Genomic DNA, 288,358 nt, shown 5'->3' on the forward strand with positions numbered 1-288,358 from the left:
TAGAGCAGGTAAAGCATTTGGTATATTCTGGTGGGCTGAATGTGCTCTAGATTCTGTTACAATCAGACGATATAGTGCTGTACAGTGTGGTAATTCAATACAGGCAGTTCATAAATTATTGATACAGTGTGAGGTAAAGCATTAGGTATATTCTAAGGAACGGGAAACATCCTTTACAACACAACTTTTACCACGCAGTGCCTTTACAACGCAGGTTTTTCAACGCAAGTCATTACAACGAATTGCGCTGGGGGCGCTCTAGGATAAGTAATAGTTTAATCTACTATCCAACACCTTCCCTACTATCCACGGGGACTGGAGTTGGAATAGTAAATTAAACTATTCACTATCCAGCACCCCCCAACGAAAGTCGTTGTAACGACTTGTGTTGAAAAACCTGCGTTGTAAAGGCATGCGTAGTAAACGCATTTGTTGTAACAACGTACATCCCTAAGGGACAGAGGTCCCCAGTGTCTGGGCACAAAGCCTGTGGGTGTTAGGTGCAGGCATTCCATTCATCAAAAGTGTTTAGTCCATTTTCTGTAGTTCTGCAGTTGAAAATCCATTTGCGCTCCAGGCGATTTAGTGTTGTTTGTTGGTTGCCGCCTCTCGTGTATGTCTGGAGGCTGTCTATCACCTGCCAGGTGATGTCGTTTTCGGAGTGTCCTTTGTTTAAGAAATGTTCCACTAGCGGTGAAGTGAGGACTTTGCACCGAATCCTGCTCTTATGTTGGGAGATCCGTGCCTTCACTTGCTGAGTTGTCTGGCCAATATAGCGAAGTTTGCACGGGCACTCAATACAGTAAATTACATTTTTGGAATTCCAGTTAGTAAATGCTTTCAAAACATGTTTACAGTTACCATATTCAAAAACTTTTGTGTTTTTTGTGGATTTGCATGCCATGCAGTGGTTACACTTGTAGTGGCCCAGTATAGGCGGTAGATTGAGGTATGACTGGATAGAGTTGTCTTTTTTGGTTGTAAAAGCCCTCACAAGGTGGTCCTTTATGTTGCGGCCACGTTTAAATGAGAAAAGGGGCATTCATGTGTTGAACTCTAATGGATCCAGGACTGACCAGAGATTTTTTACTAGTTTGGTCAGTCTATTACTCATTGAGTTAAATGTGGTGACGCATGTGATTCTGGATAAAGACGTCTTCTCTCGTGTTTGGAGTAGATGTTCTTGGTGTGAATACCAGGCCCTTTTCATGGTGTGTTTGACTAACCATCTAGGGTAGCCTCTAGCTGCCAGTATTTCACATAGTATCTCAGCTTCTTGAAAGAAATCTTCCCTGAATTTACAATTTCGCCGAATACGGAGAAATTGACCGTAGCGAAGGCCATCTCTTAGTGTCCTTGGGTGTGCGCTGTGGTACTCTAGCAAGGTGTTCTTTTCAGTGGGTTTCCTGAAAAGGGTTGTGTATGTTTCACAATTAAGGCATTTAATGGTGACATCCAAGTAGTCTACCTTACAGTTATCATAGTTGAATGTAAACCTAAGCTCTGGTTGGGTGTTGTTCAGCCACTCACAAAAGAGTTTGAGTTCATTTTGTTCCCCACTCCAAATCATGAGCACGCTGTGGGTTGGTGGCGCTGAGGATGATGTTGGTTCCCATATCACCTACAAATGAAAGAGCAAAATTGGGAGCAAAAATTGCTCCCATTGAAGTGCCTTTGTACTGTCTCTAGTAGGTGTCTTGGAACAGAAAATAATTGTTTGGTGAGGAATGTTAGTGTACAGAGACTCTATGTCAAGAGTGACAAGGAGTTCAGTATTTTGGTCAAAGGGTTGGGATTCAATTAGGTTGATCAAGTGGATTACAGCATAAATAAGTAAGCGACATGAGCACCACCGTTACTACAGTATCCAGGGACTAATTATAATTATGCCTACTGACATGATCCTACTCCTGCAGCTCAGATTCTTGCAAGCTCCCAGACTCTCGCTGCCCCTGACCAAAGTAACACCGACCTGTCACCATCTCAGCTGTTACCCCAGTGATTAGCCACCATGCCTGCTTGCATACATCATAGCACACAGGTGGGCACTGACTAATGCTCTCTCCCACGTCTACAGATCAACTCAACCCACCAAGACCTGCCCAAACAACAGTAACTAAGATTCCACTTCCCGGGACAGTAACTCCCGTACAAGAGTAAGTTTACCACAAACAGGCCCAAATTCTGCGCCACACAAGGCCTCGTCCCCTCCCCCCCACCTACCCCGACCTCACTGGGTTCCCCATGTTGCAAACAGTGGTTGCGTTATGCGTAGGAGAGTTTGTTGCAATTGATTTACAATAAACACACTGGGGGCACTTACTCACTACATAGGGTGCTGACGTAGGGACATATTGTAACCATACCTTATTTCAATATAGTTTCAGACTGCTCACTACATGTCCTGAAGATGATCTTAAATAATTAAAAGATTGAAACACAGTCGACCCTCACAACAGGAACCCCCTTCATTGTACATATTCATGTGGAGTTCCATTCTTGTTGTCAATGTGATGTTATGTTTTTATTAACCTTCACTCTGTCACTTTACACATTTTTTCACTTTATGTGAACACCTATAATAATCTAAAGTACCAGCCCAACCCAGGCCAGTGTAAAAAGTAAAAATTAAATCCCTAATTTGTACACTCTCTATGTTTCCCTACATCTTTGCTCCCCTGCTGATTAATTGTCTAGTTTAAAATTTGTTTTTCCCCCTTTGGGGGTTCTTCTCGTTCTGGACCTATTGAGGCCAACCCTGAACCATTGTTTTCTTTAAACCTACTCTAACCCCAGGTTCATTTATCGGGGTACCCTTGTTCTCTCACACTTCTTCATGTACTCAGTCATCCTGGAGCAGATACCAAGTAGATAGTCCACAATATCCTGTTTTGAGGGGTTTGAGAGGTAACTCATATCCCTCCTTCACTAGACGTGAAGGACCCCTACAAGGATGTCCAAACAGAAGTTCAAAACTGCTGTAACCACCCCCCTTCTGAGGAACCTCTCTGTAGGAAAAGAGAAGGTAGGGCAAAATGATGTCCCATCTATGCCTGAGCTTTTCAGGGAGACCTTTAATCATGCCCTTGAGGGTTTTGTTGAATCTTTCAATTAACCCATTACATTGTGGGTGATAAGGGGTAGTACATTTGTAATTTACTCCACACTCCTTCCAAATAGCAGTCTAGTAACCGGACATAAAGTTTGCATCTGATACTACCTCCTTAGGAAAACCCACTCTGGAAAATATTCCCAGAAGGGCCACAACAGGAGCTGCAGTAGTCCTAAGTGGAATTGCTTCTGGATACCTAATGGTATGGTCCACCACCACTAGTATTAATCTGTGCCCAGATGCAGTTTGAGGATCCATGGGACCAACAATGTCAATCCCAGTCCTCTCAAAGGGAACCCCCACCACAGGTAGTGGTATCAGAGGGGGCTTTGTAGTACCACCTGCTTTACCACTGGCTTGACAAGTAATACAGTAGTGACAAAACTCCTTTGTGTCCTCTGACATATGAGGCCAATGAAAGTGAGGAACAAGTCTGTCCGGGGTCTTGTTTTGGCCTAAGTGTCCTGCTAATGGGATATCATGTGCCAGCGTCAGTAGGAACCCCTAAACTTCAGAGGTATAACCAACCTCCTGGTAGCACCAGGTTTGGTGTCTCTACGCTCTGAGTATAAGAGTCCATCATCCCTGTAGATCCTGTGGGACCCACTGGCACTCCCAGCAGCCTCAGTAGCAGCTTGCTGTCTGAGGGGTTCAAGAGAGGGGCAGCTCAGCTGCTCCTGGTCCAGATCTTCCTTGGAAGGGACCCCTGTCCCCAAGAACTCAACCTGATCAGGTTCAAGTTCCTCTGAGACCGTTTCTTCTTCAGGACTAAGATCATCTCCCTTGAGAGACTGATCTGTACTCTGAGGCAGGTGGGAAGACACTTCCTTACCTCTACTGTTCCTTCTCATTGGAGGCACCTGGTCCATTATTCCAGGATCCAGGGCCTATTCAGTGGAAGACATTTTTGCCTGTGACCTAGTCATGGCAAACACACCTGCAGGGATGTCCAGCATTTCTGCATGTGTCCTGAGTTCCACTTCAGCCCAAGCTGAAGTTTCTAAATCATTGCCGAATAAGTATTCAACAGGGAGGTCTGCACTTACCACAACCTTCTTAGGGCCAGGCACCGCTTCCCAGGTGAAATTCACAACTGCCAAGGAATGGTCTGTCCTGACATTACTTGCATTGGTAACTTGGTTCATCTCACCAAGTATGATTTGTTCAGGGGCCACAAGATCTTTTGTTACCATTTTGACACTTGCACCTGTATCCCTGAATGGCATTGCTTCCTTACCATTAATCAAAGGCTGCTGACTGTATTTGCCCAGATTACTGTGACTGACAAATACGGAGGCAATATCCACGCTGCCTCCATTACAGACTAATACAGCCTGAGTTGGAACTCTGACTAGGCCAGTGTCCATCTCAAATCCCAGGGTTTGCCCTACTACACCCTTATTCTGTGTACCACCACTTTGAGCTGAACTAGGGGGAACAGTTGCCTTAGGGGCAGTGGTGGCTGGAGTAGATTCCTTGGTCCTTGGACAATCAGCATCATGTGTCCAATGGGTTTTCTGTCTACAGATATAACACCAAGGCTTCTTTTTGTTTTTACACTTGTTGGATTGTGACCCCCCCCAGATGAAGACTTTTGGGCCCTTGTGAAGACTTCTGGTCTTGACCTTTCTCTCCACCCTTATCTGAGGTTTTAGAATCTTGATTCTTAGAATCACCACCTTGGTTCTGAGTTTTCTGCTTCACCCTGGTTCTGACCCATTTGTCTGCCTTCTTTCCCAATTCTTGGGGAGAGGTCAGATCAGAGTCCACCAGGTATTGATGCAACAAGTGATTTTGACAATTATTAAGGATCAGCTCCCTCATAATTAAATTGTACAATCCTTTAACATCATACACCGTACTGCCAAGTAACCAGCCTTCCAGAGCCTTAGTAGCAAAATCTACAAAGTCAACCCAGTCCTGAGTCTGTGTCTTCTGGGTGTCTCTGAACCTAATCATGTATTGCTCAGTGGTTAAGCCAAACCCATCAATGAGAGCACTCTTCAAGACTGTGTCATTATCAGCCTCCTCTTCTCTTACTGTGAGGAGCTTATCTCTACCTTTGGCAGCAAAGGAGAGCCCCCACTCCTCTTGAGGGACCCTCTGTACTTTACAGGCCCTCTCTAGTGCAGTTATCCATTTGTGGATGTCATCCCCACTCTGTTAGGGAGGGACTATCGTGTTCAGGTTCCTATGATCATGACTATACTCTCTAGTTCTAGGGACACTGTTGCTGCCACGATTGGGCTCTCGTCCCAACCTTCTGGAAGCCCTCTGGAGCTCTAGGGATTAGCTGTCTAAGGCCAATTGTTCCCTCTTGAGTCCGAATTTGGTTCTCTCATACTCAAGTAATTGTCACTTCTTCTCATAAGAGGAGTCCCTTTTATGAGAAGCAGAGGTCCCTACAGAAGTACCTGAATGATTAGATTCCTCGGAAGGAGATATTGATCTTCTAGGTAAACGTTGTACTCTCCCTGGTGGAGTAAAGAGAGGTCCACTGGGGTTTCCCCCCCCCCCCCCCCCCACCCAAAGGTAGTGTTGGAGTTTACAGGTTGGAATCATCTGGATCCTCCTGGCCAGGTTTAGAGTGCATATCAAAGAAGTATGCACTTCCTGGTCTTTCCTCACCTCCTGTCCCACCCCCTCTTTCTACTTCTTCAGACCCTGGGGTCTTTCTGAGGCCATCTAAGAGCAACATCTCTATGAGACGTTGGGTGTTTGCACTTCTCCCTGTCCTCAGCTTCCTAGGTGTACACATATTTCTCAATTCCTAAAATGAGAGATGACCATATGTAGTTGGCAGAGAGCCACTGGCTTCTCCTTTAGAAGACATACTAGTGTTTATGTGGTGTTGGCACCTACCTAACCTAGTGGGAACTAAACTCTCTTGAGTTGGAAAAAATGTGTGCTAGACCCTTAACTACCCAACCCCAAGTTCAGTAGAACTTACCTATTCTAGTCTTGATGTATTAAATGTACCTAATATCTTTAGTGGTTTTCAGTTAATCACTCAATGAGATTTATCTGGTAAAACAACAGCAAGCTTGAATCCCAACCACTGCACACCAATGTGAAAAGTTGGCCTGGTATATGCTGTCCACTAATTAACCGCAAGGTTATAATGCACTTAAATATATATGGTTGGCTGCATCACAAACAACCCAGGAAAATAGGTTCCGAAGGCTGGAGAGGGTCTCTGCTCATGCAGGAGTACCCTCTCACATAAAACCCAGCACCCTGCCTTCAGGATTGATAAGGCCTGCCATAGGGGTGACTGATAGGTTTATATGTGATGTGATTTAGAATAGATATAGGTAACCTATATGTAAGTAAGGGGTGTATGCACCACCTTACACAGGCTGCAGTAGCAGACCTGGTGTGCCATTTTAAATGGTCTCTCAGCGGTGGCACAATACATGCTTCAGCCCATGGGAGGCCTCAGGGGTACCTATGACCTGGGTGCATGGTGTACCATATACTAGGGACTGATAAGAGTACCCCAGTATCCAATCCGGAGTGTACCTACAGTACATGCAATCAGTTTAGAGGAGAAAGCAGATAGACTGGGGCCCTGAGTAGCAGGATCCCAGTCAGTCTAAGTTGAAAACAGTGATACATCAGCCAAAAGTGGGGGTAACCATAAGAAGCAGATCCTACTCTCCTATAAAATCGATTACATTATTTGTATCTTTTTGGCCAGTACCCACTCACCTTCATGGCCCACCCATGCTTCTTTAGGGCCCACCCAAAGAAAAATATTCTAGAGTTGGTCCTGCTGCTACTGAAGTGTGTGCAGGTGCCTGGAGGGAGTGACACTGAGGGAGCACGCAAGGAATGCTCACTCCTTACCGTCACAGCCAGTAAGAATTTCTATGGTTTTGTACGAGTGTAATGTCCAACTAACTATAACGTCCCTGAAACCTGTGTTTTTTTCAGTGAATTTCTAAGGTTTTCCAAGGTTTTTTAAATGCTAATTTCTAACTATAACGCCCTTGAAACCTATGTTTTTTCCAGTGAATATATATATATATATATATCAAGCGGGATGGGGATGTGAAGGGGGAAGCAGCAAACATAAGAGGGGGCAGGTACATTGCTGCTGCTGTGTGCCTTCCTTCCTTGTGGATGTGATGTACCCCGGGAAAGGTACACCGCTGCTGATCTGTGCCTTGTGGGTGTCCCGTAACCCGGGAAAGGTACACCGCTGCTGATCTGTGCCTTGTGGGTGTCACGTACCCCGGGAAAGGTGCCCCGCTGCTGATCTGTGCCTTGTGGGTGTCACGTACCCCGGGAAAGGTACACCGCTGCTGATCTGTGCCTGCAGGGTGTGAGGTACCCCAGGACATGTAGACTGCTGCTGATGTCTGCCTGTGTGCCTTCTGGGTGTGACGTACTCTGGGACAGACAATCTGCTGCTGCTGTGTGCCTGCATGCATGGAGGGTGTGATGTACCCTGGGATAGATTTACTGCTGCTGCTGATGTGTGCCTGGTGAGTGTGACGTACCCCGGGACAGGTACACTGCTGCGGGTCTGTGCCTGGTGGGTGTGGCATACCCCAGGACAGGTACACTGCTGCTGTGTGCCTGGTGGGTGTGGCATACCCCAGGACAGGTACACTGCTGCTGATCTGTGCCTTGTGGGTGTGACGTACCCCGGGACAGGTACACTGCTGCTGTGTGCCTGGTGGGTGTGGCATACACCAGGACAGGTACACTACTGCTGTGTGCCTGGTGGGTGTGGCATACCCCAGGACAGGTACATTGCTGCTGATCTGTGCCTTGTGGGTGTGACGTACCCCGGGACAGGTACACTGCTGCTGTGTGCCTGGTGGGTGTGGCATACCCCAGGACAGGTACACTGCTGCTGATCTGTGCCTTGTGGGTGTCACGTACCCCGGGACAGGTACACTGCTGCTGATCTGTGCCTTGTGGGTGTGACGTACCCCGGGACAGGTACACTGCTGCTGTGTGCCTGGTGGGTGTGGCATACCCCAGGACAGGTACACTGCTGCTGATCTGTGCCTTGTGGGTGTGACGTACCTCGGGACAGGTACACTGCTGCTGTGTGCCTGGTGGGTGTGGCATACCCCAGGACAGTTACTCTGCTGCTGTGTGCCTGGTGGGTGTGGCATACCCCAGGACAGGTACACTGCTGCTGATCTGTGCATTGTGGGTGTGACGTACCCCAGGACAGGTACACTGCTGCTGTGTGCCTGGTGGGTGTGGCATACCCCAGGACTGGTACACTGCTGCTGATCTGTGCCTTGTGGGTGTGACGTACCCCAGGACAGGTACACTGCTGCTGATCTGTGCCTTGTGGGTGTGACGTACCCCAGGACAGGTACACTGCTGCTGTGTGCCTGGTGGGTGTGGCATACCCCAGGACAGGTACACTGCTGCTGATCTGTGCCTTGTGGGTGTGACGTACCCCGGGACAGGTACACTGCTGCTGTGTGCCTGGTGGGTGTGGCATACCCCAGGCAGGTACACTGCTGCTGTGTGCCTGGTGGGTGTGGCATACCCCAGGACAGGTACACTGCTGCTGATCTGTGCCTTGTGGGTGTCACGTACGCCGGGACAGGTACACTGCTGCGGGTCTGTGCCTCGCGGGTGTGGCATACCCCAGGACAGGTACACTGCTGCTGATCTGTGCCTTGTGGGTGTGACGTACCCCGGGACAGGTACACTGCTGCTGTGTGCCTGGTGGGTGTGGCATACCCCAGGACAGGTACACTGCTGCTGTGTGCCTGGTGGGTGTGGCATACCCCAGGACAGGTACACTGCTGCTGATCTGTGCCTTGTGGGTGTGACGTACCCCGGGACAGGTACACTGCTGCTGTGTGCCTGGTGGGTGTGGCATACCCCAGGACAGGTACACTGCTGCTGATCTGTGCCTTGTGGGTGTCACGTACCCCGGGACAGGTACACTGCTGCGGGTCTGTGCCTGGTGGGTGTGGCATACCCCAGGACAGGTACACTGCTGCTGATCTGTGCCTTGTGGGTGTGACGTACCCCGGGACAGGTACACTGCTGCTGTGTGCCTGGTGGGTGTGGCATTCCCCAGGACAGGTACACTGCTGCTGTGTGCCTTGTGGGTGTGGCATACCCCAGGACAGGTGCACTGCTGCTGTGTGCCTGGTGGGTGTGGCATACCCCAAGACAGGTACACTGCTGCTGATCTGTGCCTTGTGGGTGTGACGTACCCCGGGACAGGTACACTGCTGCTGTGTGCCTGGTGGGTGTGGCATACCCCAGGACAGGTACACTGCTGCTGATCTGTGCCTTGTGGGTGTGACGTACCCCAGGACAGGTACACTGCTGCTGTGTGCCTGGTGGGTCTGGCATACCCCAGGACAGGTACACTGCTGCTGATCTGTGCCTTGTGGGTGTGACGTACCCCGGGACAGGTACACTGCTGCTGTGTGCCTGGTGGGTGTGGCATACCCCAGGACAGGTACACTGCGGCTGTGTGCCTGGTGGGTGTGGCATACCCCAGGACAGGTACGCTGCTGCTTTGTGCCTGGTGGGTGTGGCATACCCCAGGACAGGTACACTGCTGCTGATCTGTGCCTTGTGGGTGTGACGTACCCCAGGACAGGTACACTGCTGCTGATCTGTGCCTTGTGGGTGTGGCATACCCCAGGACAGGTACACTGCTGCTGATCTGTCCCTTGTGGGTGTGACATACCCCGGGACAGGTACACTGCTGCTGATCTGTCCCTTGTGGGTGTGACATACCCCGGGACAGGTACACTGCTGCTGTGTGCCTGGTGGGTGTGGCATACCCCAGGACAGGTACACTGCTGCTGTGTGCCTGGTGGGTGTGGCATACCCCAGGACAGGTACACTGCTGCTGATCTGTGCCTTGTGGGTGTCACGTACCCCGGGACAGGTACACTGCTGCGGGTCTGTGCCTGGTGGGTGTGGCATACCCCAGGACAGGTACACTGCTGCTGATCTGTGCCTTGTGGGTGTGACGTACCCCGGGACAGGTACACTGCTGCTGTGTGCCTGGTGGGTGTGGCATTCCCCAGGACAGGTACACTGCTGCTGTGTGCCTTGTGGGTGTGGCATACCCCAGGACAGGTGCACTGCTGCTGTGTGCCTGGTGGGTGTGGCATACCCCAAGACAGGTACACTGCTGCTGATCTGTGCCTTGTGGGTGTGACGTACCCCGGGACAGGTACACTGCTGCTGTGTGCCTGGTGGGTGTGGCATACCCCAGGACAGGTACACTGCTGCTGATCTGTCCCTTGTGGGTGTGACATACCCCGGGACAGGTACACTGCTGCTGTGTGCCTGGTGGGTGTGGCATACCCCAGGACAGGTACACTGCTGCTGTGTGCCTGGTGGGTGTGGCATACCCCAGGACAGGTACACTGCTGCTGTGTGCCTGGTGGGTGTGGCATATCCCAGGACAGGTACACTGCTGCTGATCTGTGCCTGGTGGGTGTGGCATACCCCAGGACAGGTACAGTGCTGCTGATCTGTGCCTTGTGGGTGTGACGTACCCCGGGACAGGTACACTGCTGCTGTGTGCTTGGTGGGTGTGGCATACCCCGGGACAGGTACACTGCTGCGGGTCTGTGCCTGGTGGGTGTGGCATACCCCAGGACAGGTACACTGCTGCTGTGTGCCTGGTGGGTGTGGCATACCCCAAGACAGGTACACTGCTGCTGATCTGTGCCTTGTGGGTGTGACGTACCCCGGGACAGGTACACTGCTGCTGTGTGCCTGGTGGGTGTGGCATACCCCAGGACAGGTACACTGCTGCTGATCTGTGCCTTGTGGGTGTGACGTACCCCAGGACAGGTACACTGCTGCTGTGTGCCTGGTGGGTGTGGCATACCCCAGGACAGGTACACTGCTGCTGATCTGTGCCTTGTGGGTGTGACGTACCCCGGGACAGGTACACTGCTGCTGTGTGCCTGGTGGGTGTGGCATACCCCAGGACAGGTACACTGCGGCTGTGTGCCTGGTGGGTGTGGCATACCCCAGGACAGGTACGCTGCTGCTTTGTGCCTGGTGGGTGTGGCATACCCCAGGACAGGTACACTGCTGCTGATCTGTGCCTTGTGGGTGTGACGTACCCCGGGACAGGTACACTGCTGCTGTGTGCCTGATGGGTGTGGCATACCCCAGGACAGGTACACTGCTGCTGTGTGCCTGGTGGGTGTGGCATACCCCAGGACAGGTACACTGCTGCTGATCTGTGCCTTGTGGGTGTCACGTACGCCGGGACAGGTACACTGCTGCTGTGTGCCTTGTGGGTGTGGCATACCCCAGGACAGGTGCACTGCTGCTGATCTGTCCCTTGTGGGTGTGACATACCCCGGGACAGGTACACTGCTGCTGTGTGCCTGGTGGGTGTGGCATACCCCAGGACCGGTACACTGCTGCTGTGTGCCTGGTGGGTGTGGCATACCTCAGGACAGGTACACTGCTGCTGTGTGCCTGGTGGGTGTCACGTACCCCGGGACAGGTACACTGCTGCTGATCTGTGCCTTGTGGGTGTGACGTACCCCGGGACAGGTACACTGCTGCTGTGTGCCTGATGGGTGTGGCATACCCCAGGACAGGTACACTGCTGCTGATCTGTCCCTTGTGGGTGTGACATACCCCGGGACAGGTACACTGCTGCTGTGTGCCTGGTGGGTGTGGCATACCCCAGGACCGGTACACTGCTGCTGTGTGCCTGGTGGGTGTGGCATACCCCAGGACCGGTACACTGCTGCTGATCTGTGCCTTGTGGGTGTGGCATACCCCAGGACAGGTACACTGCTGCTGTGTGCCTTGTGGGTGTGACGTACCCCGGGATAGGTACACTGCTGCTGTGTGCCTGGTGGGTGTGGCATACCCCAGGACAGGTACACTGCTGCTGATCTGTGCCTTGTGGGTGTGGCATACCCCAGGACAGGTACACTGCTGCTGTGTGCCTGGTGGGTGTGGCATACCCCAGGACAGGTACACTGCGGCTGTGTGCCTGGTGGGTGTGGCATACCCCAGGACAGGTACACTGCTGCTTTGTGCCTGGTGGGTGTGGCATACCCCAGGACAGGTACACTGCTGCTGATCTGTGCCTTGTGGGTGTGACGTACCCCAGGACAGGTACACTGCTGCTGTGTGCCTGGTGGGTGTGACGTACCTCGGGACAGGTACACTGCTGCTGTGTGCCTGGTGGGTGTGGCATACCCCAGGACAGGTACACTGCTGCTGATCTGTGCCTTGTGGGTGTGACGTACCCCAGGACAGGTACACTGCTGAGGGTCTGTGCCTGGTGGTGAGTGTGACATACCCCAGGACAGGTACAGTGCTGCTGATCTGTGCCTTGTGGGTGTCACGTACCCCAGGACAGGTACACTGCTGCTGTGTGCCTGGTGGGTGTGGCATACCCCAGGACAGGTACACTGCTGCTGGTCTGTGCCTTGTGGGTGTGGCATACCCCCGGACAGGTACACTGCTGCTGTGTGCCTGGTGGGTGTGACGTACCTCGGGACAGGTACACTGCTGCTGTGTGCCTGGTGGGTGTGGCATACCCCAGGACAGTTACACTGCTGCTGTGTGCCTGGTGGGTGTGACGTACCCCGGGACAGGTACACTGCTGCTGATCTGTGCCTGGTGGGTGTGGCATACCCCAGGACAGGTACACTGCTGCTGTGTGCCTGGTGGGTGTGACGTACCTCGGGACAGGTACACTGCTGCTGTGTGCCTGGTGGGTGTGGCATACCCCAGGACAGTTACACTGCTGCTGTGTGCCTGGTGGGTGTGACGTACCCCGGGACAGGTACACTGCTGCTGTGTGCCTGGTGGGTGTGGCATACCCCAGGACAGTTACACTGCTGCTGTGTGCCTGGTGGGTGTGACGTACCCCGGGACAGGTACACTGCTGCTGTGTGCCTGGTGGGTGTGGCATAGCCCAGGACAGGTACACTGCTGCTGGTCTGTGCCTTGTGGGTGTGGCATACCCCCGGACAGGTACACTGCTGCTGTGTGCCTGGTGGGTGTGACGTACCTCGGGACAGGTACACTGCTGCTGTGTGCCTGGTGGGTGTGGCATACCCCAGGACAGGTACACTGCTGCTGTGTGCCTGGTGGGTGTGACGTACCTCGGGACAGGTACACTGCTGCTGTGTGCCTGGTGGGTGTGGCATACCCCAGGACAGTTACACTGCTGCTGTGTGCCTGGTGGGTGTCACGTACCCCAGGACATGTACACTGCTGCTGTGTGCCTGGTGGGTGTGGCATACCCCAGGACAGGTACACTGCGGCTGATCTGTGCCTTGTGGGTGTGACGTACCCTGGGGCAGGTACACAGCTGCTGATGTGTGCCCGGTGGTTATGATGTACCCTGGGCGGGTACACTGTTGCAGTGTGCCCGGTGGGTGTGACGTACCCTGTGCCAGGTACTCTGCTGCTGGAGTGTTCTTGCTGAGTTAGGTACCCTGGGGCAGATACTGTATTGCTGATGCGTTCCTGCTGGGTGTGACCTACCCGGGACAGGTACACTGCTGCTGTGTGCCTGGTGGGTGTGAGGTACTCTTGCCTGGTGTGTGCCTGTGTGCCTGGTGGGTGTGACGTACCCCAGGATAGGTACACTGCTACTGAGGGTCGGTTCTAAAGGGTGGGCCAGGCCCACCCAAGGAATACCCTGGCCCCCTAAGGCCATTCGGAACAAACAAAAAAAGTGTTTTTCGCCGTAATGTTTTCCAGGGGTGCGCAGCCTCGTGGGCTCTCCCTCATCGTTTATTTGTATGATTATCAACCATGGCCATGGGATACTTTCAAGCCTGGGAGAGGGGTGAAGTCAGAAGAGTTTATTAGCTGCCGCGATGCACGAATGACCGGTATATGTATTCCTGAAAACTGAATTATGATTCTGAGCTTATTGTATCGTATTTTTAAACTTCAAAGCTTAGCAAAGTAAAAAGCTGCCAACGTTTTTTAAATACATTACATCTCTGCAACTGCACGTGACCCGGAGCATGCTGTGGTCTTAAAATTCTGCATCTTAAAGATTTGACAAGCAGCGTCCAACCCCTCCCCCAAAGCCAGAAACACACCAAAGAAAGCGAAGTATGTCGCTCTTTGGGTGCTGATTATTGTGCTAAAAATGTCAAAAGCAGACCGATGTCAGCACCTAAAATATCAAATCTGTGAAACACTTTGTTGCTTTTTGGCCCGTACCCACTCACCTCCATGGCCCACCCATGCTTCTTTAGGGCCCACCCAAAGAAACAATTCTAGAGTCGGGCCTGCTGCTGCTGAAGTGTGCTCAGGTGCCAGGAGGGTGTGACGTACCCCGGGACATGTACACTGCTGCTGATGTGTGCCTGCTGGGTGTGGCGTATGGGACAGGTAAACTGCTGCAGTGCAGGTGTGTGCCTGGAGGGTGTGACGTACCCCGGAACAGGTACACTGCTGCTGATGTGTGCCTGCTGGGTGTGGCGTATGGGACAGGTAAACTGCTGCAGTGCTGGTGTGTGACTGGAGGGTGTGACGTACCTCAGGACAGGTACACTGCTGCTGGTGTGTGCCTGGAGGGTGTGGCGTACCCCCGGACAGGTACACTGCTGCTGGTGCGTGCCTGGAGGGTGTGGCGTACCCCCGGACAGGTACACTGCTGCTGGTGCGTGCTCAGGTGCCTGGAGGGTGTGGCACTGAGGAAGCACGCAAGGAATTCTCACTCCTTACGTCACAGCCAGTAAGTCACTGGTAGGACGTGTTATTCGCGGAAGGTGCCTCAAGGGTGAAAGTGCAACCATTATTTCTATCACCCGCACCTCAAACTTCCCCGCAGAGCCGCCTTTGCTAAGACAGCGCCCTGGGAGAACCATCGTTTCTCTCTGCTCTCCTCTAAGAGCTATAAATATAAGGAGTTACTTAGCAGGGAGCCGCGTCGTCCATGCAGCGCCTGGAAGTAAATAAGAGGCACCGGCGGCCTGGGACAAAAAGACATTGTTAAAAGAAGTTTTGTGTGTAAGGTCAGTGTTTTCTCAAATTTTGCACCTTTGCCCAGCGCGCCAATGCCTGAATCCGGCCACGATTGTTTTTTTTCATTGGTTGGTTTTATATTTTTTGCCGGAGGGTCTGGGTTTCTGTCCTTCTCCTTCATCGCTCGTTGCCTGCTTCACCAAAAGTGAGTATCCATCCATTTCAAGAGCTTTTCGTGTAAGACAACCGGGGGAAATATCGACTCAACATCCTCAGAATTGTAATTCCCTTTGGAAATCCTTCCATGTCCAGGTGCTTTGCATATTCATTTGAATGTATCTGTTTGGACATTTCATGTATTCTGAGTTGGTGTGATTCTGTCCGATTACCCCCCCCCCCCCTCCTCCCTAGTGCCTGCACTCCCTCCTCACCCTAACCTAGGAGCCTGAACTTACACCCCGCACCACCCGGGGGTGGTGGTTCTACCCTAAGCTTCTGTTGACAGACCTGGTCAGCAGCAGGAACGTGCTCTGTCTTGTGTGAAGTGCTGACGTCCACTCTGATCTGCAGCAGGAAAGTGCTCTGCCCTGTGTGAAGTGCTGACGCCCACTCTGATCTGCAGCAGGAAAGTGCTCTGTCCTGTGTGAAGTGCTGACACCCACTCTGGTCTGCAGCAGGAAAGTGCTCTGTCCTGTGTGAAGGGCTGACGCCCACTCTGATCTGCAGCAGGAAAGTGCTCTGTCCTATGTGAAGGGCTGACGCCCACTCTGATCTGCAGCAGGAAAGTGCTCTGTCCTGTGTGAAGTGCTGACGCCCACTCTGATCTGCAGCAGGAAAGTGCTCTGTCCTGTGTGAAGTGCTGACACCCACTCTGATCTGCAGCAGAAAAGTGCTCTGTCCTGTGTGAAGGGCTGACACCCACTCTGATCTGCAGCAGGAAAGTGCTCTGTCCTGTGTGAAGTGCTGACACCCACTCTGGTCTGCAGCAGGAACGTGCTCTGTCCTGTGTGAAGTGCTGACACCCACTCTGATCTGCAGCAGGAAAGTGCTCTGTCTTGTGTGAAGTGCTGACACCCACTCTGATCTGCAGCAGGAAAGTGCTCTGTCCTGTGTGAAGTGCTGACACCCACTCTGATCTGCAGCAGGAAAGTGCTCTGTCTTGTGTGAAGTGCTGACACCCACTCTGATCTGCAGCAGGAAAGTGCTCTGTCTTGTGTAAAGTGCTGACGCCCACTCTGATCTGCAGCAGGAAAGTGCTCTGTCCTGTGTGAAGTGCTGACGCCCACTCTGGTCTGCAGCAGGAAAGTGCTCTGTCCTGTGTGAAGGGCTGACACCCACTCTGATCTGCAGCAGGAAAGTGCTCTGTCCTATGTGAAGGGATGACGCCCACTCTGATCTGCAGCAGGAAAGCACTCTGTCCTGTGTGAAGTGCTGACGCCCACTCTGATCTGCAGCAGGAAAGTGCTCTGTCCTGTGTGAAGTGCTGACGCCCACTCTGATCTGCAGCAGGAAAGTGCTCTGTCCTGTGTGAAGTGCTGACACCCACTCTGATCTGCAGCAGGAAAGTGCTCTGTCTTGTGTGAAGTGCTGACACCCACTCTGATCTGCAGCAGGAAAGTGCTCTGTCTTGTGTAAAGTGCTGACGCCCACTCTGATCTGCAGCAGGAAAGTGCTCTGTCCTGTGTGAAGTGCTGACGCCCACTCTGGTCTGCAGCAGGAAAGTGCTCTGTCCTGTGTGAAGGGCTGACACCCACTCTGATCTGCAGCAGGAAAGTGCTCTGTCCTATGTGAAGGGATGACGCCCACTCTGATCTGCAGCAGGAAAGCTCTCTGTCCTGTGTGAAGTGCTGACGCCCACTCTGATCTGCAGCAGGAAAGTGCTCTGTCCTGTGTGAAGTGCTGACGCCCACTCTGGTCTGCAGCAGGAAAGTGCTCTGTCCTGTGTGAAGGGCTGACGCCCACTCTGATCTGCAGCAGGAAAGCACTCTGTCCTGTGTGAAGTGCTGACGCCCACTCTGGTCTACAGCAGAAAGTGCTCTGTCCTGTGTGAAGTGCTGACACCCACTCTGGTCTGCAGCAGAAAGTGCTCTGTCCTGTGTGAAGGGCTGACACCCACTCTGATCTGCAGCAGGAACGTGCTCTGTCTTGTGTGAAGTGCTGACATCCACTCTGATCTGCAGCAGGAAAGTGCTCTGTCTTGTGTGAAGTGCTGACACCCACTCTGATCTGCAGCAGGAAAGTTCTCTGTCTTGTGTGAAGGGCTGACGCCCACTCTGATCTGCAGCAGGAAAGTGTTCTGCCCTGTGTGAAGTGCTGACGCCCACTCTGATCTGCAGCAGGAAAGTGCTCTGTCCTGTGTGAAGTGCTGAAGCCCACTCTGATCTGCAGCAGGAAAGTGCTCTCTCCTGTGTGAAGGGCTGACACCCACTCTGGTCTGCAGCAGGAAAGTGCTCTGTCCTGTGTGAAGGGCTGACGCCCACTCTGATCTGCAGCAGGAAAGTGCTCTGTCCTATGTGAAGGGCTGACGCCCACTCTGATCTGCAGCAGGAAAGTGCTCTGTCCTGTGTGAAGTGCTGACGCCCACTCTGATCTGCAGCAGGAAAGTGCTCTGTCCTGTGTGAAGTGCTGACATCCACTCTGATCTGCAGCAGGAAAGTGCTCTGTCTTGTGTGAAGTGCTGACACCCACTCTGATCTGCAGCAGGAAAGTTCTCTGTCTTGTGTGAAGTGCTGGCGCCCACTCTGATCTGCAGCAGGAAAGTGTTCTGCCCTGTGTGAAGTGCTGACGCCCACTCTGATCTGCAGCAGGAAAGTGCTCTGTCCTGTGTGAAGTGCTGAAGCCCACTCTGATCTGCAGCAGGAAAGTGTTCTCTCCTGTGTGAAGGGCTGACACCCACTCTGGTCTGCAGCAGGAAAGTGCTCTGTCCTGTGTGAAGGGCTGACGCCCACTCTGATCTGCAGCAGGAAAGTGCTCTGTCCTATGTGAAGGGCTGACGCCCACTCTGATCTGCAGCAGGAAAGTGCTCTGTCCTGTGTGAAGTGCTGACGCCCACTCTGATCTGCAGCAGGAAAGTGCTCTGTCCTGTGTGAAGTGCTGACGCCCACTCTGATCTGCAGCAGGAAAGTGCTCTGTCCTGTGTGAAGTGCTGACACCCACTCTGATCTGCAGCAGGAAAGTGCTCTCTCCTGTGTGAAGGGCTGACACCCACTCTGGTCTGCAGCAGGAAAGTGCTCTGTCCTGTGTGAAGGGCTGACGCCCACTCTGATCTGCAGCAGGAAAGTGCTCTGTCCTATGTGAAGGGCTGACGCCCACTCTGATCTGCAGCAGGAAAGTGCTCTGTCCTGTGTGAAGTGCTGACGCCCACTCTGATCTGCAGCAGGAAAGTGCTCTGTCCTGTGTGAAGTGCTGACACCCACTCTGATCTGCAGCAGAAAAGTGCTCTGTCCTGTGTGAAGGGCTGACACCCACTCTGGTCTGCAGCAGGAAAGTGTTCTGTCCTGTGTGAAGGGCTGACACCCACTCTGATCTGCAGCAGGAAAGTGCTCTGTCTTGTGTGAAGTGCTGACACCCACTCTGGTCTGCAGCAGGAAAGTGCTCTGTCTTGCATGAAGTGCTGACACCCACTCTGATCTGCAGCAGGAAAGTGCTCTGTCTTGTGTGAAGGGCTGACACCCACTCTGGTCTGCAGCAGGAAAGTGCTCTGTCTTGCATGAAGTGCTGACACCTACTCTGATCTGCAGCAGGAAAGTGCTCTCTCCTGTGTGAAGGGCTGACACCCTCTCTGGTCTGCAGCAGAAAAGTGCTCTGTCCTGTGTGAAATGCTGACACCCACTCTGATCTGCAGCAGGAAAGTGCTCTGTCTTGAGTGAAGTGCTGACCCCCACTCTGGTCTGCAACAGGAAAGTGCTCTGTCCTGTGTGAAGTGCTGACACCCACTCTGGACTGCAGCAGAAAGTGCTCTGTCCTGTGTGAAGGGCTGACACCCACTCTGGCCTGCAGCAGGAAAGTGCTCTGCCCTGTGTGAAGTGCTGCTGTGTGCCTGGTGGGTGTGGCATACCCCAGGACAGGTACACTGCTGCTGGTCTGTGCCTTGTGGGTGTGGCATACCCCCGGACAGGTACACTGCTGCTGTGTGCCTGGTGGGTGTGACGTACCTCGGGACAGGTACACTGCTGCTGTGTGCCTGGTGGGTGTGGCATACCCCAGGACAGTTACACTGCTGCTGTGTGCCTGGTGGGTGTGACGTACCCCGGGACAGGTACACTGCTGCTGTGTGCCTGGTGGGTGTGGCATACCCCAGGACAGTTACACTGCTGCTGTGTGCCTGGTGGGTGTGACGTACCCCGGGACAGGTACACTGCTGCTGTGTGCCTGGTGGGTGTGGCATACCCCAGGACAGGTACACTGCTGCTGGTCTGTGCCTTGTGGGTGTGGCATACCCCCGGACAGGTACACTGCTGCTGTGTGCCTGGTGGGTGTGACGTACCTCGGGACAGGTACACTGCTGCTGTGTGCCTGGTGGGTGTGGCATACCCCAGGACAGGTACACTGCTGCTGTGTGCCTGGTGGGTGTGACGTACCTCGGGACAGGTACACTGCTGCTGTGTGCCTGGTGGGTGTGGCATACCCCAGGACAGTTACACTGCTGCTGTGTGCCTGGTGGGTGTCACGTACCCCAGGACATGTACACTGCTGCTGTGTGCCTGGTGGGTGTGGCATACCCCAGGACAGGTACACTGCGGCTGATCTGTGCCTTGTGGGTGTGACGTACCCTGGGGCAGGTACACGCCCACTCTGATCTGCAGCAGGAAAGTGCTCTGTCCTGTGTGAAGTGCTGACACCCACTCTGATCTGCAGCAGAAAAGTGCTCTGTCCTGTGTGAAGGGCTGACACCCACTCTGGTCTGCAGCAGGAAAGTGTTCTGTCCTGTGTGAAGGGCTGACACCCACTCTGATCTGCAGCAGGAAAGTGCTCTGTCTTGTGTGAAGTGCTGACACCCACTCTGGTCTGCAGCAGGAAAGTGCTCTGTCTTGCATGAAGTGCTGACACCCACTCTGATCTGCAGCAGGAAAGTGCTCTGTCTTGTGTGAAGGGCTGACACCCACTCTGGTCTGCAGCAGGAAAGTGCTCTGTCTTGCATGAAGTGCTGACACCTACTCTGATCTGCAGCAGGAAAGTGCTCTCTCCTGTGTGAAGGGCTGACACCCTCTCTGGTCTGCAGCAGAAAAGTGCTCTGTCCTGTGTGAAATGCTGACACCCACTCTGATCTGCAGCAGGAAAGTGCTCTGTCTTGAGTGAAGTGCTGACCCCCACTCTGGTCTGCAACAGGAAAGTGCTCTGTCCTGTGTGAAGTGCTGACACCCACTCTGGACTGCAGCAGAAAGTGCTCTGTCCTGTGTGAAGGGCTGACACCCACTCTGGCCTGCAGCAGGAAAGTGCTCTGCCCTGTGTGAAGTGCTGACACCCATTCTGGTCTGCAGCAGAAAGTGCTCTGTCCTGCGTGAAGTGCTGATACCCACTCTGATCTGCAGCAGGAAAGTGCTCTGTCTTGTGTGAAGTGCTGACACCCACTCTGATCTGCAGCAGGAAAGTGCTCTGTCTTGTGTGAAGTGCTGACACCCACTCTGGTTTGCAGCAGGAAAGTGGCCTCTGTCCTGTGTGAAGGGCTGACACCCACTCTGGTCTGCAGCAGGAAAGTGCTCTGTCCAGTGTGAAGGGATGACACCCACTCTGGTCTGCAACAGGAAAGTGCTCTGTCCTGTGTGAAGTGCTGACACCCACTCTGGTCTGCAGCAGAAAGTGCTCTGTCCTGTGTGAAGGGCTGACACCCACTCTGGCCTGCAGCAGGAAAGTGCTCTGCCCTGTGTGAAGTGCTGACACCCATTCTGGTCTGCAGCAGAAAGTGCTCTGTCCTGCGTGAAGTGCTGACACCCATTCTGGTCTGCAGCAGAAAGTGCTCTGTCTTGCATGAAGTGCTGGCACCCACTCTGATCTGCAGCAGGAAAGTGCTCTCTCCTGTGTGAAGGGCTGACACCCACTCTGGTCTGCAGCAGAAAAGTGCTCTGTCCTGTGTGAAGGGCTGACACCCACTCTGATCTGCAGCAGGAAAGTGCTCTGTCTTGTGTGAAATGCTGACACCCACTCTGATCTGCAGCAGGAAAGTGCTCTGTCCTGTGTGAAGGGCTGACACCCACTCTGGTCTGCAGCAGGAAAGTGCTCTGTCCTGTGTGAAGGGCTGACACCCACTCTGGTCTGCAGCCGAAAGTGCTCTGTCCTGTGTGAAGTGCTGACACCCTCTCTGATCTGCAGCAGGAAAGTGCTCTGTCCTGTGTGAAGTGCTGACACCCACTCTGTTCTGCAGCAGGAAAGTGATCACTGTGTCCTGTGTGAAGGGCTGACACCCTCTCTGGTCTGCAGCAGGAAAGTGCTCTGTCCTGTGTGAAGTGCTGACACCCACTCTGGCCTGCAGCAGGAAAGTGCTCTGTCCTATGTGAAGGGTGACACCCACTCTGATCTGCAGCAGGAAAGTACTCTGTCTTGTGTGAAGTGCTGGCACCCACTCTGATCTGCAGCATGAAAGTGCTCTGTCTTGAGTGAAGTGCTGACCCCCACTCTGATCTGCAGCAGGAAAGTGCTCTGTCCTGTGTGAAGGGCTGACACCCACTCTGGTCTGCAACAGGAAAGTGCTCTGTCCTGTGTGAAGTGCTGACACCCACTCTGGACTGCAGCGGAAAGTGCTCTGTCCTGTGTGAAGGGCTGATACCCACTCTGGCCTGCAGCAGGAAAGTGCTCTGCCCTGTGTGAAGTGCTGACACCCATTCTGGTCTGCAGCAGAAAGTGCTCTGTCTTGCGTGAAGTGCTGACACCCACTCTGATCTGCAGCAGGAAAGTGCTCTGTCTTGTGTGAAGTGCTGACACCGACTCTGATCTGCAGCAGGAAAGTGCTCTGTCTTGTGTGAAGTGCTGACACACACTCTGGTCTGCAGCAGGAAAGTGGCCTCTGTCCTGTGTGAAGGGCTGACACCCACTCTGGTCTGCAGCAGGAAAGTGCTCTGTCCTGTGTGAAGTGCTGACACCCACTCTGGTCTGCAGCAGGAAAGTGCTCTGTCCTGTGTGAAGGGCTGACACCCACTCTGGCCTGCAGCAGGAAAGTGCTCTGCCCTGTGTGAAGTGCTGACACCCATTCTGGTCTGCAGCAGAAAGTGCTCTGTCCTGCGTGAAGTGCTGACACCCATTCTGGTCTGCAGCAGAAAGAGCTCTTTCCTGTGTGAAGTGCTGACACCCACTCAGAGGTGCAGCAGGAAAGTGCTCCGTCTTGTGTGAAGTGCTGACACCCACTCTGGTCTGCAGCAGGAAAGTGGCCTCTGTCCTGTGTGAAGGGCTGACACCCACTCTGGTCTGCAGCAGGAAAGTGCTCTGTCCTGTGTGAAGTGCTGACACCCACTCTGGTCTGCAGCAGAAAGTGCGCTGTCCTGTGTGAAGTGCTGACACCCACTCTGGTCTGCAGCAGGGAAGTGCTCTGTCCTGTGTGAAGTGCCGACATCCACTCTGGTCTGCAGCAGAAAGTGCTCTTTCCTGTGTGAAGGGCTGACACCCACTCTGGTCTGCAGCAGGAAAGTGCTCTCTCCTGTGTGAAGTGCTGACACCCACTCTGGTCTGCAGCAGGAAAGTGCTCTGTCCTGTGTGAAGTGCTGACACCCACCCTGGTCTGTAACATCGAAGTGCTCTGTCCTGTGTGAAGGGCTGACACCCACTCTGGTCTGCAGCAGGAATGTGCTCTGTCCTGTGTGAAGGGCCGACACCCACTCTGGTCTACAGCAGAAAGTGCTCTGTCCTGTGTGACGGGCTGACACCCACTCTGGTCTGCAGCAGGAAAGTGCTCTGTCCTGTGTGAAGTGCTGACGCCCACTCTGATCTGCAGCAGGAAAGTGCTCTGTCCTGTGTGAAGTGCTGACACCCACTCTGGTCTGCAGCAGAAAGTGCTCTGTCCTGTGTGAAGGGCTGACACCCACTCTGGTCTGCAGCAGAAAGTGCTCTGTCCTGGGTGACGGGCTGACACCCACTCTGGTCTGCAGCAGAAAGTGCTCTGTCTTGTGTGAAGTGCTCACACCATTCTGGTCTGCAGCAGAAAGTGCTCTGTCCTGTGTGAAGTGCTGACATCCACTCTGGTCTGCAGCAGAAAGTGCTCTGTCCTGTGTGAAGTGCTGACACCCACTCTGGTCTGCAGCAGGAAAGTGCTCTGTCCTGTGTGAAGTGCTCACACCCCCTCTGGTCTGCAGCAGAAAGTGCTCTGTCCTGTGTGAAGTGCTGACACCCACTCTGGTCTGCAGCAGAAAGTGCTCTGTCTTGTGTGAAGTGCTCACACCCACTCTGGTCTGCAGCAGAAAGTGCTCTGTCCTGTGTGAAGTGCTGACGCCCACTCTGGTCTGCAGCAGAAAGTGCTCTGTCCTGTGTGAAGTGCTGACACCCACTCTGATCTGCAGCAGGAAAGTGCTCTGTCCTGTGTGAAGTGCTGACGCCCACTCTGGTCTGCAGCAGAAAGTGCTCTTTCCTGTGCGAAGGGCTGACACCCACTCTGGTCTGCAGCAGAAAGTGCTCTGTCCTGTGTGAAGGGCTGACACCCACTCTGGTCTGCAGCAGAAAGTACTCTGTCCTGTGTGAAGGGCTGACACCCACTCTGGTCTGCAGCAGAAAGTGCTCTGTCTTGTGTGAAGTGCTCACACCCACTCTGGTCTGCAGCAGAAAGTGCTCTGTCCTGTGTGAAGTGCTGATATCCACTCTGGTCTGCAGCATAAAGTGATCTCTCCTGTGTGAAGTCCTGACACCCACTCTGGTCTGCAGCAGGAAAGTGCTCTGTCTTGTGTGAAGTGCTCACACCCACTCTGGTCTGCAGCAGAAAGTGCTCTGTCCTGTGTGAAGTGCTGACACCCACTCTGGTCTGCAGCAGAAAGTGCTCTGTCCTGTGTGAAGTGCTGACACCCACTCTGGTCTGAAACAGGAAAGTGCTCGGTCTTGTGTGAAGTGCTGACACCCACTCTGGTCTGCAGCAGAAAGTGCTCTGCCCTGTGTGAAGGGCTGACACCCATTCTGGTCTGCAGCAGAAAGTGCTCTGTCCTGTGTGAAGTGCTGACACCCACTCTGGTCTGCAGCAGGAAAGTGCTCTGTCCTGTGTGAAGTGCTGAAACCCACTCTGGTCTGCAGCAGAAAGTGCTCTGTCCTGTGTGAAGTGCTGACACCCACTCTGGTCTGCAGCAGGAAAGTGCTCTGTCTTGTGTGGAGTGCTCACACCCACTCTGGTCTGCAGCAGAAAGTGCTCTGTCCTGTGTGAAGTGCTGACACCCACTCTGGTCTGCAGCAGAAAGTGCTCTGTCCTGTGTGAAGTGCTGACACCCACTCTGGTCTGCAGCAGAAAGTGCTCTGTCCTGTGTGAAGTGCTGACACCCACTCTGGTCTGGATTCACCTTAAGTTTATTTCTTCCTTCATCAGCAGCCGTGAGTGCCCAGGCCTGTGCGCTGCGAAGGCCCTCTTCAAGTGACGAACTTGAGAACACACACACCCCAGGGCTCTCAGAAGCTAAATTAAAAGACAACACATCTCCCCTTACAAATAGAATGAAAAACAATGTAATTAAAAGACCCAGTAATGTTCTTTGATAAAAAATAATATATATTAAAAAAGTAAATAAGAAAGGCAGTAATGTAACCAGAAAATACATAATATTCTTAACTTAGAACAAAATCTTTGAAATTTGCTTGTTAAAGTGCAGCCCACTCTGGGTTTCATTGGAACTTAACTCCACAGATGACAAATGAATGAATGACTAGCTTTATTGTTCAGTTAATTAAAACTTAGAATTAAAACATAAGTTGAAACACAAAACATGAAGCAGCTGTTATTTCACCCGTTTGCTGCTGCTGTCGGCCGATGGCTGTCGCGAGCGCTACCTCGGTAGTGCTGTGCACGTCCGTTGGCCGACGCAGCCCCGCCCGCTTAATAGAAAGTTCCGCACTGGCGCGGAACGTTCAGAGCAGCAAACGGGTTACGATTGCGATAAAAGTCGAGCTGTAAACATCAGTCTCCGTGTTCTTGATAGTTCACTTGGTAAAAGAGCTTACTACAGTTAATACACAAGTTAAAAACAGAGGCTGAAAGAAACATTATTATTTAATTCGTGATGGGGTCCTGCTGACAGCAGTTGTCTCCGTGTTCCTGACGCCTCACTTAGTAAAGATTATATCCCATGGGATTTATATTTCAGCGGATGGATACCAGTCACCATTGTGAAGGAGTGATCCGTCCACCAAGGTCTGAGCCGGCGCTCAGTGTTGAGAGAAGCGGCCATGCTGAGGTATATTGGATAAATGGAGGCAGCGACTTGGCTCGCTGAGTAGGGAGTTCGCTGGCTACTACATTGTCAGGTAATAGTGCAAATGCCAGGTTAAAGTGTTTAGTGCAATAGCCAGAGAAATGAAAAGCTCAGCAGTGGAGGTTACTAAGCTCAGAAGGACAGAGTGAAGGCTCAATGGAAGATTAAGGCCTTTAGTTAAAAGCGCAATGCCCCTAGATGCCTCAGCAGGACTGACTCCACACCAGGCTCAACAAGTGCATAGTATTAGGGGTAGATTTACAAGCCCTGTACGCCACATTTGCGCCGCCGTTTTGTCACTTTTGTGACGCAGCGGCGGCGCAAAGCCAGCGCCACATGTAGGCGTTCCGGTGCACGGGGGGGGGGGGGGGGGGGTTTCGGCGCAGGAACGCCTCTGAAATGTGGTTGAGTGAAATCTGTAAGACTTCACTCAGTCACTTCTACGGCCATGTTGCGTCAAAACCCTGTGCCTGCTTGAAGCAGGCGTAAGGATTGACGCAGCATGTTAGGAGTAGGGGACCCCGAGCCTTGCTGGAGCTGCATCGCGCTTGCTATGTGACTCCAGCAATGCACCGCCTTTCTGCTGGGGGATGCGACATGCATCTGCTCATCTGTACGCCACGGTGCGCCGCATTGTAAATGTGGCGCATCAGTGGTGGCGCACGGGTGGGCAGATGCGTCGCAACTCTTCTGGCGCATCACTGCTGACTAGCAGAGATGCGCCAGAAGTTGTAAATCTGCCCCTTAGTGCGCAGAGGTGGTGAGCGCTACACGATGGAATGTACTAAGCTGCAGGAGGAGCATCGTGCACATTCACAGAAAAAGGTGCTTAGTGCATTGTAAGGTGGTGGCTGCTCGTGTCAACAGAAGACACTGACTGTGAATGCTTGGCGCCATGAACAGGATTGCTGTGGTGGGGCAGAATGAACAGAAGGCAAACAGGGTTCGAGTGAGTCATGGCATGGGGGCACACCAAGTAACAGAGCTCGGTACATTTATTGGGGCACACCAAGCAAGAGAGCTCGGTGCATTTATGGGGGCACGCCAAGCAAGAGAGCTCAGTGCATTTATGGGGGCACGCCAAGTAAGAGAGCTCAGTGCATTTATAGGGGCACACGCCAAGCAAGAGAGCTCAGTGCATTTATGGGGGCACGCCAAGCAAGAGAACTCAGTGCATTTATGGGGGCACGCCAAGCAAGAGAGCTCAGTGCATTTATGGGGGCACGCCAAGTAAGAGAGCTCAGTGCATTTATGGGGGCACACGCCAAGCAAGAGAGCTCAGTGCATTTATGGGGGCACGCCAAGCAAGAGAGCTCGGTGCATTTATGGGGGCACACCAAGCAAGAGAGCGCAGTGTATTTCTGGGGGCACGCCAAGCAAGAGAGCTCAGTGCATTTATGGGGGCACGCCAAGCAAGAGAGCTCAGTGCATTTATGGGGGCACACGCCAAGCAAGAGAGCTCAGTGCAATTATGGGGGCACGCCAAGTAAGAGAGCTCGGTGCATTTATGGGGGCACACGCCAAGCAAGAGAGCTCAGTGCATTTATGGGGGCACGCCAAGCAAGAGAGCTCGGTGCATTTATGGGGGCACGCCAAGCAAGAGAGCGCAGTGCATTTATGGGGGCACGCCAAGCAAGAGAGCTCAGTGCATTTATGGGGGCACGCCAAGCAAGAGAGCTCAGTGCATTTATGGGGGCACTCCAAGCAAGAGAGCGCAGTGCATTTATGGGGGCACGCCAAGCAAGAGAGCTCAGTGCATTTATGGGGGCACGCCAAGCAAGAGAGCTCAGTGCATTTATGGGGGCACGCCAAGCAAGAGAGCTCAGTGCATTTATGGGGGCACACCAAGCAAGAGAGCTCGGTGCATTTATGGGGGCACACCAAGCAAGAGAGTGCAGTGCATTTATGGGGGCACACCAAGCAAGAGAGCTCGGTGCATTTATGGGGGCACACCAAGCAAGAGAGTGCAGTGCATTTAGGTGAGCAAAGTGCAGTCAGTGCATTCACTTTATAATAGTAACCGCTCCCTGCAGGTCCTGTTTGGCCAGTTTTGTTTCCTGCAGTCTCATAAATGTCAAGAATTCCTCACAGAGCACAAAGTCCTCTCCTTGTAAACATGCACCGATCGCCCGGCAAAAAGTGCGGATTCCGTCCTTATAAAAGGATGTTTCAGGGGCCCTTTCTGTAATGGGGGCAGGTGCAAACAGTATGGATATATCTCCCTTTGTGTATTGGCACGGCCGCCATGCAAAGTCCGTGGTTTTTCTCAGCCAGACGGGAGCGTTGCCTTGTGTTGGGAACCTGCCCAGCAGACATTCAGCAGCTGGAGTTCTGCCTTAACCCAGCAGTTCTCCGAGGTATGGTTGTGGTTTTAGGAGTTTCCTGGTAGCTACCTATCTCGGTGTTAAAATTACGACGAAAATACAAGAAATAAACCATATTAATTATAATGAATTAATTAAATCCACTGTTATACTTTTAAAGAAGTGGCATAGGTTACCTTTGAATATTATCGGCAGAATTAATCTTATTAAGATGAAGGTATTACCTAAGTTCTTATATTTATTTCGATCTATTCCACTGGCATTGAATAATCGTTTTTTTCAACAATTGGATGGTGTTTTAAACAGTTTTATCTGGGGCTATAAAAAAACAAGAAGATCGCTGAAACACTTGAAAAATAACACAAGTGAGGGTGGGCTTAACTTCCCAGACTTTAAGCTGTATTTTTGGTCTTCATTTTTTTCACGATTACGTTCTTTACTTCATAAGGAAGGAACTATATTTTCTCATTATCTTATGTTGAAGCAAGAGTCAAACATGTTTTTGTTTAGAGCAAATGACCCCAATTACTTCAAGAGGGTAAGGTTCAAGACGGCCAGGGATATAACAAAGATATGGAAGAACATATTGATATATTGTAGGACTTCGTTTTTTCACCCGATGTTACCTCTTTGGGGCAATCCAGGTCTTCCAAGAGCATTTTCTGATAATATTAATAATGTATGGGCAGAGAAGGGAGTAAGTACCTTGGCTGACTTATACGGCCCACAGGGACTTGTTGATTTTAATCTGCTCAAACTTAAATATGATTTACCGGAAAATGCCAGATACAAATACTTACAGATCCATGATTTTTTAATTAATAAAAAAAAGATTCAAAGCATTGCAGACTGTGATATCTGGACTTGTTTATATTCTAAAAAAACTAAATCAGTTATTAGTGGGGCTTATAAACTATTATCAAAATACAAAACAAATGACCTGCCTAAACTAGCGGAGAAATGGGGGGCCGAACTTGGTTCTAATGTCACCCCGAAGCAAATAACGAACTCCCTTTCTAACATCAACAAGCTAGTAAGATCATCCAGCCTTAGGCTATAGCAGTTCAGAACAACGTGCATGCTCTACTATACTCCTGAAAGAATCTCCAGATGGTCCCCCAATCCCGATTTTACAGACCGCACAAAATGCCTTAAATGCTCTGGGGTAGCCGTTAATTTAGTTCATATGTTGTTTTCTTGCCCTAAGCTTAAAACTTTCTGGGACGAGATCCAAGATATTTGTAGAATTAAGAATATTTTTTTGCCTATTTTCACTGCCCACCTAGTTTTGCTAGATCATCAGCCTACCCAAATCCCACAATCTTCTTTGGCAACCATACTTATCTCTTGTGCTAAACTAACTGTTGCAAGAGCCTGGATTGCTATAGATCCACCTACGGCCTGGGATTGGTGGGCTTTAGTAATGGAAATATATTCCATGGAATTTGCCCTAGCAAACCTAAGGGGAGGCCGTTCACTGATAAAATTTGAAAGAAATTGGGGAACTTGCTTCTCAACTTGATATTATTTTGTCAAAATTTTATTTTCTTTGACATTGTATGGAATCTATAAATGTATATACCTTTTTTTATCTCCACGTCCAACAACTTTGGATGTCTATGATCTTTCTTTGTCGTTTTGATGATACCTTTTTGCTCCTTCCTTGTTGTAATATTTGTTGTATAATTTAATTATTTCTCCAATGTCTTTAATGTCCTGGATATATATATTTGTATTGTATTTTTTTCCTGTTAGCTTGTCTACAATAAAAAGTAAAAAAAAAAAAAAAAAAGTTGTGGTTTTAGGAGACCATCTGTGCCGAATGTCATCCAAGCGTGTGATCTTCGACAGCAGGGCTTTGTCTTTAAGTGAGGGGAGCTTCTTAGCTGCTGAATTAATGGTTCGATTCAAGACCCGCAGCAATTAGCAAGATAAGCATTGGGATTTTAGTGACTGTACCCGTGTTTTATTTTTTTTTAAGTTTAAAAAGCTTTATCAAAACTTAACAAAATATACAACAAGCATTGGCATAGCCAATAGGTCTCGCCTTTGGGACCTTATCAGTGTTTAGTTATGCAGCACAATATCCTTGGTGCAACAACATCAACTATTGCATGGCTAAACACTGATAAGGTCCCAAAGGCGAGACCTATTGGCTATGCTTGTTTATATTTCAAGCATGTTTTCCTTTATCTACTTTAATTCTTAGATTTTATCATGCAGGTGTTGTGGTGGTGGGAGTAAAATTGTAAATTGATACTTGTATAGCGCACTACTCACCCGCAAGGGTCTCCAGGCGCTTGTACGAATACCGCTGTGGAACCCATCCTGGCTTTCCCTGTGAGGCGTCCACTCCTGGGCACCCCCAAGGTGGAAGCCAGGCATCCTTAGCGTTGTGGGGGCCGGTGTGGAGATTAAGCAAGCTATTGCCCAGAGTTGCAGAGTGGGACTCCATGGTTAGAATAGGCACCGAGGCGAGAATTATCAGGTCCGTGGAATTTTGAGCCCAAGTCCCGCCGAGGCGTGGAATTGAACCCTGGTCCCGGGCCAGACCTCTGCATCAGGGTCTGCCGCTCTAACCATTGAGCCACACTTCTCAAGGGGCTTGAAACAGAAGAGCACGTGCAGAGAGGCACATAAAGAGCCAAGGACCCTAGTCGAAGTCAGGCCAAGGAGATGCATCACTTACAATAAACATGTTTGACTCAGACCATTAACGGTTGCTTTTCCACAGCTTGACAACTTAAAAACAGTCTTTTAAAGTATATGACGTCAGGCACTTTAATTGAAATGTACGTCATATTTAATATAACCAAACACTTTACATATTCTAAGGTATGTGGAGTAATGCACATCCATGTATGTGACTATCACATTAAATACAACAAAATGCATAAATGAATATCAAAGAATGGGACATCCTGAACATTAATTAATGTGTGTGTCATATTATATATACTTTATAAACAATGACCCTGTGTGAGGTACCCAATCACTACAGTTACTACAAAGAACATTTGAGCATAGGCCATTGTACCGTGTTTTATCTCGTGGTTCATCTGAAGGCAATAGCCCTTAGACTGTAACCATGCACAGTAAACATGCACTCTACAGCACTCTGAAGCAACCTCATTGCGGAATGCAGCGTTAAAAAAAACTCCAAATATTCAATGTTCAGGCAGACCGAACGGATGTGAATCTTTATAAAAATATGGGTACGTTCACAGTATATTCAGCAGCAGGAATCCCGATATTGCATTTATTATTATAATTATTATTATATTTCTTATATAGCGCCAGAATCGACCCCTAAAGGGGTATCTCCGCGCTTGCCTTGGGAACCCGTCCTGGTTTTTCCCTGTGAGATAGCCCCTACAGGGCATCCCCAAGGTGAAAGCCAGGCATCCCGCCACGGGGGGGGCCGTTGTGGAGATTAAGCAAGCTTAATGCCCAGAGTTGCAGAGTGTGAACCCATGATTAGGTCAGGCACCGAAGCAAGAATTATCGAGTCCGTGGACATTTGAGCTCAACACCCTGCCGCGTCGGGAATCGAACCCTGCTCCCGGGTCTGACCTCTGCTTCAGGGTCTGCCTGCTCTACCCAGTGAGCCACACTTCTCCACTTATTTCACTTCTTGGTGTAAAGAAGGAGCTGCGTGACTCATTAACGTGCCATTGCTAAAATAAAAGTGATATTTATTACAGGGTGCACTCACACATACTGTCTAGGTTACCAACCCACCTTCTTGCGCGTGGCCTTTATTAATCCATGCACAATCCATTAAAGCGTTCCCGTTTTGAAGTCATTTAATGGTTCAAACTAGTCAGTAGAGGTGCACAGACTTGTAGGACATACCGACGGACTAGATTTAACTGCAGGTGTGCCGAAGGGTCACTTAGAACCTCGTCCCAACCCTAAACTTCCAGGCATACTTCACAGCATAGTACTTTAACAAAGAAACAGCCTCTGTGCACAGCTCATTGCTGGAGGTATGTTGGCCAAAAGACTGCTATATGTGTTTTACTGTATACATCAATCGCTCATTACAGGCGCAGACACAACAAGCCCATGACGGTGGCAGGGTCCGGGGAGGGAGACTCTGCCTGGAGTCTGACGCACCCGCCATTGAAAGGGACGTTTAGAAGCAACAAATAGAAATTAGCCCTTGTGGGTGGTCATCTTACACCGACACAGAAAGAAACAGTCAAATTGCACCGATAAAAAGCAGCAGGTTTAAAATGAAATCAAGAAGGGTCGGCATGTGCTGAGAAGTGCATCTGTGTGCTATTAGTTTATCTGTTGTGTTAAAGTAAAGGGAGGGACTGCTCCGGTGAAATAAAACCGAGAGCCCAACTTTAGAGGGACAAAAGCGCGGCGTCCATAAAACGGGCGTTGCGGAAACCACGAAAAGACTGCTGCAATGTGCAACAAAGCAGCAAGTAGTGCCTAAACACCAGAGGAACAAGCATTGGCCGCGCGGCCGTGAAAGTGACGCGACCGTGAAAGTGATCGCGCAGTGTGCTCTTTTTCAAAGCACATACTCGTGCTTGTGGCGCGCTGCTATGCACTCCCGCAAGGTGTATGCCGCCACAAACACGAGTATCCGCTTGGAAAAACATCTGCATGACAGCTAAAGGTCTGCTATGCAGTGCATGCGCACTGCGTAGGCGAGACCTAAAAAAACATCAATACAGAATTAAATACAACCAATAGGAGTATAACGGAAGAGTTGGCTAGTATTATTAAACAATTAAAGCTATTTTACATTTTATTGGGAATGAGGAGGGAAGATGGGGGGGAAGGAAAAAGGGGAAATGAGAAGAAAGAGTTTTACACATTTGCATATTAGGGTAGTGCATATTACAAAGGAATGTGAATGAATGTCTTAATTAATTAATTCTATACAATAAGCCAACAGGGGTTAAAAATTGAAGAACAGAGAAAACAAGTATTGAAAGAGGTTTAACATTTTCAGAATTTAAACGAGATTTATCTGTTAGGACTAGTTGATCTAAATAATTAGTAAGGAGTAGCCAAAAAGATCTCTATTAATCATTGGTTTACAGGCGGAGGCGAAAGCAGTGTCAAGTCGATGAAATTGGCAAAGACTCCACCAATGTTGTATAGATAGTTTTGTGAGAGTTTTCCAGTTGAGAGAGATATGTTGGAAAGTTAAAGAAAGCATAAGATCGTATAGACCATGGTTAGAGGTGGGTAGATCTAAGGAGTCAGGGAGACTTCCAGAAAAAAGAAGAGGAATAGGATAAGGGATGGAAATATTAAACAGACGAGAAATATAGGACTAGACTTTCCCCCAAAAGATAGAAACCGGTGGGCAAAGAAAGAGAGGGTGCATGAGATTAGCCTTAGAAGAGCCACAGGTCCAACAATTAGAATCAGAAGAAGGTGAAAAGCGAGCAATGGGCACAGGTGTGAGATAAAGTCTTTGGTAAAGGAAAAACAGAGATTGTGTAAGAGAGGCAGAGCCAGAAATATTTAGAGATTGGGACCAATGTTTATCCCAGAAGATGATGTTCCAGTCACATCCCAGGTCAGATTCCCAAGAAAGTTCCAATTTGGATTTTGCATAGTCTGGATTAGGGGCTGAGAAGCCTTGGTAGAGAGAAGAGTATCTGAAGAAGTGAGTTTTGGACAACAGGAAGGGACGAAAAGGGAAGAGAGTAATAAGTATCAAGAATAACAGCCATTATATTAGAGAATTTCTGTAAAAAAGATTGGGGCAGTGGAATAAGGATTGAAATTGGGGAAATGAACATGGAGACAATCCATCAAAAAGATTTTTGACCCAAATTATGCCCTTTGACCCCCAAGTATTCCAAAAGATGGGTCTGGTATTAATGAGAATAAGAGAATTGTGCCAAATTGGGGATTCTAAAAAAGATTCCCTAGAGATGGGATCCGGATGTACCAAATGTTTCAAAGGTGAACGAGTGTGCTTAAAGAGAAGGGTAGTAACAAGGTTTGTTCAATATATAGCCAGAGGGGAGTGAAGGGGGAAGGATCGGGAAGGAGCCATTTTGATGCTTGGCGAAGACAAAATGATTTATGGTATAGACGAAAGTCAGGAAAGTTCACACCTCCACTAGACTTTGATCTACGAAGAGAAGATAAGGAGATCCTGGCTTTCTTATCCTTACAGAGTCAATCCGTTTAAAATAAAAGGCAGAGATATGAAGGGGGAGCATGGATAGTGTATAAATTAAAATAGGGGGAATCATCATTTTGATTTAATCTAGCCGACCTCTCCAAGAAAGGAAAAGAGGTTTCCCAGAAGAAAATAATTTATCAATTCTGGATAAGACTGCAGACATATTTAATTTAATAGAGGAAGCGATGGAATTGGAAAACCACATAGCTAAATATTTAATTTTTGAGTTATTTCTGGCAAAACCAGTGGCAGAAAAGGCATGGGGGAGGCAACATTTTGTAAGGGGGAGGAGTTCTGTTTTATCTGAATTGATTTTATAACCATAAACATGGGAAAAGGAAGCAAATTCATGTAATAAAGGGGGGATAGAAGTATTGGGCGCAGAAATAAAGAGTAGGATATCATCCGCGTAAGAAGAACATTTTAATTGATGGTCACGATATGAAAACCCAGAAATGGAATCATTATTACGAATAGAAGATAGAAAGGGTTCAAGAGCTAAAATAAAGAGGAGAGGGGAGAGAGGGCAACCCTGGCGGACACCACGCCGAAGAGGAAAATAAGATGAAACACATTCATTAACTAATACTGTGGCTCTAGGGGCAGAATACAATAAGGAAATAAAAGAAAACAATTTGGGACCAAAGCAATGCCACTTTAGTGAAGCAAATAGGAAGGACCAATCAGCTCTATCAAAAGCTTTTTCTGCATCAACAGAAAAGGCCGCCAAGGATATGAAGAGGGAAGGAGTTTTGTTTAAAACATTAAGAAAAAGACGAGAATTATCGGAAGTGAGCCTACCCTTGACAAAACCACATTGCTCCTTACCAATTAAGTGGGGCATAAGAGGATCTAGGCGTAAAGCAAGTGATTTGGCAAATAATTTATAATCAACATTGACCAGGGAAATCGGGCAATAATTCTTAAAAAATATGGGGTCACGACCTTCTTTATGTATAAGGCAAAGTGTAGCTTCCTGAAAGGTACCTTCTGTCTTACCAGCTAGAAAAAATGACTGGAAGAGAATTAGGAGTTTAGGGAGTAATAGATTAGAAAAGTGTAGATAAAATTCAACAGGAAAACCATCTGGGCCAGGAGTCTTCCCTGTAGTCAAGGTATTTAATGCAGTGGATAATTCAGTAAGGGATAAGTCTGTTTCGAGATCAGAAAGATTGAGGTGAGAATTGGAAGGAGTTGGAAGTTTATTTAGATAATGTTGGATAAGAGAAGAGGAAGGAGGAGATTCAGGGGTATAAAGATCTTCATAAAAGAGTTTGAATTCATTGAGGATGTCTTGATCTTTACGTAAAAGAGAACCATTTGGAGAGTAGATAGAATCGATTAGAGTACGGCCTTTACGTGTTTTTAGATAGTTTGCCAAGAGCTTACCCGCTTTATTACGACACAGTAGTAGCGAGTGCTACTACGGAGAAGTATTGAGGACACTTTATCAGTAGTAGTTTTGTTAAAGGCTAGTTTGGCACGTATCCGCTCTGGCGAGACCGAATCCATCGAAGAGGTATAGAATTTGTGTTTTAAGAGCTTAATATTTGCCAAGGCAGTCTTCCGTTGTTGAAGGAAGCGCTTCTTTTTCATTGAAACAAATGTACCTGTGTTTTTGACAAACCCAGGTTGGGTCACTGGAACCAGAGAGTCTTCTGCTCAGTCGCGGCTGGCATGACTTGCAAGTGGGGGCTTGGAGGTGGCAAGGGGGTCACGCTGGTTCATGGGGTGGGGAGGCAGGGGTGTTTAATAATTTGTTTTTTAAAATGTACCTTCCCGGGTCCATCAACGTTGCGGCTCCTGGCCGGGTCCTGTGTTTCTGCTCTCCTGCTGAACAGGAAGCAGGCAGCCTCCCTGCCCTCTCCTAAGCCCATCACAACGCTGCAAAGGCAGCGTTGAGATTGGTGAGGACGGCGCTCAGCTGGGCGCCTACGGGGAGGCCATTTTTTCTATGTAGGCCTAGATAGAGAAAAGTCAGAGTGGGCATGACTGGTTTGGTCGGCCCCAGAGGGCCAACCAAATAGTCAGGGCCCACAGCATTGAGAAAGCTACTCCTCCCGACCCGCTTACCTGCCTGCCCCCAACCAGTCTTACCTTTCTGCTTTCTCGCCGTGCAAGAAGCAGAAACATAAAATGATGTTTAAAATACCACTTAATGTTTTGGCTTCTCGCACTGCGAGAAAGCAGGGGGCGACGCTCCTCTGCCCTAATGGAGGAGCTGCCCCTGCTTCTGCTGCCCAATCGATTAGCTCGATCAGCAGAAGCTTGGCGAAGTATTTTGCCTCTCCGTCTAACAAAGCGATTAGCCGGTAATTTGGTGGTTATGATTTCCTCCCAGATTTGTCAATCGGGGCTATTAACGACCCCCACCAGCTTTCAGGGATAGCCTGGTAGGAAAACACATTGTTGTAAAGGTGGCACATGTTGTTCAGCTTCATCCCAATATTGAGCGTTCTCTTTATAAATAGTCTGTGGAAGACCGTTGGGGCACATCCTTGATGCCCTGAAACAATTATTTATTTCACATCATCCATAAGATCCTGAGATTGTTCAGCCTCCAAGTTTGTTGACTTTGTTACATGATTCGCCTGTCCCATCTCGGTGCCCCACACATTCCCTGAGGTAGGCAGTCCATGAGGCTTCTAAGATGGTCGAGGATGCAGGGGACGGGCGAGGGCCTGTGGCGTGATTCACCAGCCTCCAGGATTCTCCGGTGTCCTTTCTTCTAGTGCCTTTGAGAAGTTTGAGCCAATACCAGTCTGTCTCTGACTTTCCTGTCTCCCATGTTGCTCTTTTATGTACGGATCTTCACTTGGGCGGGACAGCCCTTGCATTGGGATCTTAATCTGTTTTGGAGCATCCACAATGCGCGATTCAGGTGATATCTAAGGTGTTCCTCGCTGCTCAACCCTGACCTGCGTGTTACATGGGCGAGAACCCCCTTCTTCCATTCCATGCACACACCTAGCCACTAGAACTACCACATGCTTTTTCACTTTTGTAATTTTTGAAGGTCCCTTGTAACTGGACCTCCCTTTAGGTACCCAAACCTGTCTTTCTACAAATACCAGCTCGTACACCTCCGCTTCCTCCTAGCCACACAGCGCTTGGTGTGGAAACATTCACAATATCCCCTTCGATAATTTCTCACTTTACTTGCATCTCTCACCAACAGCTTCTTTTGACCACCCAACCAAAGAGGATTGAGTTTTGTTCCCGCCAGCCTCCCCTTAATGACTGAAAAGGAGAAATTTAGTGATGGTTCGGGGTTGTACGCTGAGACCACAATTTGCAGCACAAAATTACCCAGAGGGACATCCTTCTTTAAGTTGCTTCTACCGCATCCCCCTACACCTGCCGATTCCTACTTTCCACAAGACCATTTGCTTGTGGTAAGTACAAAGCAGTGGATTAATGCTTAATGGACAAATCTTTCAGAAAATTTGTCCTGTCATCTGAGACCATTTGAAGCCATTGTCTGTAACAAACGTATTCAGAACAACATCACCTGCAAACGCATCCTTCGGAGACTCGAAGACCGTCTTGGTGGTAACAGACCCTACAGAACCCGCTGATACCCAAACTATATTGAGACCTATCTTGCTCCAAGGGTCTTCAGGTTTAGCTACTGGGAAAGGTGGAGCAGCCCTGATGAACCTGGACTTGTCGTTGGTAGTACACAGCAAACAACCCTTTACAACCACTGCAGTTTCTTTAACCATACTAGGCCACCAGTCTCTCTCACACTCTCCTCTTGGCGAGTCTCCTGCCTAGATGTCCTTCATGAGCTCGAGGAATGCTTTTATTTCTAAAGGCCACAAGAGGTACAAGGTGGCTCCCACTATGTAACATTCTTTTTATGATGTTTAATTCATGCCAAACCTTCCAAAATCCTTGCAAACGTTTGACAACTCTGCAAAATCAGGCTAACCTTGGACCATATAAGTTTTATTCTTCTACAACAGCAAGCAAAGTTTTTAAACCACTCCTGAGTTGTCCCTGGAAGAGAAAAAGCATTATAGCGGTCGCTCATTGGTGGGACTGGTGAATTTCAACATTTCAAATCCATAACGTACCCAGGCATCAAAGCTTAAGTAAACAGTTAAAATGGGGAACTAATTTCCACCTGGTCCATGAGGGTTTTCAGTCACTGCAAGTGGTTGAGATGAACCTGGAGTACACGCAGAAAAGGACTGAGTGCACAGGTATGAAAGTCCGTCCATAAGGGGGCGAGAGCTAAGAGTACAAGATTACAGGGTGGGCGGCTTGTGAAGGGTCTGCAGCTCTTGGAGACCCCAGGCCAGGTCTTGGAAGGGTGCCAGGCTGAAACTGGGTGAGCTCAAACCATGGCCTGGCACCCCTCCCCTACATCCCTGGAGAGTTGCTTACGCCATGGATGAAGATATGCTAACATCTTTTCCTGCTTTTGAGTGCTTGTGAACGATGCACAGGGGGCCTAGTCACTGGAGGAGCTTTAGTGAGCAGGTTTCACTGTTGGTGGGTGAGGGTAGCTTTAGAACTGCCTGGGATCAATTAGTACTGTAAGATTAAAGTGCCTTGTGTGGCCACCAGAGTCAGTGTACCTAGTGGTCCCGGTGTCCATGGACCGCGGGAGCCCAGCTGGTCAAGAGTTTTCTTGCTTGTCCTGGGATAACTGCAAGACCCATCCTAGCAAACGACCTTTGTAGTGCAGATGTGGTGGTTGTGATGGGTCCGACTGATGCCCTGGCGCTTCAGGAAGAAGACCCCTCAATTCAGAAGGAGGGCCAGGGTTAATTGTATGGCTGCTGTCCAACCCCTGAGGCTGGAGGTGGAACCAACGCCGTGGAGACGGCACTGGATCACTGAGAGTACCCACTTCAAGGGGAGGTGGGAAGAGGTCTGTAGAAGGAAGACCTCAAAAAGAAATCTCATTTGGATGAAACGGGGCACTTCTGATCTACTCAAGGCGCGGGTTCCTTGCCTGACAATAGAACAAGCCACTACCAGAGACCTGCTTCCAAGGGAAAGGTTTGTGCAGGAGAATCCAGAGGGCAGATCATGTTTCTTTATATTCTCTTACTGACATCAACCACAGCCCCGCTCTGGCCTTCATGTCTTTTTGGGACATAGATTTAGGGGTGACTATGCGGGGGCACAACAGCGACACCCGATAGTTTTTGCACTCTGGTGGGTAGAGAGGCCCAATGAAAGTTCATATATGACTAGTATCTCCACCCCTCTAAACTGAGGACACTTTACAATACAGCCAACACGCTCTGTTGGAGGAAAAGTGACCTACTATTGGAGGACTTCAGCCGTGTGTGGTGGGATTGTCCAGTTTTTCCTCCATTTGGAACAAAACCCTGATGCAGATGAAATCGATATTGGGCTGCCCGGTCCCAGCCATGCCGCTGTCCTTAGGGTCTCTGTTCCAATTCTCAAAAATATCAATGTCTGCTGGACCACTTGTTTACCTTGAACGGCCTCAGGGCAGGTAGAGACTACTCTGGAAGAGGTCAGACCCCGCCTTATCACGGTGACACCACAGACTTTGGAACATTCTGACACCTGTCGCAGGAGGCAGCAAACACAGGAAGATATTGAACTTCTGTTCTCCAAGCCCTCACCATACCCATTGCATAGCCAACGATGACTGCATGTGGAGGAAGGCCGGCAACCCTGGGAGTAGTTCGCGTAGTAGCGCTACGCGTAGCAACGCGAACTGCGTAGTGCACTGTGCAAAATGCTGTTCGCACAGTTCCGGATGCTTGTCCACACTGTGCAGTCATTGCAAACAGCATCTTGCACAGTGCAAGTGGTCATTTTCTGCCACTCAGGTAGATTTGTACTCGAGCAGCAGCTTTCTCAACACGGACTGGTAGTTTCTCATCACGAGCGGTCGCGAGCATACTCGACCACTCGCAATGAGAAACCTGAGCTTCCCGCATTGAGAATCTCACCGGGAGGTTTATTTTCCACACTCGCGATCAGCAACTTGATGTTGCTGATCGCGAACGAGGAAAAAGTCTTGCCGGGATGTTATTTTGCTCACTCACGGTCTGCAACTTGATGTTGAGGACCGCGAGCAAGCAAAAAATGCCAGCTACGCTACGCATTTTTGCACTGTGGTAAGTTCAATTTGCGTAGTGCGTAGTTGCGCAAATTATGCGAGCGTAGCATCGTCCTACGCCCAAGGTTAGCCAGGAGGAGAAACTAATGGGGGCAGACCCCACCTTGTGTTGGTCTTTGTCAGTAAGACCACAACAAACAGAAAATAGGACACTGTGTCTTATCCGAGGAAAGGGACGGGTACAAAATGCCCTTCGTTCTCACAGGAGGCCAAGCCGCAGTGCCAGGGTCTGACAGATGTGTGGTGTGTAGTGTCTGCTGATATTTCGGTGGACTTGGACGGGGGTATATTTTGCATAATTCAAATTCATCCAAAGAAAGAAAAAAGGAATCAAAGGAACTTGCACTAGCATGGCTCAAGTATTTGATGGTTGGAATGCTGAAGAATGTCAAACACTCACCCCAGTCACAGATCTGGGCATTAAACCATCGTGAGGACCTGGGCTGGACTGTTTCCATTGGACGCAGGGTCAAGACTGATTTGCATATAGCTGGGTCTAAACTAGAATGGCACGGTGAGCAGAAAAACGATGGACTTAAACCCAGATCTCTGACTGAGGGAGAAGGTTTGACATTGTTCCGCATTCCCTCCTTCAATTGTAAGTTTTGCTCATGGAGAGATGAGAGCCACTGCTGGAGGGCGATAGTGAGGGAATCACTGAAGAGCCTCAACAAAGATTGTCGTATCCTGGTGCACTGTAAGGTCATCATTTACTATGCTTTAAAAACGAATACACTTGAGTATATAATAACAAATATGTTGTAGAATGCACATTTCTTGCCATCTTTACCCAAATTTTTGTGGTTGGGGAACCCCTCAACCGCCCTTATAGTGGCCAGGCTCGCTCGCTGCGCACTGTACGGGGGTTGGTCTGGCAACATTTGTCAGGGCTTCTTTGGGGTCCCAGTCCCGCCCTCCAAGGTGCAGTTTGATACCATGTGAGAAGAACAGAGTAGCTGTTTTTTTAAGCAGAGAACATTTACCTTAAAAGGAATGTACACCGAATCGGGAGGAATACCCCAGTACCAGTGTAGATGAACGTAAGACTGATGCAACTTCCAAGGACGAGGGACTCCAAGATTATTGCAACCAGGACACCTAGGCTGAAAAGTGCAGAAGTATAATGGTGAAAGATGTTAATGTTAATGTTACTGTGATTTATAAAGTGCACATACATCCGTAGGTGTCTTGGCTTAAAAGCAAATTTCTTAGTGACAAATTGAGGAGTTATAAGGAAGTTAGGTGTGAATTAGTTGATGATTTTGGATTTTTGCTGAGAAGAGGTAATGTAGTATCTCCATTAAGTAGAATACTCTGGGTTTTTCAGCTTAGTCATGAGGGGCACCTTGGTATAGTTCAAAACAAGAAAAGAGTTAGGGACTGATACTGGGGGTTGGGGGTGAGTTGTTGAATAGAAGGGTCAGTTTGGGATTGTATTGAGTGTAATAATACAGATAAGTCCCAACAGTGTGCTCGGACATGTCTTGGGAAGCGTTGGGACCTGTCATTTTGGAACCCATACATGGTGTAATTAGGGATTCCACATTTATTATTGTGGTGTTGGATTTCTTGCTCTAAATGGCCTTAAACTGGTTTCTTGAAAAGAGTGGATTTTGATTTGTCGATGAAGATATTAGATGAAGTGTTCCATGGTAAGGGTTGCCCAGGCCGGTCCTTGGTGACAATGGATCTCAGTTCAAAAACACCCTGCGGGTTCCAAGTCTCTGACACTCCGAAGAGAATGAAGAAGTCGTTTTTTAGGACAAACTAGTAAATACGTAGAAGACTTGTTTCAATTTTGTTTATTGGCTGGGAAGGCGAACTGGCTAATACTTCCCCCTCTCTCCTTGTTTATCCAAACTTCAGTTCAACCCAGAATCTTTAAGAGGTTTTTTTGTCACAGAATGGAATAGTGCATAGGATCAACTCACCATATCACCCTGCGAGGAATGGTTCTGTCGAGAGAATGAATAGGGTAATCATAGGTGTTGTTCAAATGGCTAGCAAAAGAAGAAAGTGCAAGGAAGTGGGAGTGAACAAAATGTAGGGTGTGACTCCTACTTTAGGTGGCTTCAGCCCCTTCAAAACCTTGAGAGGTGGACTTGCTGCACCAAGAACAACTTGCGTTGGGTGACGGCAAAGACGCGGGCAGTTGGGTCTCCAGAGAGGATGGAAAAGAATATTGTAGAGACTCAGGCTGTTTACAAAGGGTCTTCGGTCATGTCTCTGAGCCCAGGAACTGACACTAGACACTAGAAGAGAGACACGAGTAGTAGAAGGGCCTTCTACTACACGTAAACTCTTCAGATGCAAAGGGGAAATGGCAGGAGAAGGCCTGAGGATGCTGGGATAAAGGCGGTGGTGGTTGGATGAAGAGGAGCACACTGATACAAGTGTAGAGGGATACTCTGGAACAGGTAGGAGAGTGCAGGACAAGGTATTACCAGGGAGGTGCAGCTGATATTGTTTAAACCCTTTGCCGCGGAGCTAATTCCCCCGCGCTGCGGGGGGACGCGCGCGGCACCACGGTGCTTGTGACGAGCTCGGTTAGGGGAGCAAAGTTTGTTAAGGAAAGATATTTCAGGAAAAAGGGGGTGAAGGGTGGATTCCATTGTTGCGGTAATAGTGTAGTTTAACATGAGGTGGTGCGATGGATGAGGTGATGGGGGATTGAAACATGCATGATTTTGACAAGACATTACCTTGGTACTGGAATAATGGGTGGGCTTGAAATATTGACGTTTTTTATATTGATTTTGAGATACACGAGGCAGAGTTTTGAAACAGCATGCAGTGCTTTATGTTTGTTAATTTGTGTGAGGGCAAATTGATGACATTGATCGATTTTTATGAACTGTTTATATGTTAGAATCCCTGATGAAGGGAACTATTCCCGAAATGCATTGGATATTTTTATGTAGGGACTGGTGGAAACGTGTCATTCTCCTGTGCCATGCATATACCCTCCCAGGGGAATTTGAATGTAGAAAAATGAATTGAATAAGTGGAGAAAACAGTTGAAAACAAACAGATTAAATAGAGATAAACAGAAGATGAAATTTGAGATTTTGATTAATTTGATTCATCCGTATGCGGCTGTTCAGCTTGCATATGGACCTAACCTGGTTTCCTTTTGATTGCACGTACTTTCAAGCGTACTGGGCAAAGCGCTATCAAGGTTGCACCCCACTTCAGTTTTGAAGAAATGAAGTATCTAAGCATAGAAGAATACATTCAGTACACCGGTGTGCAGTCCACCACCCACATTGATTCTCATGACCAGGGAGGGACACATAGGGGTTGTGCGTGAGATTGCCGTGTGGGCATGTCATTCCGAACACAGGGTAGGGTAATACTGAGAACAGGGAAGGAGCAACCAGATCTGGTCGCGTGATTTCAGTTCAAAAGAACCAGAGGAGTATGTAGTAGGATGAACTTTCCTGTTGCATGTTGAGATCCTACCCTAGTGTAAACTGAGGATATATCTTACATTTCTTGTTATTTCATGTTCTAATATTTCAGATGTTGTTTTTGTTTAAGAAGGGGTTGTGTAGTGTCTGCCTGTCCATTAACCACACTTGTGCACATTTATTTTGTTTGTTCTTCTGGTACCTGTGATAGATTGATGGTTGCCTGGGATTCTAACCTGGTGGTAGTTGCTGTTTGGGACCCGCGTTGTGAAGTTGCTTTCCGGGGTGACCTGTGTCTTCCATCTTCACCACAGGTCCTTGCATGCATGGGTTGCAAGCGGTCCACTGGCTGGTTTTCATCTGTGAGTCCACCATCGGCCAGCAGTGGGGCTACATAGTCACACCTGACAGGGTCTGACAAGCACCCAGTAGCATCACAAAAAGGAAATGGTACCCCCTATATATTTTCAGGTCCAAGAGGAGGGAAAAATAGCAAAAACTGTGAAAAGGCCTCTAATCTGACCCATATTGCTTTTTGATCTGGCCTCCTAGGGCTCATTTGCAAAACAGATCCCCAATATCAGTGTCATACACCAAGGTTAATTAAAAAAACTATATTTTATTGTTTGTATTCTTTATGTAAAATATTTTTTTTGCTTTATATTATATATAATTTTAGTTTGCTGCTATTCATTGCTTATAAATGTTCATTATTTACAAATACATATAACACTTATACAGAAAAATAAACAATTGCCAGTACACATGCAATGTCTCTAACCTCTTTGTGTATGATAATTCTACAGCATTTAAACATGTTATATCAACACATAGACAGTAGATTGGATTTGCATAGCTACAGAGTCTTACAATGTAATCATCTGTAACTGTTAAAAAAGCAAAGACACCAGCAAAACAACCTTAAAATCAAAATACATATGAATTGTGCACTAATAACCCCACACTAATCCATCAACACTTCATTGTCACCTGTCAAACCATCTCACCCACACTAACATTCATACACCAAAAAGTCCAGTTATGTTAGAGGTCCTGGAAATATTGTCAGAGACAGACTATTTTTATTGGTGTCCCATCAATTCCCTTTAGTATATATGTCTCTGAACAGTTATAGAGGATTAAACTGAAAGACACTGTATCTACGCAAATCCAATCTACTGTCTATGTGTTGTTATAAAATGTTCAAATGCTGTAGAATTATCATACACAAAGAGGTTAGAGGCATTGCATGTGCACTGGCAATTGTTTGTTTTTCTGTATAAGTGTTAAATGTATTTGTAAATAATGAACATTTAGAAGCAATGAATAGCAGCAAACTAAAATTATATATAATATAAAGCAAAAAAATGTTTTACATAAAGAATACAAACAATAAAATATAGTTTTTTGAATTAACCTTGGGGTCTGACACTGATATTGGGGATCTGTTTTGCAAATGAGCCCTAGAAGGCCAGATCAAAAAGCAATATAGGTCAGATAAAAGGCCTTTTCACAGTTTAACCACCCAGAAGCCTATCTCCAGGGCTTCCTCCACAACCAGTGCACCCCTCCAGGGTGGGCCTAGCATCCATACATAGGTTTGGGGTTCACATTAACACGTCACTCTGCTCGTGGGTCAAGGATCGGGGTCCACTGATTGCGTTGAACGCCAACAAGGGCACATGCTCTGTGGTGTCCAGATATTCCTTCCTCCTAACTTTTGTGTCCAGTGCTCTCTTAGTTTGATGCCAGAGGAGGCCGTGCTGCCTCCGTAGCCTCTCCTACTTCAGGCACAGTCTTACTCCTGTGCTGTCTCTGTCGCCTCTCCTCCCTCTGGCACAGTGTTACTCCCATGCTGTCTCAGTCGCCTCTCCTACCTTTGGCACAGTGTTACTCCCATGCTGTCTCAGTCACCTCTCCGCCCGTTGGCACAGTGTTACTCCTGTGCGCTCTCCATCGCCTCTACTCCCTCTGACACAGTGTTACTCTTGTGCTGCCTCCGTTGCCTCTCCTACCTTTGGCACAGTGCTACTCCCATGCTGTCTCTGTCGCATCTCCTCCCTTTGGCACAGTGTTTCTCCTGTGTTGTCTCTGTCGCCTCCCCTCCCTCTAGCACAGTGTTACTCCCATGCTGTCTCAGCCCCCTCTCCTCCCTTTGGCACAGTGTTACTCCCAAGCTTGCTCCATCGCCTCTCCGCCCTTTGGCACAGTGTTACTCCCATGCTCTCTCCATCGCCTCTACTCCCTCCGGCACAGTGTTTCTCCTGTGTTATCTCTGCCGCCTCCCCTCCCTCTGGCACGGTGTTACTCCTGTGCTGTCTCCGTCGCCTCTCATCCCTTTGGCACAGTGTTACTCCTGCACTGTCTCGTTGCCTCTCCACCCTTTGGCACAGTGTTACTCCTGCGCTGTCTCGTTGCCTCTCCTCCCTTTGGCACAGTGTTACTCCCGCGCTGTCTCGTTGCCTCTCCTCCCTTTGGCACAGTGTTACTCCCGCGCTGTCTCGTTGCCTCTCCTCCCTTTGGCACAGTGTTACTCCCGTGCTGTCCCATTGCCTCTCCTCCCTTTGGCACAGTGTTACTCCTGTTTCACAGTCAGTTCCCAGTGACTTGAGATTCATTAAACCTTTCAATACTGACTTCTTCTCCGAGTGTCCTTCCTGGTTGGCACAGCCTCCAGGCTAATGTGATTGTTGGTAGCACCAAGAAACCCGTGCTGAAAGTAAGAGAGCGCTATAAAGACCGCCACCTAACCATCTCATTCTTTTCTTTTCAGGACCCCCTTACCAGGATGGCATGGTACACATGCGGGCCCAGCCAGGTCATGGTGGTGTCCGGTAAGACCTCCTTTCCAAGCGGCTTCAGGAGAGGGTGAAATATGGGGTCGGAGTCATGCACACCCTTCTAGCCTTGGCCCTTGTCATGGTGGTGTTTGTGGCTGTGTGCTGTTGTGTATTCATGTATGCTGCTGGGCTTAAAATTGTTGACTTCCTTCTGATAGGCAGGTCCTCAAACTCCAGAAAAGTCTGCAGGGTAGCTAGACATCTTAAGGTAAAGAAAGGCCATCATCACAGTATCTGTACCCTACCCTGGGAGGGGCAGGTAGATCAAGGCCTTTGGTCTTTAAATGTGGTTTGCCCCCAGCATTCCTTGCGTGCCTGTGAGGAACCATCCGGTTGGTACCTCCGTCCCGTGTGTTTGTGTCATCCTTGGAGGGATGCTCTGGTTCAGCCACCAGGTGCTGGGGCCATTGGTGGGCATATCCCAGAATGGGAGAAACAATCTCTCCTCTTCCTGAGGACCAAGCCCTCTCATCCAGTCATGGCCACTGAAGAGGGAAGTTTGGAGGGGCAAACCTGCTTTGAGTAAAATGCTGGTCTTGCAGTGTGTGTTCCATCTGCTGGGTCTTACGCTCTTTGGGTTTTCTTGCAGGGCTCTGTCGCAGTCCACCCAGGATGATTGCTGGAGGCAGAGTGTTCGTTCTTCCGTGTGTCCAGCGGATACAGAGGTTGGTCCCTGCTCCCTTGTCTGAATCCCTCTCTGTAGCTGTAAAACCAGGCTTTCCTTATGTCTCTTCGACTACTCCTATCTCAAGCTTGCGGCTGCTGCCCGCCGAAGGCACCTGAAGCGCACTGAAGTGTTACTTATGGTGGACGACTGGCTCTCTTCCTTTGTCTGGATATAGAGGGCAGTGGGATTGTTTTTTGATTCTTTCTCGATAGTCCTAGAGAGTTTTCAAAAATGGGTAGGGTCCACTGTACAGCAAAAGTTTCCAAAGTGTACTGTGAGCTCTTGCGACGTCAGTCCTAATGACAGACTGAACCCAACTTCACTCAAAATAAGCAACACTTAGAAAAACATTTCAATCTAAAAAGTCCATGCTATTAAAAAGCATATTTATTATACATACAAACTTTCTTCTGAAGATAAAATGAAATGTTTTTTTTCACCTCAAATCTTCATAAAGAACCATTGATAGTTTTTGTTATTGGCCTTTTACAATTTTCTACCAGTAACACGTAGATAAATACATTTTATAGCAAAATTAGAATGTTGTAAGAACACATGTTGTTATATTTAAAAGGGCCTTTAACTTCTAAAACCCTATCTTAATCTCCGCTAATTAATCATGAATGAATGTCTACCTCCTGCGCTATAAATGTATTTATGTGTCTAGTTAGCAGTTAGTTTGTAAGGGCCATGCTGCACTGAAGAAGCATTGTGGGTGGATGGGGTGGTTTACAAACACCAGTTAGACCAGCGGACTATTCCATTGGCGCCGTAAAGAAACATTAACAGCAAAGACAGCTCTATTTTGTAATAATTCAATATTCGAGGGCTCTGAGGGGTGGTGTCACTCACCCATGGATTAACAGCAAAGACAGCTCTATTTTGTAATAATTCAATATTCTAGGGCTCTGAGGGGTGGTGTCACTCACCCATGGATTAACAGCAAAGACAGCTCTATTTTGTAATACATTGAATATTCGAGGGCTCTCAGGGGCGCTGTCACTCGCCCAAGGATTAACAGCAAATACAGCTCTATTTTGTAATACATTGAATATTCGAGGGCTCTGAGGGGTGCTGTCACTCGCCCATGGATTAACAACGAAGACAGCTCTATTTTGTAATAATTCAATATTCGAGGGCTCTGAGGGGCGGTGTTACACGCCCATGGATTATCGTTAAAGACAGCTCTATTTTGTAATACAATTAGTAATACTAAGACAGGGGTACAGGGTAAGACACTTGACTGCACTCTATCCACTTTATCCTGGTCTAGTTGTATTTGTGGGTGCCAGAAACCTGAAGCCACATACCCCTAGGCTTCCAAAGTCAATGCCCTAAGGCACTGTATACAATTCAACACAATGGTTCAGCACACCATACAGTATGTAGTAACAATATTAATCAAATTAATGATATCAGTAAGCCATGGAGTTTTCTTTCTTGTTTTTATTCCAAATCTTCACACACAAGTAGCCAACACGTTTCGTCCGAAGGACTTCTTCAGGGCTACAACAAACAAATATACAAAATATACATATTATACAGTGCTATATTACAATTAAAAACCTAATTTCTATACAACCTAAGTGTAAAGAAAATGTTTAAGGTATTACTACGCAGTCCATAAACAAACATGGCCCACTGACAAGAGTAACAATTTATCCTCATTAAAACAATGAATAGATATCACAGTCTATATTGTGAAAGGATTTAAAGTGCAAAGAGCTTGGTGTCACTTTGGTCAGTAATTTTCTTCAAAGAATTACAAATTTGAGCAAACAACCATTAATCAAAAATGGTGGAGGGGAAGAAGGAATCTTCTATGTTATTATAGTTAAGTCCACTGGTTGAGTCCTCTGGTTGGCTATAGCTAAAAGAAACGAAAGGACTGTATCTTACTGAATATTTATCAAAGTGGCGTCATGGATTATGTGCTCCAGGGCTTTATCAATGAGAACAAGTCTTCAGGTTATTTAGTGGAAAAGATCCTATTGTGAGAAAAGGATTGGGTATGAGTTTCTTCTACTTTATACATAGATTGTTCGTTTGCCCAAGGTTTATTGACCGGACACAACAGATACCTTGTTTTAAAATGGACTAGTCAGTTCTCTTCAAATGCTGTATTGGGTGGGAACGTGATTGTCAGATGCCAAAATTCACATCCTTTGCCAGTGATATCTATATTCACCCTAATAAAAAATGAGGTGGAAACTAGTTTAGAACCCCAGAACAGCCAGTCATTATCATGCATGATATATAAACGGTGATAGGATAATTATTAAGTTCCCAAGTAGGACCTAAGTATATAGGGCCATACTATTGACGTAACCTTTCCCGTAAATCACAATAGGAAAACGTAAGCACGTTGTTTGGCACTACTTGACCCGAAACCCCACATCCAACAGTGTATATTATTATTACTGTAAGGGAAAGGAGATAACTGCCCTGATTTTATGGCAATAAAATGTGAGCTCAAGAAGACAGATAGGAGCAAACCAATTCGCCACTGCTCCTTGTCTTAAGGCTGCATTGAGCAGTATTTTACTAACATATTAGAGAGGAGGAAGGGAGCACCCTGCCCTAGTCTAAAAACTTAAATTAAACCCAGAGCACAAACAGGCTAAAATCGCCATAATATCCACAAGGTTTTAGCAGCCCTCCAAAAGTATCACTTACTTAAACGATCGTCACATCTCGGTTCTTCCCGGTCGCAGCCTCGAATGGATGGTTCGAACATTTGACCGGGGTGACCCAGTTTAAATAGCCCGCAAAGAAGCATCACCTGCTAACAATTGTCAAAGAAGTCGCGTCGATTGATGCAAGTGCAGCCGCCATCTTAGAATGTGCACGTAATGCATATACGTTAGGGGAAATAGAACCTTATTTTAAAAAACGCAAAGGATTTTGTAGTGTACCCAATATCCATGCGAAGTATTTAATAAAAAGGTTTTTGGAATTTATATATTGTTTTAAGTAATGGATTTTGAAGCATGAAATTCCGTATGGCAGCAACGAATTTTAAGTCTTCGATACGGACACCATTTTTAAAACACCGAAGTAGAATACAGGTTATTTCGCCTGTGTTCCATGCATTGGTGTGATGCCGCCATCATTTCATAAAGTAATAGTGAAAAACTTGAGTAGGTTATATTATTCAAGAATATAGAGTTTATAAAAAGAAATATGCAAATGCGTCAATGTGTTTAAACTTTAAAAATTGGTAAACGAGAAAGTACTGTACTGATCTAAATATATAGCGCAATCCTCAGATTGGTATTAACACAGTGATTCATATTTACAATATTAAAACGGAGGGCAACGAATTTAGCCGTATCGGCTTATTTGGGCGCCATTTTGGATCGGGAAACAAACAAAATTGTTAACTAGAACCGATATATAAGTGTATTTCCTTGTTAGATCTACATTATTTTCATAGAGTGCTCCTACTTAATTCCATCCTTTTATGGCCAAAGATATAGTATATCAGGTGGTTTACTGCTTTACTGCTTTGCTGCTGAATCTCCTGAGGCACAGCCGGGAGAAGGGACCCCTAGCACTATTTTAGACTTGTGTGTTTATTTCTGATTTTAAAAGTTTAATCCCTGTACCTTACTCCTCGCACAGCGAAAAAACGCTGCCGAGGGCGGGGGTTTGTTGTATTGCTGAGGCACAATTGGCCGGAACAGAAAGCCACGCCCACCAACCGTAGCCACGCCCCTTTTTCGCCAAAACGCGCGCTGAACACGAGCGCTGCGTCTTTGCTGCTGAATCTCCTGAGGCACAGCCGGGAGAAGGGACCCCTAGCACTATTTTAGACTTGTGTGTTTATTTCTGATTTTAAAAGTTTAATCACTGTACCTTACTCCTCGCACAGCGAAAAAACGCTGCCGAGGGCGGGGGTTTGTTGTATTGCTGAGGCACAATTGGCCGGAACAGAAAGCCACGCCCACCAACCGTAGCCACGCCCCCTTTTCGCCAAAACGCGCGCTGAACACGAGCGCTGCGTCTTTGCTGCTGAATCTCCTGAGGCACAGCCGGGAGAAGGGACCCCTAGCACTATTTTAGACTTGTGTGTTTATTTCTGATTTTAAAAGTTTAATCACTGTACCTTACTCCTCGCACAGCGAAAAAACGCTGCCGAGGGCGGGGGTTTGTTGTATTGCTGAGGCACAATTGGCCGGAACAGAAAGCCACGCCCACCAACCGTAGCCACGCCCCTTTTCACTCCCTACCTCATCCCTATGTAAGATGTGCCCTTACAGGAAGCGCAGCGGACGAGCGCAGCGGGCGCGAAGATTGCGCGCCGAAGGCGCGCTTAAGGCAAGCTCGTCTGCGCTCGTCCGCGCCGAGACCGGGCCCAGGGCATCCCCCCCTGCCCGAGCTCTCCCGCTCCACAAGGCAAACAGATACAGTAGAGAAACACTCATGCTACTAAACCCTTTGGCAGGCAGAGCTAACTGCCCTCGTCTAAGTCCCAACTTTGAGTCCGAGACCAATAGTCTATGTCCCAACTGCCTAGGGCGCCTGCCTCATATCAATCCCCTCCCACTAGTTTTACATTCGAACCCTGATCAGAACACAGGATATAGGCACTTCCTGCCAACACACGCCGTCCCCAAACAGACCATTAAGGGAGAACTAGTCAGTGGACTATTAAACGTCAGGTCTCTGCCGAAACACGCCACTGAAATACAGCTTTTGGTCGAGTCCAACCATTTGGACATTTTATTTCTGACTGAGACATGGACGGCTGCGGGAATGGAATTAGAGCTAGGGCCGGCCTGCCCGCCAGGATACAAGATCATTCATAAACCTAGGACCATAGGACGAGGAGGAGGAACAGGGATCATCTTTAAAGAGGAGCTAAATATTGCTACCTTAGATGTCGACACGGTTTCATGTGCTGAAATACTTGGGATATCGATCAGACATGACTCAGGCCACTGCCTCACGAGCCTAATCTGCTACAGGACTCCGGGACATATCAACGCAACACAACAGCAGGAATTGATTGCCGTCATCAACAACATATCAATCTCACACAGCAAACTACTGGTACTAGGAGATTTCAATCCTTGGGATAATGACCAACTACACACGGCCTTCCACAATATCACCCACTCTTGGGAAAACTTAGGGCTGAAACAGTGGATAACTACCCCCACACATAAACAGGGAAATACACTGGATCTAATATTTGCTGCAGAGGATCTTATTACAATGAGAACAACGCTCCCAGTAGATTGGTCAGACCATCACCTCCTACTTTTCAACATTCACACCTTGACTAATACAGGACCTACTAATACACAGAGCAGATCCTTTACTGGACGCGATTGGAAAGGCCTGCTAAAAAGGAAAGAGAAAGGAAAGTTCAATCTCCATCACATTGGGAATTCGTTCAACCCAGAGAACGACATCACCACTAACTATCTCACGTTGTGTAAAGAAGTAACCAAAAAGCTCGACGATACTGTACCCCTGAAAGTAATCAGGAAAAGAGGAAGACCCTCCGCGCCCTGGTACACGGATAACCTGAAGGCACTGAAAAGAGCCTGTAAAAACGCCAAAAGGATGTGGAGAAAAAATTACTCGGAGCTGGAGAAACTGATATGGAGACAAACCATTGTAAGATATAAAAAAGATATCATCGCAGCCAAAGCAAACTATTTCGCCGACTTACTACTCCACAGCTCTAATAAGTCCCGTGACACTTTCAGGATAATCAGAGAGTTATCCAATCCGGATTGTGCGAACAGTCAAATTAAGCCCTCACAAGAATTATGCGATGACTTAGCTTCCTTCTTTCAGGAAAAAATCACTAAAATCATTGAGGGAATGAAGGGTGCTTCCATCTCCTCTGAGCAGGATATTAGTAACCCCGAGAATAGGGAGAAGAGCGAAGACAACGCAGGACGACCCAACCCAAAGGCTACCTTAGAATATTTTAAAGTCCTTACAGAACAAGACTTCACAAAAACTGCTCTTAATACAACCTCAGGGTCCCCTCTGGACCCTTTGCCTCACAAAATAGTAAAGGAGTTCAGGGATGACCTTTTCCCAGTATTGCAACAGCTTTGCAATCAATCCCTCATTTCTGGCACAGTACCAAAAGAATGGAAATTGGCGGTTGTTACCCCCCTATTAAAGAAACCTAATCTAGACCCGAACTGCAAAAAAAACTACCGTCCTATATCGCTCCTGCCATACCCTATAAAGATCATAGAGCGGTGGGTCAGCAGATCCCTTGCCCTCTTCCTAGAAACCAACAACATCCTGGAAGAGGAGCAATTCGGTTTCAGACCAGCTCACGGAACCGAGTCAGCTCTGCTGACAGTTCTGGATGACCTGCGAATGAGGGCGGACAGGGGGGAATCAGCAATCCTGATTCTGCTGGACCTGTCCGCCGCTTTCGATACGGTGAGCCACGACATCCTGCTGACAAGACTAAAAAACATTGGAATTGGCGGAGTGGCGCTCGATTGGTTTCACTCCTATTTAAAAGACAGATGGCAGGCAGTAGCCATCCCCCCATATCAGTCGGAATTTGTTAAAGTCCCACATGGCGTCCCACAAGGGTCCGCAATCAGTCCGATACTTTTTAATATATATATGCAACCCCTGTTGGGCATTATCAAGGCCCACGGTATTAGCGTGATCAACTATGCGGACGACACGCAGCTGATGATTTCCCTTGATGGTGCCCAGGCCAACTCACTCACGGCTTTCCATACCTGTATGGCAGAAATGACACTCTGGCTAAACCAGAACTCACTACAATTTAATAGTGATAAAACGGAAATAATGCACTGCGCAGTTGGCAGAATTACCAGAAGTCTACCCACCGATTTCTGGCCCTTGGACTCGGGGGAGTCATTAGCCCCAGTGAAATCAGTGAAGAATCTCGGAGTCAGCTTTAACGACTGTCTGAGCTTAGAGACCAATGTCAACAAGCAGATGAGTAGCTGCTTTGCTTTAATGAGAGGACTGCGAAAGCTGCTACCCCTCTTACCAGCGCAGGTCAGAACCACCATAGTTAGGAGCACCATTCTCAGCCGCCTGGATTACTGTAATGCTCTGCTTCTGGAATCCCCGGCCTATTTGATCTCCAGATTGCAAAGCATCCAGGCGGCAGCAGCGAAGCTGGCACTCTCCCGAGAGCGAAGATCCTCTACCACCCTCGCTCTAGCCGATCTTCACTGGCTACCTGTACATCAAAGGATCTGCTTTAAATCCCTCTGCATTGTCTTTAGGGCAGTACACGGAATGGGCCCCCGACCACTTCAAAAGAAATTCAAATGGTATATACCCACACGGTCCCTCCGTTCCTCATCTTCCAACCTGATAAGCATACCCAGGATCAGGAAAGCCACTTATGGTGGCAGAGCTTTCAGCATAGCCGCAGCCCATCTGTGGAACAAATTGCCTATCGACATCAGGAAAACAGACGAACTGATGGCTTTCCGTAAAAAGGTGAAAACATGGCTCTTCCCCAAAGTTTAATCTCACCAGAACTTTATACTATCCCCCTCCTCTGATGCACAGTATTTTCAGCAATGTGTACACAGCGCCAGGATGCCCGTAGGGTTGCAGAAGCGCTCTACAAATGCTATAAATAAATAAATAAAATTACTGCCTAGTGCCATACCGTAACAAAAAAAGATTATTTACAAACTGTGTTTGTCATTAGTGAATGGCTCGTTTTTGGGCACCATTTTGGAGCGGGAAATGAACAGTATTGTTTACTGGAGCCAATATCCAAGTGCATTCCCTTATTAGATCTGCATTATTTATAATAGATGATCCTACAGAATTCTATCATTTTAAGACCAAACAAACATCAAGTAGTATACTGTCTTGTGGCATACAGTATCCCAAAAGAAGTTATTTAAAAAACAATGTTTGACAATAACGAATGGCTCATGTGCCACAATACATCACAAAAGATTATTTACAACAGTGTTTGTCAGTGATAAATGGCTCATTGATTTGTACAATTCAAAAAGTCATTCATTTTAGAAAACATTGGGGGAAGAATAACTTTTTTTACATCAATGTATCTTAGGAGGACAGATATTATTACAGAAAATGATATAACTCATTATTGATGTTAAGTCCTTTGGAAATGCTGCAAAGCCGACAAATCCATGCAGCTTCCCTTTGTCTGAGCATTTTAATTCTGTCCCCACCTCTTATTGGTGATTTGACATGATCTATACCAAAAAAACGGATATTTGATTGGTCTGGGTGGTTCTCATGAATATGCACAGACACAGGATATTTGTCATCTCTATTTCTTATGGCTCTCACGTGCTCTTGAATACAGATTTTCAAATTTCTAATACTACTGCCCACATATATTTTGTTACATGCACATACAATAATATTTACAGTATAGGTAGTATTACAATTGATAAAAGAATTTATGGAGAATTCTTTTTCGGTGTTGTATTTGAATTTGAATTTTCTGTGTAGACCAAATTCACACATATTGCAATTGCCACACGTGAAGAAACCATTGGGTTTTTCAGGAAGCCAAGCTATTGTACTTTTTTTCTTTGGTTTTTGGACGTAGCTTAGGCAAAGGATATTTTTGATTGTTTGTCCTCTTCGGTACACCACCCTGGGTTTTTCAGCACTTGGAACCGTTGCTGGATGACCGCCCATGGATTAACAGCAAAACCAGCTCTATTTTGTAACACATTCAATATTCGAGGGCTCTGAGGGGCGGTGTCACTCGCTCGTGGATTAACATCAAAGACAGGTCAATTTTGTAATACATTCAATATGTGACCCCTACATAACCTTTAGGGATGTAAACTGCGTCAGAATCAGATTCAAGATTTGAGAACTTGTTGGAAGTGAGTCTCGCTTTTCTTTCTTTTCATTTTTAATGTATAAAGTTGGACAGTACAATACTATAATATCTTACCATTGTGTAAACGGAACAAGGCTTGGAGTACAAGGGTATACAGGAACAAGAAAGTGTCCCATAACAGCCCATGAACACCTATTTAAATGCGCCCCTCTCCGAGCACACCCCGAGGCCCACCTCCAACCAGTTCGTCACCTGGCAGTGCTGCGATGCTCAGCTGGTGGCGTTTGGGCGCTGTAGAAGTGCTAGAAGCGACAGTACAGAACATCTTTGCTGTACGGGTATGTTGCAAACGCCAGTTGACTCCTTTGTTCTTCAGACACAATAGCCTGGGTTGTGCTGCTGGCTTTGTGGGTTGTGGTTTGTATGTGCACTGTCCTTGTGTAATCTTTGTTCCTCTGCCTTTGTGAAAGGAGAAGGGATGACATGGAAATGCAAGAGGTGGGATGAGCCTGTGGGGAAGGGAGAGGGAGAAGAAAACAAGTGAAGAGTGGCAGGGGGGAGGGGAGAGGGAGAATAAAACAAGTGAAGGATGGCAGGGGGAGGACGGGAGAGGGAGAAGAAAACAAGTGAAGAGTGGCAGGGGGAGGAGGGGGAGAGGGAGAAGAAAACAAGTGAAGAGTGGCAGGGGGAGGAGGGGAGAGGGAGAAGAAAACAAGTGAAGAGTGGCAGGGGGAGGAGGGGAGAGGGAGAAGAAAACAAGTGAAGAATGACAGGGGAGGAGGGGAGAGGTAGAAGAAAACAAGTGAAGGATGGCAGGGGGCGGGGGGAGAAGAAAACAAGTGAAGGATGTCAGGGGGAGGAGGGGAGAGGGAGAAGAAAACAAGTGAAGGGTGGCAGGGGGAGGAGGGAGAGAGGGAGAAGAAAACAAGTGAAGGATGGCAGGGGAGGAGGGGGAGAGGGAGAAGAGGGAAAGTGGAGGATGGCAGGGGGAGGAGGGGAGAGGGAGAAGAAAACAAGTGAAGGATGGCAGGGGAGGAGGGGGAGAGGAAGAAGAAAACAAGTGAAGGATGGCAGGGGAGGAGGGGGAGAGGGAGAAGAGGGAAAGTGGAGGATGGCAGGGGGAGGAGGGGAGAGGGAGAAGAAAACAAGTGAAGGATGGCAGGGGAGGAGGGGGAGAGGGAGAAGAGGGAAAGTGGAGGTGGCAGGGGGAGGAGGGGAGAGGGAGAAGAAAACAAGTGAAGGATGGCAGGGGAGGAGGGGGAGAGGGAGAAGAGGGAAAGTGGAGGTGGCAGGGGGAGGAGGGGAGAGGGAGAAGAAAACAAGTGAAGGATGGCAGGGGAGGAGGGGGAGAGGGAGAAGAGGGAAAGTGGAGGTGGCAGGGGGAGGAGGGGAGAGGGAGAAGAAAACAGGTGAAGGATGGCAGGGGAGGAGGGGGAGAGGGAGAAGAGGGAAAGTGGAGGATGGCAGGGGAGGAGGGGAAAGAGGGAAGAAAGCAAGTGAAGGATGGCAGGGGGAGGAGGGGAGAGGGAGAAGAAAACAAGTGAAGGGTGTCAGGGGGAGGAGGGAGAGAGGGAGAAGAAAACAAGTGAAGGATGGCAGGGGAGGAGGGGGAGAGGGAGAAGGGGGAAAGTGGAGGATGGCAGGGGGAGGAGGGGAGAGGGAGAAGAAAACAAGTGAAGGATGGCAGGGGAGGAGGGGGAGAGGGAGAAGAGGGAAAGTGGAGGATGGCAGGGGAGGAGGGGAAAGAGGGAAGAAAACAAGTGAAGGATGGCAGGGGGAGGAGGGAGAGAGGGAGAAGAAAGCAAGTGAAGGATGGCAGGGGGAGGAGGGAGAGAGGGAGAAGAAAAACAAGTGAAGGATGGCAGGGGAGGAGGGGAGAGGGAGAAAAGGGCAAATGGAGGATGGCAGGGGAGTAGGGGAGAGGGAGAAGAAAGCAAGTGAAGGATGGCAGGGGGAGGAGGGGAGAGGGAGAAGGAAACAAGTGAAGGATGGCAGGGGGAGGAGGGGAGAGGGAGAAGAAAACAAGTGAAGGATGGCAGGGGGAGGAGGGGAGAGGGAGAAGAAAGCAAGTGAAGGATGGCAGGGGGAGGAGGGGAGAGGCAAAAGAAAACAAGTGAAGGGTGGCAGGGGGAGGAGGGGAGAGTGAGAAGTGTTGGACTTGGCCCTTCTGGCAGGTTCACCCCTAAACTTTTTGCTTTTAATGGTGACCTGGTGATAGTGGTTCTTGGTTTCTGCGCACTTTCACTGTGTCCCAGTGGAATGTGCGTGCGCACTCTGAGTGCGTGTGGTGAGATTGGCCTGCCCTCCCATAGGAATGCATGGGGAATCTATGTGTCCCTGGTAGTGCCTGATGCGTGGGGTGTGCAGACTCGAGTCTGGTATGTGCGGACCCGTGTGATTGAATGCTGCGAAATGATGTATGCGGCGTGTTTGTGTCTAGTGTGGAAGTGCCACTTCTAGACATGGCTGTACGTGTGTGCTGTAAAGGTGTGTGCGTGTGATTGGCTGGAGCTGGCTGGGGTGCCAGGCTCCATGAGTCATGATGGGTCTGCCCGGTGGTGAGTGTTGAGATTAGCATGAGTGATGTGAGGGAGTGGTGCACCTGGGTCCTAAATAGGGCTGGGCTTTCCCCACACAATGCTGGCTCCGCCCCCTGTGGTGTGTCTAACGACCCTAACCCTGCCAGTGAATAGAGTGAGGGGCTGAGCACATCAAGAGTGCTCCCAAACCAGCTGCGCCTGGTTTTTCCCCCACCCTGCACCTTTAGACAAAGGAATTCAATGTATAAAAAGGGGCTGTGTCTCCTTCTAAAATGTTCTTGTTTCCTGACTTGAATCCTGCCAAGGGCGTGCTGCTGCTTGGGCCCAGGGGAAGGCTTGTCTCCCTGGGTCCTGCCCAGCTCCTGGACACCTGATGGACTTCCCTTTTCTGGGAGCTGCTGTGCTCCACCTGTTGTCCTGGACTCCTGAAGGACTTTGTTGCTGACTTTTGGGCCACTAGCACCTGGGAGCGCTTCCTTTTGGCCCCTAGCGCTGGAGAGTGCTTTATTTTTCACTAGCGCCTGGGAGCGCTTGATTTTAACCCTAAGCGCTTGCGAGCGCTTTGTGTTCCAGGCAGGTGCCCACCCTGCATTTTGTGCTGCCAGGGACCTTGCCGCTGTTTTTATTGTTTAGATTCCAAGCGGCCGCCCACGCCGCCTATTTGCCTCGTTAAATTGGGAGCCTACCCCAGATCGCCGCTCTAAAACTGCCCCCCCCCGGGCTGCCGCGCTGCCTGCGGCGACCCGGAAGTCCTTGCACGGAGGGCAGGAGGCGGCCGGAAGTACCGCCCGCAGCCGCAGAGCGAGAAGGAGCCGGCAGGCAGCGTTGTGTCCTCGGCGAGGCTCTCATGAGGGAGAGAGCCCCGCCCGCTGCCTACGAAGGAGGTCCGGCCCCCAGGAGCGGGACCGGGTGTCAGGGTCCCCGAGGCAGGAGTGAGAAGTAGCCTTGGAGGCTCCAGAGAGAGAGGCAGCCGCCACGAGACCCGGTGAGTGCCCGTGAAGGGAGGGGGGCGTCGGAGCACATTGCTGGTGCCCGCCCCTCCCCTCTAGAGCGAGGGCCGTCGTGTTGGGAGGCCCGGGGGGCCTTACTTGAGTTTGAGGTGGAGACGAGTAAGCCGGTGGCAGAGGCCGACTCTATCCGCTTGTGAGCTGCATGCATTGCACTGTGGGCGCTGATTGAGAGCGTTTTACTTTTAAATGTAATAGCAATTGTACTGCTATTTTAAAATACATGGTGTGAGCGATTAATGCTGGCAGGCTCAAACGATCTTCATTGCACTTGAGCTGGTAGTTATTTTAAAAAATTGCGTGCATTTTACTTCTGGGCTGTTTAAAAAGTTCGGGGGGGGGTCACTCACCTACTGCACTCCATTCTGGGCGTTTGATGCGGAGGGTGAGGAGGAGCCCAACACTTCCGGGCATATAGCAGTTAGGTCAGCGCTCTAGCTGCCCCTCCCCACGCCCTGCCTTCTATATACGTGTGTGGGACAGCGTCTGCGCAGCGGACGCGTGCAGCGGGTGCGACGTAGGCGCGCCGAAGTTGCGCCAAAGTTAATCCCGTCTGCGCCCGTCCGCGGCCGGACGGGGCCCGGGGCCAAGACCCCTGTGCAAATTAAGCACACCCACATTTACTATGAGAGACAGGAACTGCTAAATCTACGTCCTCCAAGGGCGGGGCCATGCTGGCCCTCTATGGAGGCACTTACACTCCAAGACTGCTTACTGTGTTCCGGCTAGTGGGAAATGCAATAAGAGAGTCCAGGGAGGCTTGCTAAATGGCAGATCATTAAGTAAGCACAGCAATCAGATCTGGGATCTCCTTTTAGAGGAGAAGCTAGACTTTCTCTTCCTAACGGAAACCTGGCTGGGAGATAATTCTGACCCAGACATAATAGAAGCTATCCCGCCAAGCTACTCCTTGGCCAGAATAGAAAGGAGCGGTGGGACAGGAGGGGGGAATGCTATTGCGTTTAAGTCTCCGTTTGAATGCACCCTAGAGCCCCTAAAAATAGATAACTGCGAAGCTGGATGTTTTACGCTGAAACTAGAGCCTCAATACTCTGTGTCGGGGATTCTCGTATATAGACCCCCAGGAGGGCTTAAAGATTTTAAGACCAGTCTGGTGGAGGGTATTGCTCATTTAGCGATTAGGAAGAGCAGACTTTTGGTGTTAGGAGACCTTAAAATCCACCTTGAAGATGAGCAGGTCAAGGAGGCCATAGACCTAAGGCGAGAATTGCAGGCATTACAACTAGAACTGAAAAGTACTACTCCAACCCATAAGCATGGCCATCTACTGGATCCTGTGTTTGGTAGCTGGGACAGAGTGAGGGTGGATACTCCCCTTCCTGTACCTTGGTCGGATCACTACTTAGTCCCCTTTAAAATTCATATTTCAGCTACTGACACTCATAGACGGGAAAATAAGAGCTACCCCTGTCCCAAATGGAAACACTTTTCACAAGACACCTTCAATAAATTGCTGCAGGAAGGGGGTCCACCGGGGGGGGCGCTGACTGCGAAAGCGCAAATAATAAGCTAGAGGAGCGCATTCGTAGTGCCCTCGATGAGGTGGCCCCGATGTGTCTATCTAAGGCAGGGAGCAGAGGTTAAAAGTCAGCTCCTTGGTTCACACCCGATCTGCAGGCTGCAAAATCGGTCTGCAAAAAAATGGAGCGTAGATGGCGGGCGGACTTCTGACCTCTGATGAAGATAACTTACAAGGAGGCACAGAAAAAGTACCAAAGTATGGTGCGAGGAGCTAAAGCCACCCACTCTAAAATTCGTATGGGGAGGCAGAAAACTCCTCGAAAGAACTTTTTAAGATATTCAAGGAGATCTCTTTGGTAGCAAGCTCTAACGCCCCAGATAATGACTCGGTGGCAGAGTGTAACAGAGTAGCTGAATACTTTACAGGAAAGGTCAGGGATATTTATGCAACCTTTTCCAACAAACCTGAAATCGGACTAAATTCGGAGGTAGTCACGGGGGTATGTAATACGGTAAAGAACCTGAAGCTTTTTTCGGTTCCACCCCCAGAGGTACTTCGTAGCATCTGTCAGGGGATTAAGTCTGGCTCCCCTCGGGACCCGGCACCCCCTAGGGTGATGGGAGAGAGCCTCCTAGTTCTGGAGCCTTACATCAGGCATATACTTCAGATCTCGTTCTTCTCTAAAACGCTGCCGGAAGATTGGAAGAAAGCGGTAGTTCTTCCTATAAAGAAGAAACCCAATGTGAGCCATGAAGTACTTGAAAATCTGAGGCCAATCTCCCTACTCCCTTACCTAGCCAAAGTGGCGGAGAAAGTGGCTAACTCTCAACTGATGGCACACTTAGAGAAAGCTAACATCCCGCACCCCTCTCAATCAGGCTTCCGGTCGGGTTTTTCGACTGAGACGGCCCTTTTGAGAGCGACTGAGACCTTGAGACGTGGGGCGGATGCCGGACACACCATGGCATTGGTGATGTTGGACCTCAGTGCGCCGTTTGACACTGTAGCTCATTCCATCTTGCTGCTGTGTCTAAACAAAGCGGGTGTCACGGATTGCGCGCTGGGCTGGCTGAAATCCTTCCTCACAGGCCGAAGCTTTCAGGTTCAATGAGGCTCCTTTAGATCATCAGAGATGGCTTTAGAACAGGGGGTGCCTCTGGGCTCGTCCCTGAGTCCAACTTTATTCAATCTATACATGGCCCCTCTGGCCGAAGTGGTGCAAGCGTATGGGGTAGAGTTAGTCTCCTATGCTGATGACACCCAACTGCTGATCTCTTTGTCTCAATCACCTTCAACGGCGGCATCCAATTTTAAGGCCTGTATGGAGGCTCTGGCAGGATGGATGGACTCGCATTGTTTGAAGCTAAATGGCTCCAAAACGGAGGTAATGGTGGTGGGTGGGGCCAACCTGAGATGGACAACGGACTGGTGGCCATCATGTCTGGGTCCAATGCCTTTTCCCTGTAAGGAGGCAAAGAACTTGGGAATATGGGTTGATCCCACCCTGTCCTACGAAGGCCACATTCGTCGCCTAGTGGGAAAGTGTTTTGGGGTGTTGAAAACACTCAATCACACCTTAGATTTACTTCCTCTGGACGCCAGACGCACCATGACTCAGGCACTGGTGACGTCCCGTATGGATTACGGAAATGTCCTGTTTTTAGGCGCCACAGAAAAAAGCATGGGGCGCCTGCATGTTCTTCAAAACACAGCCGCTCGTCTTGTCCTGAGACTCCCCAAAAGTGCAGCATCTAAACCTGCCCTAGCGGTTCTACACTGGCTACCGGTCAGGAAGAGAGTTATGTTTAAATCTCTCTTAATATGCCACAGGATTCTCTGGCATAAAGCTCCATCCTATCTTCAAGACCTAGTACACAGGTATGAGCCCAACAGAGCTCTACGCTCAGAAGGGACGGGCCAGCTGACGATTCCCTGTGTAAAAAGAGCAAAACTGGGAGGTCGCTCTTTCAGAGTAGTAGTGGCTCAAAACTGGAACAGACTCCCGATATGCCTTAGGCTGGAAAAATCAGAGGCCAAGTTCAGGAGTCTTTTAAAAACTCACTTGTATACTCAATAATGTATTGCGTGGGTGGGGGGTGTGCCAAATGCTGCTTGCTAATCTGGATCTCCACAGCGCGGGGACACGCCGAGATGGCGTCGCCAGGCACTTTATAAACTACTTTATTATTATTATTATTGAGTCCCCCCCCCCGGGAGGGACTCCAACGACCGGGCATATCTGTTGAAGGGCCCAGAGAGGCTTCGGGGGCATTGCGTTGTTTTGGAGCCCTGAGAGGCTCCCCCCAGGCGGTATTAGTATTCCACGAGCCCTGAGAGGCTCAAACCGGCACATTTTGTTTCATTAGAGCCCAGAGAAGCTCAGGGGCATCTTTGTTTTGGCGAACCCTGAGAGGCCCTGGGGTGCCGTGTTGTTCCCGAGTCCCCCTAGAGGGACTCCGACGTCAGGGGGGCCTTCTTCTTTAGTGGTAGAATGGCCCCGGAAAACAGCGGGCCGCTCCCACTTGCCCCACAGTTGTTCTCGAGCCTGAAAGGCTCACGGGGGCACCGTTGTTTGGCCCTTAGAGCCTGGGAGGCTCCACCGTTGTTTTGGGGGCACTATTGGTCCCGTAAGCCCCAGAGGAGAGCCAGGGTGCACGCTGTGCCCCGGTTCAGATTCCCAGCTGCCCAGCACTTTGTGGGCAGCTGCTCCGTTTAGGCTCCTGACATTTGGGACACACAGGCGTTCTAAGCCCCAGAGAGGTAAGTTGGCCTGGGGACAGGTTATGTATTTATGCCTAAATGTGATTTCTGCGCAATTGCCCTTTGCTGCACCTCTGAATGTTTTTATGCGTCTTGTGCTTTTCTCCTACACCGCTGAATGTATGTGTATGCATCATGTGTAATATGTTCTTGCTTATACCCCTAAATGTATGGTGATATTTAGTTGGTTGTTTTCTCCTAGTACAGGTGTTCCCTGTGAGGTCCTGGTCCCCTGCGTAATATTCTCCTAAGGTGGTTAGGGTTGCGTAGGTGGTACTTACCTGGTACCAGTAGTTACTGGTTGTGTGCTAAAGTGATTATTATTCTATGATCTACAACGTGCTAATTCTAACAGTATTTCTAGTTCTAAAAGTGCTGATTCCTGACAGTGGTCCAGGTGGCCCTGTCTTGTACATATCCCCTGTAAATTATGCCTGTGCCTGTTGGCACATTGTAAAGTGTGTGTTTTTATCTAATGTGTTTTGGTGTAATACAAAGGCTATTTTTATACGGTTCGGTTAAAAAACTTTATTCGATTCATACACAGAATCATAAAAGTAAAGCATTTTACAAAACATGATTACAATTACAGTTTTAAAATGAACCATCTAAAATTACACATTGGGAAAATTAAAACATAAATTGATATATTCACAAGTCATTTATCAGGATGAAACATACAGACAATAAAACCCGTATTGATCACCTTAAGTCAGCAAGTGTAATTTCACATAATATTTATACTTGAATGGCCATCATACAGCAACAAGTAAAAACAGATTCCCACAACAATATACAGGTCTAGGGCCAAATTAGCCGTACCGTTTCCTAATCAGGAGTGACACTCGTATAAAGTTTAACATGGCGCAACATACTCCAGAAGATGATAATGATAACAAGTAGTCATAACCTTCTTTATAATTACTTGGTTGCCGCCCCTTCAGAATGGGCTTAATAAATCTGGTCCTTGGCTCCTTATATAAAGAACAAAAGAGGACCGCCCCTTCAGAATGGGCTTAACAAATCCGGTCCTTGGCTCCTTATATAAAGAACAAAAGAGGACAACATGTATAGTACTCTGACTAACTTTGTTATTACAAGGACAAGGGGGCAGCCTCTCACACCAACCCCCTTGTTTAGGAAAGGCAACAAGAAAGTGCAGAATGTTTAGCCTGAACCTTGTAAGATAAAACCACCATTGCACATGGTTTGTAAAAGTTAAGTAGAACTGGTGCTGTAATTTAATCACACATCCTGTTGACCTGACCAAGGAAAGTGCGTGTGAAGGTTTCCAGTAACTTGTTTTAATATGGGCTTTAATGTCTCCCTGGATATTTTCAGGATTGTCATAAACATGACCCAAACCTATTTTATGTAACATATCACTGACATATGACAACCAAGGGATCTGCTTTGCATTATCAAGGCTCTTACAGTCCTGGAGAATATCTCTGGAAAACTGAAGGTCCTCAGATAGCCATATTTTGCCCCATAATAATAAAGGCGAGAGACGAATGATATCACTCACATAACTCATTCCCATTTCATCATGAGAGAAACTATTTGATGAGCCTGATGGAATTAATAATACACGCTTTAAGAATTTATTTTCCATGACCTGTATCGTGGCAGGGCTTTCAGTCCCCCATACCCCTGCCCCATAAGTGGCCACAGACAGGCATTTGGATCTATACAGGGTTTTTAGGTGTGCGACCGGTTTTTGGCCTAACTTGCCACAAAAGCGGAACAGACCTTCTATGGAACGACTGGCGCTCTGAACTTGAGCCTTCATTAGTGGGGCCCAGCTCAATTTGTTATTAAAGAGGTTACCCAGGTAATTAAAATTATCTACCTTTTCAATGGTGAAATTATTTACCATGAGCTTTCTGGATTGTGTCCCCTTTGGGCCACAGACCATTGCAAAAGATTTTGTAAAGTTTACCTTCAAATCTAGGTCCAACATGAAGGTATTAAAGGCGTCGAGACAGATCTGCCTACTATTTCCTGTAAGGGTCATTAGTACCCTGTCGTCGGCGTAAGAAAGCATGGGGATGCTCCTGCCATTAACCTATGTCTAAATGTGATTTCTGCGCAATTGCCCTTTGCTGCACCTCTGAATGTTTTTATGCGTCTTGTGCTTTTCTCCTACACCGCTGAATGTATGTGTATGCATCATGTGTAATATGTTCTTGTTTATACCCCTAAATGTATGGTGATATTTAGTTGGTTGTTTTCTCCTAGTACAGGTGTTCCCTGTGAGGTCCTGGTCCCCTGTGTAATATTCTCCTAAGGTGGTTAGGGTTGCATAGGTGGTACTTACCTGGTACCAGTAGTTACTGGTTGTGTGCTAAAGTGATTATTATTCTATGATCTACAACGTGCTAATTCTAACAGTATTTCTAGTTCTAAAAGTGCTGATTCCTGACAGTGGTCCAGGTGGCCCTGTCTTGTACATATCCCCTGTAAATTATGCCTGTGCCTGTTGGCATAGTGTAAAGTGTGTGTTTTTATCTAATGTGTCTTGGTGTAATACAAAGGCTATTTTTATACATAACCTTGTGTGGAGTTTCCTTTGTGGTGGGCCTTGGGTGTTGTTGCTGGGGGTGCATGCACAAAAACACTTAACTCACATTGCCTCAGAGTTTATCCTTACTGCTCGTGCTACGTTACCAAGGGGGTGAGAAGGGGTTATCCTGGCGTGTAACTCCCTTGTCCTGACGTGGAAGTGATGGTGCCTGACTGACTTTGGCGCAAGCCCTGGCCATCCAGGGATCCCATTTCTAACATTGGCTGGCAGCGGAAGGGATCCGGATTTGTGTTTGCGCTGTACCACAGTAGCAGCTGGCTGCACCACAAAACTCTGCATTTTAGATAAAACACATTTTGGGGGCTATTGTTTTAAGCTTGCTAAAAATGTCATTTCTGTGGAAATGTGTTTCTTGTGCACTGTAGGTTAGGTGTCCCTAGCTCGGGAGGGTAGATCATCCCCCTAAGTGCAGTGTGTTTTCTGGATTCACCAGAAGGGTGGGATCCAGTGGTTGCAGCATAAATGTGTCCCCCGTCCCTGTCCTGGAGTAATGGCACCTGTGTCGCGTGTGTGGTAAGTAGAATTATTATTATATAATAGAAGACAAATAGAATTTGTCAGCATACCCCATACCTCAGGAAATAGATTGTATTTCTACATCACAGGTGCTTGTCGCTCTTCTCCATGGAAAGATCCCTCTCCAAGTGTGTGTCACCTAAGTGCGCGTTCCCACAATATCAATGTATGAGTTCCCGCCTATAGCAGCTGCCCCGGTATTTATTTATTTATTTATTTATTTAAAACACTTGTAGAGCGCGGCTGTCACCTGGCAGGTATCCTGGCGCTGAAAAGCTTACTCCTGAGTTAGAAGCGATGGGAATTGATTATGGGGGGTGGGAATGGCGGGGGAGAACTAGGGGAAGAGTTATGTCTAGGTGCTAGGGCCTGACCAGAACAGAATAACAAGAGGCATTGTTTATTGACCTTGCTCACATTGTTCAGACTAAACTCCAGGAACAGACAGGGAAGAGCACAGTGAAGTGTTCTCATGTGAAAGGTAAAAACTGAGACATGCAAAACAAAAGCATGTAGTGTTGTGTGCAAAAGCAGCAGCATGGCTACCGGGCTCATACTAGCTTAACAATGCCTTTAATGCCCCTATCAACCTTATGACACTCCTGCCTACAGTCACGCTGCCCCCTGCGTACAGTCATATTTACAACCACGTACATATGTCAGTGCCATCTGGCTGTCTCTGAGTACCCAATGATGGAGCGGTGTGTTCAAAACAGACTGATCCAGCAGGCACATAGGGCAGGCCCGCACTTCACTTAGGGCCAGATGTAGGTTCCATTTACCGATTCTAAAATACCAAATTTTACCGATTCGGTATTTCAGAAATGGTAAATGGGATGTAGGTAAGTATTCGGTAAAGTTTACCGAATCTGTAATATTCGTTAATTACCGATTCGGTAAATACCAAATCGGTAATTCCCATTCATTCCTATGGGCCTGTAGGCCCATAGGAATGAATGGGAATTACCGAATCGGTAAATACCGATTTGGTAATGGGGGAACACATTCAAGGGTGGCAGGGTGTCACATTGACACCCTGTTGAACCCCTGAATAGTGCATGGGTGCACATGTGGCACACATGCATGCCCTAAGGGTGGAAGGGGTGTGTTTGCCGCGGCTAGGGCGACTGACTCCGGAATCTGGGGATCAAGGTTTGATCCCCGGCACCGGCGGCAGATTAGCACAGCACCATGTGACTCTGGGCAATAGCTTGCCTAATCTTCCCGATGGCCCCCAGCGCCTAGAGACCCTTGCGGGTGATTGTGCGCTTTACAAATGTGGATTATTATGTCTGCCACATGGCACTTTTGAAAAAGCACACATTTGCTTTTTCAAAGGTTTTTGATATTTACCACCAACTTTTATCTGATGGTAAATACCGAATCCTTAACCATGCAATGCACTCATTTGAGTGCTCCCTACATTTCAGATTCTGTAATTTACTGATCAAGTATTTTAAGGAATCATTAATTTACCAATTCCTTAAATTACGGATCCGGTAAATTACCGAATCTGAAATGTAGCCACCTACATCTCAATAGCCTAATAGCGGTCGGTAACAGCCGAAATTTGGTAATTTCGGCCGTTACCGACCGGTATTGTGCGACCTACATCTTGCCCTATGTGCTTAGATACAGTTCCAGCCAGTGGTATGATGGATTGTGCCCTGAGCCTTATTTTAACCATGCCTTCTCTGTACCCCCATCCAGGATCTCCCTCCACACCCTGACCCTGAACGTCAAGAGCGAGAAGGTGTACACGCGGCAAGGGGTCCCCATCTCCGTAACTGGCATAGCCCAGGTAAGGCACTTGTCGACCAGGCCCAAGTGTCCGGGTTATCCAGGACTACATGGGGCACAGAACAAGCTGCAAGGCAGCGGTTTGGTGTTGGTTCAGGATCTGATGCTTGCCACCAGGGTAGCCCTCTCTCATGTTATAAAGATCTCACAAGCCCAGAAAGCAGAGCTATCTCTCATGTCATAAAGATCTTAGAAGCCCAGACAGCTGAGTTATCTCTCATGTTATAGAGATCTTAAAAGCCCAGAGAGCAGAACTATTTCTCATTTTATGGAGATCTTACAAGCTGAGACACCAGAGCTATCCCTCATGCTATGGAGCTATTTCAAGTCCAGGCATCTGAGCTATCTTACAGACACAGGCAGCACAGCTATCACTCAGGTCACACTGATCACACGGGATCTGGAAGCACAGGCATCACTCAGGTTACACAGAATTTACAGGCGCAGCCTGAGGTGTTATCATCCAAGTGATACAAATCCCAAAGTATAAAATATCAAAACTTGCCTTCAGATTTAGAAAGACCTTCATGTTCAGGTAAAAGGTATCCTACAGGTTATCCAGATCTTATACATGTGGGACCCGATTCACAAAGGTAAACTTAGACCAAAAGTCTAACTTTAGACCTGAAGTCTAACTTTAGGCCTGAAGTCTAACTTTAAACCTGAAGTTATAAGTTTAGATGTGAAGTCTAACTTAGACCAAAAGTCTAACTTAGATCTGAAGTCTAACTTTAGACCTGAAGTCTAACTTTAGACCTGAAGTCTAACTTTAAACCTGAAGTTATAAGTTTAGATGTGAAGTCTAACTTAGACCAAAAGTCTAACTTAGATCTGAAGTCTAACTTTAGACCTGAAGTCTAACTTTAGACCTGAAGTCTAACTTTAAACCTGAAGTTATAAGTTTAGATGTGAAGTCTAACGTAGACCAAAAGTCTAACTTTAATATTTTTCGGTATTCACAAAGGTAAGTTACTAAAAGTAGTAGTAAAGTTACTTACTACTAGTCAAAATTACTAGTAGTACAGTTTCTAGTAGTAACTTACCTTTGTGAATTCCGAAAAGTAGTTAAGTTAAACTTTTGGTCTAAGTTTAAACATTTGGTCTGAACTTAGACTTTAGGTGTACAGTTGGACTTTTGGTCTAACTTTACCTTTGTGAATTGGGCCCTTACATTTCAGTTAGCACAAGTATCCCTCAGGCTACACAGACTTTAGGAATCTAACAACTAAACTACCCATACAGTTATTCAGATTTTAGGAGCTCGGACAGCAGAGCCATCCCCTGGATTACTCAGATTTTACCTGCTCAGGCGTCTGACAGCAGACCTGTCCCTCAGTTTCCCTAGCTCATCACACAGTGATTATCCCTCAGGCAACACACATCCTTCTCTGACGACTCAATAGCGACAAAGAAGCCCTGCGGTCTCTGATTCAGCAGGCAGGTCACCAATGAGGACAGATTATTTGATGGTGTTGCCTGGGCCCCTCACATGTTCCTTCTGGCCAGATTTGCCCACCTCCCTCCAAGCAATCCTTCTTCTGCGTATCCCAGGGTGCCTTGCTGCGTTAATAGGCACCAGCGACTTCTACGTTTCTGCCGACTGACCTAACATGGCTTCTGTGTGCTCTCTTCATTTGTTGCCGTTGGTGCCACTTGATGTTTGGTCTTTGCTCCACATCTAACTTCTCGCCACCTTCTCTCCTTCCTCTCGCACCCTTCTTACCACTACGGCTCCTGCTCCTTCACAGGTGAAGATCCAAGGGCAGAATAAAGAGATGCTGGCAGCCGCGTGTCAGATGTTCCTCGGGAAGTCAGAGAATGAGATAGCCCACATCTCGCTGGAGACTCTGGAGGGTCACCAAAGAGCCATCATGGCCCACATGACGGTCGAGGTAAGGCATTCTGTGGCTGCTTGTGAGCCGTCCCACCCACTCTGTCCATCTCCTCCACCTGATCTGTTTCATGGTTCATAGCAGGCCCCATGCGGTGGAACCACCTCTCTGGTTGTGGCCAACCATGCAGACATGGTCTTCCTGTTTTACTTCTTATCATCGGGTGTCTCCAAGGCTTGTATGTCCCATCATCAGTGACCGTAGAGTGGGAGCGCAGAAGCGGCTCTGGAATGGGGCACAGCTCGGTGTAGGTTTCAGGACTGTTGATGTGAGGGATCTAGAGGTGCTTAGCCTCTTTCCACTGAGAACATGGGACTCGATTACCACGAAGAAGCAGCCGCGTGAAGATCATACAAACAGATGAGTGTGGATTCACCCGCATCAATCGATCAATCAAACATTTGTAAAGCGCGGCACATCAAGCGTGAGGATCTCGAGTCACTGGAGCTGTAGGCTGCCCTGTGGTGGTTTGTTCATTCAAACATCCAGATCTTGAGTTCTTTCCTGAATTGCTGGAGCGGCGGTGCAGTCCTGGTGTGCAGGGGGAGGTTGTTCCACCCCTTGGCTACCAGGTGCGAGAAGGAGCGTCCTCTGCTGTTGGTTTGGCAGATCCGCGGGTATCTGCGAGGGAGAAAAGACCTTACTGCAAGTGCGTGGTAATAAGTGCATCAGGAATGGTTAAAAGAAATCTCAAACCCCTCACGCTACCATTTCCCCAAATTTTCTAAAGGGCCTGGTGGGGTAGCCATGTGTATCCCCTTCCATGTGGGAGGGTGGGTTGGAAATATAAGCAGAATAACTCTGGGTCATAGATCAGTAGGTTCTTCAAACCTAGAGGCCGAGACTGTGTGGGTCACAGTGGGCTTCCAGTCCACTCATGTCTGCTAGTCTCCTGCAAACATCTCCCCCCGTGAGCTCAGCCTGGTCTCTAACCTTAACCCGTTGACATGGCATCGTCTCTGTCCATCCCCCATCTTTTGTAAATGTGTCTTGTCCTTCTTCCCTGTTGGTTTTGTTCCCCACCTTTTCTTGGTCCTCTCTCTCCAGGAGATCTACCAGGACCGGCAGAAGTTCTCGGAGCAGGTTTTCAAGGTGGCATCATCTGACCTGGTGAACATGGGCATCAGTGTGGTCAGCTACACTCTGAAGGACATTCGCGATGACCAGGTAGGGAGGTGGCATCTTTGCCCACAGTGGGAAGAGGGTGTCTAGAGGTGGACACTGCCCTGCCATCAGTGTTAATCATGCTGGAGGCACCTGATAAGAGGTTCTTGGGAGGCAGAGGGCGAGTGTTCTTCATATCCATATTACCTGCACTCGCTCAAGGACAGATACACATTACCATGCCTGCCGCACCTGTCTTGTGATGATCTGTGTTATATTTTAGTTACATTTCTATCCTTCTTCATACCCATGCCAAGGCACTCAAGTGATTCATGGGCAGGAAGTACTCTGCTCTGTAGTGTGTACTTGGTTGGAAGAGTGTAGGCTGGCAGTGTGGTTCTGTGGGAAGCTTTTTATGTTGTGTGTGATGGCCGGAGTGGTGCTCTTACCTTGCCATTTGTTGCTACGTTGAGCGTGTACTGCATCAAAGAGGAGGATGGAGGGTTTACGTTTTCTATCAATGCTGTATTTGGCTGGAAGGATGCAGTTTGCTGGTCTGGCCTGTGTGTGACATGTTTCAATGCCATGTGTGCCAAGCAATGGGTTGTTTTCCTAGTGTCTCTGTGGGCATATATCTGCTCGTATGCTTGGAGAGGAGCGATAGTTAGTAGGAGTGCGGCCTTGCCATACCTTTTGGGAAGGTTTGGTTCTAGATCTTGGAGTACAGATGCAGTTTCCTTTTCCAGTCCCACCCTTCTTGTGATGCTGAAAGGTTATGTTTGTTGGGTTGGTTAGGAAAGTTCTCCGACCAGATCCCCATAACATAAACATAACATTTAACATAACATAACATCCCCACCCCCCCAATATCTGTTTTCTCCCATCAACTGTGGGGTAGACAGAATAATGTTACGGTGAAAAGGATCCCCACCCAGGGGTATGAGAAGTTCAGCTTCTGTTCTGGTTTCATCTTCGGATCCTGCCCAGCAGACAGCGGGGACCCTACTTTAGGTCTGCCCTACTAGAGAAAAATGTTTGTATCACGCTGGTGAGCTGCCAATGCAATCCTCTCCTCCTTCCTAGAGATGTATTCCAGTTCCCCAATGTGACCAAGTGAAAGAACCATTATTGTGATCAGTTTATCTTCTCCAGTGCCTTCTTTATAACAAGATAAAAGCACCAGGGATGGAACTCCAGCTTCTGTGCAGCTCTGACCCCCTGTCTGTTACTTCAGGCCTAATCAATTCTCCATAATCCACCCGTCGATGGACATCATGTCTGTAAACTTGGTGCCAGGAATGTGTCTCTCACACAAGACAGTTTATTTCTTTTGCCTGTTTTTACCACCTTCTTGTGTTCCAGGTGGTCTTGGGGGACTCTCAGCTTTGGTGGGAGAGGTTGATCATTTTGCTGTCTGTGTGGAGAAGGAGGTTCCACTGAAGCATAACGTTTTGTAGTGTTGTATCAACAGTAGGGTGTTTTGGGTCTAGAGTGAAGAGTTCAATTGTGGGAGAATTTTGTGAGTTTTACTGGGATGAAGTTTGGAGTGCAGCTGTAGGTGGGCAGGTAGGTGATGCATAGTGGCTTGAAGAGCAGCATCTGGCCACGAGTAGCCAGTGAAGGTCTATGGTATTGTGATCCCGCAGGCAGAAATGTAGTAGATATGGCTACCACATTTTGGATTCTTTGATGTAGGAAGAGTGGGGCACCTAGTTGGATGTGATTGTACTAGGTAGGCGGTTGAATGGAGCTTCTGTGGGAACCATAGGTGTAGGAAGATGCAATGAAGATTTTGTACGGTGTAGAAGGCACTTCTTCTAACTTGGTTCACTTTAGGGACTACTTCTCACTTGCCAATCCTATATTTTCTTATTCGTTTCCCCACCGCCCTTCTCTCTCTTAGGATTGCTTGAACTCTCTCAGCTGCTGTTTATGTATTCCTCCTTTTCGTCATTCTCTTAGGAGTACCTGCACTCCCTGGGAAAAGCCAGGACGGCACAAGTTCAGAAAGATGCCAGAATGGGAGAAGCAGAAGCAAAACGTGATGCAGGCATTAAGGTGAGATCATCTGGGTGCCGTGGAAATTGAGCGTGCGCAAACCTGTGTCTAGATATATTGATCTTTGAAACTAGCATGACACATCTCCCTCAGACCTTCTTACCTGCCTCCGACAGCGCCATCACCACATCTTTTTTTTTCTAATTTTGTAATATCGTCTGATGTCTGCGATCTGTGAGCTAATCCTTCGTTTTAACCCTGGCTCGCTTACTTTCTCCATTCCATGGTGACAAGACGGAATTCTAAATGATGTTCGGAAGTTTCTGACTACCCTACAATGACCCCGGAGAGAATGCGCACACATGGTTCCCAGAGACATAATTGCATTCAAAAAGAAAGCACAGGAGCATAATACTTTTCAGTCTAACCTGATGACATACCCTGTTTTGAGTAAAATTAGGACACAATCCAGATGTATCCCTTTTTGAACTTCTGCCAAGCAATTCCGATATACAGATAATTTGAATGTGTGCCTCCTAGGAGTTGGATTAGGTGCTCTAGGAAATGTCTTAGGTGCTTTGACCTAAAGTGTCAAAGAGCTGGACCCAAGCCACTTACCCTACCGCCTCCGTTTTGCTTCTTCCCACTGACAGTCCTGTGTATACACAGTTTCTAGTGTTGACCATTCTTGAGAGAACCCTTTTCTGCTCATGGTTGGGTTAGTCTAATCTCCACTCTCCTCCTTCCCTTTTCAGGAAGGAAGCCCCTCTTCTAATCTCTGCCCTCCTCCTTGCCTCTTCAGAAAGCAAGTCCCTCTTCTAATCCTTGCCTTCCTCATTGCCTCTTCAGGAAGCAAGTCCCTCTTCTAATCCCTGCCTTCCTCCTTTTTCTTCAGGAAGTCAATTAAAAATTTGCAAACATATGCAACAAGAATTTTCAATTCTATTAAGGACACGGAGGCGAGGATTTCTCATTTCTTTACTAGAAATGCTCAGCAGCCAATCACAGAACAGTAAAGAAAAACACAACTACAATACCCATGAATACTCTGGGTATCACCTGGTAAACCATGGACTAACCACACTATACAAGGTCCCATAGAGAATACCACATCCTCTTTCTTTGTCCATAGTAAAACAGTTCAATTGAAGAAGTTCACAGTCCAAAACGAAACCATGGATTAAAGGAAAAACCACAAAGCAGCAGTCCACTGGAAAGGAAGACACGATGCTTGCAGTAATGGCAGAAATACTGGAACTTGATACAGTCATCAGACAGATGAAAGGATCGTACAGTAACAACCTCATTTAGGATCAGAACCTAAAAAGAAATATAAAGTTGTAAAACACCATTCCAAATAATAGAAATGCATAATAGTCAGAAGGGGGGAAACAACAAGGAGTAGAAGTAAATAATTCACAATATACAGTTGCATGAAAAATGGCAACAATATCATCACATTTGAAATTCAATCAGACAAATTGGGTGGGATAATCCTCGCCTCCGTGTCCTTAATAGAATTGAAAATTCTTGTCACGTATGTTTGCAAGTTTTTAATTCTATGTCAGGACCGGAGGCTCAGATTATTTATGGTTAAAGCTGTGCCACCACTACAGATGCAATATCAACAATAGGTTTAAAATAGAAAGATTTAAACATAGAGTCAGATGACCAATTGGCAGCCTTCATTATGTCAAGCAAACTCACTCCCATAGAAAAAGCTTTAGAAGCCATAGCCCCTCATGCGGAATGCGCACCGAATGTGGAAATATCAATGCCTGCTTCATGCATGACCCATCGCACCCATCTCGCTAACGTAGCTGGAGTCACAGGCCGAAAAGGCTTCTGCAGAGCAATTAACAATTGACCATGCTGATCCTGTCTAAAAGAAGCAGTACTCACCTCATAATCCTTAATACACTGAACCACACAAAGTTTCGGATTATTTGGAAAAGAAGGATATGTAACGGAAGACGTATTACATAAAGGCTGCTGATGACATCAGGACCATCAGGGACCAAGGAGGAACAGCGATACTGGTCCTGCTGGATCTCTCTGCGGCCTTCGACACGGTCAATCATTCCATCCTGATTGACCGTGTCGAAGAAATGGGCATACACTCAAGGGCCAAGGATCTTCTGTCTTCGTTTCTGTCCAACAGAACACAAGCAGTGACCTTGGGCTCATTTCAATCTACTGAGCTCGCCCTCCCATGTGGCGTTCCGCAAGGCTCATCCCTAAGTCCGACACTTTTTAACATCTATGTGTCGGACTTAGTTAGGGTTATTAAGAACTACCGGATGAGCCTGACCTCATACGCCGATGACACCCAGTTGGTGATTGCAATTAAGAACGATGGCGAGGAAGTATCCGCCCGGTTTCAGGAAGGCATGTTGGCAATCAAGGAATGGATGGCCGAGAACTGTCTACGTCTCAACTCAGATAAAACTGAGGTAATGATTTTTGGAAAATTATCTCCACAGTGGTCCACCACTTGGTGGCCGACTCCACTTGGAGCCCCCCCAGAACCTGTGCAGAAGGTTAGGAATCTAGGAATTATTTTCGATGACAAACTCAACTTTTCCAGCCATGCTAATCAGGTAGCTTCATCTGCCTTTTACAAGCTTAAGATCATCAAAAAAATCCTGTGCTATCTTCCTGAGAACACAAGGAAAACAGTGGTGAGCTCCTTGGTACTCTCATCTCTGGATTATTGCAACGGATTATTTGCAAATGCACAGGCACGGGTGGTGGCCAAACTGCAGCTCATTCAAAATGCTGCGGCAAGGCTACTATCCGGCACTCCCAAATTTCAGTCCACCAAGCAAGTAATCAGGAACTACCACTGGCTAACGGTGAGAAATCGCATCAGATTCAAGACCTTGTGCCTCACCTTTAAAGCTCTTAATGGTCATGGCCCGGCGTTTCTCAAACAGAAACTTTTCCACTATCTACCTAAAAGATCTTTAAGATCTGAACAGAGGCATCTACTGGCAGTGCCGCGTACCAGGACGGTCACATGGGGCGATAGATGCTTCACTAACTCCGCAGCCAGACTTTGGAATACTCTCCCAAAGGAAATCAAATCTGCACCCTCGCTACTTCAATTTAGGAAACTGCTGAAAACTTGGTTGTTTGATCAATAATTGTTCAGGGTAACACTTCCTAAGGTAGACATATGCTCAATCAGAGATCTTTAGCTGAGTCACAGCGCCAAGACACCCACGGGTATATGCTGCGCTTTATAAATTTTTAAAATAAATAAATTTGGTGCGTCTGGAGATAGTAAAACTAACACCTTCAGGTGAGAAGGTATGACCAGCAAGATCCAGAGCCCGAACATCAGAAACACGTTTGCACGAAATTAAACACAGTAACATCGTCAGTTTAGCTGAGAGTTGTTTGCGAGATAACAAAGAGTTGGAAGGCCAAGATTCAAAAAACGCAAAACAGAAAGATCCCATAAAGCTACATATTTTGGACATGGCGGTTTTACCAGCCGTATACCCTTGAGTAACTTAGGATTCAAAGGATGCTCTCCAGCAGGTTTGCCATCGATAGAGATATGTCTGGCAGAAATGGCAGAACGAAAATTATTGACAGTCCTATAACCCAGACTTGACGAAGCAATAGAGACCAGAAAATTTACAATTAAAGAGATATGCGCTGAAGCGGGATCCACCTCCCGTTGAGAACACCAACCACACCATTGTTTCCAAGCTGAAGCATAACGTTTGTGTGTGTTAGGGGACCAAGCCTCGCTGATAAATCTGGCAGCGTCTCTAGAAAGGCCTGGGATTTACCAGCGTTTCCCGAAACCCGCAATGCCACTAGGCGGAGCTGACCCGATTGTATGAGGGGATGCGGATTGAGGAGAGGGTCCAGCAACAGGTTCCATTTCTGGGGAAGGAGGAGCGGCGTCGAACAACTCATCTCCAGAAGAACTGGGAACCAAGCCTGAGTGCTCCACAGAGGAGTAATCAGAATGAGCTCTGACTGGAAATGCTTTGTGCGAGCCAAGACCCAGGGAATCATCACAAATGGGGGAAACGCATAACACAGGAGAAGAGGCCAGTCCTATAGAAAAGCATCTGTGGCTAGGGCTTCTGGATCCGGACACCAACTGAAAAACCGGGGAAGCTGAGTGTTGAGGCGAGACGCGAATAGATCAATCGGACACTGACCCCATATCTGGAACAGAGACCGGAATACACGAGGAAGAAGCCTCCAATCGCTGAAATCCCACAGATAACGAGAGTTCCAATCGGCAATCAGATTGTCGCGACCCGGGAGGTATTCTGAAATAACAGTGATCTGCCGTTGAAGACAAAAGTGCCAAAAATCCCTCGCAATCTCCGCCAGAATTTTGGACCCTCGTCCCCCCTAACTTGTTGACATACCGAACCGCTGAAACGTTGTCCATGCGGAGGAGTACGCAACAATTTGTCATTTGCGGGGCCAGGCAACGAATCGCAAAAGACCCTGCCGGTAGCTCCAAGCAATTTATATGGAGCGACAACTCCTTCTGAGACCACCGGCCTCCCGTCGATATCTGACCGCAACGGACTCCCCAACCCCACAGACTGGCATCGGATTCCATCACCTCGCCCGTTCCAAGACTCCATCTGCTCCAACTACCATAACATCTCCCACCTCGTGTCCTCTGACAGAGGAATCTGATCTGAATAGTGTAGGCCTTTCTGGAGATGTCTGATCTTTAGACGCTGAAGAGCCTGGTAATGCAAAGGACCCGGAAAAATCGCCTGAATCGAAGAAGCCAGCAGACCGACAATTCGAACTATTGATCTCAATGACACACTCTGTTTGGACAAAACCAACCTCAACTCCCTCTTCATGGATCTGATCTTCTGATTGGCAAAGAGGAGTTGACAAGAGGCTAAATTGACCAGAAAACCCAGGAATTCTATCGACTGAGAGGGACTGAAAACAGACTTCTGAGGATTCACCAGAAACCCTAGTGATTGTAACAGATCTATTAACCAATTCAAATGAGTCCTCAACATGAGAGGACACTGTGTCAAAATGAGAATATCATTGAGATATATGATGAGGCGAACCCGCAGGCTTGCAAAGACTCCACAATGGGCCTCAGAAGCTTCGTGAAGCACCACGGTGCCGACAAGAGGCCAAAAGGGAGAACTTTGTATTCCAACCAAGTCCCGAGCCACTGGAATTGGAGGAATTGCCGATGAGGGCCGTAAATCGGAATCGACAAGTAAGCATCCTTCAGATCGAGGCGGGCCATCCAGTCCCCTTCCTGAAGAATGTATGTATGTATGTGTGTTCTTATATAGCGCTCGATTTTACCCTTGGGCATCTCGGCGCTCGCCTTGGGAACCCGTCCTGGTTTTTCCCTGTGAGATCACCCATGCTGGGCATCCCCAAGGTGAAAGCCAGGCATCCCGCCGCGGGGGGGCCGTTGTGGAGATTAAGCAAGCTTGTTGCCTAGAGCTGCATAGTGTGAACTCGTGCTTAGAGTGGGCACCGAAGCGAGAATTATCGACTCCGTGGACAATTGGGTTCAGGACCCTGCCGCGTCGGGAATCGAACCCTGGTCCCGGGTCTGACCTCAGCTTCAGGGGATGCCTCCTCTAACCAGTGAGCCACACTTCTCCACCTAGAAGACACCTCAGAAGATAGATACCCTCCATCCTGAAGTGGCGGTAGACAACCCCTCCGTTGAACTCCCTGAGATTGAGAACCAATCTGGATCTGCCCCCTTTTTTCTGGACCAGAAAGATATTGCTGACGAAACCCTGAGGATGTCGGGAAGTCTGAACTATGGCCCCTTTGGCTAAAAGAGACTCGATTTCCACAGAAATTACCTCTCGATCGCGTTGGGAAAAAAACAGGGGCAACGGAGGATGGGGTTGGTGCGGACAACTGTAGAACTCTATTTTGTAACCCTGTACCGTGTCCAACACCCAAGCATCGCTCGAGATCAATTGCCAATTTGGAAGAAAAAATCTTATTCTGCCCCCTAATACAACCTCTGAGGCTAGGATTAGACTCACCTGAATTGGAGGAGTTGTGACGTCCTCCCTGGTTACCACCGTAGTGACCTTTTTTAAATTGCCCTCTCCCTTTGCAGGAGGTATAGAAGGAGGACTTGTTGGTGTAAGAGGAATCCTGACCACCTCCTCTCTGGGACTGATATCCATGCTGATTGGATTGGTTGGTTCCCTGGTCAAACGAACGTCCCCTACATCCGGCCCTTCCAAAAACCGGACGGAACGCACGCCGAAGAGAAGATTGAGCATTGTCGAGCCCACTAAAAGTGGCTACAAACTTAGTTAATTCCTTGAGGAAGGGCTGTCCAAATAACAAGCCCTGAGCAAGAGGTCCCGATTCTGATGTAGCCAACTCAGCAAGTTTTGGGTCCAGTTTCAACAAAATAGAGCGACGACGCTCACATAATATCGCACAGTTAGCATTTCCTAACAGACAGATGGCCCTCTGAGACCAACCAACCAACTCGTCATGATCAATGACAGCATCAGACTCCTTGGCCCAAAAGCCCAAGTCTAAAATCTTCGTCAGGGGGCCCAGAAGATCTAACATTTTATCCTGACATGTACGCCATGCTCTGTCTATGCCCTTTTTCGGATCCTTGGCATACTTTTTGAGGTACGTCACCATCGTTGAATCCACTTCCGGGGTATCTGCCAATTTATCGGCCAGATCAGTACGTGGACATTCCGACCTAAGGCGGGCCCGCACGTCCCTTTCGAACGGTTGGCGAATATGTGTCTGTACATAATCCGCATCCTCCGGAGAAGGAAGCCAAGACGTGGAGTTGGGGTGTACAATATCTGAAGGATCGAATGTGAGCATTTGGGGATGAGAGGGCGCATCCACAAAATGCACCTTACGAGCTTTTTTAGATGGAGGCAGCATATCTTGACCAGAGGACGAAGTATCAGAAGTGGTATCACCTTGCAGACTTGGCAGCTTTCTCAGAAGCTCGGTCAGAAGATAATGACTTGGCTAGCTTAGCAAAATCCGACTGGTGCGGGTTCTTGGGAGATTTAGAAGTGCGCCCGATGTTGAATGCAACCAACCCTGTTGCAATGCTTAATTAGAAAGGTGGCGCTTCAATGGGCCAATGGTGTGGACCAACGCCTTATTGACGGTGTGCTGAACACCTTGATCCAGGGCCTCCACCAAATCCTGTTCCATAAAACCAGAGGCCTCCTCATCATCATAATAGCCCTCTTCCTCGTAATAATCTCCCATAATTACACAAAGTGTTATACTGTATATGCCCACTAGAGGAAGTAAAAACCAAAAATGCCACAGGCAATATCAGGGAAGTGGTGACCCCAAAGCAAGCCAATGAAAGGCAGGTAGCCACCTGGCTGAACAATGTTTTAAGATGTGGAGGGAGGGCTTGCTGTAAAACAGCCACTCTAGGCAAAGCCTATGAAGATTATACAGCCCAAAATAATAAATCCAATTAGGGCGTAATGTGGGGACAAGAAACGCAGGCTGTGGGCATTAGCGGTGGAAAAACGCTGATCCGGCGTGTAGTTCTCTGTGAAACAAATAAAATGACGGCCGCGCATGCGCGGTAACAGCCGCCTGCAGGCACTCTATTGAGAGGACCGCGCGAGCAGCGCACGCAGCCTCCCAGTCCCTGAGTCTCTCACTCCACAAGGCAGAGGCGTGGGCGTGACGCGCCTGAACCGGGGAGGCGAACACATGCACCCTGCATCGGCAGTACCACAAAATGACCACCAACTCAGCGCGACGCGCAGTAAACACTCCCAAAAGCTGAACACCACAGCGCAAAACGCTAAAAGCAGCAACAAGTGAGTAAAATACAGTAATACAATGCATAAAAAAAACACAATAATGAGGTAAATAAAGGAAATAGAGAACTTAACTGGCTGCGGAGCTGCAAAGAAAGAGGATGTGGTATTCTCTATGGGACCTTATATAGTGTGGTTACTCTATGGTTTACCAGGTGATATCCAGAGTATTTATGGGTATTGTAGTTGTGTTTTTCTTTACTGGTCTGTGATTGGCTGCTGAGCATTTCTAGTAAAGAAATGAGTAAACATAATCGGAGCCTCCGGTCCTGACATAGAAATCCCTCTTCTAATCTCTGCCTTCCTCCTTGACTCTTCAGGAAGCAAGTCCCTCTTCTAATCTCTGCCTTCCTCCTTGACTCTTCAGTAAGCAAGTCCCTCTTCTAATCTCTGCCTTCCTCCTTGACTCTTCAGTAAGCAAGTCCCTCTTCTAATCTCTGCCCTCCTCCTTGCCTCTTCAGGGAGCAAGAGCCATGCAGGAGAAGGTGTCCGCACAGTACATCAACGAGACTGAGGTGGCGAAGGCCCAGCGGGACTTTGAGTTGAAGCAAGCATCCTATGACATCGAGGTGAACACGCGGAAGGCAGAGTCAGACCTGGCCTTCCAGCTGCAGGTGAGGAGCCTTGGCAGGAATCAAGGGAGAGGCTGAGAATCTGTGATTGAAGCCAAGGATGAAGCACCGTGGTGGGGGGAGAAGGCTGGAGTCACCAGTGTGTTTTGTTTTGGGGCTCTAAGTCAAATGTGTTATCGAACCCTGTGTGAGAGAGCGTTCTTGGAAATCCCTGTGTGCCTTGCGGCCCTCAGCTCAGTATTATCACACCACAGCCAGTAATGAGGGAGCTAGCTCTTTGGAAACCTGTGCTTGACTTCAGTCTAGCAGTGACACAAGTCTAATGCTTCCCAATTTAATAGCAATTTAACAATTTGTAGGTCCACAGTTTAGCACCAGACTTGAAAGTATTTCTTAAAATGATTTAAAATTAGTGTTCAAGGCTTGTGTGGCTGGCGATAGACATGCTCTGCATTCTTCCGCCATCTAATGTTGGGTCCAGATGTGTGCCAGATGTTTTGCAACATTAATCCTTTTCTGGATTCACGTACTGTGCATTTTTCTACCAACTAGTGGTCGGGTCTGGAATAGCCTTTGTTTTCTTTGGGGTTTTTTTGTTGCTTTTTTTGCTTCGTGCGGCATCGACCACCATTTGGTGCTATGTTCATCCCTTGTGTGTCGTCAGACTGCGCCCTGGAAGATTCTGTGTGTGGCAGCCATCTTCAGATACTTTTTAGGTCGAGCCTTCGCAGCGTGCATGCGCTGCGAAGGAAAACGACCTTTTCCGAGCACTTAGGCTTTTCAGCCAAGCACCTGCATGCGTTCTATTGCCTTCAATGGCAACGCGTGCACGTAAGGAGATTCACTCGCAGGCGCGCAAGACCCATCTGGTCGCAATTATCGCTCCTGCGAGTGAATCCCTCCCCCCTGCTGCCGCGCAAGCGCTTTTTTTCTTGTTTAGAGTTAGAGGCATCCCAACCCCCTAAGATCGCAGCCGAACCAATACGTAATGACGTAGCTTGTTATTTAATTGTGTATGCTGTGTTTCGTCAAAGTGTTTCACAGCTTTTCAAATATTGTCTTCTGGCGAACATGACATTAAAATAATACATAAACAAACTAAAAAATGAAGAGAAAGTGACTTTACCAATATAGAAGAAAACTATATACAAACGTATTAAAACTTAGTCTATAAAAGTGATAATTTACTAATAAAGTGCTTCGTTTTTGAAAGACTTGAAATGCTTAAATGGCCACAAATTAAAAATGTTCAGATCACTGATCAATGTCTAGTTGCCAGCTTTAATCACAGCAGTAACATTTTTGCTTTTTAGTCCTCAGTTAGTTTCATTGCAGTCACTAGGTGGCTTGTCCCTCGGGGACAGGAAGTGCGCATCCAAGTGTCACAAAGCCTGGGCATGAGAAACGAGCATCTACCTTTACGAAGTGCATTCACTGGGTGCTTTTGAACATGCCTCCAGGTGCGCTACAGGAAGCGAAGCATCCATAATGTATTGCGAGTACAGCTGGGAGCTATTTTTATAGCTGCCTTGGACACATCCATAGTTAAACACATGCATGATTTGAAACCGAGTCTAGCCAGATCCAGAATCAGAAAAGAGACGTTTTGGAGCAAACTGCAGCCCGATTGTTGCAATCGGTATCAATAGGTAACGGGGATAAATTTCTAAAATTCCATTCTCATGCCATAAACACACTGGAAATATACTGGACAAACGTTAGAAATTAATCAGATATACATTTTTGAAAAAAAAATCTGTTTTTTTAAGTACCATCCATATAGATGAACACATACCAAGTAAAATGTCAAGGTAAATGACACTGGGGAAAAAAATCTGGATTTTTAATGTGAAGAAATATCAGAATTTTGAATGGTTGAGCACAGCAATAAAATGAATATGTTATTTGAAAATCGGAATCTAATTTTCAAAGTAACACACAAACACATAAAATCAGAGTGAAAGCAGAAACACACAGAAGCTGCCTTTACCGGACTCTGGACATAAATGAGGTCTGAGGGGTGCTAAACTTAACTTCCTGTGAGGCTGAAAGGTCATTCACTGCTTAATGGGTTGAGATGAAGCAGCGTGACAAGGAAGGAAAGGGCTTCTATTTTCAGCCAGATAACTGCACGGAGAGAAGATTAAAAAAACAAGCATTGGCATAGCCAATAGGTCTCGCCTATGGGACCTTATAAGTATTTAATTACGCAGTACAATATCCTTGGTGCAACATCAACTGTTGCATGGCTTAACACTTATAATGTCCCAAAGGCGAGACCTATTGGCTATGCCAATGCTTGTTTCCATTCTTGAGTGTGGAAGCAAAGGGAGACACTCTAAAGTTTTGGATGAAATCCACAAACAAAGCAAGGAATTTGAGTGAAAAAACCATTAATCATCGACGTACAAGACACTGGAGACGGAGAAAGACCTCTGGACACCTTTCCGTTGGGAGACCCAAACGGAGCAACAATGCAGATAGATCAAAAGAGGGCGCGTTAGTGGCCATGGAAATTACCCCTTTTCACATTCTGCTCAAAGTGCCACCACAAGTTTGCACAGTGCGATCCACACAACCTTTGTACCTCTGCCAGCTAAGGGATCACAAGGATAAAGACTGTGAGGCCTACGCAGTGTTCATGTCGAAGACACTCAAAGTACGCCGAAAGTAGAGGGAGGGCCATTACGCAATCATGTTTCAAAGCCAGAAACAACCATCACTGAGGGACTTCGGGCTCTAAAGTGATGAGGATGATCCAGGAGTGCCCGCAGAATCGACATACAGGGGTCACATATCGAGATCCTTGAAGGGGACGCTGAGAAGAGGCATACCACGAAGAAGGCAACAAAAGACACAGAAAAGAAAACAGACAAGGTAAGAAACCCTCAACTGTCAGAAACCAAGGGCCACGAAAAGAAGGCACAAAAAGCAGCCCAGTCATTGAAGAAAACGATGACAGAGGGTCAGCCGCGACCAAGAGAACCCCATGGATCCCACACCAGGGATACCGATGAGGGAAGATCATCAAAACCGACGGAGGAAAGCCCGGAACAAGAGGCCACAAAGGAAAAGCTCACACACTCGGAGCCAGAAACCACCACAACCAAGAAGAGGATCTCTCCGGCCTCAGATCCCAAAAGGGGCCTCGAGGTGGAGAAAAAGAAGAGACTCCTCAAAGCGGAAATGGCGGCACTCCCTCACCGGAAGATGGAGTTGAACGAGGCACTGAATACATTTCAAATTCCCATGAAATCCGCCAGTGCCACTAAAAACGCAGAAGAAGAAAAAGATATCCTCAAAGCTCCGGCAACCCCCGAACCGCACAAAGAAAATGTCAAAGAGGAGCTCGACACTCCAGAAGAGGTGGAAGTGTGTGGCTCACTGGTTAGAGGCGGCAGACCCGAGAGCAGAGGACGGCCTGGGACCAGGGTTCGATTCCCGGCGCGGCAGGTTTCTGGACCAGGGTCAGCGGACTCGATAATTCTCTCACCTCGGTGCCCACTCTGATCAGCGTTCACACTCGGCAACTCTGGGCATTAGCTTGCCTCATCTTCACTAACGGCCCCACCAGACCGCCGGGGAGGCCTGGTCTCACCCTGGAGATACCTATTAAAAAAAGGGACCATCTCTCAGGGAAGAAGGGTTTCGCAGCGGTCGAAGCGCCTTGGGACCCTACGGGTAAGTAGTGCGCTATATAAATGCCTATACAGTACCTACAGTACAGTACAGCCTCTGGGACTTTTGAGAAAGAATGGAACGACCTTGACAGAAAGCCCAGAAGAGGAGGTCTGTAGCTATCCCTCGCAGGCTTCGCCAACAGATGACATAGCCTTCTACAACAGCCTCATCAAGAGAGCAGCTGATACGTTCAGGGTCCCCCCTTAGAGGAGGAGAAAGGAGACTCCTGCTTCTTCCTAGACCCATTAGTATTATTCACCAAGGGGACACAATACCTTCCAATGCTACCAGGCATTCTTATGTTTAAAGTATTTTATTCATCATGACACACCAAGACAAATACACATCATCATGGAGCAACCTGCGTCGGCCAGAGAGTCCCAACATTTGCAAAAAGCTATCAGGCATAGGCCGCATATGGTGATCCAGCATGGCTATAGAGAGAGTGCATAGACCTAGTGCGACACAATATTTTAATACAAACACCTCCCCCCGCCCCAACTCCCAACTACCCCAGCCCAACTAGCCCCCACCCTCCCCACCCGTCATCCAGTTCACTATCGTCCTCCAATATGTATTTCAAGGCCATAGGTCACGAGGAAAGGGGGATCTCGTGCCAATTCACCGGTCCGGTGCCAGCGGGCTCGTGAGTCGCAGGAGGCGGAGATATCTGGGACAAGTAAGTTCTCTGAACTCCGTGAGCAGTAAAGAATGAAACGGTTGCCAGAGTTCGTTAAATTGTGCTATGTCCCCAGCCACCATGAGAGACAATTTTTCCATACCCAGCACATGCCACAATCTGTGGAGCCAGCCTGTGATGGTGGGCGGAGTGACAGTGCGCCAGTGTATCAAAATATTCTGGACCGCAGAGCCTAGGGCGATGGCGATCTGCCTACCTCTCCTGGATTTGAGGGGATACATTAAGTTGTTTGGGAGTCCTAGTAGGGTATATGCAGGGAAGCGCGGGAGCTCAATGCCAAAGTGAGAGTCTATTTCGTCCAGCACTTCCTTACAGTAGGTGGCTAAAAGAGGGCAGTCCCATAGAATGTGCATGAGCGTTCCCCGAAGTCCGCACCCCCGCCAGCATGTGTCTGCCTTACTGTGATCGAACTCGTGGATCCGCTCAGGCGTGTAGTACCAATAGGTGGAAACTTTGGTGAATGTATCAGTGAGGCCCATATGATATGCCGAGTGGCGCGCCCTATAGGAAATGTGGTCCCACTCCTTGGGACTCAATGTTCTCCCGAGTTCCCGCTCCCATCTCTCCCTCCCTGGGTTGTGAAAGTGTGTTGAGGGTAGTTGTAAAAACCTGTATAAATCCGTGATTAGTTTCGAGTCTGACGTACGGGATAACAGCCACCTCTCACACGGTGAGAAAAGTCTATCTGCCGTTTCTCTCACTTGTGGCTGAAGAGCCCAATGACGGGCCTGCATATAGCGGTGCCTCTCAGTCTCGGGGAGAGAGAATTCCTGACGGAACTGCGTGAATGGAATGACCCCCTCAGGGCCATACATATGACATAAAGCTCTACACCCTGCTTGCCGCCAATGCGTGAAAGCTCCCTTCTCCATTCCGGGGGTAAAGGCCGGGTTGTCTACCAACGGCGAGAGCAACGATGGAAACGAGGTAAGGTCATACTTAAGGTATGCAGCGTCCCAGACCCGTAAAGGCACCCTAGTGATAAAGGAGGCGTATAGATTCTTAGGCCGATGGGATCGGTGCAAAAACGGTATCTCCTGCAGAGGCCGACCCGCCACCGCCTGGTCCTGGAAAAGCCAATGCTTATCCGACTCCCATCTGCACCATTCCACAAGGTACCGCAGTTGCGTCGCTTGAAAGTACTTACGGAAGTCGGGAATGCCTAGACCTCCTGCCTCTGGAGACAAAAGGGAGAGGGCCCTGCGCAACCTGGGTTTCTTCCCTTGCCAAATGAAGCGTGCCACGTCTGCCTGCAGCTGCGGGATCCACCCGACCGGAGGCTGAAGGGGCAAAGCCCTGAACAAATAGAGAACCTGCGGTAAAATCGTCATTTTAATGGCAGCGATCCTTCCCAACCAGGAGAGGATGCCACGGTTCCAGCGGCCCAGTTCCTCTCTGATCTTCGCCCCCAAGGCCGAGTAGTTAGCCAAAACCATAGCCGGCAACGTGGGCGCTATCTTAATCCCCAGATACGGTATCGCCTCCGAGGACCAAAGCAGGGGGAATCTGTTCTGTAGGTACTCCCTGGTGGCCGGTTCCAATGAGATATCCAAAGCCACCGACTTCCCCACATTCATCTTAAAGCCTGAGACTGCACCGAATGCGGCAAGCTCCTCCACACAAGCCGGTAGGGCTGTCCGGGGTGTAGCTAACAGGAAGATGACATCGTCAGCGTAGAGGCTGATCGCGTGAGTAAAGCCGCCCATCCGTATCCCTTCCACAGCCGGGTTAACCCTTACCCGTTGGACATACGGCTCCATTTATAAAGCAAAGAGCAAGGGCGAGAGTGGGCAACCTTGCCTAGTGCCTCTCTCAATGTTGAAGGCTGTGGAAGTGTATCCGTTCACACGGATCACGGCTGTCGGCTCTTTATAGCAGTTGAGGACCATGGAGCGGAACTTCTCCCCAATGCCTGCCTTCACTAGCACTTGTTCTAAGAAGGGCCAATGTACTCGTCGAACGCCTTCTCCGCGTCTACCGCCAGCATCATTCTCTCCCCAGGAATCCGAGAAGCCTTCTCCAGCAGGTGAACCACTCATTTTGTGTTGTCGACCGTCTGCCTCCCTGGGACAAAGCCAGCCTGATCCGGGTCAATTAGACCGGGTAGGTGGGGCGCCAGGCGACTGGCCAGGATCCCGGTATAGAGTTTTAAGTCTACGTTCAAGAGGGATATCGGTCGATAGGACCCACAGTATTTCGGATATTTTCCCGGCTTAGGGATGACCGTGATGGAGGCCCTCAGGAGATCAGATGGGATGGCTCCAGGTTCCGCAAAAGAGTTAAAAAGGCGAGTGAGGACAGGAGCTAAGGACGTGCAAAATGTCTTATAAAAAAGGGCGGCGTCCGGGCTCGGCCCTTTGCCATGTTTGAGTTTGGCAATGGCCGACACCACCTCCTCTATTCCAATATCCCTATTCAGGTGGTCCGCCAGTAGGGGTTCCAAGGACGGCAAGGTGACCGAATCTAAATAAGAAGTCGTGGCCGTTACATCCGGTGGGTCACCGGCGTAGAGGTTTTCGTAGAACCCCCGGAACACGGCTGAGATACGGTCATCCTCCGTCTCCACACCTCCTGCGGGGTCGAGGATCTCCTTCACCATCTGGCTCTGACGTGCAACCCGGAGTCTATTGGCCAGCAGCTTACCACAACGATCTCCCCCTATATAAAAGGCATGGCGCAACCGGAGGGCCGCGTATTCTGCTCGATCCATATCTAAGGCCGCCAGAAGCTTCCTTGCCTCTTTGAACTGCCGCCAAATCCTTGGCGCCCCTGTCCTATGGTGGATCATCTCAAGCTCCCGAACCCTACCGGTAAGCTCGTCCCTCTTGGCCCTTCGCTCTTTGTTTTCTGCCGTGGAGATCGACAAAAATTCCCCCCTGAGGACAGCCTTCAATGCTGCCCACTGTGTGGCCTGGGTGGTGTCGGAGTTATCATTGTGGGCCAGATAGTCACGGAGCACCTTTTCAATACGGTCTACCACCACCTTCCTATGTAGCAGAGTATCCCTGAGGCGCCACGTCCTCGAGGGGTGAGTGGCAGGGGGCAGGCATAACGAAGCCTCAACCGGAGCGTGGTCCGACAAGGACAATACTCCCATGTCCGCTGATGAGACAAGCGCCTGCACCGGTGAAGTTACTAAAAGGTGATCAAGCCTGGCATAGGTCTTGTGCGCATGGGAATAATAAGAGTAGTCCCTGTCTGTGGGGTGCATATGACGCCAGAGGTCCAGGAGATCTACCTCCGCAAGCCTTGCCTTACAGCCGGCCGAGAATTCCCCGACCTGCGGGGAGCGCTGTGCTGATCTATCTACAGCAGAATCGAAAACCATATTAAAATCCCCACCGAGGATAATATGTCTGTCTGGCGAGGCAGTGATATCCTCCACTGCTAACTGCAGGAAACGCTCCTGCTTGTCGTTGGGGCTATAGAGGGAGCCAATCGTGAACGTAAGTCCCCCCACTCTGAACCTGTGTGCTAGCAACCTGCCCTTCTGCTCAGTGAGTTTGTGAAGATGCTCCCCCTGAAAGTGTCTGGCTACCAGAATCGCCACCCCCGCTGTCTTAGTGGCGCAAGAGGAGAAGAACTGGATTGGGAACTTGTGGGAGCGCAGCCTGTGCGTGTCTTGTGGCAGCAGGTGCATTTCTTGAAGGAGGCATATGTCCGCGTGAGCATTTTCCAACAGTGAGAGCACCGCCCGTCGCTTGACAGGATTGTTCAAACCCCGAACATTCAGAGTTATGACTTTAAAGGTGTAAGGAGGCATGGTGGATAGTGTACATGAAAGCGTGGTCACTCTGTGCGGAGGCCGTGGAAGGTGTGTGTACCCCCCCCAGCTCAAGTAACGGAACGGTGGACAAGAAATGGCATATGAACCCACAGCCCTCTGTGCTAGGTAATCTGCTGCATGCTGCGAACTCCAATGTGTCCATGGGCTGCCCCACGCATGGTCCAACTCCCCCCCTCATCTCCGCATGCACACCCCGTCCCCCTCTAGTCAAAACAAGGTGAAGAAAGACAGCTAAAGCAATAGATTCCCGCACAGTGCACTGGACGACCCCTTCTCCCACACCCAACTCCCGTTTCCCACCCCAACACCCCCACACCCCAACGAAGCCTTCCCCTTCCCCCCAACCCCACTCCCACCTCCCCACAAACTGAGTCGAAGGAACCCTTGTCCAAGTCCGGCCCGTGAAGGCAAGTCTTTGGAAAGTCACAAAAGTGGACGTCCAGCCACCACACAACCCCCGCTCCCCCCCCCCCATTCCCCCAGGCCCCCAAACCTGCAATTTCAAGAAAGCAATGACGATCTCCCCCCGGAATTCTTCTTAGGCGGTCAGTGCCACTTCACCTGTCGCCGTTTCTCTAGCAACTCCTCTCACTGCACTATCCATTTCAGCCCGGATAGTAGGCGAGTCAGGTCTCGCCAAAGAAGCAGAATGTCGGCGGCCAGGGACTGATTGCCAGCCATCTCTAGTGGCCCGTCTACGGCGTGAAGAAGGGGCGTCCTCGTCGGTCGCAGTGATGCCCAGTACCGCACAGGTGTCCTGAAGGGAGCGCAGCTGGTGTAAGGTACCGTTCCAGCGGAAGATGAGACGGAACGGGTGGCCCCAAGAGTATTGAGTACCATGCTCTCGTAGGAAGTCAGTCGCAATTTTAAAGGACTTGCGTTTCTGTAGTGTGACCACCGAAAGATCTTGGAAGAGGGTCACACGGTGGCCCCTGAACTCCAGAGAAGGTTTGGTTCGAGCCACCCGGAGGATCCTGTCTTTCAGGGGGTAATCCGGCAGGTAGGCCAAGAGGTCGGGAGGGGGCGCCGGGGATCTACGTCGCAGGCCCACCCTATGACCCTGTCAATTCTGACAAGAAAGTCGGTTGGCTCATCCAAAATGTCTCTGAATAGGTCCTGCAGATAACCCGCCGTGTCCTCCCCTTCCTCTCCGAGAGGAACACCCCGGACCCGGATGTTGTTCCTCCGGGAACGGTTCTCAAGGTCCTCCACGTGCGATTGAAGATCGATTTGTTGATCTCGAAGCCTGATCACCTCCTGCTGAAGCTGCGTGAGTTCTTCATCTCGAGCATGTCCGGCCTCCTCTACGGAGGTCACCCTCTCGCCCAGGCCGTCAACCTCCCTCCGTACCTCTCGCACCTCTCCCGCCACCTCCTGTTTTAGTGCCTGGAAGTCCTCTCGGAGGGAGCTGAAGAGCGATTCAAGAAAAGATCTGGTGACCGGCGGCTCCCCTCCACTCGCCCCTTGGGAGCTGCTCGACTGTCCCGGGGAGTGCTGCCCTCTATCTTGCCGTGCAGTGCCCCTGTTCAGCATATCCGGCAGGGTGCGATCACCTTTCTTATTCCCTTTGTTACCGGCCATTTTGAGCAATGGATGGCGTTCCCCAGTCTCCACCAAGGATGTCTGCGTCCGCTGCACCACCAAGCCACCAGCCGGCCGACCTGTCCAGATGTCCTGGGTCCCCTGCGCGCTTATGCCGTCGCCCGCTGACTGCGCTCTCCCGATCCAAATGTTCCCCGGGAGTCCAGCCCTGCGTGCCGGTCCCGGCTCCACCTCGGGCAGCGAGGGCAAGGCGGTTCACCCGGAGCTAGACACAACCCTTCCAGCACCTCGAGCCGCTTCCGTACCCACCGACCACCTCTAGGGCCACACCTATGTCGTTCACCCCTACTCGGACCGGCCAGGAGCAGGACCTCGCGTTTCGTGAGCAATAGTGTCCCAAGGTCCAGTTAGGCCCACTGCAGGTTCTCCCTGTCGCGGCGTCAGCAATAGGTCCGGTTAGTCGCCCGGTAAGTCGTGCCCACAGGCCTGCAGTCTCTTCCAGGCAATGCTGAGGGGGGGTCGGACAAGTTCGCCTCCCCCTTGCCACCAGGCCCCGCTCTATACTGGCAGCACAGGGCTCGCAGGCCGCGGCCGCGGTGTCGTGCAGCGTCCCCCGCTGGTAGGCCACTCAGCCCTCCGCCGCCCAGCTAAGCTCCTCTCCCGCTTCCCCGACGGTATTGGGGCAGGGGGATTGGGTCCCGCTCCCCTCCTAGGTCTGCTCACCGCCTCCGTCGGGACAACGTGTCTCCAGGCTCCACCGGCCACCTAGGTGCTCCTCGACCTGGCGCCCCTCCCGTTGTCGTCCTCCGCGGGACAAGGGCCCTTGCTGAGACGGCCCCTGCTCCGGGCCCCCCGAACCTCCAGGTCGGATCCAGTCGTTGGCCTCTGCACCAGCACCCCTGGTCACCGGGGGGCTGGCGCCGACTCGCTACACGGGCGGCCCCTTTCTGACTCGTCCCTGGCCCAGCGTGGGAAAAGCCGGGGCCTTGCGTGAATCGATTGTGTCGACGGCAGTCCGGGACGCAGCCAGCCCCAAGTGGATTCACCCCGCTAGGCACGAGTGTTCGTCTTTTGCCAGGCCGTCGGGGGGGGGACTGTTTCCGCACCTTTCACTCGTCCGGCCAGGCCGGGGACTTCTCTCGGCACCACTCGGGTCTTTCTTTGCGGTCGCGACTCGGCCTCGCTCTAACTCCGGGCCTGGCCGTGCTTGCAGCTCCGTTCTCCCCCGACTCCAAGTAGCAATCAGCCGGGTCTCGCAGTGGCAGCAGCTGGACCCGGCCGAGGCTTCACACCGCTCCGGACGGGTTTCGTGTCCGCCACACGCCTCCCCAGGCTCGATCAGCTCCACAAGGCAGGCCCGACTCCACTTCCGGCCGGAGTCCTAGCCCTCGCCGTCCCCGGCACGGCGTCCAGAGCTAGCTGATTACGCCCTCCAGCTCTTCGATGTGTCTCGGGACGAGACCCTTAAGTCCCCCACCCCTTCCGCCGCCGTCAGATAGCAGCGGGGGGGGGAGATCAGCGCTATTAAAACCGTTTAGGGGCCCGGGTTCGGAGGAGATCGCAGTAGGTGCGATCACTCACGCCGCCATCTTGGCCACCCCCCCCCTACCAGGCATTCTTGACCAGGGCAAGGATGCTTTCAGGGAGCCTGCCTCAGCAAAGGGGGTAACCCAACGGTTGAGAAAAAATATAAACCCTCCACAAAGGACCCTAAATACATTCAGTAGAACACTGTTGCAGACTCCATCATTGTCACTACAGCAAGAAGAAGGAGCAACGCTCACTCCTCCAATGACCCACCTCCAGAGAGAGAAAGCAAAAGAAAGGACATGGTGGGGAGAAAGATGGAGAGGAAGGCAGCATCGCAATGGCGCATTGCAAACTCCAATGCCCTCCTGAACAGGTATGGGCACCAACAATGGAATGACATTGAAGAACTGATGAACAAGCTCCCAGAAGAGTATAAAAAGAGAGGAAAATCCATCATACAAGAGGGAAAGAACATAGCAAATACCTGCCTGAAATCAGCCCTAGACGCAGCCGATACAGCCAGCAGACAAATGTGCACAGGCACAAAGTTCAGAAGGTACGCCTGGCTCCGGATATCAGGCTTCAAGCAAGAGGTGCAAACCTCAATTATTAACAGACCCTTCACAGGAGACACCTGTTAGGAAGTGAAGTAGATGAATCCCTTCAACAAATAAAAAAGGACAATGAGATGAACAGGGCTAAGGGCACCCTGCAACAGAGGGGCATCTTCAAGAGAGGAGGTTTTAACCTCAGAAGACCTACAGGAAGGGAAGTCTTCTCAACAGGCCAACAACAACAAAATCAAACTCAAGGCGGCAGACAACAATCAAACCAGCAGTCAGGATACCAAGCCTGGTAACAGCAACCAAGGCAGCCCTTTCAGGGCGGAGAAAGAGCCCTTGAGAGGGGGAGGTGCAAACTCCAAGTGACTTGCCCACAACAAAAGACCACCACACAACACCAGTGGGAGGCAGAGTAGCGCATCACCTACTTCAACAGGAAAACATCACCACAGACAGAATCATTTTAAACGTGGCACGTCACGGCTATTGTATAGAACTAACAAACAAACCCCCATCAAATCCACCAAGAAAGAAGAAGGTCCATGGAACAGAACTCTTACAATTAAGACAAGAAATAATGGAACTCTTACAAAAACAAGCAGTAGAGAAGCACATCAAAGGAAACTATTCATCTTACTTCTTGGTACCAAAGCAAGATCTCCTGCTGAGACTCATCTTAGACCTCAGATTCATGAACAAATTCATTCGCACGCAGCATTTCAAAATCTCAACACTACAGGAAGTAATCCCACAGTTACCAAAAAGAGGATTTTATGGCAACAATAGATCTAAAGGACGCCTATTTACACATCCCTATGAACCAAGCTCACCAGAAATACCTTAGGTTCTTCCAGAAGAACCTTCAGTACCAATTCAAAGTCCTGTCTTGTGAGATAAAATTGGCACCAAGAGTGCCTAGCAGCGGTTGCTGCATCTCTAAGAAGGCGAGGAATCCACATCTCTCTCTACCTAGACGACTGGCTGGTGAAGGCAAATTTAATGCAAAGACGTTACACACACGTTCATCAGGTGATCACAACACTGCAAAAATTGGGGTTTTCAATAAACCAGAAAAATCCATCAACAAAACCAGAACAAGAAAAGACCTTAGGAGCAAGATTAGATTCCAAGGTTGCACAGGCATATCGGACCCAGAACAGAATACAAGCTATCAGACAAGGAACTAACCTCTACCAGTAGGGCCAGTCTCCTCAGGAGGACTGTCATGAAACTCATGGACGTGATAGCATCATGCATTCACCTCATAACTCATGTACGTCTCCACATGCGCCCTCTACAGGAGTGGCTATGCAACAGTTGGTCACAAACCACAGGGAGTTGGGAAGATCTAGTGGTTGTAACAGAAAAGGTTTAGACAGAGATACAATTCTGAGCATCCAAGAACATAACACTAGGTAGACCTTTCAAATCAACAACTCCCTCAGTGACTTCACAACAGATGCGTACCACAAGGTCTGGGGAGCACATTCAAGAAACCTGAGTGTATGGGGTCAGTGGAACAATGCAGACTGACTCCATAAAGCACAGCAACTTCCTAGAGATAAAGATGGTGTTCCTGGCACTAAAGCCATTCCAAGCCCACATAGAACGGAAGACAGTATTGATCCAGATGGACAATACCACAACATTGTTTTACCTCAACAAACAGGGAGGAACAAAATCATTCACCCTAAGCAAGCTAGCTCAGGAAATATGGAAATGGCGGCCAATTCAAGGAAAATCAACCTACAGACAATTCATCTGCAAGGAAAGGACAACACCAAAGCGGATCAACTCAGCAGACTGAACAGCAGCTCGCACAAGTGAGAGGTAAAACAAAGGAGCCTGGAATGGGTCTTAAACCGCTGGGGAACTTCAGAAATAGACCTGTTTGCAACAATGGATAACAAAAAATGCCAATCTTCGCCAGGTTTCAACACCATCTATCAAGATGGAATGTCCTGTCACTAAACAGGGACATTTGCATACACTTTTCCTCCAATTCCTCTATTACAAAGTGTTCTGGGAAAAGCCAGGCAACCAGAAACAAACCTAATACTCATAGCCCCTCAATGAGCAAGACGAACCTGGTACTCAAGCCTACTCAAACTGTCCAGGGGACGAATGATCAAGTTCAGGGCAGACATGGACCTCCTCAAAATGCAAAGGGGGCAAATTTTCTTCCCAGGACCAGCGACGCTCAACGTAGCAGCCTGGTGCCTGAATACATGTAGTTCAGTTATTTAATCTTACTGCAAAGAACAATGGAAATACTAAAAGAAGCAAGAAAACAAACCACAAGACAATCCTATGCAGCTAAGCGGAAACGGTGCACCATATGTTGCACAAATAACAAGACAATAAACTCAATTTCCACACAGGAGACAGCAAGATCAACTACTCAAGCCTCAAGGTGCACCTGGCAAACAATTGTAGGGATGTACCATGTTACAACGCATACCATTACAACTACCTACCATTACAACGTGACCATTACAACGCATACCATTACGACGCATAGGGCTTAGAGGTGCTGGATAGTGGTAAGTTTAATTTACTATTCCAACTCCAGTCCCCGTGGACACTAGGGAAGGTGTTGGATAGTAAATTAAACTTATTCCCTATCCTAGAGCGCCCCCCAGCGCAATGCGTTGTAATGGTATGCGTTGTAAAAGTTGCGTTGTAATAGTAGGTAGTTGTAAAAGTTGCGTTGTAACAGGTGTATACCCAATTGTAGCCTACACCAGGGGAGATGCATGGAAATGTGTATTCACAGCACCAGTCATCAAAAGATTCCTTGAGGGGTCCAAAAGGATTGCACCCCAAAGGAAGGCTCCAGCCCCAATGTGGAGCTAAAACACAGTTCCTAACACAGCTAATGACAGGACCATTTGAGCCCATGCACAAAGCAGAACTCAAATACATCACCGATCAATTGTTCGTTTCTCACTCAAGGTCCAACAAGGGAGCACCAGTGACAAAAGGGACAACTGCATGTTGCATTGTAGAGGCAATTCAAGTATGCTATGCCTCAGCAGGAACATGCGCAAAAGCACACTCAACAAGGATAAAAGAGGCAACCCCGGCCTTCATGGCTAATAGACACTGTGGAGCAGATCTACAAGGAAGTGCCACAGCGTGGCACTGCAAGCCCTTTGGCTGCACACCGCTGCAGCACTTCCAAAGCACAGGGATGCAACATATTTACAAGAATATGTTGCTTCTCTGTGCTACCCCCTGCGCTGGCGCACAATCTGCAGCTGGCGCAGGCACCCTTGCACCATGATGCAAGGATGCCTGCATCATGGGAGATTGTTTTTGTGCAGGAAGGGGCACATTCTTGCACAAAAACAATCACTACAGGCGTTTTCCTCTTTCAATGCGTGCTGTAAAATACAGCACGCATTGAAAGAGGAAGAAACTAGGAGAAATGAAAACAGTTCTCCTCGTGGCGCCTCGCTACGCCACCTCTAGGGTGGCGCAGCATTGAGACACATCTCCAGATTTACGAATTCTCGTCAATCTGGAGATGTGTCTTGTTCCAGGGGTGTTGCATGGGAACACCCACAGCAACACCCATGGAACGCCCCTTCAACGCCCAGTGCTGCGTGTAAAGGGGCCGTATTTATAAAGTGAGGAAAAGTCACACAGGGTGGCTTTTCCTGTCCTTGTAAATATGGAGGAACCCCTTGCGCCACCAGTACGTCACTAAAAGTGACGTACTGGTGGCGAAGGGGGCTTTTAAATCTGCCCCTGTGTGCTGCAGCAACATGGGCATACCCACACACATTACCAAACATTACAGCGTGGATATACAGATGACTAAAGAAGCTCAAGTGGGACAATAGGTACTTCAACACTTGTCTTTCTCATCTTACCACAACCACCCCCAAGGAGGGGGAAACCGCTACATATTCTAATGCGCAGCATGTGAATCAAGAAAAGGATTCACGCTGCAAAAGGAAATGGTTACTTACCAGTAGGAGTAGTTTTGCAGCTTGAAGAATTTTCTAGATTCACATGCGACCCACCCACCTCCCCTCAGAAGAGGAGTGCTAACAGGTGGGTCAAACGATCATGTAAACCAAAGAACTAACATCTAAAGACAACAGGATTTAAGACATAGCCTAAAGAAACAAGCATTGGCATAGCCAATAGGTCTCGCCTTTGGGACCTTATAAGTGTTTAGCCATGCAACAGTTGATGTTGTTGCACCAAGGATATTGTGCTGGATAACTAAACTCTAATAAGGTCCCCAAGGCGAGACCTATTGGCTATGCCAATGCTTGTTGTTTTTGTCATCTGGATAGCCAGACATCATGATGGTCGTGCAGACATGATGAACAAGAAGAAACAATTAGTAAGCCATTTTAAGGGCAGTCTTTCAAGTGAGTAGCGACAAAAATAACTAAAGCAAATTCAGGCTGTACAGCTTTACGTACAACAGGCATGTATGAGGAAGAATGTAATAAGTGATGACTAACAGTACTAGGGAACATAAAACGGTCCCTGGTTAATTATAATGTAAGGTGGGTTACATCCAAATAGCCACAGCACGCGGCGATAGCTTCTCTTCCTGGGATGAGACAAGTCCATGGTAGACCTAATGGTAACAACAGGCCATTCAAGCCGGACCTAGAAAAGTGTTCCTCTATAGGAGACCAAATGACCAGCCCAAATGTATTCATGTCATTGGGTTCGAAAAGTAGCACACTCGAAGTGCGTTTACCAGAGCTGATGAGTTATCTAGTGCACATCACAAACTGAACTGCTTCATGGCACTTATCTATCCCCCAATCAGGTTCATTTCACTGCCCTTAGCTATGCTTAAGTTAAGTCTGTGTCGTGTACAGCAATAACACAAATCCCTTCAGGTATACTACCAAATATTTCATACAAAATGTTACTGCACTAAGTATCTGAACATCACTTGAAAGCTGTAGATTCTGACCAGGAGAGTCACCTCCGCCTTTCACTCCTCCGAAGTTGATAACAAGCATCATTAAATCAGATGAGCACACTTGTAGCACAAACATACGTCACATAGCTCCGAGAAGGTTGTGATGTGTGAGCTGAGTTCTGGGCGGGAGATAGTTAAGTGATAAAGCTTGGCAGCCGCACCGACAACACGCAGTGGTGAGTTTGTGCAGGTGGCTGCCGTGCTCGCCGGTGCTACCTTTAGGGACACAGGCTCAACAACTCATTGCTCCGATCACCTACATGACTGGGAGGCCATATGTATCAAAAAGTCATTTTCCGATTCTCAAATAGCGATTTTTTGCGAATCGCTATTTGAGAATCGCAAAATGCTATGTATGTAGGATTTGCAATACGATTTGAGAATCCTACATATTCCTTAATTGCGAATTGCAAATTGCGATTCTCAATTAAGGAATACCTCCCCATTCATTCCTATGGGCCTAGAGGGCCCATAGGAATGACTGGGAAGACATTCTCAATTTGCGATTAGCAATTAACGAATCGCAAATTGAGAATGGAATTTCAAGGGTGCAGGGGTGTCAAAAGGGCACCCTGTTGCACCCCTGAAATAAGCATGGGTGCACATGTGGCGCACATAAATGCCCTAAGGGCATGTATGTGCTTCACATTGCACTTTGAAAAATGCAAAAAAGAAATCGCAAATTACCACCAACTTGAAGTTGGTGGTAATTTGCGATTCCTTAAGGCCAAATTGCACTTTTATGGTGCTTCTTACATTGCATTTAAGGAATCGCAAAATAAGGAATCACAAATTTTGAGGTTCCTTAAATGCAATCGCAAAATAAGGAATCACAAAATTTTGATTCCTTAAATGCAATTGCAAAATAAGGAATCGCAAATTTTGCGATTCCTTATTTTGCCTTAATACATACCATTTGGCGAAATTGCATTTGCAAACGCCGAAATTTATTGCTTGATATATATGGCCCAAGTAATTGTCCATGATATACAATCAGTCCAGTGTCTGGATTTGTTCACATGAAGCATCGTTGACCATTTCTATTCCGGGGCCATTGTAATGTTCAGAAGGTACGACTAATGTAATGTTTCAAGCAGTTAATGGCAGAGTTACACACTCATTACCAAATTATTTGTGCATGTGGGTATTTCAGTAATCCGTATAGTGCAAGAAACATCTAATGGGCTCTCATAGAAACATAGGACCACTTGTAAGGAATGCAGAATTTTCTCTGTATCTATTTCTTGGTAAATATAGATGCCCAATTGTTTATTGTCAGTTAGCTTACCGTAATGCTTGATAGGCTGTCGATAGACCTTTTTCGCAGCTTGGTAGAAATATGCTCATCCTAATCTTCCCCTAGAGCGCTTTCCCATAAGCTGATCAACAGGCGGACACAACACAACTGGTAATATCTTGCCTATTAGTACAGTGTTTATACTACTGGTGTAAATAAAGATTGTGGAACATCAATGGTTATTTTTGACAAATAATGTATTACCGTGCAAAAGGTGTTATATTTCAACAAGAAAAGAAAATGTAAGCTTAAATGTGCCTGGGGACAAGGCACAGGGTAGGGCAGAATAGTAGTGAGCAGAGCTGGAGTGGCCAAGCTCGAGAAATAGATATCCCCCGGTAGAATAGATATCCCCAGTAGAATAGATATCCCCGGTAGAATAGATATCCCCCGGTAGAATAGATTCCCCCGGTAGAATAGATATCCCCCGGTAGAATAGATTCCCCCGGTAGAATAGATTCCCCCGGTAGAATAGATATCCCCCGGTAGAATAGATATACCCCGGTAGAATAGATATCCCCGGTAGAATAGAATAGATATCCCCGGTAGAAAAGATATCCCCCGGTAGAATAGATTCCCCCGGTAGAATAGATATCCCCCGGTAGAATAGATATCCCCCGGTAGAATAGATTCCCCCGGTAGAATAGATATCCCCCGGTAGAATAGATATACCCCAGTAGAATAGATTCCCCCGGTAGAATAGATATCCCCGGTAGAATAGATATCCCCGGTAGAATAGATATCCCCCGGTAGAATAGATACCCCGGTAGAATAGATATCCCCCGGTAGAATAGATATCCCCGGTAGAATAGATATCCCCTGGTAGAATAGATATCCCCGGTAGAATAGATATCCCCATATCCCCCGGTAGGCTGCAAGGCAGAGGGATCAGAGGGATGCTTTTAGAACTGGATCGACTGAGGGGACAGCTTCGTTTTTCTAGCAGACACACTTACGTTGCAGTCTGTATCAGAAAAACAGTGCTTCAGCTGCTGAATGCCCCTGGGCACCATGCCAAAACCTAAATTATGGAAATATTGATTGAGGTTCGGTTTTGAACTGCTTGTAAAACCAATAGTTATTTCGGAAGCATATTTCAAAAACTGAGCTGCAATATTGTGGACTAACCCCTTCTACCTATAAGTTCAGGTGATTGTCAGGCTTGCCTACTGCACCCTCCAGTTGCGATATGGAGCAGGTATTAAAACATCTTATGGCTCTTTTTCCTCCTTGTCCATACCTGACATCTGGAGAGCTAGTGCCCGAAAATGCTGGCAAGGTGGGTTTGTGAAGCAAACACTGAGAAAAAGAAACAATTGTGGAATAAGAAAAATATGCAGTTTCAAACGTTGCATATTGAGGTTCTAAAACTGTGATTGTCTTGGTTCTTACAACCTGAAGGAGTGTAGGGAATTAGATTCTTTGCCCTGTGTTTTCATCAGTAACGAAGAAGAGCGTTGAGGAGGAAAATGTTTTAATTTAATTTCAAATGCGCTCTTTAAGTTAGTTTAGATGAAATGGGAACTACCATATGTTTTAAAATATGTAGAAACCATACATTGGCCACCTCCTCCCTCGAAACGAAAGCCATCAGGATCACGATCGCTTGGAAAGCGAAAGTGATCGTGATGACGCACTAAAACACGGAAAGGGTGTGTGCGCACCAGCGCGCGTTCTGACAAGCTGGTCGCTGCTTTGGGAGCACTTCCCAAAGCCGCTAGTAAATGTCTCTCCGAGCAGCGCATGTGCCCTGACTCAACGAGAACTAAAATGGGGAAAAAAGAATCCGAAGATGGCTACCACGCACAGGAAGTTCCGGGGCGCAGTCTGACGTCACACAAGGGATGGCCCTAGCACCAAATGGTGGTTGCCGATGCCTCGAGCAAAAAAATAAGAAAAGAAAGACTATTCCAGATCCAATCACTAGATGGCGGAGTAAGGCACGGCATGTGTATCCAGAAAACTCTTCAAGCTGCAAAACTGGTCCTACTAGTAAGCAACCATTTAGTTTTTCTTCGAATAAGTCGAGAAAAAGTGACTCTTCCTCTTGGTCATAATGCGCATGGGCATCGACTCCATTGTTTTCTTTCCGCCGCCTGGTTCGGAGATCAGTACAAGTACATGGGACATTTGTTAAAGGAAAGAAAGGAATGCCATTACGTGTATTTTAACCTATACAATCTGTTTTGTTGCTTCTTCGGGGTAAAGAAGATATATACTTGAATAATTCTATGTGACAGGTCAGAGTTGATGGTTCAAGTTAAATATTCATTAAGCGTTTCTGAGATCTGTGAGCAGGATAGAATATTTTAAAAGAAGATGGTGTCTAGACTAAGTGTTTGTACAATTTAAGGGGAGGGACGAGAGCGTGATCATGGTTCCACTCAGTGTGTTCATTTGGCATTTACAATGACCTTGAATTTATGTTCAATAAATCCATGTAAATGCACAGCTTTATGAAATACTTTTAAGTCTGGTATTAAATTGTGGACCTCACAATTGTCAGATAATTATTATTATCGTCTGCGCTGGTCAGTGAATGACAAGTTGTGATTCCCTTTGCAGTTGGTGACATCCCAACTTTCATCAACCTCCGTGTATTGTTCAGTACATGAGAGAGTGCATGTGGCTCTCATCCCATTTAAAGGGCTGTTCATTGTGCCGCTTCAGTGTTCCCGTCCAAGGTCCGGCTTTAGATGTTGGCGGACGGGTTACTCCATGTCAACGGGAATGGATATCCCATCCGCCCTTACTCCATGTCAACGGGAATGGATATCCCATCCGCCCTTACTCCATGTCAACGGGAATGGATATCCAGTCCACCCTTACTCCATGTCAACAGGAATGGATATCCAGTCCACCCTTACTCCATGTCAACGGGAATGGATATCCAGTCCGCCCTTACTCCATGTCAACGGGAATATATATCCCTTCCGCCAAAATATAAATGTCATAGGATATAATGGGACTTATATTAGGCAGACGGCATATCCATCAACGTTGTGACAGAGTAACCCGTCCGCTGAGATCTAAATCAGGCCCCAAGTGTTTTAAATGTGCAGCATGAAGGAGGGGAATACTGTTGTGCAGACAGCAATCCTTGGTTCTCTTTGTCATGTGTGTGATAGGTGGTGTTGTGTGGTTCCTATCCCACTTCTGCCTGCTGTGAAGGAGGTGGATGCTGCTTGAAGGAGGTGGATGCTGCGTGATGGAGGTGGATGCTGTGTGAAGGAGGTGGATGCTGAGTGAAGAGGGTGGATGCTGCGTGAAGGAGGTGGATGCTGCGTGAAGGAGGTGGATGCCGCATGAAGGAGGTGGAATGCTGCGTGAAGGAATTGGATGCCGCGTGAAGGAGGTGGATGCCGCGTGAAGGAGGTGGATGCCGCGTGAAGGAGGTGGATGCCGCGTGAAGGAGGTGGATGATGAGTGAAGGAGGTGGATGATGAGTGAAGGAGGTGGATGCTGCGTGAAGTGCGTGAAGGAGGTGGATGCTGCGTGAAGGAGGTGGATGCTGCGTGAAGGAGGTGGATGCCGCGTGAAGGAGGTGGATGCCGCGTGAAGGAGGTGGATGCCGCGTGAAGGAGGTGGATGCCGCGTGAAGGAGGTGGATGATGCCGCGTGAAGGAGGTGGATGATGCCGCGTGAAGAAGGTGGATGATGCCGCGTGAAGAAGGCGGATGATGCCGCGTGAAGGAGGTGGATGATGCCACGTGAAGGAGGTGGATGATGCCGCGTGAAGGAGGTGGATGATGCCGCGTGAAGGAGGTGGATGATGCCGCGTGAAGGAGGTGGATGATGCCGCGTGAAGGAGGTGGATGATGCGGCGTGAAGGAGGTGGATGATGCGGCGTGAAGGAGGTGGATGATGCGGCGTGAAGGAGGTGGATGATGCGGCGTGAAGGAGGTGGATGATGCGGCGTGCAGGAGGTGGATGATGCGGCGTGAAGGAGGTGGATGATGCCGCGTGAAGGAGGGGGATGCTGATGCGCAGACTGCATTCCTGGGTTCTCCTTGTCATTTGTGTGATTGGTGGTGTTGTGTGGTTCCTATCCCACTTCTACCTGCTGTGAGAGGAGAGCGACATGAGTGGGTAGAGTGAGACTGAAGGTGATCTTCGACCCCACCTGACTCCTCCTGTCAATGCCCCTGCAGGTGGCGAAGACGAAGCAGAAGATTGAGGAGCAGAAGATGCAGGTGCAGGTAGTGGAGCGCACAAAGCAGATCCAGCTGCAGGAGCAGGAGATCGCCCGCAAGGAGAAGGAGCTGCAGGCGCGAGTCATGAAGCCGGCCGAGGCCGAACGCTTCCGGCTAGAGAAGCTGGCTGAAGCTGAGAGGTAGAGACGGGAGGGAGGAGACGTGGGTGAGGGGAGGCATGGCCTCAGAACAGAAGAAGGGCCGGGAGGTACATCATGTGTGAATCAGAGATAGGTCTTTGGGGCTGTGGTTTCCAACAAACCAAACTCAACTATGACAAATGTTTCAACTACTGAATGCCGCGTCACCCACCTTTCCTTCTGAGGACAAATTCTTGAGCGGGCATCCACCAACCCGCTCTTTGCGCATCTTGACCATGCAGGCAACCCCAGTCCGCCTGGTCTATGACTTGCCTACTTCCCTGCACTTGCTTTGACCTGTCAGTTGCCATTGACACCATTGGCAATTTAGCTCCACTAGAAACTCAAATTCAAATCAAAATTCTTTATTCGACTGTCTAAAATACAGTCATAAAAGCATATAAAAATACATATATATACAATTCATTATCGAAAAAGTACAACAAGCAAATTAAAGCAGGTAATCACAAAGAGGTTAAATGATGACACGATCCAATATAAGTGTGCTTATTAGAGACTTAATTACTAGGGTAATACAATTCAGCTGGGGGTCAACCTTCCATACTTTGTCTGAATTTCAGGGCTGTTTTTAAAAAGTTACAAGTAAAAAAGGTGCTATCACAGTGCAGCATTTGGAGATGTAGTAGAGCTGGCTTGATTTGCACAAAATTCAGTTTTTTGAGCAAGGGTTTTAAAAATGTATTCCGTGGTCTCGAGTAAAAAGTGCACAAGAATAAAAAGTGAGCCAGGTCTTGCGGAGACTTGTTGTCGCAGCCGCAAGGTGGCAACACTTGACCTCTATGGGCTCCACTCGGTACAGCTAACAACAGGTGATATAAACCAAAACGGAATCTGCTCAACAGGAAACGCTCATGTCTTGATATAGGCCAAGATAGATATGGTTCAGAGCGTATACAAGTCTTGGTTAGAATATGACTCATTACACTACCCTTCTTCAACTCAGTTTCTTCCCTATCAAGCTGTCGATTTAATAGGAAAGTATCCTTTACATAGTTAACGTCTTTCTTGGATATATGCTGAGGTGTTAAATAGAGATCCAACCTGCCCAGATCTTGGAGGCAGTTTCTAATGTATTTCAGCCAGGGTATCTTGTGTTGCCCTTCCCAGGTGAGGGCTTCAAGAAGGATATTATGGGTTAATGGTATTGAGTCATTCATCCAACAGTTCAACCAGCAGAGCAGAGGGTTTACAGCAATTTTATCTCCTAGATGTGGTGTACCAAGTTCCTCATGAATGGAAAAATTAGCAGTACTTTTTGGTAAACACAGGACCTGTTTCAGGAAGTTATTTTCAACAGTTGTAAGGGCATCCACTGGGGCAAAGCCCCATAGTTCGCTTCCGTAACAGGCAACCGCAATGCTTTTCGCTTGATATAGTTTCATTACGGCAGATACTGGGGTGTTACCCATTTTGCGTGCAAAGTCCATTATTCCAGCGTTGGTCCTTAGTGTTTCACCTTTCTTTTTGTTTATGGCGGGGCCCCATGAAAGTTTATGATCAAACAATACTCCAAGGTATGAAAAGGTTTTGGTAGATGGTATTTTTTCCCCATTGACTGAGAAGGGGTAACGTTTTTTTGATCCTGAGCCTACCATCATAACAAATGATTTGGAGTTGTTGATATTCAGGCCACGTAAGGTCATAAATTGAAGAAAGGAATCTAATAATTTTTGAAGTCCGAGTGCAGTTCTGGATATGAGGATGGCGTCATCTGCGTAGAGCAGAACAGGCACGCCCTTTTTTCCAATACGAGGATAATCCGTGTCAGTTTTTAAAAGATGTTCCTCGAGTCCATTTATATATAGGTTAAAAAGAAAAGGTGCTAAAATACAGCCCTGCCTAAACCCCCGGTTGATTTTAAAGTCTCTCGTTACTTTCAGGTCTTTAGTGTAACGGACATTGGCACGTGTATCATTGTGGAGGTCAGCCAAAAAGTTGATCAGGTTATTTTCAACGCCCATGTTCTGCAAAACTTCCCAGAGTTTACTTCTATCGACACAATCAAAGGCCGAAGAAAGGTCCATAAAGGCCATATATAATGTTCCTTTTCTGGCTTGAGTATATTTGCCACTGATTAAATATAAGTTCAGGCATTGGGTAGTAGTAGAATGCCCTGGTCTGAATCCATACTGAACAGGAGCCATTATGTTGTTTTGTTTTGCCCACGTGTTCAGCCGGTTTAAGAGGATCCCTCCCACTACCTTTGCAACTGAATTTATCAGGGAAATTGGTCTATAACAAGCTGCTTTTGTTCTGTCACCCTTTTTATATACAGGGACAATAGTAGATGCTCCCCAGGTCTTGGGAGCCCCGATTTCGGCCCCAGCATTGATGACAGCTGTAAGAATTGGGGCCCAAAAGGGAATATTGGATTTTTTTCTCTTGCCCCATATAGCTTGCTGGTATTACTACTCGATACCCATCACAGTGTCGTCAGCCAGATAGCACAATAGATGTTGTTTGTGCCAGGGCGCCAGTGCCACCTAGGCATCTTCCTTCCAACTCAGCCTCAACCAAGAAAGTGTCTTCATTAATGGTGGCTACGTTCTGGCTTAGGACCAGGCTTGGCTCAACAGCATGAGCCCGCTTACCTCTTCGTAGACACTAATAGCCTTTCACAAAGCCTGTCCATCAAACATCAAGTGAAGAGGAGCTTAGACAGCTGATTTCTGTTTGGACTACTGTGCAACACCAAGCCTTTCATCACCCCTCCATAGCAACTTACAGCCCATGACCATGGCTGTCCTTTTCACACACAGACTTCGAGCTAGCATTTCAGGAGATTTGGTAGCACCACGTGCCACCCAGCACAAAGGCACCACACTACTGGTAAAATCAACATTTTTAGAAGCACTGCACAACTCTCTGCAATTAACTTTCAAGATTTAAAATCATAGGGAAGCATGCACAAGTTGTCCTTCTCTTCTACTCGGAGCATGGAACTCTGGGCAGAGGTCAGGTAGACAAGATGGCCCCATAATAGCAATAAAAGAAACACTGCTTTAAGAGAAACATTGGCAGTGTATTTGCACACACACACTGTTGGACTTGGCTCTTTCTGCAGGGTCATCTCTGAACTTTTTGCCTTCCTCCAATATTCTCTCTGACCTGATTTTGTTGTTTTAATGACTCTGGGCACTTTACCACTGCTGACCAGTGCTAAAGTGCATATGCTCTCGCTATGAAAAGTGTATACATTGATTGATTTCCATGATTGGCTTATTTGGTTTACTGTCAGTCCCCAGTAAAGTGCACCCGGAGTGCCAGGGCTTGTAAATACAAATACTGCTAGTGGGCCTTCAGCGCTGTTTGCACCAACCAAAGAAGCAGTCTTTTAAAATGTGTCTAAGGTCTGCCATTGTAGAACCTGCGTGCAGTCTGGTACTGTCATGCTGGCTGGGCAAGTGCACACACTTGCCAGACTCTAAACCTTCCCTTTACTTCATTTGAGTCACCCCTATGGTAGGCCCTAGGGCAGGGTGCGTTGTAAGTGTAAGGTAGGACAAGCCCTGATGTGTGTGGCATGTCCTAATAGTGAATTACAGCCATTTTCGTTTTTCACTATTGTAAGGCTACCTGTTCTCATAGGCCAGAATGGGCTGCTGGAATTATTACACTCTATAATCCCAGCAGGCTCAGAGAACATGGTAGAAAGTCAAGTTTAGTATGCCTGAACGCAGAATAATAAAATACTTATTTTAGTAAAGTTTATTTTAATATCCTGTGTTTGCAAATGCTACTTTTAGAAAGTTAGCATTTGCTTGCCTAACCATTTCAGCCCACCTCTGCCAGGATGTGTATCTGCTGACTGGGTTTTGTGAGTGACAGGGCTGGGGATGACAGGCGCTAATTGGAGGGATTACACCAGAGTGGGTGGTGGGAGTGCCCCTTGACTCTGAATAGGGCTGTGCTCTGCCATCACAATGCTGGCTCCACCCCCTGGGGAGCGACTGATGACTCTGCCCGACACCTGGCCCAGGAAGAGGGAAGACTGTCAACAGAGTGCTCCTGACTGTACTTGTCCCCACAATGCTGGCTCCACCTCCTGGAGAGCGTCTAATGTCACTGTCCTGCTCTCAGAAAGAAGAGGACAGGAACAGCAAAACAAAGTGCTCAGAGACTGAATTGGACTATACACAGGCCCCGCTGGCCTGAAAAAACAAAAGAAACTGTGTATAAAAGTAGGAGCCCTGCTCCTAACAAATCAGATCCAGTTTTACCACAACAAACCTCTGCCCAACGAAAGGCACCAAAGAAGAAGCTGAAGGACTGAAGGACTGGCCTTGAGTGGAGCCTTGATGAGGAAGGAAAGGAAAAGACCAAAGAGGACTTTGCTTTATTGTGCTCTAAACTATCTCCAAGTGCTTGACTGAGCTTACCCCCTGAATTGAACCCCAGGACCAGTGGGTTCATTGTGCCTTGGCTTGTCTGCAAATTGAGCTGTGTGTTTCCTTCCCGCCGGAGCTGAGTCTGCGCCCCCTCGCCCCCTCCTAGGGTTGTGACACTCGGGAGCTTGCCTGCCTTTCTGCCCGCTGAGAGCCTCGCTCTGCCAGAGCCGCTCTCTCTCTGTCGGGTCAGGCCGCCTGCTCCTCTGCCACCCCGCCCGCTATTGGAGCGCGTGGAGTGCTTCCTCGCCCCTCCCGCCTGAATTCTGGTTAGAGCGCATCCCTACGACTTGGACGGCCGCCCGTACGTTGCATCGTACCCGGCCGCCCCACTTTGCCCTCTGACCTCTGAAAGGGGCCCCGCCGCACCTCGAAGGAACCCCCCGGTACGGACCATACTGGAGGCCCCATGCCGCGCCTGCCCTTTGGAAGCCACCCGCTGCAAAAAGACCCCAAGGTACGCTCCCCCCACCGGTGCGTACTCGCTGAGTACGACTCGTCCCCCGGACAACGCCGTGTGGATCGACGCACCCTAGAGACACCAAATCAGTCTCAGTACAGTGCTCGTCACGGACTCGGGGTGCGCAACGTTTTTAATTCCCCGTTAGCACTGTATGCCTCGAGCTGATCATCCCTGTACTCTTGCACTGTTCGCCGTGATCCCTCCATTGTGGAACTCTTACATTGCTGTACGCCTCGCACGGACAGCCCTGTACGCTTCGCATCAGACGCCGCACCTCAGACGAACGCGTCCGCGAGGTTCGTGAGGTTTGGCGAGGCCTCCTTCCGACTCGCACAGAACAAAGCAGAGACAGTGTACGAAAGCACTACGAAGGGCAAGTAGTGAGAAAGCATTGCCCAACAGATCAGACTTGGTAATTAAAGCGTGTGGAAGCAACATAAACTGCCTTGTAAGAACTTTTAAGGAACACTTGCCTACTTTTAAACCTTGTAGCCTCATAGTACGTGTTTAAAGGTCTTGTGATAAATTTGCCTACCTACATATATTTTTACATAAAGTTACGTATTTTCATAGAATTACCGCCTGGTGTCTATTTGTGGGGGATCAGTGTTTTTACTGTGTAAGATTACAAATGTTTAACTAACTTAGCGCTCCTGAGATTAGCCTTGACTGCTCCCGCCACGCAACCTAAAGGGTGAGCAGGGGTTATTCTTAAGGGGTAATTTCCTTGCCCTGACTAGAGGAGAGGGTCCCTGCTTGTCACAAGTGCATACCTGTGCCAACCAGAGACCCCCAATTCTAACACACACTATCACTCTCTCCTTTTTTCTCTCTCCACCTTTCTCTTAGTCTCCCAGTTTTTTATACAACACACTCACATACTCTGGTAACTGGAAAGGAGAGTGCCTTCTTGGAACATAATCAATAACAATCCTCTCCAGCCTGTCCTACAATCAGGAGATAAAGGAGGCGTAGGGCGCTCGACATCGGACCTAGGGATCTGGGTTCGAGTCTCGGTAACAATGCCAAACATCCTGTGATTCTGGGCAAATCACTTAATCTCCCCGTGCCTAACAAAAATGAATGTGTGTCCTCATGAAACGTAACTGGTTCTATGTAAAGCGCTCTGATACCCAATTCCGTTTGAGTCAAGTTTGGGCTATATAAAACTCTGCTAAAAAAAAATAAAAATAGCGAGGACGTCCCACGGACGGGCAGAGAAGGGGGCTTTGAACCCAGCTTGTCAGACGAGAAGCGCAGTCTAAGGAACGCCACATTCCATGTAATGAAACAATTACTTGAAGCCAGTCCATTTGCAGGAGACAAAACATGGTGCCGGATATGTTTGCAATGGCAAGAATGTTGCGAAACAGGTTCGGCTACAGAACTGACCGGGAGAAGTGGAGAGAAGAGGGGTGCTATGATGATAGGCACATGCCTTTTCTGAGACCTCAGTTGTTGACAGCTCCTCTGACGTAGAGACTTCAGAAGAATCTCAGTTCCGCATGGGGATATACGAGGTTAAGGGTGACCTTGTGTCCATGTCTCTAGGCTGTAAGCATGTCTGTTAACAGAGATAGTTGAGGGTCAAAGGAGGGGTCGTCTTTGCATGAACACTTTGATCGGGCTAGCATTTAGTGTCCTTCTCATTCTGTTGAATATTTTACATGTTGTCCATTGTTAATTTTGTTATTGTTAATTTAAATTATAGTGCGCATGAATCACCCCAGAAGGGGTATCTCGGCACAGGCAGTTTATGGGTAAAGTAACACACTGATCCATCCTGAAATAACACTGTTTTTAGAAGTTCCCTAAAGTTAAAGTAAACTTCACATTGGCGTATGTGACGTGGAGGTTTGTTCCACAAAAAGGGAGCCAAGTACGAAAAAGATCTGCCCCCAGAAGGAGATTTGGAGATACGTGGAACTGGACGCAAGGCTTTGCCATGGAACTCAATGCTCTGCAAGGACAATAGTGGATGAGCGCAGCTGAAAGATAGCTCGGGCCTTGCCTTGCAAGGACCTGTAAGTCAGGCAGCAGACCTTAAAGATGATTCTTTTGCGAATCGGTAACCAGTGAAGCAAGCACAGCAGAGGGGCAGAGGCTGATTATAAATTTGACGCACTGCCGTATTTTGAACCACTTGGAATTTGCTTAATCCATCATCATCACCTTGTGATGGATATGATGCTGTACTTAACCCAGGTGTGAACTTCGCCAGGTTATGGTGAACAGAAGGCCGGGTCGCAGCTTAAAGACCAACAGCAGCTCAGCTGGCGACTTACCAGCCGTGCTTTGAGGGATGCTGCAGAAGTCAATTGACATGGCATAAAACACTCTACAATTCATTCCACCAGATGCCATGATGCAAACCATTTCAAGTCCTTGCTGTTGAAGGGTGCTCTGTAATCAAACCTGACTGTGGAAGGAATGTCTGAAGTTGAGAATATGTTCTTTATAGACAGAAACACCAGCCATGACATAAGGGAATATAACATTCATATCCCGGCACTCAAAAGTAACATCTCTTATTCATATTTAATCAAAACAAACTACATTATGTATTGTCAAAATGTCACTGGCAACAAACAGATTTGGATTCACCAAAAAAGTGATTGTTTAATTTAAAGAGACATTAGGACATCACAGTTTCCAAAAAGGAGCAAGAAGGAATTATTCACCCTCAAAAAGAAGTGACATTCAAGAGACTGTTCATAAATAGATGGTAGTGTCCTTATGTTCTTGATCCAAATGAGCGACAGCCGACACGTGTTTCGTCACATCAAGTGACTTCCTCAAGGCTTTTTCCAATTTTTAAGGGCGTTAATAACTGCACATCTATTTAATTCCCGTTGTCTGCTCAAAATCTGAACGATACTGACCAAAGGATTTCCTGGTTTAAAATATATAGTCCACCTATTTCTTTGCTCCAATTTACGAAGGAACTGCCTGCGAGTGTAGTTCAAAGGAATGTATCACAAGAATTTTCTGTATTCTGTCACAATGTGTATCTCTTCTAATAATTTACTCAGCTCAAATAGTTTATAGCGTATTCAATTCTTCCCTGTTGTTACATTCTTCAAACGATTGTAAGAATATTTTTCATGAGGATTTCCAAATATTTTCCTTCTGTTTCTTGTGTGCCATAAACATACGTTGAAAGTCAAACAGGCTATGCTGGGCCCTGTGCGTTTCTTTACAAAGTACCAACGGCGTGGACTCAGCAGGATGCGTCCGATACAAATCTCCAGGACACTACCATATATTTATGAACAGTCTCTTGAATGTCACTTATTTTTGAGGGACAATGGTTCCTTCCTGGTCCTTTTTGGAAACTGTGATGTCCTAATGTCTCTTTAAATTAAACAATCACTTTTTTGGTAAATCCAAATCTGTTTGTTGCCAGGGATATTTTGACAATACATAATGTAGTTTGTTTTGATTAAATATGCATAAGAGATGTTACTTTTGAGTGCCGCGATATCTGTATGTTATATTGTTTATCACGGCGAATGCTTCGCAGGATCGGTGTAGTCCAGCATCTAGGTAGTAAGGTGCATGTTTATCCAGAGTGGCACCACATTCAATTGTTGCTCTGTGATTTGCCAATCACTAAAATTAAGAAAAGATATTATTTGATAACCAAATCTGATTGCAGGTTTTTTTGAGGTGCGTTCCCCTGTACATTACTACCGCATAAGTGTTGTTATGACTTAAGTGAACCTGGAGAATTCATCTATCTGAAAGAGACTATTAGTTATTGATTCCTTACCTTAGAATTATCCCTAAGCGTCAGACTAGATCCGGAGAATTTTTTTTGTAGCAGTACCTCTGCACGTCAGTAGTTGGCGTTGGTCCACTCCAGAGTCGTTGTCGACGTTGTGATCACCGGGATGACATCCCGGTACCTACTTAGACGCCGCCCCTGTGTGCTGACGTCAGTTCTTTCTTTTACAACGCTAGCCAGCTCAGGTCCGGAGAGAGCGGTACCTGTAGTCTTTATTTGACTGTCTTTTTTCGACTTTTGTCAACTTCTTTTTTAAGTTATTTGATTCCTAGTGCACAGGGATGTCACATCGGCGAACCGGCTTTAAGCCTTGTGGCTCCTGCCACAAGCTGATGTCGGTGAAGTACCCACATCTCGTGTCCCTCTGGTATCTGGAGCGTGACCACAACCCGAAGTCGTGCTTTGACTGTTGGGACATGGCCCAGAAGTCTTTGCGGGGGCAGTCCCGAAAACTTCTGGAGGCCCAGTCGGCTCCGTGCTACTCGAGGTCCCAGTCAAGGGAAAGGTCACGGCACCAGTTGCGGAGCCATCACCACCACTCTTCGTCGAAGTCTTCATGTAAGTCGAGGCACAAAAAGAAGGCAACGGTAGTCATCCGGCTCCACCTGCGGAGCCTGTTGGGTCGACTCCGAGCCTCACTTGCTTCCTGGGAGCCAGAGCAACCCGTGCCCAACTATGTAGCTTTTTCAAAGCTCTCCACTACATCTTTGGGCAGGCTGACTCAGCTGGGGCGCCTTCGGGCTCCACGGATTCAGCTGGGGGTTCTAGGCCTTTGATGCAGACCGCTCTGGGCCCGGTGCCGCAGGGCCCCTAGGGTTCCAGGCCTGGATCCGGATCGGTGCCGGTCAACCTTATGACCCTCCTCCGGTGACGCCTCTGCCCTTTCCAACATGGTTGTGTCCCCAACCAACATCGACTCTGGCCTCCCCCTCGACATGGACACTGAGCCGGACTGGCGCCGACCAACGCCGGTACCGGTGCCTACCGATACCTTTGTACCCTTGTTCGACCCTGAGTGGCAAACAGAGGTGTTGGAGGAGGACTGAGAGGGGTCTGTGGACCCTCTGGTAGACCAGTTGGAAGAACGGACTGGAGAGAGGACATGGGTGAGGCCAGTGGTTTGGGCACTTCTCCAGACCTTGGCATGCTTTCTCCCCCTACCGTGGCTACGGAGGAGTGTGCATCATGCACTGTGGTCTTGCGTAGGGCGGAAGTGGCCGTGAACCATGATCTTCCTATGGAGGCGGTCAGGAGTAAACTCCTGACTGAGGTGCTCAACTGTCAGCTGCCTCTTCGGAGCCCCTGCAGCCATTCAATGAGGCCCTCATGGACATCCTTCTTAGCACTTAGTTCAAGCCCAGCACTGCGGCCCCTGTGGATAGGATGATTGCCTGATGCCACCACCCGGCACTGGGTGACCCCATTTTCATCTCCCAAAACCACTCCCTGAGAGCTTGGTAGTCCAATCCTCTACTTCCAAGGGTGCATTCCCTACCGCTCCATCTGATAGGGAATCCAAGAAGCTGGATCACCTTGGGAAGAAGATGTTTTCTTCTGCAAGCTTAGGACTGCGGTCGGTGAACACTGCATGTCTCTTAGGCTGCTACGCCCACTCTGTGTGGGAAACGGTCGTACAGGTGCTGCCACAGTGCCCGGAGGAGGCCCGGGCCGTGCTCTCCCGTGTGGTTGCTGAGGGTAGAGATGCAGCGAAGTTCACCATACGATGTGGGTTGGACACCGCCGATTCGCTAGGCAGGACGATTTCAACGTCGGTAGCCCTGAGACGCCTGGCTGAGATCCACTGTCTTTATGGGCGATGTCCAATTGACTCTTTTGAACATGCCCTTTGATGGCCATCCCTTGTTTGGCGATAAAGCGGACAACACTCTCAAGCGCTTAAAGGATTCTAGGGCTACGGCCAGATCCTTGGACCTCGCTACCACCTCTCGCGAAAGTGATGGCGGTGGTTGCAGCTTGTCTGCGCAGGTCAGGGGTTCCAGTCTTCCCCTATCTCGACGACTGGCTGTTGAAGGCGGGCTCGCCCCAGGCTGTTGTCTCCCGCCTCCAGACTGCACCCAGACTCGTTGGTTGGACAGGATTTGCACATATTAGATATTAAAAAAGTGCTCTTATACTACTGCTGAAGGACTGACTTCTTTCATAACACAAACAACGCTTTATAGCTTTAAACAAAACCTCACATGCAAGTCAGGTATTGCGAGATGGATTGTTAAATGCATACAATCCTGTTATGCCGAAGCCAAGCACACACTGTCTGTGCCTCATAGTACACATTCCACACGCAAGAAGGATAACATCCCTTTAGCAGATGGGTGGAGACGTGTGGCTCACCGGTTAGAGGAGGCAGACCCGGACGCAGAGATCAGACCCGGGACCGGGGTTCAATCCCCGACGCGGCAGGGTCTTGAGCTCAAAAATGTCCACGGACTCGACAATTCTCGCCTCGGTGCCTACTCGAATCATGGGTTCACACTCTGCAACTCTGGGCAATAGCTAGCTTAATCTCCACTACGGCCCCACCGCGATGGGATGCCTGGCTTTCACCTTGGGGATGCCCAGTAGGGGTCATGTTGCAGGGAAAAGCCAGGACGGGTTCCCAAAGCAAGCGCCTTGAGACCTTACGGTGAAAGGCCCTATATGAGAACGTATGATTTACGATTTATTTACGATTTGTGAAGCTGCTACCCAGTGAACATCACATACCAAACCTTACTGTGCTGACATTCAAGTTCATCGAAAAGCTTTAGTTGTACAGACTGTGTTAGAAACTTTGTTCCAAACATCTGCATCCTCTGCTCGGTACCCATCGGTTTGTGGAGAATCTGCTTTACCATCTATGCAGAGCATGTGCATCTACAGCAACTCGTGCTACAAATGGGAAGTGTTCAAACCAGCATTTACTTTTTGTCTCCTAACCATCTTTTCATAGTGCTGTTGTGGTGTAGATTCCCGTGTCCACCTTCTTCCATGGAAGCCAGCAATCAGTCAAGTAATCTGGGTTGATAAAGGGCAACTACTCACCCGTGAGGGTCTCAAGACACTGTGAGAGAGGAGGTGGCTCAGTTGAGTGCTGGGGTCACCCGAAAAGCCAGGTCTTGAGATGCTTCCTGAACTGGGAAAATGTGGGAGATTGCCTGAGGTGGAAGGTAAGGTGTTGCAAGCTTTGCAGGTGAGGTAGGAGAAGGACTTTCCTCACGTTCTGGTCTTGTTGATTCATGGGACCGTGGCCAGTGAGAGCTGGGCAGATTGGTGGTGTCTTTTGGGTGCATGGAAGGAGAGGTGGCTGTTCAGGTATTCGGATCCAGGTGTTGTGAAGGGCCTTGTATGCATGTGTGAGGAGTTTGAATGTTATCCTTCTTTCGACTGGAAGTCAGTGGAGATCGCGGAGGTGTAGGGTGATCTGACTGCAACAGGGGATGTCCAAGATCAGTCTGGCTGCAGCTTTCTGGACAGTCTGGAGTTTGCAAAGGAGTTTCTTGTTTTTTCTAGCATGAAGCGCATAGCCGTAGTCCAGTCTGCTGCTGCAGAGTGCGTGCCTGACAGTTTTTCTGGATTTGGTAGGGATACAGCTGAAGGTTTTTTGAAGCATGCGGAGGGTGTTGAAGCAGGTCGAGGAGATGGCGTTGATCTGATAGTTCATTGTGAGCGATGAGTCTAGTATGATGATGTTTTGTGCATGGTCGGTCGGGGAGGGGGGATTTCCGAGGGCAGAGGGCCAACAGGAGTAATTCCATGCAGAGGCAGTGGAGACAAGGTTGAAGACTTCTGTATTTTCTGAGTTGAGTTTCAGGCAGCGCTTCCTCATCCAAGTTGCGACGGATTTCATCCCTTTTAGGAAGTTGTGTCTGGTGATGTTGGGTTTGTTGGTTAGGGAGAGGATCAGTTGGGTGTCGTCATTGTATGAGACGTAGTTGAGTCTGTGGTGCCTGACAATGGTAGTGAGGGGGGCCATGTAGATGTTGAAGAGGGTGGGGCTGAGGGAGGAGCCCTGAGGCACTCCACAGTTGGTCTCTGTTGGGTTCGAGAGGTAGGAAGGGAGTCTTACCTGCTGAGTGCTGCCGGTGCGGAAGGGGCAGATCAGGTTGAGGGCCTTGCCATGGATGCCGACGTCAAGGAGTCTGGTGGCTAAGGTGCGGTGGGAGACAGTGTTGAATGCAGCCGAGAGGTCCAGGAGGATGAGGGCTGCCATTTTGCCCTGGTCAAGGAGGTAGCAAATGTCATCGGTGGCGGCAAGTAGGGCCATCTCGGTGCTGGGGTTGCTCCAGAATCCGGACTGGGAGATGTCCAGGACATTGTTAGCTTCATTGAAGTTTGCTAGGTGGGTGTTGACAGCCTTTTCAATGACTTGGCTGTGAAGGGAAGTAGGGAGATGGGCCTAAAGTTCTTGAGGTCCATCCGGTCCGTGGAGGATTTCTTCAGGAGGGGCTTGGCTTCGGCGTGTTTCAAGTCATTGGTGTAGGTTTGCGGTCTCGAAGGAGCAGTTGATCATCCAATGTGGTTCAGGTACGATGGCAGAGGTGGCTCTATGGAAGATGTGGTGGTGACAGGGGTCTGAGGGTGCTACGGTGTTGATGCATTTCATGGTCTTCAAAATGTTTTCTGTCATGAGCAGGATCCATTTGAGCAGGATCTGTTGGGTGGTGTCACTGGGAATGGGAGCTGGAGTTTTGAGGAGGTCTTGGTTGTCGAAGTTTCATACATCATCTTGATCTTGAGGTGGAACAAAGTGCTGTGTCTGTTGCAGAGGTATTAGGAGGGTGGGATGTCTGTTGTTACGCTACAGGGTTTTCCTTCATGAAGAAGAGTTCTTTGGTGTTGTGGGCTTTGGTGAGGATTCAGTCTTGGAGGGATTTCTTCCTGGTGTTCCTTGTGATCTTTCCTTTAGTTTACACAATGCACAGTACTCGTGTTATCTACAGTGCACTCCACTTACACTGCTTACCTGATGAGAGAAAAATACGTTGGAAATATCTGAGCCCATCACAACATGGTTGGAGTATTCACCTCATGGGAATCGACAGCAGTACACAATATGAACAGATGGCTACAGGGTAACATTTTCCTTTCACAACATTACCGTCCAGTGTTAGTTCAGTAACGTTGTTATCATTGCCCATGTCCGAGAGTGAACTGGGCAAGTGGATGTCTCAAAATAGCTTTCCTTGCTAGCTTGATCTCTGGATCTGTGACTTCAAATGTGTTTAGGCATCAAACACACATAAGGTGATGGGGGGAATGCTTGCAATTACCAATGGCAATCGCTAGGGGTAGCCTTCCAACTCATCCTTCCTTTGCCACATCAGATTAGACCAAGCCATATACAAATCAGTATTGGTCCTCCTCCAAAAGAAACAGTCTGAAACTGCCAAGTCAGGCAGCGGCGGCTGCCAAAAACAAAGGGTGGTGGGGTGGTTTGAAATACATTATTTAAAAGAAAACTTACCTTCTGCCGCTGGCTGCCTCTTCCTAGGTCCCAGCAGCCTTTGGGACTGAAACTCCCATCCAATCAGAGCAGCGCTGGGATTGGTCTGAACAGGCAGCCGAGACGCCCTGCTCAGACCAGGGAGCCTGTGGGGGTTCTCCAGCCCAGCTGCCCGATGCAGCTGGGCTGAGGAAAACCTAAGTGTACAGGTGTGTTTTGGTCGGCCCGAGATGGCTGGCCAAAACACACATGAGCACTTAGGGGGTGGAGTGCACATAGCATTCCCATCCCCCCTCCGATGATTAGGCCCGCCCCTTCTGACACCGCTGGCAAAGAGCCAGCAAAAGAAAAATAAAACGATGATGCAAGGACATTGTTTTATTTTACATTTGCTGACTCTGAGCCGCCACTGAAGTCAGGTCCTCTCTGAACCGAAACACAAGCAACCCAAGAACAGTTTCGGCCTGATTTGGTCAGGTGCAGCTTTGCTCCAGTGGCACAGTTGGGGGGGGCCTCACCCGGCAGTTCTGAAAGGATTTTTCCAAGGAGGAGCAGGGTCCGTACTGATTTGCGTAAGACAGGCCTTTGCCTAGAGTAGCACTCAGGGTGAAAACAATGAATTGGAATGTTATTCCAAGCAATTGCCAGTGGTTAGACTATTTTCAGGGTCTCCAATTACCTTTTCTGTGTATTCCGAAGCTCCTTCAGTGGCCAAGGGTGTTCCCAGGCGTTGGTCCCTTGCTCACTGCGTAATATGAGCTATACTTTACTGACAAGGCCTAAGTAGGCAAGACTCCTGTAAAAGAATTAGAAACCATAGGTCTAAGAATGCTAAATGGCGATTTCCTCAACATTCGCCACCTGCATGGACTTTTCAAGCAGGGGATCATAGGTCTAGAATAGATCATACCATAGCCTCGTTGAATTTATTTCATAACATTTTGTCTTATCAGATAGAGGGAACAGATATAAGCGACCACGATCAACAAATAATTGAGCTAAACCTAAAAGGCCTAAGATTTGAAAACTATATGACATCCCCCGGGAGAAATATCGACAGTAAATTATGAAAAATTATATTGGTCAGATAGCATCAAAGATTCTATTACAAACACTGCGCAGGCAATTGTTCATTTTCACTTTGAAGGAGATGATTTGAATGTTGTCGAAAAATGGTCCCTCTTCACAAAGGAATTTATTACCAGTCAACCTCGAAAATATGCTAATAAATGTAAGTGGAGGTAAAAACCAGCATGTTCATTGGTGAAAATCTCGTTTGAAAGCCATCAATTAAAAAAAGAATGTAACAGAATCCTGAGATTGGTAAAAAAGTTCCCAGTTAATTTAATTTACAGAGCAAAACTTAAAAGGATAAATACAGATGTAAGGAAAATGGTCTGGAAGGACAAAATGTAAGAAAAGCAATTGTTGTGGGCAAAAGCCCTATATGCTTGCAAAAGGAGTAATTCAAGAGACTTCTGGACCCTAGTAAACCAACTGAGTAGATCTTGTAGGAAAGCTACTTCATTAACAGTAACTGAATCTGAATGGGTATCGTTTATAGATATGCATCTGAATCCAGCTCCTAACATGGTTATGAAATCTACTGATTGGGCTACAAATTGAATAGGAGGAGAAAAGAAAAATAATTCAATAGAGATAACAGAAAACCAAGTATGTCAATTATTAAAGAATCAGAGATTCAATGGTGCCTCAGGCCCAAATGGGATTCCTGCTGTGTTGTATACGGAGAAAGCATCATATTGGTCGAGCTATCTAACACCAGTATTTAATCACTGTCCGGTATGCAGGAGGGGGGGTGTGAAGTAACATACTGAAGATTTACTTGTGAGTGTTCGCTGGTGGTGCTTTTATTAGCAGTCACAAGAACACCAGTCACATGAAAACAACCCTCGTTTCTAGAGGGGAAAACACCACTGAAACATAAACAGTCTCCTTCACGGGAGGTTCGAAAGGAAACAAACAATAGTCGTGGTCCGAAGTCCTTCTCGGTTATTGCGTCGTGCTTTCAAGGTTCTGCGTAAGCGACCAGCAGGAGTTCCCCTGTTAGGCCATGTAAAAGAAAAGAAGAAAACCCAGAGGTTACTGTTGGCTCTGGGGTCCTGGGCTTGACAGAGGGGGGAACGGGGAGAGAGGGAATCACCATGGACTGTCACCAGTTTTGTCTTGTGGTTAAGCTATATCGGTAAGGACTGAGTGTGCTCGGGAGGTGAAATAACAGGAACACATACAGACTCGGTCCCGTGACCTCCCTCAAACCTCCCCTATCCCGTCCCAGCCCATGAAATAAACAACTCCTTTAGCCGGCCCCGTACCTTGTCCAGCCACACTTCTCCAGAAGTGCGGCGGGGCAGCTCGTGACAACGTTGGCCTCCTGGCATGTCCGTTCCGCTGGGCTGCCCGTCTTCTTCGTCCTCTTGACGGCGTACCTTCTCCTCGAGGAAGCTGTTTGGCTCCGGCGTCTCCCTACCCGATCTCCGCCCGGCTTTCGCGCCGTCGACTTCCTGGAGGCGGTCTTTGAGCGCCACCTCGGTCCCTGAGTGGTGGAAAGCTGGTGATGTCACGCCTGAGGTTTTCTCCTTCGGTAATGCCCAGGCAACATTAAAGGGACCGCACAAGTCCTGTTCACGGGGCAGAAACGGAGAAGGGTTAAAGTCCACGTCCTGCCCTGCAACCCCGTGACAATCACACTCTCCAATCAAGAACAGTCCCAGAGTCATGGAAGGGATCTACAATTTCTCCTATATATAAAAGTGGAGACTGGTCCCTCCCATCCAATTACAGATTAATTACGCTCCAAGACATTGAAGCCAAACTATTTGCATTGCTTCTTCTTAAGGAGTTAATTGATTAGGCTAATGAAAACCATTTAATTCCACTGAACCAATAGGGTTTTATACAAGGTCAAGGTACAACAACAAATGTGTTAACACTGGGAATTTTTATGGAAAAATATAAAACAAAAAAACAGCCAGAAACAGAAAACAGAGGATACTGGATTGTTATGGGATTAGCTCCAGCCTTTTAAAAGCAATACAATTATTATATACCGATACCTGGACAAGAGTTCAGCTAGGGAATGGCGTAAAGCTTTCAAGGAAAATTAAAACAACTCAAGGCCTAAAGCAAGGCTGTGTTTTAGCCCCATATTTATTTAATCTATTTTTATCAGACTTTACCCTTGCTATGAACAATGAGTTAGCAGACTCACCAAAGCTGGCTGAGAAACAAATATCACATTTATTATATGCTGATGACGTCATTCTGCTAAGCCAAACAATGATAGGGCTGCAGCAATTAATAAACAAAACATCAATGTATTTAATTGAGAAAACAATGACTATAAACGAAACAAAAACAAAAGTAATGGAAGTCAGTACCAAGAAACGGAAGGGCAGTCAATACAAATGGTACCACCAAAATCGGGAGCTAGAAAAAGTTCAGTATGATAAATATCTGGGGATACTTTTGGACGAGAAAGGATGGAGGCAAGGCTATTCTGACACCAGCAAATCTCTTTGGAAAGACAACCTCCGGGCGTACAAAACTGCCATTGCCCATAATAAGGCCAACTATTACTGTTCCACCATCACCAATGCCACTAACAGTTCGAAAAGTATCTTCCAGATTCTTATTTCTTAAAAACTTAACCCATCCAGACTGTGTAACTTCTTCGCAGCCCCCCACCCAAGCCCTCTGTGATAACCTCGCAGCATTTTTTATCAACAAAATAAACACCATCATTCAAAACCTGAAAACACCCCCTTCTCTGGGAGCACCTAACATTCAGGGATCCAGCACCAGTTCTCAAAACCTGACGCCTCCAGGCTCCGTCCTGACGGCCAGATTACGGGAATTTCCTCCTATCCCGGTCTCCGAGTTTGAAAGACTGGCGCTTGGAATTACCTCGGGCTCCCCACTCGACCCCCTGCCCCCTAAAATTTGGAAAAGTTTTGGAACTGAACTTTTCGGCACCATGCGCCAAATATGCAACCAGTCCTTGCACAGTGGTTATGTCCCAACCTCATGGAAACAGGCGCTGGTCACCCCACTCCTAAAAAAACCCTCCCTGAGTCCAGACTGTCTATCTAACTACCGACTCATCTCCCTATTACCATTTCCGGCGAAAGTCGCTGAACGGTGGGTCAGTTCTTGCCTTTCCTGTCACCTAGAACAGAACAACTTTCTAGACGATCATCAGTTCGGATTCCGTCCCGCCCACGGCACCGAAACAGCGGTCTTGACAGCCATGGAAGACCTTCGCATGCGTGCAGACAGGGGCCAGCCAGTAGCAGTGATACTGCTGGACCTGTCGGCCGCATTCGATACGGTCAACCACAGCACGCTGCTGCAGAGACTAGGTGAGGCAGGCGTGGATGGCACAGCGCTGCTCTGGTTTCACTCCTACCTGTGGGACAGGAGACAGGCTGTCTCCCTCCCCCCATTCCAATTCACCTTCGCACTGGTGCCTCAGGGAGTTCCCCAGGGCTCCTCCATCAGCCCCATTCTTTTTAACGTGTACCTCATCCCGCTGATCACGGTGATGACACGCAGCTCATTCTCTCTTGGGAAGGAGAAGACTCCATTCCTTTAACCACCTTCCACGACTGCTTAAGAGAGACGGCTGGGTGGCTCCACAGAAACTCCCTCCAATTCAACTCCTCCAAAACAGAGGTTCTGTTCTGTGCGGGAACCAACACACCCCGCCCCTTTCCGAGTGAATTCTGGCCACCTGAGACTAGGGATAAACCTCTGCCAGTCTCCTCGGTCCGCAACCTGGGAGCCATGCTCAATAACAAGCTGAGTATGGAAACCCAGGTAGCAAAAACAGTGGGGATCTGCACAGCCCTGCTACACTCCCTGCGTAAAATCATGCCACTCCTCCCAGCACAAGCCCGGGCGTCGATAGTCAGGTGCACAATACTCAGTCGCATTGACTATTGTAACTCCCTGCTCCTTGAATCTCCAGTCACGCTGATGGACCGACTTCAAAGAATTCAATCTGCCGCCGCCAAGCTGGCTCTTGGCTGGACGAGAAGGTCTTCGGCCACAGCAGCCCTGGCCGAGCTACATTGGCTACCCTTAAAGCAGCGTGTGGCATTTAAGTCCCTCTGCATCGTCTTTAAGGCTCTGCATGGACTTGGGCCCAGACCCCTGCAAGCTTTGTTCCTGTGGTACACTCCCACCAGAGACTTACGATCATCATCAGCCCGTCTGGTAAAGGTGCCCAGATTCAACAAAGCCAGAACCGGGGGCAGATCCTTCAGGGTCGCAGCGGCCAAGTTATGGAACAGTCTGCCTATTGACATACGCCAGATCTCTCAACTTCTTCCATTTAGGAAGCGCATCAAGACCTGGCTATTCCCCTAAATTCTGCCCACCTGCTAACTACTCCGGTCTATCCTTCAGCAGAGTATTCTCCAGCGCCAGGAAGCCTGCAAGGTATCAGTCGCGCTCTATAAATACTTAAAATAAAATAAAATAAAATGTTCATACCATAAAATGGAGATGAAGAAAAGAGCCAAAAGTCTACAAGGGGCTTTTCGCCTACTTTACAGCTCCCTGGGAGGCCCAACCTATACCCCATTAATAAACGTAATACAAGCAAAATTGCTCCTGAGCCTTACATATGGAAGAGAAATACTTAGTGGTTTGGATTGTGCATTATTAAATAATGCTATCACAAATACATTTAAACATCTGTTTCGGCTTCCACTTAATGTATCACCTGCTCAGATAAGGCTGGAACTTGGCTTTTGTAATTAACAATATGCAAGAATGGGTCAGTATGTTAAGACCTGGAGACAAATCAAAACCAATATCAATAATGCAATGTGCATATTTCTGGGGAAAGAAATGAAACAAATTGAAAAATTGTCCTTCTATAAATATCTGCAAAAAGCTCTCAAAGAATTGTCAATTACTGAGATTTGGGAAATGTCTTTAACAGTATAAATTTTTAAGAAAATAATTAACAAATCAGTTAAACATTTGTCCCTTTTAGAAGATAAAGAACTCTTTATTAAGAGATTCCACGCATGGACGTTAGTCCAGGAATATACAAGTCTTAAGGTCCAACCATATTTAGAAATACCATGTTCTTTGCAATTCAAAAACACTTTTATGAAAGCACGATTCTGCAATTTACCTGTCTTAAAACATGTAGTGCCCTGGTTGAGACCATCTAAGCCGACTATGTGCAGATTATGCAACCTGTGGGACAAAAGTATTTTGCATTTTGTTTGGATATGTGCAGTAATGATGGCGGAAAGAAAATGATATTGGAAAAACTACTTTATTGACAGAGGTGTTCGTACCTGCAGACATGCCATGGTTGTTTGTTTTATACCAACGGATACTAAAATGAATGCCAATTTTACAAGTGTTTTAATACTTGTTAAAAAGAAGTTGGATACTTGTGAGTTGTGTACAGGTAATCTGGAAGTCTGAAAGAATTAAAGGACAAAATGTAGGACTATTTTAACGATATTACACATAAATTATAAATTGTATTAGTTTGTATTTTAAATTAGAGTGCTTTTTCAAGAATGTAGTAATTGAAGATTTTTGTTAATCATGCAAATAAAATTTACCTTACTTTACCTAGTAGGCTGGAACAAGTGTGGGGTTGCTTGTCGGCCCTTCTGCAGGGGCCCTTGCCTGGCAGTTCGGGGTGGACTGTTCCCATGACAAGTGTCAGTACTGATCTGCATATGACAGTCCCTTGTCTAGTGGTGGAAAAACAATGGACTAGAAAGCTACCCGAGCAATTACCAGTGGTTAGAATATTTGCAGGCATTCATCCTATCACCTTTTCCGTGGATTGTCTGTTTCAGCTTGTCTGGCTTTAGACGTGACACCCTTTGTGTGTAGGAACCAGAGTATCTCAGTGCTCCTTTAGCCGTGTGCGACTTTCACATTCATAACACTTGCGGTCAGTGGTAGAGCATATACCAGTGTCCAGGAGGCTGTAGCTGCTGCGGGTGCAGTCTTATGGTAGAGCGCTTTGTGGCGTGAGTGTCTTGGAGGTGACTAAAGAGTGTTGCCTGCACCTTCCTCCCTCCTACTCCTTGCAGTAACCCTGCTTGAAGTCCAGCAGGGTGGGCAGCCATTACCGTTTCAAGGGTCCCAGCCGACATGTGTGTTGGCTCATGCCTTTCCTTATCTTAGTTCACCTCACCATGCACACAAATTAATAGCATAACTGCCTCTCCTATATGTGGGTCTCCTTCAACACAGGGACAGTGTCTCTCCAGCCACTGAGACAGTCTCTAGAACAACCAAGGCACCAATTTTTCAGTCCTGGAATTTATTTGACCACATCAGCGTATTCTGGATTTTGGCAGCTTGGTCTGATCCAGCTGAACTTACACACCTACATTTGCTTAGAAAAAAAGGAAAGCCCTTGACTGATTATTGAGCCATCTGATCATACGAAACTTCTCCCCCTCTCCTGCCGCGGTCCCTGAAACAGACTTCATCCCAATATTTTTCTTTTTCTCTGTGTGCCCTGCCATTTTTCTCCCCTATCCATGTGTTGGCTTTTTAAGTTTCCATGCACCTGGATATTCTCCAGCCTACCTTCCTCTACTCTTTCTCTCAAGTGTCTGGACACCCCCCTTGTGCTCTTCCTCTGCCTTGTGCTCCTTCTCCTGGAGACTGATGTTCACTTGTCTTCTCTTCTCTCCTGTCCAGACTGAAGATGATCATGCAGGCGGAGGCAGAAGCGGAGTCGGTCAGGGTAAGTTGTCACTTCTTTAGGCCAAACTTCTAGTTCCACTCATGCTGTGGTCTCCCTGCGGGACTGCCTGGTTCCTCTGTGATTGGCACACCTTGAGGATCAAACTGAAATCATCCTTCATGTGTACTCTCTTCTGACCCCTGTCATCCAGTGTGCTGCAGGCACATTTGACCCCCTGACTCCATGTGTTCTCTCCTGTCTGCCTCAGCTTCCTGGTGCTGCATGCTTTTTGCAGACCTCACTGAGCCATGACAAAGTGTGCTCCCTGCCTCCTGATGACCCTCGTTGCGGATTCTAGTGCCTCCTGGTTCATGTGTGCTACTGCTGGCCTCACTGGCTCCCAGGGTGCTCTGTGCAGCCTTGTATCCCACTGTCTCCAGACTCCCTGTATGCTGTACACTTCCAGCACACTCCTTTGTCTCCTTATTTCCTCTGCAGTCCCTGCTGGCCACACCAGTTCCATGCTTGCTGCATAATGCCCCTTGCTCCCTTTCCTAACTCCTGGCTCTATGTATTGTGCTTTCCCTCTACGAAAATTTGTAGCATGAAATGTTCTCTGGATTCACATGCTGTGCATTATTCCACCATGTAGTGGTTGTGCCGGAAGCGCTAGGTGTCGACATAGATGGATCCTGAATGACACTGTGATGTCGATCCTAAGCCCACAAGGCCCACTAATGCCACCATTAGATGTGTTCAGAGGTTCACTGTGTGAGTTCCTGGAATTAAAACCAAATATACAGGGTTCCCAACGGACCGCTGAAAGTCCTCGAAGGAGTAGCGGATGTCGACGCTGGATCGAGTTTTTCAGGAATATCCTTCGCTGTAGTTTCAGAAGGAGCCTTTGTGGCAGGGGGGGCCTGGGATTCCTCAGCGCTGCATGTATTATGAGCTCGAGGTTCAAGTTCTGTCCTGATCGTCATCAGGCGTTTGCCTTGAGCATCCAGTATGTATGTCCTCCTACCGAGGGACCATACGTCCAAGGTTTGCTGCGCAGGTTCCCTTTTTAAACCAAAAGCCCTGCTACATAAAAAAGGTTTCACCTGCTCACTGGGCAGCTGGGACCATGGCAGGACAATTGGAACTGAAAAGGCAGGTGAGAAACTGAGTCGATGGTAAGACATGGATATCTCGAAGGAAGAGGGCGTAGAGGTAAACAAAGGAGCTCGCCAGGCAGACCTAGACCAAGAGGATTTCACACCATCTCACAGGAAGTTGGAACCTAAACCTACTTTGCCTCAGAGTGGGAAGCCTTTGAAACCATCAAACAAGGCGCCCAAGCTTCCGATAACACGCCCCGAAGTCGAAAACTTCAAGTGAACACGAGGGATCTCACGAATGCCAAGAAAACCTTCAGTCGTAGAGGCTACCAGTACTTACCATCCTCTCGGGTCCAAAGACAAGGTTTCCAAGAGCCAGGTGGCAACTTCAACAGACATTTGAGCGCTAAAACAGAAGAAGAGACAGGTGGCCTCCAAGGAACAGTCCAAGACAGTCAAGGTTGAGAGGGAGAAAAGTTCACTAGAGGTAGAGATGGACACTTGATAAAGAAGAAGAGGGCCTGTGAGGAATCTGGCAGCGCAGAAGAATACCTCAACCTCTGGAGGGCAGGAAGCCTAGACTGGGGTTGGAGCTTCCTTGGAGTAAAGACACACAACAAGCAGTTGTAGAGGAGCAGCTAGAGGTTAGAAATGAGGCATGCCATTACACTTAAAGAAAAACCAGAGGGGATGATGGACGGAGTGTTGAACATTGCAAGCACTCACCCCCAGTCAACTGATCTGGGTTTAATCCATCATCATTCTTTAGCTCACTCCGTCACCCCAGTTCAGACATGGCCATATGCAAATCAGTCTGACCCTGTGCCTCATGGGAACAGTCCAGCCCAAACTGCCAAGCCATGTCTTCCCTGGACCGGAACCAAGCATCCTGGGACCGGTTTCAGGTTCATAACCATCCATCATCCCATTTGGATTTGTTTTGTTTGCCCTAAGTTGGCAGGGTATGCCCAGACGTGGGTCCCTTACTCACTTTGCCAGTTAGGATTTTTCTCAGTTTAGGAGTAGTAAAGTTAGGACTCCTAAATGCCTTCTGTGAATACCGAAAGTCTTAAAGTTAGGATTTTTCTCAGTTTAAGAGTAGTAAAGTTAGGACTCCTCACTTTAGGACTCGTAAATGCCTTCTGTGAATACCGAAAGTCTTAAAGTTAGGCTTTTTCTCAGTTTAAGAGTAGTAAAGTTAGGACTCCTCACTTTAGGACTCGTAAATGCCTTCTGTGAATACCGAAAGTCTTAAAGTTAGGCTTTTTCTCAGTTTAGGAGTAGTAAAGTTAGGACTCCTAACTTTAGGACTCCTAAACTGAGAATATTCACAGAAGGCATTTAGGAGTCCCAAAGTTAGGACTCCTAACTTCTGTAGATACCAAAATGAGTAACTGCCTTCTGTGAATACCAAAATGGTAGTAAGTTTAGGATTTTGTCTTAAGTTAGTTCTGTGAATCGGGCCCATTGTCGGAGGTAAGCAATTGGTTTCTTTCTTGCATTGATAGGTTATTTCTGCATATTGCACTCTCCTTGCATGCTGCACCCCGTCTGCCAGCCCCACTGACTCGTGTCTCCTTATGTACTACGCCCTCCATGCCTGGTGCACTCTGCAGGAGGCCTCACTGACGCCTAGCTCCCTTCCTGCTTTACACTTCCAGTGGCCCTACGGATTCACTGCATGCTGCACACTGCTTTTAGGCCTACTGACTGCTGACTTCTTCAGCGCAGTATGGACCCTGTGAGACACGCTGACATCTGATTGCCTTCATGCTGCGCCCTTTCGTCTCCATCACCCTCTGTGCATGCAGTGCCCTCCCTGCTCCTTCACACTCTGTGCATGCTGCGCTCTCCCTGCTCACTTTGCACTGTGTGCATGCTGCGCTCTACCTGCTCCTTCACACTCTGTGAATACTGCACTCTTCCAGTTCACTTCTCACAGTGTGCCTGGTGTGCTCTCCCTACTCGTTCATACTCTGTGCATGCTGCGCTCTCCCTGCTCACTTCTCACTGTGTGCATGCTGCAGTGTTCCTGTTCGCTTTGCACTGTGTGCCTGCTGTGCCCTCCCTGCTCCTTCACACTCTGTGCATGCTGCACTCTTCCAGTTTGCTTAGCATTATGTGCATGCTATGCTCTCCCTGCTCCTTCACACTGTGTGCATGCTGCGCTCTCCCTGCCACTTGACACTGTAGGAATGCTGCACTATCCTTCCTCCTTTAAACTCTATGCATGCTATGCTCTCACTGCTCCTTCACACTCAGTGCGTGCTGTGCCCCCCTGCTCGCTTCAAGATCTGCGCATGCTGTGCCCTCTCTGCTCCTTCACACTCTGTGCATGCCGCGCTCTCCCTGCTACTTCAAGCTCTGTGCATGCCGCACCCCCTGCTCCTTCACAATCTATGCATGGTGCCCTCTCCCTGCTCCTTCACACTCTGTGCATGCTGCGCTCTCCCTGCTTCTTCAAGCTCTATGTGTGTTGTGCCCTCCCTGCTCCTTCACACTCTGTGCATGCCGCACTCTCCCTGCTCGCTTCATGCTCCAGGCATGCTGTGCCCTTCCTGCTCCTTCACAATCTTTGCATGCCGTGCCCCACTCCTTCACACTCAGTGCATTCTGTGCCCTCCCTGCTTCTTCACACTGTGCATGCCGCGCCCCGCTCCTTCACACTCTGTGCATGCTGTGCCCTCCATGCTCCTTCACTGTGTATGCTGCGCTCTCCCTGCTCCTTCCCGCTCTGTGTATGCTGCCCCCTTCCTTGCTCTTTCACACTCGGTGCATGTTCTGCCCTCCCTGCTCGCTTCACACTCTGAATGCTATGCTCTCTCTGCTCCGTCACACTGTGCATGCTGCACACTCCCTATTCGCCTCACATCTGTGCATGCTATGCTCCCCTTAGTCCTTCACACTGTGCATGCTGTGCTCTCCTGGCTCGCTTCGCACCCTGTGCATGCTGTGCTCTCCCGGCTCCTTCACACTCTCTGCATGCTGTGCTCTCCTGGCTCTCTTCGCACTCTGTGCATGCTATGCCCTCCCTGCTCCTTCACACTCTGTGCATGCTATGCTCTTCCTGCTCCTTCGCACTCTGTGCATGCTGCGCTCTCCCTGCTCCTTCAGTCTGTGCATGCTGCGCTCTCCCGGCTCGCTTCGCACTCTGTGCATGCCTCTCCCTCCCTGCTCCTTCACACTCTGTGCACTATGCACTCTACCTGCTCCTTCACACTCTGTGCATGCCGCTCTCTCTCTGCTACTTCACGCTCTGTGCATGCCGCTCTCTCTCTGCTACTTCACGCTCTGTGCATGTCACGCCCCCTGCTCCTTCACACTCTGTGCTTGCTTCGCTCTCCCTGCTCCTTCACAGTCTGTGCACTATGCACTCTCCCCGCTCCTTCACGCGCTGTGCATGCCGCGCCCCTTGCTTCTTCACACTCTGGGCATGCTGCGCTCTCCCTGCTCCTTCACACTCTGTGCAGGCTGCGCTATTCCTGCTCCTTCACACTCTGTGCATGCTGTGCCCTTCCTGCTCCTTCACAGTCTGTGCATGCCACTCGCCTGCTCCTTCATACTCTGTGCATGCCACGCTCTCCATGCTCCTTCAAGCTCTGTGCATGCTGAGCCCTCCCTGCTCCTTCACACTCTGTGTATGCTGTGCCGTCACTTCTTGCTTCACACTCTATGCATTCTCTGCCCTCCCTTCTTCTTCACACTCTGTGCATGCTGCCCCCTCCCTGCTCCTTCACACTCTGTGCATGCCACGCTCTCCCTGCTCCTTCACAATCTGTGCATGCTGCCCCCTCCCTGCTCCTTCACACTCTGTGCATGGCGCACTCTCCCTGCTCGCTTCACGCTACAGGAATGCTGTGCCTTTCCTGCTCCTTCACAGTCTTTGCATGCCTCAGCCCGCTCCTTCACACTGAGAGCATTCTGTGCCCTCCCTGCTCCTTCACACTCTGTGCATGCTGCGCCGCCCATACTCCTTCACTGTGTATGCTGCACTCTCCCTGCTCCTTCATGCTCTGTGCTTGCCGCCCCCTTCCTTGCTCTTTCGCACTCGGTGCATGCTCTGCCCTCCGTACTCGCTTCACACTCTGTGAATGCTATGCTCTCTCTGCTCCGTCACACTGTGCATGCTGCGTTCTCCCTATTTGCTGCAAATCTGTGCATGCTATGCTTCCCTTGCTCCTTCACACTGTGAATGCTGTGCCCTCCCTGCTCATTCACACCCTGTGCATGCTATGCTCTCCCTGCACCTTCACAGTCTGTGCATGCTGTGCTCTCCCTGCTCGCTTCGTACTCTGTGCATGCTGTTGCCTTCCTTCTCCTTCACACTCTGTGCATGCTGCGCTCTCCCTGCTCGCTTTACACTCTGTGCATGCCGCATTCTCCCTGCTCCTTCATAGTCTGTGCATGCTGTGCCCTCCCTCCTCCTTCACACTCTGTGCATGCCTTGCTCTCCCTGCTCCTTCACAGTCTGTGCATGCTGTGCCCTCCCTCCTCCTTCACACTCTGTGCATGCCGCGCTCTTCCTGCTCCTTGACACTCTATGCATGCTGTGCCTTCCATGCTCCTTCACACACTGCGCATGCTACGTCCTTTCTGCTCCATTACACTGTGTGCATGCTGCGCTCTCCCTGATCCATCACACTATGTGCATGCTGTGCCCTCCATGCTCCTTCACAGTCTGTACATGCCACGCCCCTGCTCCATCAAACTCTATGCATGCTGTGCCTTCCATGCTGCTTCACACACTGCGCATGCTGCGCCCTTTCTGCTCCATCACACACTGTGCATGCTGCGCTCGCCCTGCTCCTTCACACGCTGGGCATGCTGCGCCCTTCCTGCTTGCTTCACGCTCTGCGCATGCGGCCAGCTCCCTACAGGCTGTTCTGCAGGATGCACTGACCCTCTTACTTCTCCCTCCAGGTGAAGGGTGAGGCCAAAGCATTTGCCATTGAAGCGAAGGCCATAGCTGATGCTGAGCAGATGGCGAAGAAAGGAGAGGCCTTCCAGCAGTACAAGGATGTGGCCATGTTGGACATGCTGCTCGAGAAGCTTCCTCTGGTGAGAGGCCAAGACGCTGAAGGTGGCGAGCAGGGTGTCCTGCAGCTCCCTCGGCTGAGATGTAGCTATACTGATGCACGGTGATTGCTGGACCAAAATCCATGCCCAGCACTGACCGCTCACGAGTTCAATTGCTAGAACTGACCGCACACGGGTCCATGACCAGCACTGACCATGCACGAGTCCATGCCCAGCACTGACCGCGCACGAGTCCATGCCCAGCACTTACTGCACGAGTCCGTGCCCAGTACTGACCACGCACAAGCCCATGCCCAGCACTGACCACGCACGAGTCCATGCCCAGCACTGACCATGCACAAGTCCATGCCCAGCACTGAGCGCACACGAGTCCATGCCCAGCACTGACCACGCGCGAGTCCATGCCCAGCACTGACCGCGCACGAGTCCATGCCCAGCACTGACCGCGCACGAGTCCATGCCCAGCACTGACTGCACGAGTCCATGACCAGCACTGACCATGCACAAGTCCATGCCCAGCACTGACCGCGCACGAGTCCATGCCCCGCACTGACCGCGCACGAGTCCATGCCCAGCACTTACTGCACGAGTCCATGCCCAGCATGACCGCACACAGGTCCATGCACAGCACTGACCGCACACAAGTGCATGCCCAGCACTGACCGCACATGAGTCAATGCCCAGCACTGACCGCACACAAGTGCATGCCCATCAGTGACCGCACACAACTCCATGCCCAGCACTGACCACCCACAAGTCCATGCCCAGCACTGACCTCACACAAGTCCATGCCCAGCACTGACCTCACACAAGCGCACGCCCAGCACTGACCGCACATGACTCTATGCCCAGCACTCACCGCGCACGACTCCATGCCCAGCACTGACCGCACACAAGTGCATGCCCAGCACTGACCGCACACGACTCCATGCCCAGCACTGACCACGCCCGAGTCCATGCCCAGCACTGACTGTGCACGAGTCCATGCCCAGCACTGACCACACACGACTCCATACCCAGCACTGACTGTGCACGAGTCCATGCCCAGCACTGACCACTCACAAGTCCATGCCCAGCACTGACCGCACACAAGTCCATGCCCAGCACTGACCGCACACAAGTGCACGCCCAGCACTGACCGCACACGACTCCATGCCCAGCACTGACCACATACGACTCCATGCCCAGCACTGACCGTGCACGAGTCCATGCCCAGCACTGACTGCACACAAGTTCATGCCCAGCACTGACCGCACACAATTGCATGCCAAGCACTAACCGCACATGAGTCCATGCCCAGCACTCACCGCACACGAGTCCATGCCCAGCACTGACCGCACACGAGTCCATGCCCAGCACTGACCACCCATGAGTCCACGCCCAGCACTGACCATGCACGAGTCCATGCCCAGCACTGAAGGCACACAAGTCCATGCCCAGCACTGACCGCACACAAGTCCATGCCCAGCACTGACCGCACATGATTCCATGCCCAGCACTGACCACGCACGAGTCCATGCCCAGCACTGATTGTGCACCTCAGTTCAGGCCTTTCAGACATTTTTGGGTGCACGGATAAGAATCTGCATGCAGGCCCACTAAACTCTTCTCGTTTTGTCTGATGTAATGAGCACCTGATTTAATATAGAAAAAGTGCTTGTCCGCCAAGGAGAATGAAATGCTGTAGTTCTCAATCTGGCATCATCTAGTAGCATGGCTATAGAAGCTGCCTTAATAATATAAAAACCTGCCTTCTTTTAAAAATGGTTGCATATATTTTGCTGGAGTAGCACAGGGCGCTGACAAGCACAGCGCCTGGGTCCTAATGCATCATCACTCTCCCGCCTCCTATGATGGCTCTTCCTCACCCGGACTTGAAGCACCCCTTCTATACAAGCCCCTTACACCATACAGAACTTGCCAATACCACTTGTTTCTGACCCCCTGGCTACTCCTACTACTCCAGTACAAGTGCCCCCACAGAGCCCTACAAAACTCCTAAATCCTGTCTGCACACGCCTGCGAGTTCAGTACTGGAAACCCGCAGGGCCTCTGACGTAGCTTCACTTTTTTTTGCTCTGTTTGTGCCAGTGTGCATTGTCTAATTCTTCTTCTCTGGTGTTTCCAGATGGCAGATGCGATCAGTAAACCTTTGACCCAAGTCAAGAAGGTGAAGATGGTGTCGAGCGGCAATGGGGAAGTGGGAGCTTCCAAGCTTACTGGAGAAGTTCTAGAGATACTCAACCAGCTGCCAGACACTGTGGAGAAGCTGACTGGGATCAGCATTAATCAGGTGTGTATCGCTCAATAGTGGCACCCGATCCTGGCATTGGCTGGCCGTCAATCATTTGTGTATGGGCGCAGACCAGCACCGAGCATGCTGTGCATTGGCAAAGTTCACTCACATTATTTTTGGTCTGGCAAGAATCGGGATGTGCCCTTTGATATGGATGCATCATGCCTGTGGCCAGAGACCAGAGCGCAACACAATGCACAGGCAGCACAGAACCACTATGTAATTTGTTCTAAAGTTCTTGTGAAAAGATGGAGGTTGACTCAGTGTACCCTTGAGGCAGTAGAATCCATGTAAATTGGGTCCTGCCTAAAGAGAATGTAAAAGGGAACTGACTGTCAGGATGTATGGAGTAAATAAGGCAAAACGTAGAATAAAAACAGTAAATCAGATGGCGGTAGGAGGAAGACATGACAGAATGATATCAGGGTTTGGCACAACAGGACAACTTGACAACTCAGTAGCATTAATAGCACGTAAGTCTGCACACATCGACATGTATCTTTTCAAGCCTTTCTGATGGGTAGGATTGGGGTGGTACAGATGCTTACATTGAGTAACGTAGCCCTTTACTTTACAGGAGCAGCATTAACTGGGCCGCCCAAATATCGAAACATTTTATTTTTCGAATTTCTCAGGAACTCCGTTTTGGCGGAGTAATTGGATAAGTACATGATGCTGGATGGGTGACTGGAGGAGTGCATGGGTAGTGACAGAAGGACTGCTGGGGTGCATGGGTACTACTTGGGTACTTGCAGGAGTGAATCAGTAGTGTGTAGGTGGTTAGAGGTCTGCCTGGGTAGTGCCCAGTGAATTGTAGCAGTGCATGTGTTAGTGCCTGGGCCATTGCATAAGTACATGGGTACTGACTGGATGATTATAGAGTACTGCAAGGAGAGTGCATGGTGAATTTGTAAGTGCTTGGGTTTCAGCAGAGTGATTGGACAAGTGCATGGTGCTGGCTGGGTGATTGGAGGAGTGCATGAGTAGTGACAAGGAGATGACTGGACTGCATGAATAGTGCCCAGGGGATTGTAGCAGTGCATGAGTTAGTGCCTGGGTCATTGCATGAGTACATGCGTACTGACTGCACGATTAGAGTACTGCAAGAAGAGTGCATGTTGATTTTATAACTGATTGGGTTTTGCCGAAGTGATTGAATAAATACATGATGCTGGATGGGCGATTGGAGGAGTGCATAGGTAGTGACAGAATCGCTGTCATTACCGAATTGATTGTTACCTGATTTTTTACCGTGTTTTTAAAACTCTTTGGAAACTATTTAAAGGGAATTCATTGGGGGGCTGAATCGCAGTCATTTGGGAGCTTAATCATTTTGTGCTGCAGCATCCATTGGACTGCGGGTATTGTTAAAATCTCATCACTGAAAGTGTCAGTTTTTAAGTTGTGTGCTTGCTGCTCTCTGTTCGCCCGCACTCAGCCTCAGTGAACTTGCACCTCACTGGGCTGGTAATGAGGTTGGATCGTGTAGGGACTGCACTTCCGCTTGGCCATTAGGACACTTGCCTGGGCCGTAAGTTCGCAGGATGCATTTCTGCCTTTCATAGTGCACCGGGGGAATTTAAGCATGGCCGCACAGCGGCCACGCAGCGGACGCACGCAGCGGGTGCGCCGCCGGCGCGCCAAAGACAAGCCCGTCTGCGCCCGTCCGCACCTGGCCCGTGCCCAGGGCCAGGAATGCTGTCGGTGTAAGGTCCCACTCTGAGTCTGTCTCCACGATCACGTATACTGCGGAACAACTACAAGTTTTTAACAAAGATGGTTGGTGTAATACACTCATTGATACTAATGTTCACCAAAATATGGCTCATTTTAACTGTGAAACCTGTGGGTATTCATTTAAGAGTTTAAAATCTCCACAGTCTTCAGTTAGTTTTAAACAATTATCTACTGGAAAATTAGACTCCATGTCCATATCAGGGTGTCTTATTAATGCACGATCATTGTGTAAACATGCGTCTGAATCTGCTCTTTTTATTGAAGCAGAGGATATAAATGTAGCATTTATCACAGAGACTTGGGGAGACGTCGCAGCTGATCTTGACCTAGCGCCGGTGGTCCCTCCTGGGTACACACTATATAGGCAAGATAGAATTGGTAAAAGAGGAGGAGGACGGGCTGTCCTATTTCCTTGTACTTGGAAAGGGATCTTTACCTCCCAGCACAATGACCCACATTTGGAGTCCCTACTTTTCAAATTGATAATTGGTAATCATTACACCTTCAATGGCCTGCTATGTTACCGACCGCCAGGCTCTCGCGCTAGTTTTTTGAAGGACATTGGCTCCTCTTTGGATGTCCTGTCTCAATCACCAGACTTTACGCTTCTGGGGGATTTTAATGTTCATCTGGAGGACCCTATGAATAGGGATGCGGTTTGCCTTCTATACTTTGCAAAGAGCATGGGTCTTACCCAGCGGGGATCTGGCGACACGCACTTGACAGGTCATCTGTTGGACAGAATTTTTTCTAATAATGACCTTCTGAAGTGTCTTCCACCAATGCCAATCATTTGGTCAGATTACAAAGCTGTTATATTCTCATTTCCAGTTCAAAACCTTCATACAAAGAACATATAGACACCGGAAAACTGTCCGTCCTTGGAACAAATTAAATGTAGATATGTTTCAAAATGCTTTAATACAAAATATTCCACCACTATCAGATGACCCAAATAAAGCTGTAGCGGCATATGCCGAATGGTGCAGGAAATCAATTGACCAAAGTCTACCAGTTAAATGCATCTCCTGTCATAGGTCCAGACCTTCGGAGCCATGGTATACTGAACAACTTAGGCTACAAAAACAAAAATGCTGCCATCTGGAAAGGAGGTGGAGACTACTTCTCGATTTGGAAAACAAAGCTGACTACAAATCAGCCTTATTGGAGTATAAATCCCTCATCAGTAAAGAAATAACTAGTTATTTTACTACAGCAATATTGACAGCCAAAAATGTATCAAAAGAACTTTTTTCAACAGTAAAGAGATTAGCTAAATGCGTTGTGGCTACCGACTCTCCTAAAACTCAGGAGTTCTGTGAAAGAGTGGCTACATACATTCAAGAGAAAGTGAAAGAGGTATATGACAGTTTCACTGAGCCAGTGGTCTATGGAACAGACCCAGCAAAATCTGAAACTGCATGCATTGCGTCAGGCATGGACCCAGCAAAATCTGAGACTGCATACATTGCATCAGGCGCATATGCTGTGGGTAGCAACAGTAATAATACTCCTGAACTATCCACTTTTTTTCCACTGACATTGGAAGCGACAATAAACCTGCTGAAATCTATTAAATCAGGCTCCCCATTGGACCTCTGCCCTCCTAAAGTCTTTCACCTCTTACCTGAAACATTCGCATCTTATTTGATGCCTATTTTTAATAAAATGTTTTTATCTGGCATTTTTCCTAACTGTTGGAAGCTGGCTTCTGTGCGCCCTCTTCTGAAAAAGCCAAATTTAGATGACACTGATCCTAAGAATTATCGTCCGATTTCTAGACTTCCGCTACAGGCTAAAATGGAGGAGAAAGCCATGAACAATACTCTGTCAGAATATATCGAAAAGAATGATCTCTTCGATGATACTCAATTCAGGTTTCGCAAACATCATAGTACCGAATTGGCACTAATCACAGCCTCCGAAATGATTAGGAAAACTGTCGACTCAGGGGGCAGTGCAGCACTTGTGCTGCTTGACCTCTCAGCAGCATTTGACACCGTGAACCATCAGAAACTTTTGGACGTTCTGAGGGGGATCGGTGTCAAAGGGAAGGCCACTTACCCTACTGGATTCATTTCTGTCTGGTAGAGAACAGTTTGTGGCTCTGGATAATTTCAGGTCACCAAATTTTACATTACCCTGTAGGGTACCGCAGGGATTATACCTGAGCCCCACGCTTTTTAATATTTATGTTGCACCACTGGCCAAATTGATTAGATCTCTGGTGTTCCCTGCTGTCTCCTGTGCGGATGATAGGCAGATTATCGTCTCTGTGTCTGGATCTCTCACTGATACTATGATGCGGTTCCACTCCTGCCTTCGCCAGGTGGGAGAATGGATGGCTGCCAACTTTCTGAAACTGAACTCCAGTAAGACGGAGGTGCTACTCTTTGGGGCTCATACAAATTTTTGGTCTCCAGATCTTTGGCATCTGGAATTGGGACCACTACCCACACCAGTGACCAAGGTTAAGAACTTGGCAGTCACTTTTGACTCTAAACTGTCATTTGAACAGCATGTCAATCAGGTCACCTCCCTCTCTTGTTATACACTAAGAATTCTTCGAAAAATCCTTCCATTTATCCCAGCTGAGCTTTGCAAGCTGGTGGTCTCAGCACTGGTCCTGTGGAGAGCCGACTATTGCAATGGGCTCTTTATTAATCTTCGCAAAAAATGCCTACCCAAACTTCAGGTTGTCCAAAATGCTGCGGCTAGGCTTTTACCGAACATCCCAAGATATAAATCAGTGTCTTCGGCATTGAAGGATCTTCATTGGCTGCCAATAAAAAACGAACAGAGTTCAAAGCTCTATGTATTGTTTTTAAGACCACTCAGGGCATAGAACCAGGTTTTCTGAAAAGGAATCTGTTGTTCTACATTCCAGCTCGTAACCTTCGCTCATCCGTGTCTAATGATCTTGTTGTTCCCAGAAAGAAAAAATGTTCCTGGGGAGGGAGAAGTTTTTTGTTGGGTGCCACTAGGTTGTGGAATTCTCTCCCATCAAATTTGAAACATGAGAACAATCTGTTAGCATTCAAGAAGGCGCTAAAGACCTGGTTGTTAAATCTGTCGAACCTCAGCCTAAATGAGTAAGCCCCTTGACACCTTCGGGTGAATGTTTCGCGCTCTACAAGTTGCCTTTTCATTTCATTTCATTTCATAAGTGCATGGTGCTGGCTAGGTGATTCCAGGAGTGCATGGGTAGTGACAAGGAGATGGCTGGACCTCATCAGTAGTGCTCAGGGGATTGTTGCAGTGCATTTGTTAGTGCCTGGGTCATTGCATGAGTACATGGGTACTGACTGCATGATTAGAGAACTGCAAGAAGAGTGCATGGTGATCTTATAACTGCTTGGGTTTTGGTGGAGTGATTGGATAAGTACATGATGTTGGATGGGTGATTGGAGGAGTGCATGGGTAGTGAGAATGGGAATTCTGCAGTGCACAGGTACTACCTAGGTAATTGGAGGAGTGAAACAGTAGTGTGTAGGTGGTTAGAGGTCTCCATGGGAAGTGCTCAGCTGATTGTAGCAGTGCATGAGTTAGTGCCTGGGTCATTGCATGAGTGCATGGGTAGAGACAGGATGATTAGAGTGCTGCAAAGAGAGTGTATGGTGAATGTATAGGTGCTTGGTGTGAGAAGTTGACCTGGCATATGCTGTCCACTAGTTATAGTGGGCACCTTGCACTAGTCCAAACAACCCCTTAGAGGTGATAAGTTAAAGACAACCTTTATTGAAAGCTATCCTAGTGGTAGCTATGGAGAGCAGCCTTCAGGCTAAGTCTTGAAGGAGTTTAAAGCAGTTTGTTTTGCCAGTTTATAATCTCTTAAATGGCCAAATGAAAGGAGAACCACACCAGGTGTATATATATATAAAATATATGTATTTATTCTAAACACACCCTACTAGTCTCTTTATGAGGCTAGAGGTAAAAGCACATACGTTACACTTAATATCACACAGTAAATTAGCACAATATACGTTGAGCCCTAGGGGCGTACCAAACCATATATTAAGAAAGTGGTATAAGAACCATGACTTGACGAGACATAAGGCCTAGAGCCTCTAGAATCGCTGGGAACACAAGAAACCACCAAAGGTAGTGACATGGGACCCATGGGGGACGCGTGCAGTGTGAGAACACAGTTGTGAATTACCGTTAGCTTCTATGGGGAAAATCGCAGTTGGAAATTTAAAGATAAAGGACACTTAGGAGAGGACTTTGAGCAAACCCCTTAAGACTTATAGGGGTTTATAGGGCCAACACTCATGAAAGCACCAGAGTACTCGAGTTACCTCACCTAGGGAAGCTGGGTGCATAGGTGTCTTTTGGTGTCGGGAATCGTAGTTGATTTCAATGGTGATCTGCTGCAAAGTGCTGATGCCGTCGAAGTGGAAAGTGTCAGGTGTGATCCCAGCCTGGATCGAAGATGAGAAGAACCTGAAAGCAGAGGGGACAGAGTGTGGGTCACTTGCCAGTGATCAGGGGAACGATAGTCGAATGCCCACCGATGTTGGGTAATTTCAGGTGAAAGAGGTGAAGCTTGACTCTTCAGCCACAAGGACCAGGAAGCATCGACGATGACCAGGAGCTGGATTCGAGCTGTCTCGCGAAGGATGTCTAGTGCTGCAGTGTTGGTGCCCGGATTGGACCCAACAAGCCTTGGCAATAGCAATCCATGCAGAAAGGAGAAAGATGCTTCGGTGTGGACCAGCAAGGTCCGAGGGACTCACCACACGCTGGGGAGTAAGGGCACATCTGGAGCAACCAGGGAAGCCCAAGGAAAATCAGAGTTGCCTTCACAGGGACCCACCAGTCGACGGACCAGGGATCACGAAGATACCTCAAGCGGAAATGTAAGAAGCAAGCTCATGGAACACTCGTGGAGTGTAGGCCCACAATCTTCAGTGCAAAAGGTGCTCGGGGCTTCGGCTACAACTAACCAAAAGCACAGCCTCAAAGAACGTTGAGAAGCTGATGCACTTGCAAATGTGCACAGTAGCCAGGAGTTTCGGTTCCACGTCACTATTGAGGGCTGCGGGTCTCAGCTTTGCTGGGGACTCGGGTCGACTTCTGAAAAGTCTGGAAATCCACCTCCTGGGCTGCAAATACTTTGGAGTCTGGCAGGAGCTTCGGAGATGCAGACAGGCAAATGCTTTGTTGGTGCTTGCCAAGCAGGGAAGTAACTCCTCTACTCCTAGGGAGATTCTTCAGTCATCTAGTTGTGTAGATCGTCAAAGTTCCAGGATATCTTTAGCAGAGTTTCGTCCAGGTGTAGTCTAACGTCCTGTACTCTGGGGTTCCTTTCTTGTACCCAAATAAGGGGTTGGACTAACTCTGGGGACCCACCTATGGGAGGGTTTAGAAAGAGGGGTGGCTACACCAATTTCCTTTTTCCAGGTTTGCGCCAGAGCAGCGGCTGGTAGCCCCTGCAACCGGTTTGAACTGGGCTATGCACAGGGACACCAAATGTGCCCCCAGCGCAGACTTAAAAGCACTCTTGCAGTGCACCCACCCAGCCCCAATCCACTTAGGCCTCTCTGGGAGGTGGTTACACCTCCCTGTGACAGGAAACCTAATGTCTAGGCCTCCCCTGTCGGAGTTTCGGTCAGCAGCAGGAGGCCAGACTTGTGTCCGTGGCTGCAGCATCCCTTTTGAAATGTTAGGGTACTTTAAAACTGTTACCGAGTATACCGGTAACAATACTCGGTGCAATTCTACCCCCGCTGACAGGACTGGCGGGGGGTGGGGGGGTAGGATTCCAAAGTGTTTGACACCAAACACGACATGTTCACGTGCAGCCATTCCAAAGTTAGCATTTACCACGAAGTTATAATGCACTTAAAAGTATATGGTCTGGTTGCATCACAGAGCAGCCCCAGAGAATAGGTTCTGAAGGCTGCAGAGGGGCCCTGCTCATGCATGGGAACCCTCTACACAAGACAAAGCACCTTGCCTTCAGGATTGATAAGGCCTGCCATAGGGTGACTGATAGGTTTCTATGTACAGTGATTTAAGGTAGATATAGGAAACCTATATCTTAGTAAGGGGTGCATGCACCACCTTACCCAGGCTGCAGTAGCAGTCCTGTGGTCTCATTTTGAAAGGCTTCCCAGGGGTGGCATAATACATGCTGCAGCCCCTGGTAGGCCTCTGGGGTACCTATACCATTAGTACCTAGTGTACCATATTCTAGGGACTCACAAGGGTACCCCAGTAACCAAACTGGAGTGTACCTATACTACATGGAATCAATTTAGAGAGGAAGCAGCTAGGCAAAAAGTGGGGGTAACCGTAAGAGCAGATCCTACTCTCCTACACTTGGGTTTTGGCGGAGTGATTGGATAAGTACATGGGTACTGACTGGATGATGAGAGTACTGCAAGGAGAGAGCATGGTGAATTTATAAGTGCTTGGATTTTGGCAGAGTGATTGCATAAGTAATTGGTGCTGACTGGGTGATTGGAGGAGTGCATAGGCAGTGATAGGGAGACGGCTGGACTGCATGGGTAGTGCACAGGGAGTTGTAGCAGAGCATGTGTTAGTGCCTGGGTCATTGATTGAGTACTTGGGCACTGACTGGTTGATTAGAGTACGGCAAGGAGAGTGCATAGTGAATTAATAACTGCTTGGGTTTTGGTGGAGTGATTGGATAAGTACATAATGCTGGATGGGTGATTGGAGGAGTGCATGGGCAGTGACAGAAGGACTGCTGGGGTGCATGGGTACTACCTGGGTACTTGCAGGAGTGAATCAGTAGTGTGTAGGTGGTTAGAGGTCTGCCTTGGTAGTGCCCAGTGAATTGTAGCAGTGCATGTGTTAGTGCCTGGGCCATTGCATAAGTACATGGGTACTGACTGGATGATTAGAGTACTACAAGGAGAGTGCAAGGTGAATGTATATGTGCTTGGGTTTTGGCGGAGTGATAGGATAAGTACATGGTGGTGAATGGGTGAATGGGTGATTGGGTGATTGGCGGAGTGCATAGGCAGTGACAGGGAAATGGCTGGACTGCATGGGTAGTGCTCAAGGATTGTAGCAGTGCATGTGTTCATGCCTGGGCCATTCCATGAGTACATGGGTACTGACTGGAAGATTAGAGTACTGCAAGGAGAGTGCATGGTGAATTTATAAGTGATTGGGTTTTGGTGGAGTGATTGGATAAGTACATGATGCTGGCTGGGTTATTGAAGGAGTGCATGGGGAGTGACATGGCGATGGCTGGACTGCATGGGTACTACCTGGATAATTAGAGGAGGGAATCAGTAGTGTGTAGGTGGTTAGAGGACTGCATGGGTAGTTCCCAGGGGATTGTAGCAGTGCATGTGTTAGTGCCTAGGTCATTGCATGAGTACATGAGTACTGATTAGATTATTAGAGTACTGCAAGGAGAGTGCATAGTGAATTTATAAGTGCTTGGGTTTTGGCGGAGTGATTGGATAAGTACATAGTGCTCGCTGGGTGATTGGAGGAGTGCATGGGTAGTGACAGGGTTTTGGCTGGACTGCATGGGTGGTGCTCAGGGTATTGTAACAGTGCATGAGTGAGTGCATGGGTCATTGCATGAGTGCATGGGTAGTTACTGGATGATTAGAGGGCTGCAAGGAGAGTGCACGGTGAATTTATAAGTGCTTGGGTTTTGGCGGAGTGATTGGATAAGTACACACATGTCACATCAGGCCCCGTCCCTTCCCTTCACCACTGTGCAAACCTGCCCCCTGGCAGGTTTTAAGTTGGGGGAATAATTGCACCTGAATCCAGAGTGTCCCTGGGGGCCAACTAGCCCACCAGGTACCTCCAGTAAGCACCACCGAGCTGCATTGCAGAGAGGTGTTCCAAGGCCACACCCCTTTTTACACCTCTCTGCAACTCAGCTCTGTGGCACTTACTGGAGGTACCTGGGGGGCTAGTTGGACCCAAGGGACCCTCAGGATTCAAGGGGACTTAATCCTCCAACTTACAACACGCCAGAGGGCCCATTTGCACAGTGGTGAAGGGAGGGGTGGGGCCTGATGTGACAAGTGTGCAAACGCGCCCTGTGGTGCCAACTAGCCCACTAGGAACCTCCAGTAAGTGCCACAGAGCTGCACTGCAGAGAGGTGGTCCAAGGCCATGCCCCTTTTTATACCTCTCTGCAACACAACTCTGTGGCGCTTTCTGGAGGTACCTGTTGGGCTAGTTGGCCCCCACGTACCCTCACGATTCAAAGGGACTTAATCCCCCAACTTAAAACACAGGGGGGCAGATTTACAAGCCCCTTGCGATACTTTTGCGCCGCCGTTGCGTCAGCGGCGGCGTAAACAATGCACTGCGTTGCGACTTATTTACATCGTGACGCATCTAGGCAGATGCATCAAGTTGTAAAGCCCTGCGCCACGTGAAACCTGCGTCATGTTTCATGTGGGCGGTCTGTCGCAGGGTGGGGGGTTCCCTCGCAGGAAAGCCCCGTAACACTGACAGTGAAATCTACAAGATTTCACTAAGTCAGTTTTACAATGCTGCTGCGTCAAAGGAGTGACGCACCACGTTGAGTATGGGTGGCCCCTGTGCCTTGCAGGAGTTGCATCGCGCTTGCGACGCGACTCCAGCAATGCGCCGCCCGTACGCCACAAGATGCGTCACGCATCTGCCCTTCCTTGCACCATCGTGCGCCGCATTGTAAATGCGGCGCATCTGTGGTGGCACATCCCTGCTGATTTGCAGAGATGTGCCAGAACTTGTAAATAGGCCCTAGGATGTGTTGCAAACATTTCACAACAGGCCCCGCCCCCTCCCTTCACTGTGCAAACGTGTCCGTGGCGCATATTAAGATTGGAGAAAAAAGTCCCCTTGAATCCTGAGGGTCCCTGGGGTCCAACTAGCCCACCAGGTACCTCCAGTAAGCCCCACAGAGCTGCTTTGCAGAGAGTTGTAAAAAGGGGCGTGACCTCGGACCACCTCTCAACAACGCAGCTCTGAGGCACATACTGGAGGTACTGGAGGCTAGTTGGCCCCCAGGCACCCCCAGTATTCAAGGAAAGTTAATTCCCCAACTTGAAACGCACCACAGGTGCATTTGCAGACTGAATCCCTGAGCGGGCGGGGCCTCCGGCGCAATGCCATTTTTATTTTTTATTTTTTTAAAGGGGGGCTGTGTGGCCCCCCCCCCCTTCCTTTCCTATTTTTTGGGCCCTGGGGACCACATCCCCCAAGGCCAGACCCCGATTTTCTTAACTTTTAAAAAAAATACCGGAAGGGGGCCGCATGACCCCCCCTTCCGAGGCATTTTCGGTCCCGGGGACCCCATCCCCTGGGCATGGCCAGTATTTATTTATTTTTAAAATATTTGGAGGGGGCCGTGAGGCCCCCTCCTCATGACATTCATGGCCCCGGGGACGACCATTCCTTTTTAATTTTTTTTCTTTTTCTTTTTCTTAGGGTTGGGGTCCGCATGGCCCCCCTCCCGAGTCACTTCTAGCCGTGGGGACCCCATCCCCCAGGGCCTAGCCACTCTGTTGGGGGCCTTGGGGTTAGCCCCAATGCCCCCACGGTCCCACCGCCTCCCCCCTCCTGCGGGAGCCGGCATTACTTTTCCACACGGGGAGCTGCTGACATGCAGCTCCACTTGTGGAACAGCAATTCTGCTTTGGATTTTGGAAGTGAGAGCAGTAAACCTGCTCTCACTTCCAAAATCCAAAGCAGAGTTTGCTATGGCAGCTCCCGCCCTGCCATAGCAAACATCAGTGTCCCGGGGTGGACACCCCGGGACACTGCAGGAGCTGGCCCTGCGGGGTCTCCGCCCCCAGGGCCATCAAGGGCTCCAGGAGGGGGGCCGCGTGGCCTCCCTCCCATCATTTACAATAGCCCCAGGGAAGTGACAGGCCCCATGGCGTGTGGGGGGCTCGAGCCCCCCCACATAGGTTTTATTTTTTAGAAAGTACAAGCACTGTGGAGGAGGCGGTCACCGGGGCAGTGGGGGGCCATGTGCCCACGCAAATATTTTAGAAAAGCCCCGGGGGTGGTGATGGTCCCCAGGGCTTGGGGGGCCATGGAGGCCCCCCACAGATTAATAAAAAACAAGCCCTGGGGAGGTGGCGGTCCCTGGGGCAGCGGGAGCCCCGCGTGCCCTCCCACATATAATTCACATTGCCCCGGGGAGGTGGCGGTCCCCAGGGCTGTGGGGCCCACTACAAAAATAAATTGCCCCTCGGGACTTGGCCTCCCCAGGGGCTTTGAAAACGAAGCTTGCATGACCGCGCTTCTTTTTTTAAAAAAAAATCAGACGGATTCCCGCACCCATCGCGACCCCGCCCGAAAAACATTTAAAATTATTTTTTTGGGCCTGATAGGGACTCCCTGAACAGGCCTGGGGGTTCTTTCTCCCTCCTCGAAGCACAAGATGGCTGCCAACACTTCCTGGTTTGAAGTGTTGGCAGCCAATTAGAGCCAAGCTCATGCTCGGGGGTAAGGCTCTGCCCAAATATCGAAAAAAAATATTTTTCGAATTTCTCAGGAACTACTGAATGGATTTACACCATTTAACATTAAGGACTCTTTTCTTAAACCAAGTTCTACCTTTTTGCCAAATTTGGTGTCATTCTGTTCAGCAGTTAGGGCTGTAGCTTTGTCTAAAGTTGCCTATGGAAATTAACATGGGGAAAACGCGTTTTGGACCCCCTTTTTTCTCAGCCTCTGCTTGTCGAATCACCCCAAAACTTTCAAGACAGGAGCTGACCTAAGCGCCCCACTAGTTTTGAAAATTTGTGAAGATTCATCAACCGGCGCCAAAGTTATTGGGAAAAGAAAAAAACGCTTTTCCTGTGGAAACTAGGTCCTAACTATAACCAGTCGGTAGTTATAGTTAAGACTGAGTTTCCATAGGAAGAACATTTTTTGTTTTGCTTATAACTTTGGCGTCGTTGGATGAATCTTCATGAAATTTTCCAAACAAATTCTTTGTTGATATCGGCTCCTATGTTGAAAGTTTGAGGGTGATTCGTCAAGGGGGGCCGAGAAAAAAGGGGGATTCCAAAACTTGTTTTCTCCATGTTAATTTCTATAGGAAACTTTAGACAAGGCTACAGGTCGAACGGGTGAATGAAATGACCCCAAATTTGGCAGGGAGAAGGGTCTTGGTCTAGAAAGCACACTTTTGTTTATTTGGTGTAAATCCATTCAGTAGTATTTCAGAAATATAAAAATTTACAGATATCGATATTTGGGAATTTTGCCATCTGATTGGCTGAGGCGTTACGAGCACGAGCTTGCTGCTTATTGGCTGCGAGCGGTTGCAACTAGGAAGTGTTGGCCTCCAGTTTGTGATTCCTTTGAAGCGAGTAAGGGGAAAAAAGGGCGAAAAAAGTTGGAAAGGAGTGAATGAGCACTGTAATCTCTGTGGAGGAGTGCAAAGTAGTCACTCTTACCGGTCTGAAAGTGTGGTGTTGCTCAGAGTGACATGGTGCTGATATGATATGGTGCTACACTTGGGTATGAAACCGAGCGCCTAAACCGTGAGGTCATTGCTGTAAAGTGGTGTGGTCTGGTCTTTGTAGCATGCGTGTGCAAGTAGTGTTAGTAGGCGTATATACCATACAGGGAGTGGGAAGCGAACTACTGACCGATATTGTGCGTTCATTCTATACCGGAAGCGGGAAGCAAAGTACTTACTCCTACCTGTGTGAAGATTTGGGGATGAAACTGAGGTGATTGCTGTAAAGGGATGGGCTCTGGGTGCTCTAGTATTTGTGTGCAAATAGTGTTGGTAGGTGTTTATACCATTCAGGGAGTGAACTACTGACTGCTATTGTGCATTTATTCTATACCGGAAGCGGGAAGCGAAGTACTCACGCCGGTGTGAAGATTTGGGGATGAAACCGAGGTGATTGCTGTAAAGGGATGGGCTCTGGGCGCTGTAATATACATGTGCAAGTAGTGTTAGTAGGCGTTTATACCATACAGGGAGTGGGAAGCGAACTACTGACCGCTACTGTGTGTTTATACTATACCGGAAGCGGGAAGCGAAGTACTCACGCCTACCGGTGTGAAGACTTGGGGATGAAGCCGAGGTAATTGCTGGAAAGGGGTGGGCTCTTGGCGCTGTAGCATACGTGTGCACGTAGTGTTAGTAGGCGTTTATACCATACAGGGAGTGGGAAGCGAACTGCTGACTGCTATCGTGTGTTTATACTATACCGGAAGCGGGAAGCAAAGTACTCACGCTTACTTGTGTGAAGACTTGGGGATGAAACAAGGTGTTTGCTGTAAAGAGATGGGCTATGGGCGCTGTAGGATACTAGCCGCTGTAGTATAACTGTGTAAGTAGTGTTAGTATGCGTTTATAGTATATAGGGAGTGGGAAGCAAACTACTCACCCCTACAAGTCTGAAGACTCGGGGACTAAACCGTTAGCCTAAATCGTGAGCCCATTGCTGTAAAGTGATGTGCTCTGGACACTGTAGCATACCTATGGAAGTAGTGTTAGTTTGCGTTTATACAGTACAGGGAGTGGGAAGCAAATTACTCACCCCTACCGGTCTCAAGACTCGTGGATGAAACCATGAACTCATTGCTGTAAAGTCATGTGCTCTGTGTAGTATTCCATTGTAAGTCATAGTAGAATGTTAGTATGTAATTCTACTAGAATCTAAGTATGTAATGTTAGAATGTAGGGATGTCATGAGGGGAACCTTGCCGAGTTTGTACACGGTGCTGGAGAAGTCGTTCGCCTTGCTGTCTGCTCCTGTTGGTGGTTGTTTCAGGTGTCTTGTTTTCCTGTAATAAATCTACTTATCAGATCCACTGCTGTCTGCCTCTTTACTACATAAATTTGGCGATGAGCGGGAGAAGGTAAAAAGAAGGCAGCACTCACCAATATTTAAAAATTGCTTGCGTTGTGCTGAAGACCTGTTTTCTTCTTGTAGCTGTTTCTACTTATGCCAGGGTCATCGGCTCATTAAACTATCTCATCCGACTTCTGTTAGGATTTATATTTTTTGATTTTGTGCTTCCTCTGCTTCTTCACTACATTCTGGTCGCTGTACTACACGTGTGTAAGTAGTGTTAGTATGCGTTTATACTAACAAATGCATCATGGTCCTAGGAGCGTGACCTCTCAGGTGCAGCTCATACAATGTCCCGGGGTGTGCATTCGCGGGACATTTGTGATTGCTATTTGAGGGCGGGTGCATGGCGTCCACCCTGTGATATCAAATCCTAGTTTGACTACTTGAAGCGAGAGGAGGAAAACCTTGTATCGCTTTAATAGAGGGGATGCGGATGGTAAAAATGGAGAGAAAAAAAAGCGGGGTCTCACCCATTCATTTCAATGAGGCCCCTGGTGGGTAATGTTCAGTGGTCAATCCTATTATTATATTGCGGGGTCTCTGTAGGACTTGGGATCTTAATGTCACATGTAAATTAGGCGCGGAAGGGCACTCAGACGTTTCGCAGCCTAGGGGACAGCCACCTTCCCGGGTACTGTTTACTAATTGTTTAGGGGGTTCGAGACCAACTGAAGTCTGGGGTTTGCCACACTCCGGGGCTTTACTTAAATATGCAGGGTGTGCCCCAGCAGTCCCTGAAACCTTGGTGGTCCTAGGCAGTGCCATATTGGTTCTGTAATCAAACGGGCAGTACACATGCTGTTATAAAGTGATACACTCAAAGAACCCTTGCAGTTGTAGAATTACCCAGGCTTCATTTGTGTAATAGTCAGTTGGATTATGTTTGGTAGGGTGCACTGTAATATTACAAAGGTTTGCCCTCATAATCTCCTCTAAACAGACGATTTTCACAATAAACTATAGACAAGTGTTGTCAGAAAAAGAAGACCTATACACTCAGTTATTTATTTGAAAAAAAGGAACCTTTATTAAAACACAAATAAATAGAAACGTCAGTTTAATAGAACAAACAGTATAATATAAAAAATGTGGGTTGGACTCCAGTGGAAGCAGCGTAGAAAACCTGAACAACAAACAGAGGGCAGAGGCTAAAGAACTGCACCCAACATGTGAATAGAGTCCCTAAGTGACTAATGGTGCACGAAAACAGAGAGTACCCCCCCCTATACTCCCCACAATGTAAATGTAAATGTGTTGTATTTGTATAGCGCGAACAGTAAACCGTAAGCATCCCGGCGCTTGTACTCCTACCACAAGGGAACCCCTCCTGGCTTTTCCTTGTGAGGTGTCCACTCCTGGGCAACCCATGGTGAAACCAGGCATCCCTTGTGTATCGGGGGCCGTTGTGGAGACTAAGCAAGATATTGCCCAGAGTTGCAGCGTGGGGCCCATGCTTAGATTCGGCACTGAGGCGAGAATATCCGGTCAGAGGAATTTAAGCCCGATCCCGCCGAGGCGGGAATCGAACCCTGGTCCCTGGCCAGCGCTCTGCATCAAGGTCTGTCGCTCTAACCATTGAGCCACACTTCTCCACTATAGGAACTAGTCCTACACACTTTGCAATACAAAAGGGTTTCTGCACCTGATACAATATTATTGTTATTTCATATCATAGTTCACAAACAAAATTTAGTTTTGCACATAAGGAAAACATTTCCAAGTCCAGAGTGTATTTTTCTTTTAGCAGTATTCACATTATTTTTCAGAGGCAGATTCTCTCTTCACATTTCTATTAATCAAAGCCAACGCGTTTCGTCTCCTGCGAGACTTCTTCAGGGCTTTCAATGTATGGCATACAGTATATTCTCCAAACGAATGCAGTGTTTCAAATCCAGTATGAATAAAGTTTATTTCAAGCTTAAAAGAAAACAGGAGTTGAGTGCATCCTTCGTTTTTGAAGTACGATCTACCAACTGTTAGTTGGAGTGCAGGAGAATACACAAGGTAAAATAATAGTATGTTATACGAAGGTTCTCATAGAAAGGAACAGAGCACATGGTAGAAGCATAATGTGCGCCTGTAATGCAGTGAGGGAAGGCTGTGTGCATGTACACTTAGTAATGAGCTCACTACAGTGCCCTAAAAGCCAGCGCCACGTGTCTGTAGGGCAGCGCTGCCCTCTGGCTCTGGCCTACAGTACGGTCCAGCGGGTCTTTAAAATGAGACAGAGATGAGACTGAATCAGGTCAGAGATCACATCATTACGCACGCCAACATCGCTTGTACGCACCTGCGCACTCAGGCTGTTGCACCCCGACCCTCCTGAAGCACTGCGCTCAACATGTGTCTGTAGGGCAGCGTTGCCCGCTGGTTGAGGCCTACAGAACGGTCTAGCAGGTCCTTAAAATGAGACAGAGATGTGACTGAATGAGGTCAGAGATCACATCATTACGCACAGCAACATCGCTTGTTCGCATCTGCGCAGCCAGGCTGATGCACCCCACTCCTACCACAGCACTGCACTCAATTGGAGCCACTGGGCACCCAGGTCCCACTGCTCCCCTGTTGTCATTGTTGTGTGAACAAACACTATGGGCAGCAGTGCTCACAATTCAGCTGGAGTTATGATTTCAGGATGGTGTACACCTTATTGATTCCTTTTTTTTATTGCGCATTGTGATATGCGAGGTGGATGTGGCCATATCACCTAAGGCAGTGTGGAAGAAGAGGGACATGTGGCGTTGTGGTTATCCGTACGCAAAGTGGGCTGGGCTTGCGTACGCCAGGCCAGCGTAGGGGTGTGAATAATTATTCCGGGGACCTGGGCGTTGTTCAGTTCCTGCCTGGCCAGGAAGTGTACTTATGTGTGTTTCTTTTGTAGTTTTGACCTTGCAGAGTGTGCAATTTACATTAGTGTAGCATGTGTCGGGATGGCGGCAACTATCGCTAATGAGATGGTGTTTGAAAAGATTGAATGACGAACATCACATGTCGTTGTTAAGGTTGTGAATATGTGCAGACACGCATGTCAATGATGTGCGGTATTATTGAAAGTGTTGCTATCGCGAAGCGTACACATGTGAGTGTGCTTGGATGGAGGGAGGATCAGCAGTGAGGCTATGTCATACACAGTGATAACGCTCATTACAGTCAAGCAATGCATGTCAAATGTGAATCTGAAAGTCTCACATATAACACACTACTATATTGGTAAAGTCTGACAACAGAGCGTACAGCAAAAGGAATCTACACATTGCTGTTTACTGTTTGTCACATGTGATCTAGGATGAGCACTCTGCCCGTGGCTCCTGATACTTCTTAGAGCCACCAATACCCAGGCCGAAAAGGAGCACAATAATGTGCACACACACACCAGGGGCATCGTGTAACACACATTTGTTTTTTGAACATTTGAGATGCATGGGGATCACACGTGGAAGGCTAATGTACAGACCATGAATATTGATCAAGATGATCGTTGCATGTTGTGTGTAGTATAAGATGTGTATGCAGCAAAAAAAAAGCTTTCTAAGCAGAAGAGGTGTCTCTCATCAAACGCTGTTGAGAGAATGACTAAAATGGGTGGGGCCGTCCTACTGTTACAGTGGGAAATGTTATGAAGCAATCAAATGCTTTTTTTAAGGTGACAAGGCAATCGCGCACCGCGCGCAAAGAGGCCGCACCCGCCGCGATTTTCACAAAATATATTTATCATAATATAAGTTTATTACAGTTAGAAATATATAAATGTTTAAAATATTTTATATTATCGCTTGCTCTCATATACTGTTTAAAGGTATTTAGATATACTTTTGAGACAAAAAAAAATTGAGGGATTGGCATACCCGGCACAACACTATACCTCTGTGACGTATCACAGGGCCTGGGATGTGTGTACTCGTCGCAGCGGGCGCGACCCCATACGTACATGACGTAACGTGTGGCTTCTTACTGCGTACCCGTCGGATACCAAAGTAGCAGCTGGGGTGACTTAATGCCTATATGATGTTATGCGGTACGCAGTGCCACGAACTCGCCTGATACGAAATGCGCATCATTTACGAGTTTAGCAATATGGCAGATAGGATTCGCGTGGTGATGGAGCTTGGTACGCTACCGGTATGGGAGCGCAGTTTTCTAAAAAATATAAATATATAACATATTTTTGGGGAAAAATATAAAACATTACATAATTTTTAAAGTTAAGAAAGAAGAAGTATAATAGAGTTCCAAAATATTTTAAAAAGTATTGGAAAAAATATAGGTTTTAAAAACATTAAACATATGAAATTAACATTTAAAAATCCTTTAAAATTCACTGAAAAACCATAGGTTTCAGGGGCGTTATAGTTAGTTGAACATTTGACTCATATAAAACCAGAGAAATTCACCTGTTATAGTTAGTTGAGCTAACTATAACTCGCACGCCCGCAATGCACTGCTGATGATGTCACATATTACATCACTCATGACATGGTCAGTGACATCACTGATGACATCTCAAATGACATCACTCATGACATCAGTCATGACATCATCCACATCATAATCCGATGCACATACTGATGCCCTAATATAAACTTTGATACACCCATTCTAAAATGCAGACTACTATTTTTGAAACCATACACACAAGAATGCCATATACTACATACCACTCACTATTTCCTAGGTCTACACACACATCAACTCACTTATACTTGTAGTTCCTCATCAATACTGGACTATAATATGCACTCATACATCTATACATGCAGTTACACTCTGCCACTCATCCATAGTTACTCACAAACCTAGTCAGTAAAGCAAAGAATCAGTCAAATACCCATTTACTCATGTATACAGTTATACACACCAACTTCAGTTATTTATACAGATACTAACACATATTTACTGTCTTATGCAATCACTGATAGAAGCAGACAGTTATGTATCCATGCACTCTTCAAATAACTTAGTCTCACATATGCTCATTTTATACTCCAACACTCACATATAGTGCCTTAAAACATATGAAGTTAGTCACAGATATACCACTGAGACATTCATCATTCACTCACCAACACACCCATATGCACATACAGTCCTTCCCAGATGACCTTTTTATCCATAGAACCACTGAATCACCCACTCAGACATCTATGCACAGACTCATACACCCCCGCACACACACACCCACACAGACACTCAGGGACTCATACAGATAATCAGACAACAAATCAATAACCTATGTAGACACTCGTATAGCTACGGACCTGGAGGGTCGGCCGAGGACAAGGGGAGAGGTCTCCGGGGAGAGCCGTCTCCAGCGATCGTACAGACGAGTAACTTCCCCCCCACAGATATACACCACACAAAGATAAGGTTTCACGTTCTTTATAAGCAATCTTTAGGTACGGTAGAATGGTACAAGGAGGTCAGGACTCAGGGGTCCCCTTGATTCTAGTCTCTTGGATGGGAAAGGGGGTAGCGGGACAGTCTTGTTACCAATCTGGTAGATGCGATGATATGATGGATAGCTCACAATCCTCGAGCTCGGCGTTCTAGGAGGACGGGCCGCGGCAGCACCGGCAGGTCCCGAGATGATCGTAGGTAGCGACGGTCCGCGGCAGCGCCAGCAGGTCCCGGTGAAGGTGGTAGTTACAACGGTCCGCGGCAGCACCAGCAGGTCCCGACGAGGATGAAGGATGCAGAAGGTTGCGGCAGCGCCAGCAGGCAGGACGATAGTTCACAAGGCAGGGCTACGGCAGCGCCAGTAGTCCGTCAAGGATGAGTTCTTCACGGTGTCTCTCGACTCCAGGATACAACTGCCTTCCTGCTCTGGAGCTGCCCCAGTTATAGGTCTGGCGCCCTTTGATGCCCGGACCCTCGCACTTGGAGGTCGGGAGGTCCGGGATGAGGGAGTCCAGACACCCAGCAGGGGGGTGGAGCCAGCGCCCGGGGGAGCTGGGGGCGATCGGCACTTGGCGGGGGAGAGCCATCGACACTTCTTTCTCCCATTGACCTGCCAAGTGGTCCATTCACCTCCTGGGTGGATGGTGGTGCCGGGATGTCGGGGCCTGGCCAGGCCCAGGGTTAGGGTCGAGTTGAGGCCGCGCAGCTCGTGGTGCAGTGTCCAAGATGGCGGCCGGGCCGGGCGATGGAGCTGACAGTGGCTCGGCCCAATGATACAGAGATGTCCGGGGGCAGGAGTCCCGTAGGGGACGGGGTGCGGGTTGCTTCTGGGGGTAACACCTGGAGGGCCGGTGCTCGGGCCCTGTTATGCGGGGAGGAAGCAAGCCCTTCATGTGGCCTGTCCAACATGCGTCCCCCCCAGCTGAAGGCGGGGAGAGTCAACCATCCTCTTGGGGACTCTCCTCGTCGAGGCGGAAAAAGCGTGACAGGCCATCCGCGTTGGCGTGGTCTTGGCCAGGTCGGTGCTCCACAGTGAAGTCCATCCCCTGCAGGGAGATGGACCAACGCAACAGTTTGGGATTTTCCCCCCGCATCTGCATTAGCCACTGCAGGGGCCCATGATCTGTTTGCACCCGGAAGTGGGTACCGAAGAGATAGGGCCGGAGCTTCTTGAGGGCCCACACCACTGCGAAGGCCTCCCTCTCGATGGTGCTCCAGCGCTGTTCTCGGGCCAGTAGGCGTCTGCTGATGAAGGCCACCGGTTGATCAAGTCCCTCGGGGTTCAACTGGGAGAGGACCGCCCGATGCCATGGTCAGAGGCATCAGTTTGCACGATGAATTCCCGGCTGTAGTCGGGGGCCTGGAGCACAGGGGCAGTGCACATGGCGGCCTTCAGCTTCTTGAAGGCCGCTTGACAGTCTGGAGTCCAGTTGACCTTCTTCGGGTGGTTTTTGGATGTGAGTTCTGTGAGTGGCCCCACAATGCTGCCATAGTCCTTCACAAACCGTCGGTAGTATCCGGTGAGCCCTAAGAAGGCTCGGACCTCGGTTTGCGTGACTGGAGGCTGCCAGGACTGGATGGCAGCGATCTTGAGTTGAAAGGGGGCCACCAGACCGCTTCCCACTTGGTGTCCGAGGTAGGTCACGGACCCCTGACCAATTTGGCACTTGCTGGCCTTGATTGTGAGGCCGGCCTGTTGGAGGGCCTGCAGGACCTCTCGGAGGTGGTGGAGGTGGTCTGACCAGTGGCGGCTGTACACAGCGATATCGTCCAGGTAGGCGGCGCTGAACTCCTCGAGTCCCGCCAATACCTGGTTCACCAGTCGCTGAAAAGTAGCTGGAGCGTTCTTCATGCCGAATGGCATGACCTTGAAGTGGTAGTGGCCATCGGGGGTGGAAAAAGCGGATCGTTCTTGAGCCCGGGGGGTGAGGCCGATCTGCCAGTAGCCCGCTGTCAGGTCGAAGATGCTGAGGTAGCGGGCAGCCCCCATGCGGTCGATCAGTTCATCTGCTCGGGGGATAGGATGAGCGTCGGTTCTGGTGACAGCGTTCAGACCCCGATAGTCGACGCAGAATCGGAGCTCAGGAGTGGCGCCGGGGGCAGCAGCTTTGGGGACCAGCACGACCGGGCTGGCCCAGGGGCTGTCCGAGGGCTCGATGACCCCGAGCGTGAGCATTTTTGACACTTCTTCTTGGATGCAGGCACGTACCCGATCTGGTACGCGGTACGCCCGATGTCTGATAGGGGGACTGTCCCCAGTGTCCACGTCGTGCAAGCACCAGGGGGTGACTCCTGGGGTGAGGGAAAACAGGGTCGCAAATTGCAGCAGGAGGCCCCGGCAATCTTGGCGCTGTTCCGGGGTGAGGGCATCTGGGAGTCGGACCCCGTCCACTGAACCATCTTTCTCACGGGTCCTTAGGAGGTCAGGGAGGGGCTCGGAGTCTTCTTCCGCCCCACTGTCGGTAGCCATCAGTAGGCTGAGCTCCGAGCGCACAAAGTGGGGTTTGAGTCTGTTGGCGTGGAGGACCCGGAGAGGGTTCCGGGGAGATTCCATATCGATGAGATAGGTGACGGGGCTCTTGCGCTCGACTACCTTGAAGGGCCCCGTCCACTTGTCCTGCAAGGCACATGGTTCGGTGGGGGTCATCACCCATACTTGTTGGCCAGGTTCGAATTCGATGGAGGAGGCATTTTGATCGTACCATTTCTTCATGTCCTCCTGACTGGCCTCCAGATTCGCTTTGGCTATTTCTCGAAATCGTCTGGTCTGATTGCGTAGGGTCAGGAGGTACTTGAAGATGTCTGGAGGGGTCTTCAGGGGGGCCATCTCCCAACCTTCTTTGACTAGGCTGAGGGGCCCTCGAACAGGGTGTCCGTACAAGAGTTCGAAAGGGCTGAAGCCTAGGGACTTCTGGGGGACTTCTCGATATGCGAAGAGGAGGCACGGGAGTAGCACATCCCACTGGCGACCGATCATCCCTTTGAGGGTGCGGTTGAACCGCTCGACTAGTCCGTTTCCTTGAGGGTGATAGGGGGTCGTGAATCGGTAGGTGACCCCGCACTGTTGCCAGAGGGATTTCATATATTTTGAAATAAAGTTTGTGCCTCTGTCGCTGACGACTTCTCGGGGGAAGCCCACCCGGGAGAAGATCCCCATCAAGGCCCGGCCGACCACTGGGGCTGTTACAGTTCGCAGGGGAACAGCCTCGGGGTAGCGGGTGGCGTGGTCCACCAGTACCAGGATGAACCGATGTCCTTGTGCTGTTCGGGGGTCCAGGGGCCCCACAATGTCTATTCCCACCCTTTCGAACGGGGTGGTAACAACTGGGAAGGGTTGCAGAGGTGCTTTGAGTTTGCGGCCGCTCTTCCCGCTGGCCTGGCACGTGGGGCAGGACCGGCAGTGGTTGAGGACGTCGTTTCTCATCTTTGGCCAGAAAAAGTGGGTCACCAGGCGACTGTAGGTTTTGTCTTGTCCCAAGTGTCCAGCCAGAGGGACATCGTGGGCCAAATTCAACAGGAAGTCTCTGAAACGGAGGGGCACCACCAACACTCGACTGGCCCCTAACTCCGCGATTCTCTGTTCACTATACAACAGGTCGTTGTCCCAATAGATCCAATGGGCACCGGCGGTATCTCCAGCACTCTGGGCGAGGGCTTGCTGTCGTAGTCCCTCGAGGGAGGGACAGGTCTTCTGCTCCTGACGGAACTGTTCCTGGGTGGGCCCCCCTTCTTGACGCCACTGGGCCAGGTCGGGAAGGTCCTGAAGCTGGCCGAGCCCTTCGGGGGTTTGCTCTGGGGGGTCGGTATGGTCGGTGTCTTCTACTGGAGCGATCGGGGGAGGAGGTGCTGGCCATTCTGGTTCTTCAGGTCGGGGGATGGCACGGGCGGCCATGGACCGGGTGGTTACGCACGCCCAGTCCGGGAGGCCCAACATCCCCAGGTGCTCTCTTCTTTCCACGGCGGCCCACGGGGAACTCTCGAGATCATTCCCCAGGAGACAGTCCACGGGGGCGTCATCTCGGACTGTCACCTTCAACATGCCGGAGACTCCTCCCCATTCGAAGGGGACGCAGGCCATCCGACACAGACTCTCGGAATTGTCGGCTGAACGGACGGGGCAGAGGATGTTCGGCAGGATCTGATCTGGGTTCACCAGGTGACAGCGGACGGCCGTCACACTGGCCCCCGTGTCACGTAGGGCTTCAGCCCTGCGCCCATTAATGTTCACCCACTAACTGTATTTTCTGGTGTTGGCGGGTAGGGGAGCCCGCGGGATCATGTCTCTTCCCCCTAGGCACGCTAGAACCATGGCGGCCGGTTCCCACTCTTGTTCTTCTTGTTCGTATTCTTCCGATTCTTCGGAGATTTGCTCTCCTCCCAGGGCGACGGCAGCTACCTGGCGGGTCCCCGGGGTCTGGTTCTTTGGGCAATTCGGATCATTGGCGTAGTGGCCGACTCGCTGGCATCGGTGACACGTGACATTGGCTCGGAACCCCGGGCGCATCGGGGGGTTGCCCCGGCTGGCCGGGGGCGGGGTGCTGGTAGCGGGAGTGGCCGGGACGGTGTCTCTTCCCCGTCCCTGGCCTCCTCCTCCTCCTTGGGGACGGTGCTGACCTTGGTTGTTCCTGTTCTGTTCGTTCGGCCCACTCCGGCCTACTCGGGTGCTCTCCCATCGGTCAGCCTCGGCGGCGAGCTGCCGTGGATCAGTCAATTTACTGTCGAGGAGGTGCTGCCTGAGCTCGACGAAGCAGTTGTTGGAGAGGTGCTCCCACACCATGAGATTAAAAAGTTGCTCGTAGGTCGTTACGTGGCTCCCCTTGATCCAACCCTCGAAGGCTCGGCTGAAATAGTTCACATATTCCACCCAAGTTGTACCCGGGATTCGGGTGCAGTCTCGGAACCTCTGGCGGTACATTTCGGGTGTGAGCCCATATCGAGTGAGGAGGGCAGCCTTCATGTGGTCATAGGACGTCATTAGAAGGTCTGGGAGCTGTAACAGGGCATCGCGGCCTTCATTGACGAACCTCCCCCATAGACCGGCTACCCAGTCACTTCGATCGATCCGGTGGGAGGTCATGGCGATCTCGTAGGCCTTGAACCACTGTTGTATGTCGTCGTCTCGGAAATACTCTCGGACGACATCCTTGGGGATGTGGACCTTTTTTTCTGTCGCTCCTGGGGTGCGCGGTTGCTCGGGCACCCCCAGGTCTTTGTTTTGCTTCCGTAGGTCTAACTCTGCCAGTTTGCGCTCGTGTTCGTACGCTAGTCTCTTTTCTTCGAGTTCTCTTTGCCTCTGTTTTTCTTCCCGTTCTTCTCGGAGCCGCAGATGTTCTAGGTTCAGTTTTTGTTCGGCTAATTTTAGTTCACCGTCCATTTTGAGCCGTGCCATTTCTAACTCATGTAGTCTGCTTCTTTCTCTCTCTTGGATCTCTTCCTGTGAGAGACCCGTTCTTCGCTCTTCGGGAGCCGTGGTGGTCCTCTCTGATGCTGCAATGTTTTGGTCCGGGGGTCTGACGGCCCCGGTTTCTGCCCAAGACTCAATGGCGTGCTTGAAATCGTCTTTAGTGCTCAGACCGGTGGTAGCAATGCCTAGTTCGATGCAAAATTGTTTCAACTCACGATGGCTGTACTCTTCAAATTTCTCCATCTGGAATTTCTCGGTGGATCCGCTCTCTTTGGTTGTCATTGTGGTTTAGTCGTGGGGTGAGTTACTCTCTGTACGATTACGCGTTGATTCGGATCGCGCCGCTGGCCACCAATGTTAGACGGACCTGGAGGGTCGGCCGAGGACAAGGGGAGAGGTCTCCGGGGAGAGCCGTCTCCAGCGATCATACAGACGAGTAACTTCCCCCCCACAGATATACACCACACAAAGATAAGGTTTCACGTTCTTTATAAGCAATCTTTAGGTACGGTAGACTGGTACAAGGAGGTCAGGACTCAGGGGTCCCCTCGATTCTAGTCTCTTGGATGGGAAAGGGGGTAGCGGGACAGTCTTGTTACCAATCTGGTAGATGCGATGATATGATGGATAGCTCACAATCCTCGAGCTCGGCGTTCTAGGAGGACGGGCCGCGGCAGCGCCGGCAGGTCCCGAGATGATCGTAGGTAGCGACGGTCCGCGGCAGCGCCAGCAGGTCCCGGTGAAGGTGGTAGTTACAACGGTCCCCGGCAGCGCCAGCAGGTCCCGACGAGGATGAAGGATGCAGAAGGTTGCGGCAGCGCCAGCAGGCAGGACGATAGTTCACAAGGCAGGGCTACGGCAGCGCCAGTAGTCCGTCAAGGATGAGTTCTTCACGGTGTCTCTCGACTCCAGGATACAACTGCCTTCCTGCTCTGGAGCTGCCCCAGTTATAGGTCTGGCGCCCTTTGATGTCCGGACCCTCGCACTTGGAGGTCGGGAGGTCCGGGATGAGGGAGTCCAGACACCCAGCAGGGGGGTGGAGCCAGCGCCCGGGGGAGCTGGGGGCGATCGGCACCTGGCGGGGGAGAGCCATCGACACTTCTTTCTCCCATTGACCTGCCAAGTGGTCCGTTCACCTCCTGGATGGATGTTGGTGCCGGGATGTCGGGGCCTGGCCAGGCCCAGGGTTAGGGTCGAGTTGAGGCCGCGCGGCCTCGTGGTGCAGTGTCCAAGATGGCGGCCGGGCCGGGCGATGGAGCTGACAGTGGCTCGGCCCAATGATACAGAGATGTCCGGGGGCAGGAGTCCCGTAGGGGACGGGGTGCGGGTTGCTTCTGGGGGTAACACCTGGAGGGCCGGTGCTCGGGCCCTGTTATGCGGGGAGGAAGCAAGCCCTTCATGTGGCCTGTCCAACAGCTATTCAGCAACCCATGCAGTAGCTTACATTCCAACGGAGAGACTAATACAGACTTTTACACAGTGTAGTCACTAACCCATCCATTCAGTAAGACACGTTCAAGCACTCACTTATACTGTCAGTCACGCACATACAAAATAATTCCTTTAGGCACTTGTAAATGCATTAATTCTTCAATAGACCTTGGCATATATATATAAAACATATTTAACCTTTACAGAAATACACATTCACTGGATGATGTTATCAGTGATGTAACTTGAGATGTCATCAGTGATGTCATCAGTGATGTCACTGACCATGTCATGAGTGATGTAATATGTGACATCATCAGCAGTGCATTGCGGGCGCGCAAGTTATACTTAGCTCAAATAACTATAACAGGCAAATTTCTCTGGTTTTATATGAGTCAAATGTTCAACTAACTATAACGTCCCTGAAACCTATGGTTTCTTTAGTGGATTTGTAATTCTAATTTCAGATGCAGTCAGGGCCGTGAATCGCTGATGCAATGATGATGATTCCCCATGTAGTTATGGAATGTCTTCTGGCAGCGGTCACTTGCCTGACCCGATCTTGAGGCGGACCCGTAGATGCCAATACCTTGGACGGAATTTGCCATGATGCCAACAATTCCCCAGGCCACTTTGATGGACAGGTCCTCTTAGCGCGTTTGCCGGCAACATGCGCAATATATCACACACAGGACCGCTTCACTGGCAAGCAATGAAGAGGACACAGCGGGGAGTTGCGGAGAAACCAATTTACTTACAGCTGATGGCCATAATGCATTTCGGCGTGATTTGCCTTCCTAAGATGCCGACAGCACGGGGTTTAGCCCACCTCCCTCTTGTGAATATTCTGCGGCTTTCCAAATGGTGGAAATAAGACTCGTCCCACCTGGTTGTTAACTATGTAGTCCTGAGCTGTAGACTTCAGTGACCAGCATGCAACTCTGTGGTAAGTACCACTGGCAGGACGGATTACAGTACTGATGAACAGATGTGCCAAGCAAAAGAGGGGGGTTGATGCTTTGGGAAACCCCATAATTCATGTATCCATAGGCTATATAACTCCATCGATGCTAGGCATTTTCCCCTGCTGTGCTGGGGATCATCCAAAATGATGGTTTCATGACGAGCTCAGCTCGTCATCAGTGTACCAGAAGTACACTGCATGACGAGCTGAGCTCGTCATGAGTGTCGAAGGTGTTAAATATATATATATATATATCTCAAGACAAAAAAGACTTCTATATATATATATAGTGACTCCTCTCTTAGTTGGGAATGCACATGGGCAATGAACTACATGTTAGATTAGTTTTACAGCATGAATCTTTTTGCATTATTTTGCCATCTAGCGGTTGGGTCCAGAATTGTCTTTGTGTTTTTATTCTTCTCTTTGGGGCGTCGTCGACCACCATTTGATGCTAGGTCTATCCCTTGTGTGATGTCAGTTAGCGCCTCGGACGTTCCTGTGCATGGTAGCCATCTTTGGATTCTTTTTTCCTCCATTTCAGATGTATATTGGGCTCTCAGTTTAACACGCGCTCCTCGTCCTCTCGTTCAGGTCCATCTGGTCAATTCGACACCGACACTCAGAGGAAAAATATCTTATGAGTGGCCTTCGTTACAATGTCCCTGGGGGGCAAAGACTATTTGAGTCTTACTGACGTAAGCTGTAGACGTTGAGCTGCATGGAACGCCATTTTCTGCATTTGGGGACGGTGTAACGAAGGCCACTCATAAGATAGTGCAAACAGAAAACGATTGTGAGTACTCTTTTATACTATAAGGAAGAAACTTGGAACCTTATATACTAAAAATAGACTGTATGATATCTGAATATTACAAACTAGCCTTTGAAAGCCCTGGCTTAATTTGCCATATAGGGCGAAACACGTGTTGGTTGCCCTCCTTTCTTAAACATCCTGCCATTAAACATGGTTAAAAAAGAGCAGAATGGCTATAAAAGGTGATAAATGGAAATAAAATATCATCCTTCATTAAACTTTAACTGGACTACTGTGTTGTGTCACAAAACATAGGAATGAACCTAATGAAAAAACAGACCGTCTGAAGGGAGGACCATATGCTTACACCCCTACACCCACATGTCAATACGCGGCTGAAAGGTCCAGAGCCTTGAGCTACGTTCCTCCAAAGTTTTATAGGATTTCATATTCAACACCAGGATCTCTGGACCGACCTTTTCTTTGAACTCAGAGGAAAAATAGCCTTCATCGCCTGTGTTGTTCAGTGACTTTTTCCCCAGACATTTTCTGTTGCGGCCTTGAGCCTCTCATTATCATAGATTTCCACTGCAACTTCTTCGCAGAGAATGCACACAGGGGATTGAATGGACCCCCAAACAGAACTGTCCCCTTTGCCATGTGACCAGGCACAAGCTGTGTAATCTCTGCCTCTCTCCCAAAACAACAACACCTCTTGTGAATCCTGGCTTACCTCCCACTCGAACTCTTTGTTACCGATGAGATAGAGAGAGAAGGTGTGCACATCAGTGGATACAGCGGCAAGCCTCCAACAGCTCTTCGGCAAACAGTCTAATTGTTTATAGGCTTTGCTAAACCTCTTAAGGCCACTCTATATCCAAAGCCAGCATCACCAGATGGATAGTCAAATGCTTCCAGACATGTTATCATAAAGTTGAAAGAGCCCTCCCTGCTGCACCCAGGGTGCACTCTACACGAAAGAAGGAGCAACCATGGCTTTCTTGGGAAATGTTACCTTAGCTGACATCTGTAAAGCTGCCACTTGATCAACCCCACACACATTTGCTAAGTATTATTCTGTGGATATCTTAGCAAGACAACAAGCTATGGTTAGCCGCTTGGAGGGGATACTGCTTTACAGCCAATGCAGAGCGTGTGTATCCATAGCATTGCATGCTTAAAACGGAAAATGTCAGTTATCCTGTAAGCATATGTTCATAGTCTGTAGTGCTGTAGATTCAAACGCGCTCATCCAGCTTCCCAGAAGAGTGCAGCTTTGATCACAGATCTCTTCCTTTATTGACTAGCTTCATTTTACAATTCTCATATGCACCTTACTGTGTTTACTCCTTACTCCATACTACTCACACCTGCTGTGCGAAAAACTATCTTATATGGATTTCGGGTCCTATGCACATTGCCAACTAAGGGAGGATTCACTATATACCTCGTGACTCCTAAGACTTATTTGAAGAAAAAAAAACTTGAAAACGTCCGAGCCCAACATTAGATGGCAGGAGTACCCAGAACATGTCAAGTCAAGTTTCAATACTTTATTCGACAGCATTGTCATAAAAGCATTTTTTCCCTATTCTAAACAGAAATAAATACTACGCTAAGTTTAAGATCGACATAAAATACACATTAAATTCAATCAAATACATTAAATGCTGGCGACTTTTTTCAGTTTAAAAAAGATTCATACATAAAAAATCAGAGTCACAGTGCCTAGTTCATGATAAGTGGGATTGATCTTAAAATTAGATTTTTTTCTATCATGTATAATCAATTTGCAGTTAAAGTGCGCGTGCGAATTATCCAGGCCCATCCCAAATATTTGGCTAAGGCGATTGCAAGACTGGGAGCACAATTTGATCTTAATATTCTTAGTGCTTCTAGGTATTTCCTTATACCCAAATTCCTGCAGACCGGTTTTAGCCATCTACTTCTAGGGGCAGCATATAGTGGGCAAACGAACAAAAAATGTGGGATGTCCTCAACGTGTACCTTGCAGTAACAACATGTATTTACATTGCCTGGAGACCATTTAAAAGTAGAAGCATTTAAAGGTAGGGAGCCAACTCTGAACTGGAAATACAACTTTCTATCCAGGGGTTTTGTGATCAAATCCCAGTACTGCTCATATTTAGGGATTATTTTAGACTCCAAGTACTGATATTCCAACATAGACGGTTGATTGGAAATTAAAACAGAATCATGTACCATGTCCCAATACATTTTTTTCAGTGACGCCTTAGATGGAAAGGCGGAGGGATCGGTGGTAGTCCATAGGTGGTCTAAGTGCAATTTTTTAAGCAAGTTCCAAATTTCTTTAAGCCAGGTTATTTTATGGAACCGATCAGAGCTGATAATGTCCGTAAGAGCAGATGCATAATGACCCAGTTCAGGAGTGGTCTTTATGCGCCTCCAATATAACAGTGGGCGCAATCGCGCCATATCCTCGATCTTTTTCCTCCCAAGGTCGTATAGGAGCGGAATCGATGGAGTACTCTGCGGGACACCAACCAACCGGCGAAGAAATTTGTTTTCTGCGGTAGCCAAGGCGCTCAGATTGGTAAAGCCCCATAGCTCTGATCCATAAAGACAGGCGCCCAGCACCTTCATACTATAAATCTCCATTATAGGCTGAATAGGTTTTGTTAATGAGGATTTATATTTTTGTGCTATGGCCCCGGCTAACTGATGGAACTTTAAGACCACACAGTCCATATGAGATTTCCAATTCATACTAGCCTGCAAAGAAATACCAAGGTAGGTGAAAGCATTCACTTCTTCCAAAGAGGACCCATTAAAATGTATCTTTCACTTGAATTGTTTAGCAGGATTCAAATTCATAAACTTGGTCTTTGTAGTATTTAACTCCAATCCCTGAATCCGACAGAAATCTCCAAATGCATCAATTGTCTTTTGTAATCCACTTGGGGTCCGCGAGACCAGTAGAGTGTCATCAGCAAACATTAATACTGGAACCCGCTCCCCATCTAGCATTGGGGCGTCTGTTGGGGATTTCTTTAAAAAGTCTACTACGCCATTAATGTAAAGAGAGAATAAGGCGGGGGCCAGGACGCATCCCTGTCTTACCCCACGCTCTACGGGGAAAGAGTCTGTGACATCCCCCTGTGCACCCCACCTAATCCTAGCGTAGTTGTTTTCGTGCATGCGCACGAGCAAGGTCAATAACTCGGGGCTGATTCCAAGTTCACTTAAAACAATCCATAGTTTTTGCCGGGGTACTAAGTCAAATGCTGACTTGAAGTCAACAAAAACTGCATATAATGGGCCATTTGTCAAGGTCACGTTTTTCCAGTAGAGAGTTAAAAAATGGAATACCTGGTCGACGGAGCTAGTTAGGGGTCGGAAGCCAGCTTGGTACGGGGAAAGGATATCCTTATCATCTATCCAGGCTTGTATTTTGTTTTGTATCATTCTACCCATCAGTTTTTGGGCTGAATGGATAAGGCTGATGGGCCTATAATTACTTGGTAAAGCCTTATCCCCTTTTTTAAAAACTGGGATAATCTCCGCACCCTTCCATGATGCTGGTATCATTGCTCCTTGTGCGATAGAATTCGCAAGCCATACAAAATATTGGCACCAGCTAGCCCGGTCAGATAAAAATACATCTGCCGGTATTCCATCAATTCCTGGCGCCCTGCCTCTAGTCACCCCATCCAATGCTACATTTACATCTTTCAATGAGAATATTCCATGGCTAAAAAATACCATTTTGGGGAACGAATGGGATAGCGAGGTCGAATTGTCCGCATATTGTGGTTTGAAAAAAAATCAACCCATGCTTCCTTTGCTACATGATTTTTTGGACACTCAGCAATTCCCCCCTACCCCATTTTAAATTGCCCAAAACTCTTTAAGGTGTTTAGCTGCACAGGCTTTTTTAAGATCTAACCATTGGTTTTCGTCCCACAACCTTTTTGCCTTAGCTTGAGCTTTTCTATAATCATCCCTGGCCTTCAACACTCCTTCTTTAGACCTCAACGCTAGGCTGAGGTTCTGCCGTGCTTTTCTACAAGAATGATCATACCACCCTCGCTTCCTCGGGGGGCCAGGACCCTTCCCCTGCTGAACTTTTTTTAAGAAAAACCCCTGTAAAATCGCAAAAAACTTTGGATGTGACTCTTCAATTAATTTGTTAAAAACATGTGAATCTACAGCACTACACATAGATGCTTACAGGGTAAGTTGCACGTTCCATCCAAGCCATCCTTTTTTCTTTGTCATTGTGCTAACATTCCTACTGTGTTTTGTCTTTTGTAAATACTTGTACAAACTCCTCTTGAAGCAGAGTTTTTGGTGGGCTTTCTATCTACATCATGGGACATGTTGCCTTGTTTAGATATCCCTGTTTCCTTTCCATCCTCCTCCTCATAGGGACAGAGACGTTGTCTGCAGAATGTCATTTTGTGATCTAATGTTCTTTTATTCTCCCATCTCTCTCTCTGCAGTGCTCCCAGATGAAGCCTGGAAGGATGGCCTAACGAAGGAGGTGTCAGCGGCGTCTCCGTGGTGCCTTTATGCATGTGAACCCTCAACCCCCTTCACACTTACTTCACGTACCTCGTCTCCTTCCTCATGTCCACTCCCACCCCATGTATGTGCACACCAAAGTACTAGTTCCTTACTGAGTAACCCTCAGGCCCCCGGGGACTGTTCTCATCAGACCAGTTGCAGATGGATACTACCACTCATGCGGGGTGCATAGTTTTACCGCATATCCTGAGTTCCCCCTCTTCACTCACTTGCAAAGGTGGTTTAACCCTTGCTGGACTACCCTACCTCAGCTAAACCTGGTGCAAACTGCTGCAAACCCTTGTGGCCTCTGTTTTCTGAAGACCCCAATCTGTCTGTTCCTACAGACTTCCCCTTCTCTCTGTCCCAGAACTGGGGTGGGCGGCAGGGTTTCCTTTTTTTCAAACTGTACATGGTCATGGTGTACTGTCCATTTTGGTAATAAATGCCTCCATCTGCTGTGACTGCTAATGGACTCGGGAGTGTTCGGGGTGTAGGAACAAGAAGGAATGACAAATCCCACACAATGACTGCCCTAAACACTCGGTGCTTCTCGCCATTTTAAGGCTTGCCTACCCAGAGGCCTGTGGCAGGGCCCAAGACAGAGAAAACTGGGCATGTTTCATCATTGGGACCCATGCCGCCTTGGGGGAGCACTCCAATGATCCAACGGTGCTGGATGGGGCTGTCACCCTTCAAGACCACAATGACCCTTCCCGCAAGTCTAGTTACCGCAATAACTGGCCCATGGCAACCCTTCCCACAAGCCCAAGCATCGCCTATCAGCCCCCTCTGTGAACAAAAGTAGCCACTGTGTACAGGCACACCTCTGCACCCACTGTCCTAAGGTCACATGGCACCCACTGCCCTAAGGTCACGAGACACCTAGCACGCCTGCCCTAATTACAATGTGAATCTGTGCTTTTATTATTTCTGCTGTTTTTTTCCACTACTTCCGCCTTTGGTACCATACAATTTAGCTGACAGATCAAAAGGAGGTTGGGATATTCCTGAATTGCTTGCTGTTATGCCATCACCCCCCCCCCCCCCCCCCCACACACACACACACACACATCCAGGTCCCTCCCAACAACCAAGGTTTTGGGCTTCATGGATTGTAAAGGCTGCAGCCTGCATTCCTACTTTGCCTTCTCATTTAATTGGCTGATGATTTTGGGTGCTGACCACTCATATCCATGCCCCCCTAATATGCCTTTCAGCCAGGGGTGAATCACAAACCACCCCATTTCTACCCACCCCTTTTCCATCTAGGTATAAGGCCCGGATTGAGGGGCTTCTCCACAGCCTCCTCCTGCCTGACACCTTGTGGCCAGGGGTGTGCAGGTTTCTGCTGGAGTCTCTGCCTGCTTGCCTTACACAGAGCATCCACCAGAGGGCACCGCTGCCTCCCAGTTTATTTAGCTGGAAGGAGCCTTCTTTTTAAAGGAACATTACATGTATCAATGTCTTTTATATTATTGTATATGACTATACTCGTGTTAGGATTATTGTTGTTCAACATAATGCATAATGTGCTAGGTTTACTGAGTTTAATATAGAGATGAAAAAACAGAACTCTTGAAAAGTTGACTGCGGGCCCGAGGATCTGCCCTTTCTCTGCCCTCTAGAATTCACGTCTGAGTTTGAGCCTTTTGCTGACACAGAGTAGAACTGAGGGGTGCAGAAAGGTGGGAAAGGTGGACTGTGGTGCAGGACTGTAGTATTGCAACAGTGTAAGGGGATGTAACTCTGTCCTGGGACTATGAATGAACTCTGAACCCTAGTGGGAGTGTTAGGAGGAGTGGGGCTTCACACCCGAAGGGTATGTAGTACAGACTGGGTGTGTGAAGTGAGGCATTGTATAGTACGGAGCAAATCTTGCACTGAGGGAGGTGGGATAAGATCTAATTCATGTAGTTCACGAAGGGTTGGTGGGGTTGGGTTGTGTAATATGGACTAGTGGGACTAGGGGTGTGTGCAAGATGCATTGGAGGGGCTGGAGTGTAAGATGAATCAGTGGCCTTTTTCCACCAACACTGGCCTCAGTTTTGCCCCGGTCCCTCAGGAACACCGGCCCTTGCTTGGCTGTACAAGATGGAACTCCCTTCATCGTTTATCCCAGGTTCTTCATTGCTCTACACTAAATATATTTACAGCTTGCCTCCATTCTCCACTCTCCACCTCTCCAGGGCACCCCTTCTCCATGGTCTATACCATACATTTGATGTCATTACATGTGCCTTATGAAATAAATATGTATGATATTAATCTGTTTAGTTTCTTGAAGATCTGTGCACTTTCTGTCAATTGGCATTCTTTTCTGCGGACATCACCAGTGACTTAGAGAGGAAATCTTGTAGTGTGGTTGGAGATGATGAAGAAGTGGCCCTCAGAGGCCACCCGGGTGACTTACAACCACCTGCTATGCCTTCCCAAGAATGAAGAGTCAGTCAGACTGTAGAGAATACAAACATACCTTTATCAGCAATACTCTGCAGAGGAGTCCAATCTTACCTGCACCCTAAAATATCTGCCAACGGACTGACTGCCCAACAGTCTACAACACGTACTGAATCTTCCCAAAAGCCTCCAACCACAGTTGAAAGTTATCGGCCTGGACCGTACATGAAAAAAGAGGGCACAGAGGGATGAGCTACCACCTGGCAGATGGGTACATGCTATCAGCAACTCAAGGTCACTATGCTGGGCCTCAGCGTCTCCTAACGTGGGAGCCGAACCCCACACTTAGATAGGTGTGCGAGGACAGAATGGCCTATTCATTAGTAATTTGAGAAACAGCCTTGAACAGAAGAGAAAATAATAACGAAATACAATGTTGTGCTGAGGCAAGCAACACGAGTAATGAGGCCTAGTTCAGGCACAGTCTAACCAGCCTAATAGGGATTGCGAAATACAAAATGGAGTCACACTCGCTAACTGAAGCCTGCACATTATAGGGATAACTCAGCGGGTTGCATAAAGCGAAATCAAATGGAGTCTATTTAGCCAAACACTGCTAATCTGATATAGCATGAAACGAGTGCATTGAAGGAATGGGATTTTCAAACCTAATAATATGTCTGTGTGTTTGTAGCATGTGTGATTTTATTTTGGTTTTAGTTCGTTTTATTATAAGAGATACAAGACTAATATTACTCACAGGTGCATTTTGTAAATAAATGTTTGAGGCATTTGTGGCTGTAGATACACATGCTGTACATCCTCCTGCCATCTAGTGTGCACACTCCTGCTATCTAATGTTGGCCCAGGATGTGTGCAAGTTGTTCGAAAAATTATTCCCTAATCACGAGGTACTGTGACTCCACCCCTTGCTCGCAATGTGCATAGCCATCTTTTCTATTGTTAGATTATTTTATTTCCACCAACAGGTTCAGTCGTGTGGTCTGGTATGACCACACGACGGCGGTGTTCTTTTCGTTCTTCACGATTCCTCTCCCTCTGTTGGTTAAGTGTGGGCCGAAAATCCGTTCCGCTCGCGGAATTTGCGGATTTTCGGGAATTTCGCGATCCGCGAATCTCGCGAGATTTCAGAAAAATCTTTTGCACTATACGTTTACCCAACGAGGTAGCACTTACTGATTACCCAGTAGAAATTATTCCAGTTGAGTAGAGGTATGGCACAACACGGTGGCATCTTCATGGATAAATATGCAGGCAGGATTTATTCTGGCACAATGCTCCTGTCACAAAAATTAAACCTCAACAGGAAGCACTTGTGAGAAGTTGGCCCGATATGCAACGTTCGCTATTCTAGCGACCGCTATGTATCGTTCCAACGACCCTTATGGTGTTTGGTTGTAAGTCAACCTATAGACCAGCTATCCTAGTAGCGTGGATACGAGCAGTCTAAGGCTAAAGACTCTAGAGGGCGCGTTAAGCCAGCTGTTTATCACACTTGTACCCCTTGAACACCCAGTGGAAGGACACCACACAAGTGTTATGAAAATAAACAGTATATTTATTAAGAATCACAACAGCCCTGTACTCTTTATGAGGACAGGGTACTAAGCACAAACCAAATCTCTTTAGCAAATACTTCAAGTGCACAGTTTAAAGACAAGTGTCCGAGGACACGGAAAGGTTAAGGCAAGTCGGAAGCGAGGGACTCGGGACCCTAGAGTAAGGCGGCTATGCAGGCACCGAAATGCCGAGTTACCTAGCCACGAGGGCTGCGGCTGCAAGTCTTACAGGCGTCGGGGTCTTCGCTGACGAGCCAGGAGCCGGAAGAAAAGGAGTTGCTGGCCGGCGACCAGTGAGGAATAGTTCGTTGGGATCCAAGCCTGGATCGGAGATTGATGAAAACCTGAAAGCAGAGGGGACCAAGTTCGTACTACTAGCCAGTAGTCAGAGGGTACCAGGAAGGCACCAGTTGGCCGTCACCTCGACCAGGTGAGTGGGCGACGCTAGGCTCTGCAGTCTCACGGACCAGGAGGCGTTGTAGGCGACCACGGTGGAGGTGCGAGCTGTCCCACGACGGATGTCGCTGTCGGCGTCTTGAGTGGACCAGGAGGGTCCGGGGTGCTTCTCGGAAAGGTGGAAGCAAGGGCCAGTCTGGAGCAACCAGACCGGCAGTGTTGATTCTTGGTCGTCGTCACAGAAGGGCACAAGCCAGCGGCAAGTGACCAGACAACGTGCTGAGCAGCGAGCAGAAGGGCCCCACGCAGATCGTGGAGATGCTGGGAGACTGCACTTCGGTGCTGGAGCGGCTCAGGGTCGGGGCTTCTCGGACCCCAGAGCACTCACCAGAGAGTTACCTCGATGGTCGTGCTGGTTTTAAGAGCGTGCAGGTTCTGATGATGGCCGGTCCCTCGAGGTCTCGTCGCACCCACAGATCACAGCTGAGCTGATGACGTGGGTAGAGGTCAGAGGTGCCAGGGAAGCCGGTTCTCGTCGAGCTGGGCAGTCGGATTCCTGGAGGAAGGACTTACAGCAAACCGCAGAGTTCTTAGATGGTGCCCGCTGATGCAGGGTGACTACTCCTTAGCCACAAGGGAGAAATCTTAAGAAGAGTCTTGAAGTCCTTTCGTAGAAAGTATTCTTGATTCAAAGATGATCTAATTTGGAAGGGTCCCCGCTCCGGCCTTTATCCTAAAGAAAGGGGTGGGTACATGACTAGGTCCTGCCCTAAGGGTGGGACCAGGAAGGGGGGTAGTTACACCCCTCTCCCCTGCCGGACTTTCCCCAGGCCAGGGCTGTCGCCCCTGGAACTGGTTCTAACCGGCAGATGCGTAGTGAGCACCGGGGTGCCACTCCGCAGTCACCTTCTCGCAAAAGCCCTACCTACCCAGAATACACAAACCCTGTCTGGGACGGTGCGAACACCGCCCTCGACAGGAAACCCTTTGTCCAAGTGCTCCTCGCTGGAAGGACTCCCAGCCGCAGGAGGTCAGACTTGTGTCTGTGGTGGCAGCATCCATTTTGTGGAGCTGAGGCTTTCGTTAACTTTAACCGGGGTTCACAGTTACGTACATGTCGTGTCCCTCTAGAAGGGCGGAATGCTAACCTCGTCGCCAGGGTTGGTGAGAGGGCAGCACCCCGATTCGTATGACACCTTACTCGACATGTCTTGATAACGCGACACCGAAGTTACCGATATGGTACGCGTTATCATGGAACAGCCATTGGGTCTTGATCCCGCAAGCTGCAACCGGGCTCGGCTCGGGCCAGAGCTTAGTTCACACGAGCCCATGCACTCTGCCTTCAGGATTGTCAAGGCCTGCCATAGGAGTGACTGATAGGGACTCGGGTGTCCATTGGAGGGTTAGATATAGGGCTACTATATCTAAAGCAAAGGGTGATTACACGACTTTGCCCCAGCTGTCATGCAGCCAGTTGTGTCAGATTTAGGAGGCCAGCCAGGGGTGGCATAATACATGCTGCAGCCCCTGGCGGCCCTGGGTACACCTACGCCCTGGGTTACAGGGTCTGATAAGGTGGCCCAGTACCAATTGGTAAATGCACCTAGGGTACATCTCGTAATTTAGAAAGAGAACAGCCAGGCTGTGGGTCTGATTGGCAGGCCCACAGCCAGAGTAAGTCGTAAACCAGTGAAACAAAAGCAAAAAATCTGGGTGATCATAGGATTGCAGCCCCTACTCTCCTACATGACCCCCCCCCAAACGTCGGAACAACTAACTAACCTTGACCAGGTAAGTCTTCTTGTTCTAAGTGGAAATATCTGGAGAGCCCATCGGCATTGCCATGATCAGTACCAGGTCTATGTTCCACTGTGAAGTCCATCCCCTGTAGGGAAATGGACCACCTAAGCAGTTTGGGGTTTTCACCCTTCATCTGATTTAGCCACAAGAGGGGCTTATGGTCGGTCTGAATCTTGAAGTGAGTGCCAAACAAGTATGGCCTCAGCTTCTTCAGGGCCCAAACCACAGCAAAGGCCTCCCTCTCAATAGCTGACCAATTCTTCTCTCTAGGGGTCAGCCGTCTACTTATGAAAGCAATGGGCTGGTCTTGACCATCAAAATTCAGTTGAGAAAGAACAGCTCCCACACCCAACTCAGAAGCATCTGTTTGGACAATGAATGGTTTGGAGTAGTCCGGACTCTTGAGGATAGGCGCCGTGCACATGGCCTGCTTTAGGTCATCGAATGCTTTTTGACAGCTCGCTGTCCACTGAACCTTTTTTGGCATTTTCTTACTTGTCAGTTCATTTAATGGTGTCACGATGGACCCATAGTTCCTGACAAACTTCCGGTAGTATCCAGTCAGGCCCAAGAAAGCTCGAACCTGAGTCTGGGTGGTTGGAGGAGCCCAGTCCCTGATTGACTGTATCTTGCTCTCCAGTGGCTGAACCTGACCTCCACCGACAAGGTGGCCCAGGTATACAACCTGTGTCTGCCCTATCTGGCACTTGGTGGCCTTGATAGTGAGACCTGCTGCTTGCAGTGCCTCTAACGTCTTCCGCAGGTGGACCAGGTGATCCTCCCAGGTGGAGCTAAAGACAGCAATATCGTCAAGATATGCCGCACAGAAGTCATCCAGCCCAGTAAGGACATGATTCACCAACCGTTGGAAGGTGGCAGGTGCATTTTTCAGACCAAAGGGCATCACCACGAACTGATAATGCCCACCAGGGGTTGAAAATGCGGTTTTATGCTTGGCGTCCTCAGCTAACCTGATTTGCCAATACCCAGCTGTCAGGTCAAACGTACTTAAGTAGTTGGCCGAAGCCAGCCTATCAATAAGTTCGTCTGCCCTTGGTATTGGGTGGGCGTCAGTCTTAGTGACTGCATTGAGACCCCTGTAGTCTACGCAAAACCTCATCTCTCTCTTACCGCCCGGGGTGTGAGGTTTCGGCACTAGAACTACGGGACTAGCCCAAGGGCTGTCCGAGGGTTCAATGACTCCTAGCTCCAACATTTTCTGCACTTCACTTTTGATGCAGTCTCTGACGTGATCAGGCTGCCTGTAGATTTTACTCTTTACGGGCAAGCTGTCACCAGTGTCGACCTCATGGGTGCACCAATCGGTCTGACTGGGTGTCAGAGAGAACAGATGTCGGAACGACTGAAGAACCTGTTTACAGTCGCTCTGTTGATGTTCGGAGAGGCTGCCGCAAAAGACAACACCATTTACCGAGCCATCGTCAGGATTCTGAGAGAGCAGGTCGGGGAGAGGGTCACTCTCCTCCTCCTGTCCCTCATCTATGGCCATGAGCAAACTCATGTCCTTCCTGTCGACATATGCTTTTAGCCTGTTGACATGAAGCACCCTGTGGGGGCTCCGGGGAGTTCCCAGGTCGACCAGGTAGGTGACCTCTCCCTTTTTCTCCAGGATGGTGTGGGGCCCGGACCATTTGTCCTTGAGTGCTGCTGGGGCCACTGGCTCCAACACCCACACCTTCTGTCCGGGCTGATAACCAGTCAAGACAGCCTTTTGGTCATGCCAAGCTTTTTGGAGTTCTTGGCTGGCCTTAAGGTTTTCGGATGCCTTTTCCATGTATTCAGCCATCCGCGAGCGGAGGCCGAGCACATAGTCCACTATGTTGGTTGCAGGCTTTTTGAGAGGTCTCTCCCATCCTTCCTTCACCAAACACAGGGGTCCTCTTACAGGATGCCCGTACAAAAGTTCAAAAGGGCTGTAGCCAACCCCCTTCTGTGGGACTTCTCTGTAGGCGAACAAGAGGCAGGGGATCAGGACGTCCCATCTACGCCGAAGCTTTTCCGGTAGTCCATGAATCATCCCTTTTAGGGTCCTGTTGAATCTCTCAACAAGCCCATTGCATTGTGGGTGATAGGGTGTAGTGAACTTGTAGTTGACACCACATTCCTTCCACATAGCAGTTAAGTAGCTCGACATAAAGTTTGCACCTCTGTCGGAGACGACCTCCTTAGGGAAGCCCACTCTGGAGAATACTCCAACTAGGGCTCTTGCCACAACAGGTGCTGTAGTGGTCCTAAGGGGAATAGCTTCAGGATACCTGGTGGCATGATCCACTACCACCAGTATAAACTTGTGCCCTGATGCTGTCGGTGGTTCCATGGGACCGACGATGTCGATCCCCACCCGTTCAAAGGGCACCCCCACCACAGGCATTGGTATAAGGGGGGCCTTTGTCGTGCCACCTGACTTACCACTGGCTTGGCAAGTGACACAGGAGCGGCAAAACTCCTTGGTATCTTCGTTCATGTGAGGCCAGTGAAAGTGCGAGACAAGCCTGTCCCACGTTTTCGTCTGGCCTAAGTGTCCTGCTAAGGGAATCTCGTGGGCCAAGGTAAGTAGGAAACCACGCTGAGACAAGGGGACGACCAGCCTCCTGGTCATGCCAGGCTTGGGGTCTCTTGACTCAGTGTACAGGAGTCCATCTTCCCAGTATACCTTGTGGGTACCTGTGGCGTTCCCAGCAGCCTCAGCAGCAGCCTGCTGTCTGAGGGGTTCAAGAGAAGGGCAGTCTAACTGGTCCTTCCCCAGGTCTTCCCTTGAGGGTCCCCCTGAGCCCAAGAATTCAACTTGATCAAGTTCGAACTCTCTCGGCTCAGTTTCCCTCAATTCCTGTAGGTCAGCCTCCTCTGAGACTTGATCCTCGACCTGGGGCAAGGGGGAAGGCGCAGCCTTAACCCTACTGCTCTTTTTCTTGGGAGGTGTCTGGTCCGTTGTTCCAGGATCCAGCACCTGTTCAGTGGGGCATTTCCTGACCTGTGACCTAGTCACAGCGAACACATGTGCTGGCAAACCTAACATTTCCATGTGAGTCCGGTGCTCCACTTCTGACCATTGTGACGACTCCAAATCATTGCCCAACAAACAATCCACTGGGAGGTCTGGACTAACTACAACCTTCTTTTGGCCAGTTACCCCTCCCCAGGAGAAAGCTACAATTGCCATACTGTGATTGGTAGTGACATTGCTTGCATTGGTCACCAGGAATTCTGTACCTGGCATGATCTGTCCAGGGTCCACAAAGTTAGGCGTCACCATGGTGACGCTGGCACAAGTGTCCCTATAGGCCTGAGCCATCTTTCCATTGATAAAAGGCGTTTGTCTGTATTTGCCCAACGTATTGGGGCTTACGTCAGGGGACACGTCTACGTCCCCTGTACTGACAAGGACAGCCTGAGTGAGTGTGCCAACTAAGTTGTCACGCCCCTCAGAACCCAGGGTTAACCCTACTAAACCCTTGGGAGGCGCACTACCACTGCTGACTGTACTAGGGGGCACAGGTGCCTTAGGGGCTGCAGTGGCAGGAGTCTGCCCTCCTCCTTTCTTGGTGCACTCACTAAACCAGTGAGACTTACTTTTACAGTACTGGCACCATCGTTTGGATTGGCCTTCTTTCTTCTTTTGGGGAGCCTGACCCCCACCCTCTTTGGGTTGTTGGGGACCTGTCGAAGACTTCTGGTCATTTTGTTCCCCCTTAGAATCTTTACCCTTTTGGTCTGCTTTCTTCTGACCACCTTGATTCTGGCCCTGGTTCTGTTTAACTCTCGTACGAACCCATTTGTCTGCCTTCTGCCCCAATTCTTGGGGAGAGGTCAGATCCGAGTCGACAAGATGCTGATGCAACAACTGGTTCTGACAATTGTTTAAAATTTGTTCTCTCATCATCAAATTATACAATCCTTTGTAATCAGTAACCTTACTGCCCAGCAACCAGCCCTCAAAAGCCTTAGTGGCACAATCGACAAAATCAGACCAGTCTTGAGCCTGCGTTTTCTGGGTATCCCTGAACAGCACCCTGTACTGCTCAGTGGTTAGGCCGAACCCTTCAACGAGTGTATTCTTCAAGACTTGGTAATTGTTAGCGTCCTCTACCCTTGTGGTGAGGAGCTTGTCTCTTCCTTTACCTTCAAAGGAGAGCCACAAGATAGCTGCCCACTGACTCTGGGGAACGCCTTGCACAGTGCAGGCCCTCTCCAAAGCAGTAATCCATTTGTGGATGTCGTCCCCTTGTTTAAAGGGGGGCACTATCTTCCCAAGGTGTTTCGTATCGAAACTCTTTTCCCTATTACTAGGTACATTGCTGCCACCAGTGGGGACTGCCCCACTTAACTGTTGCTCTCTAGCGAAAGCAAGCTTTTCCTTGGCCAGGGCAAGTTCTTCCCTTTCGATCCGCAGATTAGCTGCCCTTACCTTCGCTTCGTACACTCTCCTCTGAGGGGACGTCATCCCTCTTTGAGAAGAGTTGTGAGAGCCGTTGGTATGAAGGGATCTGCCAGAGCCTCTTGATAGAGATCTGGCTCGTCCATTCCCCATGTTAAGCTGACCTGATAGTGGCCCCAGGGGTCCCCCAGTACCGCTATCATGTTTGCTTAAGTTGGACCTGCTTAGTCTGACGACTTCTACCTGTCCCTTATCTGCCTCGTCCCCAGAGAGATCCTCATCCTCATCCTCCTCCACATCCTCGTTCTCGGTTGCGAGATGAATGAGGTCAGGATCGTCTCGGGTTCCCTCAAGGGGAGGCATGTCTCCTTCTGGATTAGAAGAGCTACGAAGTTTCTCAGCTCTCCTGGCATCATAAGTCTCCAAGAGACCAATCAGAAAGGACGTTGTGGGGTTAGACCCCTGCTGAATCTTCCGGGAGTGACACAATCGTCTTAACTCCTTGAAGCTCAGCACAGTATATCCTGAAGGGATGACCTGTGGAGGGTCAACTGACACAAGGGGAGACTCAGAGTTTCCTCCTTGGCCCGACATACTGTTTCTAGTGTGGTGTAAGTGATGCACCTACCTACACTATGTGTTTTCCTACTTTTCCCTTGCTAAGAGCTGTAGCCAAGGTGTGCTAAGCCTTGAGGAGCTACAACAGCTGGTTCAGTAGAACTCAGAGTATTCTAAGCTTTAGTTATATGTACTAACAGTACTTGTGCGATCTTTCAACAAGATATTCTTAGGATACGTGTGGTAAAACAACAGCAAGCTCAAATCCCAACCGCTGCTCACCAATGTGAGAAGTTGGCCCGATATGCAACGTTCGCTATTCTAGCGACCGCTATGTATCGTTCCAACGACCCTTATGGTGTTTGGTTGTAAGTCAACCTATAGACCAGCTATCCTAGTAGCGTGGATACGAGCAGTCTAAGGCTAAAGACTCTAGAGGGCGCGTTAAGCCAGCTGTTTATCACACTTGTACCCCTTGAACACCCAGTGGAAGGACACCACACAAGTGTTATGAAAATAAACAGTATATTTATTAAGAATCACAACAGCCCTGTACTCTTTATGAGGACAGGGTACTAAGCACAAACCAAATCTCTTTAGCAAATACTTCAAGTGCACAGTTTAAAGACAAGTGTCCGAGGACACGGAAAGGTTAAGGCAAGTCGGAAGCGAGGGACTCGGGACCCTAGAGTAAGGCGGCTATGCAGGCACCGAAATGCCGAGTTACCTAGCCACGAGGGCTGCGGCTGCAAGTCTTACAGGCGTCGGGGTCTTCGCTGACGAGCCAGGAGCCGGAAGAAAAGGAGTTGCTGGCCGGCGACCAGTGAGGAATAGTTCGTTGGGATCCAAGCCTGGATCGGAGATTGATGAAAACCTGAAAGCAGAGGGGACCAAGTTCGTACTACTAGCCAGTAGTCAGAGGGTACCAGGAAGGCACCAGTTGGCCGTCACCTCGACCAGGTGAGTGGGCGACGCTAGGCTCTGCAGTCTCACGGACCAGGAGGCGTTGTAGGCGACCACGGTGGAGGTGCGAGCTGTCCCACGACGGATGTCGCTGTCGGCGTCTTGAGTGGACCAGGAGGGTCCGGGGTGCTTCTCGGAAAGGTGGAAGCAAGGGCCAGTCTGGAGCAACCAGACCGGCAGTGTTGATTCTTGGTCGTCGTCACAGAAGGGCACAAGCCAGCGGCAAGTGACCAGACAACGTGCTGAGCAGCGAGCAGAAGGGCCCCACGCAGATCGTGGAGATGCTGGGAGACTGCACTTCGGTGCTGGAGCGGCTCAGGGTCGGGGCTTCTCGGACCCCAGAGCACTCACCAGAGAGTTACCTCGATGGTCGTGCTGGTTTTAAGAGCGTGCAGGTTCTGATGATGGCCGGTCCCTCGAGGTCTCGTCGCACCCACAGATCACAGCTGAGCTGATGACGTGGGTAGAGGTCAGAGGTGCCAGGGAAGCCGGTTCTCGTCGAGCTGGGCAGTCGGATTCCTGGAGGAAGGACTTACAGCAAACCGCAGAGTTCTTAGATGGTGCCCGCTGATGCAGGGTGACTACTCCTTAGCCACAAGGGAGAAATCTTAAGAAGAGTCTTGAAGTCCTTTCGTAGAAAGTATTCTTGATTCAAAGATGATCTAATTTGGAAGGGTCCCCGCTCCGGCCTTTATCCTAAAGAAAGGGGTGGGTACATGACTAGGTCCTGCCCTAAGGGTGGGACCAGGAAGGGGGGTAGTTACACCCCTCTCCCCTGCCGGACTTTCCCCAGGCCAGGGCTGTCGCCCCTGGAACTGGTTCTAACCGGCAGATGCGTAGTGAGCACCGGGGTGCCACTCCGCAGTCACCTTCTCGCAAAAGCCCTACCTACCCAGAATACACAAACCCTGTCTGGGACGGTGCGAACACCGCCCTCGACAGGAAACCCTTTGTCCAAGTGCTCCTCGCTGGAAGGACTCCCAGCCGCAGGAGGTCAGACTTGTGTCTGTGGTGGCAGCATCCATTTTGTGGAGCTGAGGCTTTCGTTAACTTTAACCGGGGTTCACAGTTACGTACATGTCGTGTCCCTCTAGAAGGGCGGAATGCTAACCTCGTCGCCAGGGTTGGTGAGAGGGCAGCACCCCGATTCGTATGACACCTTACTCGACATGTCTTGATAACGCGACACCGAAGTTACCGATATGGTACGCGTTATCATGGAACAGCCATTGGGTCTTGATCCCGCAAGCTGCAACCGGGCTCGGCTCGGGCCAGAGCTTAGTTCACACGAGCCCATGCACTCTGCCTTCAGGATTGTCAAGGCCTGCCATAGGAGTGACTGATAGGGACTCGGGTGTCCATTGGAGGGTTAGATATAGGGCTACTATATCTAAAGCAAAGGGTGATTACACGACTTTGCCCCAGCTGTCATGCAGCCAGTTGTGTCAGATTTAGGAGGCCAGCCAGGGGTGGCATAATACATGCTGCAGCCCCTGGCGGCCCTGGGTACACCTACGCCCTGGGTTACAGGGTCTGATAAGGTGGCCCAGTACCAATTGGTAAATGCACCTAGGGTACATCTCGTAATTTAGAAAGAGAACAGCCAGGCTGTGGGTCTGATTGGCAGGCCCACAGCCAGAGTAAGTCGTAAACCAGTGAAACAAAAGCAAAAAATCTGGGTGATCATAGGATTGCAGCCCCTACTCTCCTACAGCACTTACAGATATAAATAAAGCAGGTGCCCGAGTTGAAGCTCAAATTCAGTAACGCAGTATAATCAGCCCTAAAATCCCTTGCTGACACTGCCAGACGTCTTGTCTGGTGGAGGGGTACTGCAGTGCCAGCCACAACCTATTTGGGTCCGTATACCATTAGATGTATAAGGCCCTTGCCAGGCATTGCCTCATCAGTGTTGAGCTTGACGTACAGCTGTTTGTGTCAAAGTACAAGACGTGGAGTATCAACTCCCGCCCTCCTTCTGTCATCAGAATGCTCGGTGATTGGCAGAGGCTGCTGCGAGTCAGCCCCCTTGTAGGCAGTGCCCAGTGGTTTCCTTTTAACTTGCTGCTCCCATGACAAGGGGCTAGGAAGTCCGTGCTGAAAACTTGCAGTGCATGCAGCCTGTTCCTGTAGGATTGAATCTATTCTTCTTTGTCCAACTATGAAGACCCACGCGGTGCCCACTCTGCTGCGCCTCCTGTCTGTGCTCCAGGTAGGTGGACTAAGATTTCCCCGAGAATTACGTCTGCTTGCTTGTAATGAGATGAAGGCTTGTCCCCAGACAGCCACGGTGCTCTGGGAATTAAGGGAGGGCGTTGTGAGCAAAAGGCGCCGAAAGCAAGGACGGGAGACATTAAGGAAGAAAGTTATTTTTTCTTCTTATTTAAATCCCCTGCTTTCTTGCACATATAAACAAGAGGCATGTGAACTCGCATTGAAGCCCCGCCCGTCTGGCCCCACTCCACACACACTAGGGTATGCAAAATGTTCCCGCCCTTTCCCCCACTGTGATGGACAGCTCAATCGAGGGACCTCATCGCCTTTCGACGTGGTGGCAAAAGTACAGACACACGTGGTCACTGGAGACAACTCTTCTGGCCCTTTACGCAGCTGTAATGTAGGAAAAGCACTATACATTTACCCAATGAGGTAGCACGTACTGATTAGCCAGTAGAGTAGAAACAGACAGTACTCTAGTATATATTCGTGCAAATCCGCGAGTTCACACATTTTTTCGCAAACTCGCGGATTTATTTGCCATTTAGCGAGATTTCACGGACTGCAAGTCCGCAAAATTCGCCCATACTAACTGTTGGTACTGTATTCGATTGCATTTCCCCTTCTGTCGTATCGGGTGGATGCCTACAGTTTCACCTGGGACTGTTCTCCAGTCGATTCCAGTCCCGGTGGAGCTTCGCTCATCTGAGCCTCTTACCCTTCCGTTCAGTCCGCTCTCAATATGCCTCGCCTGTGATTGAATGGATGCCTTTTCGATACTGCCTTCTGTGTCATGTGAAATACCCTTGAGCCTACCTCCACCAGGTCTGTAATCTTTGCCTCTCACCCGTGTACAACTAGGCCTTTTATGACGCATGTAGGTCCTTCGAGTCAAAAAAGACTCCTTGAGACTGCCAAGATGTTGACGCAAAGATACCCCAGACCTCTTCAGCACCTAGGACCCCGAGGGGGAACATCATACTGAGCCTTCGGCTCCTGACACGAGGCTTTCTTTCCCCAAGAGAGTTCCACCTTCAACCTTGAGATTGAAGACGCCAAAGTCTTCCCGCCCGCTCAACAGGTCGTGAGGACAGCTCCTTCTAACCCTCCTCCTCGACACAGCTTCGAGTTTTCAACCCAGAAGGGGCGTTCAGAAGTTTTGGTCCCACAGAGACAGGGTTCTGGACAACCACTGCCTTCAGGCCATGGTCGGCACTGACATTTGATTTCAGACACTACGCCCAGCTTTGGTTCTGTGCCACAGAAAATGTTAAAGCCAACATCCTCAGCGCCGCTTCCTCCCGGCTTGGCTCGGACTGAACTGTTGGATCTCAAGCCATCGGTGTCGAAACCCAGGTTGGCGCTGGTGCCGATTAGAAAATCAGCATTCGAACCAATTCTCCAGAACCTGCAGAATGAACTTGATGCTTGCCAGAGACAGATAAGTTCTCCATTTCCAGATGGTACAAATCCTCATGCAACCCCCGGTGCCAGGTTCTCAACCGTCTAAGAGACAGGTCAGCTTAGAGGAAGCTCTGAACTGGGGTCGCAGAGTGGGCTAAAGAACGGTGATGGATTAAACCCAGATCTTTTGACTCGGTGTGAGTGTTTGATTGATTCAGATGCTCCGTCCATCACCACCCCTCTTTTGTACCGGTTTTGGCCGCCATAAGTGGGGCAGGGTATGCTCAGACGTGAGTCCCTTGCTCACTTTGCCACTGGATTCAAGCAAGCCGGGCTGAAGACGGCTGGAATGCCAGAAACCGGTCCTCGGAAGCTTGTTTCCGGTCCAGGGAAGACATGGCTTGGCAGTTCGGGCTGGACTGTTCCCATGAGGCACAGGGTTAGACTGATTTGCATATAGCCATGTCTGAACTGGGGTGGCAGAGTGGGCTAAAGAACGTTGATGGATTAAACCCAGATCTTTAGACTGGGTGTGAGTGTTTGATTGATTCAGATGCTCCGTCCATCACCACCCCCCTTTTGTACCGCTTAGAGGAAGCTCTGGAGCACCCTCAACCACCAAAGCAAACGAAGAAGCATGACAAAGGGGCCAGTCCTCTTCCTGATCCTGGGCTGCCACCCTCTCTCCTACCTCACCCACCACCATCACTCTCCCCACCTCTGTCTGACCCACTCTCGTACACCCCACAGGGATCACCACATTTCGACATAGGTGAACATGGTGGGGGTATTGGATATGACATGCCACCACAGTGAGACCCAGGGGATTTTTCTGACGTTGATTGACCTGCGGATATGGATTCTGACCATTATCCTGCACGCCCCTCCCTGCATGACGACATCCCTGTAGGGCTGCTGCTTGCCATAACGTCAAAATGCAGAAAGAGCCTTTCAAAAAGGTTTTCCTCTTTGAAACTTTGTCCTCTGCCCATCACTCCATTTAGGATGTAGCAACAAGTCCACAAGTTAGAACTCCACCCAGGAGGCTGCCTCTGATGCTTTCAGCGTTGGGGGTTTACGGAAATGGACCTCTTCATCACTGAAGAAAACGTATGATGACCAAACTTCTCCTCCTGTAATGAACCCCAATGTAGTCGAATATATGCCTAGGTAGTTATAAAACATTTTACCTACATCTGTCCTACCATTGTTCTATATAACGGGTTGGCGCTGACCTTTTACCTAGTTTGATGCTACATGACTGTTGTGTGGCTTTCTCAGAAAAACTAGCCTGCCTCATGTATTATGCATAAGGATTTTCAGTATCACTGCAGAATTACCATCTTCTCCATATTAACTCTGTATAAGGGTCACATGTATCGCCATCCTTACCCGACATGCCCACAGTACACTTTTAGGTAGAACCCCTGAGGGTATCCTTTGGGTTTATAAGCACAACATCTTCGCTGGGCTAACCAGTGGAGAAAGACTTTCATGCTGACAAGCCGACGCGAGACGCTGAGATCCCAGCATGCAGACACTCCAGCACACAGTGGTCTGACATCCCTTGTGGTGTGTCCATCTCAAGACCAAGACGGGGTCCTTTGCTCTCCCACATCAGATAATGGGATTGGCTCTATCCTAAGGAGATTCTTGGCTATACACCTACATACATGCTAGGTGCACTTAGGTACATCTAGTTAGGGTTTGCATCATAGGAGAGCACATTATTACTTTTATGTATATATATGCCTGTATATATTCATTGTTTTGGCACTATGGTACAATTCTACCTTTTCTTTACTCTATTGGTGCTCATAACCATATATATCTGTTTATGACTAATGGTAGTTGCAGCACACGTATTTTATACTAGAATGATGCTGGTTCAATAAATACTTATTGAAAACGTCTCCACCGTTTATTCTGTGTACCTCTCTGAGACACAGTGTGCACAAGAGAATGAGAGGAAAGTACTGTACTGTTTCCACGATCCCTGAGGGGTCAGGGTTGTCATGTTCGATAGTTACCACAAACTATTTGCTCCTTGGTAAGAGGGTCTCATAGTGGCACTGTGAGCTAGCTGGTCTACAGACTAACATATCCTTCGGGGTACCTGTAATCAGTCTGGACACCAATCCCTTAGTTTATGTTGTCTAAACGAGCCGATCCTATATAGATTTGTAGGAACTACACGACATGGCGCCGCCAACGTTGGTTTGGTTCTTATTTAATGGTCAAATCTGAGTAGTTCAGTTGTGCTTTCTCGGAGACCCTTACTCACATTTACCCAGAGACGTCTGGTGTGGGAAGGGAAAATTATGCCACAGCTGAGTACGTATATCCTATGTATCGGCTGTAGGTATATTCAAGCTTGAAGGATCATGGTTCCCTACATTGTGCATAAAACCTTATCTGAATTTCCCTTACACACTTTTCAGCAATGTCTTGAAGAAAACACAGCAGCAGCATTACATGTGAATGCAGCTGGGGAAGGAGAGCAAGAAGGTGCCAGAAACATTTCAGAAAATGTGAGGAATGCACTTACTTTAAAACTAGCAGAGTTTGGAGTCTCAGCACTAGGTGGAACTGTAACGTTCGTGATTGAGACACACGAGTCATTCAGGATGGAGGTAGCCTATTCATGGGTTAGATTCCCACCTGCAGACGCACACACAAATACATTTCATTCTTGCATCCCGGATGAAACACCTGAAGAATATTGTCCATACGAGGACATTGAAGTTCCGCTCAGTTACCAGGATCATATAAACTGGTTTAAAGGCGCCCTCCCACACACCACAGAAGTTAGACTTGGTCCGGTCAGCAGAGACTGAGCAACTTGGCCAGTTATAGCAGCTTACACACTGCACTCAGATGTTGACACATTGCCATTAGCAGACTTGTGTCCACTTCACAAAGAAATAATAAAACTTTACAGAAATCTGACACAGCTCGTCATGAGAACACTCACACTTCAACCAACACAAATTTCCCCAGCAGGTCATCTACAAGGAACTGCAACTGAAATTACCTCACAAACACTGAACGCTGTTATGGGAAGAATGTCCAATAAAAATTATCAAATGCCCATTTGGATAGCACAGAACATAGCACAGTTAGAAGTAGTGTTTCCACACACAGGCCCTCAAGAAAAACACAGAATACTGACAATATGCTTGCCAATCGGAATAGCTCCCCCAATAGAGGATGGTACCACTTGGTGTACAGTTTTCGCTGCCATCTACACAAGAACTCATGGTATACCTTCAACAGCAGTGATGCCAGAATTATTGACACAAATGTAGAATGAGTATGGAGCAGAATCTGCTTTAATCTCAGGAATGAAATGATTAGGCAATGTTTCCCAGGTATCTACTATTATGTTAGCAAACATAAAAGTGGAGGCAGCAGCGGTGGCTATATGCCAACGCTTGAGGGAATACACTCCTACACAACAGGAGCAAGAATTTCCCAAAAATATCGAAGATACATACGCCGAATTAGGTAGAGATAATTTGGGAGGCAGGGCTATGAAACCACAAATAATGGGTAGTCCTGAAAAGAATAACACCAAGCAAGCACCTGCTTCTTCAAAGAAGACATTGGATAATAAAAAACAAAAAGAATGAGAGAATAGATCACAATCAAGGGGTAGCTCTCCTCAGCAGATAATCGTGATAACATTAAAAAACCTGACAGGGATCAGGATACCTATACACGTTTCTCTCGTTCCTTGCAGGGTTCATCAAAAAACTCAGAGAGGGAAGGACAGTCAGACCACAGATCAAAAGACCAAACAAAGTTCAGAGACACACATCACAGTTCAGACTTAAATATCAAAAAAGAAGATAACCCAACATCAAAACATCAATTTAAGAAGAAGGTAGCAGGCCTTAAAATAAGAAATGCCCAGGTCATGGTGCAGCGGCTCTGTGGCGTTGGTCATCATCGTCGGTGAGACCAGGGTTGCGGTGCGAGATGCGGCGGTGCTCTCTGCGGGCAGGTCACAGCTGCTCCCCCCCATCTGCGGCAACTAAAACCTCAGTTCCACAGACAGCGCCCAGAGGTGAATGAAGTCTTTGCTGTCCCAGAGACTTCGAGAACAGGAGGCAAGCTTGATTTCAAGCCCTTGGGTAACTCAGCAAAAAGTAATGTAGGTTCAGTCCAGTCCATTCACTGCACAAGGCAGAAGCAGCAAATGCAGGTCAACCCAACAAAGCAGCAGCAACGGGGCAGTACTCCCCATGGCAGCTCTTCCAGCTCCTCTTCTTGGAAGGTTCCTTAATTTCAGAGAGTGTCTAAAGTTCTGGGGTGTGGGTCCCAATATTTTTACAGCAAAATGTCTCTGATCTCTTTGTGCAGAGGGCGTCTGTGCCCAGCCTGAACAAGTTCGGCATTGTCCAGCCCAGCTTCCTAGCAGGAGAGGTGGCAACAGCATTGTCCCAGGCAGACCAGGCCCATTCAGGTGCAAGGAATTCTCCTCCCTTTCCTCTAAACGCAGCCCAGGTTTATTCAGCCCAGCCCAGACTCACACAGGTAAGGCAGGAAACGCCTCGACCCCCTCAGTGGCTGTCTGGAGAGAATGCACATCCTCAGCCCTGTGTCACCCCAAAGCCAAAAAGTCAGTCCACAACCCAGCAGAGGCACACAGGATGGCTAAGCAAGAAAATACTTACTTTCTAAAAGTGATATTTTCAAGCACCGAACGTAAAAATCATCTTTACTGAAAGCTGCATTTTTACATTCTGAGCTCAGACATACTAAACTTGATATTCCGAACTTGTCCCAATGGGAAGATATACTTATAAGGTGTTATAAGTAAACTTCCATTCTTTTCTATTGGACAGTTAGCCATTCCATAGTGAAAAATGCTGTGCACTGTAATTCACTACCAGGACATGTCGCTCACAGCAGTACATGTCCTAACTTGAGTATACACAGCACCCTGCCTACAGGGGTACCTTAGGCCTACCAGAGGGGTGACTTACATGTAGAACAAGGGAAGGTTGGGGTTTGGCAAGTGAGTGCACTTGCCAAGTGGACATGGCAGTAAAACTGCACCAAGACACTGCGGTGGCAGGTCTGAGAACCCGGTTAAAGGGCTGCTCGCTTGGGTGGCACAACCAGTGCTGCAGGCCCACTAGCAGCATTTTATTTACAGGCCCTGGCACTCTCAGTGCACTTTATTAGGGACTTAGCAGTAAATCAAATGTGCCAATCATGGAAACACTAATCCATACTCCAATTTACAGCAGGAGCACTTGCACTTTACCACGGAACAGCAGTGGAAAAGTGCCCAGAGACACTAAGCCTGCAAAAACGGAGTCAAAACTGGTAGGTCAATCAATCATCAATCACGACATTTGTAAAGCGCGCTACTCACCCGGGAGGGTCTCAAGGCGCTGGGGGAGGGGTATGTTACTGCTCGAACAGCCAGGTCTTGAGCTGCTTCCTGACGGAGAGATGGTCTTGGGTTTGCCGAAGGTGGGTGAGGAGGGAGTTCCAAGTCTTGGCTGCCAGGTAGGAGAAGGATCTTCCTCCGGCGGTGGCTCTGCGGATGCGCGGTATGGTGGCGAGTGCGTGGCTGGTCGATTGCAGCTGGTGGGTGGGCGTGTAGAAGGCCATGCGGTCGTTGAGGTACTTGGGGCCCAGGTTGTGGAGAGCCTTGTGTGCGTGGGTGAGGAGCCTGAACGTGATTCTCTTGCTGACGGGGAGCCAGTGCAGGTCTCTCAGGTGTCCGGTGATGTGGCTGTGTCGGGGGATGTCCAGGATGAGTCGTGCGGAGGCGTTCTGGATGCGTTGCAGTCTTCTCTGGAGTTTGGCTGTGATTCCGGCGTAAAGGGCATTTCCGTAGTCCAGTCGGCTGGTGACGAGTGCCTGGGTGACGGTCTTCCTGGTTTCAGTGGGGATCCAGCTGAAGATCTTGCGGAGCATGCGCAGGGTGTTGAAGCACGAGGAAGAGACGGCGTTGACTTGTCTGGTCATTGACAGGGAGGAGTCCAGGATGAAGCCCAGGTTGCGTGCGTGGTCCGTTGGTTTAGGAGGGGTGCCCAGGGCCGGGGGCCACCAGGAGTCGTCCCAGGCGGAGGGTGATGATCCCAGGATGAGGACTTCCGTCTTGTCTGAGTTCAGTTTAAGGCGGCTGTTCCTCATCCAGTCGGCGACGTCTTGCATTCCTTCATGAAGGTTGGCTCTGGCGGTGGTGGGGTCGTTGGTGAGGGAGAGGATCAGCTGGGTGTCGTCGGCGTAGGAGATGATGTTGAGGTTGTGTTGGCGTGCGATGGCTGCGAGGGGGCTCATGTAGACGTTGAAGAGGGTCGGGCTGAGAGAAGATCCTTGTGGTACGCCGCAGATGACTTCGGTGGCCTCGGATCTGAACGGAGGGAGGCGGACTCTCTGGGTTCTTCCGGTGAGGAACGAGATGATCCATTCCAGTGCTTTCTCTTGGATTCCGATGTTGCTGAGGTGCTTCACTAGGGTGCGGTGGCAGACCGTGTCGAACGCTGCGGAGAGGTCCAGGAGGATGAGGGTCGCTGTCTCCCCGTTGTCGATCAGGGTTCTTTTGTCGTCGGTGGCTGAGATCAGGGCGGTCTTGGTGCTGTGGTTGGCCCGAAATCCGGACTGCGAGGGGTCGAGGGATACGTTCGTCTCGAGGAAGGCGGCAAGCTGATTGTTGACGGTCTTCTCAATGACTTTGGCTTGAAAAGGAAGGAGCGAGATGGGACGGTAGTTCTTGAGGTCGGTGGGGTCCGCCGTTGGTTTCTTCAGGAGGGCGGTCAGCTCTGCGTGCTTCCAGCTCTCCGGGAAGGTGGCGGTGTGGAAGGAGGAGTTGATGGTGTCTCGGAGATGGGGTGCGATGATGGTGTCGGCTTTGTTGAAGATGTGGTGTGGGCACGGGTCGGTTGGTGATCCGGAGTGGATGGAGTTCATCGTGCGGGTGGTGTCTTCGGTGCTGACCGGGGTCCAGTTGCAGAGGGTGGTGGTGGCGGGCGTTGGTTCGGTGGTAGGGTGTGTGGTCTGTGCGTCGAAGCTGTTGTGTATGTCGGCGATCTTGCGGTGGAAGAACGAGGCGAGTGAGTCGCAGAGGTCTTGCGAGGGAGGGATGTCGTTGTTTTCAGCGCTGGGGTTGGAGAACTCTTTGACGATGCTGAAGAGTTCCTTGCTGTCGTGGGCGTTGTTGTCCAGTCGTTCTTTGAGTGCTGTCTTCTTGTTGGCGCGGATCAGCTGATGGTGTTTGCGGGTGGCGTGCTTGAGGGCGGTCCTGTTGTCTGTGGTCTGGTCGAGCCCCCAGGCTTTCTCGAGGGTGCGGCAGTTCTTCTTGGATTCCTTGAGTTCGTCTGTGAATCAGGGAGTTTTCTTGCTGCCGGGTCTGCTGGGAGGGTTCTTTAGTGGTGCGAGGTCATCGGCGCAGGCGCTCAGCCTCTTGGTGAGGTTGCTGGCTGCTTCGTTAGGGTCCATTGTGCTGGCGGGAGTGTTCTCACTGAGGGAGGCGGTGAGCTGTTCGGCGGTGATCTTGCTCCAGCTGCGGCGGGGAACCTGTTGCGGGTGGTGGTGGGTCGTAGTTCGGCTGAAGCTGAAGTGGACACAGCTGTGGTCGGTCCAGTGGAGTCCGGTGGCGTGGCTGAAGGAGACGTGCTTGCTGGATGAGAAGACTGGGTCAAGCGTGTGGCCGGCGTAGTGGGTGGGGGTGTTCACCAGTTGCTTGAGTCCGAGGTTGGTGAGGTTGTCCAGCAGGGCGGTGGTGTTTCTGTTGTTGTTCTCCAGGTGGAAGTTGAGGTCCCCTAGGAGGATGTAGTCGGCGGAGGGAAGGGCGTGCGGGCTGATGAAGTCTGCGATGTCTTCGCTGAACTGTGTGCGTGGTCCCGGTGGTCTGTAGATGAGGGTGCCTCGGAGGGTGGTCTTGGGGTCGGTGTGTATCTGGAAGTGCAGGTGCTCGGCGGCGGAGAAGGTTTCGTCGGAGTTAGTCGAGATGCGGATGGTGTTCTTGTGTACGATGGCGATGCCTCCTCCCGTCTGGTTGATGCGGTCCTTCCGGGTGATCTTGTATCCGTCCGGGATGGCTGTGGCGATGTCAGGCGCTGAGGAGGCGTTCATCCAGGTTTCGGTGAGGAAGGCGCGTCGAGCAGGTCCCAGAGTTCTAAGGCGTGCCTGTGGATGGAGCGGGTGTTCAGTAGGATGCACTTCAGGTGGTTGCTGCTGGTGTTCGACTTGGCGGGGGTGGGGCAGGTCTGGAGGCAAGTGAATCGGCAGGCTTGGCAGGCGAAGGGTCCGTGGGTGCGTCTAGGGGTGGCTCGGTAGCAGGCAGGGTTCGGGCCGGCGTTGAGTGCGTGGAGGGTGGCGGCGTTGTAGGTCCGTCGGGTAGTCTTGCATCGGCGGGGGCCAGGGGTCCTGACGCTGGGCGCGGTCCAGGCGCAGACGGGCACAGACGGGCGCAGACGGGCGCAGACGGGCTTGCCTTTGGCGCGCCTTCGGCGCATAATCGGCGCGCCCGCTGCGCGTGACCGCTGCGCGTCGTGCGGTCGCCATTTAAGGTTAAGTGGGAGGGAGGAGCAGCTGGGAGGCGGGAGCGGGGAGGGCACAGAACACAAAGGGGGCGTGGCCTCGTGGCCGGCGGCAGGAAGCGGGGAGCGGGGCGGGAGAGGCACAGGGGGAAGAAGCGAGCACGATTCACAGAGGAGATAGTACAAAGTATACAAACTCAAGGCAATACAATCTAACAAGGCAGGAGTACAAAAAATTACGAAATACAGTCACAGATCGGCGGAGCTGCGGGGGCAAAGTACAGTGAGGCGGGCAGCTAGGGCGGCAGGCACACGGAGCAGCGAGGCTGTGAGCAGCAGCAGCGGGGGCACACACACACACAGCTGGTGGCCGTGCGGCGCGGGGGTGTCCTGAGAACAGGTCAGAAAGCAGAAAGACAGGGGAAACACGCCAAAAGATGCCAGGTCTAAGGGGGTGGAGCTAGCCACGGGACGAGATGGCAGCTGTTTGAGCGAGCTCCTCGCCTGAGCCCTTACTATCCTGAAAACATATCCTTCATATCCCACTGACACCGCACTGCCGCAAGCGATCCACTACTGGAACTACGGAGTGCAGACGGGAGCGCCAAAAATGCTGACCGCAGACCCTAAGGCGCCGGGATCCTGGAGGTGCGCTTTGGGGCCTAGTGACGCGGGTGCGGGCTTAAAGCCTCGGCCTCGTGTGCAACGGAGACCCGCGGCGCGAGCAGGGAGAGGCGGCCGCGCCGGAGGTGGGGCCCCGGCCGCCGCGTCGGAGCACAGTGAAGGTCGTAATTGGACTGTGGACACTGCCGGAAGCCCCGGGAACTGGAGTGCCTTGTCTTGCGGTCCCGGAGAGGTTCTGGAAGTGGAGTTGACGGTGGCAGCCCACCGGACCGGCAGAGGTAGACCGACCGACCGGAGGGCCGACTTGTTAGAGGTGGCAGGCGGGAGCGAAGCTTCCCCCTCGGCCTAGAGTTGCGCTGGGCTTCAACTGGGGACCTTTGGCGGGCCGCGTGAAGGCTGAGCATGACGCCCTGTCATAAGAGCTGTGGGCCGGCAAATAAGGTGCAGAATACGGAGGCCCAGGCCATACGGCGTGAGCAGATAACTGGACACTAGCAATCGGACGCATTGGGGGCTACTGGTTCTGCTGTAGACTAGAGCTGGCACCGCTGCGGTGGTCGGGATTAGCGCCGCTGGGTCACCACGATAGCAGTACATTATTAAACTGAGCTCGGTGGAGTGCAAACGAAATATTGACGCTGGAGGGGAGCGTTCTGAGCATACAAGGGCGAAATAACAGACGAAACTTCATAGCCAACACTACATGTGCGCGGTGGCGCCACCATTAACCGCACTGGCCCTTCCAGCGAACTGGTGACGCTACGTTGCCTGTTCCCAATAAGTGACCCAGACTGCCACACCGCATTCATTGTCATTCTCCATTGATCGCCTACGGCCCACACAGGAAAGATAATGGGGAAGCCGGATCATAATCAGCCTAAGATAACGTTTGACCAGGCCAAAAAACAACCTGATGGCGGCGCGGAGACGCGGGCCCCCCCACAACCCCACCATTGGAAGCAGGAGCAACTTCAAATGATGCTGTGCAAACCATGTTCCGGACAATACAAACTTTACTTACGAATATAGATGGGAAAATAGATGCCCTAACATACCAAGTCGACAGGATGTCTGAATGCCTAGATAAGTACACGGAGCGCCTGGACATGGCGGAAAGACGGATCTCCGATGCTGAAGACTCTCAGGTACGGATGGACTCCAAACAAACCAGGATGGAAAAACAGCTGGAGACGATGGCGGCCAAGGCAGCGGATTTGGAAGCAAGGTCTAGGAGGAGTAATATACGCCTGATGGGAGTTGCAGAGACCACAAACACGGGCCCCATGGAACAATATGTTAGAGAAGCTACTCATCTCTATGCTTGGACGAGACACCTTCTCGGAAGTATTCATCGTGGAGAGAGCGCACATGACACTGGCCCCACGACCACTCACAGGCTCCAGACGGCGGCCTATAATAGTTAAATTGCTAAACTATAGGGACCGCGATGCAGCGCTACGGAAAGCAAGAGAACTTGTACGCTAAACCACGAAGGCATAACCCTTTCGTTATATCCAGAATTTACCTCGGTGGTGCAAGAGGCGCGGAAATATTTTATGGATGCAAAACAGAAACTACGAGAGCTAAAAATACCCTATGCAATGCTATACAGCGCGAGACTCAAGATCACGGTGGAGGGCAAGACTAAAATCTTTAATGATGCCTCGGAGGTGCAGAAATTCCTGAAACAGAAAGAAAAATGCAGTTTGAGGAGAACATCACCGAGAAGTGAATAAGGAGAACAACCGGCGATGTCCGATGTGGAATGGCTGGTGTATGATTAAATTGGGGCCAAAAAGGGGGCAGGGTGCGGTTAAACTGTGTCGACTATCCTTGATACAGTTAGCAGTGAGCACCGGGACCTCCTGATCATGGCGAACGATGCGCCCAGATAAGTGAACACTTGCTTAGATATTTCATGTACTCCACATAAAGATCACTCATATAAGGGGTATGGTGCTAGCAATGTAACGCAGTTCATTATATTGTATTTTAGGTTTAATAGATGAAAAGTCTCGCGGGATGCGGGTGTAGGGATAAATATGTCGCTGCGGGCTCAGACTCATGCAACGATTAGTTGCAAGAAACGAGTAGGCAGCTCTGACCCCCTCGCGTGAATCGCGTAATTCTTGGCATTGTATAATTTTTTGTTGTTTTTTCTTAGGTTGTATGGGGGATGTATTGCAGTATACTTTGGGAGATGTCTCCACTGAGGTTGGGGCGGTGGAGTGGGTGGGGGTCGTAGGGGGGGCACAGAAAACTCTGACTGGCAGATTAACTGACAACACATTTAGCGCTGATAGTCTCCGAGAATGCACACATGGGGGGCTGATACTGGACATGCACACACGAAATGGGGGGACCTCTTAAAGATTAGAGACCTCTAAAACTCCTCACCTGGAATGTGCGTGGGCTACATAATCCACAGAAAATACGCAGGATGATAGCATATCTAGATAGACACGGAATAGATGTGGCCTGCCTACAAGAGACGCACCTCACAGACGCTCGCGAACACAATATTGGCAAACGATGGGCCTCATACCGGTTGACATCCTCCTACTCGTTCTATGCCAGGGGGGTCTTAATATCAGTGAAGCGCACTGTCCTTTTTACACACCTTAAGTCGGTATGTGACGACAAAGGACGGTTCGCAATACTACAAGGCAATTTCGGAGGCTCGGTCTTGACCATAGTAAATATGTATGGGCCAAACACAGACGACCCCGTCTTCTATGACAAATTATGGTCGACATTGAGGGACACACAGCCTGGCACAATAATCTGGGGGGGGTGACTTCAATACCTGCTTAGACTCAACACTAGATAGATCTTCAGGCCAGGATAGATATGGCAAACGCCGGACAAAGTCTTGAGGGAAGGGATGTCCGAATGGAATATGTTAGATATATGGCGGCAGAGGAACCCAGATACACTGGAGGGCACATGTTTGTCATCCACACATCCACGTGGTCTAGGCTGGACTACTGGTTGGTGACACAAGGCGTTTGCACCTGGACCACGGCGGTGGCCCACATGCCTAGGACATTGTCGGATCATGCCCCGGTTATGCTCACGCTGGAAGTGCTGACACACACGGCTAGACAGTTTACCTGGAAGCTGAGACCTACGGCACTGCTAAACCAAGTATTTCGGGAGGGACTGAGGCAGGCCATACTGAGTTTTTTTTAAATAATGCTGGCTCCGTTCAAAGCACCCGTACTCTATGGGAATCATTTAAGGTAACCATCCGGGGCTACTGTATTAGCACACATGCGGGTATTTTGAAGGATATACAGAGGCAACTAGAGAAAATTGAAAACGACATTAAGGCATTAGAAAGTAGCTTTGCGGCGTACCCATCTGACTCCATTCTAGCAGAGATAACGAAACAAATCGACAAATACGATGACTTGGCTGCAGACCAAGTGAAATACATTTCCTGCAGATATGTAGCACGTACCTATGGCGAGGGCGGACGGCCAGGGAGAGCACTGTCTTTCAAAATTAAGCCCATACAGACAACGGCGCACGTTACTGAGTTGAGGACGGAGACGGTCGTGCCCGTATATGATACGCCGTCTATATTGAATAGCTTCACTGAATTCTACACACAATTGTACACGACCCGTGAAGTGCCCCCAGATCAAGATATATGGCAATATTTAGATGACATAGGCCTAGCTTGGCTCTCTGACACACATCAGAAATACCTATGTTTCCCAGTATCCAAAGACGAATTGATAGAGGCCTTTAACTCACTACCTAACAATAAAGCCCCTGGCCTGGATGGTCTCCCAGGGGAATTTTATAAGGAATATCGAGAACTGCTCATGCCCTACTTTGCTGAAATGCTTGAAGAAGCATATGAGGAGGGTACACTGCCGGACACCCTAACGAAAGCCTTATTGGTAGCACTCCCGAAGCCAGGTAAAGATCCCCAGAAATGTGAATCCTCTAGACCCCTATCCTTAATTAACATGGATGCAAAGATCCTAGCGAAAGTTATAGCAAACAGGATACACCCACTCCTTTGCAACCTGGTGCTGCCTGATCAGGCTGGCTTCATGCCAACGAGATCTACTGCTCAAAATTTGCGCACAATCTTCTCACTTTTTCACCAGCTAGACCCGGAGGTACCGGCGGCGGCCTTGCTGGATGCCGCAAAGGCATTTGATTCTGTGGAATGGAGGTTTATGAACGTTACATTGCGCAAAATGGGGTTCCCGGAACCCTTCCTGCAATGGATCTCCCTCTTGTACACAACGCCCAAAGCAAGAGTACGCATAAATGGTCTAACATCGGATCCAATATCAATTACTAGAGGCACAAGACAAGGGTGCCCTCTATCGCCTATGTTATTTGCTTTGATACTTGAACCTTTGGCCTGCAAAATTAGGCAGAGACACTCTGACACGGCTCTGCAATTCACTCTTAGACCACTCAGTATCTCACTATATGCTGACGACATGGTGCTATACACCACACACCCGAATATACACCTTAACCCGCTCATAAGGGAATATGTACAGTATGAACGGTATGCCGGTGTTAGCATCAATTGGGACAAATCGGTGATTATCCCGCTTACTATAATTACTGAGGAGCCAGAATTAGACTACCCCTTGAAGTGGAGCACTGACCCAGTCAAGTATTTGGGTATATGGATTCACAGAGACCCTGAAATAGTTCTAAGGGAAAACTATGGGACGGCAGTGACCAAAGTGGAGAGATGGATAAAGTTGCCCCTTTCCATGGCTGACAGAATAGCCCTCCAAAAGATGATCATATTACCCAGGTTTCTGTATTTGTTTTGGAATGTGCCAATATGGCTGACAAATGCTTTCTTTAATAAACTGCGTTCTGTACTTCAGAGACTGACCTGGGCGGGCAAGCAGGCTAGAGTGAGCTGGAAGGTCCTCACCCAGCCGTATCGCCTGGGTGGATTTGAGGCGCCAGATCTACAATTATATTATATCTGTGCACAAGCCCAACACGCACACTATTGGAAGCGACCACATGCATTCATACCCCATGTTGCAGTGGAAAGTGACAGCATCTTCCTGACGCCACTATTGACATTGCTGGCTGAACCCATAGCCTACACACCAAAAGACACAATAAACACTGCAAAAAACACCTCGAGAGCGTGGCATGCACTGGCGCGCAGGGCGAATGAAACCCCATTATACGCAAAAGCCCTACTGACGGCTAAGCACCCTAGCCTCTGAGTGACGCAGGAACCCAAAATGAAGGCTCTGCTGGAAGAGATGGGCTTCGGCACTATGGGGCAAGCGTTCCCACATGCCACGTTACTCCGTTGGTCAGACCCCGCCTTGTGCAAACACCAAACCACTATGAAAAATTTCGCATACTTGCATTTTCGAGCGGCAATAAAGACGCTGTACCCCACATTCCCTAACGAACCGGAACAACTGGTGACTCTACAGGCGCTGCTGATGGCCCCGACACGAACGCACTTATTAACAAGACTGTACACCACGGCACAACACGAACAAGCCACAAAAAATACGCAACCGAAATGTAGGTGGGAGAGGCTGTTGGGCGCACCACTAGATTACCAGGACTGGCAATATAGCTGCGCACAGCTCACAATCCTCACTTCCAATTGTAATCTCTGCATAATCCACTTCAAATTCCTACACCAGGTATACTACACACCCGCAAAACTGTATAGATTAGGGCTTAGGGAAAATGATTCCTGTTATCGATGCAATGCATCTGGCGCAGACTTTCTGCACGTGGCATGGTCCTGCCCGGGTCTGCAGCCTTACTGGCGCAAAGTCACTAGAACACTGCAAACCATGCTGAGGGAACATATTCCAAACACACCACAGATATGCCTCTTGGGGATTAAGAAACTCAAGCAAACTAGACAAAGGAAGTTCCTGGCAGTGTCACTGCTTCTGGCAAAATGCAGGGTAGCGATAAGATGGGGTAAAAGAGACCGCCTAGGCTAAAAGTTCAAGTTCAAGTTCAGGAATTTGTATAGCGCACTACTCACCCAGAGGGTCTCAAGGCGCTTTTGGGAGGGGGAGCGTTATTTATCGAATAGCCAGGTTTTAAGTTCCTTTCTGAAAGAGAAGTGGTTCTGTGTGAGGCGGAGGTGAGTGGGGAGAGAGTTCCAGGTCTTGGCTGCCAGGTAGGAGAAAGATCTTCCTCCCATGGTGGATCTGTGGATGCGCGGAACTGTGGCGAGCGCTTGGTTGGAAGATCTTAGTTGTCGGGTGGGTGTGTAGAAGGACAGTCGTGTGTTGAGGCAATCGGGTCCTAGTTTGTAGAGGGCCTTGTGTGCGTGGGTGAGGAGATGGAACGTTATTCTCTTGTTGACGTGAAGCCAGAGGAGGTCTTTCAGGTGGCCAGTAATGTGAGCTTGGCGAGGGATGTCCAGTATGAGTCTGGCTGATGCATTTTGGATGCGTTGGAGTTTATTCTGTAATTTGGCTGTGGTTCCGGCGTAGAGGGTGTTTCCATAGTCCAGTCGGCTAGTGACCAGTGCGTGGGTGACCGTCTTTCTTGTTTCGGTGGGGATCCAGCGGAAATTTTTTTTAAGCATACGAAGTACGTTGAAGCAGGAAGATGAGACGGCGTTAACTTGTCTGGTCATCGAGAGGGAGGAGTCAAGGATAAAGCCTAGGTTGCGTGCGTGGTCCGTGGGTATGGGAGCTGTGCCTAGGGCCGGTGGCCACCATGAGTCGTCCCAGGCAGAGGGGGAAGATCCTAGGATGAGGACTTCTGTTTTGTCTGAGTTGAGTTTTAGGCGGCTGTTTTTCATCCATTCGGCTACTTCTTTCATGCCTTCATGAAGATTGGTTTTGGCGATGTTAGGGTCTTTGGTGAGGGAAAGGATCAGCTGGGTGTCGTCAGCGTAGGAGATGATGTTGAGGTTGTGTTGTTGAGCGATGGATGCGAGGGGACTCATGTAGACGTTGAAGAGGGTGGGACTGAGTGATGATCCTTGTGGTACTCCGCAGATGACTTCGGTGGCCTCTGATTTGAAAGGGGGGAGGCGGACTCTCTGGGTTCTTCCGGCGAGGAACGAGATGATCCAGTCCAAGGCTTTTCCTTGTATTCCGACGTTGCTGAGGCGTTGTATGAGGGTGCTATGGCAGACTGTGTCGAAGGCGGCGGAGAGGTCGAGTAGGATGAGGGCAACTGTTTCTCCGTTGTCCAGTAGCGTTCGGATGTCGTCTGTCACTGCAATGAGGGCGGTTTCGGTGCTGTGTTTGGCTCGAAAGCCGGACTGTGAAGAGTCGAGGGAGTTGTTGGATTCCAGGGAGTCGCAAAGGTTTTGGGAGGGAGTGATGTCGTTTGAGGCAGCGGTGGGGTTGGTAAATTCTTTGACGATGTTGAAAAGTTCCTTGCTGTTATGGGCGTTGTTGTCGAGTCGATCCTTGAATGCTGATTTCTTGGTGGCTCGGATCAATTGGTGGTGTTTGCGGGTGGCTGCCTTGAAGGTGGTCAGGTTGTCAATAGTTGGGTTTTTTCTCCATGTTTTTTCGAGAGTGCGGCATAGTTTCTTGTATTTCTTAAGGTCATCGTTGAACCAGGGGGCCTTTTTGTTACCTTGTTTGATCTGGTGGTTTTTCAAGGGTGCTAATTCTTCAACGCTGTGAGTGATCCATTTTTTGAGTTTGGTGGCAGCTTCGTTTGGGTCCGATGGGAGGGCGGGAGGGTTCTGGTTGAGCGATGTGAGGAGTTGGTCGGTGGTGATTTTGTTCCAGTTTCTTCGAGGAATAGGATGTGGGGTGTTGTGGATCGTGGTGGTTTTGTAGCTGAAGTGAACACATCTGTGGTCCGTCCAGTGGAGAGCTGTGGTGTGGTCGAAGGAGATGTGTTTGCAGGAGGTGAAGACAGAGTCGAGGGTATGTCCGGCTACATGAGTGGGGGTGTCAACAAGTTGTTTGAGTCTGAGGTTGTCCAGGTTGTCCAGGAGGGTGGTGGTGTTGCTGTCGTTTTTCTTTTCCAGGTGGAAGTTGAAATCTCCCAGTAGAATGTAGTTCTCGGAGGGGAGGGCATGTGGGCTGATGAAGTCAGTGATGTCTTCGCTGAATTGTTTGCGGGTTCCTGGTGGTCTGTAGATGAGGGTGCCTCTAAGTGTGGTCCTAGGGTCGGTGTGGATCTGGAAGTGGAGATGTTCGGCGGTTGCAAGGTTGTCGTCGAGGCTGGTCGTGATTCTGATGGTGTTCTAATGGACGATGGCTATGCCTCCTCCTGTTTGGTAGGTGCGGTCTTTTCGGATGATCTTGTATGCGTCCGGGATAGCAATGGCTATGTCGGGTGCTGATGATGCGTTCATCCAGGTTTCTGTAAAGAAGGCAATGTCCGGTGACGCAGTGTCTAGTAGGTCCCAGAGTTCAGTGGCGTGTCTGTGGACAGAGCGGGTGTTCAGCAGGATGCACTTCAGGTGGTTAGAGTCGGAGCTGTGTGTGGAGGAAGAGGGTTTGGTGTAGGTCTTGATGCAGGCGAACTTGCAGGAGTGGTAAGCGAAGGGACCATGGGTACGTCCTGGGGCAGCTTCGTAGCATCAAGGAGTGCGTCCGGGGTTAAGGGCTAAGAGGGTGGCGGCGTCATACGTAATGCGGGAGGAGTGCGGTTTGCGGGGGCCAGGGGGTCTGGCGCTGGGCGCGGTCCAGGCGCGGACGGGCGTAGACGGAGCTTGTCCGTAGACCGCTTAATGGGTTATACAGAGGCTCTTGAATTCAGACCGCTGCCTTATAGGCAGCCAGTGGAGGCTCTGTAACAATGGTGAGGCATGTGAGCGTCTCGGTAGCCTAAATATGAGGCGGGCCGCATCGTTCAAAGTCACCTGCAATCTGTTAGTTAGTGTTTTCGGAAGGCCTAAATACAGCGCATTGCCGTAGTCCAGCCTGGATATAATGGTCGATAATGGTCGATAATAGATGGAGAGAGGTGAGCCTGATCGACCGAGGTATGAGCACTTCGTAAAAAGGACACCCAAGCCCACCAAGTATGATAAGAAACCGAGGAAAAGGATTTCCAATCCATAAGAATTACTTTCACTGCAATAGTCAATAGGAGATCCAACAGCTGTAATTCCATGGGATCCAAGGGGAGAGGGACTGGGGCAGCTAATGGGCCTAATAGAATTAATGGGAAAGAGAGTTGGAACTTAATTCCAAAGATGAGCATGAGGTGTTTGTGAATGAGGTCCCAAAAGGGTTGGAGGAGGGAGCATTCAAAAAACATATGCGGAAAGTCACCCGTCAATAAGCCAAAACTCCAACATAGGTTATCTTCTTTGAGATTGAGCGAATATAAACGAACAGGAGTCCAATGAAGAAGGTTGACGGAGAAAAATTTAGATAGCATTAACGATGGGGCGATTTTATTACGAAGAGAGAGTTTACCAATCATCTGCCAGGTGTCTGAAGAAATATGGTCAGTAACTCCATGATCAAAATGGTGCAACCATTTTTGTTGAGCAACCGTATGAGTAGGTATGGAAACAGTTGATAAAAATTTATAAATTTTAGAGGCTACATGACCAGATTTAGTCCAAATCTGAAAGAGAGTAATCGTAGGAGAAGTAGGGTGAAGACGCACCTTAGCAAGTGCTACTTTGATTTTGAGAAAAGTATAAAAATCCAAATTAGTTAAAGAATGTTGTTGAGCTAAGGAGGAAAAAGGTAGTGGCTCATTATTAGAACCATAAAGATGTTTAACAAGCGAGATCCCCTTAGCAGCCCAATAAAATATCAGAGAAGGGTCAATATTAATTTTAATTTTAGAATTCCGCCAAATCGACGACCACCTAGATTTGTGCAGTGGAATCGCCACTTTCTTGTCTACTTTCCGAACCACAGCAAGAGTATCTAGAATTATAGAGCGGGAGAACAGGATGGACAAGGTAGACGCAGTGCAAAAGGAGGCAGTCGGTAATGGAGAAGCCAATTCCTGCTCTATTGACAACCAAGAAGGAACATGAATAGGGGGAGAAGAGAACCATAGAGCACCTTGAGACGCCAAAAAGGCAGTTTGGTATTTTCCCAATCAGGAAGATTGCAACCTCCCATATCATAAGGCTTCCGTAAGAATTTATATGCAACTCTAGCCCTTTTATCATTCCATAAAAATGTAGAGGTCAGAACATCCATCTCATGAAAGAAGGAATCTGATAACTTTACCGGGAGCACAGAGGACACAAAATTAATAATAGGTGTAATCATCATTTTGAGGGTCTGAAGGCGACCCCACCAGGAAATGTGTTTCGGAGACCAAGTGTCCAAAAGACGCCGTACTTTAAGAATAGTCTGAGTTTCATTATAGGCAGTTGTAGCGTGTAAGGTAGTACAAAAATAGATACCCAAATATTTAAATTGCTTAGACTGCCATTTAAAACCAGCAGAGCCCATATGCGAAGAGAAACAGTAGGCATTCAAGGGAAACATCTCAGTCTTATCCTTATTCAAGGTGTACCCTGAAACCTTTGAAAAGAGGGAAATGGTATCCGAGATAGCAGGGATAGCCAAGGCAATATCATCTAAGAAAATAAGGACATCATCCGCGTACGCAGCAGTTTTAATACGATGAGGACCAAAAGAAAAACCTTTAATGTCTGGGTGTAGCTCTATCAATCTAAGGAGAGGGTCAATGGATAATAAAAACAAAAGTGGAGATAAAGGACAACCCTGTCTGATGCCCTGGCGAAGATTAAAAAAGGACGACGTAGCACCATTGACTCTTATGTTAGCTCTAGGTTGAGAGTATAGGGACATGACCATATTAATAAAGGAGTCACCATGATTATGTGCACACAAGACAGCACAAAGAAAAGGCCAAGAAACCTTGTCAAAGGCCTTTTCAGCATCAAGAGCCAAGGCCGCTGCTGGGAGATGAGAACGTTTAGCTGATCCGAGTATATGGCAAAATGTACGTATAATATCCCGCGCAAGACGGCCCTTTACAAAACCCGTCTGAGAGGGATGTACCAGGTTAGGAATGAAGGATTCTAATCTCTTGGCTAAGATTTTAGCAAAAATCTTAGCCTCCATGTTAAGAAGGAAAATAGGACGGAAGTTTTTGGGATCTGAATGATCTTTTCCCTCTTTTGGAATCACTACAATGGTAGCATCAGCCGCCGTGCCAGAAACAGACCCCTCCTTGATAAAAGCGTCAAAGACAGATTGAAGCTTGGAAACAATCACAGGAAGAAAAGTTTTATAAAACAGAATAGGGTAGCCATCAGGCCCCGGAGCTTTCCCAGAACGAGTATCTTTAATTGCGGCAATAATTTCTTCAGGAGTAATCGGACCATTTAAAAAATTGGGATCATCCACGGATACCGACATCACCGGGACAGATTTCAAAAAGTCCTGACACTGCTCAAAAGAGGCCTGATTAGAAGGGGTATATAAATTATTGTAGAAATCACGAAAGACTTCGAGGATTTCCCCAGTCTGAAATTTCTTAGAACAAAGGTGATCATTAAAAGACTTAAAGGAGGAATCCTGAAATTTTAATGTAGCCGCGAGAATCTTCCCAGCTCGATTTTTTAACAATAGCCTTTTGGATTTCTGAGCCTGAACCCCAATATGGGCTCTTTTGGTAACTATAGTATTATATGTGTATTTTAATTGCTTGATTGATTGTAGGCAAGATTTATCCTTAGAATGTCTAAAGGTAGATTCCAGATTTTTCATTTTAGTTGCTAGATCTGTAAGTTCTTTTTTAATAGCAGCATTCCTATTTGACATACATTTAATAACCTGGCCATGGAAAGTACATTTAAACGAATCCCAGAGGACAATTGGGGAAGAAACTGAGCCTTCATTCTCAAGGAAAAAGGTTTCGATTGCACTAGAGAACTCATCAATCTGGGCCTTATCATGCAAAATTTCTGTATTTAGTCTCCAGGAGCGAGCTCTTGATTTAGGAGCAAAAGACAACAATGTAAAAGTAACCGCGGCATGATCAGAAATAAGAATAGGATGAATAAGCGGAGAGGAGGAAGACGAAACAAGAGAGGAGTGAACCAATAAATAATCAATACGAGAAAAGGTAGAATGAGGTGAAGAAAAAAAGGAAAAGTCACTACCAGTGGGGTTGTGAAGACGCCATACATCTTGAAGATGAGTTAAGGAACACATGTTAAGCATTTTTTTATGGGATTTTGGAGGGCAAAATTGAAAAGCTGAATTCCTATCTAGAATGGGATCCATTGGTAAATTAAAATCTCCACCAACAATAAGATTTCCAGAATGAGGTGTGTCATTCAATTTTTTGGTAACCGTTTTCCAAAAGGACGGATCATCCTTGTTAGGGGCGTAAATATTCATAACATAAAGATCAGTATTACCATCAGACAACTTAGTTAATAACCAACAACCCTCAGTATCGTGATCAGAGGAGAGTATGGATAAACCTGAATTTTTTGAAATTAAAGTAATGACCCCATTTCTTTTGCCACAAGCATCAGAACAGACAACATCTGAAACCCATTCCTTCCTCAGGAACATCGCCTCTCTGGTAGAGACCTTTGTTTCCTGAAAAAGGACTAGATCTGAAGAGAGAGATTTGCAATAATCTAGGATTTTTGATCTTTTCACTGGATGATTAAAACCCTTAACATTAAGGGACAACACATTCAAACCCGGCATAGATATACATAGAAAAAGATAAAATAATCCATAGATGAAAAACAAAAAACAACCAGCACGAATACAAGCATCCAGACATCAAACATTAACGTCGAAGAGGGAGAATCCATGGGGGAAATCCGAAAAAAGAAAAGAGACAAGAGAGGAGAAAAAAAGAAGAGAGAGAAGAACCAGCAGGGGAGGTCTGAAAAAGACCAAATTCATACTAGGGGGAACGTGGGAAGGCGAGCAAGGGGACCGTCACAAGGAGTAAGTACAATCGATATCAACAGCCCCAATACAGTACATAACTGATTATATTCAATTAGGAGAACAAAACATCTGAACTATGAACTAATACTATTAGAGTATTACAAAAACAATTCATCATAAAGTCTTTAAAGTCAACACGCAAACATCAAATTAAAACACAGGTAGTATATAAACTATAGGGTGCAGTATAAAGAAAATAAATGAGACATAATAAAGAAAGGCACCAAAAATCTAGACAAAATAACAATCAATGAAGCACTATGCTAGATAAATACAAAAAAACACTATATCATGAAGATGAATATGCAAAAACTAACGATAAGCAATTACTGAACTGTCCTTAAATATATAGAACTTGTTATATGTAATTTGATTTGAAAATGCAAGAACATGTCAAATACATATTAATAGAAAGTAAGATGACAGGAGACTATAAAGTGCAAGATAAATAGAATATCCTAAACCTAGTAGAGAAAGGCAATTAATAATAACAGGTAAGCAACTAATCAAGGAAACACTCATGAGATAGATAGAGAAATGAATTATACAATAAATAGAATTTAACACTAGATATATAGGTGTAATTAATACGCATCTATGAAACAATATATATAACGAACCTAGAAAAAAAACAATGAACAATCAATGGTATAGACACTAAAGACCAAACAACATGAAAGAAGCGTCAGGCGAATGGACCACATAAACATACAACAATAGAAATACCATTAATTGGGGTTAAAGGAAAAAGAAGATCCAAAGAAGGAAATAAGACAAAGTCTCACACAGAAAAGAAGAAGGCAATAAAAGAAGCCATTAAATGAGAGAATAGAAGAAAGGAAACCTGACACGGACAACGATCAAACAAAAAGAAAAAAAAAAGACAAGTAAGCACGAAAAGAACAATCAGGATTAAGGGCAACGTAGAAAAAAGCAATATCACAAAAAGGGTTAAAAAAGACATAAAGAAGATATACCGAAGATAATGATAGACTACATCATGGAGATATAAAAGGGAGCAGAGAAGGAAAAGAAGAGAACATACCGTACACCTTAGCTGACAACGCCACACACAAAATAACAAAAGAACACCAACAGCAGTGAACAATAAGACCACTACGCAGATCTAAAAAAGATAAACTTAATAGATCTGGAAAAGAGAAAACTCATTACAGATATGAAACAAAACCCAAAACTCCATTGGCAGAGCCACAAACAGACAGCACCAATATACCAACAACAGAGGAACAGAAAGCCACCAAACAGATCATAAGAGACAACTAAGTCAATAGATCTGAAAAACAAAAGAGAGAGCAGAAGAGGAACAGGTATACACTTCAGGTGCCAGAAGCACCAGGATCATGCAAAGCTGCCATTTGAAGCTCCATCTGCAGTTCCATCTGATTGTCCAAGAAAGAAGCTAGATCTGCGGGTTCATCAAAAATCCTGGAACGACCTCTGAAGGTAATACGAAATTTCGATGGGCCAGAAAAGGAAAAGGGGATGTTCATCTCAGCAAGACGTTTCCGAAGATTAAGAAAGCCCTTCCTCCTAATCACTGTATCCCTGGCGAAGTCTTGAGAGATTGAAATTCGATGACCTTCCCAGGAAACAGCTTTAACCTTCCGCATGTGGGCAAGAATCTGCTCCGTGTGTTGATGACGCAGTGGTTTAAAAACTATCGCTCTTGGCTGTGTGGCAGATCTAGAACGAAAGGTGGGGACACGATGAGCCCTTTCCAATTCAAAGTCTCTCTGGAAGGAGATTTGTAGAGTAGAAGGAATCCAGTGGCATAAAAAATCAATCATAGAAGAGGATGATTTCTCTGTATCTTCTGGCAGACCAAAAATGCGCAGATTAGATCTGCGATTATGATCCTCCTGCTCAGTGAGATCCCTTCGCAATGCCGCCATTGAGCGCTCCAACTGGTTAAGAGACCTAGATTGCTTCTGCATATTATCCTCTGCACCACTGATACGTGTCTCCGTGGCCGAAACACGAATAGAGAGAGCCTTGAAGTCATTCCTGATAGCGGACACCTCCACTTGCAGTAAATCTGTGTTAGTCTTTGTTGACTGCGCAATATTATGAACCTCATTGAGTCGCGTTAAAATTGCGTCAAGAGTGGTATTGGTGTCCGATTGAGAAGACTCAGGCGTAGGAGACAGTGGTTTGAGTCTCTTAAGAGAGGCACCGGAGTCTTTTGAGTCTTTAGTAGTTGACGAACGGCCCTTAGTTGCAGCCATAGAACTCCAGCCACAGAGAAAAATATAAACCACGTGAGGTATAATAGAGGCAGGCAAAAAAGGTCAAGGGGAGTGTATTCCCCACAAAAAGTAAAGGAGTAGAGTGCACTGAACGCAAACAAGCCAAATAAACAAACAGAGCGGACTTATATGGCATACACTCTCAGGGATTATTAAAAGAACCTTCTAGAAACCAGCAGGCCAAAGCAGAGATGCATAGAGTAGATGAAACGCAGCTCCGACTTTACACTGTTGCACCAAGGTAATCCCAAACGTATGCAAGTCTAAATAGCCACAAAATAACCAGCCAAGCAGCACGAAGAAAAAAGATGAGGAATAAAAAGTCAAAAAGTAACCAAATGTAGACAATAGCACCTGATATCTCGCTGAACCGGCAAGAATGTATCCATGTCGTCGTTTAATTCTGAGGAGAAATGCCCAAACTCCGTCACAAGCAGCTAAAATGGCGGACGCCCATAAGGATAACGAGCGTCACTTCAGCCTGTCAGAACTCACACAGCTGCAGTCGGAATCCGACGAAAATGTGCACACTCTGCTCTCGGCATGTTCACCAGACCGGGAGAGCTTTTGCGCGGAACAGGGGCACTGGAAATCAGGTGAAAACCTCCGACGGACCTCAATCGCCCTGGAGTTCAAACGCAACTCGCCATCATGCAGCGGCGCGCAAGCCACGCCCCTAGTCATACTTTTTTTAAATAATCGGGGCAAAATTTCTACCCTCGCTGACCTCTGGTTCCGAACTCCTCAAGAGCAAAGAGGCACCCAATCTCAACCAATCACAGTCCCTTCTGTTCAAACGCATCTTTCACCTCCCACAACACACTCCTCAAGCTCACGTGCGCTGGAATTCAGGCTCTTCCACCAACTCCCGGTAAGGATGGCCGCAGTCATCAAATTGTGCTGGAAGATGAGAGCTGCACCAACTGAGTCACTGGCTGCTTTCAGAAATGGAAAGCCAGCAAACTTATAAAAATAACTGGCCAACAGTGCTCCACGAAGCTTTAACAACCTTTAACCTCTGCAATGCCTGGGAATTAACCACCAGCTTCACAGCGTTTTAAAAATTGCCAATAATATATATATATATATTTTTTTAAACTTTATTTTTGATTATGCAAGGAAAAACATAAACATTCCCCCCCAATTGTGGCATCATACAGAACTGTTGCAGACAGGATAAGATCAAAAATGAGGCTTGGGAGAATTTAATCTCTATCGATATCCTGCGGGACAGTAGACAATTCTGGGCCGTAATCAATCAACCTTACTTCTCTGACTCATCTAATTTAGATACGGTCTGTGTCATCCCCGATGATAGGTGGTTGGCACATTTCAGTTCAGTTTATGGAGACAATGGTACCACCACCCAACCACCTAACACGACCTTCCCTGAGGCTACTCCTTTGCATTTCAACAGGGCAGAGGTCGAGAAAGCAATCTGCGCCACCTCTAGGAATAAAGCCCCTGGCCCGTATGGGGTACCGGCTGACTTTTATATACAATCACCAGAACTATAGGCCGGTATTCTCGCAAATGTATTTACAGCTGCAAACAGCACCCCTCCCCCAACTACATGGGCGACTTCCACGATAGTCCCCATATTTAAAAAGGGGCAAAGGGATGACCCGGGGTGCTACCGGCCTATATCCCTTTTGGACTCTGCTATAAAGATCTTGGGAAGAGTCCTTTTGGCTAGGCGAAGGGATAGTCTGGAAGGCTGTGGTGGTTTGGCCGACATCCAGTATGGGTTCTGGGAGAAAAGAGGCACGATTGAGCAGTGCTCTAACTTGCAACTGCTGATCTCGAAATACACGGTGGCCAAGGAGGGGTCACTGTACCTAGCGTTCATGGACCTCTCCTCGGCCTTCGATTTGGTCAATAGGTCCAAGTTATGGGACTCTCTCTTGAGGATAGGGATTGAAGAGGCTCTGGTCAGGTTTATGGCCTCACTCCATCAAGAGCTTTTCGCTGTGGTGAGGGTCACTAAAGAAGGCAGATATACGTCCCGCTTTAATTCGAAGTGGGGTGTTAGGCAGGGTTGCATATTAGCACCCCTGCTATTCACAATTTACATCAACGGCCTAGGTAACCATTTAGAGGGGGCTGCGAGAGACGTTCCGCATGTAGGAGAAGTTAAGATCCCTGCTCTCCTATACACGGACGACGCAGTACTTAGAGCTCGTACTGGCGTCTGTCTTCAACAGCTGTTGGATGCATTTGGTACCTGCATGGACCAACTTGACCTGAAGGTTAACTCAACTAAATCTCATACTATGGTTGTTGGCCCGCAAAAGAAAAGAGCCATGGTAAAAACATTTAGATGTAAAGGTGAGGTAGTCTCTAGAGTACCCGTTTTTCCCTACCTGGGTGTGCTTTTTGATAATAAGGGTATCTGGGGACCCCAGGTAAGAGCCAAAAGCCTAGCCGTGACAAGGACATCAACGGCCCTCCTGGGCTTTGCCAAAAGGTTAGGCCACAGACCGATGCAAGCCATCTTAAAGGTATATATTAGTAAATGCTTCTCTGTGGCACTATATGGCGCGCCTTTATGGGGCTATGTACGTTTGGAAAATATCCAGAAGGCAGAAAATAGATTTTTACGTTGTCTTTTATGCCTGCCCCAATCGACTCCGACCTTTTCCATCCATGCGGAGGTAGGAATGGACTATGTCCAAGATAGGTTAAAACTGGCGCCTTTAATATATTGGCTCAAGACATGGTTAAACACAGAACTAACCCTTAACCATCTGATCATGAAAGATGTTATGTGTTTGGAGCATAGTAGTGCAATCCCATGGTTGGCCTATCTAAAAAAAACCTTTTTGGACCTGGGACGGCCAGATTTATATACTGACCCTTCTGGCATAACAAACCAAGATGTGGATACTATAAAAAACAATTTATGTTAAGGGCAAGAATGAGCCGAGAAGAAACTGAATTGATAAAACCTACAGTTAGACGCCATTATATGTTAGTTCACTCACCTGCACTTGAACCTTATTTATGTTTTGTCACTAATTCATTTCACAGGTTTCTTTTAACGAAATTTAGGTTCAATCTCATTCATTTTTATTTGGGCAGTTTTAACACTTGGATAAAACCAGAGTTAGCTCCACCTTGCTCTTGTGATAATTTTTCTGTACAAGACACCATGCACTTTATTATGTTTTGCAATTTCTTTTCTGAACAGAGAAAAAAACATTTGTTACCTGTTCTAAGGGAAGCTGGTTTCTCCCAGGTGAGACCAGCCAAGTTTTATTTACAATCATTGAAAAATATCCGCATTACATTTTGCATGGCAAATTTCTTAGTGGCGGCAGCTAGATCAAGTACACGCAAGAATTTAGTAAACTTCCATGTATAAATTGCCTTTATAGATTTTTAGATTCTGTTTTTTACTGTAACACCCTGTCACATTGAATTCGATGAAATGAAATTGTTTAATTGTATTTTACTTGTAAATATTATGTTTTTATGCTCTTTGTATGATTTTTAACTAAATCGAATAAAGATAATTTGACTGACTGACTGGCATACAGGACGAAGTCAATAATATATATAAAGCAGCTAAGCTAAAAGCTTGGACACTTGATAAAGCAGAAATGGCCGGAAAAAAGCAAGGCTAGTCAGTCTTACAGTCTTAAAGCAACTGGGGTCCCCAACCATATCTTGCCACATCTCTCAAACCATCCATCATTTTTGTCTATTAACCCGCATGGGAGCTTTTCCCTCAAAAGATCAGGTCCATGGAAACAAAGCTGGCCGAACTCTCTTTGCTGTTTATGTGGCCAATTGGACGAAAGCCTATCACATGTTCTGTGCATTTGCCCCGCAGTCAATCAACTTAGACAGGAATCACTGTGTCCCGCACTTCGGTCAGTCAAGGTAAGATCCTGTCGCTGTGCAGTGATGACATTATTGAATAGTAGATCAATCCAGCTTTCCTGCAGGGCTGCCAAGTTCCTACTACAAGTGAGTAAATTATTATCCGCACAATCTGCTATGCTAGAGAAGAACCTGACGCCTCCAGGCACGGACAGCATTGACCAAGTAACTGGAACTTGTCAGCCGATTTAGGCCGCTACACTTCATTGCAAGCTAATATATAGTCCTTTTCCATCAAGGGGCCCCTGGCCTTTAACTTTAGTCAGGACAAATCTATCTCAGCCCAGTTTGCAATTTTTAGAGGACTCCCTATCAGCGGTTGGCACCAACACATCTGTAAACACCGGGAGCACTTTAATGGACTATCGGCCTTAACTCATTAGGACATCTCTTTTGCACAGTGGGATGTTTTAATAACAAGTTTTTTTAAATTAATAATGTTTTTTTTGCAATTATTTTCAACTGTCTTGTGTGGTTTGACTTTGCAATGATTTTAATTAATTTGCAAAATAAATGTGCTTACTAATCATTTCATTTCATTACTGTCATGTTCAGTCTATGTGGTCACCCAATCATTTGCCTCTCTGCAAAGTGCACAAAGCAATTGTCACGTAAGCCACTTCCAGTCTTGGCTCTATGCAAATGCGTGGATAGGGTGGCACTTTACATACATTTGAATGTATATTATATAGGCTCCGCCACTTTCAGTATGCCTACCTCTTAGCACTAGAGTTGCCACCTTTTTCAATTTAAAATACCAACCAATGATTCATGTTTTCAGACTCAACAAGAACCAGGACAAGTTAATTTTAAGATTTAGAAACTCTTCTGTTTCTTTTTTAACATACTTTTTCTGCCATTTGGGAATTATTGAGACAATACCAACGTAGAGGCATAATGAAATAAAACAAACTCTGCCAGCACATATGATAAAAAGAGACATTTATTATAAGACAGCAATATTAGCCAATAATACGTGCCGCACAGGAACAGACAACTAGCTGCCGAATGTTCAAGGAGAAGTCTTACACAGGTGCCGCACGGGAACAGACAGCTCGGTGCCGAATGTTCAAGAAGTCTTCCACAGGTGCCGCACGGGAACAGACAGCTTGGCGCCGAATGTTCAAGAAGTCTTCCACAGGTGCCGCACGGGAACAGACAGCTCGGCGCCGAATGTTCAAGAAGTCTTCCACAGGTGCCGCATGGGAGCAGACAGCTCGCCGCCGAATGTTCAAGGAGAAGTCTTCCACAGGTGCCGCACGGGAACAGACAGCTCGCCGCCGAATGTTCAAGGAGAAGTCTTCCACAGGTGCCGCACGGGAACAGACAGCTAGCCGCCGAATGTTCAACAAGGAGAAGTCTTAATCATGTGAACTGGGCTTTTCTGGCATCCATCATGAAAACTGCTAATTTAGGTGACAGATTTTGCCGAATAATTGCGGGTTTCTACAAGTCACCAGAGGCAAGAGTTTTGGTGAATGGCGTATTAACATCAGCATTTGCCATTAGTAGAGGAACAAGATAAGGCTGTCCGTTATCCCCACTATTATTCAATTTATATATGGAACCACTGGCAAAAAATTGAGCAGAGTCGCGGATAATCACTTTTCAATACAACGATTGGGTTAAGAAACTGGCACTATATGCTGATGACCTGCTGATATATACGGCTGACCTTGGGAAGACGATGCAGCATGTAGTAAAAATTGCAGAAGAATTCGGGAGAGTATCTGGGTACAAGATAAACAGGGGTAAATCTGAGATTATGGCATGGAACTTAGATGAAGGGGCTGAAAAAAATCACAACTGAAATGAGATATCTGGGAGCGAGAGTGACTTGTGATATCAATAAGCTAGCAGAAACTAACTCCAACAGGGTGAAAAAAAGAAGTATGCGATCAAATGACAAGTTTGATGCACCTACCCCTGACTTTCTTTGCTAGAGTAAATTTTGTGAAAATTATTCTATTACCAAAATTGACTTTTCTTTTTAACGCTATACCTCTGCCGTTTAAAGAAGCGGGGCTTGTGAATTTGCAGGGTAAGATTGGCTCTTGTATCTGAGCAGCAAAGGGACCCCGAATATTGTGGAAAAAGCTGCGGAGGAGGAGCGAGAAAGGGGGCCTGACTCTTCCAGACTTACAACTATATGCATCGGCTTTTCAGCTCAAGAATAATAGGATGCTTTTAGATAGACCTTCACATTCAGAAATTGGGAAGCTGTTTTATAAAAGATATAGAAGGAGAGGCTTCGGGTTTAGGATGAAGTACGCAGATCCTAGATACTTCAATAAAGTTAGACTGAAGATTTTAAGAGGAGCGGCAGCAACCTAGTATAAGATCAGAAGGAGATTGAAATGGATGTATTATAGCAACATGGCTCCTATTTGGGACTCTCCCGGATCACCGGAATGGACGAAGGACATACTAGCCGGGGCATTAAGGAAGGCTGGACTGGAAAGGTGGGAGGATTTATTAGAGGGAAATCTGATGATTTCTTGGAAGAGTTTTCAAAACAAAACAAACTATGAAGTGTCAAGGTTGAAGTATCTTCAGATTCGAAGTTGGGTTCAAGCATCAGAAAATAAGATAGGAGAAGTTAACAAACTTAAAGAAATAATGATTTTGAATGACCCTAAGAAGAAGGAAACATCGTATTGGTATTTGCGGATCATGGAAGAGCTGGAGGGGGAGTTTACTCAACCACAAGATACATGGCGGGCTGACTTGCCAGGAGCAAAGCTGGAAAAATTATGACAAGTTTCCTTTAATACTCTTTATAAAGTGATCAAACTTGCCTATTTAAAGAGAAGCCACCTTTTTTTTATCTATAGAGTATACTGGACTCCAGATAGATTGTCGAAGGTTGGGAACAGAGGAGAGATGGTGTGCACCAAATGCGGCCTGAAGTTGGCGAATGACATGCATATGTTCTGGGGGTGTCTATACATTCAGGTATTTTGGGGAGAGGTGTGCAGTGCAATGGCCAACATTTTGAAGAAACAGATTCAGGTAAGCCCTCTCCTAGTATTTTTTGGGGTGGACAACGAGCTGGTTAGAGATGATCCAAAACAGTTTTTTATGCCATGTTGCTGACTCGAAGAGAGTTGTGTAAAAAATGGACTAGCCCAAACCCTACTTATATAGAGTGGAAATCAGCTTTGATATATGTGTTAAGTCTGGATGCAGTCTCCCTAGATAGGAGAAGGTATGCCTTTTGGCGTCCGCTAATGGAATGGTTGGAGAGGTAGGAAGGGTGGTCCAATGATTATGCCTAAAAAGCAGACCTCGGTAGAATGCACAAGCCACTCCAAATATCTTTTGTGTCTCTCCTGGAGGTTCGGGACCGGAACGATGGCTTTGGGTTGGGAGAGTTGAAGGATAGGGAGAATGGCTATTGGAAGTGCAATCGGCAGGTCTTTGAAAAGTACGGCAACTATCAGAACCTCTCTCTCTCGCTGCACGAGAAAAGGGAGGACTCAGATGGAGGTTTTGTGGAAGGTAATCTGAGGCTAAACAGGACAAAAAAACACAAAAAAAGAAGGAGAAGTCTTCCACAAGGTTTTATTTGTGCAAACCACACAGGAAGGGCATAATTATTGAAGCAATACATGTTCAGTAGAAGTACATGGTTAAGATATTTTCTTCAGAATTGAAGCACAGGGGCGTCTCCTGCCCATCAGTCGCCCTGGCAGGTTACACGAGTATAGAACACCGGGCCAATCAGAAGAGGCCAACACTGCGTGATACCTACCAGGTGAAAGGTGTTGGGGCTGTTGCTGCCCACCTGTCCTTTGCTTGCGACACTTGGGACTTCTCAAGCTAATGCAATGTACTAGCAACGGTAAATGATCAGAGACATTTGTAAGCTTTGTCCTATCAGAAACACATAAGCTTTGTCACTTCTGAATATGGTGGGGCCAGCGCCTGTTGCTAAGCTAGCATCATGTGCTGTCTGAATGTTGCTAAGCGAGCCTCATGTGCTGTCTGAATGTTGCTAAGCTAGCATCATGTGCTGTCTGAATGTGGTTCTTGACCACGTCTTGCGTTGCAATGGTAATTTACCTTCAGCTACTGCAGATTGTTTTATCTAAGTCTTTTTCTGTGCATGTTCTACAGGCCTTTTTTTAGTAGTCATTTAGTATCTAAAAGCAGGCAGCCCAGTGATGTTTGGAGATTAATTATAAATCGGTTTCCACACTCATGCTAAAATACTGTTGCAGTGATTACTTCTTGTAATTACTCTTTTACATTTAGATTTTATTGCAACATAATACCTGCTTTTCCCTATTTCCCATTTTCTTCTGTGCTTGACATGGAAGTATCGGCCATGTTGGTAAAGTACAGGTCAGGCAGTAACCTTACATGGTTGTCACAATCTTGCAAGACAAGGGCTCCAATAACTGCACTGCAAGCAGCCGACAAACCGGGCCTTCAGATAAGCCCACAAGAGGGAGCCACATTTCAACAAATAGCAAAGAGTATTTTTATGAGGAGAAAGGGAACACTGGTGTGGCAAAATCTGTTCTGCTGGCTCTAAAAATCTTTGTGCCTCAGAACAATCTTTTTGCAAATACTTAAGACCTCTTCAAATGTTTCTTCCATAACCAGAGAACAACTGCAGCCCAGACAGTGAGTTAAGCTGCAAGGTGGCTCAGCGAGTTAAGCAGCAAGATGGCTCAGCAAATTTAAAGCTTACCTTTCACATTTGATGTATTCTGCATAATGGCCTACCTCACCACAGCCATAACTTAGTGTGTACAAATTATATAGCTCTTCAATCCCTGTGAAGAACTGGGTTTTCAAGTACCCAGCGGCGCCAGGGACACGCCCGAAGTCCTCTGGGTTCCCTTGCCTTGGTATACAGAGACACGGAATACTTCCCTTATCTGTAGTATGTGGCATAAGACCACACACCTAGGTGGCGTCAGAGATCAAATTTATTAGCTGCAGCTAGTAACAGTAATCCCAGCAATACAACACGGTGTACAACTCAAGAAACTGCTCAATTTTTGTAGAGCAAGACTTCAGTATTTATACACATTATTCACATTACAAATGGACACCCACTGCAGCAAATTCTGACCAATAGAAACACATTTCTATACATTATCACATTCCAAAAGGCTCACTTTACATTGTACCAACCCCACAGGTTAATTGTTAGGACTGTCCCAAATTCAATTTCCACAAGCCGGACAAACCCATAATTGAAAGCACTACCCATGTAATGAAAAGTCGTAAGGAAAGAAACAATTTAGATGTTGATTAGGATAAGATATGTGCAAGGAAACTAAAGGTTAACGAGGTCCTGAACAGTGATTGCCAATTTCAGACAACGATCAGCTAGTGAAACTGGTTCTGCAAAAAGTCTGTTTCAGGTGAAAAGGGTCACTCTCTCTGCAGTTCATTCAGAGTGAGAAAAACCCAAGTTAATATATGTACGAACTCAGAAGGCCAGGCCACTTGTTCGTTGGGCTTACTTCACAAGCCTACGTGAGGCAAGACTAAAATGGAGTCAGGTTTGAGAATTACAGAACCAAAGACCCTCCTTTTGCCATTACGTAGGCAAATAACCTAAACTCATGTCAATCTGAATCTAAGTCTATATCTATTCTCATCAGGTCATCAAGGTGTTACTGTAACATCATCTTATTATCCTTCACTTCTCTCTGGACTGGTCTTCTCACACAGATCATAGCACAAAGACTACAAATGGTGCGACCACACTGGATGCATAAACAACACGAGAAAAGGATAGCTAACGCCATAACAAGGAACATCAGAATCTTCCATCCCCATTTGGACAACAATTCCCATAACCATCCCATCAACGACCAGTCTCCTTCGTCCACATGAATAGACTCAGAGATCTTATGTAGTCTAGAGATGGCTTGGTACACTGTCGGGGCATTATCTGGTATGAAAACGCAGCAACTAGATCTAATCAATTTGCATACCCCACCTCTATCTGCAAGTATAATATCTAGAACAAAGCGGTTCTGTAATGTCATAAGGCGATCCGCTTGAAGCTCAGCTGTAATATTGCTAAGGGCACCTGCAGTCTCATTTATAGTGGCCTCAACCACTCTCGTAAGCTGACGAATATTCCTACTATTAGCCATAGGGTAGGAAACCCTTAAAGAAGTCTCCAGCGTCTTGTGCGACAGTATCTTTCCCATCGATTACACCTCTACCATATCTTGTCTTATGGTAATCGAAAACAGCAGTGTATGTAGGGGGAATCAAAAATGCCACGTAACATGTGCCGGAAAAATCAGATGGCAACCATGTGTATGCTCTATCGTGACAAACAAAATACGTGCCTTTAGCTGGCACGAACGGAGGAGATTTCTTGGACGTATAAACGTATGTGTGAACACACACACTCTTACCAAGCTGAGCTCTCGGATTCTGACCATTACCTTGCAAACAAAGATGACCTCGGTGGGGTATAATCCAAATAGGAGGAGATCTTCCCTAGAGACCTGACGTATGATTTGGCGCTATACAAAATCCAGATAACAGTAACAATAACAATGCAACATCTGTATAAACGAATTGTTCACAAATTCTGAATCTTCGTGTCTGTTCATGTTCAGGCAACGTATGAAACTCATGTGGAGAAACAGTAGAAAAAGAAAGAGTAGGTTGGGAGGTAGATGTAAGCGGCAATTGTGTGACATAGAAAATCCAACCCACACAAGCTAACGTAATATTCACAAGCATAAGAAAACACATTATTAAAAAACATTTGCTACGAATCAATATACATATTCGGATTTTAGAATCCACTTTCCTAACACATTTATCAGACTCAAGAAACTCCATCCTCTAACGTGCTGCTCACGGCAATTTTCCTTCTTCACTTAAGTATGCGTCAAGATCGTACTAACGACCCTAAACCACAGACCTTGTGTCAATACGCGGCTCACCCCTTAAGAACTTATACCGCGACCCTGCAGCTGAGTCCGGATGGTGACTCGAAAAAGGTAAAAGCAAAAAAAGTCTCTTGATCTGACAAGGTGCAATTCACTATATAAAAACATTATTTTTTATTTGTCCATAGCAACAGGCTTTCTTGGCCTCAAATCGTAGCGTTCTTTATCAGGTACAGTTGGATCCTTAACTAAAAGTTCCGGATTGGTGGTGTCAATCTTTAGATGAGGAGGCACAGCAGCTTGCAGAACATCATCATGCTCGCGTTCTGACCGTGTCCATGTCAAATGAGCATCACTAAAAGGCACGAATCTGGGGACTTTCTCGCAATCTGTGTCAGCTATACCATCCCTCACCCACTGATCATACGGTAAAGGCAAATAAACTTTTTTACAGTGGGTGGCATGCACCCTGTTCTTTTTGCCAGCTACTCTAACAGCGGTTCTAGTAACCAAAAGGACTAAGTAAGGGCCAGTCCATCTAGGTTCCAAGTTCTTGGTACGCTGAAAGTTCTTGACAAGGACGTATTGACCAGGTTGGATTGAATGTCCTGGATCTGTAGTAGCTGTTGGCAAACTGTCATAGACCTGTTGGTGGAGAACACGTAATTTAGCAGTCAAGTCATGTAAGTAATCCACCAACATAGGGTACTCAATTCTGCTGTATTCTTTAGGACGAGGCACACCCCAAACATTGGCCGGACGACCAAACACAATTTCATACCGACTAAGTCCCACTCGAGAATGCACAGTTGTCCTTGTTGACAAAAGGGCCAACAGCAAGGCATCCGGCCATGTAAGACCAGTGCTCGCTTGTACCTTAGCTAATTTCAGCTTCAAGGTACCATTGTAACATTCAACAAGTCCAGCAGACTGGGGATGATTCGCTGCATGGAACTTTTGATTTATTCCCAAACCAGCACATACTTTCTTTATGATTTGACCCACAAATTCACTCCCATTGTCCGACCATACAATTCTCCGCAATCCATACCTAGGGAAATACTCTCTCAGCAAAACCTTGGCTATAGACAAGGCAGTATTATCCTTTAGGGGGTAGGCCTCTATCCACCTGGAAAAGGCACAAACTACCACAAGGACATACTTCAAATTATTGCACCTCTCCATATGTATATAATCGAGCTGTATCACCTCAAACGGATACGTCGGAGGAGCAAAATGACCAGCTGGAGTTGGAGTTCCCTTACCAGGATTATACTTCAAACAAATCTTACAATGTTTCACCACGTTCTCTGCAAATTTCGGAATTCCAGCATTCTGCCAAACTGGAGCCAACAACTTGCATATTACCTTCGAACTTAAATGAGCCATTCCATGAGCCATTGTGACCACTGGGAGCACATACGCATCAGGCAACAACCATCGCTGGTGTTCTGACAACTCAACCCAACAACCTGTCGAATCCAACATACCCGTAGTCTCTCTCCAAACACTCACTTCTTTCTCAGTCGCTTCAGCCTGAATCATTTTCACACTTTCTATTGTGTCTTCACACATTCCACCATCCATAACCCAATTAGCTGGGCCTGCAACATACATACGGCTCATCATATCTTTCGCCGTTTCCTTCGCAACTTCATCCGCAAACGCATTCCCTCGACCAACATCGTCCACAACTTTCTTATGCGCACTATACTTCACAATTGCAATCTGCTTTGGGAGAGTGAGAGATTCCAAAAGTTCATTCACCAACTGCCCATGCTGTATTTTTGTCCCATGCGAAGTAAGGAACCCACGCTCTCTCCACAAACGCCCAAAACTATGGGCAACACCAAACGCATACTGGCTATCGGTGTAAACATTCACTCGCTTTCCTTCAGACAACACGCACGCTCTCGTCAATGCAATCAACTCTGCTGCTTGCCAGAATTCTGTGGTATGCGTGCTGTCTCAACAACTGTATGTAAAGTTGTAATAGCATACGCTGCAGTCGTTTCACCATTCGGAAGCTTAAAACACGAACCATCTACCCATAGGGTGCCATCAACATCCATAAGTGGAGTATCCCTCAGGTCAACTCTAGCTTTCGTTTCTTCCTCTGTACGAAGAAAACAATCATGCTGTTCCTGAGGATCCGTCTCTGTAGAGATCGGTAACAACGTAGCTGGATTCAACACATTACATCTTTTAATGTGCACATGACTAGGCCAACAATGTCAACTCGTAACCTGACAGACGTGCACTAGTAAAGTGCTGTGTCTTAGTCCTGTTTAATAAGGTATCCACTGCATGTGGGACCATCACAATCAACGTATTGTCCAATACCAAACCAGCAGACTGTCGGATAGATACAGCTGCTGCAGCTGTAGCTCTCAAACAACTCGGCAACGCCTTAGCAACTGTGTCTAACGTTGCTGAAAAATACGCACATGGACGCTGCTTGTCCCCAAATGGTTGTGTCAACACTGACAACGCACAACCTTCTCTCTCGTGCACGTACAACGTGAAAGGCTTACTATAGTCTGGAGTACCCAACACAGGAGCAAAACACAATGCATCGCGTAGTTCAGAAAAACTTTTCTGACATTCGTCAGACCAAGAAAGAGTATACGGAGTATCTTTCAGAGTCAATGCTAGCAGAGGTTTCGCCAACAATGAAAAATTGGGAATCCACTGTCTACAATACGATGTAATACCTAAAAAGGCACGCACTTCTCTCTGTGTGGATGGTACATTCATTTGCGCAATCGCTTGAATTTGTTCTGGGGTCAATCTCCTTCCCTCCTTCGACAAGAGATGACCTAAGTAGGTCACTTCTTGGCGACAATATTGCAACTTTGAAGGTGACACTTTATGATGAAAGTCAGACAAATACCGCAACAAAGAAAGAGTAGCCTCTTTACAATTCTTTTCATCATCAGCAGTAATCAACAAATCATCGACGTACTGAATAAGAGTAGCACCAGTAGGTAACACAAAACCGTCAAGCTGAGTTTTCAACGCCTGACTATAGATGGAGGGACTTTCACAATAACCTTGGGGAGCTCTCTTAAACCGGAAGCTTCGGCCTCCTAATGAGAAGCCAAAAATATCCCTGCTCTCCTCAGCAATAGGAATACTGAAGAAAGCATTCTTCAAATCGATGACAGAAAACCAAGCTGCCGAAGCAGGAATCAAAGTCAACAAAGCAGTGATATCAGGTACCACAGGAAACTGTGGCACGACTATCTTATTGACCTCTCGAAGGTCAATAACAAACTGATACACAGGTGGCTGAGAAGCATCAGTACGTTTAAGGACAGGCAAAACAGGACTGTTACACACATTACCTCTCGTTTCCTCAACTACACCCTTCTCAACCAGATCATAGACAATCGCTAAAAGAGCTCTCTCACCATCGCTCGAAATCTTGTATTGTGGAATACGAGGTAGCCTAGCATTCGACTTAAGGGTAACAACATACGGAGGAATCTGCAAAAGACCAACATCATTTGGACCTGTGGCCCAAAGTGTATCAGGAAGCGAACGCAATTCCAGTGGTAAACAATCCTTAGACAAATACATTGGAGAAATCACTTTCTTACCGAGGGTAAGTTGTACTCCTGAGGAGAACAATGCAATGTCGCATACAATCTTTTCAGCAAGTCCAAACCCAACAGATTCTCACCACAACCAGTCGTTAAAATAAGTGGAGCTTCCAATTCACAAGGGCCAATGGAAAGGGACAAAGGACTAGAAACCGGATTACGAACTGGGGTGCCTGAAAATCCTACTGAAACATTGGTCAAGCCAGACAAAGGTGCGCCAGGAAGTTTAGAGTGCATAATAGAACTCTTCATCGCACCAGTATCCAAAAGAAAAGGTTCTACCACACCTGATGTAATCACTTCAACATAAGGTCCACTCTGATCTACTGGAACTGACACTACTCCCTCACTTTGTCCTTGGCTGTCCTAGCAATCATTATAACCAGCACTCTCACCTTCAACACAGTAATCCTCAACATAATACTGGGCGGACTGACCACTCGGAACATTCTGTCTGTCAAAATAATTCGCAGAATTCTGTAGGGAAGAGGAACGCTCATTCTGAGGGATCACACCACGTCCCCTACCCCTAGGTGCTTGCTGAAAACTACCACGACCTCTCTGACCAGATACACCATTCGCACTCTGTAACAAAGCCGGGTATCCATTCTTGTGATGACCTTCCTCTCTGCAATAAGCACACTGATTAGGGCAAGGAAAGAATCGCGGAGCATAAGGCTCAGGCTTCTGTAACAATCTCTGAAATTGTGGAGGTTGCTGAAACTGAGGCTGATTCTGACGAGGCGGATAAGCTTGCTGCAAAATAACTTTCGTCTTTAACTCTTTAGTTTTCTTCTCCACTTTATCCTTCTCATCATTATCCCTATTCTCGTAATATTGTGCAGTAGCCAATATTTGGGCCGACGAAGAGACAGCCCATGAACTCTCAGAGTCCTTTAACTTATTAGAAAGTTCGGGAAGCAAAGTAAAGACAAATTTATCCACAAACAACCTTTGACCATCTTCCGTACTCATATCCTGACCACTATGATCAATAAACGTCTCTTCAAACCTAGTGAAGAAATCAAATACACTCTCGTCTTTCTTCTGCTTACATGCTGCTAACTTATCCCAATTTACTCGTAAAGTGGGCATCATCGTTTTCATCAAATTAATAATTCTACCTGGTAATTCTGAAACTAGAGGTTCAGGTTTAGCACCTCCCTCCTGTCTACCATCTGCAGCAACAATATTCGCCCAGGTATCACCTAATTCAGCAGCATGATTCTCATGATGAATCTTCGCCCACAAAGGTTAGCGGACTACATTACCCACCAACATATCGATGACAGCTAAATTCATAATACACGCTTCAACTGTCTGGGACAACTCCTTGTAATAACCAGCAGGATTCTTACGAGGGTCAGGTAAGGTCTGCTTAAGAGCCAAGACCTCTGCTCTCTTCCAAGGGACATGTACCCATACTCACTGAAAATGAGCCGGAGCGGCCTGAATACCCAAATTTACATTAGCCTGAACTGCTTCTTTCCATACAGGAGGAACTTCTCTCATAGGATACTGTTTCACTTTCCTCCTAACAGAGGAATCAGGTTCATACAATGTCTGAGGCGAAAGCCTAGATCTGAAAGCAAGTATCGTCTCTAGGGCATCTGTAACATCAGATTCCACTATCATCCCTTTAGCAAAATCTGACTGAACATCGAGCACATCCTGCGGAATCGGACCCAACTCATCATCTTCCCATTCCTGACGCAGAAAAGTACACATTACATCAAAAACATACCTTTGCTTAGGCGGTTCCCACTGAAAGAAAACATCCATAACTGCTGGCAAATCATACCTCGGGGCATTTAAAATCCACCTACGAGCCAACAAATCCAACACTGTCCGTTCTTCAGAACCAGAAAGCTGACTACGGCTCTGCTTATATTCCGAAACAGGGGTCATATTCAGTGACCCAAACAATGGTGACAACAGATTAACAACAGTCTCGGTCATTCGTTTTCGAGCAGAAGGGGAAGAAGTAGACATAAGAACAGGAGAATAAGTATTCTGAGGCAAAGAAGGTGTAGGGACAAGAACAGTAGAAGTCGAAGATGCAGAAGCAGAAGGCAAAGGAGTTTGAGGCAAAGCTGATAGCAAGGCTGGCGACCCTAGAATGGGTTGCTCAGGAGGAGGCAAAACCATCTGTGGAGCACAGGGTGGCTGAACAACAGCAGGAGGTTGAACAACAAAGGGTGGAACAATCGGGGGTAATGGAGGTGCGGTAGCACCCTGTACATAGGGAGGTGGCAATCTCAGTAAATAAGAGATCAAAGGATCTTTTTCAAGGTCTTCAATCACTTTTGGAGGAGAAAACGGCAAGGCCGGATAACATTCATCTATGGCCATACAACGCTGTCTATCTAAGACTTCACTCACACGTTCTTCTCCATCTTCCTTAAACTGCCTATCAGCTTGTAATACTGACATATTCTTATCTTTCCTATCTCTTTTTGCTTGTTTAATTTCTTTCTGTTTGGCTTCCTTACGCCAAAGGCGGAAAGAGTCAAACATTGCCGGCCGGGCTTTCTTCTTAAATAGCTTAACTTCTAGATTGTCTAAAATCTCTGTTTCAAAACTACCATGTGGGGGCCATTGCAAAACACCATCTTTTTTTGTGTAGCGGACCCATACTTCATTATAAGTAATGGGACCCACTCCGTGTTTAGAATAGAGCTCATAAGTCGGAGTTCCAACCGGAGGTATCGAACATGAATCCTCCAATCGGGAAAACCTGTTACTACCACAAACAAACCAATTACCAAATTTACCAAGACCGGGCATCTTGCTCACTTGTCTGGTTTCAAACTTCAAAGGGAATCAAAAAATGATATACTCGTAAATATACAAGCCCTTCGGCTTTGGGTACTGCAGAAACCAAATCAAAACCAAGGAACCAAACAAAGTCGTGGGAGCGACCCACTTATACTTAACCAAATATCTGTCACGCCACCAGAAGACCGTCTATCGTCTCGCTTTAAAAACATCAATCGGAGGGTCCAAGACAAGGCGACGGTCAGGGCAGCAGTCCTTCGTAGCCGTTGGAAAGCGGGAAGCCTCGCAGAAAAGACCTTCGGTCCACATCGACATGCAGGGGTCGATGAAGTGGGGGCCCACCTCCAGAGTTTCCTCACGTGGCTCCTCGCAATCTTCGGGCTTGGACCGGTACCACTGAAGTCGTCCCACGTTGGCCGCGCCAACTGAAGAACTGGGTTTTCAAGTACCCAGCGGCGCCAGGGACACGCATGAAGTCCTCTGGGTTCCCTTGCCTTGGTATACAGAGACACGGAATACTTCTAGGTGGCGTCAGAGGTCAAATTTATTAGCTGCAGCTAGTAACAGTAATCCCAGCAATACAAACACGGTGTACAACTCAAGAAACTGCTTAATTTTTGTAGAGCAAGACTTCAGTATTTATACACAATATTCACATTACAAATGGACACCCACTGCAGCAAATTCTGACCAATAGAAACACATTTCTATACATTATCACATTCCAAAAGGCTCACTTTACATTGTACCAACCCCACAGGTTAATTATTAGGACTGTCCCAAATTCAATTTCCACAAGCCGGACAAACCCATAATTGAAAGCACTACCCATGTAATGAAAAGTCGTAAGGAAAGAAACAATTTAGATGTTGATGAGGATAAGATATGTGCAAGGAAACTAAAGGTTACCGAGGTCCTGAACAGTGATTGCCAATTTCAGACAACGATCAGCTAGTGAAACTGGTTCTGCAAAAAGTCGGTTTCAGGTGAAAAGGGTCACTCTCTCTGCAGTTCATTCAGAGTCAGAAAAACCCAAGTTAATATATGTACGAACTCAGAAGGCCAGGCCACTTGTTCGTTGGGCCTACTTCACAAGCCTACGTGAGGGCAAGACTAAAATGGAGTCAGGTTTGAGAATTACAGAACCACACCTGGCTACATTTCCCAACTGAGTATAGTAGAAATTCCACCCTATGCTATTGACACTGTATCCTCGTCAAGCTTCTGCTGCTTTTTTTCACTACAATATGATATAGCGTGCACTTTTTTCTACATGATCACTCCACTACAAAGAAAGAAAATAATAAACAACATTGTCATTTACAATGCCAATAGCTCTAACTTTCACAAATGTGAGACTGATGTATTTGCAAATGCTTGTTGTTTTTTCTGCCATTGCAGTTTGCATTGGTGACTGGTGGATACGTCGTTCATTGCACTTTTTGTTGATAATGCAAGCATTTGGGGGACGGAAAGTGACCAACTATAGGAGCACAGAGCCGCAGAATGAAATTGCACATCAGCTTGAAAACATCTGTCCAGAGGTGAATTTGTGGAATTGTCTTGACAATTCCAAATGAGGGCTTTTGCAGAGAGCACCATAAGATGCTGCCTTGTTATGCCTAGGAGGGTGCTGCATTCTCTGCTGAGCAACAAAGGAATCGATGCACCACTCCACCCCCTGCTCACTTGTGGTCCTTCTGTCCCATTGGCTTATGTTATTACTGCTCGGAACTAGTCAGAGCGGCAGCTCATGATGGGCTCGGAACTTGACTGAGGAGCTGCTGCAAAATTGCTGCTCCGCCATGTACCTCCGCCCGATGGGTGCCAGCCCGGATTCTCATGGTTTGCACTAGATTGCAATCCGTGTATGTGAGGTTTGGCAGCAATAACAGTTCTTTAGCAAGTTCTGGTCTGAAACAAAGTAGTAAACTTTCTGATGGATACATCTGCCTGTGGATTCCTAAACTTTTGAATTACCCCAATGAGCAGCATTCAATGGAAACCTTTCTCCTCAGCTCTCCCATGTCGACGAGGATGTCACAATGGAACGGTACCGCACACAACAGCGTGACGTCATTGGAGCCATGAGTAGACCTCTTCGTCGTTCCGACATCAGTTACCTTTTTTTCCGCGCCGTCGACGAATACATTTTTGTTCCCAGACTCTCCATTTCTGGGAGTTTCTTTGTTGCTGTTTTCACAACTTTGTAGCTGCGAAGATGACTACTCCAAGGAAGTCAGGTTTCAAGCCATGCAGAGACTGTGGAGGCCAGATGTCCCTCACTGAACCCCATGAAGACGGTTTATGGTGCCTCTCATCGGATCATGACGTCGGGACATGCACTTCGTGCAAGTGCATGACTCTGAAGGCACTGTAGGAGAGGGAGGCCAAGTTATTCATGTGCAAGGCCAAAAAGCAGAAGAGAGGTCGGAGGTGGTCTCGGACTCGCTTGAAGTCGCCGACTCCAGATTTTTTCAGGTCTTCTAACAAGCATAAGATGAAGCACCACCATGGTTCTCGGTGTCGCTCTTTGAAGTAGGCAACTTCAAAGTTGTGGTCCCTGAGCCCCAGAAGTCATTGCAGGGATGAGATTACTCCGACTCCTTTACCAGGGGTAACTCCAGCCCCGTCTCCGGCTCTGAGGGCAGTGACTTCACCAGCTCCGAGAGATGCAATTCCTCCACTGTTGCTGGAGTCAACTACTCCACCTTTGGCTCCGGGGTCTCTGGTGCTGCAACCTGAGCTGAACTTGATACCTCCTTGAATGGCTCTAGAGCCTGTGGTACCGGTTCAGATTTACCCCACTTACTCCTGGATCTGATCCATTGCATTTTTTTAATGCAATGTTTGGCTTGTTTGCCAGAGCTGCACACCCTACTGGTGTGCCTGTTGGTCCCATGGGTCCGTTGGCATATTCCCTGGGAGGTTTTCCACCTCACTTTCCTCAGGCATCGCTAATGCCTTTTATGTCTATGGCTCAAGGGAGCTGGCCTCTTGCGACGCCGAGGTTATCAATGCCATTGTAGTCTTTGGAGGGTTGAGCTCTTTTAGATGGTTCATTCCCTGCACCGTCTGGTTCTGAACTGGCACCGTCTCGACCTTGGCCGGCTTCGACTCCTGTTCCCTTGGACCTCCCTCCGGCGCCGAACCCGATGTCACCAGCGCTGCATCTGGTGCCGCTGCAGCTTATTCAGAGGATGAGATCTTGGAGAGAGGCTCAAAAGTTGTTGGAAGAAGAAGAGTACGAGGAAGAACTAAGAGGGGCTGAGGAAGGAGAGATTGTTGATCCTGACCCAGATTTTGAGGGTTTGCAGGAGGCTAGTGGCCTGGACACCTCTCCTAAGTGGGCGCTTACATCACTGAAGGGTCTACTGATGCCGGAAGTGACCACATATCACACTGTGATTAGGAAGGCTGCGGACCTCTTGGAATTGCCTTTGCCCAAAGCGGAATTAAAATCAATAATTCTTACGGAGGTTCTTCATTTCTCTTCTCTTCCTCTGTGTCATAATCTTTGCTTTTCTTCAATGAGGTATTGACAGTACCCATTCTGGATGCATCACAGAAGCCAATGTCCACTCCAGACGTTTCCAGGTCTGTGGCAAGGAGACACATGGTGGCTCCTGGGGATCATGCATTTCTGTCCCACCATCTGTTGCCAGTAAGCTTGTTGGCCCAGGCTTCATGCTCTTAAAGGCTGTCAGCAGGTTCCTTCCCATCTACGCCTGCTGATAGGGAGTCAAAACGCATGGAGCAATCAGCGAAGAAGTTTTTTTAGTCTGGAAGTATGGCCCTTAAGTCCACAAAGGCCACATGTCTTTTGGGTCATTACATCCATGCCATCATGGACTCAGCCAAAGAGGTTATCCCCAAGTTGCCTGAGGGGGTACAAGGGCATTTCTCTGAGGAGTTATCAGATGCCCAAACTGTTGCCCGACAAGTGATCCAATCTGGTCTGGGCATGGTCGACTCTGCAGCCAGAGCAATGGGATCATCTGTGGCAACAAGGAGGCACACCTGGTTGCATGGTTCAGGATTCTCACCTGATGTCCAAGCTACATTGTTGGATTTGCCCTTTGATATGTCTCGCCTGTTCAGCGCTAAAGTGGATTCAGCTCTGCAGCTCTTTAAGAAAAGCAAAGCTACAGTGAGGTCTAAAGGGCGTCGGACTCAACTCAGGAGCTTTGGGCAGTTCTGCAAGTTTCATGGCTTTGCAAGAAACTTGTCCTTTCATGGCAGGCAACAACTGCAGTAGCAGCAGGCAAATCCCTTTTACAGGTCCTACCCCTGCATAGGTCATCTGCAGGGTGCTCCACGACAACAAGTTTCCTCCTCCTCCTCCTTTTCTGCCTCTCCAGTCGATTTTGCTGCGAAGCAGTTCCAGCTCTGCCATACTAGAGCATGCTTGTTCCATGGGAGGATGGGTGTCCCATTTTCTACAGTATTGAAGGTCGGATGCTGATCAATTAGCAGGATGCATATTTTCACATTCTCATCCTGAGGTCGCATCAGAAGTATTTCCAGTTTACGGTGGCGTCTCAACATTGCCAGTTTGCTGTCCTTCTGTTCTGCGTTACTTCCATGCCTCGGGTCTTCACAAAGGTGATGGCGGTGGTGGCAGATCATCTCAGAAGGCCAGAGATTTCTGTCTTTCCCTCTCTAGATGACTGGCTGTACAAAGCAAAGTCGCCAGAGGTGGTGCTGCATCATTTGCAGATAACAGTACAGCTGTTGTTCAAGTTCGATAAATGTACCCAAATCTCACCTGACGCCCCCTAAGTGCAACCTGTTTATAGGGGCAGTACTGGACACTACTGTAAGTCGTGCCTTCCCGTCTCCACAGAGGATTCAAGAAATCCAGGCTATGATTCCACTCTTTCAGAATGGAGCGGCTGTTCCAGTCCTGAAGGTCTTGTGCCTGCTCGGTCTGTTTACTTCCTGCATACTGTTGCTCAACCATGCACGTTGGCGTATGAGGGCCCTCCAGTGGTGCCTCGACAAAGAGTGGTTTCAACACAACAGAGATCTCGAGTAGGCGGTCAGAATCTCCAGAGACACTGCAGAGAATCTGCTATGGTAGAGACTTCCAGGCAACCGGTCTCAAGGGAAAACCTTTCACCCTCCTTACCCTTACCTGGTGGCCACAGTGATAACGGATGCCTGCACTCTGAGGTAGGGAGCTCATCTGGGGGATCTGGAGGTCAAGGGTATTTGGTCTCCAGAAGAAAGACTGTTTCATATCAATCTTTTGAAATTGAAGGTAGTACATTTGGTTTCAATGCCTTCCTTCCATTCGCGTTCAGTCGGTTCAGGTCCTAACGGACAACCCTAGAGCGATATGGTACATCAACAAACAGGATGAGAAGGGTCGTATCTTCTCTTCAGAGAGGCTCTGCAACTCTGGTCCTGGGCTCAGGGCCATCAGATTTGCGTAATCGCAAATCATCTGGCCGGAGAACTGAATGTGCGTGTGGACAGTGTCAGTAGGCAGTATTTGGCTGATCATGAGTGGCGTCTCCATCCGGGGGTGGTCCTTCACATTTTCAGGAAGTGGGGGTTTCCTCAGTTGGCACTATTTGCAACTCATGAGAACGCGCACTGCCTGTCATTCCGCAGTCTCCAGTATCCGATGCAGGGAGCGTTGGGGGATGTGTTTCAGTTAGATTGGGGCTTACACCTTCTTCACGCATTTCCCCCATACCCTTACTTCCTCAAGTTCTAAGGAAGATTCGCCAAGACCAGGTCCAAGTCATATTGACCGCTCCGGATTGGCTGCGAAGGGTGTGGTACACAGACGTCCTTTACCTCTCATTGCACCCTCCGCTCTGTCTCCCTCTCAGGGCAGACCTCCTTTCACTGTAGCAGGGAAGGGTTCTACACCCGCAACCCCAGAGCCTGCGCCTTCATGTCTGGAGACTGAACAGGGCAATCTGAGCCCTTTGCCTCTCCCACCGGATGTGGTGGACGTTTTCTTTATAGGCCAGAAGACACTCCGCCAAATCTATCTATTCTGGTAGGTGGGCCTGGTTTGTTAGATAGAGTGGAGAGAGATCGGTTGATCCCTTGAAGGCCCATTTATCTGACGTTCTGAATTACTCTCTTTCCCTACCGCAACAGGGTTGAGCTGTAGCTACTGTTAAGGGCTATTTATCTGCCTTGTCGTTTTTTCTCCGTTTACCAGATCAACCCTCGTTTAAGTCTGCCATTGCTATGAGATTCATTAAGGGTCTCACAAATAAGTTTCCTCCCGCTACTTTTATCATGCCTCAGTGGAATTTGAACGTGGTTTTTGATAGGTTCACCCTTTGAACCTTTGCGTAGTTGTCCCTTAAGGTTTCTAGCTTTTAAAACTATATTTTTAGTGGCAATCACTTCTGCTAGGATGGTGAGTGAATTACAGGCTCTTGGTTCTAAGCCTCCTTTTACATCATTCTATGCGGATACGATGATTCTTAGGACCAGAGCTACTTTCCTGCCTAAGGTGGTCAATCCTTTCCACTTAGGGCAGTCCATCACCCTACCCACCTTCTATCCTACCCCTCACCCTTCTAAGGATGAGTAGAGACTTCAGCGCCTGGTCCCCAAGAGGGCTGTCAGCTTCTACATGGACAGAACCAAGGACTTCAGGTTGGACGATCAACTCTTCATCAGATATGTGGGCAAGATGAAGGGCAAGGCTATCCACAAGAGAACGCTGTCCAGGTGGGTCGCCTTGTGTATCAAGATCTGCTACGCCTTGGCCAAGAAGGAGCCTCCTGAAGGTATTCGTGCTCATTCTATCAGAGCTAAGTCTTCTTCTTCGGCTTTGGCTAGAGGTGTCCCTGTGGTCAACATCTGCAGGGCGGCAACTTGGGCCTCCTTCACCACTTTTGCAAATCACTATTGCTTGTATTCGGAAGTGAGGAAGGATGGTCATTTTGCTAGTTCTGTGCTGCAGTATTGTTTGGAATAGGCAGGCAGGCACCCTCCTCCGGGAGCGGGACTGCTTGGGGATTCTATTCAAAATGTGAGAAATCCACAGGCAGACGTATCCATCAGAAGAACAAGTTACTTACCTTTCGGTAACGCTTTTTCTGGTGTATACAGTATCCGTTGTGGATTCCTCACTGACACACCTACCTCCCCGTTGCCTGTCTGCTTGTACCTAAAAATAATCAATGTGTATTTTATGTGATTTATTGCTTGAATCCTGGATTTTATTGTCTATAATGTAGAATTTCCATGTTTGGCTCTGAGATCACTTTCGCCTCCTCCAGCCAAGAACCCTCCGAGAGCTCTCTCGCCTCCTCCAGCCAAGAACCCTCTGAGAGCTCTCTCGCCTCCTCCATCCAAAAGCTCTCCGAGAGCACTCTCGTCTCCGCCATCCGAGAACCCTCCAAGAGGTCTCTCGCCCCCTGCATCCAAGAACCCTTCGAGAGCTCTCTCGTCTCCGCCATCCAAGAACCCTCCAAGAGCTCTCTCGCCTCCTGCATCCAAGAACTCCGAGAGCTCTCTCGTCTCGTCCATCCAACAACCCTCCAAGAGCTCTCTCGCCTCCTCCATCCAAGGACCCTCTGAGAGCTCTCTCGCCTCCTCCATCCAAGGACCCTCTGAGAGCTCTCGCGCCTCCTTCATCAAAGAACCCTCCGAAAGCACTCTTGTCTCCTCCCTCCAAGAACACTCCAAGATCTCCCTTGTCTCCTCCTTCCAAGGACCCTCCGAGAGCTCTCTCGCCTCCTCCATCCAAGAACCCTCGGAGAGCTCTCTCGCCTCCTCCATCCAAGAACCCTCCAAGAGCTCTCTCGCCTCCTCCATTAAAGAACCCTCCGAGAGCTCTCTCGCCTCCTCCATCCAAGAACCCTCCGAGAGCTCTCTCGTCTCCCCCATCCAAGGACTCTCCGAGAGCTCTCTTGCCTCCTCCCTCCAAGAACCCTCCAAGAGCTCTCTCGCCTCCTCCATCCAAGAACCCTCCGAGAGCTCTCTCGCCTCCTCCATTCAAGAACCCTGCGAGAGCTCTCTTGTCTCCTCCATCCAAGAACCCCCCGAGAGCTCTCTTGTCTCCTCCATCCAAGAACCCTCCGAGAGCTCTCTTGTCTCCTTCATCCAAGAACCCTCCGAGAGCGCTCTTGTCTCCTCCATCCAAGAGCCCTCCGAGAGCTCTCGCGCCTCCTCCATCAAAGAAACCTCCGAAAGCGCTCTTGTCTTCTCCCTCCAAGAACACTCCGAGATCTCCCTTGTCTTCTCCTTCCAAGGACCCTCCGTGAGCTCTCTCGTCTCCTCCATCCAAGAACCCTCCGAGAGCTCTCTCGCCTCCTCCTTCCAAGAACCCTTCAAGAGCTCTCTCGCCTCCTTCATCCAAGAACCCTCTGAGAGCTCTCTCGCCTCCTGCATCCAGGAACCCTCAGAGAGCTCTCTCGCCTCCTCCATCCAAGAACCCTCCGAGAGCTCTCTCGTCTCCCCCATCCAAGGACTCTCCAAGAGCTCTCTCTCCTCCTGCATCCAAGAACCCTCCGAGAGCTCTCTCGTCTCCATCCAAGAACCCTCCAAGAGCTCTCTCGTCTCGTCCATCCAAGAACCCTCCGAGAGCTCTCTCACCTCCTCCATTCAAGAACCCTCCGAGAGCTCTCTTGCCTCCTCCATCCAAGAACCCTCCGAGAGCTCTCTCACCTCCTCCATCCAAGAACCCTCCGAGAGCTCTCTCTCCTCCTGCATCCAAGAACCATTCGAGAGCTCTCTCGCCTTCTCCATCCAAGAACCCTCCGAGAGCTCTCTCGCCTCCTCCCTGCAAGAACCCTCCGAGAGCGCTCTCGCCTACTCCATCCAAAAACCCTCCGAGAGCTCTCTTGTCTCCTCCATGCAAGAACCCTCCGAGAGCTCTCTCGCCTCCTCCATCCAAGAACCCTCTGAGGTAGGGAGCTCATCTGGGGGATCTGGAGGTCAAGGGTTTTTGGTCTCCAGAAGAAAGATTGTTTCATATCAATCTTTTGAAATTGAAGGTAGTACATTTGGTTTCAATGCCTTCCTTCCATTCGCGGTCAGTCGGTTCAGGTCCTAACGGACAACACTAGAGCGATATGGTACATCAACAAACAGGATGAGAAGGGTTGTATCTTCTCTTCAGAGAGGCTCTGCAACTCTGGTCCTGGGCTCAAGGCCATCAGATTTGCGTAATCGCAAATCATTTGGCCGGAGAACTGAATGTGCGTGTGGACAGTGTCAGTAGGCAGTATTTGGCTGATCATGAGTGGCGTCTCCATCCGGGGGTGGTCCTTCACATTTTCAGGAAGTGGGGGTTTCCTCAGTTGGCACTATTTGCAACTCATGAGAACGCGCCTGTCATTCCGCAGTCTCCAGTATCCGATGCAGAGAGCTCTGGGGGATGTGTTTCAGTTAGATTGGGGCTTACACCTTCTTCACGCATTTCCCCCATACCCTTACTTCCTCAAGTTCTAAGGAAGATTCGCCAAGACCAGGTCCAAGTCATATTGATCGCTCAGCTAAATTCATAATACACTCTTCAGCTGTCTGGGAAAACTCCTTGTAATAACCAGCAGGATTCTTACAAGGGTCAGGTAAGGTCTGCTTAAGAGCCAAGACCTCTGCTCTCTTCCAAGGGACATGTACCCATACTCGCTGAAAATGAGCCGGAGCGGCCTGAATACCCAAATTTACATTAGCCTGAACTGCTTCTTTCCATACAGGAGGAACTTCTCTCATAGGGTACTGTTTCACTTTCCTCCTAACAGAGGAATCAGGTTCATACAATGTCTGAGGCGAAAGCCTAGATCTGAAAGCAAGTATCGTCTCTAAGGCATCTGTAACATCAGATTCCACTATCATCCCTTTAGCAAAATCTGACTGAACATCGAGCACATCCTGCGGAATCGGACCCAACTCATTATCTTCCCATTCCTGACGCAGAAAAGTACACATTACATCAAAAACATACCTTTGCTTAGGCGGTTCCCACTGAAAGAAAACATCCATAACTGCTGGCAAATCATACCTCGGAGCATTTAAAATCCACCTACGAGCCAACAAATCCAACACTGTCCGTTCTTCAGAACCAGGAAGCTGACTACGACTCTGCTTATGTTCCGAAACAGGGGTCATATTCAGTGACCCAAACAATGGTGACAACAGATTAACAACAGTCTCGGTCATTCGTTTTCGAGCAGAAGGGGAAGAAGTAGACATAAGAACAGGAGAATAAGTATTCTGAGGCAAAGAAGGTGTAGGGACAAGAACAGTAGAAGTCGAAGATGCAGAAGCAGAAGGCAAAGGAGTTTGAGGCAAAGCTGATAGCAAGGCTGGCGACCCTAGAATGGGTTGCGCAGGAGGAGGCAAAACCATCTGTGGAGCACCGGGTGGCTGAACAACAGCAGGAGGTTGAACAACAAAGGGTGGAACAATCGGGGGTAATGGAGGTGCGGTAGCACCCTGTACATAGGGAGGTGGCAATCTCAGTAAATAAGAGATCAAAGGATCTTTTTCAAGGTCTTCAATCACTTTTGGAGGAGAAGACGGCAAGGCCGGATAACATTTATCTATGGCCATACAACGCTGTCTATCTAAGACTTCACTCACACGTTCTTCTCCATCTTCCTTAAACTGCCTATCAGCTTGTAATACTGACATATTCTTATCTTTCCTATCTCTTTTTGCTTGTTTAATTTCTTTCTGTTTGGCTTCCTTACTCCAAAGGCGGAAAGAGTCAAACATTGCCGGCCGGGCTTTCTTCTTAAATAGCTTAACTTCTAGACTGTCTAAAATCTCTGTTTCAAAACTACCATGTGGGGGCCATTGCAAAACACCATCTTTTTTTGTGTAGCGGACCCATACTTCATTATAAGTAATGGGACCCACTCTGTGTTTAGAATAGAGCTCATAAGTCGGAGTTCCAACCGGAGGTATCGGACATGAATCCTCCAATCGGGAATCCCTGTTACTACCACAAACAAACTAATTACCAAATTTACCAAGACCAGGCATCTTGCTCACTTGTCTGGTTTCAAACTTCAAAGGGAATCAAAAAATGATACATTCGTAAATATACAAGCCCTTCGGCTTTGGGTACTGCAGCAACCAAATCAAAACCAAGGAACCAAACAAAGTCGTGGGAGCGACCCACTTATACTTAACCAAATATCTGTCACGCCACCAGAAGACCGTCTATCGTCTCGCTTTAAAAACATCAATCGGAGGGTCCAAGACAAGGCGACAGTCAGGGCAGCAGTCCTTCGTAGCCGTTGGAAAGCGGGAAGCCTCGCAGAAAAGACCTTCGGTCCACGTCGACATGCAGGGGTCGATGAAGTGGGGGCCCACCTCCAGAGTTTCCTCACGTGGCTCCTCGCAATCTTCGGGCTTGGACCGGTACCACTGAAGTCGTCCCACGTAGGCCGCGCCAACTGAAGAACTGGGATTTCAAGTACCCAGCGGCGCCAGGGACACGCCCGAAGTCCTCTGGGTTCCCTTGCCTTGGTATACAGAGACACGGAATACTTCTAGGTGGCGTCAGAGATCAAATTTATTAGCTGCAGCTAGTAACAGTAATCCCAGCAATACAACACGGTGTACAACTCAAGAAACTGCTCGATTTTTGTAGAGCAAGACTTCAGTATTTATACACAATATTCACATTACAAATGGACACCCACTGCAGCAAATTCTGACCAATAGAAACACATTTCTATACATTATCACATTCCAAAAGGCTCACTTTACATTGTACCAACCCCACAGGTTAATTATTAGGACTGTCCCAAATTCAATTTCCACAAGCCGGACAAACCCATAATTGAAAGCACTACCCATGTAATGAAAAGTCGTAAGGAAAGAAACAATTTAGATGTTGATGAGGATAAGATATGTGCAAGGAAACTAAAGGTTAACGAGGTCCTGAACAGTGATTGCCAATTTCAGACAACGATCAGCTAGTGAAACTGGTTCTGCAAAAAGTCGGTTTCAGGTGAAAAGGGTCACTCTCTCTGCAGTTCATTCAGAGTCAGAAAAACCCAAGTTAATATATGTACGAACTCAGAAGGCCAGGCCACTTGTTCGTTGGGCCTACTTCACAAGCCTACGTGAGGGCAAGACTAAAATGGAGTCAGGTTTGAGAATTACAGAACCACACCTGGCTACATTTCCCAACTGAGTATAGTAGAAATTCCACCCTATGCTATTGACACTGTATCCTCGTCAAGCTTCTGCTGCTTTTTTTCACTACAATATGATATAGCGTGCACTTTTTTCTACATGATCACTCCACTACAAAGAAAGAAAATAATAAACAACATTGTCATTTACAATGCCAATAGCTCTAACTTTCACAAATGTGAGACTGATGTATTTGCAAATGCTTGTTGTTTTTTCTGCCATTGCAGTTTGCATTGGTGACTGGTGGATACGTCGTTCATTGCACTTTTTGTTGATAATGCAAGCATTTGGGGGACGGAAAGTGACCAACTATAGGAGCACAGAGCCGCAGAATGAAATTGCACATCAGCTTGAAAACATCTGTCCAGAGGTGAATTTGTGGAATTGTCTTGACAATTCCAAATGAGGGCTTTTGCAGAGAGCACCATAAGATGCTGCCTTGTTATGCCTAGGAGGGTGCTGCATTCTCTGCTGAGCAACAAAGGAATCGATGCACCACTCCACCCCCTGCTCCCTTGTGGTCCTTCTGTCGTAAATAAATAATTTACTCTCTTAATTTCTATGCAGGTAAGTACTTAATCAATAATAACTCAGTTCGGATGAAAGAAGACAGAGTCCGTGGTGTTAGAGTTCTTAGGGGTTTTATTCCTTAAAAAGGAATGGTCTGAGTCAGCATATCATGTTCTGAACACCACAGGGGTGTCAGAAGGGATAGAGTGAGCGCGCTAACATTTTATTAACAGCACATAGCTTATATACTTATTGTACAGCATTAGAAACAGTATAGGAGGCGTAACAGCTGAGAGAAGACAAGATAACAGTTCACACGTGTACAATTACGTAGGCAGAAGGTGTAAACTAGGCGTAACTGGAGGTGTGTTCTAGAAACGTCACAAGTAGGTGTCACATGTGGGTGGCACTAAACTAGAGATGTTGCAATGTCAGCAGAAATCTGAAGCTTGGGTGCGCGCGCAGCTGCATGACGTGTGATGCACGTAAAGCTGGAGGGTGCATGGGGACTTGACATTTACACTGACGGAAAGAGACAGAAGTCTGGCATGTCAGATCAACTTGTACTTCTATCATATCTGATATCTGATGTTTAGGAACTAAGCTATCTGGACGGAAAGGTCTCTAGAGCAGAAGCTATTCTATACTTGCTGTGAGTGCGTGTATAAGCGCCTGGGTGTCTGCATGAGGAGCGTGGGGGCCTGAGCCTTCCATGGGTAGCATGGTAACGGAGGCTATGAATTACTTGAATTAACTGCATATAGACAGGTCGGCCCTTTTGCCCTGCAGCTGAGGAAGGATGTTTACTGAAGCTAGTAGGCAGGAATGTATTTTCAGGGAGCGGAACAGATAACTCGAAGGTTATAGTCAATCTTGGCAGGCAGCAGGCTGAGCTGAGCACGGAGGGCCGTGCTAGAAGTAAGTCAGAGTTCACGGGTACGGGGGGCAGCCTGGGCTGCTTGCTCTCAGAGTCAGAGAACAGAGAGGTTGATGGCAGAAATTCAGGGCCTAGCTCGCCCTGAGCCAGAAATACAGAGAGTACACCATACAAAGACGTTGGCAAGGCATACTTAGGAACGGACTATAGAACCCATTCATGGTGGGTTTGAAAGAGGACATGTTAACGGTGGACGCAAATGCATTTGCGTCTTCATAGCTGGCACAGGAGGGAAGTTACATGCACTTTAATCTCGTACATGGAGTCGGTGGGGTACGCGCTAGGGAACATAACTTGACCAGAATTTTATATTACCTCATTCCCTCCTTGTTCCCTACGGACCCTTCATGATATATCAATCCTCATGAATCGATCAGTCTGTTCTTGTAACATTATTTGTTCATCTTTCTTTCTTTGACTGTTCAAGAGAGAACTGGAATGTTCAATACATGACGTGGCACACAGTCCACATATCGCTGGCCCACACTGTAGGCACAGGCAGCAACTGAATACTATGACTAGACCGATGCCTAGGAAGGATAGGATCTTCCATCCCCAAGCGGATAACGTTGTCCAGAACCAACCGGACCAAGTCCAGGTGCCTGGATCCTGATGTATCAGACTTGCAATTTTATGAAGACGAGTAATAGCTTTGTATACAGATGGTGCGTTTTGTGGAATGAAAACACAGCAACTTGACCCGATGACCTTACAGGCTCCACCTCTATCTGCCAAGATGACGTCAATCACGAGACGATTTTGAAGGACAACAGTCCGTATAGCAGACTGTTCCTCTGTTAAGTTACCTAGAGCGGAGGCAGTTTCAAGTACTACTGCTTCAAGGGTTCTGGTTAGTCTACGTATCAGTTTACTATTTGATACAGTACCTAGGTAGGGGAAGAAACCTTTATTGAAATCTGTGTATTGCTCCCATGCCGTTTCAGTGTAGTCGACAATCGGGAGATCTCTTCGGAGTCTATTTTTTTACTAGATTGGTATTTCTGTGATAATCTGGAGGGGCTAGGAAAACAGGTGGCAGTAGGAATGCAATGTAACAGGTACCATCCCAATCTGGGGGCAAACGTATGTATGCGGTATGACCACAAACAAAATAAGAATGACGGGTAGCTTTAAAAGACGATTTACCATGATCACTGAATTCGACCACAGTAGTGCATTTACTATGACCTAAGTGTACTGAACCTTTCTTGCTAACACATAATTCGCCAGTGACTGGTAATACGGACATAGCGGGCAGGACTGGTTCGGCTTCGGATTCTACAGTAAGGATCATAAGGCTAATTGTGTAATTACCTAATCCATATACTTCATTTTCTAGATCAGTTCCTATTCTAATGGGTAGTCCCTCCTGGTCAGGGTGACAGACATTAAGCAGAACTAAGTTCAGGTTTCCCCAAACCCAGCTCCCATCGAAAACAGCAATGTCGGGATCTAAGGAATTAATTATTTTAAACCATGCTCCACAAGAGCCATTATGAGTGAACGGGTACGGAAAGAGGGGCAGAGCTCCCTTGAAATTCTGGTAGGGAGGGAGTCGGCCACATATCCAGCAGTTGGTAGCGTTATTAGTCTGATGGGAATGATGCAGCATACTAATGAATGTGTTATTGCGCAGCGCCAATCTGTAGGAGAGTTCATGATGCGGTAACTCACTAAAAGAATGTTCAGCAGAGACATTGTAAACAGATTGTTCATGCTTGAAGATAGGACAGTATATAGGAAGCAGTATACTGGCAATGATAATTAGAACACTTAGAAAAAACATTATTAACAATGTCACTATACAGTGACTACGCAGTGATTTGCAGTACGTACTTCTTTTCACTTGTCTCTCTCTCTCTCTATCTCGATCTAGGGGATACATGTCAGAAAACTATTTAACCGATTCACCTAGGGGAGGACTTAAACAATTAAACTGTCTGACTTGCTAGATCGGAGTTTCATACGATATAGTTCTTGGGGAGTTTTCTCCCGTTCGGAAACCGTAAAGTCTTTCGTTTCAACACAGTCTTTGATGGGGGTGGGCGAGTCAGAGTCCTGTTTCAATTCGTTCTTTAGTTCATTGCAAAGTTTGATATGACTCGAGTGGACCCACCCCTTTCTTCCTTCCAATTTGACGGCGGTCCTGGTGGTAAGGAGGACGATCTTCGGTGCCTTCCAACGGGGCTCCAGCGGACTTTTCCGGTCAAAATTCCTGACGAGAACTAGGTCCCCCGGACGGACATCATGAGGCATTACATCAGTGTTGTCAGGAAAGGCTGCGGCAACCTGTGAACGACATGATTGGAGTGCAGACATCAAGGAGGCAAGGTAATCTGTCAACATATTATTATCAACATCAGTTATTTTTCTCGGAATGGGCGTCCCCCACATATTCGGTGGTCTGCCAAAGACCACCTCGTACGGAGATAGCCCTGATCTCGAATGGGCGACCATTCTCATGTAGAATAGTGCCACGGGCAGGGCGACTATCCAGTCGACCCCTTTTTCCTGACATATTTTGGCTAGACGTGTCTTTAATGTCTGGTTATGCCTCTCTACAAGGCCTGCGGCTTCGGGGTGTCGGACACAATGGAACCTCCACTGATATCCTAACAGTAAAGAAACTTCTTTCATTAATGCAGATGAGAATGGCTGACCGTTATCCGAGTACACGACACGGGGCAAACCGTACCGTGGGAAGAATTCACGAACCAGCTGCTTGGCAGTGGTCGGAGCAGTGTAATCCGATACTGGGTAAGCTTCTGTCCAACGGGAAAGTGCACAAACAACTACGAGGACATATTTGAATCCTCGACAGCGGTCCATCTGGATATAATCCATCTGGAGGACTTCAAAAGGGTGATCGGGAGGATGAAATCCACCTTGCTCTACAGGGACGCTTTTACCTGGATTGAACTGACAACAGATCATGCAAGTACGCACTTTCTGTTTTGCTGCTGCTCGTAAGTGTTTGTTACTCCAGAGATTTTGTAAACTGTCTAACATGGCTTTCTCTCCTAGATGTGCAGGACTATGTGCTGTATTTATCATGCTTTGAACCATTGAGTCGGGGAGAAACCATTTAGATTTTCCCTTCGTCATCCAACCTTGATCCGTCTGGATCCCTCCTAGTTCAGTCCATTTCTTTATTTCATCTGCGGTGGCATGTGTCTGGATATCGATTACGTCTAGGGTGGGATCTCTAACTGCCATACACTGTGTCGGTACTATTGTCTTTGTCACATCAGTAGTCTGGGTGTGAGTCAATGCTGTATGTTTTGCTGTCTGGTCTGCCAGGTCGTTACCCTGGGAAACAGAATCTGTAACTTTAGTATGTGCTTTACACTTCATAACAGATATGCCCGAGGGCAAATGTATTGCATCTAACAGTGCTTGAATGAGGGGACCATGCTGAATCTTGGCACCATGGGAGGTCAAGAAACCTCGCTCTTGCCAGAGGACTCCGAAGTCGTGTACAACTCCGAATGCATAACGGGAATCTGTGTATATGTTAACATTTCTGTTCTTGGCTAGAATACAAGCTCGGGTCAGAGCAATAAGCTCTGCTGCTTGAGCAGACAGTGTGTCAATACGATGTGTTTCTTTAACTTCAGTTTCAGTGGTCACGGCATACGCGGCCACTAATTCTCCTGTACTTGTTCTCATGCATGAACCGTCCACATAAAGTGTCAGGTCTGGATTTGTCAGTGGAACATCTGTTAAGTCTCGTCGGGGTTTTGTTACTGCATTAATGATCTCTATACAATCATGCTGGGCTGGATCTGTCATATTTGTAGGTAACAATGTTGCTGGGTTCAGGATACTGCAGCGTCTGATTTCTATGTGTGGCTGAAATAACGTTAATTCATAACCTGTCAGTCGTGCTATAGTCAAGTGCTGAGTCTGGGTTCTGTTTAACAAAACCTCTACAGAATGTGGAACTTGAACTGTTAATTGATGTCCTAAAACAATTGAGTCGCTTTGTCTGATTGCTAGTGCTGTTGCTGCTACTGACTTCAAGCACGCAGGGAGTGCCTGAGCTACTGAATCCAATGTACTAGAAAAATAAGCGCAAGGCTTATGTGAACCTGCTTGATCTTGAGTGAGGACAGACAATGCTGTACCATCACGTTCTGTAACAAAAAGTGTAAACGGTTTGCTGTAACATGGTGTTGCTAAAACTGGTGCTTGGCATAAAGCTTTCTTTAATTCTTCAAAAGCCTGTGTATGTTCTTGAGTCCAAGGGAGGGCAGTCAAAGTTGCTGCCTCCTGCGTTGTTAACTGAATGAGTGGCTTGGCTAGAAATGCATACTGGGGAATCCATTGTCTGCAGTATGAGGTGAGGCCTATGAAGGCTCGCACTTCCTTTTGTGTCTTGGGCTGCGGCATATTTATAATTAACTGAATGCGATCTGGAGTGAGCTGTCTCCCCACTTTGGACAGCAAGTGACCCAAGTACACAACTTGCTGAACACAGAATTGTAGCTTCGAAGGGGACACCTTATGTCCCTTATCGGCCAGAAAGTGTAAAACTGTCAGTGATGCTTGTTCACATTCGGGCTCACTTCGTGCGGTGATCAGCAGATCATCGACGTATTGCAGTAAAGCTGTGTTAACTGGCATTGTGATACAATCGAGTTGTCTTTTCAGTGCTTGACTATAGATGCTGGGGCTTTCTGTGAATCCTTGAGGTGCGCGTGAAAATTTGAAACTTCGTCCATTTAAACTGAATCCGAATAGATATTGGCTCTCTGGGTCAATAGGTACACTAAAGAAGGCGTTCTTGAGGTCAATTACAGTAAAGAACGTCGCTTCAGAATCAATAGCAGTCAATAAGGCTGAGATATCGGGGACCACAGGATACTGTGGAATAATGCATTTATTCAGTTCTCTTAAATCAATCACCAGCCGATATACTGGCGGTGCACTAGGATCAGTACGTTTAAGAATCGGAATGATAGGTGAATTACAGATATTGGAGTCGGTCTCTACGACCACTCCTTGGGCTATGAGCTCTTCAATGATTTTCAGTAAAGCCACTACAGCATCGGGTGGTAACTTGTATTGTCTGATTCTGGGTAAAACTACACCTGCTTTAAGTGTGACACGGTATGGTGTAATATGCATACAACCTACATCAGTTGGGCCATTTGCCCACAAGTGATCTGGTACATTTTTCAGTCTGACATCGAATTCTCTCAAAACATAGTGACCCTTGAAATCCCGCAGAAAGAGTCTGACTCCCTCCGGGGAACAGCATATTATAGCTCCTAAAGCCTTTAATGTTTTAATTCCTAACAGATTTTCTGGACATGATTTCGTAAGTAACAAGTCTGTAACACGTGATAATGGACCTACAGCTAGGGGAACTGGTTGCGATACCTCATTTACAATAGGCTGTCCTGAAAAACCAAGGGAAACATTCTGTGAGCCTGAGAGGGGTGCCCCTGGAACTTCATCATGGCTGATTGTTGTGCGACTTGCCCCTGTGTCAATTAAGAATTTTCTGTCTTTGCCTAATACTTGACTATGTACATAAGGACCTTCTTGATCTACAGGAATTTCAATAAGAGGCAAGTCACCTTCCCTCTCTAGGCTGTTTCATGTATATCGTGAATATTCGGGATAAGCGGACTGAGCATACTGGTACATCTGTTGTGAAACTTGCTGAGTTGCGGCAATGGGCTGTGGCTGTGGTACCGCTACTGTCTGTGCTGTCTGTGCGGATGCATGCATAGGCTGTGTATTCTGCATGTGCTGTTCGTTCTGTGATAACTGATGCTGGTTATGGTCCTGTCTAGGTGGATGCGGTCTTTCTTTAGTTTTACCTGTTGCTATGTTATGTTTCAGAACTGGGCATTCATGTACATAATGACCTGGCTGTTTACAGTAATTGCATGTCCCTTTAACGGGAGCTGCAGTGTGACTTGTCTGGGTCCCACCCTTTCTCTGTCCGTCGGCTGGGACCGTCTGGGCGACTAACATTTTCATCTTTGTGTCTTTCATGCGTTTCTGTTCCTGATCTTGTTCTTCTCTAATTCTGTTCTGATGATATTGTAACATTTGTAACATCTGTGATGGCGTATTTGCCTGCCAAGTACTTTCAACTTTGTACACTCGATTCTTAACTAACGGTAAGGAATTCTCGACTAACTTTGATACAAAAAGATGCGGATATGACTCGCTACTTGGTTTAAGGCCACTATTAATAATGAAACATTTCTCGAATCTGGAATAGAAGTCACTAGTATCTTCATCATGTTTCTGTTTACAGGACGAGATGGCGTCCCAATCCTCTTTTCTAGTTGTCAATAATCTTGGCAGGACTTGTACTATCAAACCGGGTAATGCTTTAGTTTTGTCCCCAAGGCCTACCCCTGGGACACGTTTCTTTTCTTCGTCTTCTATTTCTGCCCATGCAATCTTTGTATCTCCCACCTCCCATTCCTTTTCCTTTAATTTCTCGAAGATGCCCGTGGGCAACAGTACTTTCAACATTTTCATGATATCATCATACGTGTAATCCCCCATCAATAACATGTCTTTAAGCTCTCTATGAAAACCTGCAGGGTCTTTATCATGACACGGAACTAGTTTCTTCATTTCTAACAGTTCTAACTTGGTCAGAGGCGTGTGAACATACACGCGTTTCAAGAGCTGATCCGCACCCATAACAGGGTGTACTTCCCGTAAGGGGTTCTGACTTTCAATGACACCCCCGCATTGCATGTGGTACATTTTCCTTTCTGGAGGTGGGGCGTGGACATATTCAGACTTTATAACAGTTTCATATCTACGGCGTTGGTCTAGAATTATTTGAATTAATTTGGTGCTTAAACCTCTCCATCTATCCGTGAGTAGGGCTTCTAATGTTTCGTGTAAGGGACCTGGATCGGAATGCTGATTTCTGTACTTGATGAGGATGTGCTGAATCATGTATACACCTGCTAATTTTTGTTCGTCTGGAGAAAGGTTCAGAAATGTCTGTGCTACGGTATCATCATTATACATGTCTGGATTTTCGGCCCATAATATGGCGGACCGAGCTAGTTCTTGTTCATCCATAGAATTGAGTACATGGTACCCCATTCGGTCTCGTAGTCTTTTATCAGTTTCCTGAAACTGGTGTTCGGCAGAATTCGGATTTGTTAAAGCAGAGAGGAAAACTCTCTTACTTTCTGGGCGAATGCCCTTCCTAAGGTAAGTTCCCTTACCTACATATGCGATAGTGCTTGTAGTTTGTTCTGGTTCTTCAGGTTCTTCTTCCTCCTCGGAGGAAGCTTGTTCTTTCTCTTTCTGGTGTGCCGCTATTACTGCCTTTCTAATTTTCTTATACATACTGGCTATGCAAGTCCCCTTGTCATGTTTTCCATCGGCTATATTTTGGCCCCACTTGTTTAGTGCATCCATTTCACTCTGATCTGTTCCAGGTCTATCTCGTTCTCGTATTAGACAATTTATGAAAAATCTTAGTATCTGTGCTTGAATGTCAACTTTCTGTTTCTCCATGGCATCCTTGATACTGTCAGGGTCTTTCCCTGTCTGAACGAACTCATATATTCTATCTAGGCGGTCCTTCATTCCTGCATAACATAGCAAACTGTCAGTGGCAGATCTTATCCGTAGTGATGCCAATAGCATTAGGTCTTCTTTACCGGGTACTGGATCATATCTGCAAACGGAGATGTTTTCTCTGAATGCGTCGAAACGGGGTGACTTGAACGTGAGAGGGCTCTGCGGATCCCTGATATTGAATCTGCGTGTTAATGGCGGGGTCCGAAGACCCGCGGTCACACTTCCTGAAGCAGAGGCTTGGGCATTATCTCTGTGTGCAGTCTGTAACTGATTTTGTCTTTTAGTAGGATCTGATAGAAGTGGTTTCGGTAAGTCAGTTTTAGATGCGGGAAGTGGCGGAGCTGGCGGAACAGGGGAAATCTGTCGTGGTACTGGCAGAATAGAGTCTTGGGGCGGGTTACCGCCCCCGTCCCTGTCTGTAGGCAGGGCTCGGACAGGCAGATTGGTGTAAGCGGGAGCTACATCTTCTAGATAGGAATTCAGGAATATATCTTTAGTAGTCTTATGCATTACTTTAGTGGGAACTAATGGCGGCGGCAGATTTTTCGGTATTTCTGAAATGGCGTCGGGTGTAGCCTCGGCCATAAGATACATGCCGTTTACTTGACCATGTCGGATACGATCTATTTGTTCTGTTTTTACTCGGATTCCTTCGGTAACTAACTCGTTTTCTTGAGCTTTATCTGATTCTTTAAGTCTGTCTTCTCTACGTAGTGCTTTCTCAGTACGCTTGTGTGATTCCTTACGCCAAAATTCTATGGCGTCTTTCTGAGATTGTCTGGCTTTCTTTTTCCATAGTGCTTCCTCTACCTTCATGATGCACTCGGCATCCCATGTTCCATTAACTGGCCATCTGTGCCTTTCGTCTAGATGCTTGGTGTAATCGGTCCATAATTCTAGATACAGGATGGCGTCTAAGCCATGTTTATTATACATGAAGTGACCTGGAGTGTCCCTAGGGGGGATCGGAATTGCTTCCTCTAACATCCCTTTCCTAGTTCTTATCTGCTTTAACTTACTGAGGAACGGCATTTTTGCTTTACTTAGTACTGACCGTCTGATTCTTTTTTTTTTTTTTTTAAACTTTATTGACATGAAGGCACATTAAGCATTTAGCATGGTACATTCGTTTATAAAATTCCGTTCGACATAGTTAAATTCCGCCTCATGTAGCATGTTTCATACAGTTTCAAACATTTTCCTTGTCAATCCCCCCTAAGACTATTGTGACCCTATGCTTGTGTACAATCCGCAGCTGGTGGATATTGCCAAGTATCGATCCGAGTATCTTGCTTAACATGAACCTCCATCATAACAAACCTAATGAAAGTAACCCCCCCCCAACTTAAGCCATCGTGTCTCTCCGTGACACCACAACATCCCGTCCCACAGAAGGCCTGCATTCCTTTCCATCATCCCTTAGTCACCCTTGTTCCAACCATCTGTACATTAAGCCCTCACCGGTGGTCCTCCCTGTGCCTTCCACTACTCATCTTCCCCTTCAGAGTCTAGGTCGTCTCCCTCCGGTAGAGGTTCACACAGTTCTCCTCTGTAGACATTCCACGATGCCCAAACCTTGTTCCACTTACGGGGGGAGGCTCGAAGAACATAAACCGCCCTTTCCGTGACCATTAGTGTATCCATATTTTTAGCCCATCTACTCACCGTGGGCAGCTCCGGGGCCCCCCACTTCTGCGCGATGTCTCGCTTAGCCACCGTCATGGCCAGTGTAGCCCATATTAGGCCATATCTGTCTAGGTCATTGGGGTCCCAGACATTTAGGAGGCATTTGCGTGGTTCAGGCAAAACAGAGAGTGTAAGTGTTTGGGAGATAGTACGCATTACTTGTGTCCAGAATTCCTGTATACGTGTGCAGTCCCATAATGTGTGGAACAGTGTTCCCTCCTCCCCGCAGCCCCGCAGGCAAAATGGATGAGGTGCTCTATGTATTTTATGGAGTAACGTTCTGGTATAATAGATGCGGTGTAAAATTTTTAGTTGCACCAGTCGGAACTTAGCCGAAATTCCCACCTCTCTTGGGGAGGCTAAAGCCTCATTCCATTCTGATTCATCCATCTCGCCTACCTCCCTTTCCCATTGTTCTTTCAGTTTTAGTGTAGGGTCTTGCAGGTTGTTAAGTAGCTTTTTATAGGAAAGAGAGGTCGCTTTGTGTTGCATAAAATCTGTTAGCAATCGATCCTCTAATGGTGAGGATTCCGGTATGTCCGTGCCCGCTGGAATCGCCCGGAGCAATGCGTGCCTGATTTGTATGTATCTATATGTCTCCGTGGACCTAAGGCCATATTGTTGTTGTAGTTGTGGAAACGTTATTGCTGTGTCTTTATCCCACATGTCCCCTACCGTGGAAATGCCTATTTGATCCCATTGCGCAAAGCCTTTGCATACTCTCAGGGCCCCCAAGGACTTTGTGTCCCACAGCGGCGTCATCTTAGTGATTTTCTCTTTCCAGCCCAACCGCGCCTGTGCTATGTGCCACAGTGCCGCTGTGTGTCGCGTCGGGCCAGTCAGACGTTTAATCTGTGGTTTATTATAGAGCACCGACAGCATGCAATCCGTCCCCAGCTGTGACCAATCTGCTCGATACGCTGGGTCGTCCCTCGGGGCGTGAAGCCATTGGTTGATTATTTTAAGTTGCGCCGCCCAGTAATACAGCTGTATGTCGGGCAATGCTATCCCCCCCTCATACCAGCTTTTCACAAGTTTGTTGTATGCTATACGAGCCGGGCCATTACTCCAGAGCAGGTTGGAGACCAACGCCGCAATTTGTTTAAAGTATCGTGGTGGGACAAGATGCGGGGTATTTTCTAGCACGTATAGGAACCTTGGCAGCGCCATCATCTTATACAATGCTGCCCTCCCTAGAAGGGTCAGAGGTAGAGCTGCCCAGTGCTTGACGTCCGCGCGCAGGCGATCTATAGGTGGTTTTAAGTTGGTAAGAAAGAAGGCTGATGCATCCTGTGTGATGACGATGCCCAGGTATTTAAAGGAGGTTGGTGACATCGCCAAAGGGCAGTCCTCCTGCAGAATCGGTGCCGGGCCCTTCAGCGTGTATAACACTGATTTAGACCAATTCAAAGTATACCCCGAGGTCCTCCCGTGCGCGTCGCAGAGATTCAGCAGGGCTGGGATTCCGGCTTCAGGGTCGACCATGTAGACGAGCATGTCGTCTGCATATAATGATATTTTATCTTCCCACCCTTCCTCCCATTTAATGCCTCTAAATAGGGGTGTCGTTCTAAGCAGAATTGCCAAGGGTTCGAGCACTAACGCGAAGAGTAAGGGTGACAGGGGGCACCCCTGTCTCGTCCCTCTGCCCAATGGGAACGTCGGCGAGATGTGGCCATTTGCTACCACGTGTGCCACCGGTTTTGTGTATAGGAGTCGTACCCATGCTATGTACTTCGGCCCAAAGCCCATACGTGCCAGCACCGCAAAGAGGTATTCCCATTCCACTAGGTCGAAAGCCATTTTGGCATCGAGGGAGATGATAACCGTCTTCTCTGAGAGGAGGTGCGCTCGGGCCAGAACCCCATGGACCCTCCGGAGGTTTAATGCTGTACTTCTAGTAGGCATAAAGCCTGACTGGTCAGGGTGGATCAGGGTACGCAGGTGTGACAACAAACGGTTGGCCAAAAGCTTGGCCAAGACCTTGGCTTCTATATTAAGCAGGGATATTGGGCGATAGGAGGCGCAAGCAGTCGGTGGTTTTCCTGGCTTCGGGATAGCTATGATCGTGGCCGTGCGCTGGTCTAGTGGTAATTCAGCCCTGTCTCTGCTCTCTTTGTACATGTCTAACAGGGGTTTACTAAGCTCTGTGGCCATTGCTTTGTACCATTCTACGGGCAACCCATTAGGGCCTAGTGCCTTTCCCGACTGCAATGCCTGAATTGATAACTGTATTTCCTCCTCAGTCGGGTCCGCCTCTAGGTCTTGCATAGCCTCGCGTTTGATACTGGGGATGTCGATGTCAGTCAGAGACGCCCATGCCATTTGCGCGGTGATGGTATGTTCCGGGGTGTATATCTCTCGAAAGTGATTTGCTAAAGTGTGCACAATGTCCTCCGGGTGCGTCAGTACCCGGCCGTCTGTAGTATGTAGCTTCTGAATCCCCCTCGCACCACCCTTCCTCTTATCCAGCCATGCCAGCATTCTTCCCGCTTTATCACCTACATCATAAATTCTGTGTGCCGTGTTGGCGATGTAACCCTGCACTGTTGTTTTGAGATGGATCTGGTATTGCTGCTGTCGTAGTTGCAATGTGTGTGCTGTGGCTGGGGTAGGAGTCGCCATGTGTGCAGTGTTCGCGTCGTTAAGTGTTAGCTCCATCTCCGCGAGTTCTCGCCGGGAGTCCCTTTTGTGTCCTGTTATTGCTGCTATTGCTGCGCCTCTGAGGACCGTTTTGTATGCCTCCCATAAAACTGATGGTGAGGTCACTGTGCCCGTGTTTTCTGTGAAGTAGTGTGTCGTCGCCAGTTTGAGTTTCTTTCGGATCTTAGGGACTTGTAAGTAATTTGGGTATATTGGGTAAATCCTAGCGCATTTCTTTTCCCCGGTGGTGAGCGATAAAGTGATTGGTGAGTGGTCAGAGATACCCCTGGGTAGAATGTCTATTTTGTCCACAGCCCCCAACCCAGCACCCAGGAACAAAAAATAGTCTATGCGAGATAGGCTATTGTGCACTGCTGAGTAGTAAGTGTATTGTGTCGCCGCAGGGTGTAGATGTCGCCACACATCCGTGATGCCCAAAGCTTCTAGAAAGTCAGGTAGTGACGCGTTCCCTCTTGAGCGGTCTCTGGTGGGGAAGGCGTCTAGCGCCGGGTCTATTATGGTGTTCAGGTCCCCCCCTATGATCGTGTCTCCCTCAGGGAGGTCTAGAAGGAATTTACCCAGGGCGGGCAGTGCTACGGAGTGGAGCGCTGGGGGTATGTATACAGAGACCACATTTAGCGGCTTCCCCTCCCATTGGCCATGTATAGCTGCAAAACGACCCTGATCGTCCGCCACTCGGCGTGTAATGATAAAGGGCGATGTCTTTTTCGTTAGGATCCCTGTCCCCCTGGAGCCTGTGGTGAAGTCTGCATGTATCGCCATTCCGTACCCGCGTCTATCAAGCGCTTTACATGTCGTCCCCGCAAGGTGTGTTTCCTGGAGTAGGACCAAATCTGGGCTTTGTCGCTTAATGGCTTGCATCACCAATCCCCTCTTTATCTTGTCCCCCAGGCCTCTGACGTTCCAAGTTAACAGGCGCAGCGGGGGCACCTCTACCGTCCCAGAGTCACCCCCGGCGGGTGTTGCATAAAGTGGTCAGGTCATGAGTGTGTCGGGACAGTGTTATCTGGAGTGTGACGTTTAGGTTAATGCAGACTCTAGGTGTCCTAATGACTCGCCGGCGTGTGGCCATACCTAGAGAGGTAGTGTGGTGTGTAAATCGAGTGATGGCTAAAATTAGAAACGTGATCAACATAACTGTATCCCCATCCCCCCTCCCTGCTCCCCTGCTCCACGGACAAACCCCCGCCCGTGTCCCCAACTTTGCAGAGTGCTTTAGCCCTTCCCCAACTATCTTACTTGCTCGTGGGGTTGGTGAGTCCCTTACAGGCACTAACTGTGCCCACCCTACTCAGCCGCTTCGGGGCCCAGGTCCATCGTGTCACACCCTGTCCTTCTCGGATACAGTTAGACCTCAGATCGGAGCTGGTTGACCAGAGTCGAAGAGATCTTGCGTGCCGTTAAGCTCAGGTTCTTCCAGGCCCTCCTGGCGTGTCGAGTGGTTGGTCTGTCCGTTCAGTTGCCGGCCGTTACGCTGATTGGGTCGTTCTCTGTGTGGATGCTGTTGTCGCCCCACATGGCGCCAACCGTCAAGCCAGTCTTGTGCCGCTTCCGGGTTGTCGAAAAACCACGTCTTCCCATCGGCAACAATCCGCAATTTAGCCGGAAACAACATGGAATATGGTATTTCTCTGTCTCGCAGTGCTTTTTTCACTTCCGTGAACGATTTGCGGCGTCTGGCCACCTCCGCCGTGTAGTCCGGGAAAAAGGCCAGAGTCGCGTTTTGAATCTTGACTGGTGGGGAGACTCTCGCCGCCTGCAGGATGGCGTCCCTATCCCTGAAATTGAAGAGTCTGGCCAGCACAGGTCGCGGAGTGGCTCCTGGTTTGGGTGTTCCGCCTGGAACCCTGTGCGCTCTTTCAACCGAGAAGAAGTGGGATAGTCCTTTTGGTTGCAGTTTGGTTTTTATGAGGTCTTCAATGTAGAGGTCCATAGCTCCCTTTCCCTCCGTTTCCGGAAGGCCGAGGATGCGTACATTATTTCTTCTGGAACGCCCTTCTTGATCGTCCAGCTTGTCCTGCAGAAGCTTGGTGACCTTCTCCATACGTTCCATGGCTGTTTGTAGTTCTGACGTGTCCTCCACCAATGATTTCGTGACCACCTCCACCTGCGACACTCTTTCGGTCATCTTTTGAAAGTCTGCTCGCAGTAGCGTGACCTCAGAGGAGATGGAGCCTACTGTAGTTTTGACTTCCGAGAGGGTTCTCATGATGTCTTCTAACGTCACCTTCTTGGTCCCCTCTGTTTCTTGGGAGTTCCCCATGGAGTTCCGCCCACTGGGCTGCGACTGTGCATGCTGGCTGTAGGCAAATTTGTCCAGCTTGGCCTGTGTGGACCCACTCCTGGTGCCCTTGCCCGCCATGTTTTTCGGGGAGCGGCTCCGATCCCACTGCGTTGCGGCTAGGTGTAACCACGAGCTTTGCCTAGTGCCGGGGTCTAGAGGCCGTGAGGAACTTCCTCCCAGCCCCTCGCCACTGTGTAGGCTGTCTCTTCGTAGTTTTGCTCCGCACTGGTGATATAGTTCTCTCAGTGTGTACTGGCCCTCCGCCCTATTAGTCGCAGTGAGAGCTGTCCACTTCTCTGTTATGCGTGACGCCCAGTCCGACTTAAGTCTGCCCGCCTCCGAGTACTTCAAGGCTTATGGTGGTCTGTCCTGTGGAGTGTCCCGCTGGGCAGTTATTGCATTACTGGCAGGCTATGCGCCGAACGCGCGTTTTTTGATCGTCCGTGGGTCTTGACAGGGTGTCTGGTACTTTGTGTCCCTACCCTCGGCTCTATTGTGTCCGGACCGCCGTTATTAACAATGCAGGACAGGTGCTGCCAGCCCCTCTGATTTAACCTGTAAGGCGGTGGTGCGCTCGCCGGGCCCCCGGGGGTACCTGCTTCTGCTGCAGTCGGCCGGGTCCATTACGGGGATCCGCTCCGCCCCAGGGGGGCAAGCGGTGTCTTTTCTTGCTGGTTGCGGCCGCGCACCGCCTTCCGCCGCCGCCTCAGGCCGATAACTGCCACTCTGGGGTGCAACACGGTCACGCACCGTGCCGCCGGCTGCTCAGTATTCCGCCCGCCTCCGAGGAGTCCGTCTCCCTTCGGTCTCACGAGGCCGATGTTGACAGGTGTAGTCGGTGTCCGCTCCCCCCAGGGAGTGTCGCAGGAGGTTCTGTGTCCGTGCCGGATTGCTCCGTGAGTGGGACCGCGGTGATAAGTAGGCGCCGGAGAGCGCCACCGCAAGTTGGCCGGTGCAGCTTCACTTCCGCCAGGGCTGGCTGAACACTTTAGTCCGGCGCTTCTCTTCGGATCACAGGCCCAGGTGCGCCAGTGGGTGTCGGAGCAGCTCCCGGACTCCGTCGGCCGTCAAAAGCGGATCGGGTGGTACCGCTTCGAACCTGGACCCATCTGCCGCCGCTTCAGGTGAGCAATTTGCCGGATCAGTATGACGGATTGATATTAGTCCACAGTGCCCTTAGGAGCTCTCTCGCTACGCTGCCGCCATGCTTGGCTGCTAGCCACGCCCCCCGACCGTCTGATTCTTAACTGATTAGTTCTAGACACAACTAGTTTCACGAGAACACAATAATACACATTAAAACAGTCATTCATACAACGACATTAATCACATAAAAAGACATTTTGAAACATAGATGACTACCCCCTATACTGGATGTACTGCTCAACAGTACAGATACACTGGCGTAACAGTGCAAAAATACGGAATACTAGATATACTGCTAAACAGTACAGATACACTGCCTAAAAACAGTGCAGACCGGACTTGTGTACCCAAACCCGTCTAGATACGTCCCAGCAATGGTACTCACCGGGAAGCACGGACAACAGAAGGCCTCGGAAAACTCGACTGGACTGGACTCGGCTCGACTCGATACTTCGGAAAACTTCGGAAAACTTCGGAAAACTGGGAAACCTGGTGGGCCTCTTGACACCTCGGACCTTGCTTCTTTCGGCTAGGCTCTGGTCGGGATCCTCCACACTCCTTACCGCCTCGTCTGGGTACTGATCGCAATCTTCGTCACCTCCGTGGGCCAGAGGGAGATACAGGAAATCCTGCCGGTACGCGTAGGTTCCGTCTAGCTGATGGCAGGGGACAGAGTGTGCAATGCACCAACCGGCGCGTAAGGTGGGGGAGGGGTCCCTATTCGGGCGCCAAAATGTCGTAAATAAATAATTTACTCTCTTAATTTCTATGCAGGTAAGTACTTAATCAATAATAACTCAGTTCGGATGAAAGAAGACAGAGTCCGTGGTGTTAGAGTTCTTAGGGGTTTTATTCCTTAAAAAGGAATGGTCTGAGTCAGCATATCATGTTCTGAACACCACAGGGGTGTCAGAAGGGATAGAGTGAGCGCGCTAACATTTTATTAACAGCACATAGCTTATATACTTATTGTACAGCATTAGAAACAGTATAGGAGGCGTAACAGCTGAGAGAAGACAAGATAACAGTTCACACGTGTACAATTACGTAGGCAGAAGGTGTAAACTAGGCGTAACTGGAGGTGTGTTCTAGAAACGTCACAAGTAGGTGTCACATGTGGGTGGCACTAAACTAGAGATGTTGCAATGTCAGCAGAAATCTGAAGCTTGGGTGCGCGCGCAGCTGCATGACGTGTGATGCACGTAAAGCTGGAGGGTGCATGGGGACTTGACATTTACACTGACGGAAAGAGACAGAAGTCTGGCATGTCAGATCAACTTGTACTTCTATCATATCTGATATCTGATGTTTAGGAACTAAGCTATCTGGACGGAAAGGTCTCTAGAGCAGAAGCTATTCTATACTTGCTGTGAGTGCGTGTATAAGCGCCTGGGTGTCTGCATGAGGAGCGTGGGGGCCTGAGCCTTCCATGGGTAGCATGGTAACGGAGGCTATGAATTACTTGAATTAACTGCATATAGACAGGTCGGCCCTTTTGCCCTGCAGCTGAGGAAGGATGTTTACTGAAGCTAGTAGGCAGGAATGTATTTTCAGGGAGCGGAACAGATAACTCGAAGGTTATAGTCAATCTTGGCAGGCAGCAGGCTGAGCTGAGCACGGAGGGCCGTGCTAGAAGTAAGTCAGAGTTCACGGGTACGGGGGGCAGCCTGGGCTGCTTGCTCTCAGAGTCAGAGAACAGAGAGGTTGATGGCAGAAATTCAGGGCCTAGCTCGCCCTGAGCCAGAAATACAGAGAGTACACCATACAAAGACGTTGGCAAGGCATACTTAGGAACGGACTATAGAACCCATTCATGGTGGGTTTGAAAGAGGACATGTTAACGGTGGACGCAAATGCATTTGCGTCTTCATAGCTGGCACAGGAGGGAAGTTACATGCACTTTAATCTCGTACATGGAGTCGGTGGGGTACGCGCTAGGGAACATAACTTGACCAGAATTTTATATTACCTCACTTCTGTCCCATTGGCTTACGTTATTACTTCTCGGAACTAGTCAGAGTGGCAGCTCATGATGGGCTCTGAACTTGACTGAGGAGCTGCTGCAAAATGGCTGCTCCGCCATCTACCTCCGCCCGATGGGGGCCTGCCCGGGTTCTCATGGTTTGCACTAGATTGCAATCCGTGTATGTGAGGTTTGGCAGCAATAACAGTTCTTTAGCAAGTTGTGGTCTGAAACAAAGTAGTAAACTTTCTGATGGATACATCTGCCAGTGGATTCCTAAACTTTTGAATTACCCCAATGAGCAGCATTCCATGGAAACTTTTCTCCTCAGCTCTCCCATGTCGACGAGGATGTCACAATGGAACGGTACCGCACACAACAGCGTGACGTCATTGGAGCCATGAGTAGACGTCTTCGTCGTTCCGACATCAGTTACCTTTTTTTCCGCGCCGTTGACGAATACATTTTTGTTCCCAGACTCTCCATTTCTGGGAGTTTCTTTGTTGCTGTTTTCACAACTTTGTTGTTGTCGAAGATGACTACTCCAAGGAAGTCAGGTTTCAAGCCATGCAGAGACTGTGGAGGCCAGATGTCCCTCACTGAACCCCATGAAGACGGTTTATGGTGCCTCTCATCGGATCATGATGTCGGGACATGCACTTCGTGCAAGTGCATGAATCTGAAGGCACTGTAGGAGAGGGAGGCCAAGTTATTCATGTGCAAGGCCAAAAAGCAGAAGAGAGGTCGGAGGTGGTCTCGGACTCGCTTGAAGTCGCTGACTCCACATTTTTTCAGGTCTTCTAACAAGCATAAGATGAAGCACCACCATGGTTCTCGGTGTCGCTCTTTGAAGTATGCAACTTCAAAGTTGGGGTCCCTGAGCCCCAGAAGTCATTGCAGGGATGAGATTACTCCGACTCCTTTACCAGGGGTAACTCCAGCCCCGTCTCCGGCACTGAGGGCAGTGACTTCACCAGCTCCGAGAGATGCAATTCCTCCACTGTTGCTGGAGTCAACTACTCCACCTTTGGCCTCGGGGTCTCTGGTGCTGCAACCTGAGCTGAACTTGATACCTCCTTGAATGGCTCTAGAGCCTGTGGTACCGGTTCAGATTTACCCCACTTACTCCTGGATCTGATCCATTGCATTTTTTTAATGCAATGTTTGGCTTGTTTGCCAGAGCTGCACACCCTACTGGTGTGCCTGTTGGTCCCATGGGTCCGTTGGCATATTCCCTGGGAGGTTTTCCACCTCACTTTCCTCAGGCATCGCTAATGCCTTTTATGTCTATGGCTCAAGGGAGCTTGCCTCTTGCGACGCCGAGGTTATCAATGCCATTGTAGTCTTTGGAGGGTTGAGCTCTTTTAGATGGTTCATTCCCTGCACCGTCTGGTTCTGACCTGGCACCCTCTCGACCTTGGCCGGCTTCGACTCCTGTTCCCTTGGACCTCCCTCCGGCGCCGAACCCGATGTCACCAGCGCTGCATCTGGCGCCGCTGCAGCTTATTCAGAGGATGAGATCTTGGAGAGAGGCTCAAAAGCTGTTGGAAGAGTACCAGGAAGAACAAAGAGGGGCTGAGGAAGGAGAGATTGTTGATCCTGACCCAGATTTTGAGGGTTTGCAGGTGGGTAGTGGCCTGGACACCTCTCCTAAGTGGGCGCTTACATTACTGAAGGGTCTACTGATGCCGGAGGTGACCCCATATCACACTGTGATTAGGAAGGCTGCGGACCTCTTGGAATTGCCTTTGCCCAAAGCGGAATTAAAATCAATAATTCTTACGGAGGTTCTTCATTTCTCTTCTCTTCCTCTGTGTCATATTCTTTGCTTTTCTTCAATGAGGTATTGACAGTACCCATTCTGGATGCATCACAGAAGCCAATGTCCACTCCAGACGTTTCCAGGTCTGTGGCAAGGAGACACATGGTGGCTCCTGGGGATCATGCATTTCTGTCCCACCATGTGTCGCCAGTAAGCTTGTTGGCCCAGGCTTCATGCTCTTAAAGGCTGTCAGCAGGTTCCTTCCCATCTACGCCTGCTGATAGGGAGTTAAAACGCATGGAGCAATCAGCGAAGAAGGTTTTTTAGTCGGGAAGTATGGCCCTTAAGTCCACAAAGGCCACATGTCTTTTGGGTCATTACATCCGTGCCATCATGGACTCAGCCAAAGAGGTTATACCCAAGTTGCCTGAGGGGGTACAAGGGCATTTTTCTGAGGAGTTATCAGATTCCCAAACTGTTGCCCGACAAGTGATCCAATCTGGTCTGGGCATGGTCGACTCTGTAGCCAGAGCAATGGGATCATCTGTGGCAACAAGGAGGCACACCTGGTTGCATGGTTCAGGATTCTCGCTTGATGTTCAAGCTACATTGTTGGATTTGCCCGTTGATATGTCTCGCCTGTTCAGGGCTAAAGTGGATTCGGCTCTGCAGCTCTTTAAGAAAAGAAAAGCTACAGTGAGGTCTAAAGGGCGTCGGACTCAACTCAGGAGCTTTGGGCAGTTCTGCAAGTTTCATGGCTTTGCAAGAAACTTGTCCTTTCATGGCAGGCAGCAACTGCAGCAGCAGCAGGCAAATCCCTTTTACAGGTCCTACCCCTGCATAGGTCATCTGCAGGGTGCTGCACGACAACAAGTTTCCTCCTCTTCCTCCTTTTCTGCCTCTCCAGTCGATTTTGCTGCGAAGCAGTTCCAGCTCTGCCATACTAGAGCATGCTTGTTCCGTGGGAGGATGGGTGTCCCATTTTCTACAGTATTGAAGGTCGGTTACTACAGATCTCTGGGTTATGAGCATCATAGGGAATAGGTATGCCCTACCCTTCAGGGAGTATCCCCCTCCATCCCCCCCCCTGCCTGGGATTTTGCTCGGGAGAGCATCTTCTGCTTCTCCAGCAGGAGGTTCTGGCATTGCTGCAAAAAGGTGCATTCAAGCTGGTTCCGGAGCAGGGAAGGGGTCAGGGGTGCTAATTTCTGTACTTCTTGACACCCAAAAAGGACAGTTGTTTATAGCCGATCCTCGACCTCAGGGTTTGAATTTTTACTTCCAGTAAGAGAAATTCAAAATGTTGACCCTGGCTTAGGTTCTTCTTGTGCTGGAGAAGGAAGACAGGATGATGCTGATCAATTAGCAGGATGCATATTTTCACATTCTCATCCTGAGGTCGCATCAGAAGTATTTACAGTTTACGGTGGCGTCTCAACATTGCCAGTTTGCTGTCCTTCTGTTCTGCGTTACTTCCATGCCTCGGGTCTTCACAAAGGTGATGGCGGTGGTGGCAGATCATCTCAGAAGGCCAGAGATTCCTGTCTTTCCCTCCTCTCTAGATGACTGGCTGCTCAAAGCAAAGTCGCCAGAGGTGGTGCTGCATCATTTGCAGATAACAGTACAGCTGTTGTTCAAGTTCGATAAATGTACCCAAATCTCACCTGACGCCCCCTAAGTGCAACCTGTTTATAGGGGCAGTACTGGACACTATTGTAAGTCGTGCCTTCCCATCTCCACAGAGGATTCAAGAAATCTAGGCTATGATTCCACTCTTTCAGAATGGAGCGGCTGTTCCAGTCCTGAAGGTCTTGTGCCTGCTCGGTCTGTTTACTTCCTGCATGCTGTTGCTCAACCATGCACGTTGGCGTATGAGGGCCCTCCAGTGGTGCCTCGACAAACAGTGGTTTCAACACAACAGAGATCTCGAGTAGGTGGTCAGAATCTCCAGAGACACTGCAGAGGATCTGCTATGGTAGAGACTTCCAGGCAACCGGTCTCAAGGGAAACCCTTTCACCCTCTACCCTTACCTGGTGGCCACAGTGATAACGGATGCCTGCACTCTGAGGTAGGGAGCTCATCTGGGGGATCTGGAGGTCAAGGTTATTTGGTCTCCAGAAGAAAGATTGTTTTATATCAATCTTTTGACATTGAAGGTAGTACATTTGGTTTCAATGCCTTCCTCCCATTCGCGGTCAGTCGGTTCAGGTCCTAACGGACAACACTAGAGCGATATGGTACATCAACAAACAGGATGAGAAGGGTTGTATCTTCTCTTCAGAGAGGCTCTGCAACTCTGGTCCTGGGCTCAGGGCCATCAGATTTGCGTAATCGCAAATCATCTGGCCGGAGAACTGAATGTGCGTGTGGACAGTGTCAGTAGACAGTATTTGGCTGATCATGAGTGGCGTCTCCATCCGGGGGTGGTCCTTCACATTTTCAGGAAGTGGGGGTTTCCTCAGTTGGCACTATTTGCAACTCATGAGAACGTGCCCTGCCTGTCATTCCGCAGTCTCCAGTATCCGATGCAGGGAGCGTTGGGGGATGTCTTTCAGTTAGATTGGGGCTTACACCTTCTTCACGCATTTCCCCCATACCCTTACTTCCTCAAGTTCTAAGGAAGATTCGCCAAGATCAGGTCCAAGTCATATTGACCCCTCCGGATTGGCTGCGAAGGGTGTGGTACACAGACGTCCTTTACCTCTCATTGTACCCTCCGCTCTGTCTCCCTCTCAGGGCAGACCTCCTTTCACTGTAGCAGGGAAGGGTTCTACACCCGCAACCCCAGAGCCTGCGCCTTCATGTCTGGAGATTGAACAGGGCAATCTGAGCCCTTTGCCTCTCCCACCGGATGTGGTGGACGTTTTCTTTATAGGCCAGAAGACACTCCGCCAAATCTATCTATTCTGGTAGGTGGGCCTGGTTTGTTAGATAGAGTGGAGAGAGATTGGTTGATCCCTTGAAGGCCCATTTATCTGACGTTCTGAATTTCTCTCTTTCCCTACCGCAACAGGGTTGAGCTGTAGCTACTGTTAAGGGCTATTTATCTGCCTGGTCGTTTTTTCTCCGTTTACCAGATCAACCCTCGTTTAAGTCTCCCATAGTCATGAGATTCATTAAGGGTCTCAGAAATAAGTTTCCTCCCGCTACTTTTATCATGCCTCAGTGGAATTTGAATGTGGGGGTTTTGATAGGTTCACCCTTTGAACCTTTGCGTAGTTGTCCCTTAAGGTTTCTAGCTTTTAAAACTATATTTTTAGTGGCAATCACTTCTGCTAGGATGGTGAGTGAATTGCAGGCTCTTGGTTCTAAGCCTCCTTTTACATCATTCTTTGCGGATACGATGGTTCTTAGGACCAGAGCTACTTTCCTGCCTAAGGTGAAGAACTGAAATCTTCATTCTCAGGGGTCTCATTAATGCTAAGAAGAACTTGGCACAGAAGCTGAAATATGAAAAAGACATCTTTATTATAAGTGGGGCTACGTCACCCAGAAGCCTTAGCAACTGAATGAGGCAGTCTGAGGTATACAGAAAACAGAGGCCTTATATATGCTTTGGGTTACAAAACTCAGCATAAAAGAAAGGGGCAGTCCTGGCTTTTGCAAGCATGCAAAATGCCTAACATTCCTTCTTACACAAGCCGGACAAACCCATAATAAAAGACCACAACCCATATCGTAAACAGGTCATAAAAGAAGGAACAGAAACAGATGAGAAGTAGGATAAGGGGTGTGTATGTGTATACCAAACTTTACAATCTCCTGTGGTCTGATCCTTAATCTTGATCAGCTATTGGGCAAGGAACTGGCCTAACAAGGTCAGCTTCAGGCAACAGGGTCAGTTCACTCAGGTCATCTAAAAGTCAGCTAAAGTCATCGGCCTATGTGAGGGCAACCACAAAATGGCTGCCATGCACAAAATGGAACCCGAGGGTTCAGAATTCACGGAACCTCAGCCCCTCCTTTTGCCCTTACATAGGCAATAACCTAAACTCACGTCAATCTGAATCCAGGTCTATATTCATCAGATCATCAAGATGTTGGTGGAGCATAATCCTATTACTTAGCAACTCTCTTGGGACAGGTCTCCTTACACACGTAGTAGCACAAAGGCCACATATGGCAGGACCAAATAGGGAATACCTCTATCTGTAGTATGTGGCATAAGACCACACACCCAACAATTAGTGATGTTCACTACTAACTGGTGTTGATGCAGAAGCTGTACAAAAGGAATTATTAGTAAACTCTGACCTCCTAACCAGTTCATGTTCAGGAAAAATATGGAAAGAATGCAAAGGAGTAATAGTAGGAAGAGACATAGGTTGGGAGGTGGGTACAGATGTCAATTGGGTAGCAAAAAGAATCCAACCCACAAAAGACAACGTTATGCTTAAAACACTAGAAAACAGGTTATTAAGAACATATAGACAACAGGTGAAAGTTATGACCACTATTACAAACAAAATTATAATTTTTCACAACCCTAAGCAAAAAAGCAAATCCTAAAATGTTCTAGTAACATTTTTATGGCTCCTATGCATTTCAGTAACTTATTATGTGTTCAGGTGAAACAGTGGCGATCCTTATCAATGCTCTCAGGTGAAAAGGGGATACCTTTCTACAGAGAATGGACTTTATTCTGCTTTTACTAAACAGAATACTACTTTAAAACAATGCCAGTAAAACAATAAGAATCAGTCTCCTAACACCCATTCTATGCAATCACACGGAAACCACTTGTACAACCAACTATGCCCAGAGTCCGTTCAAAAAGCCTCTCTGGCAGGCTTCTATTGTCCATCAAATCTTCTTTTGTTGTTTTCTTCCGCATGGGCCTCTTCATTCAGGCCTTTCATGTAAATGGTGCTTCTCAGTATCCGTTGGAGTGCCCTCCTGGCAAACACTCATAGCTCATTCGAAAGTCTCAATGTCTCAAGGCAGTGCACCAATATCTCTCCTCTGCGGCAGGCACTACAGATAGCATGATCTTCATTGATCATGAGCACAGATCATCTCGTGCAGACCCAGGACCATTCTCAGACTCCAACACTCATCATTCAGTGTCAGAGGACGCTCAGGCTGCTCTTTCATGGGCACCAGAATGGAGTGCCTTTTGCCAATCTTGGATCCTCCGGTGCACTGCACTTCCGTTGGAGCAAAGGAAAAGGGGGGTGCGTATGGCCAAAACTCAGGCCAAGGGGCTCAAGGGACTGCACACTGTCAGAGGTTACCAGCACATGACAGGTGGACAACGGAAACCTCAAAACAACAGGAATCCTTTTTTTTTTCTCGCTCTTTTGCACTGAAATTCTGGTTCTGTGATGTCCAATGCCGTCTGATGGAGCAATTGCGATGCTTTAAACAGTTCATTGTATAACAAGGGGACTGCAAGCAGGTGGCCTGCGATCTTCAAAGGAGTGGCCATACGCCATGGGACAATTCTGGTCTAAAATACACTGTCATTCTCAAAGGCAATACAAAGACAAAGGCAGTAGGAAAAACAGTGCCTCTAGGCTCTTCAATTGGGTTTCCGTGTGAGAGCATATCCTCCATCATCTAAGAGTAGATAGCGACATGATTAAGTTTAAAGAAAATTCTTAAAAATCAGTCTGGTCATACAAAAGGGAATTATACATAATATGAGTGTTTCTGGTACATTAGTGCAGTCTGGAAGTGTGAACCTGAACAATACACTAATAATAATAAAAGCTGACTGGTGAAAGGAATACGGAAAAGAGAAATGGGACTAGGACACAGCTAAAATCCCCAATAACTAGGCATGATGCGACAGCGGTCAGGGGAGAAGTGACAAAAGAAAAATGTATAGGAAGAACAAGAAATTACTTGGGTGATAGTCAAGCATGTGACACAATACCAAGAGTATGAGTGATACACAAAAAAATCACAATAGTTTACAAATTTAACTCTACCACTGGCCGCTAGACCATATACGGTAACCTCAGCTAATGTTCCAGTTCCTTCTTCAGGGAAAAAATGAAACCTTTTTTCCTTTATAGTACAAAGCCATACACTACTTAGGAAGCAGAACAAAACTGACTAATGTAATATAGAGATTAGGTCACCATATACAAGAGTCACAAATCTACAATTTATCCTTACGTCCAATCAGGATACATAAATTTAGGGCTGCCTGTTTCCTTAAGGGAAGGGGCAGTAACGTGACTAACAGCATGTGAGCACTTTGATCCTGTATATCTCTTTTTTTTTATTTTTCTTCAAATACCATTACGGCCAAATTTGACATACACTGATGAAGTGTTGTCTGTCTATCTGTGAAATTTAGTGTCAGAGCAAATCTACCCAACTGTTGTGCAGCAATACGCATCGTCATGTATATCCCTTCACAACACAGGTAAACTTGTAATAGTATCAGAAGCAGCAACATAAAACAAAAAAATACAAATAAAATGTTTTTAAAACGCACAAAACGCACATGTCAAGCCATCAGATATACTTGCTGTATATCAAGCACAAAAAGCATACAAAACAATAGCATACATAAATGAGCACTGAAGCACAACACCAGGTCATGTACTACCAAGATCCGGGCCTGCTTAATTTGTCAGGCTTAAAATCTCTACCCTCCTTTTGACAGTAGATCACCAGTTAGTGGATATCTGCTGTCAAATACAATTTTACAGTCTCTCTTCTAACATACAGGACCAGCAAGAACAATTCATGATAGGACCAAATACACAAACATAAAAAATACATGAACATTTCTTTCCAAAGGAGTTATGCAAAAACACATCTCCTTTCAACCAACCAAACTCACGTGTCTTGTCAGCCTTAAATCACCCAGAACAATCCATGAATGATCTGTAGGCAGAAGCAAAAAAAAAAAAAAAAACATACACAACACACAAAAGAGAGACATTTCTCATAACAAACAAATATCAATTATAACTTTTAAGCAGAAGACAAAACATGATACACATTAACAAACACAAAAATAAATTTCCATTACTTAACTGTTACCATCTTGTCAGTCAGCTTGCAACATCAAGCCACCTTAGTTTTGCCTTCCTAAAAGTAAAATTGTTACACTGACACTCCATATTAATTTGGCACCTACAATTTCCCACTGTGAAAAATAATTCTTAATTGGCAAATCGTTCTCACTTAGGCATGTAGTCTTCAAAATTTTAGTAAAGGGCTTTGTCTTATTTTTTTGTCTAAGACTTAATGCACCACTTCGTTTTCTGTCAAATAAAAGCAACTAGCAGACATTATATTTTTAGAGCAGAGACACAAATGTATCAGTTCTGCAGAGCATTTAACATGATGTTGGGACTTTCAAAGAAACCTTTTTTATATTTTCCCTTTGGAATTAAGTTCTTTAATTTTATTGATGTTCGTATTTAGAAACCAGAAACCCCACCTTTTAGAGGCCTGTTTAGCAAGGTCATTCTGCATTCCACAGAGACAAGGCCCTAATTTAAAAGGTCACAAATGTCAACATGACAGCCTCTTCCATTGTTTACAGGGAAACTAAATATAGCATCTTAGCGCAACTTGAGCCAGCCTCTGCAGCTCTCCTAGCCCCCAGCTTCTGCTCACTGTGAGGCTGACAAAGACAAAAAGCCTTCCCAATTCCTCCTAACCTGCAATAATTCACTCTATTTTGAAAAATAATTTCTCCTTTTTAGGCGCTAAAAAAATTATCTCTGTTCCCAGACTATTAAACAACATTTACTGTGAATAATTCACAGAACCTAATAACACACACATACCAGTTTTTAGAACAAATGCTTGTTGCAATGGTACTCATTTCATCAACCTTAAATGGATCTCACTGGGTCATTTAAAAGCAAACCCCAAATGGGGACAGCCTGCAAATTTGTATCATACCTAAATGTATGCATTTACTGAAGCCTAAAGCACTTTATAGCTATTATAAATGGCAAGAATGCTGTTTTAAATGGTCTATTTTACCCAAATTCGACTTTGATATTAGGGGCACATAAAAATAAATATCCTATAATTGTGTTACATATTAATCATCCTCAGAATGTTCCCCACAAATTGCAGAGATTGGACACTAGACATATCCCATGTAAATCCTTAGAAAAATGAGTTTTTTTACGCCTGCGCTAAGTAAAATTCCATATGCTAATGTCCTCATTATGTAGTCCAACACAACTTAAATTAAATTAAAATGCTAGGAGGTCATACTATGAGCATTAAGCTTCATGAATAGTAAAAAACGAATTTTGTAGCACTTATTTTTAATAATTATTTTTCATAATTAAATAATTATTTTTAATAAACAAAATCTTTTTTGATAATACCACATATAAAAGCAAGCTGCATCCCTTGTCTATCATTTTAAGACGCATTCATTTATAAGCCTAAGCACAGAAGCCTAACTTGAAACATGACAAAATTTGGCGCCACATTTTTTCTTTCTAAAAAGGACAGGCATTTTTATTCCTAGTGAATGTGAATTTTAACTTTATTTTTTTAAACATTTAGACATTTTGCTTGATAGACTGAAAACATTAAAAAAAAAACACAAACACACATTTGAGCTCATTTCAGACCTAAACAGAAAGGGGTCAAAACACTCAATACAGCGCGCTTTAGCCATTTATGTCGTGAATAGCGCCATCGCTATTCACTTACAGAAATTACACTAATGGGAAAACCACAAAGACATTTAAACACATATTTAACCCACATATCAATACTCAGGACAGAAATAAAGGGCAGCCCACAGACTGTACTTAAACCAAACCCTTTGCAAATACTAGTTGTAAGTCATATTTACAAGAAACGCTTCTCCATAGTGTTCCAAAAGACTGCAAAAACAGCCCAACAGACTGATGTATGTCCAAGAAGCGAAAATACACTCAATTCACTAGCTTTGGCTAGCAGAACACCAAACAAAATCGTTCTGCATATCTTCATTCATAAAACTGCGGATCCTTGTTTTGTATTATGTCATATTTTAATTCCCTGGGGATACAAAATCACCAAGGAAGAAATATGTTTTTAAATCTAAACCTATTTAGATATTTCCAGCTAGGGGGGCCGGCTAATTTACTTCACATCACACTATGGTACCTTCCAAAAAAAAAAAAGCAACACATTTTTCCATGTGAGCTTACAAACAGGCAAGCCAAAAATACTGCGGAATACGCAAGTATTATAATCAAAGTAGTGCTTAAGGTACTCTTCGTACGTGCACCGTTCAACTAAACCAAATGGAGAAATATCTCCTCATTACCTGCCTACACAAATTGCAATTCGCATATACAGACCTATACAAATCAAAAGTTGGACAACACAAATTCCAAAGTTCCAAACCTACATTCCCAAATTTGCTAAGACCAGGCATCTTATAGCTCACTAAACTAGCTTCAAACTTCAAGGGGTTATCAAAAACGATACACTCGCAAATGTACGATCCCCTCGGCTTTGGTAATTGCGATAACCAAATCAAAAACCAAGAAACCAACCCCTCGGCTTTGGTAATCGCAATAACCAAATCAAAGACCCAAAGACCCAAAGAACCAAAAACTAAGGACTCAAAGAACCAAAAACTAAGGACTCAAAGAACCAAAAACTAAGGACTCAAAGAACCAAAGAACCAAAGAACAAAGGACTGGGAGCAACCCACTTATACTTAACTCTTACTTTTACTAATCAAAAGGTTATCCCAATTCTAACTGTCAAGTTCTACATGACCTAACGGTCTTTTTTAGAATACTCACACCAAAAAGGTTCTCAGTCAGGAGTGACATCATGTGGAGGATCAAAATCAGGAAGATCAGAAATATACTGGGCTGCAGAAACAAAGAATCTCCAGAATCCCTGTGCACAGAGTACCTTATTAGTAGAATCCTGTTCTGTCCCCCTCAGTAGATTTCAGTCCCCTGACAAGATCACTCCCACAGATAGTCACTTCTCTGATGAAGCCCACGTTGGCCGTGCCATTTGAAGGACCTGAAATCTTCATTCTCAGGGGTCTCATTAATGCTAAGAAGAACTTGGCACAGAAGCTGAAATATGAAAAAGACATCTTTATTATAAATGAGGCTACGTCGCCCAGAAGCCTTAGCAACTGAATGAGGCAGTCTGAGGTATACAGAAAACAGAGGCCTTATATATGCTTTGGGTTACAAAACTCAGCATAAAAGAAAGGGGCAGTCCTTGCTTTTGCAAGCATGCAAAATGCCTAACATTCCTTCTTACACAAGCCGGACAAACCCATAATAAAAGACCACAACCCATATCGTAAACAGGTCATAAAAGAAGGAACAGAAACAGATGAGAAGTAGGATAAGGGGGATGTATGTGTATACCAAACTTTACAATCTCCTGTGCTCTGATCCTTAATCTTGATCAGCTACTGGGCAAGGAACTGGCCTAACAAGGTCAGCTTCAGGCAACAGGGTCAGTTCACTCAGGTCATCTAAAAGTCAGCTAAAGTCATCGGCCTATGTGAGGGCAACCACAAAATGGCTGCCATGCACAAAATGGAACCAGAGGGTTCAGAATTCACGGAACCTCAAAGGTGGTCAATCCTTTCCACTTAGGGCAGTCCATCACCCTACCCACCTTCTATCCTACCCCTCACACTTCTAAGGATGAGTAGAGACTTCACCGCCGGGTCCCCAAGAGGGCTGTCAGCTTCTACATGGACAGAACCAAGGACTTCAGGTTGGACGATCAACTCTTCATCGGATATGTGGGCAAGATGAAGGGCAAGGCTATCCACAAGAGAACGCTGTCCAGGTGGGTCGCCCTGTGTATCAAGATCTGCTACGCCTTGGCCAAGAATGAGCCTCCTGAAGGTATTCGTGCTCATTCTATCAGAGCTAAGTCTTCTTCTTCGGCTTTGGCTAGAGGTGTCCCTGTGGTCAACATCTGCAGGGCGGCAACTTGGGCCTCCTTCACCACTTTTGCAAAGCACTATTGCTTGGATTCGGAAGTGAGGAAGGATGGTCATTTTTGCTAGTTCTGTGCTGCAGGATTTTTTGGAATAGGCAGGCAGGCACCCTCCTCCGGGAGCAGGACTGCTTGGGGATTCTATTCAAAATGTGAGAAATCCACAGGCAGACGTATCCATCAGAAGAACAAGTTACTTACCTTCGGTAACGCTTTTTCTGGTGTATACAGTATCCGTTGTGGATTCCTCACTGACACACCTACCTCCCTGTTGCCTGTCTGCTTGTACCTAAAAATAATCAATGTGTATTTTATGTGATTTATTGCTTGAATCCTGGATTTTATTGTCTATGATGTAGAATTTTCATGTTTGGCTCCGAGATCACTTTCGCCTCCTCCAGCCAAGAACCCTCCGAGAGCTCTCTCACCTCCTCCAGCCAAGAACCCTCTGAGAGCTCTCTCGCCTCCTCCATCCAAAAGCCCTCCTAGAGCTCTCTCGTCTCCGCCATCCAAGAACCCTCCAAGAGGTCTCTCGTCTCCTGCATCCAAGAACTCTGAGAGCTCTCTTGTCTCGTCCATCCAACAACCCTCCAAGAGCTCTCTCGCCTCCTCCATCCAAGGACCCTCTGAGAGCTCTCTTGCCTCCTCCATCCAAGGACCCTCTGAGAGCTCTCGCGCCTCCTTCATCGAAGAACCTTCCGAAAGCGCTCTTGTCTTCTCCTTCCAAGAACACTCCGAGATCTCCCTTGTCTCCTCCTTCCAAGGACCCTCCGAGAGCTCTCTCGCCTCCTCCATCCAAGAACCCTCGGAAAGCTCTTTCGCCTCCTCCATCCAAGAACCCTCCAAGAGCTCTCTCGCCTCCTCCATCCAAGAACCCTCCGAGAGCTCTCTCGTCTCCCCCATCCAAGGACTCTCCAAGAGCTCTCTTGCCTCCTCGCTCCAAGAACCCTCAGAGAGCTGTCTCGCCTCCTCCATCCAAGAACCCTCCGAGAGCTCTCTCGCCTCCTCCATTCAAGAACCCTCCGAGAGCTCTCTTGTCTCCTCCATCCAAGAACCCTCCAAGAGCTCTCTTGTCTCCTCCATCCAAGAACCCTCCAAGAGCTCTCTTGTCTCCTCCATCCAAGAACCCTCCGAGAGCTCTCTCGTCTCCCCCATCCAAGGACTCTCCAAGAGCTCTCTTGCCTCCTCGCTCCAAGAACCCTCAGAGAGCTGTCTCGCCTCCTCCATCCAAGAACCCTCCGAGAGCGCTCTTGTCTCCTCCATCCAAGAGCCCTCCGAGAGCTCTCGCGCCTCCTCCATCGAAGAACCCTCCGAAAGCTCTCTCGCCTCCTTCCAAGAACACTCTGAGATCTCCCTTGTCTCCTCCTTCCAAGGAACCTCCGAGAGCTCTCTCGCCTCCTCCATCCAAGAACCCTCCGAGAGCTCTCTCGTCTCCCCCATCCAAGGACTCTCCAAGAGCTCTCTTGCCTCCTCGCTCCAAGAACCCTCAGAGAGCTGTCTCGCCTCCTCCATCCAAGAACCCTCCGAGAGCTCTCTCGCCTCCTCCATTCAAGAACCCTCCGAGAGCTCTCTCGCCTCCTCCATCCAAGAACCCTCCAAGAGCTCTCTTGTCTCCTCCTTCCAAGAACACTCTGAGATCTCCCTTGTCTCCTCCTTCCAAGGAACCTCCGAGAGCTCTCTCGTCTCCCCCATCCAAGGACTCTCCGAGAGCTCTCTTGCCTCCACCCTCCAAGAACCCTCCAAGAGCTCTCTCGCCTCCTCCATCCAAGAACCCTCCGAGAGCTCTCTTGTCTCCTCCATCCAAGAACCCTACGAGAGCTCTCTCACCTCCTCCATCCAAGAGCCCTCCGAGAGCGCTCTTGTCTCCTCCATACAAGAACCCTCTGAGAGCTCTCTCGCCTCCTCAATCCAAGAACCCTCCGAGAGCTCTCTCACCTCCTCCATCCAAGAACCCTCCGAGAGCTCTCTCGCCTCATTCATCCAAGAACCATTCGAGAGCTCTCTCGCCTCCTCCATCCAAGAACCCTCAGAGAGCTCTCTTGCCTCCTCCATCCAAGAACCCTCCGAGAGCTCTCTCACCTCCTCCATCCAAGAACCCTCCGAGAGCTCTCTCGCCTCCTTCATCCAAAAACCATTCTAGAGCTCTCTCGCCTCCTCCATCCAAGAACCCTCAGAGAGCTCTCTCACCTCCTCCATCCAAGAACCCTCCGAGAGCTCTCTCGCCTCCTGCATCCAAGAACCCTCTGAGACCTCTCTCGCCTCCTCCATCCAAGAACCCTCCGAAAGCTCTCTCGCCTCCTCCATCCAAGAACCCTCCGAGAGCTCTCTCGCCTCCTCCATCCAAGAACCCTCCGAGAGCTGTCTCGTCCATCCAAGAACCCTCCGAGAGCTCTCTCGCCTCCTGCATCCAAGAACCCTCTAAGAGCTCTCTCGTCTCGTCCATCCAAGAACCCTCCGAGAGCACTCTCGCCTCCTCCTTCCAAGGACCCTCCGAGAGCTCTCTCGCCTCCTCCGTCCAAGAACCCTCCGAGAGCTCTCTTGTCTCCTCCATCCAAGAACCCTACGAGAGCTCTCTCACCTCCTCCATCCAAGAGCCCTGCGAGAGCGCTCTTGTCTCCTCCATCCAAGAACCCTCTGAGAGCTCTCTCCCCTCCTCCCTCCAAGAACACTCCGAGAGCTCTCTCACCTCCTCCATCCAAGAACCCTCCGAGAGCTCTCTCGCCTCCTGCATCCAAGAACCATTCGAGAGCTCTCTCGCCTCCTCCATCCAAGAACCCTCGGAGAGCTCTCTCACCTCCTGCATCCAAGAACCCTCAGAGAGCTCTCTCTCCTCCCCCATTCAAGAACCCTCTGAGAGCTCTCTCGCCTCCTCCATCCAAGAGCCCTCCGAGAGCTCTCTTACCTCCTCCATCCAAGAACGCTCCGAGATCTCTCTCGCCTCCTGCATCCAAGAACCATTCGAGAGCTCTCGCGCCTCCTCCATCCAAGAACCCTCCGAGAGCTCTCTCGTCTCGTCCATCCAAGAACCCTCCGAGAGCTCTCTCGCCTCCTCTCTGCAAGAACCCTCCGAGAGCTCTCTCGCCTCCTCCATCCAAGAACCCTTCGAGAGCTCTCTTGTCTCCTCCATGCAAGAACCCTCCGAGAGCTCTCTCGCCTCCTCCATCCAAGAAGCCTCCGAGAGCTCTCTCGCCTCCTCCATCCAAGAACCCTCAGAGCGCTCTCCCGTCTCCTCCCTCCAAGAACCCTCCGAGCGCTCTCTCGTCTCCCTCCAAGAACCCTCCGAGCGCTCTCTCGTCTCCATCCAAGAACCCTCCGAGAGCTCTCTCGTCTCGTCCATCCAAGAAACCTCCGAGCGCTCTCTCGTCTCCTCAATCCAAGAACCCTCCAAGAGCTCTCTTGTCTCCTCCATGCAAGAACCCTCCAAGAGCTCTCTCGCCTCCTCCATCCAAGAACCCTCCGAGAGCTCTCTCGCCTCCGTCATCCAAGAACCCTCCGAGAGCTCTCTCGTCTCCATCCAAGAACCCTCCAAGAACTCTCTCGTCTCGTCCATCCAAGAACCCTCCGAGCGCTCTCTCGTCTCCTCCATCCAAGAACCCTCCAAGAGCTCTCTTGTCTCCTCCATGCAAGAACCCTCCGAGAGCTCTCGCGCCTCCTCCATCCAAGAACCCTCCAAGAGCTCTCTCGCCTCCTCCATCCAAGAACCCTCAGAGAGCTCTCTCGTCTCCTCCCTCCAAGAACCCTCCGAGAGCTCTCTTGTCTCCTCCATGCAAGAACCCTCCGAGAGCTCTCTCGCCTCCTCCATCCAAGAACCCTCCGAGAGCTCTCTCGCATCCTCCATCCAAGAACCCTCCAAGAGCTCTCTTGTCTCCTCCATCCAAGAACCCTCCGAGAGCTCTCTTGTCTCCTCCATCCAAGAACCCTCCGTTCTTCAGGTTATTTGTGTTGTGCGGTGCCTGGAAATCTCACTTTGTGCCCTTGGAGCTCGTGTCCGATTGGACAAGTGTGGCTATTGCTTAGTAACCAATGTACCTAAAGAGCATTGTCAGCAGCACAGCGCACACCTCCAATGGGTTGCTTGGCGTTATAGGGAGAAGGAGCAATGAAAAGCGCGGGTGACGAGAGAAAAACAAGCATTTGCAATGCAATCGGTCTCGTCTTTTGGACCTTTGAAGTGTTTAGCCATTCAACACATATATAACATCTTACGAACAAGTACTTATTTTTAAAATGTGCATTGAAGTGCTGCTGCATTGGGCGGCCCTCAGTGAGCTGAAGAGGTATCGGTGCCTCTCACTTTGTCAGGTGAAGTGGTTGAGAGTTTGCTCCATCCATGTCCGTTTCCATGAGTACCATATAGAATGAGACACTTTCAAAGTCAAGGGTGAATCACAGCACATTTTGTTTGCTTGTTTTTAGTCACATGCATCACCCTTTCAATGCCCTTTTTGTCTCAGAATTTACAAAATGCCTCTTCTCCCTACCAGAAAAGTAACAGGGGACCAGAGGGCGCCCAATTTGTGAAGGGGGGAGACGGGGAGGGGGAGGGCAGTTCTTGCTCCGGGGCTGACCGGAGCGTTGCTTTATGCCTAGAAAGTGCCTGTTTAAAGTGCTGGAGTACACTGGATGTTAGGCTCGCTCGGTAGAAAGCCCATTTAGCTGATAGTTACTAGTTGATTCTTTGAGGAGTTTGTCGCCACCTGCACATTTTAATGTGAGGAATACAACAGCCAAGAAATGCATAGTTAGAAGAACAGCCTATAAATGAAAGAATTACCAAAGGACATTAACAGGCGCTCATTGGTGGAAGCCGAGCTGAGCTCATTCTGCTGGGGGGGCTGTTTGCTCCCAGGTCTGCCTGCCTGGGTCCTTGACTGCCAACAATAACAGTGATCAGCTGCTGACACTGAAATACAAGCATTTGCAATGCAATCGGTCTCGCATCTGGGACCGTATATGTATTTAAGCACAATAGCCTGGGTGCTCAAACATCTTCTGTTCTTTAACATGGAGGGAAAGTAAGCACCAAAACTGCGTGACACGCCAGGTATGGGAACACATGGAGAGAACTATTGCCTTTCAGCTGGAAATGGTATAGTCCAAAGCTCTGTTTTTAATATAAAAGCAGGGCCTTCGGTGGTCATATCACTGAAAATTCAAGATTTGAAAAAAATATTATTGTCTACGGGTGCTAGTGGAAGACAATTTCTATGGACTGGAATCAGGAGAATGCTAAAGAAGATTCTGGTATTTTACTGACCTCTGCTGGTCGTTTTCTATCAAGAAAGTTATATAGAGGCAATGGAACAGAAAAAAAGGCCCTAAGCGGAAGCAGACAAGTCCTAGGGCTGATCTCCAGAGCCCACAAAGTACATACACATATATACTAAAGTATATACACTAAAGCATATTCAAGAGGTCTTCAATGCTCAACCTAAAAATGCCAGCTGCCTGAGCCTTGCGAAAAGAAAAAGCGAAAATGAAAGAGTGTGCTGAACCACAAGGGGTAGAAGGGAAATAGAGTGCTGGGTAAAAGGGACGCTGTGGGAGCTTGTATTTCAAGGGGGTGGGGCGGCAGCACCCAAGAAAGAGAAATAAAACCCATGCACTCTCTTGGAGTGCTTAATGAAAAAGGAAGACGTAGTTCCTAAAATCTGGAAGGATACAAGTTAGTTCATCATATGGATGGAAAGAAGATATGCTCCAAGGGAGGAGCAAAGACAAGAAGACAGAGAAAGGGAAGCAGCAAATGAAAGTAAGATTAAAGCCAATAGATTGGAATCACTGGTGGGCTCTGAGCCCCCTGTATGGGATTGGTATGGTCCACAATAGGCGGTCACCTCCAAACAGCTGAAGCCACCTAAAGAGCCACCAGGGCTGTTTGAGGGTCCAAGCAGGCTTGTTGTGCCCCATCGCTGGTCACATTTACCTTTCGGGCAGACGCTGACCTGTCTCTAAAGCGTCCTTATTACTAAGGGTGGGCGTAGTTCGCGAAGTAGCGCTACGCGAAGTGCACTTCGCACTACACGAACTTCACGTAGCACTACACGAGCTGCGTAGTAGCATGTTCGCACTGTGCAAGATGCGTTTTCAATGATTGCACAGTGCGGACAAGCATCCGGCACTGTGCAAATATTGAAAACGGCATTTTGCACAGTGCGAGCTGAAGTTTTCTGCTGCTCGAGTAGATTATTACTCGAGCTGCAGCTTTCTCAACGCGAACTGGTAGTTTCTCATCGCGAGCGGTCGCGAGCATGCGCAGCCACTCACAATGAGAAACCTTACCTCCCCGCGTTGAGAATCTCGCCGGGATGTCATTTTGCTTGCTCGCGGTCGCGAACATGACGTTCAGGACCGCGAACAAGCAAAAAATAGGCGCTGCACTACGCTTCGCTGCACTACGCGTGTTCGCACTGTGCTACTTGCAGCTCGCGTAGTGCGAAGTTGCGCAAACTTCGCAAACTTCGCGAGCGTAGCGTAGTTCTTCGCCCAGGGTTACTTATTACTTGTTTTATGATGGAGCTGCTGTTCTGCCATGTAATGCTGATTACACAGCTGAGCTTTTACAGCTGGGCACTCAACCAACCAAGCAATCTTTTGAGGCAGAAACGCAGGAACAGGCCCAAGATCCAAGCAAACTTTTACTTCATCTTATGGAGTTTAATAACTGGTTTGAAACTACAAGTTCCATTGACCTTTGCGATACCTTTGCAATTGTTCTTCTCACAGAAAGATGAGATTGTATTCATTTCATGAAGAGAAGCACAGAAAAGTCATTGTGTAGTGACAAGGACTTGAATGGCTGGCAGATGGAAGCCGAGAAGTCCTTCCTAGTGGTTCCAGAAGGGCTTTTCGAGCAGTGACACCATCCGTGTTCATGTCTCTTGCAGTTTGAGCTCGGTGCAGGCCACAGAAAACACGGTGGGACGCGCAAAAGCAGTTGCCCATTAATGGCCTTATTTTGCCTCGTTTATGGGTTGCCAGAATTCAGATGAATTAACCCATAGTCCAAGATTGGATTGGTCTACACAGAGATGTTTTAAGGCCCAGGCCCCACCTTTCAAAGGCCTCCCTGGCCCCCCTACCTCACATGTATTCTCTCTAACTCAACCTTTAAATCATGATTCAATATTGTTTACCATCATCGGGCTTGAAATACCAGGAAATGGGTAATACCGTACACACGTATTATGGACCGGATCTGCGGACGCGGCTCTTACTTAGGGCTCCAAAATCCTTCAGATGACCCTGGGTCTGCAATAAAAATATGAAATGACATAAAAGCTGAAAGTTAACTGACATTAACCATAGTCATTGCACTAACCAGGAATGTTTAGGTTTGGTAGTAATAAAAACAAGCATTGGCATAGCCAATAGGCCTCGCTTTTGGGACCGTATAAGTATTAAGTTATGCAGCCCTACCAGCTCTACGGTTGCTTATAAATAACCAGCGAAGGGATGAGGCATGGTAAGGGACGGTGTTGTACTCGGATCCTTTCCTGCTCTGTTGAATGTTTTTAGTACTGACTAATCTGGTCACAGACACTGCACACAGGCTCTTGCACATGCAGCTCCTGGGCTAAGTTTTGGAGGACATACACACTCGCGTGTTATTCAGTCTTTGAGTCAGCTGGCTGCTAGGAGAAGTGTATTCTCCTTGTGTAGAGTGAACCGCTACATAGGCATGTAAACGTGATGCTTAAGGGGGTCGCATGTTAGCCAGGATTACATGTACCACTGTTTTCACTATTTGCCCCATGCACAGGCTTGCACTGCAGCCATCATAATGTATCCCTGCTGCCCGTTATGGTATAGACGTGGCTAATCCACCAGTGATTGCCAACAATGCAAGCATGGCGATGCAACCACGATATGCACATACTTACCAGTGATTGCCAACAATGCAAGCATGGCAATGCAACCACGATATGCACATACTTACCAGTGATTGCCAACAATGCAAGCATGGCAATGCAACCAGGATATGCACATACTTACCAGTGATTGCCAACAATGCAAGCATGGCAATGCAACCAGGATATGCACATACTTACCAGTGATTACCAACAATGCAAGCATGGCGATGCAAACACGATATGCACATACTTACCAGTGATTACCAACAATGCAAGCATGGTGATGCAAGCACGATATGCACATACTTACCAGTGATTACCAACAATGCAAGCATGGCGATGCAAGCACGATATGCACATACTTACCAGTGATTACCAACAATGCAAGCATGGCAATGCAAGCACGATATGCACATACTTACCAGTGATTACCAACAATGCAAGCATGGCGATGCAAACACGATATGCACATACTTACCAGTTATTACCAACAATGCAAACATGGCGATGCAAGCACAATATGCACATACTTACCAGTGATTGCCAACAATGCAAGCATGGCAATGCAAGCACGATATGCACATACTTACCAGTGATTGCCAACAATGCAAGCATGGCGATGCAAGCACGATATGCACATACTTACCAGTGATTACCAACAATGCAAGCATTGGGAATGCAAGCACGATATGCACATACTTACCAGTGATTGCCAACAATGCAAGCATGGCAATGCAACCACGATATGCACATACTTACCAGTGATTGCCAACAATGCACGCATGGCAATGCAACCACGATATGCACATACTTACCAGTGATTGCCAACAATGCAAGCATGGCAATGCAACCAGGATATGCACATACTTACCAGTGATTGCCAACAATGCAAGCATGGCAATGCAAGCACGATATGCACATACTTACCAGTGATTACCAACAATGCAAGCATGGCAATGCAAGCACGATCTGCACATACTTACCAGTGATTGCCAACAATGCAAGCATGGCGATGCAAGCACGATATGCACATACTTACCAGTTATTGCCAACAATGCAAGCATGGCGATGCAAGCACGATATGCACATACTTACCAGTGATTACCAACAATGCAAGCATGGCGATGCAAGCACGATATGCACATACTTACCAGTGATTACCAACAATGCAAGCATTGGGAATGCAAGCACGATATGCACATACTTACCAGTGATTGCCAACAATGCAAGCATGGCAATGCAACCACGATATGCACATACTTACCAGTGATTGCCAACAATGCAAGCATGGCAATGCAACCACGATATGCACATACTTACCAGTGATTGCCAACAATGCAAGCATGGCAATGCAACCAGGATATGCACATACTTACCAGTGATTGCCAACAATGCAAGCATGGCAATGCAACCAGGATATGCACATACTTACCAGTGATTGCCAACAATGCAAGCATGGCAATGCAACCAGGATATGCACATACTTACCAGTGATTGCCAACAATGCAAGCATGGCAATGCAAGCACGATATGCACATACTTACCAGTGATTACCAACAATGCAAGCATGGCAATGCAAGCACGATATGCACATACTTACCAGTGATTGCCAACAATGCAAGCATGGCGATGCAAGCACGATATGCACATACTTACCAGTTATTGCCAACAATGCAAGCATGGCGATGCAAGCACGATATGCACATACTTACCAGTGATTACCAACAATGCAAGCATGGCGATGCAAGCACGATATGCACATACTTACCAGTGATTACCAACAATGCAAGCATTGGGAATGCAAGCACGATATGCACATACTTACCAGTGATTGCCAACAATGCAAGCATGGCAATGCAAGCACGATATGCACATACTTACCAGTGATTGCCAACAATGCAAGCATGGCAATGCAACCACGATATGCACATACTTACCAGTGATTGCCAACAATGCAAGCATGGCAATGCAACCAGGATATGCACATACTTACCAGTGATTGCCAACAATGCAAGCATGGCAATGCAAGCACGATATGCACATACTTACCAGTGATTACCAACAATGCAAGCATGGCAATGCAAGCACGATATGCACATACTTACCAGTGATTGCCAACAATGCAAGCATGGCGATGCAAGCACGATATGCACATACTTACCAGTTATTGCCAACAATGCAAGCATGGCGATGCAAGCACGATATGCACATACTTACCAGTGATTACCAATAATGCAAGCATGGCGATGCAAGCACGATATGCACATACTTACCAGTGATTACCAACAATGCAAGCATGACAATGCAACCACGATATGCACATACTTATGAATCCTGCTGCAAGGTAGGCTCACCAATGCTGGTGTTTTTTTAGACCCCATCTGATGTATTGCATGGGAGTCATTTTAAGATGCATTTCCCAGTAGAACCCAAACATTTCCCTTCATAAACATATTGAGACTAGTATTACTACCAGCCACGTGTTACAGAACTCACAATACTAATGAGACAGCAGAATAGAGAAACGTTGAACCCAATGTAGCAAGGCTCGTGAGCAATCAACAAGACAGCAGCACTGCCAAATACAGAAATCACTCCCAGCTGAAAAACAAACAAGATAGAGCCACATACACAAAATACAGAAATTAAGAGCCACAAGAACGTCACTGGATGGCAGCACCACCTGCCAAGCCCAACAGAAATCGTGTGATCTGGAAGATGGAAGGATAACAAACCTTATAACCAGCGCGCTACAGAAAGCAAAAGTGATGAGAACTCAAGAAGAAAGCAGCAAATACAGAAGAAATGAAACATCCAGAGTATCACACGTTATCTATACTACAGCTCATGCAGGAGAGAGCTACTGTATCATGCATTGAGAGCATTATTAACAACCAGGCCACGGACATGAGATCATTGCTGCCTGCCTAGAAGTGCAAGAAACTGACAAGATAGCGAATCTACCAATTAATGTGCAAGAATAACATGAAATTAGTGCCCGCCAAAGTGTTACGGAAACCATAATAAAGGCGAGACTGCTGGATAAAAATACTGACAAAATAGCTGATCCAGTCGAAAAAAGTCCGGGTAAAGCACATGAGACAGAAGTAACAGAGTCAGTTCTGTGCCTGTAACATGAGCCCGGAAGTCCCAGCGCACGCTGAGAGGGACAGACGCACAGACACATCCACTGCACACAGAGAGGGACAGACGCACAGACACACCCACTGCACACAGGGAGGGGCAGACACACCCACTGCACACAGAGAGGGACAGACGCACAGACACACCCACTGCATACAGGGAGGGGCAGACGCACAGACACACCCACTGCACACAGAGAGGGACAGACGCACAGACACACCCACTGCACACAGAGAGGGGCAGATGCACACACACACCCACTGCACACAGAGAGGGGCAGACGCACAGACACACCCACTGCACACAGAGAGGGACAGACGCACACACACACCCACTGCATACAGGGAGGGGCAGACGCACAGACACACCCACTGCACAGAGAGAGGGACAGGCGCACACACACACCCACTGCACACAGAGAGGGACAGACGCACACACACACCCACTGCACACAGAGAGAGGCAGACGCACAGACACACCCACTGCACACAGAGAGGGGCAGACGCAAAGACACACCCACTGCACACAGAGAGGCGCAGACGCACAGGCACACCCACTGCACACAGAGAGGGACAGACGCACAGACACACCCACTGCACACAGAGAGGGGCAGACGCACAGACACACCCACTGCACACAGAGAGGCGCAGACGCACAGGCACACCCACTGCACCCAGAGAGAGACAGGCGCACAGACACACCCACTTCACAAAGAGAGAGAAATGAAACTTACCTTCACTTCCTGCATTTCTGCATCATGGCGACAGCAGCTCAGCTCGGGAGCCTCAAGGAAGAGGCCACTTGTTCCATCTGTTTGCAATATTTTAAGGATCCGGTGTCCATAGAGTGTGGACACAGCTTCTGCCGCTCCTGCATCACCCGGAGCTGGGAGGGAAGAGATGGAAACTTCCCCTGTCCACAGTGCAGGGAGATATCTTCTGGGAAAAACCTCTGGCCCAACAGACTAGTGGGGAACATGGTGGAAATGTTAAAACAGCTTCACCTGCCCCCCGTGAAGCCACAGGGGGAGAATCTGTGCGAGAAACATAACCAGGCACAGCTGCTGTTCTGTGCAGAGGATCAAAGGATGATATGCTGGGTGTGCCGGGAGTCAAAGGAGCATAAAACACACTCAGCAAGTCCTGTAGAGGAGGCTGCAGAGGAGCACAAGGTACGTCTGTGGGCTTTCAGGGACAACCAACTCACACCTTAAACGTGTTCAGAAGCCTACAAAGGTGTACATGGTGTGTGTGTGTTTGTGTTCAGTATGGACAGCAGAGGAGCACAAGATAGGTCTGTGGAAATTCACAGATCAGAAAGTCACTCGGTCCTTCACATCAAGGGGCAGCCTGAGCACAGACCCTGTGTGTACAAATGTTCAGAGGTCACAAATCACCCTGTGTGTCCCACGGAGGAGGCTGCAGAAAACAGCAAGGAAAGTTTGTGGATTTAGAGGGTTCAGAAGTAAAGACATTGTAAGGTCCATAGAGGAAGAAATTGCAGAGGAGCACAAGGTATGTCTGTGGGTGTTCAGGATTTACAAGTGTATTCACTCATTAAGTCTTTAAGAGGGTACAAAGTATATTTTTGAGGGATGAAGGGATGAAAATTCACACCATCAATCCCATAGAGTAGGGTGCCTAAGAGCACATAATGTGCATGTGGGTAGTCAGGATTCACAAGTGAAGACACTCTCCGAGTCAAGAAGAGAAATTCAAGGAATATATGTCAGCTTTCAGGGATCACAGGTTCTATACGCACTGTGTGCTCTTGGGCACCCTTTTCTTTAGGACCCTCAGAGTGAATTTTGATCCATTAAAACACCAAACATACTTTGTATCCTCTTAAAGATTTAATGAATCACTTGTGAATCCGAAACACCTACAAACATCCCCAGCTTATTACACTGTGGAACCCTGTATGAGTCTGGTCTCTGGTTGTCTGTTCTCGTTTGCAGACCCTGTATGAGGCTGGTCTCTGGTGGTCTGTTCTCTGTTGCAGACCCTGTATGAGGCTGGTCTCTAGTTGTATGTTCTCTGTTGCAGATCCTGTATGAGGCTGGTCTCTGATTCTCTGTTGCAGACCCTGTATGAGGCTGGTATCTGGTTCTATTCTCTGGTGCAGACCCTGTATGAGGCTGGTCTCTGGTTGTCTGTTCTCGTTTGCAGACCCTGTATGAGGCTGATCTCTGGATGTCTGTTCTCAGTTGCAGACCCTGTATGAGGCTGGTCTCTGGTTGTTTGTTCTCTGTTGCAGACCCTGTATGTGGCTGGTCTCTGGATGTCTGTTCTCAGTTGCGGACCCTGTATGAGGCTGGTCTCAGGTTGTCTGTTCTCTGTTGAAGACCTTGTATGAGGCTGGTCTCTGGTTGTCTTTTCTCTATTGCAGACCCTGTATGAGGCTCGTCTCTGGTCGTCTTTTCTCTATTGCTGACCCTGTATGAGGCTTTTCTCTGGTTGTCTGTTCCCTGTTGCAGACCCTGTATGAGAATGATCTCTTGGTGTCTGTTCTCTGTTGCAGACCCTGTATGAGGCTGGTCTCTGGTTGTCTTTTCTCTGTTGCAGACCCTGTATGAGGCTGGTCTCTGGTTCTCTATTCTCTGATGTAGACCCTGTATGAGACTGGTCTCTGGTCGTCTGTTCTCTGTTGCAGGCCCTGTATGAGGATGGTCTCTGGTTATCTGTTCTCTGTTGCAGACCTGTATGAGGCTTGTCTCTGGTCATCTGTTCTCTGTTGCAGACCCTGTATGAGGCTGGTGTCCGGTTGTCTGTTCTCTGTTGCAGACCCTGTATGAGGCTGGTGTCTGGTTGTCTGTTCTCTGTGGCAGACCCTGTATGAGGCTGGTCACTGGTCGTCTGTTCTCAGTTGCTTAATTCTTTTATTTTGAAAGTTTTATATAGCGCGAACAAGACTCTTACGAGTATCTGAGCGCTTTACAGACAAATGTAAGAACAAAACCAAAAATGTAACAAAAACAAGAGATAGGTGCAACCCTGGTACAAAACTTAAACATGTAAAGTCAGTTATCTTGACAGAGCAAATGTCAGCTAGTTGCGGATAAATACATAGATAGGAACAATAAAACAATAAGTAGCAGAACGGACAGGATCACGTGAATTGAGCCAAGATGATCACTTTCACTTCTTTTTTGAAGGTGGCAGGGGACGGGTTCATTCTTGTTCACGTGGGCAAAGCGTTCCAGATCCTAGGAGCCATACCAGAGAATGAGCGAGAGTATGTTTTGTTCTTGGTAAATCGTTGAGGTTTTAGAAGAAGTGTCTTGGCACTCCTGGAGGATCTGCTGCCAGTGAAGAGCTCCAGTTTCTGAGCTAGATAGAGCGGGGAATTGTGGTGAAGGGCTCTGTGAGTAATACAAGCGATTTTAAGATGAATTCTAGCTTCAAATGGTAGCCAGTTGAGGGCTCTAAGGTCAGGTGATATTTGTGAATATCTCTTTGCGCCAGTGATGAGTCTTGCAGCAGAGTTGATAGTGGCTCTTAATGGGGCTGTCGATGATCTTGGGAGGCCGCATAGGGTTACAGCACCGTATTCCACTCCAGGTATGACTAGGGCTTGAACAGCTTGTTTGAAATCAGAGGCTGGTAGAAAGGGTTTCAATTTTCGCAGGGTCTTCAAGTGGAAGTTGGCTCCTTTAGTGGAGGTGCTGATGGAGAACCGGGCCTTATGGGCCGAGCGGTGCAGGGCACGCCTATAATCTCCGGGTTCACCTGCCTTGTCAGACAGAGACACGAGACACTCGGTTAGGCGTAGAAAATCAAGTTTATTAGCTGCAGCTAAGCACAGTTGTCAAAATTGTATATTCTCAGGAGACTGCCACTTAACTCCGTGGCTCACAGTCTCTTATAGCGAATATGTTTACAATGGCAACTCCCAAAACATACAACACTGACAAATGAGAAAAGTTCAAAAACAAGCTATCAAGTGTCTCAAGCACGCCCTCCTTTCAGACCCCGTGTGCTCTCCTCCCCTCAAGTTAATCAACACTAGTGCCCGTAATTCAATTTGCAGGTGGTAGAACATGTTAGCGTGTTTCAAAGGATAGTTTGTGTAATAAGAGAATACACAAAGAGAGTAGCGAAGGCCAGTCAAATAAGATAAAGACAGAAAGAATGGTGGGACCCAAACAGTGGAGTAAGACAAGGATTAATCAGTCTAGACATGGATTAACAAACTCAGCCAGACCCTGACATCGGTTTCGTAAACACGGGCAAGGGGTTACTTTTTAACAGAAGAGCCATGTAGCAGCTGAAAAAGCAAAAACACTGCGCTCGCCGTGCTGCCTGAGTGAGGCAACACAAAAAGGCGGCTGGACACAAAATGGCGGCCAGATACGAAGTGGAGTCGGTAATCACAGAACCTCAGACCCTCCTTTTGCCATTACTCAGGCAAAGCACAAAGGACTCATGTTAGTCTGAGTCGGTGTCAATGGTCATGAGGTCATTAAGCTGTTGCTGCAACATCATTTTAATGTACTCTGTTTTCTGTGACACAGGCTTTGGGACACACAAGGTGGCACAAAGTCCACAGAGGGCGGGGCCACACTGCAAACAGAGACAACAAGAAAAGATGATTGCTAGAATTGCTCCAAGGAAAGTTAACATTTTCCATCCCCATGTGGACAGTAGTCCCCAAAACCATCCCGTCACAGACCAGTCTCCAGTGTCCTGATGAATAGACTCGGAGATTTCATGTAACTTAGAAATGGCTTGGTATACTGTAGGGGCATTATCAGGAAAATAAACGCAGCAACTAGACCTAATTAATTTACAGACTCCTCCTCCGCAAGGACAATGTCCAAAACCATTCGGTTTTGCAAAGTCATAAGGCGATCCACCTGAAGTTCAGCTGTCAAATTACTCAAGGCTCCAGAAGTCACATTTATGGTAGCCTCGACCACACAAACCAATTGTCTAATGTTTCTGCTATTGACCATTGGACCCCAAAAAGGAAGAACCCCTTTTAAAAAGTCTCCTCCCTCTTGTTAAGCTGTGTCTCCGGATTCAGTAACCCCCCTACCATATCTTTTCTTATGATGATCTGAAGGGGCAGTGTATGTCGGGGGAAGAAGGAAAGCTACATAACATGTTCCTGAAAAATAAGTAGGAAGCGATGTGTAGGCTCTATCATGGCAGATAAAGTATGTACCTTGAGGCGGTACCAACGGTGAAGAAATCAGGGGTGTATAGATTTATGTATGGGAGCAAACACTCTTTTCCTGTTTGCTCTTAGTATTCTGACCATTTATTTGCAGACATAGATTACCTTTGTGAGGTATGGTCAAAATTGGCGAAGCTCTTCTTTGTCTAGCCTTATCAGTGAGACTAGTGACATAACGAGTCACGTTCCAACCATCATATGCTCGTTTCTCATCGATAGGAATCTTACGAATATCGGCAATTTTAGCCATTGTCACTATTCCCTTTATCAAAGGACTGTGACTAAAATCTGCTCCACCATTATATGGTCCACCAGGAGGATATCGAAGTTGGTTCTGGTACGCATTAGAAAACATAGCCAGATAAGCCCAAGCAGAACCTTCATATGAAAACGGAAGGACTAAATATGGCATCCCTCTCTCTGTATTATGGGGCATGAGCCCACAAGCCCAACAGTCAGTAGTATTGACTACCAGTTGATGCTGCTGCAACAACTGGATGAACGAATTGTTGAGATATTCTGTTCTCCTAATTTGCTCTGGTGTGGAAGGGCATAGAATACATGTGGGGAAACAGTAGTAGGAGAAGGCAAAGGAACAGAAGTAGAAACAGGTGTTTGCTGCATAGTGTGGACAATCCATCCCACACAAGCTAATAAACTACATAAGCATACTAGAATACACAATGCTACGCCACATCGGCTAAACAATAACTTCTTATACTTGTTTCTCTTTATAATTGCAATATCATCCCTTTCCATTTGGTTACCCATTGTCTAAAGGCGTTGCTCACAGTAATCTTCCTGGATCACTTGGCTGTGATTATTAGCCGTCCTATGACACTGCAAGTCCTGTTAACCTAGTCACTATTCAGGTCACAGCCTAAGACTCATACCGTGACCCTGCAACTTGATGGATAGTGGAAAAGGAATGTCTTTTTAATACCAACAGAAAAATTAACCAGCAAAAAGGAAAGGGAAAAAAAACACAATGTTCAATCGTTCTTAGTCAACCTAGGTCTTAGGTTGTACCGTGTCTTGCCAGGTATCGTTCTGTCTTGAAACAAAATGTCTGGTTTTGTCGAGTTTAGGCGTAGATGTGGTGGTACAGCTTCTTGCAACACGTCGTCGTCTTCTTTATTAGAACTTGTCCAGTCCAGGCATGCACTACTGAATGGTACAAATCGGGGTACTTTCTCACATTCACTATCACCAACACCTTCTCGGACCCATTGCTCATAAGGTAAAGGTAATGGTACCCTTTTACAGTGCACGCCGTGGACCCAATGTATCTTCCCGACAACCTTCACAGCTGTACATGTTGTTAAAAGTACTTGTTGCGGCCGCCCCCAACGAGGTTCCAAATTCTTTTTCCTCTGGAAGTTCTTTATACAGACCCAGTCTCCGGGTTGGGTCGAGTGACCTGGGTCTGCAGAGGCCTCTGGCAAAGTGTTTTGGACGTGTTGGTGAAGAATACGTAATTTAGTGGTAAGATCATGAAAGTAATCAACCAACAATGGGTATGGAATGTCAGAGTATTTTTTAGGTCGAGGGACTCCCCAAACATTTGCTGGTCGTCCAAAGACGACCTCGTAAGGACTATGCCCTAGAGGAGAGTGTGTAGTTGTTCTCGTAGAGAGAAGTGCCAAAGGCAAGGCATCGGGCCAAGCAAGGCCTGTGCTTGCCTGAATCTTTGCTAATTTCAGCTTGAGTGTGCCATTATAACACTCTACCAAACCCGCTGACTGAGGATGGGTTGCCGCATGGAATTTCTGTCTAATACCAAGACCCATACACACCTTCTGCATAATCTGGCCTACGAATTCACTCCCATTGCCACTCCAGACAATGCGCGGCAAACCAAATCTCGGAAAGAATTCCTTCAAGAGAACTTTGTCAGTGGACACATCAGTATTGTCCTTTAGGGGGTAGGCCTCTATCCAACTGGAAAAGGCACACACCACCACCAGGACATACTTGAGGTTATTAGAACGTTCCATGTGAATGTAATCTATTTGCAATACCTCAAAAGGATACGTAGGGGAAGCAAAATGGATTGTGCATCAAACAAACGATACAATACTTCACCACATTCTCCGCACATTTGGGAATACCTTCATTCTGCCATACCGGAGCCAGAACCTTGCATATTCCTTTCGCACTGATATGAGCCTGACCATGCGCCATAGTAACTACAGGCAGTACATAGGCATCTGGTAACAGCCAACGTTGGTGTTCTGACAATTCAATCCAACACCCTGTTGAATCCAACATTCCCGTACTCTCTTTCCACTTGCTCAATTCCTTCTCGGTTGCTTCTTCTTGAATCATTCTCACACTTTCTACTGTGTCCTCACACATACCTCTTTCTCTGACCCATCTTGCAGGGCCAGCAACTAACATACGACTCTTAACATCTTTCGCTGTTTCTTTCGCTACCTCATCTGCAAAAGCATTCCCTCGACCCACATCATCAATGATCCTTTTATGTGCACTGCACTTTACAATCGCTATCTGAGTAGGTAAGGTAAGTGATTCAAGGAGGTCAGTCACCAACTGACCATGCTGTATTTTAGTGCCGTGGGAAGTAAAGAATCCGCTTTCCTTCCACAAACGGCCGAAACTATGAGCCACGCCAAAGGCGTATTGGCTATTGGTGTAAACAGTCACTCTTTTTCCTTTTGCCAACACACACGCTCTTGTCAATGCAATCAACTCTGCAGCTTGTGCTGAATTCTGTGTAATGCGTGCAGTTTCTACTACTGTATGTAAGGTAGTAACAGCGTAGGCTGCTGTCGTCTCACCATTAGAAAGCTTGAAACAAGACCCATCTACCCACAGGATCCCATCCGGGTCCATAAGTGGTGTGTCTTTCAAATCTATTCTACCTTTAGTTTCTTCTTCTGTACGAAGAAAACAATCATGTTGTTCTTGTTTATCTTTCTCATCCAAAATAGGTAACAATGTTGCTGGATTTAAGACATTACATCGTTTGATGTGTATGTGACTGGCCAAAAGCGTCAACTCATACCCAGACAAACGAGCGCTCGTTAAGTGTTGCGTTTTTGTTCTGTTCAAGAGAGTATCTACTGCATGTGGTACCATAACAATAAGAGTGTGATACAACACCAATCCAGCAGATTGACGAATAGAAATCGCCGCTGCTGCTGTTGCTCTGAGACAACTAGGTAATGCCGTGGCTACTGGATCTAATGTAGCCGAAAAATAGGCACATGGCCTTTGCTCATCTCCAAATTGTTGTGTCAGAACTGACAACGCACAACCTTCCTTTTCATGGACGTAGAGTGTGAAAGGCTTACTGTGATCTGGAGTACCCAACACAGGAGCAGAACACAATGCAGTACGTAAATCAGAAAAACTCTTCTGACATTCATCAGTCCAAGGAAGAGGTTGGGGCGTGTCTTTGAGAGTAAGTGCCAACAGAGGTTTAGCCAGCAAGGAAAAATTTGGAATCCACTGTCTACAATAAGAGGTAATGCCTAGGAAAGCACGCATCTCTCTTTGTGTGGATGGTACAGACATACATGCAATTGCTTGAATACGATCTGGGGTCAATCGCCTTCCCTCCTTCGACAAAAGATGACCTAAATAGGTAACCTCTTGTCTGCAATATTGTAATTTAGAAGGTGGCACTTTATGATGGAAATCAGACAAATGTTGCAAAAGCAAAACAGTCGCAGTCTTACAAACATCTTCTGAATCGGCGGCCACTAGTAAATCGTCTACATACTGAACGAGAGTAGCACCTGGAGGCAAAGAAAAAGCGTCAAGCTGCGATTTCAAAGCCTGACTATAGATGGAGGGACTCTCACAATAGCCTTGAGGTGCACGTTTGAATCGAAAACTTCGGCCTCCGAGAGAGAAGCCAAAGAGATCCCTACTCTCCTCAGCA

At 48.1% G+C, this 288,358-nt stretch overlaps 1 protein-coding gene across 1 annotated transcript; it reads left to right on the forward strand.

The window, feature by feature from the left end:
- The first annotated feature begins 14,836 nt into the window (after positions 1-14,836).
- Positions 14,837-169,801, forward strand: LOC147710124 (flotillin-1-like). The gene is made up of 13 exons (XM_086920822.1): positions 14,837-15,093; positions 46,202-46,262; positions 46,858-46,933; positions 68,357-68,447; positions 70,195-70,338; positions 71,386-71,505; positions 73,405-73,500; positions 81,734-81,886; positions 104,056-104,237; positions 126,053-126,098; positions 132,059-132,196; positions 134,304-134,468; positions 167,470-169,801. The coding sequence occupies exons 2-13, from the start codon at positions 46,217-46,219 to the stop codon at positions 167,500-167,502; spliced, it is 1,290 nt and encodes a 429-aa protein (XP_086776948.1). The 5' UTR covers positions 14,837-15,093; positions 46,202-46,216; the 3' UTR covers positions 167,503-169,801.
- The last annotated feature ends 118,557 nt before the right edge of the window (positions 169,802-288,358 follow it).

This window comes from Lissotriton vulgaris, chromosome 5 (genome assembly GCF_964263255.1).
Source record: "Lissotriton vulgaris chromosome 5, aLisVul1.2, whole genome shotgun sequence".
NCBI classification, from domain to species: domain Eukaryota; kingdom Metazoa; phylum Chordata; class Amphibia; order Caudata; family Salamandridae; genus Lissotriton; species Lissotriton vulgaris.

Coding starts and splice junctions, on each gene's coding strand:
- LOC147710124 (XM_086920822.1), top strand. CDS start 46,217: ATGGCATGGTACACATGCGGGCCCAGCCAGGTCATGGTGGTGTCCG. Junction 73,501..81,733: donor AACGTGATGCAGGCATTAAG/GTGAGATCATCT, acceptor TTGCCTCTTCAG/GGAGCAAGAGCCATGCAGGA. Junction 126,099..132,058: donor CAGAAGCGGAGTCGGTCAGG/GTAAGTTGTCAC, acceptor TTCTCCCTCCAG/GTGAAGGGTGAGGCCAAAGC.